This window comes from Pongo abelii, chromosome 21 (assembly GCF_028885655.2).
Source record: "Pongo abelii isolate AG06213 chromosome 21, NHGRI_mPonAbe1-v2.0_pri, whole genome shotgun sequence".
NCBI classification, from domain to species: domain Eukaryota; kingdom Metazoa; phylum Chordata; class Mammalia; order Primates; family Hominidae; genus Pongo; species Pongo abelii.
In genome coordinates, this window is record NC_072006.2 from 62523202 (window position 1) to 62766994 (window position 243793).

Here is a 243793-nt window from a genome sequence, read left to right on the forward strand (position 1 = left end):
ATAGAGTCAGACCCTATCTCAGAAAAGAAGAAGAAGAAGAAAGAAGAGTAAAGAGAAGAAGAAGGAGGAGGAGGAGGAAGAAAGAAAGAAGAAGAACATTTACAAAAACCTACACCTAATAGTATACTTAATGAAGAGAAACAGATGCTTTTCCCTTAAGGTTGGCAATAAGACTGAGATGTCCCCTCTCACCACTCTTATTCACCTTTGTGCCAGAAGTCCTAGGTAGAGCAATAAGACAGGAAAAGGGAATAAAAGATATACCGATTGGGAAGGAAGAAATAAAACTGACTTTGTTCATGGATGACATGATTGTCTATGTAGAAAATACAAAAACATGGTTGGATGCAGTGGTTCACACCTGTAATCCCAGCACTTTGGGAGGCTGATGCACGTGGATCACGAGGTCAGGAGATTGAGACCATCCTGGCCAACATGGTGAAACCCCCTCTCTTCTAAAAATACAAAAATTAGCTGGGTGTGGTGGCCTGTGCCTGTAATCCCAGCACACTCAGGAGGCCGAGGCAGGAGAATCGCTTGAACCAGGGAGTCAGAGGTTGCAGTGAGCCGATATAGTGCCACTGCACTTCAGCCTGGGGACAGAGCGAGACTCTGTCTCAAAAAAAAAAAAAAGTTTACCAAAAAATGTATAGAATTAATTAGTGATGATATCAAGTTTGCATGATACAATATAAATTATAAAAGCTGTTTCCCTATATGCCAATAATAAAGAGTTGGACTTTGGTAATTAAAAACACACTACCATCTACAATAGCATCAAAAAATCTTTAAAAAGTTAAACTCATAGAGAGTGGAATGATGGCTACCAGCGTCTGGGTGGTGAGGAGGGAGGGAATGGGGATTTGTTAATCAAAGGGTACAAAGTTTCGGCTAGACAGGAAGAATAAGTTTTGAGATCTACTGCACAGCAGAATGACTATTGTCAATAATAATGTACATCTTATAATAACTTAGGAAGTAGACTTCAAATGTCTTACCTTAAAAGTGATAGGTAAGTGAGGTGATTAATATGTTAATTAGCTTGATTTAATCATTCCACATTGTATCGTATAAATGTATACAATTATAATTTGTCAATTAAAAATAAAATAAATAAAAATGAAAAGATCAGAAGAATTTTTTTAAATAGCACCAAAAAAGTGGAATACTTAGGTATAAGTCAAATAAAATATGTACAGGTCCCATATGTGGAACTAAAAATCAAACACCTAAGTAAAGGGACAGATAGTCCATATTCATGGATTGAAAGACTCAATATTGTTAAGATGTCAATTCTTCTGAATTTTTTCCTACAGATTCATTGTAACACTAATTTAAAAATCAGGAAGCTATTTTCTGAATATCAACAAACTGACTCTAAAGTTTATGTAGAAGCACAGAAGATCCAAAATAGCCAACTAGACACTAAAGAAGAAGAGCAGACTTCAAGACTTAAAGCTACAGTAATCAAGACAACATGATATTGGCAAAAGAATAGGGACATAAGTCATTCGAACAGAATAGAGAGACCAGAAATAGAGTCACACAAATATAGTCAACTGATCTTCAGCAAAGACACAAAGGCAATTCTAAGGAGAAAGTATAGTCTCTTCAACAAATGGTGCTGGAACAATTGGACATCCATATGCAAAAAAAAAAAAAATCTAGACACAAACCTTACATCCTTCACAAAAATTAACTCAAAATGAATCACAGACCTAGCTATAAAATGCACCACTATAAAACTTCTAGAAGATAACATGGAAGAAAATCTAAGTGACATTGGGTTTAGCAATGACTTTTTAGATAAAACACCAAAAGCATAATTCATGAAAGAAAAAATAATAAATTAGATTCTTTGGTCTAATAATAAATTAACCTCATGCCTGTAATCCCAGCACTTTGGGAGGCCGAGGTGGGCAAATCACAAGGTCAGGAGTTCGAGACCAGCCTGACCAACATGGTGTAACCCTGTCTCTACTAAAAATACAAAAATTAGCAGGGCATGGTGGCACGCACCAGCTACTCAGGAGGCTGAGGCAGGAGAATCACTTGAACTCGGGAGGCAGAGGTTGCAGTGAGCCAAGATCGCACCACTGCACTCCAGCCTGGGCGACAGAGTGAGACTCAGTCTCAAAAAAAAAAAAAAAAAGAAATTAAAAACCTCTGCTGAGTGAAAGACATTGTTAAAAGAACCAAAGGCAAGCCACAGACAGGGGGAAGATACTGTAAAACACTTACCTGATAAATGACTTGTATCCAAAACATAGAGTTCTTAAAACAATAAGGAGACAAACCAAATGGGTGAAAGATCTGAAAAGACATCTCACTAACAAAGATATACAGATGGCAAATAAGCATATGAAAAGATGCTCAACATCATATGTCAATAAAGAATTACAAATTAAAACAACGAGATACCGCTATGCACCTATTAGAACGGCTAACATCCAAAACATACTGATAATATTAAATGTTGCTGGGGACATGGGACAACAGGACTCTCACACATTGCTGATGGGCATGTGTAATGGTACAACCATTTTGGAAAATAATTTGGCAGTTTCTCATAAAGGTAAACATAGTCTTGCCATATTATTCAGTAGTCATGCTCCTAGGTATTCACCCATTTGATTTTAAAACATATCCACAAAAAAAAACCTGCACACAAATGTTTACAGCATTCAAATGTTTATATCATTTATATTTATAACTGCCAAAAACGAGAAGTAACCAAGATGTCCCTTGATTGGTGAATGAATAAACAAACTATGAACATTTGTAAAATTGAATATTATTCACTGATTTAAAACATGAACTATTAAGCCATAAAAAGACACAGAGGAACCATTGGTGCATTTAATGAACAAAAAAAAGCAAGTCTTTAAAGGCTACATACTGTGTTATTCCAATTATATGATATTCTGGAAACTGCGAAACTGTAGAGACAATAAAATGATCGGTGGTTGCCCAAGAGTTTGGGACTGGGGAGAGGAATGAAAAAGTAAAGCACAGGGAATTTAGGGGTCAGTAAAATTATGCTGCATGATGCTATAATGAAGGGTAAATGATATACATTTGTCGATACCACAGAACTTTTGAGCACAAAGAGTAAACCTTAATGTGTGGGAATTTTTAAAAATAACTCATTTAGGATGTCAGAAGATTTTTGGAATGAATGTAGGTTGTGACAAGGGAAACTACCTGTATTACAAATGAAATGACCTCACAGAAGGGAGTAGGGAAATAAGGTGCTGACCTGTGTAACACTGGAAGTAAGTGGAATCTGTAAGACTAAATGAACTGTACATAAGCAGTGTATTCTACTTGATAAAGTTGTTTCCCACTGAGGTACAGGTTAGGAATTCTGGTGCTGATATACTTGTATTCTGTAATTGAACAATTAGGTAAATGAATGGTGAATGGTGAGATCTCGGTTTCCCATTGTTGGAGTGAGAAGTTATAGTTAATCAAGAAGAGTAAACTAGAATGATCCATGCGGTAATGGATTAAATGTGGAGGCATCAACATGAACTCATGTTTAGCTTAGTATGGATACAGGTGGTTACACACAGAAATATTTATAGAAAAGTGTATACACACACATATATCTCCTTGCTCCATCAGCTGAGATGACCTAGAAGCAATGACAACTCAGTAACAATAAGCAATAATAAGGGAAGGGTGGAGAGAAAATAAACAAGTAAACACACAAAAAGCAATTAATGATATAATTTTTGCATAGAAGTGTGGTAAGGTAATAAAGTGCTGTGCCAAAAGCAACCAGGGATGAAAGGAGTAGGCTGCTCTGACAAGGTGGTCAAGGAAGTCCTCCCTAGGGAGGTGATATTTGAGCAGAGCTCTGCATAAGATGGAGCCAGATGTGGGAAGATCTGGGCAAGGGGAGGGTAGAACATTCTAGGAAGAGAGAATAAGACATGCAAAGGACCTGAAGCAAGTTCCAGGGCTTTCAATTGAGGATTCAGGGTCAAGTGATTTATTGAAGCTGTGTTGTCAGGAGTTACCAGGAGCAATGGCAGCAAAAGAGAAAAGAGAGAGAGCCATGCTGAGGAGTGATTCCAAGTGAAATCCCAGCACAGTCTGGACCCTCAGGGAGCTCTGGGATATAAATTACAACCTAGAGTTTGTTCTGTCTCTAGGTAAAGGAGTTGGATGTTTGTAGTCATACATCAGTCAGTCATTGGCTATGGGACAGAGTTGAAAACAGAGTTCAAGGCAACTGAAGCAGCTACAACCTATGGATCTAGGCATCAGAAATATGAAAGCTGTGCAGATAGAGGCCCCAGTACATACAGTGATGTCTCCTTAGTTGAGGGATAGGCAATAGGCCATCTGAGATCTACCAGGTAGTAGCTGTTATGTGGTTGAGAGTGGAGATCTATCAGAGGTTGAACAGTACTGGAGATGCAGTTCCAGCCCTCCCCAAAGTAGAGAAGTCTTACTAACATCTCGTTAACACACCTGGCATCCAGCTGAGAGAGCACGTTATTCTTAAGAGTAAGAATCACACCCTAGAATAGGACCTATTTCAGAACCTGCCTAACAAAGCCCAAAATCAAGTTCTGACAAAAATCTGCAGGGGATCTGCAGTGTTTAGAGGTGAAGTTTTACTAAATTAGAGAGGCTTGAGAAACACCTTAGGCTTTGCACAGACTCATACCAGCAAAGCATAAAAAAAACCTATGAAAAGCTCAAGAAGATTGCCTGCCAAAACAAGGATCAACACTCTTCAGAGGAAGACAACAGAATCCAGAGTCTATACACTATTGTTTCCACAATCTCTAAGATTCAACCAAAAACCACTGGAACCACAAAGAAAGATAAAAATGTAACCCATAGGACAAAAAAAAAAAATAATCTGTCAATAGAAACTGAAATAAGATAGTCTAGATTTTGGACTTAGTAGACAAAACTTTAAAGCAACCTTTATAAATATGTTAAAAGAATTAAAATAAAATATGGTCTTAATAACAAACCAAATAGGCAATCTCAAGAGCAAAATGTAAATTGTAAAAAAGAGCCAAATAGAAATTCTAGAACATAAAACTTCAATAACTCAAATTAAAAATTTCTGGGTATTTAACACCACATTCAACATGACAGAAGAGTTAGTAAATGTGAAGACGGATTAATTTAAAAATTATCTAATCTGAAGAAAAGAGAGAAAAGGGATTGAAGAAAAAAATCAGAGTCTCTGATCTGTGGTACAAGATCACACGGTCTAACATATGTCTATCTGGTGCCCCAGAAGGAGAAAAGAATGAGGCTAGAACAGCAAACATATTTGAATAAATAATGGTTAAAACCTTCCAAAGCTGATAGAAAATATAAACTTATAGATCCAAGAGGCTCTGCAAACCCCAAGCAAGATGAACACAAGGAGAAATTTACTTAGTCACACCACAGTTAAACTTTTGAAAATGAAAGACAGAAACATCTTGAAAGCAATCAAAAGAAAACAGAGACTTGGGGTTTAGGGAAAGAAGGCTTGGAATGACACTGACATCTCATTTGGAAACAATGGAGGCTAGAAAAACAATGGAATGACATCTTTAAAGTGCTAAAACAGAACATCTCTCAGATGTGTCTACCCAAAGATCTACCTGGAGAATTTTTTATCCATCAGCTCCCAACTCCCATTGCTGGAGGTTTCCCCTGGGGTGTTCACTCTCCTGCACATTCAGGCTGCACATGTGTGCTTGATGGGCAGGTTCCCACAAGCATTTGCAGCATCCAAGAATCCCTGGGGCGGAGGCATTAGTTAAAGCTACATGGGACACATTGAGGTTAGATGCTAAGATGGTAAGGTGAGTCAAAATGTTCATGGAATCTATGGCAGGCCCAGCTGAAATTATAGGAGAGGCGGGGCTGGGCTTACTATCAGCCCTGCTTTGCAAAGGTGAAAATGAATACAAAGAGTGGTTAAATCATACGCCAAGACCCCACAGCTGATAAATGCTAGAGCTGAGTTTAAACTCAGGTTGTCTGGCATTTAAGCTCTCAGACAAACCCCCACACTGCCTCTTAAGATGCACCGCACACAGTCATTATCACACAGGTATATACGGCATGCTCAGACCTCTGCGCATACACCCAAGGCCACTGTGTTCACACACACAGACGTTTCACTGCATGTGCACTGCCATGCTATTTCTTTTTTTTTTTGAGACAGAGTCTTCCTCTGTCTCCCAGGCTGGAGCGTACTGGTGCAATCCCAGCTCACTGCAACCTCCGCCTCCCAGGTTCAAGAGATTCTCCTGCCTCAGCCTCCTGAGTAGCTGGGATTACAGGCGCCTGCCACAACATCCAGCTAATTTTTGTATTTTTAGTAGAGATGGGGTTTTGCCATGTTGGCCAGGCTGGTCTCGAACTCCTGACCTCAGTTGATCCGCCCACCTTGGCCTCCCAAAGTGCTGGGATTACAGGTGTGCACCACCACACCTGGCCTGCCACGCTGTTTCTACAGACACACATTCGTGTACACACACACACACAAAGCCAGGGACATGTGCATGTCCGTATTCAAGTCATGCATGAATATAGCAAAAGCATTTTCATTAGGGAAACAGTCCAGATTTTTCCTGGCTCTGAAGACAATGTAATTGGGCTTGCCACAGGTGGAAGATGGGAGCTAGTCTGCCCGCAGGCAGAAGGCCTCCCCACTCCCTCTTCCTCCCAGCTTGATGTGGTTAGCTAATCACTGCCAAGGACGTTATTCACTTCCCTCAGGGGCGGCCCCTCACACAGACCTCTCCTTTGTCTCACTCACCCCTGGAAATCTGCCCACCTCCACTCTCAGCCTCACATGTGCTTTCCTGAGATCTCCAGCTCTGTCTGTCACCAGCACAGTGGGGATGAAATTCATTATTCTAAATTCTCGAGTCTCAGCCACGCTCTGGCAGCTGGACGGGTGGGAAGGGAAATGCCTTACTGCTGGCTTCATTGTTTCACGGAACTTGGTCATGGTCTCAGAGGTGCAGCCTCTTTTTTCCTATTGGCTCCACCAAAAAAGGGGCCTCCAGAGGCAGCCCATGTGAGCTGGACAAGTGACTGCTCCCAAAATTCCAAAGCCCTCCTTTTTCCAATTCTTTGTGAGCTATAGCATGAAGATGGGGATTTTGTCATGCATTTATTCAATGAACATATCTGAGCATCTACTGTGTACCAGGCACTGGGGTTCTAGCAGGGTCCATTTATGTTCTTTCACTCCCAGTACCAAGCCCAGTGCTTGGCATATGGTAGGTGCTTAATTTACATTTGTTGGATGGATGGATGGATTGATGACAGATAGATGAATGTATGAATGTGCAGATGGATGGATGGATGGGTAGGTGGGGAGGTGGGTGGATGGATGTGTGGAATAGCTCTACACAGAAGGGTGTAGGCTTATAAAGAAGATATAGTTGCCATCTCAAAGGTGTCCATCCTCTAGGAAGACTTTGCTTATGCCACCCTATACTCTAGTTACACAAGCGGTAGGAGCAAGGGATGGGAGTAGGAAGAGAGAGTTAGGGAGGCAGGTGTTACATCTGGCTGGGGCATTTCAGGCAGAACATTGGGGGAAACCCTTCCCAACCACCTCAAGCCCAGCAGGAGGAGCAGTGCCCATCCCGACACTTCATGAAAATAACCAGCCCAAGCGTCCTTATTAGGGGTGACCACAGGGCCTCAGGGGCCCCTGGGGTGGGACCTGTCATCATCTGGTTAGGCCAAGGTGCCTTCAGAACAGCAGTCCTTCAAGGTGTCCACCAAGGCAGTGGGTCCACTGTGCTTTAGCAGGTCACGGCAGGTGGACACACTTCAGAGTGCCCACTTCATCAGCCCACCCCACTGCAGCATCCTCAGCCCACTGGGCTTCAGCCTCCACATGCCGCCTTTCAGCTCATGCACCCCTCTTCCATGTGGGCCCCTCCTTCCCCACCCGCACACGTCCTCAGCAGGTGCACACCAAATCAGGTGCTGTCAGTGCCTAGACCTGCCTAATCAGATCTAGTTCCAGGCCACCCTGGACACAGAAAGCCAGGCCAGATCCACTGCCTTAAAATCGAGTCTCATTTGTAGTAACTGGAACACTGAGGCAGGTGGGTGCCTCCCAGGGCCCTCCCGTGTCCCCGTAGAATGGCTGGAGGCCGAGTGTCCCCATACATGGATGGCGCAGCCACATTCAGCTGAGGATTGGAACCTGCTCAAAATGTTTGTTTCCTGTTTAATCGGTGGGAATAAAAAGTCATGGATTCCAACCAAAATACATTCCACTCCTTCAGCCCTGGTTTGTCAAAATTGCTTCTCTCCGAAGCTCCAACTTCAGGGCTGTGGGAGCCTGTGGTTGACTGGCAGGCTGATCGCGCACAATATCGGATCAGAATCACCCCATTGGCCTCCACCTGCCAACCTTGGAAAGAAATTCAAGGTAAGGACAAGTGAGTCTAAAAGTGCAGCTCTTCCTCCCAATCCCTCTCAAAACTCAAGTTTTGACTTCCGAGCTGTGAATAAGGATCTTATTGAGCCAAAGTTCCTTAAGGTTTTTTGCTGCACCCACAGGGGATCGTGTGCAGGCTTAGAAGGTTGCCATGGAACTTCAGCAGCCAACCACGAGGAAGGGAGGGGGAGCTGCCACCCACACAGAGGCCCTCACTTCTGGCTGGGGGCCTGCCTGGCCCTCCGCAGCCCTTTCCAGCGCTCTCCTCTCATATGGCCCAGTTCAGGCCTGCACCACCAGCTGCAGACAGCCTGGCCTCCCGGGGTCCCACCCACCACTCACTCACCTCCATCTCAGAACAGCCCGTCTTGGCGCCACCCCACCCTGTACCCTGCTCCCCTGTTGCCTCCATGACCACATCTTTCCTTTCCTACAACACACAGAGCACCGCTAGGGCAGGGACTAAGATCTTTCTCCTCTCCCTTTGGAGGTAACTGACAAATGCGCCTTGAATTTCTAAGCCGATTCCCTGAGGGCTTGTGCCGCATGTATAAATCTGCAGCCAAAATGCCAGTGCCCCCAAACTGTCAGCTTCTTTTTTTTCCCCCTTAAAGCAAACTAATCTTCCTCTGAGCTCCTGTCTTCAGGAAATCAGACTGCCACCCTTGTCAGGGATGTCCTGGGATCGACGGGAGTAAGGAGCCAGGAAAGCTGGCGTCTAAGGTACAGTTCAACCAGCTAGCTGTGGGTCCTCAGGCAAGTAAGTTCACCTCTCTGAGCCTGAGTGTCCTGGTGTATAAAGTAGGCATGATTGTACACGTACGCACACACATGCCCGAGATACTGGGTTACAGTGCTTTGTAGTTTGAGGCAGAGGCTAAGTATGAGCTATTGTGCTAATAATTGCAACAGAAAACTGAAGAGTATTTTCACATTTCTGCTTTGGGTTGTGTCTCCTCTGTATTCCCTTTCCCTCCATACGTTTTCTTCTGAAGCTCAATTCCACAATCAGTTACCAGAAGTGGCAAGGCTGCAGGAGCTGTAATCCCAGCTAAGAAGTGGCTGGCCCATGGCTCTGAGTGATGGCTTCACAAACCTCACCGCATTCCATTCTATAACAGTCTTTGAGCTGCGAGCCAGGGCTCTCACCATCCCCACTTGACAGCTGAGCATACTGAGGTTCAGACGGATGAAAGGACGCGCTCAGGATGCGCCACTGCTAAGCCGCAGTTGAAATCGACACAGGTCCAGAACGCAGGAGGGAGGAGCGGCACAGAAAGAAACAGGAGCTGCCTTCAGGTTCAAAGCACGATATTTTTGCTTTTGTTTTTAGACCTCCTGCAAAATGAACAAAACTCATCCAGAACAATGTCCACAGGCCCCTGATGTCTCCCCAGGCCTCACTGAAGCAGGGAAGGGTGAGCATCTCAGTCCACTTCCCCTGAGAATCCAAATTTCTGTTTCTTTTCTTTTTTCTTTGTCTTTACTTATGCCAAATATGTTCAAAATGGAACTATAAAATTCCATATTTTATCCAAATCAGTAATTTTTAAAATTCCATCTTAGAAGAGCTTCTAAACATTTCCAAAGGCCTTTCAAACTTTCTCCCTGAAAGGCTTTGTACCAGGCAACCAAATCCTTCCGGACTTGTTGAACGCAGAGAGTGAGAGAGCCAGTGAGTGGTGCTGGTGTTGTCTCTTTGCTTCCTCCTTCCTCCTCCCCCCACCGGCCCCCACCAATCTGTCCGGTGGATGCTGAGTGATCATTTTGCGGACAGCTTGGAACTTGGCTTCTCCAGGGGAAGCTGGTATGAGAAAATGAGAATCTCATTCAGATGGGCTTGCAGTTTTTATTCCCCTAGTGAATTATTTTCTTATTTCCATCCCCCTTGATTCCTTTGCAAAAAACTGCAGCCTTCTTTCCTCCCTTCTTTGCCTTAGTTGAATTAACTTAATTAGGGCACTTGCTTTTGACAACGCTGGGAGATTTTTAGATACTGAACTGTCCTCAGGAGACCACAGGAAGGCTGACGCACTGTCTGCAATTATCAAGCTAATCACTCAGAACACACTCGTTTGTTTTATGTATTTATATCTTGGGATATAAACCTTCATTTCCATTTTTCTTTCGTTCTGCTGTGTGTGCCAGGCAGAGTGAGGCACTGTGGGCAAGAGAAGAGCCCTGCCCTTATGGAGAGCAGCTGGCCAGACAGATATTAAACACATGATAACACACAGAAACATGTAATTACAGGGAGTGAAGAATGCAACAAAGAAATAATACTTTGAAATATCGCCTTCTCTTTCTGGAGTTCTTTGGAATACAGCCAGTCAGAGCATAGCACTAAGACCAAGAGTAAGCAATGCCTTTTGAAATATTCTGTTTGAAATCAGAGCCCTTCCCCACTGCAGTCAATTGCGGGCACAAATATTCCTTTTGTTCACAGACCACATCCTGTGTTCCCCAAGGCCCCACCCTGAGCTGATCCCAGGATGACCTAGAAGAGGCATGTTTTACTGAAATCGTTTCTAAAACTTACACTAAAGCTACAATATCTGAATGCACGGTAAGGACACACATTTTCAAGTTTCTCTTTGGGTCACAGGTGTGCTGCTTTCTACATCAATTTGTCAGGAAGACAAATCTTTTAGTGTCGGGAAGAAAAGCAGCAAGATGAAAAAGAAAAAAAAAAAAGATATTTCAAGATCAGATTCTTCATCCTACTTTTCTGACTTGCCAGAAACTAACGACATCTTTCCTAGCAGTGACTGGCAACCACTCCGAAAACTTCACCAAATTATTACTCCTTTATTTTTTTGAAAAAAACAGGCAAGTGTATTTAGTTGTCATTGGTTACAACCAAATTTCTCTAAATATTTCAGTGCATCTCAAAATACTATATTGATAAGTTCAAGTCATAAAAAACTGCATTAGGAGTTTGGAAAATTTAGTAGTAGGATTATGCATGTTTTTCTTCCATTTGAGTTCTCCTCTGAATGCATGTTTATTTAAAGAAAAATTGTGGTATTTGGAAGATTGAAGACTGACTTTTAAACTGTGCTGACTTCAAGAAGACCTGCTTTCGGCCAGGCACAGTGGCTCATGCCTGTAATCCCAGCACCTTGGGAGGCTGAGGAGGGAGGATTGCTTGAGCCCAGGAGTTCAAGACAGGCCTAGGTAACACAGCAAGAAAAATGTTGAAATTAGCTGAGTATGGTGGGTCATGCCTGCAGTCCCAGCTACTTGGAAAGCTGAGACAGGAGAATGGCTTGAGCCAGGGAGGTGGAGGCTGCAGTGAGCTATGATCATGCCCCTGCACTCCAGACTGGGTAACAGAGTGAGACCCCATCTCAAAAAAAAAAAAAAGAAGACCTGCTTTTTTCTCCTTCTATCCAGTGCCATCGAATTAGCTGTTTTTGGAAAGGAGGGCACATCCCAAACTGGGGGTCACAAGGTGATTTGGGAGGTACATGTAGCATCAAAACCACAGATACACACGCTGACAGAACCATTCCTTTTTAGCCCTTTGCTTGGCCCAGGAGAGTCCCCAGTGGGGACTAGTCAGTTTTCAGCCAGTGCTGCCACTACCCTTTTTAATAGAGAGAGTGAGCAGCTACGGCATCAAACTGGAATTTCATAACATCAGCTTTCATTATTTTTATGACCATTGCCTTCCACATAGGTCAAATGGCACTGGTTTTTCACTTACGGTCATGACTTGAAGCTTCCTTTTTAAAATAACTGTATGTTTTCAAAAGTGTGTAAATGTAAAAGAAAGGATTAAGTAAATAATGGCACAGATATGGCAGGTGAGATGCAAATGGCAGGTTTGGGGAAAAGGGCAATCGATAAAAATAAAGGCAGCTTGGCTCTCCCGCTCTCCCAACGCTGCAGCTCAGAGGAAAACTAAAATTAATTCCTTTTGCAGCACGATGGAGAAAAAAAGCATCCAGAAGGAAATTCATCAAACCATTAAAAGTGATCTCCCCCAGGGAAGGGGCTTGCAGGCAGGGGGAACACATTCACATTTCGCTTTAAACACATCTGGATTATGTGAATTTTTGTATTGCATAGAAGTTAACCCTTTGTCTGACATCTTGGTTATAAATGTTTTTCTTGCAATACCTTTTGTTTATTGCCTTTGTGATCTCTTGGGCAGGCAAAACTTCTCAACTTCATAAAATAAAAAATAAAAAAATTCCATCGTTTCTTTATAGCTTCTGGGTTTCCAGTCTCAGTGAGGAAGGTCTCCCTGGCCCCTAGATTGTAACTGCAGTATCAAACATTTCTTGCAATACTATTATGATTATTGTGTTATTTGTAAGTATTTAATTCCTCTAGAGTTGATTTCTGTATCCATGGACCATTGGTTCCATTTTCATGTTCTCCCATTTGTCAAAGGGTTCATCCATCCTCTTGTCTTGAACATCAGCTCTCTCCATATATACCTTCTGAGTTATAAGGGCAGTTACATTTCACTTCCTGCTTCACTAATCTAGTTGCCTGTCACGACACCAATACTGACTTGGTTACAGAACCTTTAGAGCCTGTATTAATACCTGGTTAGGTAAATCCTCCATCACTCTTCTTATTTTTCACATTTCCTAGCTATTCTGAGGGCATCTCTTCTTCCATATGAACTCTAAGATTATATTTTTATTTGAGTATGCATTATTTCAATAATTTAAAAAATAAAATATTTTATTATTAAAAAGGGGGCCAGGTATGGTGGCTTATGCCTGTAACCCCAGCATTTTGGGAGGCCAAGGCAGATGGATCACTTGAGGTCAGGAGTTCGAGACCAGCCTGGCCAACATGACGAAACCCTGTCTCTACTAAAAATACAAAAATTAGCTGGGTGTGGTGGTGAACACCTGTAATTCCAGCTACTCAGGAGGCTGAGGCAAGAGAATCGCTTGAACCTGGGAGGCAGAGGTTGCAGTGAGCCGAGATCACACCACTGCACTCCAGCCTGGGTGACAAGAGCAAAACTCCATGTCAAAAAAAAAAAAAAAAAAAAAAAGTTGGGGGAGGCGGCACCACCAGATGCTGGTGAGGACTGGAGCACCAAGGGCTCTCACTCCTGGTTGGTGGGAATGAAAAATGGTGAAGCCACTTCGGAAGACAGTTTCACAGCTTCTTGCAAAGTTACACATATTCTTTCCATACCACACAGCAATTGTGCCCCTGATATTTACCCAGAGGATTTGTTTAGAGCAGCTTTCATCATAATTGCCAAAACTTAGAATCCACCAAAATGTCCTTGGGTTGGTGAATGGATGAACTGTAGTACATCCAGGCACTGGAGTATTATTCAGTACTAAGAAAGGAACGAGCTATCAAGACAGGAAAAGATGTGGAGGAAACTGACGGCATGTTACTAAGTGAAAGAAGTCAGTCTGAAAAGCACCCACACTGTATGATTCCAACTCTATGACCACACTAAGGAGGCACAAAAAAAAAGAAAATATGCTCAAAAGACAAAAACATAACTAGGAAGGCGAGGGTCCCGCTCTGGTGGGGGATGTTGATAGTGGGGGAGGCCGTGCCTGTGTGGAGGCAGGGGGTTTATGGAAAATCTCTGCCCTTCTACTCAGTTTGGCTGTGAACTTGAAACTGCTCTTAAAAAAATAAGGTCTTTTTTTAAAGGGAGGGAGGGATCTTTTAAATTGTCTCTTTCTTGTATATCAAAGCTAAGCTATGCCAGCATCTGAAACAGAAAGTGGCTGAGGGTACCTCTGTCACTTGGACCTCTTCTGCTCACAGCCTCCCTGAACTGGTGGCCAGGGAAGGCAGTGGGAGGAGAGGACCAAGTCTCAAACTCCAGAAGCCCCAACCTCCCTGAGCTCAGCTCCTCTGCCAAGCCCCCTCCGGTAAGCCAGCAGGGAGGCGGTGGGGGCTCTATAGAGTGAGCATTTCTCAGCCAGTTACCTGGCTAGGAGCCCAGCAATTCTTGCTAGAACCCCACGGATGCGGTGCCAGTTTGAATAAGAGTCAGCTCTGGCTGATTCTTGCAGACAAAGTGAGGTGGAGCTCTCTCTTTGAGGGTTCTACTATGCACAGGACTGCAGGTGGGAAATCGCTGTCAGGAAGGACAGAGGGAGGAAAACGTTGACAGCACAGATAAAAGGGGTCAAGTTCACGGGACTTTGACCATGTCCCAGGCATTGTGCTGTGCCTGCACTCCTGTCATCCCCCTATTCTACAGACAACTATTCAGAGAGATTAAGTCTTTCACCCATGACCACCCAGCTTATGGGCGCACTTGGAGCTCACCTGTCAGCTCCAACCCCTTCTCACTGCTCAGTGCAAGAGTAAGGCAACACACTGCCAGCCCCACCCTGGAGTAAAATACTCAGCTCTGAATCTGCACCTCTCCCATGTAGATATTTACAAACAAAAGAACTCAGTGCTCCTAGCCATGAGTGTTGCAAATACATACACAAAAATGACTGAGCCTGATTCATCATTTGAGAAGCAAAGGGGATAATGCTGCATTAACCATGAGAGTTTACGTCTTCCAGCAGACAAAACAAAAAATGAGAGCCACTCTTTCTAAATGTTTTTGTATCCAACCCAGTTCCTTCCAGTTCTTTGCCATTGTTTAAAAGATGTTGAAGCTTCCAAGTGCACAGCTCAGGAAAGTTTTCATCATGTCTCATCCTGTGTGTTGCAGCGCAAAGTCCTCGTCCAGAGAAGACAACGGTGAGAAACAAATCCAACATCCTGGGCTGCTTTTCCTTTCCCCACTTTTTAAAAGTTTGGTGTCCAAGTCACTTGACAAACCCAGACCCTAACAATGATATTTTGTGCAGAATTCTGGGATCAAAATATAATTTCAAAAATAATATATTTTCTGACATCCCCCAAGAAAAAAAGTACTGGTTTCTTCCCCCTAAAAGGATTTAGATGGAATAACATCTGTGCTGAGAATATTGTGAATATGTTCAACTGACAGGCAGTCTCTAAGGCACTCCACTCATTAATGTGCTGTGCATAAAATTAAAACTTGAAATATATTTTTAAATCCATTTTGAATTATTTAAGCAATTCTCCTGCAAAGAAACTATTGTGCTGAAATAATATATTTGGAGCAAGGAATATGAAAGCTATTAAAATGTCTTAGACCCCCTGCCTTTCATGGGAGAGGAAGAAGGGGGGAACTGCTCTCTCTGATTTGAAACAGGCTCTGCATAAAATATACCCACCCCACCTCACCACCTCCCAAAAAAAATGTACTCTGAAGTAACACTAAGAGTTTGACTTAAATCCACAGGAGCCAAGGAACACGAAGTTGGGTCTTTATATTTCTCCTGCTTCCACTGTGCATAGCTGAGCTGGGGAGCTGCTCAATGAGGGCTGTGAGGGCCCAGGTATGGTGGGCACCTTCCCTGGGTCTGCAGCATTCACGGCTGTGAGCAAGAAAGCCTAAAGGAGGGAGGAAGGGAAGACAAAGACACAAAGATAGGGCCTTGTTTTGCTCCTGCCTTGTCCTGATTTCTGCAAACACTTTCAACACTCAGGACGCCAATCAATTCATGGGTTCTTTGGAGCCCGTTGGCATGAGTGTGTGCTGGAAACAGCAGCCTAACACTTCCCCAACAACCCCCATTCTCTCACTCATTGTCTCATTCATCTGTCTATCAAATATGTGTTGAGTGCCAACCAAGAGCCATTACTGTCCTGGACTCTGAGAGTTCAGTGTTACGAAAACTCAACTGTGAAAACCTGCTAGGAAGGCACACTGTCAGAAGAGGACAGGGTGGCACAAAGAAATGGGGTGGGCATCTGGCCAGGTCTGGGAAGGCTTCCTGGAGGAAGTGACAGCAGAGTTGTATTCTAAGGGAAGAGGAAGAAACGGAGAGTGTACGCCAGGCATAGGGGTGGCAAGTGCAAAGGCGCTGAGGTGGGAATTTGTCTGAAGTGTTTCCTAGATGAGAACGAGGCCAGTGTGGCAGGAGCACAGATTGTGAGGAGGGGCTGAGAGAGTGGAAGGGAGAGTCAAGGTAAATGGGTCAGCCCAGGTAGGGCCTGTGTCCACAATGAGAAGCCTCATCCTTACCCTAAGAGCAAACACGTTGCCCTCAGCAAGCACAGGCAGCTCACGTCTGTCCAGCCCTCTCTGCTGGGTGGAGGGCAGTGCGAGGGGTTGTGCATCCATGCAGGGCTGGGTGGAAGCGGATCAGGTTGGGGAGGGGTATGAACTCGCTACTTCCCACCCCAGTGCCTGTGTCCATGGTTCCCTCTGCCAAGGCCAACATCCTCCTAGTCCCCATCCTTTGTGTCTCAGATACAGCAGCACGTCCCCTTGACCACTCAGCTGTGCCAGGACAGGGCAGATCTTCAAGGAAGATCTGTGTCCCTCCTTCAATGCCCATGTGGAACTGGATGCCACCTTCTACCCCACAGGCCGGGAGCCCCTGGAGTCTCAGGCTAGGGCACATAAACCGCCATTCCCTCATCACCCCCTGTACCCCATGGGGCCCACCACCCACTGGGGCTGACAGAAAGAAAGATTCGTAACAATGGGACCGTGCTAACTTGCTTGCTGCTGTACATGCATGTGTGACACTCACAAATATTTGTGAATGAATGCATGAATAAATGAAAGGATGAATGAATGAATTTCACTGTGAACTGAACCAAACTGGGCAAAGCACAGAGTTGTGTACCTTTAAAGCTTCCAGAACTGATGACAGCAAGGATGTCTGACACTTCTCTGGTTAGGAAGCTGAGGTTCTAGGAGACTGCCAAGTTGCCAGAGCCACCTGTGATCACCTGACCACACCTGCAGCACCACAAGCACCAAGCGTTCCCTCTCTGGGGCTCAATTCTTCATGCACCTGCTATCACCAACCTCCAGTCTCCAGCACCTCCCACAGGGTCTTGTCCTCTATCGTCCCCACTCCCCTGCCACTAAGACCCTGAAACTCACTGTCACCACTAGCAGCCCATTGAGAGAGAGATTCAGTCACAGCCCAGGAGGGTGCCCAGAAATCCACTGTGAGGTTGCAGCAACGTGATCTGGCAGAAGAGCAAGGAGTGGGAGAGATGGGAGATGCCCTCGTGGGCCAGTGAGGCAGCTGGCTAGGGTGGGTGCCTTTACACTTTAGAGGCAGACTCTCTGTGCTCACCAGACCTGGGGTGAACCCTTTATTGCACTGATTTTAAAACACACGTTATTTCACAATTTAACTTCTCTGAGATTGAGATGCAACTCATGATTGATTGATGGATATTGGGTTTAAAGGCCCGAGTGATGACAGACACCTGGATGGCATGGGAGGTTCACTTTCTCCCTCTTTTGTGAGGTTAGCAAGGAGCTAGCTCCACACGACTGAGTTGTCTCCAGGGAAAACAGATTGATACCAGCTGCTGGGCACGAGGCCGCCTGCTCTACAAGGTCACTAATTGTGGATTAGACATCCCTTGGCTTCCATCCCTATGCGTGGGTAGAGCATTACAGGGCAGGATCCTCTGCCTGAGCCCTTTCTGAGGTGCTCCACATCCAGCTGTGCCCAGCCCTGCACACCTCCCATGCAGCAGCAGGAGCTCAGGGATCATGTGTGCCTGGCTACTTCTCCACCAAGTCTGCCTGCAGCAAAGTCAACTTTAAGTGTACTGATATGCAAGCCCCTTTTCCACGCCATGGTATTTTTATGGTACGTAAGGCAATAGTGTTTAATAACCAAAGACATTTTAGATTTCATTATAGGCAGTGATCAGCTGTCCTGGGCCAGTAGCACAGCCATCTTGGGCCTCAGTTTCCTCATCTGCTTTATGGGATAATGTCCACCTTGGATTCATTTTAAAACTCCAGAGTATTGCAGGTGCACGATGCTGGCACATTGTAAGTGCCCAACCAATATTGACGATCCTGGATGAAGAACCCTTGGTTCTTCTTTAACTTGGGCTACAGCGATTAAAATTTGCAATCCTGTATAGAAAAGGCCAATGCCTTTTTCTAGTCTTTCCCAGAATTTTTTTCTGAAATCCCTGTATCCTGGGGAAGCTCTACAGAGAAATAATGTCTGCCATTTTACAAGTAAAATGAATGACATAAGAGAGCCCAGTGCAAATTGAGATGATTTCTGCACCAGGCTGGGCAGGTTCCTGGGAAGAGTCGCAACATTCCAGGCAGATATTTCTGGGAAGATCCCCAAGGCAGGTGAAATCTCAGAGTCCGCCTAATTTCCCCTTGGCAACAGTCATGCATTTCTCCCCTAACATCTGCATCTTTCAGTCTTTCTCTCCTTCCTATTTCCAATATTTGTACCTTCAGGGAAGGCCCATTCGTGAAACATAACCCATGCACTTCACACACATGAGGCTTGGTGAGGACGTGGCCCTTTATGCTCGGGAAGACGCTACCACCCTCCCACAGCACAGCTTGGTCTCTGTCCTAAGACGTTCCATGCACCGAGTCGCTGGCTCCTCCCTGAATCCTGAGGTGGGTACCATTATCATGCCCATGTTATGGGGACGACCGAGGTTGAAAGAGGCTAGGGGGCTGGCCTGAGTGCTCGAAGCCAGGGGCTGGCAGGGCTGGGATATGGAGCCAGGTTCGTGAGGCTGAAGGACCCCACCCTGGAGCCATCAAACCATACTCAGCCCCTCCTCCACGCTGCACCCTCAGCTCCTGGCGGAGGTTGGAGTGTATTGAGCCAGGACAGTCCCAGTCATGGAGTTTGTCTAACCATTCACAAGCTGGTCACATCCCTCCCGGAGCCTGTTATGCTGGGCATTTGGTTTGTGTGTTTTGTTTGAGGTCTCCTCCCTCAAAGAAAATTTCCTGGATTTAGAAACCTGGACCAGAGGCCCCTTCTCACTGTGCCCATGAGATTCTGTCCAGGCACTCAGCAGTCTGTACTGTGGGTGTTAGTATCCATTTGTGTGCCTGTGAATTGGTTTGCTAGGGCTGCCCTAACACGTTAACACAAACTGAATGGCTCAAAATAACAGAGATTTCTTCCCTCACATTCCTGGGGCTGGAAGTACAAAATCCAAGCATCAGCAGGGCCATGCTCCCTCCAGAGGCTCCAGGGGAGGATCCTTCCCACCCTCTTCCAGCTTCTGGGGGTTGCTGGCAATCCTTGGCTTGTGGCAGACTCACTCCAATCCCTGCTTCCATCTGTATGTGGCCTTCTTCCCTGTGTGTTTGTGTCTGTGTGTCTGCACGTGGTCTCCATATAAAGACATGTTATTGGGTTAGGAACCTGATAATCCAGTTTTACCTCATTTTAACTAATTACATCTGCAAAGATCCTATTTCCAAATAAGATCACACTCACAAGTTCCAGGTGGACAGGAGTTGGGGGAGGGGGCACCATTCAACCCAGTCCGGCCCCTTATAAGATAATTGCCTTTTGAGAGCAGAGCTGGTGCTGATTAATCTATGTTGGCTGTCACTAAGTGTTTGATAAATAATTGGATACATGCGTTCATTGGGCTTAGAAGTGCTGATTCTTACTAGCAAATGTCACAAGACTCTGAAACCTGCCCAGCCTGTGAGTGCCTTTAACACCAAGAGGGAATCTTTGCTCCCCTTCTAGGTCTCTCTGTAAGCTGGCAGCAGAAATATCCACCCCCACCCCAGGACTGCTGTGAGTGTTGAACATAACATGCAGGGGTTCTCAAGAGGTTTGGAGGAGAATTTTAGAAATGCTGGGGTAGGGAGCTGTTTGGGGATTATCGCAATGCTAGCACCACTTGGTGTGCAAGGGAAAAGGCTTTCCGACAACATACAAGGCAGTCAGGACCCCAAAGCAAAGTCCCCACCCCAAGGACTTGGGAATAACCCACTGGATGTGCCTGTCAGTGAATATCCTGCTTCACATTATCTAAGCCTGGAACCACCTTCCCTTTCACATATAAGTACAAGGTCTTCTCACACATAAAAATACACAATGTTTCCCATGCCACTTTATTTGGCTTTAGTTTCTCTGAAATAAAACTGCTGGATGCATTCAGTGAAAACCAAGAGTTGTTTCACAAAATCACATCCCAACAGCAATGTCACTGTGGTAGCTGAGTGGCCAATATGCTCTTCTCTGAGTCAACGGCATCTGGGGTGGCACAGTGTCAGGGTGGCACAGTCATGAGATGGCACAGTCTGGGGGTGGCACAGTCAGGAGGATCCCACCCACAGGCCTGGCCACCTGCCCACCCCCCTTGTCTCGTGATGCAGCAAAGCCTGGAGGATTCCATGGCCATCATTCTATTTCCTTAGTTTATATTACTTTCCTCTTATTTCTCCTTGATTTCCTAGCTAGGGCATTATATTATCTCTGAATGTTATCACAGGACAGTGAAGGGGATGATACAAAATATCTGTTCTAAAGCAGGAGTGCCAGCATGGCCAGGGCAGAGAGCCACCCGGACAATGAGTGACAACTGGCAATCCCCGCCTGGCTCGGCAGCTGGGCTCCCGCGGGAGCATCCCGTTTATTTGGGCATCCTGATGAGAGACCAGAGCCAGGAGCAGTGGGACCCAAGGGTCCTTTGAGCCCAGGTCCTTCACTGGAGCCAAACCAGAACCAAGGAGATGGAGCTGCCTTCCCGGAGCACACAGTCACATAGGGACAGGAGTGGGGCTCAGGCGGGGCTGCCCCTCCTCCCTTCGAGCAGAGGCCTCAAGGACAACAGGGGACCCTGTGATCCCCAGAAACTCAAGTTCAGTCTTGAAGAGTGAGGACCATGTAGACGTAAAATGGGTTTTGGGAAGAACCAGCAAAGGGCCAGAGGCTGGCTGAACCTCCCACACTGGGTGGGGAGTGGGCTGGACAATTGAGTTGAATGGCCAGGTTGTCTCAGTGCCCCCAAGGACAGACCTGAGCCCAGGTTCCCACAGGCCCCCAGCACAATGAACTCACCAGCAAAACATTTTCTGCATTCAACCCAAAAGAAAAAAATATATTCCTGTAAAACTTGTTCTGCTTATGGCCAGTGTGATAAAGCCGATTGTCCCAGGAGATAAAAGCAGAATTGTACTGGGTCACCCTTTTCCCCAAACAAGCAGCAGTGAACTCACCACGCCGTGACAGGGTCTTAAATACGAGATAAACGGAAGTGACAGCTGAGGTATAGGCAAACGAGAGCCAGATCATTGCGCATCTATAAGTCAGGGAAACCCACCTCAGGCAGAGCCACGGAGTCATTCTGCTTTAATCCAGTCCAAATGTTGTGGTGTCTGCCCCAATCCTTGGGAGGCTCTACTCGTGGCATCCAGGCCCAGCCCCTGGTCCCACCTCAGAGCCACCTGTGACATGGATTCCACCGCCCGCGAACGTCCCCAGGCCTCCACACCCCAGCAGCACAGGTTTGCCTGCCGCACCTTGGTCGTCTCTTCAGGAACCAACGTGCCTCACTCTGGATCCATGTGGCTGGAGTGGCCGTGGGGCCCCAGCCTGCCCGTCAGCTTCTGTCCTCTGACCATGGTGATCGTGGTGGTACATGACCCACAACAGCGCAGTCGGAGCAAACCCTGAGACGTGCGGAGGAGCAATGGGGAGGACAGCAACCTCCATCCAACCTGGAGGTCCAGATGCCCTCAGTCATCAACAAGACTAATGTCAAGTATGCCTGGACTATATCTGTCTAGGCCCCTTAGATGAATAGTGGACAGGAATGTGTCATTTCCCAAAAAACAGTCTCAACAATTTGAATGATTATAAAGACAGTGAATGGCATTGCTATTTTCTGTGTTTTCCCACTCTCTCTCTCTGAGACTTGAGTGAAACGTATTTCAAATGAAAATTTGTGGGTATTTGTTAAGGGCCTACTGTATGCCTAGCTCCCTGTGTGGTGTAGGTCGGCACACAGAGTGACCTGCCTGAGATGGGCCAGTGCAGGGGAGCACAGAGACAAGAAGATCTGGTTCTGATGGCAATCCTTGAACCCCTGGATGCAGCCTTACCTGAAGCCTCTGGACTCTTCAAACATGAGAGCTAAATAATCCCCTGTCTTCATGCAAAGCTGATTTGAGCTGACTATCTAACCCTTTCAGGTAAGACAGTCCTGGCTGACACATTCTCCTCATTTCTCCCATACCCCCTGTATCTTTCTCTCCAACCCAAATGCTACTTCTGTGGCCTGGGCCTCATCACCACACATCTAGACATCAGCAAACCCCCTCCTAGGCCCCGACCTCCAGTGTTGCTTCCCAGCCCATTCTCCAGGCCAGAGGCACCTACATAGAACAGGTCACAGTGTGCCCCTCCCAGACCAAAGCCATTCAAAGGCACCCAGCTAGGACAAAGGCCCAGCTGATTAGCAGGACAAATGTAGGGTTCTTATATTCATCAGGGGGTCTTTGGGAGACTCCAGCAGCAGGCTTCCTTTCTTCTTGGAGATTCCAAACTTCCTCTGATCCAGGAGGACTTGCAGCTTCCTTGGGTATGTCTAGGTGACCCCAAGAGCTTGGAGCTCAGGACCTCTCTTCTATCATGGACAGTGTCAAGGCATCACAAAAATTTTATAAACCCAAGAATCTCAACTTGCTCACTCTCTCTTTTTTTCTCTCTCCCAATCACAGAGAAAAAAAAAAAAAAAAAAAAAAAAAAAACGCAGGTCAGCGAGGCCGACTGCAGATCACAGCCCCTCAACTCTGTACCTGCTGAAGTCCCCACAGATTCCCATCTCAGCACCCCCGCTAATCCTCTGCAATGATTAGATGATCAGGAACTGGGAGCTGTCGCAGCTGCGATTCTCATTAACTGAGTTTAAAAGACCTGGCACGTATGGAGCTCCTCTGTAATCACAGTGCCAGCAAATCTCTGAAATAATAGATATTTCCAACTTAGCCTTCTGAATTTCATAGAGCCCCCAAGCTTTCATTTAAAATCCATTTTATATGAAGTTATCTGAAAATGAACAATAGGATTCTCAAAGAGATGTCTCCCCAGACACCAGTGTGAAGGCTGCTGAAAGAGATCAATCCACAAATCCATTTGCCTTTTAGATAAAACACACAGGGTCCCAGTGGGTCTCATCTCCACGTCCATGATAGGAAAAGAGTTCTCCTTGCCATGATGATGGAGACCACAGTTCTTAACCACTCATGCCATTTTATGTCCTGGGTGAAGTGTCCATCCTCAGAATGGATAGAATAGCCTTCACTGGACAAAGCAGGGCCCACTATGTGCTGAGCACTCTCCAGGTGGCAGGGTCTGGAAGGAAGAGTGAGACTTTGACCCCAGACCATCCACTCAGGGACAGCCTTGTCCGTTGTTCACTCTGTGTGCCGACCTACACCACACAGGGAGCTAGGCACACAGTAGGCCCTTAACAAATACCCACACGTTTTCATCTGAAATACCTTCCACTCAAATCTCAGAGAGAGAGAGTGGGAAAACACAGAAAATAGCAATGCCATTCACTGTCTTTATAATCATTCAAATTGTTGAGACTTTTTTGGGAAAAGACACATTCCTGTCCACTATCCATCTAAGGGGCCTAGACAGATATATTCCAGGCATACTTGAAATTAGTCTTGTTGATGACTAAGGGCATCTGGACCTTGGTTTCCATCTTTATAGCTGTGTGACCATGAGCAAGTGGCTCAACTTCTCTGATTCTGTATCCGCCTCTGCAAAATAAGAATGATCATAGTCTACATCATTGGGCTGTTATGGGGATGAAATGCAATGATGCTTGGGAAGTACTTATTATTGGAAGTGCTTAATAAATTTCAGCTATTACTTCTGCTACTGTCATCATCAGATTGACAGCTCAACCATGTACACAGTAGTACAAGTTTCCCTAGTGCCACCCAGTTAAGTAAACGAATGAACAGGTGTTGTAATTTTATGGAAAAGAACCTCCTTCCACCCACTTCTACCCAATGATCCAGTTTTCCTTCCAAAGCCTCTGTCTGACCCTCCATGGGCCACAGAGTCCTCCCCATTGCCATCCCAGTTAAGTAAAATGGTCTGGAATCCTAGAGAATTACTGCACTTAAATTCCCAGTCAAGTTCAGTACTTGCGACTGAAACCTACATCTAACCCTTCAGAGGCCAAAGCTCCATTCCCCAACTGTCCACATTTCCAGCCAGGCTCCTTCCCAGGCATGGAAACTTCAGGGCAGATGGAAACGGGCTGCCCATTGCCAAAGCTCAGAATACCCTCTCCGCCTTCACCACTAATGGCGCCTGAAGAGGGCTCCTGGGCATTTCCCACCTTAAATGGCCAGGACCACTGAGTGGGATTCACACTTGGAAATCTAAGTTGGTTCTTTTCCCCTGGCGTCAGCTGACTATCTCTTTACACAGGGGTTGGACTTTTCTCACCTCCCAAGAGCTGGCTTGAGAGATGTCAGGAGGAGAGAGGGGGATGAAATCCACCCTCAGCTTGGTGCGCAGCCTCTCACTGGGGCAGCATTGGATAATTAGGCCAAATAGAGGGCAGGCTTATGAGGGAGCTTCCTGGGTGCAGCAGGAGGGGTGCGGCTTTGTTCTTTTTCAATAAGACCCAGAGAGTGATGCTAATTGTTACTTTAGGTGTGTGGAGTAGAGACTATTTGTGAAGCAGGAGGGGAGTTCGTGGGCTGTGACTAAAGAGGGCATAATGAGTGTGAAAAGAGAAGAACCTCTGGGTCCCTTAAGCTGAAGCTCAGTTAAGCCATCAAATACATTCCCCACAAATTGGCACTTTCAGCTCCAGCCTCCATGCTTTTGTTGTGCAGTCGAGGTAATGATCACCCGTGCTGTGAGAAAGGCATGCAGGCTGGCAGAAACCACTCACAGCACAAAGCATTCTTTGGTTTAAAAAAAAAAAATCATAAAATAAAAAAGAAAGCTGTTTAAGCTTAAAAACTAAAAAAGAAGCGGTTGGCTCCAGTTGTCGACATGTTTTATAAAGCAACAGCAAAATGAAAAAAATAAAAAATAAACTGTCCCAGAGAACTGAGAGAGGGCCAAAAATATTAATACACGGGAACATGGCGAACCTTCTGCAAGCTGTAAATATTTTCCTAGTTTCCCACGTGTAGTCAGCAAGTACGGCAGTTCTTTTTCTCTCTCCACTCTTCCTGTTGGAAATCTATGTGGAATAACAATTTTGCCAGAAAAAAAAAATATTAGGTTGAAGAAATTGTGTCTGCCAGGGGCTCATGAATTGGTTTCATATATCAGAGGGGGGGGGTTTCAACACCCAGAGCAAGGAAAATGGAGGAGGATATACAAAACAAAGAAAAAGACCACCAGAGCTTAAAACTAAAAATAGAGATTGATGTATGTGAATGTCTTAACTTGCCGAGCATGGGGCACGGACCAGTGAAGAAACTCACTGAGGGTGGGGTGGCACCGAAGGTTCAAGATGCCCAGATCAATTTGAATCAAGTGATTTCTTAGTAGAAGTACAGTACACCCCCATGCAAACTTGAGTTTAACTGGGCATCCTGTATTTTTATTTGCTGAATCTGGCCATACCGTTGAGTGGGAGAGGTATTTCAGTGGTTGGAAGAGGGGCTCCCAGTGGTTCTGCTAACGAAGGATAACGCACATCCTGATTGGACAGAGTGAGCTTGTGGGTCCGTTCATAGTTGGTTGAAACAAGGAAGGAGTCTCAGGGGAGACCCAGGAGGTGGGCGTCTCAGGGCATCTAAGTCTGCGTGTCAGCTGCAGTGACATATGGCAGGTTCTATATGACCCCACCAGTGCTGCCATAAGGGGAAACTTTGCCTTTTGCAGACACCACCTCAGAAAAAGCTAGACCTGCACTGCTTCCTCAACCCTCACGTACTGCCGAGATTCATAGCCATGCTTCAGCCTTGAAAGTCATCTCGGAAGATAAAGGCATCTTCCCTAGTTATGAGAGAGAGGAAGACTCCGAAATCTCAGCTCCCCATCTTCCTCAGGAGTTCTGCCCCTAGAAAGGAAGGAAGAAGGGCTGCCCTCCGAAGCCAGGGTTCCTCACTGAGCCAGTTCTCCCTTCTGCAAAATGGTCACAAAGCCCTCTGCAAGGGGTTGCTGTGACCATCTGTATGAGATCATTCTCACATTGCTACAAAGAAATCCCTGAGACTGGGTAATTTATAAAGAAAAGAGGTTTTATTGGCTCACAGTTCTGCAGGCTGTACAAGAAGTATAATGCTGGCATCTGCTCGGCTTCTGGGGAGGCCTCAGGAAGCTGCAATCATGGCAGAAGGCAAAGGCGAAGTAAGCACATCACAGACCAGATCAGGAGCAAGGGCCGGCGGAGGGGCCACACACTTTTAAACAACCAGATCTCGCAGGAACTCACTCATGATCGCAATGACAGTACCCAGGGGATGGTGCTAAACCATTCATGAGAAATTCGCCCCCATGATCCAATTACCTCCTATCAGGCCCCACCTCCAACACTGGGGATTAGAATTCAACATGAGATTTGCAGGGAACACAGATCCAGACCATCTCACCATCAAATCAGAGCATGCAGGGAGGTGCCCTGCGGGGGGGAATGCTAGGGCCCTGAGGGTGACCAGGACAGCCTCAGGCTCAGGGCAGAGCCCAGAGGAGCAGTCCCTGGTAAGTGCAGCTCTGGGTCCTCTCTCACCTCTTGAGAAAGAGGGAACCCAGCCTTCCCTGGGGACAGCCTCCAGCCACCAGCCATCCACAGCCTCTCCTTCAACACTGACATCCTCAAGAAGCAAACCCCACTTCCACCCAAAGCCACATTTCCATCTCCCCATGTCTTCCCCCAAATCGTAGTGTCTTAGATTGAGGGACCTGCCTGCATGCTGACAACAAATGTGATAAACCAGGAGTGAAGCCCTCCATTGTTTGGGAGCCCCGCTGTCAGGCTCCTGCAGAGCTCTCTGCCTTTGCTCCTCTCAGCCTCTGCAGATCCCTACAATTGGGAGGTGTAGTCATGATCCCCTTTTCCAGATGAGGAAATGGGGGCTCAGAGTTGTTAAGCAATGTGCACAAGGTCACTGAGATGGCACACAGCAAACCCGAGACCTGAGCTACGTCGGATCCCAAAACCCGGACATTTATACGGTACTCTACCCATTTCTAGTCCTGGACCCAGGCTGCCCCGTGCAGATATTGCCAAGGAGAATGGAGAAGACTAGCAAACTCTTATTCATCCTTGAAAACCCAACTCACTCATCACCTCCTCTATCCTCTTCTGTCTCATCTGGGGCTGGCTCTGAATCACATATACCTTATGCCATTCGTATATAAGGCTGCGTTATTATTTAGTTGCATTCACATCTGCTTACCTGCTAGATTGAACTCCTGGGGGATGCAGAGTGCCTGCTTCTCCATTTCTGCACCCATTGCATTTCCATGGAACCCTCCAGTTGCACCGGCCCCCTTTGCATTCTTCAAACACCCCATGCTGGTCCTGCCTCGGGAACTATACTCCACACCGCCCACTCTGTGGGAAATTCTTCTAATCTTCCACATCAGATCTGCACCCACATGTCTCCTCCTCAGAGAGACCTGCCCTGAGCGCCTGTTTAACACAGCCCCGCAGCCCCTGGCCTGTCCCTGCCCCCACTGGCCTCATGCCCTGATGTGACTCTCTTCCTAGCACGTCATGCCTCTCTCCCTGGCACCAGGTCACATGTGCATTTGTTTCCTGGCTTCATTATCTGTCTTCCCACTCGATGTGCCAGCTCCAGGGAAGCAGAGACCTTGCAGGTCTGACTCCCTCCTGGCACCAGACACATCAAAAGCTCTCAACACACATCCATAGGATGAAGGAACCCTCGATGTCTGGCACTGTTAATGAATTTAGTCTTAATTAATCATCTTAACAGCAATGTCTCAAAACCTCCCAAGGAGGAAAGCGGAATTTGTTCTTACTACATAATGGATCTTTCTTCCTAGCCATCCACTTATTTCCTCCCAGAATATCTTCCCCTCTGTTGTAAGAATGCTGACCTTGGAGAACAGTCCAGGAAGAAAACCCCAGCTTCCTGCCTAGAGATCTGTCCACCCTCTTGCTAGCCTACTAGCTTGCAGTTGGCTCAGCCGTGGACCTGGGATGTTATACATTCATTAATCAATCAATTCAGCTCCAGTGCCAGCCTCTGCTTGCCCACTCACTAATCCAGCTGAGGGACAGTTGGGACCACCCCAATACTGGGCGTGGGCCAGGCATTTCCCACAGCCAAGAAAAGCACCATGTGCTATGAAGGGAAAACACACCAGCTGAGCCCCCCTCTAAACACTGCACATAAGTACAAATCTGTTAATAAGGGAAGAAGCCATGGAGATGGACCAGGGAGAGTCTCAGATACCTAACTGGTAGATATACACACTGGCATCCTCCCAGACCAGTGCCCTGGTAATTATCTAGGAGGTGACCTGTAGCTCAACTAAGTCATGTTTCCTCCTCTCTCAGTCCCCCGAGGCAGGCTCTGGACACCTGCTCATTTCATGGCTGCTCAGCCAGAAAAATGTCCCCCTACCTCGTGTAGATGATCCCCTTGCTGTTGTCTCAGAGCCATTTTCCAGCTCTGGGTCCACAACAATGGGGGTATAGTGGAAACCTAGGGGGTCAATGAGTCAATCAACAAACACTGGCTGAGCACCCCAGTGATAGTGATTACTGCTTATAGGCAGGGAAAAAGAGTGTGGGGTGGTGGGGTCTGGAGGTAACATTATCCGTGAATTTCATTTAGGGATTGTTACAAAGAGTGGACGCCAACCAAAATGCATATTTTCTCCAAAGACATGCGCAGTAATATTATAGCAGCACTTTTGTGGTGGCCAAAAACTCAATGCAACACCCTTCAGCAAATACTCTTCAGAAGCAGAAATGGACGCTAGGGCCACTCACAGCAACGGGGATGCTCTCTCAATCATGACACTGGGCAAAGTCAGGCAGACACAAAGGAGAACATCTGGATGGTTCCACGCACACAAAGTTCAAATCATGGCGAAGCTAATCTTTGCAGAGGGAAGTCAATGAGAGCTAGGGAGGACAGTAACCCTGGTAGCCACTGGGGGAGGCCGGCAATGCTTTGTTTTCTAATCTCCAGGAGGTGGTTACAGGCGAGACTTCTCTTTAACATACTCAATTAAGCTCTGTACACTTGAGAGTCTGTCCACTTGTAGGTGTACATACTTCCACTGCGGATTTAAATTTTCAAAGAAGTCTAGGGTGTTAGGTCTGGAGGTTTCCCCAAGGTTTTCCGCAGATGAGCAAATGGGCCTAGAGGTGGACGAACGGCCCAGACATGAGCAAAGGATGGCAGCAAGCCCGGACCCAAGCGACGCGGAGAAAGCACAGCGACCCCACCCTCGCCAGGTGCAGAGCCATTTCCGCCTCCGAGTCCTGCGTTGCCTGGCAACCGGTCTCCCAGGAGACGCGAGACGCTGAGCCCAGGGCCAGAGCTTGCGGGACGCACGGAGCCCCCAGGCCTCATGGCGCAGAAACCTCTCAGCACTGCGGCGGCTGAACGCATGAACCTTGTGGCTCAGGATGAGATCTGGTAACGCCTGGGATCGGGTAACGCGGTGGGCTCCTGTTCTCACCTGAAGTGTCTACATCTGGGATCTCAGTTTCTCCACCAAGTCCAGGAGGTGGTCGACCACTAAACTCGAGGGGAGGGGCCGAGGGGCGTGCACTGAGGATGGTCAGGGGCCTTGAGGAAAGGGGTCAATGTTAGGGACATGAGAGCGACAGGAGCGCATTTCTCCTTCTCCTTCTCCCTCTCCTGTTGGGCCCACCACGAAGACGTGAGAGATTGGCTTTCAACAATCAGCAGAGATTTGCTTGTTGAAATCCAACTAACGTGTTCATGTTTTTTGTTTTCTTTTTTTTTTTTCTTCAAACTTCAGCATCCAGCCAGAACGTGTTCATGTTTTTAAGACCGATGATTTTTTTTTTTTTTTTTTTTTGAGATGGAGTCTTGCTCTGTCGTCCAGGCTGGAGTGCAGTGGCACGATCTCGGCTCACTGCAACCTCTGCCTCCTGGGTTCAAGCAATTCTCTGCCTCAGCTTTCCGAGTAGCTGGGATTACAGGCGCCTGCCACCATGCCCAGCTAATTTTTTTGTATTTTTAGTGGAAACGGGGTTTCACCATGTTAGCCAGGCATGTCTTGAACTCCTGACGTCGTGATCCACCCGCCTCAGCCTCCCAAAGTGCTGGGATTGCAGGCGTGAGTCACCGCACCTGGCCAAATTTTTTTTTAAAAAAGAAAGCAAAAATCCTAACATTTGTTAAATTTGAATGAAATACATGAAAATCCCTTGATTTTCCTGGGTTTTTAAGTAATATATTTTAACTTTAAAGATAGATCCATTTTCTAAAAGATGTATGTCTAGCAGACATTTGTCATGGATATTTTAATTGGCATGCTATCTGCTACGTATTATTGCATGTCTTCGAAGGTTTAACTCATATGGGAAGTTACTGGTTTAGATGCAAGTAAGTTGTAACAATAAAACATATTTGTTTACCTTCTAAACTTCAGTTATCCTATCTACCCTCTCTATAATTTTTACCATTTCCTTGTAAAACCTATATTAGTCACTTCATATATGTCTTTAAATTGTTTTCACTTGATAAATTTATTTTATGGAAAACTTTATATCACTCTCATAAATAGAAAACCTTTATCATTTGGCATAAAATGCACAACTATTTTTTACAAAATCTTTATCCAAGCGTCCCAATAGGAGATGCTACCACAGCAGGATCTGTTCCCTCTGTCTGAAATGCCCCTTCCTCTCTTCTTCACCAGACAAACTTCTGCTCATCCTTCAAGACCCAAATCTAAATGACCCCTCCTCTTTGAACAGGGCCCTTAGCAACTAAACACTTAAATTGTAACTGGTCCAAATTGGGTTCAGCCGTTAAGTGTAAACTGCACAACAAATTACAAAGATTTATTTTTAAAAAAAAAGATTACTTAAATGACTGTCAGCCAGGTGCGGTGGTTCACACCTGTAATCCCAGCACTTTGGGAGGCCGAGGTCAGGAGTTTGAGACCAGCCTGGCCAACATGGTAAAACCCCATCTCTACTAAAAATACAAAATTATCCAGGCATGGTGGCACACACCTGTAATCCCAGCTACTCAGGAGGCTGAGGCAGGAGAATTGCTTGAACCCAGGAGGCAGATTGTGCCATTGCACTCCATCCTGGGCAAAAAAAGGCAAAACTCCATCAAAAAAAAAAAAAAAGACTGTCACCTGTTTATTCTTATGTTCTTTTTATTGTAGTTACTAGAACATTTAAAATTGTGTATGCAGCTCATGTTTGTGGCTTATGTTACATCTTGATTGAAACAGACTCTGCCTTAGATGCTCACTGCCCAGGGCAAAGAGTTGACCAGGGTCTCCAAAACTGTGGGGTAGGGATATGCTGATATTGATTCCAAAATAGAAGAAACTAGAAAACTCAAAATGACTGAATGTTTAATTTGATGTTTGCAAAATGTGGCACGTGGGCTTATCTACTGCAATGCCACTCAGCTCATGGGTAGTTAGATATAAACAATATTAGCATGGAGCAAAAGCAAGGCCAGATTAGGGTGGGGCAAGTAAGGTACTTGGGCTGCAATATTTAGGAAATGCTCCATGTCAAGGTTATGCAGACGCTGTCTCTGCACTTGCAGGAAGCAGGGAGTGAGTGCCTCCTCTACTTTTGCACCTCCTCAAATTTTGAGTCATAAGGGCCTCCAAAATAAGAAGACTGGTACTTAGAAGGCTCCTCAGGCAGAATCGGCCCCCAGACTGGCCCTTACCCGGCATTCCCTCCCAGCCATAACAGCCAACCAGCATCTCTCTTTCGTTAGCCACGTGTCTCCCTTGCTGGTGGGAGGTGCTCAGCATCAGAGGTTCTCATGCTGTCTGGCTCCTCACTCCGTCCCTGGTGCAGAACCACTGCCCAGTCAATGTTCGTGGAGAACGGAAATGTCCCCCACAGACCCCTTGAACCTTTTTCCGTGTTGCCCAGCACTCAGGAACTTTCTTTTTCAGGAAATACCGTCTGAAGGCTGAATCAGAAGCACGGCAGAACTGGCCCCAGAACTGGGGGTTTTTAACAACCCCTTTTGAGGAGGTAAATATAAATTGTATGAGCCCCGAGGTTATAGAATCAATAATTTCAAAGAATGAATGATTACAAAGTCTATAATTTGCAAGAATAAAATTAAAGAGCATGTTGTAGGCAAAGATCACTAACTCCTAAACCAGAAGGTTCCTGCCTTTCACAGATTCCTGGGCACTGACCACATGCCAGGTATGTTCTAGGTGCTTCAGCAGAACCAGCTGATCAAATCTGGACAAGAACCCCGGTGCAGAGACAGGTGCTGTTTTATGCCCATTTACAAATTAGGAAATTGAGCTCCAAGACCTGCAAATTCACACAAGTGATAAGGACCACACTCAGGTGAGAAGCAGGTGGGTCTGATACCACAGCCACCTGACCTCAGACTTCCCATCTGTAAAGTGGGATGAGAGTCCTCACCTGCCTAACTGAGCGACTGTGAGGTGCAGATACAAGAAGGCCATGGACACCTCGCCTGGCCTAGAGGCCAAGTGACACATGAGGGATTCTTGGGAAAATGCTGTCAGTATTCCCTAAAGATCACAAGTCCAGAAGTCTACAGGGACCAGAAACAGGAGACAGGGCCAAACATAATTAATCAGAAGGCGGGGGGAACTCAGGCAAAGAGGCCACTGGTCCTGTCCAAAGAGGCAGCCAGCATGAGCCCAGCCAAGTGCAACCATATGGGAAAGCGAACTGCATATTCCCATCACTCAAGAGAGTCGAGAAAGCCAGATGTTTACGTGAAATTTTCTGAGTCTAGAAATGAAATGCTTATGTGGGTTCTGGTGGGGTGGTGGCCACGAATCTGCAACCTCTCAAACTTCAGGACAGAACACAAGAGATGCAGAATTAATTAAAACACCACATCAGTCAAAGTATCCATGATTCACAGCAGTGTAAACCCCATTTGTAATTCATCCCACCCTACTAGCTTTGAAATTATGCTGTTCTTAATGAGGGTGTTTTTAATTCTTAGAGGGTTCCACAATTTGAAATTTTATGCATAGAATGAGTTCTTATTAATATACTATGCATAAGGAGTCTATATTAATATTCTTTATATGTAATTAAATTGGGTTTTCAAAAAGCTTGATATTGCTTGAAAAATTAAAAAGGGGAGTGGAGGCTCTCCTCTAATATTTTAAAGTTTGGTCCTGAAAACCTTTTGGCATTTTTTTGTTAGTTTGTTTGTTGTTGTTTGAGACAGGGTCTGGATCTGTCACCCAGGCTGGAGTGCAGTGGCATGATCTCAGCTCACTGCAGCATCCACCTCCAGGCCAAGCCATCCTGTCACCTTGGCCTCCCAAGTAGCTGGGACCACAGGCACACGCCACCATGCCCAGCTAATTTTTGTATTTTTTGTAGAGATGGGGTCTTGCTAAGTTGCCCAGGCTGGTCTTGAACTCCTGAGCTCAAGCAATCCTCCCACCTCGGCCTCCCAAAGTGTTGGGATTACAGGCATGAGCCACCACACTCAACTCTTTTTGGCATTTTAAAATTTGAGTCCATAACTGGTAACGTTTTCTCAAATTCCCCCACAGGAGGTGTAAATCAGGAGGCTGCAGTGAGCAGCAGGAGGGGATGGAGATGGGTCTCGGCTTTGGGTGCAGCAGGCCTGCACTGAGGTCCCCACCCTACTTTCCTAACAGTGTAACTAAGACAAGACTCGGCCTCCCATTTCCATGCCCTACTTCTGTGTCCATAAAATGTGCCTTCTAAGGGAAGCAATGGGGAGGACACTTCCCCCAGCTTCACCTGAGGCTTCCCATCTCTGGGGATTCTGTTTCAGTTGATCAAGTGTGAAGAAGATCTCTCCACCCCAAAGCCCAAAATCGAGCTTCCTGAGCGTTTCCGCATCCGGCCAGTGACCCCAGTGGAGAAGTACATCAAGGTTCGAAACATTGTTTTTAAATACTCATTTTCCTAAGTAAGAAATAAACCCCAATGGAAACTGATGGCTCCAGATGTGCAAAGCCAGCACTGAAGGTAAGAGCACAGCGGTGCCAGGTGCAGAGTCCAGGTCCACGCCCTTCCCAAACCCAGCCATGGGAAACATGCCAGGCTAAAGTCTACGCGTGCGAGCACCATGACCTCCTGTTCTGCAGAAGCAGAGAGAAGGCAGGAAAATGGGGTCTTCGTGCGTTCTTTCAGCAAACATTTTCCAGAGTGTGGGCAGGAAGGCAGGGCAGACCCAGGCAGGGACTCTGGAATCAGACCACCAGATCCCTGTGCTGATAGGCTGCTCACCTTCTGTGTGGTCTTGGGCAAGTAGCTTGACCTCTCTGTGTCTCCCCTGCCTCTCTCATACAATGGGGGTTACTGAAGCACCTACTTCAGGGAGTGCCGTCAGGGTTCAGCAGGCTGCCCAGCATGTTTAGAGAGTGCCGATGACAGTCAGCTATTACTAAGGCGCAACAGCTTGGTTGGGAAAACAGTAATGAACAAGAAGACAAGACCCTAGCCCACATGTCTGGGTCTAGAGAACCAACATTAACCAAGAAAATCAACAGCATTTGGATACGCTGTGCTAGCACCATGGAGGAAACAGGCCGATGGTGTGTCACAGGATAAGAGAAGGCAGGGTGTTCCGGGAAGGTGCCCTTTGAGCTGAGGACTGAAGGATGACCAGGCACCAGCCCTAGGAAAAGTATTCTAGGCACAGGGAACAGCATGTACGAAAGCCCTGAGGTAGAACACAGGCTGCTATGTTTCAGGAACAGCAAGGCAAGGCGATGTGGAGGGAGCTTGGGTGGAGGATGGGGGCAGGAGGAGAAGGTGTGGGTGGAGAAGGGATGTGAGTGGAGAAGTGGGCAGGCTAGGAGAAGGAGTTGCAATTGGAGTCCAATTTAGAGCAGAAGCCGCTGGAGGGTTGTAAGCAGGGCCGTGGAAAGGCGAGACCTGCCTATTGGAAAGATGGCTCTCGTTGCTAGTGGAGAAAAGATTGTGGGGAGAGGGACAGGAGTGACCGGGCCAAACCCAGAGAAGAGAGGACTTAGACGATGCTCTCACCTGAAGCCTGCACCACGGCGGACACGGCTCAGATCCCTCTAGAAACTGTTGAGCTCCATATGTCTCATGGGTCTGTCATTTTGGACGGGAGTTCTGCCCTCTGCCCAGCTATGGAGAAGGTGGTTCTGCGTGCTGATGGGGAGAGCAGATGCAAACCCAAGATGAAGGCCGCAGGGCAGGGGGAGTTCAGCTGCAGCCCTTTGCCTGGCATGCTGGTGGTCTGATGGGGTAGCTGGCACTCAGTGAGAGTTTGGGGGGTATGCATCTGTGAGCCCCAGCGAATGAATGAATGAATGAGCTCCATTGAGTTATGTTGACAGTTTTTCCCCCAAATATAAAGCAATATAGAGTCACTGCTAAAAAATATTTAGAAATACAGCAAAATATAAGATCATTAAAACCCCCATATAGACTCTTACCCATGATTAACATTTTGGGGGTGCTCCTTCCAGAGGTTTTCCTACACATCCCTTGACCTGTAAGAGTAACCACCCCACCAGCTCAAGCTATTATTATCTCTTAGCCACTCACCGTACTGACTGCTTTACATGGGGTGTCTCATCTTATTTCCACTGCAGCCCCAGATATTATTATCCTCAGACACATTTTGCAGATGGGAAAGCTGAAGCTAAGAAAAAGCTGAATTCCTTTCTCTGGCCACACAGCAAGTGTGTCTGATTCCAGAGCCCTGCTTTTAAATGTTACCCTCAAATATTCCTCAAATGTATGTTCATGTATATGTATATACACACTTGCACACACACACACATACTTTTTAGGTATATGTTTACAAATCAAACTACACAGGCTGCTTCGTAATCTCATTTTTCCACCTAACAACATACCTGGACATCTTTCCATGCAGTTTTAAAAAGCACTCTAAATTGCTATTATATTAATGGCTGTATTTTTCCCCACTGTGTGGATCTGTCATAATTTATTTAACCGTCCCCCTATCCCTGGCCATTGAGGTTGTATCCGGCATGAGATTTGGGAGAATAACCCTGCAAGGAACACCCTTGTAGACACAGCAATTTGCTCTGGGTCCGTAATTTTCTTGGTATTAGTGCCTACAAAGGTGATAGTTCAGATGAAATGCACACATTTAGGGAGCTCGCTCTCCTGTGGCCTAGAACACTGGGCTGGCCGGAGAACAGAGGAAGAGAGACTGGGATGTAGGGCGGACATTTTTCCAGAGCTGGGCTTTAATTCTGCCAACTCCCTGCCTCCACCTGCCTCCATCCCAAGAATATGGTGGCATGGGATCTGCTTAGTGTCTGTAATGTCCCTCAGCCACATGCTGCCCCCACAGATCCCTTGCCTGCCCATGAGACTGGACTTTCCCTCTGCCACCAGGGCCCCTGGGCCTGCTCTGCACAACCACAGTTATTCTCTTTCCAAAGAAAACGCCCCCACCTAGATACCAGAGAGGTGCCCCTCCTGGAGGACAGGAAACAGGGAGGAACCATCCAGGCACCAGAAAAACCAAAACATGGTTTTCTCCTGTGAGAGACTCCCGTCTAGGAGCAAGGGCCAGCTCTTAAAGCCACACTCACCAGACAGAGCCTGTGGGGTGGCAGGGGTAAGGACAAGAACCTTGATTCAGGCGAGAAAGGTCCCCAGCCTCTGCTTCCCTCCAAACTTCGTTTCTTGCCCAAGAAATGGTAATGGTGGCCGGGCGCAGTGGCTCACACCTGTAATCCCAGCACTTTGGGAGGCCGAAACGAGCGGATCACAAGGTCAGGAGATCGAGACCATCCTGGCTAACACGGTGAAACCCCATCTCTACTAAAACTACAAAAAATTAGCCAGGCATGGTGGCAGGTGCCTGTAGTCCCAGCTACTCGGGAGGCTGAGGCAGGAGAACGACGTGAACCCAGGAGGCGGAGCTTGCAGTGAGCCGAGATCGAGCCACTGCACTCCAGCCTGGGTGACAGAGTGAGACTCCGTCTCAAAAAAAAAAAAAAAAATGGTAACTGGTTTCCTTCTTCCACCACCTTTCTTCCACCTTCCCATCCTCTCATTGGTGACCAAAGCATTTAAAAATATATTTATTTTTAATAGGTAACCTTGATACCTAAAAGGGCATCTGATGAGATGCCTCCCTCCCTGTGGACCCCTGGAGCCACTGTCACCCATTTGTCATGCACTCTTGCATAGACAAGGACGTCCATGGGCCTCTGGCCTCATTTTCTTATTACACAGCTTGTACCATACTTTGAATAGTTTTGTGCACCTCTTTTCTAAGTTTATCTCGTCCTTCTAAACCATTGATGGCACACCACGGTGTGGATGGGCCATAGTGAATGAGCCTCCGTGGGTGGATATGCAGCTTACGTCCAATTGTTTGCTATTACAAACAGCTCCGCAAGGCATCCCTTGCACCACCATGGGTGTGTACATGTGTAGCTATCAGGATATTTTAGAATGAATGCCTCAGAGTAGATTATTGGGTCAAAGGGTGTTTGCATCTGCACTTTCTTTTTTTTTTTTTTTTTGCATCTGCACTTTCAAAAGATAATTGCCAGGCCGGGTGTGGTGGCTCACGCCTATAATCCCAACACCGAGGCAGGTGGATCAACTGAGGTCAGGAGTTCGAGACCAGCCTGGCCAACATGGTGAAACCCCATCTCTACCAAAATATAAAAATTAGCTGGGCATGATGGCACTTACCTGTAATCCCAGCCACTCAGGAGCTGAGGCAAGAGAATCACTTGAACCCAGGAGGCAGAGGTGTCAGTGAATTGAGATCGCACCATTGCACTCTAGTCTGGATGACAGAGCAAGACTCCATCTCAAAAAAGAAAAAAAAAAAAAAAGATAATTGCCATATCGCCCTTGCTCCTATAATGCCCTTGTTAATGGTGGTGTTTTCATCTTTTTGCCCCTCTGCTGGGTGAAACATGATGTCTCACAGTGGATTTCAACTGCATTTCTTTTAAAAGTTAGATAAAGACTTGGAAGTTAGTCTGTGTGCTCCCAAAGGCCTGGCTAGACAAACAGCTTTGAGAGCTGCTTCTCTTCTGAACAATTCTGCTTGTAGCTGGTTCAAGGAAGCTTTGGCCCCTCTGTCATTTGTTGATGACCCTCCCTACATGTAGCCTTGCAGGAGACTAATTTTAGGAGTTCATCAAGAACATATGTTAAGGGGTTTCGTCCACCAGCAGCGGCCAGCCCACTCGGGACCATCCCCTCCTGCCACCGCCTCACCGGCAGGTTCCATTAGTAAAAGTGAACTCATAACCCCAAGCATATTAAACCTCTTTATCTCAGTTCTTCTGCTAGAACAAATGTCCCGCACTGTTGCCTTTGTTCAAATCCCCTTATGCAGAACAGATTATTTCAAAAGAGGGGGAAAACCTGCCTAAACATTTACCCTCATTTTCCAAAAATGTCAAATCTGTCCAAGGAATTGATAAATGAAGTTGTGTTTTTTCATTCCAGATAGGAGCCCATTTTCCTTTTGGTTTTTAAAATTAAATTCAATTGCTTTTCATCCCTGTGACCTCCGCGGTTTGGAGTGTGTGTGTGTATATACAGATGCATTTCGTAGAGGCTTCTCATCAAAACAGGGTGGTCTGCACCTGCCACAATGCCATCTGACAACAGTGCCGTGTATTTCATAAAAGCCAGTGAAAACTGTAGCACTTGATATTTCTGCATTTTTTTTTCTTTTTGCTTTCTTACCAAATAAAAATTATTTTGCTGGAAGTCATGAATTAAATATGTTAGGCATTACACGATAAAGAAACATGTTTGATGTTCCTCACTTCCCGGAAAGATGAGAGCCTCTGAGTCCAGCAGATTGGAATGTGCTTGTTTTCAGGACACATCAGGGAGGCTGGCTTTCTTTTCTGTCTTTTCCACCCCTGGCTCACATGCCGATGCTGGGTGGCTCGTGTCTCTGTGGCCGAAGGTCACTAAATCCCCTGCATTTCCATTCCAGGTCCTTCCGTCCCCCCCAGTCCCACAGACCACCCAGGGCTTCATCGGCTGGAGATCTGCAGTGCCAGGCCTGAACAAGTGCCTAGAGCTCGACGATGAGATCAGAAGCTGCAAAGGTGCTTTTGCGCGAGAGCTGTGCTGGCCCAAGCAGGGCGTGCACTGAATCCAGATGGAGCTCTGCCCAGGGGTGCTGCATGTCGGTCACCAGGCACCCAGGGCCATGCCAGGGAAAGGAAGAGCTCCCCTGAATCCCGAGGACACAGTCCCCTGCGTACTTGCTCATGGGATGTTGCAAAGAACACAAAGTGTGCCTTAGACATTCTCAACTCATCAGCGTCTCCCTTACAGAATGTTCACATCCACACCCATTCTTGGCTAATGTAATGAATAAGGCTTCTCTCATTTGTTTTTGATACCTTGGGAATTTCTGCGCAGGGCTTTAAAAAAAAAAATAAGTGATTCAATTTTAAAAATATTTGTCTAGGTCCTGCAATGTAGCTTTTCATTGCACCTACCACCATCCTTATTTATAACGAACTTGTTGATCAGGTGTTTCTCTATCCAGATATCCCTGGGCCTGTTTTTCAGGAAGAGTAATACACTTAGAGAATCCCTTGGCTCTCCTTGCTCAAGATATTTGCAATAAGTTAACAGCTTTAAAGGCAGAACTGAGCCCAAGATTTGCCACTGGGCATAGATTCACAGGAGAAAAATGGGTTTCCCAAACCCTCTAAGAAAACCACTGCTGCTGACCTGTCCCAGCCACCCCCAATCCAGCACAGAAAGCTCCAGGCTGCCCAATTAGGTCATTTTCCTTCCCCGAGTACATCAACCCCACAGTTACCATTTTCTTTCTAAACACTGTCTAGCTGTCTCTCTTCTCCTACTCCTACAAATGGGGGCTGGGGGCATGGAGTGTCCAGCTGGCCAGAAGGAAAAGCCAGCATGAACTGGACCCCAAAAAGTAGGAGAGCAGAGTTTACAGCAGCGTGTGAGAGCTGGTTTGTGTTTCATTTCCAAGGAGTAGGGGGTTGGCGCGCTCTTCAGACCCGGCGTAGACAAGGCAGGAGGGGCTGTGTTCAGTTACCCACCCTCCATCGAAGCACAGGCCTTCCTCCCCTTTGTTGGTCAGGCCTCACTGTTCCTGGGATGGATTCCTCCATTTATTTGGCTGACTGGGGCCTGAGGGGACTTCCATTGGGTGGGACCCATTGACAAGGCCCATCCACCCAAACATGTCCTGTTCACCTTCCTGTCCAGCCATGGGTGGGTGTGCTGGAGCCAACCCAGGAATCCCTCCGCTAAGGCCTCTGAGAACGTAAGTCCTCTAAGCCCTGAACACTGGCTGCCACCCCTCTGGCATGTTCCTAAACAGACTCCATGATTTGAGGGTCACTAAATACCAGGGGACAGAATTCCTATCAAATCTGGGCCCTCCCCTGCAAGCTCTGGGCTCAGAGCCCCCAAATCTCAGAAGCCCCAGCAGAAGACCTTCTCTTATTCAGGGACTCTGTTCTCTGTAAAAACTATCAGCCTTTCTCTTTCCAAGGGTCTGGCTGCAGACACCAACTACTCAGTGCTGAGAACAGAGCCACATAGCAGAAGCCTTCTCCCAGCCACCTAGATGGTTCTGTCTCCCCACACCCCTCCTGCAACCCCAGAGTGCGAAACTCCTAGATTGGCATGGGCTTCCCAGCCCAGAAGAGCTGATACCCAAGAGAACAGCCCTTCAAGGAGCCTTGTCGTTACCTCTGAGTATGGTGCCCACACACATCGCTGGGCACAGGAGCCAGGGTCATCAAGAAACTTCATGGCTATTTAGGTTCTGAGAAAAGGGGGAGCAAGGTATTTGGTTGAATTGTGTCCCCCAGAAAGATATGAAGTCCTAGCTTCCAGTACCCGTGGAGGTGAACTTTCCTGGAAATAAGGTCATTGCAGATGTGATTAGTTAGATGAAGATGAGGTCTTATAGAAGAAGGGTGGACTCTTAATCCAGTGTGATCAGTGTCCTCATGAGAAGAGGAGAGAGTGACATGCAGCGGGGACAGAGTCATGTGGAGACACAGACATGCAGGAGAGGGCACCATGCCACACCAGAGGCAGAAATGGGAGGGATGCGTCTACCAGCCACAGAATGCCAACATTTGCAGGCAAACCACAAGAAACTAGGAAGAGGCGAGGAAGGATTCTACCCCATAGATTTCAGAGGGAGCATGGCCCTGCCGATGCCTTGACTTCAGACTTCTGGACTCTGGAACGGTGACAGAACACATTTCTGTTGCTTTATGCCACCCCATTTGGGGTACTGGGTATAGCAGCCCCAGGAAATGAATGTAGCCTTGAACACATGTTACCTCCTCCTCTCCTCCCCTACTCAGAAAACATCCTCCTCTGACCATGTGTCTGTCACTGGTCTTGACCTGGGCTGAGTCTATAACAGACAGATCACATGGCCCCTCGAACTCCAAAGATGTTTCTAATCACCCAGAGGTTTAGCCTGATGTAGACTAAACAATTGAATGCTTGGCCAAGCCTGTCACTATTAAATCCTAATGTTTTGGCATCCAAGTCATTGCTGCAGGCAAAGCATCTGCCCTTGGAGGAACATTTGTCCCTTCTTGTGATCAGACACCTCCACCACAGTCAAGCAGTGGCCGGAAAGCAGGATTGCTTTGTACTGACCTCTGTCTCAGCTGCATTTCCATCCCATTGCCAGAGCAGAGACAGCACCCACCTTGGTGGGGGATGAACCTCCAATGTCATGTTGTTGTTAGTTCTAATTCTTGATCACAAAACAAATCTAGGATTCATCATCCATGTCATCTGCATGCCCACAACAGGTGGAAGCAAAAATCTAGCCCAAAATGTGGGTTCCCTTGACCTGTCCTGACCCCTAGCCTGGACAGGAAATCAACACGTCCATTTTTACTCTTCTGAAACTCAGAGGTGAATTAACTTTCGCTCTGGTTTTCACTAACCGGTGTATGTTGACCAACAGCCCTGACTTTTAGGGAGACTAGTCAGCAGATCTTTCTGGTAGAAATGATCTGAGTGGAGCTGAGAAAGCCATGCCACTGTGTGGACAACTGACCCTGCAGAAAGCCAGAAATCCCAGTGAGGAAGGCCTCTGAGGCTGGCCCACGCCTCCTGGCCACAGCATACCAGTTGAGGAAATGGGTGTGGGTGTACCCATGTTGGATCCATTTAACTCCAGTTCCTTGTGAGGACAAAATTCAAGACACTCAGATCCAAAGTCTGAAGACACGCATGTTCTCTGGACAATCAGCAGGTGAATACCTTTCAATATCTCAGAAATTATTTGATGCTTTTTTGCTACCTTTCAATTTAAATGAAGCTCACTCCAAGTTTATGTACGTGTGTTTAATGCCCTTTAAAACTATTCCTACTTAAAACATTACAGTGAAGTTTTTTTTTAGCCTTTTGCTCTTGACAATACATAGATGGTTAGATATTTTAAACTAACTGACATCTAGGCAGTCTTAGCTGGTGGGTTTTTTTTTCTTCTGTCCCCAGTAATGTATTCACCAACTAACCACGTATGTGCTTGCATTTAAAGAAATAAAAACAAGGCAACATTTCTGCAGGTATCAAACTCCAATGCCATGGTCCTCCCTACCGACACCCTCCCCCTGGACTCACAGAATGACCTTTTGGCATTAAGCAATTTGGGCTGCACTCATGAGTTTGTAACAGAGCACAAATGTCCAGTCAACGGCCCCAGCTGAGAATCGAAGTGGACAACATTCAAGGATTCAATTACCCTGGATGGCTTCAAACTTGACATTTAATCTATGGAAATCAACCTCTTTGTGGGTGTCCAAATGGGCCCATAAATGTCACCACACACTGTAAAATACCACAACATTTCCAAGGTCGAGATGAGGCTGGTGAACCTGCATCGACGATGCCGAAATACATCACAGCAATGAACCACCAGACGGGCCTCGGTCAAAACGAACCATCTCTGAAATGATGCAAAACATAGTTAGGTTGGAGACTCGGAATGGATTCTATCACAAGCACATTTCAGCCCAAGACAAATTAGAAACTCTTAAATTTGAGTTAGAAGAAAATGACATGATCAACTAAAAAATAAAATTACTGGAAAACATAACTCTCCCCTTACACATCGACCCACACCTGAGTATCATTGCCATGATGGACTCTGGGTTTTCAGCACCCAAAGCCTGGGACCAGATTGTCGGGGAATTTACAATTTTGTGTATTTTAGAAACTGCATATGCTATATATTATATATAACCCCTCTGGCAAGGTCTGAGGCAGCCCCTTGAAATGAAATCCATTAATATTTTACAGCAAAACTGAGGAATATCCACACTCAATGAAATAAAGATTCAAAGGAGCCACATAGGAGTTTGGTTCAGGTTCTGCCAACAGATGAATCTTGGTGTCAAACTAATAAGAATATTTATAGATTTTAGAGCTTTTTAGAATTTGAAACTGATAAGAGATTTTGAACATAAAATGTTGCCATCAACAGAAAATATTGTAAGGTTGGTTCTTTCGGATCTGCCTTTAGTTATGAACTTGGATCAGGACTCTCTTGGTTGTAAGAGGAAGAAACTCAACTCCTAGTCTAAGTACAAGAGGAATGTTTTGACTCATGTAACTGGAAAACTCAAAAATAGGTCTGGTTTCAGGCACAGCTTGATCAGGGATTCAAGCAATATCACCAAGACCCAGGGTTTTTCTGCTCCAATTTCCTTCAGTTTGGTCTATCTGACTGCCTTCAGCTGCGAGTAACATGGCTCAGCATTGTTGAAATGATAAGGCTGTTTGTTAGATCACAGACAGGGGGTCCCCAGGTAGGCAGAGCACCAGGGCTAGTCTAGTAACTTAAATTCAGCAAGGATTTGCATGCTTTTAACCACCTGTCTCAGCCATGCCACTCCCAGTGCCAGCCTCGTCAAAGGCTGGCTTTCTTCCTGGCTGTAGGATGGGTACCATCAGCGGCCCAGGCTACATGCTTTCTTGTTCACCTCTGGCAATAGAAAGAGGGAAAGGTTTCCCACTCATCCCTGCAACTCCTCTGGAGGGTCTCATTGGCCAGAAATGTATCGTATCCTCATTCCTGAGTAAATCATGGCTTTATCTCCCTTGGGCCAAATAAGCCGACCCCTTCCCACACTGCATCGTGACTCTGCAGTAGGAGGCAGTGCAACATCCACCGGAACTTCACATGCCTCGTGGTCACAAAGGTGCAGCAGCTCCCCACTTCTCTTGCTTTTAGCATCAAGTAGAACAGGAAGAATGCCCAGAGGCTGTTTCCCAGGATTCCCAACAAAAGTCTCATTGATTCCAATTGTGTAACATGTCCCTTCCCGAACCCATCAGTGTGGCCCAAGAAATGAAGTGCACTGATTGGCTTTGTCCTTGGCTCCACCCCTGAGATGGAGGAGGCCACAGCACACAGGGCACGTAAGTCAAACCGGAGGAAGACGTCTCCCTGGATGGAAATCTGAAGGTGGTTCCCAAAAGTAGGGGGAATGGAAGCCGCATGGTAAAGACAGTTAACAAAACAAGCCCTCTATAGAACCTGAAAATGAAGTTTTCACGACCTCATGTGTGGTTGTAATTATCAGATCGCTTCAATTCACTTTGGCTAATGTGGCAGGCAGCCTCTGAGACGGCCCCAGGATCCTCACCTCCTATATTCACACCCTTGGGTAGTCCTTGCCCCTTGAGGGTGGGTGGGATGTAGTGATTCCTTTCTATGAATAGAATATGTCAAAAGTGATAGGTTGTCACTTCCCAGATTAGGTTACAAAAGACTGACTTTCATCTTGCCAGCTTGCTCCTCTCTCTTTCTGTCTCTTTCTCTCTCTCTCCACCACTCTCTCTCTCTCTCACCATCTCACTCTCTCTGATGAAGCCCCCTGCAATAGCATGAGATGTTCAATGGAGATGTTCCCAGGACAAGGGACTGAGAAGACCATGATCCACCAATATATGACGACCCGATTTTTAGTCATAGGTATCAGTAAAAATTATTTAACTTTCAAAAAATTACAGAAGCTGGATCAGCCTTCTAGGTGACATTTGTCATTTTTAGTTTGGGGACAGAGCCAGAAAAATAATCCACAATCCCTAGTCCCAAGTTATCACCTAAAAACTATTTGTAGAGGCCCACCGAGGGCTGGAAATGCCTTCTCTTGAATCAGCAGAAAAGGAGAGGCAGCAGAACGGGTGGGAGGAGGAGACTCAGGAGTTGGGCTGGTCTGCGTTCAAATCCCGACACTCCCCACTCCAGGGGTGTGGCCTTGGGCAGGTGGTTGGACTTCTCAGACTTCTGCCTTCCCCAGCTGTGACATGGGGTCCCATGGGGGTGACGGAAGGATGCATGGGGAAAGGGATTGGCAGAGGGCAGATGTGCAGACACAATGTTAGTTCCATCTCTTGCAGCAAAGCAAGAGATTCTTCAGAAATGGTGAAGATCAGATGAGATGCTGGTGATACAGCCAAGAAGAAAGCCAGCCTTTGACGAGGCTGGCACTGGGAGTGGCGTGGCTGAGAGAGGTGGTTAAAAGCATGCAAATCCTTGCTGAATTTAAGTTACTAGACTAGCCCTGGTGCTCTGCCTACCTGGGGACCCCCTGTCTGCGATCTAACAAACAGCCTTATCATTTCAACAATGCTGAGCCATGTTACTCGCAGCTGAAAGCAGTCAGATAGACCAAACTGAAGGAAATTGGAGCAGAAAAACCCTGGGTCTTGGTGATATTGCTTGAAACATCTGGCGTGGCCAAGAGGCTCAACAAAGACTGGCTGGTGCTACTTTTATTGCTGCTGCTCTTGTTGTTGTTGTTAATGAACGTGATTCTACCGCCAATAGAGTTAGGCCATCAGCAGGCTTTTCAATTAAGTGAACTACATTTATTTCAGCACCTATCCATGTTTAAATCTGGCCATCGCCAGGGCTCAAGAGAAAGCTGGGTGCTCCTTCAAAATAACACAAAATAAATTAAACTTCTCTCATACCCACTGAAAAAAATATTATTTAATATCTTTCTGGGGCCATTCACTTAAACTTTAAAAATGGGTCCTAAAACAATTCTGGATTTTATGCTTGCTGAGCCTAATTGCATGACTATGAGGTGACCTGACAGGGCTTTAGTTTTAGACTAAACTAAATGATGATCGTGTGGTTAATAAGCTGTGTTCTTCATGGGTGGGTAATGATTCTGATTAGATGAAATTCAAATGAGGGCTCTTGGGTAAGCCACAGACCTGGAATCCCAGGCACCCAGAGAGAGCTGCTTGCTCCCCCTGAGAAATTAAACACAAGTGTAAGCAACTGTTGTCTGAGTGTTTGTGCATGGCTATGATTGATTGATTTACTGTTCAGAAAGCTCCCTTTTAATTAAGAAGTAAATCTTGCTTCTTGATGTGTCACTGTAACTGTCCTTTGAGAATACACAGGCAGTGTTGACCCAGGAGTGAAGGAGGAGCCACTTGTGCCGTGGGAAGCATGGTGCTATGGGGAAGGGCCGGCCCCACCAGAGGCCTGGACGTAGGGTGCCCAGCAGGAGGGATGCATGGCCAGGGCTGAACCTGGGCTGGTGCTGGACAGCCACTGAGGAGGAGGGTACAAAAACAATGGCTCCCATTTATTGGGTTCTACCAAATGTCAGTGTATTAAAGAGTCTGACCGTACTTTTTGATGTCTGCCTGCTGACTCGTTTTAAATCTGTCCGTCTGCCCCATATTTGGGGAAGCTGGTAAGAAAACCCAGGTGCTCTTCCTTTTGGCATGAGGAGGCCATTCCAGCCATCCTCCAGGCCCACCCCAGCCCCCGTAAAAACCCCAACCAGCCTCCTTTCCTTGCACTCTCCAGCGTTTTTAAATCTGCTGGGAGGTCTGGTCTGCTCTCCCCAGGAAGCCTCATGATGCAAGTAATCGACTTTTCCTACCTCTCGGTGTGCGTCCTGTCCCTCTCTGCATTGGACAAGGTTTTGCAGGGAGGGTGGTCCATCCTGCCTCTGCAGACCAGCAAGCTGCTCCCAGCAGCCAGATACTGTGCTAAACTCATTCCACCTTCACAGCAACCCTGCATCCTCCATTCTGTATAAGCTCCCATTTGAGGGGGAGAAACAGAAGCTATATGAGGTGAAGTGACTTGCCCAGTGTCACACAGCAGTGAAGGCAGATCTCAAATCCTACTCTGCATGACTCCAGAGCCACTACATAACCATGTGAGCATCGCACAAGTTCACAGGGAACCACCCACAGACGTGGCATAGGCTGCTCCCTCTGCCCAGAGCTCACCTTTGTCCTCCAGGGATCTCTCACACACCTGTACCTCTTGCCAGGTGTGGGAGGTAGAGTTCTAAAAGTGTCCCCAATGCACACCCAGGATTCCACATCATTGTCCCCGGAAACTGTGACTATATGTCATTGCCATGGTTATGTTAGGGTCTCTGGCATCTTTGACCTTAAGACAGGGAGATGAGCCTGGATTATCCAAGTGCAATCACCCAGTGTCACCCTATGAGCACTTAAGAGTGGAGCGTTTTCTCCAGCTTGTGGCAGAAAGGGAAGTCAGAGACATTGAAGCATGAGAGGGGCGTGACCTGTCATTGATACTTTGAGGCTGGAGCAGAGCTCATGAGGCAGCACAGCCTCAGGAAGCTGGAAACACCCCTGGCCAACAACCACCAAGGAAACAGGGCCTCAATCCTGCAGCCACCAGAGCTGTGTTCTGCCAAACACCTGAATGGGAGAGAAGTGGGCTCTCCCCCAGAGACTCCAGCTAAGAAGTCAAGCCAGCTGACACCTTGATTGTGGCCTAGTAAGACCCTAAGCAGAGAACAGCAAGGTCCATCTGGATTTCTGACCCACGGAGCTGTGAGATGATCAATGGGTGCTGTGTTAAGCCCCTGAATTTGTGGTAATTTATTACAGCAGCAATAAAAAACTAAAAGCAAATGCACCACGGGTGCCAAGGATGCGAGTCCCTGACTGTTCTTCACCTGGGGCCCTTTTTCGGGGCTGTGTTTGCAGCCAGCATCCTTTAGGGACAAGGCAATGTCTCCCTCCAGACAAAGAGCAGGCCTTCTTCCTGCTTGCTATGAAATGGTTGGTTCCCAAGCTCTGCATTCCTCAGCTGTAACACAAACCCACCCTGTCGTCCATTGGACTTGAGGGCAAGGGAACACACATGCTGAAGCGCAGGCTACTTATTGTGCTGTGAGCCATGATGTCCTTTGTCTCTGATCCAGGAGTCTCGTGTCTTCTGTCTGTATCCATGAATCAGTAGCACTCTAACTTACGAGCTTATATGTAAAGTAAAATGAAATCCCAGGCCCCACAACAGTTCCTTCTCCTTTTCACCACCACCTTCCCACTCATCTCCAGCTGGCAGCTGGTAGCCCTTCCTGAGAGCGGCTTTTTCAGCCCTGCCACACCTTCCACGCCATTAGAGCAACAAATACCACTCCTTCGTAACAGTTTGCCACCCAAAACTTCTGCATTTTTGTGTGATATTTTTACAAATATCTGACTCCCCTAGTAACTTGGTATTCCAGGTATCACGTCTGACTTTTCTCACCGTTACATACACAGTGTCTGAGAAAATGCCCAGCCCATAATAGGTGCTCAACATTTATTAAAAGAAGGAAGAAACTGCTGGTGATGGAGTCAGGTCATTGAGCCCTTGAGACAGTCACAGTCCCATAGAATCTCCACAATATCGCATTCTAATAAAATTACAGGCCGGGCGCAATGGCTCATGCCTGTAACCCCAACACTTTGAGAGGCTGAGGCAGGAGGATGGTTTGAGCTCAGGAATTTGAGACCAGCCTAGGAAACAGAGCAAGACCCTGTCTGGTAAATAAATAAATAAATAAATAAATAAGATAGGTAGGTAGGTAAGTAGACGGAGGGATGGATAGATAGATTAGATAGATAGATTAGATAGATAGATAGATAGATAGATAGATAGATAGATAGATAGATAGATAGACAGGTAAAATTACAATCACCTCCAATGCTCAAATATAATGCTTTCCTAAAAACATGTACAAAGGTTAAGTGTTTAAAATCCTAGCAATCCCCATATATGTCACTAGGGAACTTCTCTTCTCATAAAGAGAAAACATTTTTACGAAGTTCCTCATTCCCCTTGCCTTACATGTAATAGTGAGTGCCATGTCTCAGCTCAACACCTGTTCTTTAGAGGTGCCGAATCTGAAGACTAAACAGGAAGCCACTGGATTTGCCTCCCTTGAGCATCCACATGGGCCACGGATGCGCCACGTTGTACAATGACATTCATCGTGGTTACGACAACAGTGGTGTGAGACACCTTTACTTATCTCGGGTTTTAGCAATTTCTTGTTTTCCCTACTCATTTTTATAAAATAATTATTCAAAAATACAAAGCACATGCCAATACTTGCACCAACGAAAGCCAAAGAACTACTAAGACGGTGCCACGCCCATCCCGATCTCGGGGGTGCAGAGACCAGGTGGCAGCTGCACTCCCAGGCAGCAGTTCCAATTCATCTGCTGGCTGCTACGGCAGGGGTTATCCTCCAACACACAGCAAGTGCAAGAAAAAAGTATATGCTGTTCTCCTTTCTTTAAAATATGCCTCTCTTGCACTGTTTTTTTCCAACGTTCAGTAGAGACATGGGTGTGGAGAAAGAGTCAAGATTTCTGTCTACTACAAGGAAAGCTGACTCCTGAACAAAATAATAAATGGTAACAGACATGTAAATTCAGGATCAAGGATCCTGCAGGGCGTGGCAGAGACAATGGCAACTGTAGAACCCATGTCCTGATAAGAGGGCAGCTGCCCCTCAGCTCCCTGGGTCACTGCCTGGGGAAGCAGGGGCCAGCACAGCCAGATCTTTCCAGCTTCCAAAGGAAGCCAAACAATTTAGACTTTATAAATGTAAAATCTCCTGATTTTAAAATGTTTTTTAAATGTCTAATATTTTTAATTATTAGTAAGCCGGGCGCCATGGCTCATGCCTGTAATCCTAACACTTTGGGAGGCTGAGGCGGGAGGATCAGTTGAATGCAGGAGATTGAGACCAGCCTGGGCAACACAGTGAAACCCCATCTCCACAAAAAATACCAAAAAAATAGCAGGGTGTGGTGGTGCATACCTGTAATCCCAGCTGCTTGGGAGGCTGAAGTGGGAGGATCGCCTGAACCCAGGGAGGTCGAGACTACAGTGAACTATGATTGTGCCATTGCATGTGCCTGGGCAACAGAGCAAGGCCTTGTCTCAATAAATAAACAGTATTTAATAAATAAATAAATACTATGAAAGTTAAACCCAATAAGCCAGCAGCCCCCAATGGATAATTTCTGAAATAAACTCATATTTCCAACTGCTTTTGTGACTTCTCCACTTGGATCTCTAAAAGGCATCTTAGACTTGACATGTCAAAAATGAAACTCTCGATTCCAGCAGGCATCTCCCCGCCCCGTCCCCGCACCCACTGACTCCAGCACACCTCTGCTCCTCGTCACATTCACAGGCAAGTCAGTGACCACAGCATTCAATTCACAGCCCAGCCCATGCACAAGTCTCGGCTCCCTCTGCCCCACCCACCTCCCCAACCATCCTTCAGCATAACTCTCTGCTTCACCCGCCGCCAGCACCATCATCTCCCTGAAAGAACAAGCATTGTGACACTGTGATGCACACCTCTGGTAGAGACAGGTGTGGTGGCAGACAGTGTGGGCCATGGTGGATATTGTTGTTGTTTGCAGTGCACACCAGCCTGGAAATGCTTCGGCCTGGAGGTGATGTGTGTTGTTTCTACTCACATTTCATAGCCCAGAGCAAGTCACCTGACCTTGCCTAACTTCAAGGGGACAGGAAATCTTCATCAGCACTTGTAATATCTACCACAGGGACTAGTAACTTCTACCATTGCTAAATTTTGGGGTTTGCTAGTAAAGAACACTTAAAAATATATATCCACCACTACCATCTATTAGATCAACAGCGGACAAACAATGGCCCAACGGCCACAGTCGGCCCAAAACCTCTTTGTAAATTAGGGTTTACCAGCACACAGCCTGTCACTTGTTGTATATTGTCTGTGGCTACTACTGCGCTACAACAGCAGTGCTGAGTAGTTGCAACAGACACTTCGGGTCCTGTAAAACTGAAAATATTTACTTTGGGCCTTTACAGAAGAAGCTTGAGCACCCCTAGACTCACTCATTCACTGTCACAATTATCTCATAAAAGAACATTTGGGCCGCGCAAGGTGGGCTCACGCCTGTAATCCCAACACTTTGGGGGGCCAAGAGGGGAGGATCGTTTGAGCTCTCCTGAACATGACGAAATCCCGTCTCTACTAAAAATACAAAAATTAGCTGGGTGTGCTGGTGTGCACCTGTAAGTTCAGCTACTCGGGAAGCTGAGGCTGGAGAACTGCTTTAACCCAGGGGGCAGAAACTTCAGTGTGCCTGGATCACGACACTGTACTCCAGCCTGAGCAACAGAGCAAGACTCTGTCTCAAAAAAAAAGAAAAAAAAAAGGAAAAGAAAAAAAAAGAACATTTTTAACTGAGAAGGTAGAGAAATGGTATCCTAGAATAGAGGCTCACCCTTAAATCAGATCTTGATGGAAAAGTTGTGATGTCTTTATTTTCTTCATATATCTGCAAAAAGAGGAAACTTCAGCAGAGGCTGCTGTGGGGCACAGACAAATGTTTGGGGACCCCTGGACTGTGAAATCCTTTAGGGATTAAAACTCAGAGGCTGGGAAGGAAGCAGCAGACAAGTGAATTGGGCCACGTGGGGCCGTGGGGCCAGGACTGTGGGCAGAACTCAAGACCACCTGAGAGGCGGGGCCAGGAAGCTGCAGCCAATGGCTGCCGTGGGGCAGGGCTCCAGTACAGCCTGACCTTTTGATTGGCCAAAAGAAGATGGAAACACATTCTCATCTTGTCATATAATTCCCAATTTAAGAAACAAAAAAACACTCTGAAGGACAAATTTCATGACTGTTGTTTCCCCCAGAGGTGAAGTTGGGGAACAGAAGTGACCCTATAGAAGAGGAGACTCATCGAGTTTACCAATGTTTCATTTATTTTTCTAAACAAAAATGACATGAAGCAAAAATGACTGGAAGCCTCTAAAAGGAATGAAGTCGTGATACACGCTACAATGTGGATAAGCTCGGAAAAGAGGCCAGAAAACACAAAAGGTCACCTATTGCATGGTCCAGTTGATATAAATCCAGAAGGAATCAACCCTTAGGAACAGAAAGCAGATTCACCGTTGTCAGGGGCTGGGAAGCGAACAGGAGCTAGACAGAGAGATAGAGGCGGTGGCTGTTCAACATTGCGAACGTGCTAAAGGGCCCTGAATCGTGCACTTTAAAATAGTTAATTTTATGTCATGTTAATTTCACCTCAAAAAACATGACTGTTGTCAACTCTGGGTGATGTGCGTGAAATTATTCTTTTACATATTTTTCCCAATTTCTGATACACATATTGGAATATATTTTACCCACTGCACGGGTAAAATTCAACACAGTGCAGGGCCAGGACAGGCTCTTGAGGCACCGGTTTGCCGCGGTAGATCTCCATCATCCATGGTGCCCATCGGGTCACCTGGTCGTCACTCCGCTGGCGGTCCCCACCCGGGAGACCTGCTTATCTTTCCCAGCCTCGGGAAAACTGCTCTGGTGGGATCAGAGATAAAAATAAATCTGCAGAATGTTGGGCCAGACACGAAAGAGAACAGGCTGTATGATTCCATTTATATAAAGTGCAGAAACAGACAAATCTGATCAATGCTACAGAAGCCAGGATGGTGGGGTCGTTGTGCGGTGGTGGTTGGGAGGGGCATGAAGGGGGTTGTGCTGGTCACGTCCTGTTTCTGAATCTGGATGCCGGCGGCACAGATGTGTTCAGTTTGTGAACGCTCCTGGGGCTGCACAATCGCGCATGCACTTTCCTGTATTACTTCAGCTTTAGAGAAGTTTTTAAAGAAATAATAAATGCATAAATCCATCAGATACATTGAATTTCCTGCCAAGCCTTTGAAATGGAGGCCCAGGCCTTGGCTTCAGGCTGCAAGACACCCGAGAGTTGAGTTTGTGGGATGTTGTACAGACGTGGGTCTCAAAGGTTTATTATAACTTTTTTTATGCAAACAGAAATTACCCCAGCACATCTGGAGACCAAGCTCCTAAAGCGGGTATGAGTGCATCTTGTCACTGTACCTTCACAGCACGAGGAGAGGAGAGTTCGAAACCACAAACTCCTTCCTTTCTTTCAGGAGAAAGAAAATGGAGAATGGGAACGTCATCAGCCCAGATCAAAGCTGTCCTCAGGCTTAGAATCAGGGAAAAAGAAACGTAATTGCAGAGGGCACACGCTCCTCTAATTTTTTGGAAAGAATCTGAACGCACTGGTGTGTTATTGAGTCCCTGGGGAAGCTGCTGCTCCTCCCCATTCCCTCACTCCCTCCACAAGTTCACAGACACCTCGGAGGGAGCCCAGGAAAGGCTGTGAAAGGACCCCGCCCAGAGTTGCCTTCCAGAGCCCCTGCTCCCCTCCCAGGACCCAGCCAGGCCAGCATACTGAGCCCTCTGAAGGGATCCCACAGCAGCAGCCCAGAAGGCCACATTTTCATGGAGTTTGTCCACATCCACAGCAAACAGCAGGCAGGCCGGGGATTATATAAGCTAATTACCCCATTCCTTCCCCTCAGTGCAGAAAAGGTCAGGTCCCCACAGCGGGCATGCTCAGAGCACAAGTACAGCCCCCACCACCATCCCCCGCCCCAGGGTGTGGGAGGAGAGAGGAGAGAAGGAAAAGAGGGAGGGAGGAAGGGACAGAGAAAGAAAGAGAGGAGAAGAGAAAGAAAAACAGACAAGTAGAGGCAAAAACAAGGGAGAGAGAGAGACAGAAAGACAGGCAGGCAGAAAAAGAAAAGAAAGGGAGGAAGACATTGAAAGAACAGGAAGAAAGAGCGAGAGAGAAAGGGGGAACAGGAGGGGATGGGAGGGAAGAAGATTTTCCTTTTTCCTTCCTTTTCTTTCTCTGAACTTCAGCACAGGGAGAATCTGCATTCCCAGGACAGGAGCACCTCCCCCAGCAGCCCTAGTGTGTACCGGGCAACTGGGCAGAACCGGATTACATGGGTTCAAGTCCCCAGTGGCCACCCATAGCCACTGCATCCCACTATCTCAGGTGAATGGTTTCCTCTTGAGAGATCAGGGCCTCATCTGTGTCTTCCCTGTAGTGTGGAGAGGACATGGATGGACTCTGCGTTTATGCCCCAGCAGGCACACACCGTAGGAGCTGTGCCTTGTCCCTATTCCTCCAACAGCAGCCATCACTGGGCCCCATCTACCCCGGAGAGGCCCAGATGATGCTCATACTCAAGGTTAGCATCTGTCCCAGTGAGAAGCGTCCTGGTGTGGTCACTTGTTCTGTTCCTGGGTGATGGGATGGACAAGGGGGATGGTGGTGATAGTCCCCATGTTAGTCACCAGCTGGGAGCTGGCTTGGGTTCAGGTCTCACTTCCATCACTGACTTAGGCTGGGCTGGGGCACCAGGTCTTGGCTTGGCTTGTGCCCTGAGTAGAGCTGGTCCTGACAGCGGAGACCCAGTGCCCGAGTGCCCCCTGGGAAGCCAGTGTCCCCATAAAGGCAGTTGAGTCTGATGTGCGGAGCCCCTGAAAGAGGTGATCGTACTTCTATCCCTGGTCCCCCACTCTCCAGCCATGAGTGTTGGGCAGCCCCTGATGGGGCCCTGACCTATAAAATGGGGGTCTCATAGCTGACTTCAAAAGACCCTGGGGAGACCCACTCAGATGACTCATAGGGTGGGTTCTCGCAGTGGATGCCAGCTGTCCCCACCATTACCCTTGGAGACCACAGGCCCAATCTGAGGAGCCTCCTATGAGAGGGGGTCATGAGTCTGGGGCTTACTGGGGCTCTCGAGATACTCATTCCCCACTTTCTTCAAACCCCCTAGAAGCACCTCCAGCCCCCATGCCACTGGGCTGATGAGAAATTCAGTTCCAGCCAAATGGAGGCTGCTGTTACGCCCGCACCTTCTCAAAGCCCCAGAGGCCTAGCACGGAGCCAAACTCCTGGGGAAGCCCCGAACCCTCAGTTCACAATGGTCAGTCATTACTTACAAGAACAGCAAGGGCAACTATTTATTGAGCACTTTCTGTATGCCAGGTATTGTTCTAAGTGCTTTATGTGTTTAAATAATCCTGACTGCAGATTGTAGACGGGCACCATTCGTATTGCAGATGAGGCTCGCCTACGGCCACCAGCAAAGTGATTGAGCCTACTTCAAACCCTGAGGTGTGGCTCTGGTCCCTAGGCCCTTGATATACATAGACCCTAAGGGTCTCTTGAGGGCAGAAGCCAAGAGGTGGAGGCAGAGGGGCTTTGGAGAAGCAGGGGCTCAGGCATCCAGGGTCTAGCCTGGCAGGAATTCCTGGCAGCCCTACCAATGCAGACTCTGCCATCTTCCCAGGAAGCTGTGAGGCTGGGCTGTGGTCCCCCCAGCCCTAGGACACCCTCCCAGCTTGGTGGCTGTTTTTCTCACTATCTCAGCCATGCCCCCAACAAGGCATCCTCCTTTTGAAAATAAAAACCAGGAGTGGGCAACTTCAGTCCCCCACTCCATACCACAAAACCCTGATGAAGGAGTTCCACTGCTTTCTGGGAGGAGGAGAAAGGAAACACACACACACACACACACAAGAGCAAGCCACAAATTAACATCACAGCACATGGGGTAGGCACACCTGCATTTCTGCAGACACGTTTGGGCTCAAGAGCCTGCCAAGCCCCAACCAGCCTGTGTCCTGCTGGGATGTATATCCCACTTCCAGCAACAGTAGGGCCCTGACATTTAATCCTGAGGAGGTGACCCCTCTGGCATCTCTGAACTGAGACTTGACAAACAGCAATCACTTCTGAATCCATTCCCCCAAAAGGTCACCAGCCAGACGCCAACAAAAAACCCAGCCATCGCTGTCACCTGCCGTCAGTCCTCCCCCACCCCCACCTCCTCCCCCATCTGTCTAGCTTGTGGAATCCTGTTCTGGCAGGAAGGCACTAGCCAAGACCCCCACCTGCCAGGGGTTGTCACCCTCCTGACTCCCAGAATTCCCTCCTTCACCCTCACCGAGTGGGGGACTCTCATGCCTCTGTCCTCACCCCGGGGAGGACCACCAGGGTAGTGGGCCCGAACCCTCCCCTGCTGCCTGGGGTCAGACACAACGGGCTTGCCTTGAAGCAGAGGGGCCAAGGGTCCTTCCCTACACCTGGAGAAACCAAAGCCCCATGACCAAGTGTTGGCCCCATACCCTGGGAAAGAAAACCTCTGTGAAAGTACAGCAATCCCAGCTCCCTCCCTAGTGCTGGGCCCTAATCCACCCCAGATACTTCCTCAGTTTGCAGCAAAAATCACTAAGCAGCTCTCACAGGTCTCATCTCCTTCACCAAGGCAGTCCGCTGAGCCTCTGCCATCACTACCATGTGGCGCCACGCACAGGGTACAGGCTGGGAGGTGTCGCTTCTCCACGCATCAGCTTGAATCAGCCTTTCAGTCATCGGCAGCATCTTCATCCCAGAAACCACCCTTGACCAAGCATCCTGCCAGGAGCTCCCTTTAGCTACATTTTCCCAACTAACATGTCCAAGTGTGCTTTTATCTGAAAGTCTTACTTTTTTATGGTTTTCTTTTCAAATTATGAAAAGTAATGCACATTTACCTATTGTAGAAAATGAGTGAGATATAAAACACACAAAGAGGCAACTAGGATTCCCCTGCCAGACTTGACCGGGACTGGGAAAGGGACCTCCCCTCTGTGGGAGTGACTCTCGAAAGCCTTGGGATGTGCTCCTGGCTTCCCCAGACATGCCCACATTCCATAATGTCTAGTTCCCATCTTAAGCCACTGTCCTGGGAAGAATCCAGGCCCCCATCACTTATTCACTCCCTCATTCTAGCAGTCCCGTGACCACCTCACCAGCTCCCTCATCACAATATGGGGCTGTTGCAAGGATTCGATGAAGTTCACCCCACAAAGCCCTTTCCACGATGTCTGCATACAGTAAGTGCTCAAGAAACAGCACCAATGAATGTTAACACCACCACCATCACAGTGGTATCCAGGGTCTCTGCTTAACAGAGGCATGGCCTGAAGTGAGAATTTGAGGGCAGGTAGTTTATAGGGGAGGTGGTCCCAGGAAGTCCAAGAAGTAGGCAGGTGAGAATGAGGAGGCTAATCAAGGTGCTATCAAGGCCAGCTGCCACATGGGCCCCAGAGGAGAGGTGCTGGATACCCTCAGGGTTATCTCACCTGTGGGGCAAGGGAGCTGGGGTATTTATCCTCCATTCCCACCATCATTGGCTGGGGACTGCGCTTGGGGGAACTTAGCTTCCTGGCATGTGGGTCCGGACTGGAATGGTGACCAGTGCAGGTGCTGTTCAGTGCTGGATCTGTGCTTGGAGGTGGGGACACAGAAAATTCATGTTCTAGGCTCTCCAGGGACTCCTCCTGGAGACTGGAAGGTGGACCTAGGAGTGGAGACTCATATTGCTGCAGCCATTCACAAAATGCTGCCTCTTCTCTCCGTATTTCTCCCTCACTCTTCATTGCCACAAACAGGACAGGGGCCCCAGGGGCAGGGTCATGCACTCCAGCCTGGCTCCTGGTCACGCTCCCACCTCGGCAACCCCCCGGAGTTCAGTGGAGACCCTGCATCCTGGGTCCACACCAGCCTTGTTCACAAGACAAGGTGACAGAGGCCATGCGTTCAGATGTGGAGCAGGGAGACTTGAGCATGACTCAACCTTTTACCGGATGGTCCCGGGACCTCGGGAGGAGATCTACCCTGCTGAGCCTCTGCGTCTACATCTGCAAAGTGAGACTTACAGGCGTGACCGCCTCTTTAGGCTGCGTGAAGAGTCTGGAGATATAGGGAACATTCAACACACGCTGAGTGCCTGGTTCTGCTCATGGTTTCCCAATTCGGATCCAAGAAAAGCACGCTGCTGCCCCGCAAGACCAGAACACAGAGCCCCTCCCTCCCCAGGAGCCGGACCTGAGCAGCAGGGGGTTAAAGAGCAGTACCCGGGCTGTCCACCGGTCAGGGTCGTTTGCAGGAAGGCAAAGCCGCGGAAGAGGGAAGGAAATGCCCCGGGTCCCAGGCGGGGCCTCGAGCGTGCCCACGCCGCCCCCTGCTGGCCACGCCTGGAGTTGCAGGAACCGGGCGCCGGGCGGGATCTCAGCTGCGGGCTCCGCGCTGCTCCCGCGCCGCGTGGGAGAAGCGCCCTCCCGGCCACGCACTGGGGTCTCACAGGGGCCAGGCTGAAGAGCAATGCACGCCTTAAAGGCGGGAGGCTGGCCTGGTGCAGGCTGAGGAACACTGATGAACGACCTCCTGCAAAGGATTGTCCCCAGAGGACAGGGCTCAGGGAAGCAGGACGGCGCAGCGTCTACAACCCCGCGCGCCGGTGGCCCCCGGAACTGCCCACACTCCTGGCTCCCGGGTCAGCCGGTCACTGCCAGATGCCCCACCTCCACCGCCACAGCCAGGAGCGGGGATGACATGCGGTGGGAAATTCAAGGGGGAGCCCAAAAAATCGTTCTTCAAGATAAATCGTATTTTGAAAATTCAAAATTTTCAAATTACAATATACAAGCATATCCAAGAACAAAATATCAAAATTGTAAATGAAGTCAGGATCAGTAGTACTGATTTGTCCTTTTGCCTAGGGCTGCAATACAGCTGGGCTCAGCGCTGTTATTTATCTGTCGTTATTTAAAGCTTTGATATTAACCCCGGCGAGGTGGCCCACACTTGTAGTCCCAGCATTTTGGGAGGCTGAGCGGGGAGGATCACTTGAGGCCAGGAGTTGGGGACCAGCCTGGGCAACACGGTGAGACCCCATCTCTACAAAAAATACAAAAATCAGCCAGGTGTGGTGGCCCACGGTTGTGATCCCAGCTACTCAGAAGGCTGAGGCAGGAGGATCACCTGAGTCCGGAGAGGTCAAGGCTGCAGTGAGTCGTGATCACGCCGCCACTGCCCTCCAGTCTGAGCAACACAGTATCTCAAAAAAAAAAAAAAAAAGAAAAGAAAAAGAAAAAAGAAAAAAAAAGCTTTAATATTTTGTGTATCATGAATTCTTTGCATTGATTTTGATTTTTTCAAAGTCACACTAAAATATCCTCTATCTTGATTACAGAGTTTTGGGAGTTGTGCTTTTTTAGCATTTCCTTAAATTTTGCACCCAAGGCGATGGATCACCTGCCTCACCCTAGCCGCGGCCCCTCCCTCCTGCTTCTTTCTGTGGTCCCTCCCCAAGGGCTCTGGATCTCTTAACTCCTCAGGCCTCCCCACCAGGCAAGGTTCGCCACCCCTCCTTCCAGCAGCCTCTAGAAGGTGGAACAGGCAAGGAAACGGATTCTACCCTAGAGCCTCCCGAGGATAACACAGCTGGCCGGCACCTGGATTTTAGCCCAGGAGACTGTGACGGATGCTGACCTCCAGAGCTGTGGGGTAGCACAGTTGTGTTGCCTTACACTCCAAAATTTGTAACAGTTTGTGACAGCAGCCACAGTGCCCTCCAGCATGCTTTTTTTTTTTTCTGAAATGGAGTCTCGCTCTGTTGCCCAGGCTGGAGTGCAGTGGCGTGATCTCAGCTTACTACAACCTCCGCCTACAGGGTTCAAGTGATTCTCCCACCTCAGCCTCCCAAATAGCTGGGATTACGGGCACCCACTACCACGCCCGGCTAATTTTTGTATTTTTAGTAGAGAAGGGTTTCACCATGTTGGCCAGGCTGGTCTCGAACTCCTGAGCTCAGGTGATCCACCAGCCTCGGCCTCCCAATGTGCTGGGATTACAGGCATGAGCCACTGTGTCCGGCACCAGCATGCTTTAAGGAGTCCTGGGACCCCTGGAGATGACACAGGAGAGAGAGCGGGGCAGGGGAGCAGGCTGGCCTCACTCACACACCACCGACCCTGGATCAGTCTCCTGGGGCTGCCATAACAAATGATCAGAGACGAGGGGGCCTAAAACAGCACAGGTTGACTCTCACAGTGTGGAGGCAGAAGTCGGAAGTCAAGGTGCCATCAGGGCCATGCTCCTTCCAAAGCCTCCAGGGTAGGATCCTCTCTGCCTCTTCCAGTTTCTGGTGGCTCCAGGCTTTCCTGCAGTGGCTTGTGGCTACATCGTTCCCAAACCTGCCTCTGCAGTCACATCAAACTCTCCTCTTCTGACTCCAATCTCCCTCTGCCTCCCTGTTCTGACACTTGAGATGGCATGACTGCTTACCCTACCTTAGCTGGACATCATCTTCAAGGAACTACAGAAAAGAACAGGACCCCTGGGTCTTACCAGCTGAGACTGCTGGAGCTCAGAGGCAGTGCTCTCTCAAAGAGGCTGGGAAGCTTCATGACTACCCCCAGCTCCTCTCACCTGTCCTTCCTCTGCCAGTGGAAAACAAAAGGAACTGACTGAGCTGGCCAAAGGACTTTGGGCCATAGGGGATCTTTGGAAGGGTGTAGGGTCTTGCTCTCTCTTGGCACTCCCTTCTCCTGGTGAGATCTTTTCCTCTTTAGCTGGAATGAGGAATGCAGCGTTCCACTGCCCATCTAAACGGCTTCCTAGGGTCAAAACACAGAAAATAAAAAGGGAAGATTATCCGCCCTCATCCAGATGATGCTGGATAAATTCCCCATCCCAAGAGCCTTGATTTAATCATTCATGAAAATACCTTTTTTCCCCAAATAAGGTCACATTTACAGGTTCCAGGGATTGGGACCTGATGTCTTTGGGGCTTCCTAGGGGCCCTGTGACATGCCAGCTGCTCTCTGGGACAGGCAAGGGACAGCCATTTATCCACATGGTTAAGAGCTCAGCTGCCAGACAGACCTGAGTGCCCCTGCCAGCTCTACCCTCACTTACTGGGACCCTTGAGACAAGCGACATCGACTCTTTGAGCCTTAATTTCCTCCCTTCTACAGTGGAGAGCTGGTCTTGTCTCATGAAGAGTCTGGCACCAGGAGACACGTATCAATGCTAGTGCTGATGACACGATCTCTAGCTAGGGAATCCTGACTGGTGTTGGTTGAGAGCATAGGTTCAGACTGCCCTGCCTACTCTTTGTGCTGTCCATAGTGAGCTCTGTGGCCTTGAACAAATGGCCTTACATCTCTGAGCCTCAGTTGCCTGGTCTGTGAAATGGGGGAATGGCCGTGCCCATCTGACATGTTCATTGGAAGGATTAGATGAGATGGTGCATGTAGAAAGCTTGGCTCCTTGGAGTGGCTGTCTCCACCTGCCCACTGCCTGCAGGAGGAAGCCAGGGGATGTGGCGGGAGTGCTGGTACCCAGGCCTCCTGTCCTTCTCGGAGGGCTTGGCAGCCCCAGCTCCCTGCAACCTCAGGTGCCGCTGCATCATTCAAACATGAGGTGTGTCACATTTTTACATGGTCAGCTGTCATTTCATGTCATTTCTGGTGACAGGAGCTAACCTCCCAGGACACCCCACTCATGCTCAGTGGTTTATGATCCCCACAGATGGAATTACAGCTTTTTATGGATAAATGGCCACATACAATCCCATATTTTATTTTTATTTATCATTATTGCTAATTATATGGGCAAACCCTTGTGACTTAGGGGAACACATAAATTATCTCTAAATCATTCATGCAGAGTTGATTTACAAAGAAAAGAGAGTCAACAGGCCCATCTGGGCTGGAGGGTGATGTTATGTATATATATATATATATATATATATATATGTTTTACATATAAATATATATTTACATAGACGTACCTCATACATATCCATACATGTCAGATATGTATCATATTTATTTTTTTCCTACCACCTTCAGTCTCCCAGGATTTGGGGGTCATATTTTCAAAGGAAGACTGTGAAGGACAATTTGAAGGCAATTTGAATGGTTAACCTGGTGAAGCCACAGTCCTCTTATTCACCTGAACACTCATCTAGGTATTGCTGTGACAGTGTTTGGTAGATGTGATTAAAGTCCATGATGTCAAGTAAAGGAGACTATCCGGGATGTCCCAGGTGGACCTGATCCAATCCATCAGTGGAAAGGACCTAGAACTGGGCTGAGGCTCCCTGCAGAAGAAGAAATTCCTCCTATGACAGCGGCCTGAGAGGTGCTTGAGAGACCCAACCTGTCTTCACCGTTTCTCCATGGATTCCAGACTTGCCTGGCCAGGCCCCACAATCACCTAAACCAACTCCTCCCAATAAATCCCTCAACATCTTCCTCCTACTTGTTTGTTCTCTGGTTGAATACTGACTGATACAAGGACCACAGAGAATTACTCCTCATGAAACCTGGCCAAGATGCTAATGCTCTAAGAGCTGGCACAAAACACCTTAAAAGGAATTGTTGGAGTCCTCGGGACTCATACACCCTGGGAGTCCAGGGCAGCCACAGAGACACTCCAGAGGCCGGCAGCATACTGAAATGCCCTCAGGAGCCTTTAGTCCACCCTCTCTGGGGGAAACAAGGCTCAGAAAGGGTGCGTTACCACCTTGAGACCACCCAGGGACACCCAGGCTGCCTGTAGCAGCTCCCATTCCCCAGTGACTGCTCCAAAGCAGGCAGCCTGTTTCTTGCTCTCAAAGCACCCTCCCTAAGCTGGTGATTATACTGTTAGTGGCTTGAAACAATAGCCTCATGCTTTGTGTGTCAGAAACCTGGGCAGGGCTCAGCTGGGATGGCTCATCTCTGCTCCACACGGTGTCAGCTGGGGTGACTCAGCTAGGGCTAAAGGATCCGAGATGGCTTCACTCTCATGCCTGGTGTCATGGCTAGTGGAGCTGGGAAACTGGGGGCTGGCTGGGCACCCCTCTCTCTCTCTCCCTGCCCCACAATGACCTCCCAACTATTCCTCTTTCCATCAGAGTTGTCAGATCTCTTTACATGCCACCTCTAAGAACCCAAAAGAGTAAAGGCAGAAGCTACCAGGCCTCTCACTGCTTAGCCCAAGACTGGAGTAGTGTCAGACAAATCCCAGGCCAGGCCAGATTTAAGGGGAGAGGAAATAGACTCCTCTTCCAATGGGAAGAGTGGCATGTACACACAGGGACAGGAGGAATTGTTGGTAGCTGTGGGAGGCTACATAATGCCCCCCAAAATGTCTAGGTCCAAATCCCTGTTCCCTGTGAATATGTCACCTTATGTAGCAAAACGGACTTCACAGATGTGCTTACGAACCTTGAGATGGAGAGATGATCTGGGATATCCAGCTGGGCCCTAAATGTTCAAGGGTCTTAACAAGAGGGAGGCAGAGAGAGATCTCACTACAGAAGAAAGAAGGCAATGTGACAATAGAAGCAGAGAGAGGCTGGAGGACGCTGCACTGCTGGCCTGGAAGATGGAAGAAGGGGCCACGAGCCAAGGAGTGCAGGCAGCCTTTGGAAGCTAGAAAAGACAAAGAATCGATTCTCCCCCAGAGCCTCCAGAAGGGATGCAGCCCTGCGGCCACCTTCATTTCATTCAGTGAAACCATTTAGGCCTTCTGGCCTCTAGAACGGGGAGAAAATAAAATGTGTGCTGCTTTAAGCCACTGAACTGTGGCCATTTGTTACAGCAGCTGCAGGAGGTGAATGCAGCTGCTGTCTCTGCAGATAATCACCATGGGGACTTTCGACCTCCTTGACCACAATGCCCTCAATGCCTGGCACAGGGTGCTCAATACTTATGTGGGTTGGGGAGAGCCAGCTTCACACCCCCCAGGGCTCTCTCTCCTCCCCATCAGGCTCAAACACAGAAGGCCAGCTGCCTGGAGCTCTCTGCCACACAAACCCTCCCCCTCAGAAAAGACACACCCACCTATCCATCTCTTGGACCAGGCCTCCTCCACCTCTTCTTCCCCACCTCCTCCTCCCCACCTCCCTGGACCCAGGCCTCTCCATTCACCCCTGGGGCAAGCAAACACCCAGGCCTCCTCACCTCCAAGTCTTGCCTCTCCCTGGAGAGGGACAAGACCTCTCAATTCCCATCTGATTCCGCCTCATTCTAAGGAACCCATGTTTCTCCAACCAACAAAAAGCAGAAGTTTTGGAGTAGCACAGGCCTTGGATGGAATCCTGCCTCTGAGATGTGCTTGTTGTGTGAGTATGAGTGAGAGGCTGGATTTCTCGAGCCTCAGTTTGCCATCCCGAACGTGACCACCCCCCTTGTACTTCCCATGTGTCTGCATGTGCATCCACGTATGTGTGCATACCTATGTGTGCGTGTGTGCCTGTGTGTGTTTGCACCTGTGTGTATATGTGTGTGTGTATTTGGGCCGGGGAGTATTAAACTAGATGAGGTGTGGTGAGCAGCTGGTACACGGCTGTGCAGTGGGCATCTCAGGTGTGGTACATCAATAGCAGCTCCTCTGACCTCCGTCTCTAAAGCCAGCTCTTCCCACACTCTTCCCAAGCTCAGCACATAGAAGTTTGCTAAGGCTGGGAAACTAGAAGTTATCTCACACCCCACACCCTTCTGGCAAGCAAATCCTCATCAGTTCTGTCTCAAATCTCTCCAGAATCCACAAGCTTCTCACCTGCTCAGAGCCCCAAGTGGAGGGTCCAGGCCACCCCACCAGGCGAGCTGCCCAGACCAGCAGAAGTGCAGGCCAGAGGCAGGGTGTCTAGAGGGGCCGTGGAGGAGGGAGAAGGTCAGTGTCAAGGGGCAGCCTCAGGGGCAACAGCTCCCCTCACCACCCATCTCCCAAGAAAGCCCTAAAAACGAGGGCTCCTCATCCAGGCAGGGTGGGATCCAAGAGGTGGTGAAGGGAGAACTAAGAGGATGGCTGAGGGCCGGACACGGTGGCTCATGCCTGTAATCCCAGCACTTTGGGAGGCCAAGATGAAAGGATCATTTGAGGCCAGGAGTTCAAGACCAGCCTGGGCAACAGAGCAAGACTCCATCTCGACAAAAATAAAAATAAAAGAGGGTGGCTAGACAGCAGATGGCAACCAGTTCAGAAAGTTATAGAACTTCTTCATGAAGCCAAAGATCTATTCAGTCACTGATGTGTTGGATAGCGTGGAGATCTCTGGGTAACCGGTGAAAAGTTGAAGTTGAATGAATCAGAAGAACACTTAAAAAAAAAAAAAAAACTAACCAAGCAAGTAATGCTGTAGTTATTAACCCCAGGGAAAATAAAGCTGGGTAAAAAAGCAAGAATTTCATAGTTTATGACATGGTCCAGGACATTTACAAAGTAATAATATTGGAAACATGGAATATTGATCTAGACAACTTTATGTCATATGGCTCAGAAAGGAGGGTGGACCTGTGTGGGGAGCGTGTGTGTAAGGAAAGAGAGGGAAGCCCTTGTTTCCGAGGAAGGAAGTCCACGGGCAATGCCCGCAGCTGCTCTGTCCAGACGGAGCAGGCCGAGCATGTGGTTTAGGTGCAAAGAAAAAAATGGCTGAGATAATCAAGTCAAAGTGTGGGATCTCCCTGGTCAGGCAGGTGCAATGGATACCACCTTTTTTTTCGCCCTAACAACCTTTATGGAAATATTTGGCTCTAAGCATAGTAATTGCTTTGATTAAAATATAAATTTGAAAATAAGAGTCCCATTTGGTTCTAAATGGTATTTCATTTAAACTGTGCCAGCCCATGGTAAGCACAGAATAAATGAATGAATATTCCGTCCAAATCCCTCCTCCCACGCAAAGGCCAACCTGGGCTCTGGGAGAGTGGAAGGGGGCACGGCCACGCTTGGGCCAGCCCCTCTCGTCCACGCTTTCTCATCCTTCCCACGCTGGAGCCAGGTGTCATTTGTGAAGGGAAGGCCAGAGCAGCCCACCCTCATGTTTGTGGTGGTGCTCAGCCCCACAGCTTTTCAGTCACTCCGGCTAGTGGCATCTTGCCACACCCCCCTGACACACATGCTTCTGTGCCACACTGCAAGGATTCCTGGTAGGGTGAAATCCCCGATCCCATTGACCTTTCATGACCCAGCTCTGGGGGCATGCCAGATGAGTGAGCTCCATTCCCCGTTCTCAGGACCATGAGCATCGAGGGGTGGTGATATTGGTCACACCAGGACATTTCTCCCCAGCACTTCTCGCCTCCACAAGGCAAGAGAGCTGAATAAATGTCCAACTGGGGAAAGAGAAGTCAGCCTCCCATTTTTTTCAGACATCCCTAACCTTCCTGGGCTTCTCCTGAGTTGGTGTTTTTTCTGTAGGAGGAGGAGAACCTACTGAAATTGAATCCCCCAGGGGAAAAAAATGGTATTGAAACCCTTTACATTACAAAGTTTCTCATAAAATCAGATGTCCTCAAAAATATTTTAACAACATGGCTGGGCGCGGTGGTTCATGCCTGTAATCCCAACCCTTTGGGAGACCGAGGCCGGCAGATCACCTGAGGTCAGGAGCTCGAGACCAGCCTGGCCAACATGGTGAAACCCCATCTCTACTGAAAACACAATAATCAGCCAAGCATGGTGGCTCACACCTGTAGTCCCAGCTACTCAGGAGGCTAAGGCAGAATTGCTTGAACCCAGGAGGCAGAAGTTGTAGTGAGCTGAGATTGCACCACTGCACTCCAGCCTAAGTGATAAAGCGAGATTCTGTCCCAAAAAGTAAAATAAAATATGTTAACAACAAAGTTGTGTTTGAGGATGGCATATTATCTTAAAAAGGAAAAGGGTGTTACAATAAATGCTACTTTGGGAGGCTTGCCTTGATGTCATCAACAAGAAAGGAGGAAGAAGCCCATTGATTTTGTCATTATCTGGAGAGTATCTTCGCATAGCAATTATTGCTTCTCATTGTAAACAGGTGTGTTAGGCAGAAGGCTAAGGTGAGCCCATGATTCCTGCCTCTGATGTCAGTACCTTTGTATGGCCCTTTCCCTGGAATGTGAATGGAATCTATGACTTGCTTCTAACTGATGGACCAAGGCCGAGGTGAGGGCTATCATGCCTGTGATTATGTTAAATTATATGGCAAAGGTGAAGGAATTTTGCAGATATCATTAAGGTTCCTAATCGGTTGACTTAAAGTTACTCGAAAGGGAGATTATCCCTTGTGGGCCTGACCCACTCTGGTGAGTTCTCTAAAAGAGAGGTTCTCTAAAAAAGGTGAGAAGTCAGAGCCTCTCTCCTGCTGGCCTCGTAGAAGAAGCAAGCTGCCCTGTAGTGAATTCTATAGCCACAGAGAAATGGATTCTGTCAACAGCTTGAGGGAGCTTGGGAGCAAAGTCTTCCCTCCAGATGAGAACACAGCTCTACTGACACTTGGTGAGACCCTAGAGGAAAACCCAGATAAGCTGTGCCCAGACTTCTTACCTAAGAACTGGGAGAGAACAAACAACTATTGTGTTAAGCCACTAATTTTGTGCTAATTTGTTACACTGCAATAGAAAACTAATGTAATGAGTCTATTAAAATCTCTTTAAAATGCAATAAAGCAAGTGATTACACTGCGAGATCACTGGCTTACACCTACAGGACAAATGGGGAGAGCCATCCTAATACGGTGCAAACGTGCCTTACGATGAAATGGGGAATGACAGCCTTATGGAGGGAATTTGGAAAGTTCTGTGTGTCCCACAACTTGGGTGGTAGTGAAGACACTGAGCTGTAGAAAGCATCACTCAGACATCGAGGGGCTGGTGATGACCAAGAGGCTGGAGGAGGCCCAGCTGAAGAGTTGACATGAAACTTACTCATGAGATGCGCCAGAGGGAACTGGCCATGTTTTTGATTCACACCTCGTGTTGTGTAGTATGTGATTTTTTTTTTTTTTTGAGACAGAATCTCGCTCTGTTGCCAGGCTGGAGTGCAGTGGCACGATCTCGGCTCACTGCAACCTCCTCCTCCCAGGTTCAAGCCATTCTCCTGCCTCAGCCTCCTGAGTAGCTGGGACTACAGGCCTGCGCCACCACACCCAGCTAATTTTTGTATTTTTAGTAGAGATGGGGTTTCACCATGTTGGCCAAGATGGTCTCGATCTCTTGACCTCATAATCCGCCCACCTAGGCCTCCCAAAGTGCTGGATTACAGGCGTGAGCCACCGTGCTCAGCCTAGCATGTGATTTTTAAATTGTGAACCCCGAAAATCTGAGACAGGTCTCAGTTAATTTAGAAGTTTATTTTGCCAAGGTTGAGGATGCCCACCCATGACACAGCCTCAGGAGGTCCTGATGACATGTTCCCAAGGTGGTTGGAGCACAGCTTGGTTCTATACATTTTAGGGAGATGGGAGACTTCAATAAATATGTGTGAGATGTACATTGGTTCAGTCCGGGAAAGTGGGACAACACCAGATGAAGGCAGGACAACTCGAAGGGGGGAGGAAGCTTCCAGGTCATAGGTAGATAAGAGACACACAGCTGCGTTGTTTTGAGTTTCTGATGAGCCTCTCCAAAGAAGGCGATGAGATATGCATTTTTCTCAGTGAGCAGAGGTGACTTGTTTGGATAGAATGGGAGCAGCTCCCAGCTTGACTTTCCCCTTTAGCTTAGTGATTTGGGGGCCCCAAGATTTATTTTCCTTTCACAAAACATATGTATATAACTAGTTAAATAAACATTGTAAAGCCATTTGGCATCTACATCTCTCTTTGTTTTTAGATCTTTTTAGAAAATCAGGGAGAGGCTGTTTCAGTTCCCCCCATACATTCAAATGCTATTTGCTGTAAATGGATTCAGGGGCATCTGTTTCCCAGATAGGGGGTAGATCACTGAGCTTGCAAGTAGGGGAGACAGGACACAGAGCAATCACCTCCAACTCAGAGACATCCTTTCAAGACTACATTAGGCAAACATGGAGAGAAGAAAGTTTCCAGGCCCGGAGAACCAGCAGATGACAGGGAAATTGAGGTAGCCCTAGGGCGTTGTGGAGCCCTGGGAGTTAGCCAAGACCCCTCCACTGGAATCACAGGTGTCCACTGGCAGCAAGTCCCCGTCCCCCTAGACTCCTAGCAAACTTCCCACCTTAGGTGCTAAAACTCACACCTCTTCACTAACACCTACTTGAAACTCCTCACCTCCCAGAGATAATAACTTGGCTTTCAGGACAATTTCAGTTGTGTTAATGGAAAAAAAAAATCCTTGGACTAAGGCTTTTAATGACCAGCCATACCTTTCTCATTCCCCAGCCCACTGGGAAAAGGATCTTGTCCATTTACTCTCCTGAAAACGATATCTGGGGTAATGTGTTCCAGGAACCTAACTCTCAGGTCTTAATGGCAGAGAAAGCCCATCTGGGGGCCACACTTTGAGTTAATGACATATACTCATTTAATGCATGGACAGCTAAAAGCTAAAATGCAGTGGCTACAAAATTACTGTCAAATTCTACCTTTTTGTTTTATTTTGTTTTAAGTTCCATATACTACCAAAAGTTCTCAAAGTTAGATAAAAGCTACACATTAAGTTTGGTTTCCAAACTAGGTCAATCTAGGAAAAGAAAAAGATGATGTTGCCTTTTTAATTATAAAATAATGTAATGAGAAGAAATACACATGCTTTCTGCTCAATACGTTCCTTCAGAAAACCACCTTTCCAACTCCAGTCAGCCCCACTCCTGCAATCATGTGTCAGTCATAGTACTCCACCCCCAACACATGCACGAGCCAAGAGCCAAGCTGGTCAGTCAGAATCCTCCATCCTGGCTGGGCGCGGTGGCTCACGTCTGTAATCCCAGCACTATGGGAGGCCGAGGCGGGTGGATCACGAGGTCAGGAGATCGAGACCATCCTGGCTAACACGGTGAAACCCCGTCTCTACTAAAAATACAAAAAATTAGCCGGGCGAGGTGGCGGGTGCCTGTAGTCCCAGCTACGCGGGAGGCTGAGGCAGGAGAATGGCGTGAACCCCGGGGGGCGGAGCTTGCAGTGAGCCGAGATCGCACCGCTGCACTCCAGCCTGGGCGAAAGCGAGACTCCGTCTCCAAAAAAAAAAAAAAAGGAATCCTCCATCCTATAGAGCCACAGGGATTGGTTCCAAGATGTGCATGTGACCCAGACTGGCTAATCAGGGACTTCGCTGAGATCTGATGCCAGGAGAGAGAGTTTCTCCTTCTCTCTGGGGTCTTAAGCTATGAAGACCACATAAGCTAGAGCTCCTGCCTCCATTGTTCCCTGACACATGGAAGGACCTGTCTGCAGGAAAAGAGGAAGACACAGATAAATGCAGAGACAGCGGAGATGAGAAAGAGAGAGAACAACCTGATTCTATCATCTGACTCCCTGGAGCCCCTAAACCCAGGGGACCCATGAACTTTTCAGTGTCTTGAGCCAGCAATGCCCTCTTTGCACTTAAGCCAGTTTGAGCTGATTTTCTGTCAGTTACACCCAGAAATGTCCTGAGTGATACAGAGAATTTCTGTCAGTCATTCACTCACTCAGACAAGAAAGACACGGTCCCTGATCCACAGCCAGCAGAACCGAGCAGAGGTCACAGCCACTAGATAAATAATTGCACAGAGTGTCAGTCAGAGACAGGAGTGATGGGTGCCACAAAGGAGAAACCGGGGTCTTCAGGGGAGTGTGCAAAGAGGATCCCAACCCCAACTGCAGAACTCAGGGGACCTTCACCCAGAAAGTGACCATGAGATCCAACAACAGCTCCTTCATTCCTCAGTTTTGCTTTGTAGGATTTTCTTTTTTGAGTTCAAAAGTCTTCACTGATACCACTCTGTGGGTGAAAGAGGATATGCACACACGCACGCGGACACATGCACACATAAACACGCACACACGCCCGGAAGCACATGCCGGCACACACAGACATGCATGCACCCAGACTCACACGCATGCATGCATTAACACACGGAGATATGCACAGAGACACATGCAGAAACACACCCTGGCACACAACCACGATTCAGCCATATCTGGATGCATTGGACAAATCGGATTCAAATTCTGGCTCCCCTGAGCTCCCATGAGCCTCAGGGTCTCTCACTGTAAAGTGTGGAGATGGCGGTCCCCCTCACAGGTGTGTGAGCACTCAGTGAAGATGGATGTGAGTGAAGGTTTTAGCTCCAAGCTGGTCATGGCGCTAGAAGTCACCCTCATCATTAATAATGAGGAAAAGGTCATGTCTGAATCCAAGAGAGCAGGTCACGTGGGAAATGGCACCCTTCCTAAGCAATCCATAAGAGTCAGCAGTCGGCCCTGCTGGAGACCCTGACACCATCACTAGGAAGTTGGGGTCTTGCTCACCCCTCATCTGCAGCCCAGGGATGGGGCCGCTGCAGCAGTGCCCAGGGACACCAGCAGAGGGCAGTGGTGGCCAACAGACCCATTTATGAGCACTTGTGTGACCCCCCCCCCCCAGAAATGCCTGGGGTGGAGAGGACATGGGGGCTTTTCTGGGACCCCAGGAAAGTAAATGACCAGGACAAGACTGGGTGACATCTGGACTATCAATGTGGCCCTATTTGTACCCACAGGTTGGTGCAAAAAGTGCAAAGTGCAGGTCCCATCAGTGACATTCATACTTCTTCCTTGCAGAGGGGGAATAAAACTAGACCTAGAAAGGAATGATGTTGGGAGTGGGGGTTCAAAGAAACCCCATGAGTGTGCCCCATGCAGGAACAGCATTCCATGCCCAAGGGGGCAGAAGGCGCTCAGCACCCGAAGGAGAGCCACACATGCCGCCAGCCACATGGAAAGACCTTGGCCCCGCTCCTTCTCACCCCTGTCCAGCCCTGACCCTGCCAGATCAGGAGCACAGGCAGAGAAGGTAGCAGAGCAAGGAGGGTGGAAGACAGGCCATCATCCCAATGGCAGGACCCTGGCGTCCAGTTGGCCTGGTCTGGGGACCCTCTCTCAGAAGCTGTGAGCTGGACGTGAGCTTTACGTTTTGAGTTCCAGTCACATAGATGTCTTCACAACTGAGTGTGACTGGAGACCTCGGAGTCTGCCGAAGATGTCCCCAGAGGAAGGGGGTATGGCAAGGAAAAGCAAGGCATGTCCTAGCCCAGTCACTGTCTGCGGACACACCCTGCTCCTGTGAGACGTGGGACGGGGTTCCCAGCCAGGCTCTGAATTTCAGAGACTGGGCCTCACACAATCAGGCCACCGGCCTCTGCTCGGTTACAGTCAGACACAAAGCCAGGAATTAGATTCCTTTGCTGGCCTGGGGGCCCTCGAGCACCCTCAGTCTGTGAGCACCCTGTCCTCTGAGCAGAGCAGAAGCAGAGGTGCAGCCCCACCTCGGGGACAAGTCCGGAGGGGGAAGAACTTAGTCCCAGCACAGTGTGCAGAGCCAGCCCCTCTCCACGCTCCAGGCATGCTACACACATACCTGGAGCCCCTCCCTTCCCGTCTCTACCTGGCCAGATTCTTCCCATCCAGTAATGGCCCCTTCCTCCAAGGAACCCTCCTGGACTCCTTTGTGTACTGCTGAACTGCTTCCTAAGTTAGGCTTGGAAATGTCCAATTCTCAATTGCTTTTGCTTAAAATCCTGGAGTTCTCTGGACTCCATTGCAGGCCCTTTTCTCTCCTTGCTGTGCTCTCTTTCTTGGGTCATTGTATCAGTCAGCTACTGCCATCTCATGCTGCATAACAAACTGCAGGGTCTCGGTGGCAGACAACTGCAAGCACATCTGTAGTTCGTGCACTTATGGGTCACTGAGGGTCAGCTGCTCACAGTGAGGTCTGGCTAGGGCAGTCAGCTCCGTGTGCCTCTCAACCTCCTCCTTGGACTAGCAGAACAGCTGGGGCGGGTTCTTCTCATGGCAATGGCAAAACCACAAGAGGAGGAGTGGAAATGTGGGCGGCTCCTTAAGGCCTAGGCTTGGAACAGGAGATTATCTTTCCTGCCTGTTCTAGAGGCCAAAGCATGTCACATGCCAAAACCCAAGTCACATGACTCCTTAAGGCCTAGGTTTGGAACAGGCACATTATCTTTTCTGCCTTGGTCTAGGGGCCAAAGCAAGTCACATGGCAAAACCTAAAGTCAAGAAGCTGGAAAATATACACCACTCCATCCATCGGAGAAAATGGCAGAGTCACCAAAGGGTGTGGACACAGGGAGAAGACGAATTGCTGGAGCCAGTCATCTCCTCCAGACCCATGATGGTGACTCCCCAGCTGTGCCTCTAGCCCAGGCCTCTCTCCAGAGCCTCATGTTCATCTGGCTGATTCCCTACAGGACATAGCAGTGCAACACTGTGTTCATCCCAATAACAAAAAATTTGGAAATGACCAAATAATTAGTAAGCAGCTGGTTAAATATAGTTTGTGTGTACAATAAAATTGTTGAAAACAATTTTTTTAAAGAATATTCATGTAAAAAGATGTGCACCATAAAAATTGTAGCATAGAATGTATAGTATAATGTCATTTAGATAGACAGACAGATAGATAGATAGATAGATAGATAGATAGATAGATAGATAGACAGACAGACAGACAGATAGACAGAAAACAGCCTGGAAAGGCATAGACTGTATCAGTTAGGAAGCTCTTGGCTAGAAATAACAAAGAATCCACTAATGTGACTTTAAAAATTAAGAGTTTGTCTTCTCACATCAGAAAAAGGTGAGTGGCAGCTGCTGACCCTGGCTTAGCAGCTCCATGGATATAGCTGCAGTCTCTGCAATTTTCTTGGTCTTAATGATGACAAAATGGCTGCCTCGTCTCTAGTCATCACATCTGAATTCAAGGCCAGGAGGAAGAAACAAAAGGCATCTCTAGCCATGCCGTCCTTTTATTAAGTAAGCAAAAGCTTTCTCAGCAACCCTGGCACACTTCTCGTTGGCCAGAACTTGTAACATGGCCACCATCAGCTGCAAGACAGGCTGGGGAAATAGGGTTATTTCCACCTGTACAGTGAAATCAGGCAATGGAGGAGGAAGGTGGGAGCTGGTTGGAGGCCAGCCGATCTGCCAAGTCTGCCCCAAACCCAGACTGTTTTGTGTTGATTATCTTCAGTGGGACAAATGAAGTGAAATCTCCACTTTTTATGTTGTCCATGTCTGTACCACTTGAAGTTCATTAAGAATTAATATTATTACTTTTACAGTCCTCTTCCCAGCCAAGCTCCTGAGATAAAAAAATAATAATGAGTCTTGGGCCAGGCACGGTGGCTCACACCTGTAATCCAAGCACTTTGGGAGGCCGAGGTAGGAGGATCACTTAAGGTCAGGAGTTGAGACCAGCCTGGCCAACATGGTGAAACCCCGCCTCTATTAAAAATACAAAAGTCAGCCAGATGTGGTGGCAGAGGCCTGTAATCCCAGCTACTCAGGAGGCTGAGACAGGAGAATCGCTTGAACCTGGGGTGGAGCTTGCAGTGAGCCGAGATCAAGCCACTCCACTCCAGCCTGAGTGACAGAGTGAGACTCTGTCTCTAAATTAATTAATTAATTAATTTAAAAAAAAGAGTCTCCACTTCCTGCCTCAGCTTCTCTGTGCCCACCCACCCACGTTTCTCCATCCCCTCTGCCTCCACCTCCTCTCAACTCCTCTGAATCCCCCTGGAGAGACCTGCTGTGGCCGCCCGGTAGCCTAACCCAACCCACCTTCCAATCTTCCTCATCCTACGTCACCCATCCTGGTTATCACCTCCGTCTTGAAATCCTTGCTATTCTCTCCCTCTGGGATTTGGCATGCCATGCTATTGTGTAAGCCACACAAAGGAAGGGATGTTGTCTATTTTGTTTACTGCTGCTGTGTCTGCCCAGAATAGCACCTGGCACGTAGTAGGTGCTCAAGGACGTTTGATGAGTGGGCGAATGAACAAGTGGACAGCAGAAATCCTGCACCCCCTCTGCTTAGGCTGCCACTTCTCCGTCTTGGGCATCATGGCGGCCACCATGGAAATGTCCCCGAAGACCTTTCACTGCCTGCAGGGGTGGAACTGGCCTTGGGTGGCCCCAGCTGCCTCCCTTTGAAAACATCCTGGCCTTCACACCTAAGGCACGCTCTGTCTATAGCGGACATGTCCAGGACGCTAAGATGGATCCCTTCTTCAAGATACTGCCTTGCAGTGCATTCGAAAACACGTCCGTCCCCTTCCTTCGCTCTCTCCTTACAAGGTTCTCCCAGCATCCCTGCCTCCTCCCCATTTCCCCATCTCTTGCATGGATGTCTACTTCTCCGAGGATCCAGACACCCAGCATCTTTCCCCCGCCTGGCTCTCCAACGCATCCCCTTGTGTTCTCTCCTTGACCCTCCTCTTCTCATGCCACCAGCTTTCCCTGTGGCTCCTCATCCACACCCGCGCCTGATGCGCACGCGTGCACGCACGCGCACACACACACACACACACACACACACCTTTTTTCCCAAACCTAGATTTCTATCCCTAACCCTTTGTGCTGCCTCCGGAGTGTTCCACTGGCCTGAAGTTAGCACAGCCACGCTGAGCTGATCACCTTCACCTCTAGCCCCACCGGCCCATCCATCTTACCACCGCCCCATCACCCGGGCCACCTCTTCTGGCCCTCTGCCTCTCCCACTCCGCCCCATCACCGGGGCCACCTCTCCTGGCCCTCCGCCTCTCCCTCTCTTCTTTTCTCCTTGCTAGGTCAGCAGATCTTTGAGGACGGAGCCAGGCTCTTACTTCTGTGGCGCTGATGCTGTCCCACCAGCACACAGTCGCAGGCATTCACGATTCATGAGGCTGCTTTTCAGCAAAGGAGAATCCCCCTTTCTCTTGAACTCTACAGCCTTTCATCTGTTCAATATCTGTAGGTGCCTTTTTAAAAAAAAAAGTTCACATACCATGAAGATCACCCATTTAAAGTGAAAAATTCGATGGGTGTAAAATTCAATGTAAAAATTCACTGGGTTTGGCCAGGTGCGGTGGCTCACGTCTATAATCCCAGCACTTTGGGAGGCCAAGGCTGGTGGATCACTTGAGCTCAGGAGTTCAAGACCAGCCTGGGCAACATGGCGAAACTCCGTCTCTACCAAAAATACAAAAATCAGCCCAGGCATTGTGGCACGTGCCTGTAGTCCCAGCTACTCAGGAGGCTGAGGTGAGACTTGAGCCCAGAAGGCAGTGAGCCGAGATGGCACCACTGTATTCCAGCCTGGGTGATGAAGCCAGATCCCGTCTCAAAAAAAAAGGAAAAAAGAAAAAAAAAAAGAAAAGAAAAGAAAAAGAAAATGAGTTTTAGTATTTTTACAGAATTATGCAACCATCACCATTATCTCATTTTAGACTATTTTCATCATCCCAAGAAGATACTCCCCATTCTCCCTAGCCCTAAGCAACCACAAACAGAAATTTTCTGTCTGCACAGATGGATTTGCCTTTGCTGGACACTTTGTGTAAATGGAGTCGTGCAAGATGCGTTCCTTCGTGATGGCTTCTTCTAGCTCTGATGCTGTGCTTGAGGGGTCTGCCTGTTAGATCCCACCCGTGAAAGGGAAAACAGGGCAAGAGCTGGCCCTGCTCTCACCCAGCCAGGGACCAACTCAAACACCACACAAGTTGTTGCAGAGTCCACCAGAGACGTCTGGGGGCTCTGAGGAATGGGTCAGGGCAAATGACGGGAGTGGGCTGGGAAAGCAACAGGGCTGCAGGATTGGGGGGTGTTGGGGACAGCAGGGAGAGTCAGGAAGAGCACTGGGTTGGGGAACAGCCTGAGTAAAAGATCTAATATGGGAAGGAAATGACGGGAAGCCACATGCCAGAGACTCAGAGGAAAGGAGCGTGGCCTGGAACGAGATCCACAAAGAAGCCAGCGGGACATGGGGAGCCTTGACCTGTCAAAACCATCAGGGGTTTCGACGTTATCTGAACAGCAATGGGAGCCATGGGAAGTCTGAAACAGAGGGGTGACGTGATCATAAATGTTTTTGGAAAGATCACCCTGGTGATGGGGTGGAGAAGGGAAGGTGGCTGGGAGCTGTGTGTCCATCTTGGGCTGTAGGGATGAGAGAGAGAGAGGAAGGAGTGGGTGGCACCATTCTGAGATGGGGTGGGACAGAGCCACAGCAGCCCAGGAGCAGGCCAGGGGGTGGACACCCTCTGGTCAGTACTCTGCACAATTTGGAGCCAGAGCAGCTGGTGACTTTCAGGCCCCAACCTCATTACTTAAGGCAGCTCAGCAATGAGCTTGCACAGGCCCCTCATCAGCCCCATCAACATTGCCTGGATCACTTAGAATGCATCTGGCTGCTCCCACGAGCGTCTGCCACCTTTTTGCTATTTTATGTCATCAGCAAACTGGCACCATTGTGAAATTATGCTCCGCTCCTGGTCAATGCATCAAACTTAAATGTTTTCTATAACCAGTGCGCCCTGTGCCTGCCTTAATTCCCAACTGATTTATCTACCCGATTTATTACCAGGGCTCAATTCAATCAATACTGGCTGGGATTCCACCCGCAGAGGCATCTGATTTATGCACGAGACACTCCTGGGGTGATCTGAGAGTCCTCTCCTCCACCACAGAGCCCCAGGCCCCAGAAGTTGATGTGTCTGCCTTGCTCCAGGGAGAACTTGCATCAGCATCAAAATGACCCAGCCACAGGCCCTCCTGGAGGCCTCAGGCTCCCCCCTCCCTGCCCCAAGGGGCCTGCAGCCCTTGCTCTGGAGTGCCCTGGGCCGGCCCTGACCTCAGGGCTCCCTGGGAAAGGAAAGTTCCAGAAACCATGAATGCTCAGGGTTAATCTGGGCTTTAGGCTCTGGGGAGAGGGAAGGCATGCACGCCCTGTCTGAACTATGTCTTATTACACTAAGGGCAGGGTCTAAATCAGATCCTTATCTTTCATTACGGACACATAAAAACAGGATGTTGGGTTTCTTATCCCCAAGGATTTAGCAAACTTCTACTAAGAAAAACCATATATATATGTACATAGCACAAAAGATTCCAGACAAGATTTTTTTTCCTTCCCAAAGGAGGATCATGGGGTCTGAAATCAAATATAAGAGGTCAAAGTCTTCCCTCTTGAACTTGTTCTGGCAAAAGTTCAATAGAATGACATCCTCTGGTTCTAATTCTAAACCTCCCTAGGGGCCACAGCAGAGGGCCCGCTCCATCTACAGCCATTCTCAAAATAAATCACCAGCGGCTCATGGCAACAGGAGTTATTAAAATATGAAATTATGTGGTGTCTCCATGTTCTTGACTTCCCCTTCTCTTTGTAGTCAGGAGGAAAAGCCTAAAACCTGATGTACTGGCCAATGCCTCAGGGGCCAGGCAAGTTCTGTAAAAGGGTACAAGGCTGAGCAGAAGAGGCCAGAAAGGAGGAGAGGGGCCTGGGGCAAACTCAGGAAGGGGGCAGCTGCTCCTCCACCCCCGGCAATCATTGCAGGGAAGGGGAACTCCAGATACCAGGGTTCTTGGCCTTGCCAAAGACATGTGACCCCAGAACGGGTACCTAGATCCAGTGCCATCAGGCCATGTACCAAGTGTGCTGGGACCACCGATAGCTGATCCACAATGACAATCCCACCCTTCCCAAGACTCATCAAAGCTCAGTTTACCGCCAGCCCAGAGGCACGAGGCTCTGAGTCAATATTTGCATTTGCATCAAAGTCATACTTCCCCATCTTCTTTTTCCCTTCTGACCCCTCTCCTCGTGTGGGAGTCAAGCCATGGTACTACTGCTCTGGGAAGGAGGGGGGGCTCCAGGAAGCAGAGGAAAACCAAAGTTGGTTCTTGGCTTTTAGGCTTCAAAAGTCTCGTTCTTAGAGAAGAGGTGAGAACTCAGGAAGCACAGAGCTGGGGAAGAACTGATGGGGGGGGGGGGGCGGTGGAGCTTCCTAGAAAACTTGCCCTCCCACTAGGAGGTGTTTTTTTTTTTTTTTGAAACAGAGTCTCACTCCGTTGCCCAGGCTGGAGTGCAAAGGCAAAATCTCGGCTCACTGCAGCCTCCGCCTCCTGGGTCCAAGCCATTCTCCTGCCTCAGCCTCCTGAGTAGCTGGTATTACAGGCGCCTGCCACCATGCCTCACTAATTTTTGTTTTAGTAGAGATGGAGTTTCACCATGTTGGCCAGGCTGGTCTCAAACTCCTGACCTCAATTGATCCACCCGACTCAGCCTCCCAAAGTTCTGGGAGGTGCATTCTAACAGGCTCCTGGGTAAATCAGGGTTTCTGGTCTGGGGACTCACTTTGAGAACTGAGGTGCTAGAAGCTGCGAAAGAAGGACCCTGAAGGAGGATCCGGAATGCATCAGCAGAATCCCAGCAGATCGGCCAGCTGGGATGAGTGCAGGCCAGAGAGTAAACACCAGCCCAGCGGGGACTTCTGGTTCATTCTCTACCTTGAGATTAAAGTTAACTAAAAAAACACAAAATTACCATTTTAAAATGTGAGTCCCGTATTCTCAAGTGGGATTGCGGTGATGATTGCACAAGTCTGTAAGTTTATGTACATTTAAAATATGTCACATCCCATTGGCCAAATTTGGAATTACCTAAGCATCAAAAATAATAATAACAATGACTGTAATGGTGGAAACACACTGAATGCATAAGTACCCAAGCACCTGTAATGATCAAGAACTAAGTGGCTGGGCGCGGTGGCTCACGCCTGTAATCCCAGCACTTTGGGAGGCCGAGGCGGGTGGATCACGAGGTCAGGAGATCGAGACCATCCTGGCTAACACGGTGAAACCCCGTCTCTACTGAAAATACAAAAATTTAGCCAGGCGTGGTGGCAGGCGCCTGTAGTCCCAGCTACTCGGGAGGCTGAGGCAGGAGAATGGCGTGAACCCGGGAGGCGGAGCTTGCAGTGAGCCGAGATCGCGCCACTGCACTCCAGGCTGGGCAACAGTGTGAGACTCCATCTCAAAAAAAAAAAAAAAAAAAGAACTAAGTATTTTCCTGCCCCTTCAGTTGGAACTGCCTTTCAGGGAAACCAAATAGCTCCAGAGGGTGAAGTAAAGCTCTTTTTGACAAAGAGGGCCAGCTAACGAAATGCAGAAGAAGGGACAGAATTATAAAATCACCACTTTGCAACATCCATGAACTAATTGGCTCAGTCAGGAGCATCAATTTGATCAAGGGTAGATGGAGACAGACCACAATAAGACACCAACTCCCTCACTCACTGGGGTGCTCACTGGGGTGCTCTAACCGAAGACAGACAACGACACAGACTGATGAGCACGTGGAGGAATCCGAACCTTGTGCACTGCGGGTGGGAATGAAAAAGGTGCGGCTGCTTTGGAAAACAGTCCATCAGTTCCTCAAAGCCTGCACAGAGCTTTCATGTGACCTAGTAGTTCCACTCCGACGTGTTACCCAAGGGAATTGAAAACTCATGTTCCCACAAAAACTTGTACATACATGTTCACAGCAGCATTGTTTATGTAGCCAAAAAGTGGGGACAGGGAGACAAATGACCATCAACTGATGAACAGATGGAGTGGTCCAGTCATACGAGGGGTTATTAATAAGACATGAAGTGATGATCTCTGCTACGGCCTGGACAACTTGGAAACCATGATGCTGAACGAAAGAAGCCAGAGACAAAGAGTGAGTGACTCCCTCTATAATCCCATTTATATGAAATGTCCAGAATAGGTCGTTCCATGGTGACAGGAAGTGAATCGGTGGCTGCCAGGAGGTAGAGGGAGGCAGAGGCGGGGAGTCCTTTGGGAATGATGCAAGCCTGTTGGAAATACAGAGAGAAGTGATGGTTGTACAACATCCTGGAAACTATTGAATTGAATTGCATACTTTTAATGGGTAAATTGTATAGTATGTGAATTACATTTCAATAGAGTTTTTGTTTTGTTTTGTTTGAGATGCAGTTATGCTCTTTTCGCCCAGGATAGAGTGCAGTGGTATGATCTCAGCTCACTGCAACCTCCACCTACCAGGTTCAAGCGATTCTCCTGCTTCAGCCTCCCAAGTAGCTGGGATTATAGGCACACACCACCATGCCCAGCTGATTTTTTTTGTATTTTTGGTAGAGACGGGGTTTTACCATGTTGGCCAGGCTGGTCTCGAACTACCTCAGGTGATCCACCTGCCTCAGCCTCCCAAAGTGCTGGGATTACAGGCATGAGCCAGCACACCTGTCCTCAATAAAGCTGTTTTTTTTTAAAGGTAGCCAGGAGGATGAATATTGGATGACTGCACTTATAGGAGGTCCCTAGAGTAGTCAGATTTATAGAAACAGACAAAATGGTGGCTACAGGCACCAGGAGGAGGGGCTGGGGAGCTGGTGTTTAATGGTTGTAGAGTTTCAGTTTGAGAAGATGAAGTTTTGTGGATGGATGACAATGATGGTTGCACAACAGTGTGAATATACCTTTTTTTTTTTTTTTTCTGAGACAGAGTCTTGCTCTGTCGCCCAGGCTGGAGTGTAGTGGCATGATCTTGGCTCACTGCAACCTCTGCCTCCTGGGTTCAAGAGATTCTCCTGCCTCAGCCTCCCGAGTAGCTGGGATTACGGGCATGTGCCACCACACCCGGCTAATTTTTTTTATTTTTAGTAGAGACAGGGTTTCACCAAGTTGGCCAGGTTGGTCTTGAACTCCTTACCTCAGGTGACTCGCCTGCCTTGGCTTCCCAAAGTGCTGGGATGACAGGCGTGAGCCACCACACCCAGCCAGGTGAATGTACTTAATTCCATGGAACTGTACTGTTAAAATAGTAAATGTTATGTTATATGTTTACCATCATAGCAAAAAAGGTAGGTGAGAAACAGGATACTCACAGGGTGAGAAAGAATCATCCAAAATTACTTGCTACACCCAAAGAAGGGTCTTCCCATGGAGGGGCAGCTCTCAGAGCCTCAGGGTTGGCAGGCTGGCAGCGGAACCCCTGTTGTCTGTGCCCTTTGGGGAAACCCTGTAACGTGCATGTCATCACCCACAGAGTGGTCTGGTGAAGGATGGTCCACCTGAATCAGACTCCACCTGGAGATTCCACTTCCTAGGAAATCGGGGGAGAGGGGGACAAGTGGAAGGGCCCCACGCAAATCAGATGCACTCAGGACACAGGGTCTGCGACGGGACACCCGGTTGGCCTTCTCAACAGGCCATGTCATGAGGTGAATCACTGTTCTGGGTTGAAAGAGGCTCAAGAGCCAATATAACCAAATGCAACAGCTAAATGAGAGGAAGCTGGTTTGAAACAGCTGGCTTCCCAGGCATTTGAAGAGACCTGGGGAGAGTTGACTCCAGACCAGTTAGCGGATGCTGTGGAAGGCTGAAAATGGCTCCTCAAAGAAGCCTGCGTCCTAACCCCCGGAACCTGCGAACACGCCACCTTGTGCTGCATAGGGGATTTTGCAGGAGTGATGAAGGACCTGGAGCTGGGGAGATGATCCTTGCCCAATCTAATCAAGGGAAATTCATGGAGGTGAGAAGAGGTGGTACCAGAAACAAAGTCAGATTGGTATGAGGCTGCTGACTTTGACAGTGGAAGAAGGGGCTGGACTGGAGCCCAGAAACGGGGCTGCTTCTAGACACCGCCAGCAAAAGCCAGGAAATAGGTTCCCCCTAGAGCCTCCCAGGAACCAGCTCTGCAGGGTTTAGTCCAGGGAGATCCATTTTGAGCTTCTGACCCTCAGAACTATCAGATGACACATTCATGCTGTATTAAGCCACTAAATCTCTGGTGATTTGGGACAGCAGCCATAAGACACCAATACGGGTGCTCTATGGGGGTCCCTATTAACTCGATAGAGTGTGTTTAGTGGGAGAAGGCCCTGATCTGAGAAGACGCAGGTGATATGGTTTTGCTGTGTCCCCACCCAAATCTCACCTTGAATTGTAGCTCCCATAATTCCCACGTGTTGTGGGAGGGACCCCATGGGAGGTAATTGAATCGTGGGGGTGGATCTTTCCCATGCTGCTCTCGTGATAGTGAATAAGTCTCACGAGACCTGATGGTTTTATAAAGGGGAGTTCCCACGTACACGCGCCCTTACCTGCCACCATGTAAAATGTGACTTTGCTCCTAATTAGCCTTCAGCCATGACTGTGAGGCCTCCCCAGCCATGCGGAACTTTCAGTCCATTCAACCTCTGCCCGACACCTGGATATCGGACTTCTAACCTCCGCAACTGTTTTTAAGTTATTGAGTTTGCAGTAATTTGTGACAGCAGCCACAAGAAGCTCATATGGTGACTTACGCAGAGCCCTTGAACTCCACCATAGGTCTTCCCCATCCCCAGGGTCTCCTCCTGGGTAAATGAACCACCATTCTCTCGGTCACTCCATCCACAGAGTGGGGTGCCTGCTGGGATCCCCACTTTGCTCCAACCCCATACCCGTTTTTCTGGGGTCTGCCCCCTCGGCTCCATCTCCCCTGACAGTCCCTCTGGCCTGGCCGCCAGCTGCTCTCACCTGGACAGCAGCATTAGCCCCTGACTGGCCTAATGACCCCACTCTTGCCTCCTGCCAACCATTCCCTTAAAAATATGGAGAAAATCACACTGTTCCCCTCCTAAGCCCGCCAGTCACTCTCCACTGCTCCTGGAGCAAAATACAAGCTCGTTTCTAGGGCCTCTGTGGGATTAAGACGTCGGTTCCAATTCTTCAGCCTCTGCCCCTTGCCGTGGCCTCATCGGAGGGAGGCATTGCTCCCTGCCCCTCGACTTTGAGCTTGGCCACTTGACTTGCTTGGCTTCCCACCTACAGCCAGGAGCGACGGCATAACAGGTCTGCGCCCACACCTGAAGACGCCTCCCACGTCCCCGCTCCCCACATCCCCACGTCTGCGCCCACACCCGAAGACACCTCCCACGTCCCCGCTCCCCACATCCCCACGTCTGCGCCCACACCTGAAGACACCTCCCACGTCCCCTCTCCCTACGTCCCCTCTCCCCACGTCTGCACCCACACCTGAAGACGCCCTCCACATCCCCGCTCCCCACATCCCCACATCTGCGCCCACACCTGAAGACGCCTCCCACGTTGACGCCTCCTAGGTCTCCACTTCCCACGTCTGTGCCCACACCTCAAGATGCCTCCTACGTCTCCGCTTCCCACGTCCCTGCTTGTGGAGCCTGTGCCCTGGCCGACCTGCTGGTGCCAGGGCCATGAGAGACGCCTGCTGCAGAGCTGCCCAGCTGCACCCAGCCTGGACCCCTCAGGCCGTGGCAGACCTGCTGGCCTGTGAGTGGAAACGCTCAGTTTTGTTTACACAGCAGGACTGTGGCGCTAGCTGGCCACACAGCCCCTGAGGCACTGCTTGACCAGCCTCTGCCCACTGTTCTAACCTCGTCTTTTACCCCATGGCCCTCTTTGGTAACCATCCTCTCATGTCAACAGCTTCTGGAAGGTTCTAAACCTGCCAGATTTTCCCTGTTCCTCAAGTCTCGGTGTCGTCTTACCTCCTCTGGGCAGCCACTCCAGCACTGCGCCCACCTAAATCCCCCTCAGCCACCCTCGGCCACTTCACTCTGTGGATTCCTTCTGGGCACAGCCCAGCCGCGCTGTCTTCTCTCAAGCTGTCCTATCACTCAAGCAGCTTTGTGAGGGCAGGAGCCGTCTCTGCAGATATCAAGCGGAACATCACCTGTTTTCTGGCATTTCAGCTGAAGCCCACAGCTGAGAACTATCCGTGACTCCAAAGAGAAGCACTTTACTGAGACAACCCCACTTGCCAAGAGAGACCAGAGGCCACTCTGAGACCCACGCCCCTCCCCTCCCCCATCAGGCCATTCTGAGATCCACACCCCTCCCCTCCCCCAGCCAGCCACTACTTTCTAGAAGGTTAGAAACTCAGTGCAGGGAGTGAGGGTTTCTTGGGAGAAGGCTGGCATCCTGCACGAATCTCTGCACATTTCCTTACCTTCCCCACCACCACCACCAAAAGCCGAGCAAAGACCATCAGAGACCCCCCCCACAGGGACTGGGGTTATCCCAGGAAAGCCCACCATCTCACCCTCGCCCGGGGGATTTGCTGAGTGGGTTCCAGAGCAGGTTCTAGGGAGCAGGCCATGCTTTAGGAATTCCGCAGGACAAGGACAAGGACCGTTTTGTCATGGACCAAATGGACACATGGAAGCCAGGCTAGGTGGCAGTCGCCAGTGTGGGCATCCCGAATAGGGGTCTCCAAATACCCGCCAAGTGCCTGAGATCCCCCTGACATAAGGCATTGGATGGTCAGGGGGCACCCACATTCAGCACCCGCTCAGCTAACGCCCTTCAGCCGCTCACCTTCTTCCTGCATCCTGGGCCCACCTTGAGGAGCTGGGCAAGTAGAGAGGGAAGGGGAAAGCCAGCAGAGATGTCCCAGTCCCTCTGCATCCGCAGCCTGGCCCTGAGCTAAGGGAAAAGGGTCACTTTGGAAGAGCAAATACAGCTTTTATTTGGAGCAGGCTGGATGTTTTAAGATCTGCAAAAGATGACTGTTGATTGGCAGCTGTAAACAGCCCTACCCAGATTGCCTTGTGCTCCCAAAGGCAGGTGGAGGGGAAGTCAGCACAGGTGTGCAGGGCAGTGGTGGGAACAATGAGACCATTTTCTAATGGCCCCAGGAGAGCTTCCCAGCGCCCAGAGGAGCCGACCAGCCCGCAAGTGCTCAAACAGTTCATTTGCTGAATGAATGCGTGGGAGTGAGATAGGCTCTACGCCACCTTCTAGGGCACTAATTTGTCTCTTCCTGTGAAGTCCAGCTCCACACCGCAGGGCAGGGATCCATTTCTCCTCAAAGCTAGGAGTTTTGGTTCTGCAAGCCTCTGTCTCTACCTGTGGGGTGGGAAAAATAATACCTCACTGGGTCATTACAAGATTGAAATGCGATACTTTATAGCGCTGGCAAAACCAGACTGATGAATTTTTTCTTTATTTAAAAATAATTCTTAAACCATGTGTGAGATGAGCCAGGTATAAAATACACTGCAGGCCGGGGATGGTGGCTCACGCCTGTAATCCCAGCACATTGAGAGGTTGAAGCGGGTGGATCACCTGAGGTCAGGAGTTTGAGACCAGCCTGGCCAACATGGTGAAACCTTGTCTCTACTAAAAGTACAAAAATTAGCCGGGCGTGGTGGCAGGCGCCTGTAATCCCAGCTACTAGGGAGACTGAGGCAGGAGAATTGCTTGAACCCGGGAGGTGGAGGTGGCAGTGAGCCGAGATTGCGCCACTGCACTCCAGCCTGGGCGACGGAGCAAGACTCTATTTCAAAAAAATAAAAATAAAAATCTATACAGTATGGTGAAAGTTAGAACTAAATCATGAACTTCTTTGATGATATAATTTGGTAAAAAATAGTAATTCTGACATGTGCTCACTCATTTTAAATCTCAGCCCTTCCCTACATGCCACGGATTATACCCTTATAACCTTTCAGTTCACAAGAGACCACATGTATGACAGTGGTCCTATAAGATTATAATGGAGCTAAAGATTCCTGTTGCCATAGCCATCATACAGTTGTAGTGCAATTACTTTTTTAAACAAATGTAATGTAACCTAAGTGTGCAGTGTTGATAAAGTCTACAGTAGTGTACGGTGATATCTTCAGTCTTCACATTCACTCACCACCCTCTCACTGACACCCAAAACAATGCCCAGTCCTGCAAACTCCATTCATGTATGTGCCCTACACAGGCGCACCATTCTGTATCTTTCATATTTTAGTTTTACTGTACCTTTTCTATGTTTAGATATACAAAGACTTACCATTGTGTTACAACTACCTACATCAGCAGTCCCCAACATTTTTGGCACCGGGGACCCATTTCGTGGAAGTCAATTTTTCCATGGACCAGAGGGGAGTGATGGTTTTGGGATGATTCAAGCACATTACATTTATTGTGCACTTTATTTCTATTATTATTACGTTGTTATATATAATGAAATAATTACACAGCTCACCATCATGTAGAATCAGTGGGAGCCCTGAGCTTGTTTTCCTGCAACTACACAGTCCCATCTGGGGGTGCTGGGAGACAGTGACAGATCGTCGGACATTAGATTCTCATCAGGAGTGCACAACCTAGATCCTCACATGAGCAGTTCACAACAGGGTTCGTGCTCCTATGAGAATCTAATGCTGCCTCTGATCTGACAGGAGGCAGAGCTCACAATGGGGAGCGCCTGTAAATACAGATGAAGCTTCCCTTGCTAGCCTGCAGCTCACCTGCTGCTGTGTGGCCTGGTTCCTAACAGGCCACAGAGCAATACCCCTCTGTGGCCAGGGGTTGGAAACCCTGGCCTACAGCATTCAATACAACAGCATGCTGTACAGGTTAAGTAACCTGCTGTAGAAGCAATTGGCTTTACCCCATATCCTAGGTGTGTGTGGGCTCTGCCATCTAGTTTGTGTAAGTACTCCCTATGATGTTTGCACAGTGGCAAAATCACCCAAGGACACATTTCTCGGAATGCACCCCTTTTAAGTGACACATGACTGGTACCTTGCTTGGGGAGAATGATGTTGAGGATCTCGGGCTTGGAAATACCTAGGTTAGCCTAATTCCTTCTTGCTTTTCTTGTTGCAGCCCCTCCTGGGTGAATATTAATTAACATGTTCACTAGGATTGAAAGGAAGGTCCTAGACTTTTCTTCCCTTTAGGAGGACAAGTTTAAAAAATGGAATTTATCTGTAAAGCTGGCTAGCTCTTATCCCTGACCCTAAAAACATAATCTGTAAGCCCCCCGCCCCCGCCCCCACCGGGGAAGACTCTTTGGACTGGAGGACCGTGTTTCTCTCTAAATGCTTACACTATGAATGGCATGTGAAAATAATATCCACGTGGTTACATATTTTTCAAAACAGTGTCTGCTATCCAAAGATCAACAGAGCACAAAAGTACCAAGAGTGGAAAATCTTTGGTGTATAACGGCCTAACGGGAAAGGAGAAAATTGGGGAATGCAACAGGATCTGCAATTCGGGTAGGGGCGGCTGGACGCGAATGGACGACCCGCCTGGATCCGCGCGAGGCGCCACTCGGGGAGTTGATCTGCGGTCTCGCAGTGACACCTACAGGCCGCCGTGGCCGCGCACCTGCAGCAACTGCGTTCGACAGCGCCACCTGGCGGGAGCCGACCCCGGCAGGCCCGGGGAGGATTTTCTTCGTGAATCCAAGACAAGAGGGGATGAAAGTGCTCAGGACCTCTAGGGTGTGTCCTGTGGGCCGCTGGGGCTGGGGTGCAGCCCAGGAGGAAGTGTCCGTGGGGTGTGCGTACCTGCCTGTCCATCCTGCCCTCTGCACTGCCTGGCCGTGCTCAGCCCAATGTGCCTGTCCCAGCTGGACTCTGGCCTGGCAGGGCCGTCGATGCTTTGAGAATGAGTGCTGGCATTTTCTGCCTTTTACAAGTAGGGAAAGAGGAGAATTGGAGGAGTAACCAAGGTCGTAGCCTCCAGGAAGGCCTCCCGGGCAAGCTGACTCCAGAACCAAAATACTCCCCCACCTGCCTCCCAAAGGTGGTGGAACCTCTACTTTTGCCGCTCAGAACAGTCACATTCAGCTTCATCCCGACAGGCACTCGAAACTACGGCAGAGGGGCAGGCATCCTCACTCTGCCACCTAGGTGCTGTGTGTTGCTGGGCAAGTTGCTAACCTTCTCTGAGCCTCCATTTCCTCCGTGACAAATGGGCATGAAAGAGAACGTTCTCAGTGCTGCTCAGCACCACCTTCCCAGGGAGTTTGTCAGAAATGCAGTCTCAGGCCCTGTCCCAAACACTGAGTCTCGCATCCTGGGAGGTGGGGCCCAGCAATCTGTGTTTTAACAAAGCCCGCTTGCAATTGTGATACCGATTGAGAATGTCTGCCTTCCAGGGTCACTGAAAAGACCAAATGAGATCACGCGTGCAGGGTGCCTGGAAAATACTCAACACATGATTGTTGTAATTCTCCAACTCTAGACAGCCTGGCGTGGGGGCGGGGGGGGAGCATTTTCTCTTTTCCTTCCTTTTTTATATTGGTTATGTTTTTAATACAGGGTCTCACTCCGTCACCCAGGCTGGAGGGCAGTGCTGTGATCACCGCTCACTACAGCCTCGACCTCCCCGGCTCAAGCCATCCTCTTGCTTCAGCTTCCTGAGTAGTTGGAACTACAGGTGCATGCCACCAGCTAATTTTTTATATTTTTTGTAGAGATGGGGTCTCACTATGTTGCACAGGCTGGTCTCGAACTCCTGGGCTCAAGCCATCTTCCCATCTCAGCTTCCCAAAGTGTTGGGATTACGGGCGTGAGCCTCCACAGCCTGATTTTTTTAAATTACAAAAGTAAGACATGCTGTTAAACACAGAATTACTATGTGACCCAGCAATTCCCCTCCTAATGTACACCCAAAACTTGAATGCAGGAATTCAAACAAATCCTTATACACCAATGTTCATAGCAGAACTATTCATGATAGCCAAAAGATGGAAGCAACCCAAATATCTATCAGCTAATAAATGGATAAACAAAACATGGTATATTCATACAATGGAATGCCATTCAGCCATAAAAAAAGAATGAAGTACTAAGACATACCACAACATGGGTAAGCCTCAAAAATGTTATGCTAAAAACCAGGTCCGAAAGGCTACATGTACCTGGGCACAGTGGCTCACGCCTGTAGTCCCAGGACTTTGGAAGGCCGAAGTGGGTGGATCACCTGAGGTCAGGAGTTCAAGACCAGCCTGGCCAAGATGATGAAACCTGGTCTCTAGTAAAAATACAAAAATTAGCCAGACGCGGTGGCACGTGCCTGTAGTCCCAGCTGCTCAGGAGGCTGAGGCTAGAGAATCGCTTGAACTCGAGAGGCAGAGGTTGCAGTGAGCTGAGATCATGCCTCTGGATGACAGAGTGAGACTGGATGACAGAGCCTGGATGACAGAGCCTGGATGACAGAGTGAGACTCTGTTTTTAAAAAAAAAGGGGGGGGGGGCTACATATTGTATGATCTGATTTATATGAAATATTCAGAATATTCAAATGTATAGACAGAAAGTCGATTAGTGGTCATCTAGGGCTGGAGGGAGGTGTCTGGGGTGAATGCAAATTGGTATGGGGTTTCTTTTTGAAATGATGAAAATGTTTGGGAAATAGTGTGATGGTTGCACAACATTGTGAATGTACTAAATGTCACTAAGGATAATGTTGTGTGTCTTTTGCCATGATAAAAAATAAAAGAAGGGCCAGGCATGATGGCTCATTCCTATAATCCCAGCACTTTGGGAGGCTGAGGCAGGCAGATCACTTAAGCCCAGGAATTCGGCAACATGGTGAAACCCTGTCTCTATTAAATATATATATATACACACACAAAATTAGCCAGACACAGTGGGGCGCTCCTGTAGTCCCAGCTACTCAAGAGGCTGAGATGGGAGGATCACTTGAGCCCAGGGGGTCGAGGCTGCAATGAGCCGTGATTGCACCACTGAGCTCCAGCCTAGATGATGGAGTGAGACCCTGTCTCAAAAAAGGAGACTTGCCGGTTGTAACAATTTAGGGCTGTGTAAAACAGTTCTCTTGCCCTGAAGCAAGCAATGCTAACAGTTTGGAGGTATACCTTTGACATCATTCTTTGTGCTCAAATAAACATATATAGACAATGGATTTGCGTCTTTTTAAAACCGTGCTCATCCACATTTCTTGGGCAACTTGCTGTTTTCACTTAGTGACACATCCCAGATACCCCTCAAGACTGTCCCCTGGCCTATACATACAGATCAAGTCATGTTTTCGTAGCTGCAAAATGTGCCACCATCCCTCCCACGTGTGGGCATGTAGAGTGTTTCCAGGTACCTGCTACCATAAACAGCAGTCACGAACATTTGTGACCAGGTCTCATTTTGTACAGGGGTTTCCTCTCTGTAGGATGGATTTACAGAGGTGTGGCGCTGTGCTGTTGCAGGGATTCTGAATACGTATTGTCAGATAGCAATCAATTCTGCAAGAAGATGGGAATCAGCAAGCTCCCCTGTGCAGCGCTGACATGTTTCTCAGGCGCACACACGTGCACACACACACACACACACACCCCGCAGCCCCAGATATTATGAGTATTTATCATTTTTCCAATTGTAAATTGGTAATGAAAGCCAGTCAAATGGGCTTCGGTTTGATTACTTTGACAATTGCTATGGTTGAGTTCCTTGTTTTGTGAGCAGGTTTTGGTACGTTGGGGAAGGGGTGGTCCACAGACCCTTTCAGGGTATAATGAGAACTATGAAGGTTCTCCCCAGAAAATGTGTACAGACAGGCACATTTTGCAGACAATTCCAGGGATTCAGGCAGAAAAGCCCATCTGTGAGGCCCCTTTTTCAAAGTGGCGCAGACTGCGGCGTTTCTGACATTTCTGATGAACACAAACACGAGTGTTTGTCTAAATGTTAATGGGTTTCTGTGCCCTCTGCTGGAAGCATCTGCAGTCAGTGCGGCACTGCGGAGGCAGAGCTCAGTGACTGGAATTTTCCTCTTGCCTTAGAGCTGTTTTCCTCTCCTGCAGAACTGGCCCTGGAGTTTCAAGTTCAGAACGCACTTTTTGCAAGTTGCTGAAAAAGCCCTCTACCTCACACCCAAATCAGCAAATTTAAGGGAAATTATTTATCTCCCATTTTGGGGATTATTAGTTCTGGACAGAGACTGTTAACTGTATAAGGTTTGCTGAAAATGTATGAGGCTATCTGGAGACAGGTGGAGGGGGGTGTATTGAATCCCAGTGAGTAAACATTTTAAGCAAATTAAGTGGTTGTAGCAATAATAATAATAATAATAATGGTTACCATTTTTCAAGTGTCTGCTCCGTGCCAGACATTTAATCCCTCCAATGACAGGGGCCAGGTTTTAAACTGATGTTCTGAGAGGTGCCATTGCTTGGCCCGATGCCACACAGCTTGTGGTGGAGGAAAATTCTAAACCGGATCTGCCAGACTGCAAGCCCAGGCCCCTCCCACTGCACCTCGGGGTCACGCTGACAGCGCCTTGGGTCTTGAGGGCACAATCCACATTGGCAGTCTCCTTTCACCAATGCAAACCAGGTTGGGATGCTGGTGACGAGGCCCACATGATGGATAAAGACTCTGAGGCTCTTGGGAAGTGACCATTTGGTCCAAGGTCACACAACTGGTAAGGAGGAGAGAAAGGGATAGAACCCTGGCCTGCAGTTCACTGAAAACAAGACAGTGCCGTTAAATTCCAGCAAAATACTGCTACCAACAAAACACTGCGCTCTGTTGATGTGTTTTTAGGAGGGAGATCAGCGAGGGTCAGGGAGGTGTTGAATCTATACTAGCACAAAAAGGAAACTTTCTCCTTGTGGATACTGAAAGGATCAAGAGCAATGTCAAAAGGGATTGCCTTTCCCACCCAGTGTTTCAGTGTCACTTCATACCGTGTCAGGGACCACCTGAAGTCCCCCTGAGGCGCCACCAGTGAGATGCCCTCCCTGCTCTCTGGGAACCCCTAAGTTAGTGAATACGCTTCAGGCAAGGGAGTGCCCCAGGTCTGAGATGGAGTGAGGAGACGGTGGCAAGAGCCCAGCATGCAGCTGAAGGCCCCGCGGAGTCATCTTCGGAGAGAGAAAGCAAAGTGCCGAGGACTAGGGCAGAGCCCCAGAGGCCCAGGATGTACAGAAGCTCAGAGGGGCAGCCCCAACACCCACCTCCCAGCTGCAGAAGCTGCTGGAGACTCCAGCAATAGACTGGAGCGCAGAAGAAAAGCTCAGCATTTTTGTTTCACCACCTGGAAGGCCGGATGGCCAGGTAGCTGGGTCTGCTAAGCCAGTCCTGGGAGAGAAGTTCAAGTCACCCTCCAACACCACAGTTGGTGGCATCTTTTTTTACAATTTCTACTGCATTGACTTCCAGAAAGGAGGCAACTTACAGTTCAACACCTGTATGAGGCAGTTACTTTTTTTTTTTTTTTTTTTTTTTTGAGATGGAGTCTTGCTCTGTCGCCCAGGCTGGAGTGCAGTGGTGCTATCTTGGTTCACTGCAAGCTCTGCCTCCTGGGTTCATGCCATTCTCCTGCCTCAGCCTCCTGAGTCACTGGGACTACAGGTGTCCGCCACCACACCCGGCTAATGTTTTGTATTTTTAGTAGAGATGGAGTTTCGCTGTGTTAGCCAGGTTGGTCTTGATCTCCTGACCTCGTGATCCACCCCCCTCAGCCTCCCAAAGTGCTGAGATTACAGGTGTGAGCCACCGCGCCTGGCCGGCAGTTACATTTTTAGAAAGGGAGATAACTCATTCAAGGGAAGATAAAAGGCAAGACGGTGGGGGCGGGCATTGGATATTTGCCCCAGGTGTGCATTAACCTTGGCTCTGAGCCTCCCAGCAGCCAAGGCAAGTGGAAACATGATGGCTGACTCAGCTGCCATCATCATCTGCTCATGGCAAGTGTGTCCATCTCTCCAGTGGGCTCCGGCCTGACAGGCTGGCATAAGGCTCATGGGTGAGCAATGTCCCTGACAGTAACGAGGGGAGGAAGAAGACTCCGCCTTTATGTGGCCTCCAAGAAATCCAAGGATACACAATGGCATTTCCATGGGGCCACTAAGCTCAAAGGGTCAGATCATCAATTTTTTTGGTGATCAAAACTTGGGAACCCAGGAAAGGCACCAAATGGGGGTCTCCTATCTCCCCTCTCACCAGTGTCAATAATTTCACCCATGACTTCAGCAAGATTTTCCAGTCGAGCTCTGAGACAATAATAGTTGGCATATACTGAGTGCTTCCCACCTCCCAGGCCTTCCCAGAAAGCTCAGAGACCAGGATTACCCTCCTTCCTCCTCTACAGAGGACTCTTGGCTCAGAGCAGTGGGGAATTCACCCAAGGCCACATGGCAGAGCCAGTAAGATGCAAGCCAAGATCTGTGCTGACCCCAAAGCCTGTATCCCCACCTCCGCACAGGCAGCTCTTCCCCTCGGGTGACTGCAAGCCCAGCCCTACCTGGGGATGCCAGACGAGGCAAAGGAACTGGATGTCATGGCCTGGAAGACCAGAGGAAGCTCGTGTCTGCCCTATGCAGAGCAGAGATGTGCCTGACCACCATGCCGGACCACCTCCAGGGTCCAACAAAAATGCTTGAGATTGACCCCTAACACACACTCAAAAAAACTTTGTTGGCTCCCAAAATGTGGGGAAAAAACCTTCAAAATAAATGTTTAATGAAATATCTACAAAATGTAACATATCACCCAACGGCAACTCAATCCTTCTATGGCTCTGGATATATTTTATTTCGTAAGTGATACAGACTTGTTGAATATAAATAGGATGTCAGGATTGTCTAAAATGAAGCGCTCCCCAGGACCTATGAGTGTTCAGATGACCCTACCACAGACTGAGCAAAATGTCACCATGAAGAGTTTGGGACCTGCCCAATGTCTGGCCAAGTGCTTAATTGAATTGGGGGTAGATGAAGATAGAGTGCTTGCCCCCAGAATTTTACATATAGGAGTCAAGCTCTTGGCTCTCCAAACAATGAAGGCAGCTGGGCAGAGCTCCTGGCAAATGCACGACTTTGAGTAATGCCACTTGTTAAGTTAAAAGAGTGCCCGCATCACCCCCCTAACACCTCATTAGCTAAATGGATTGCCCCATTGGGTTGGGGTTGCTTAATATCTTTCTATTGACTTTGCAGAACGTCTGCCAAGAACAAGATCTCAGTTTTGACATAGTTGATGCTGAGCTATTTTTTTCCTCGACTATTATTTGTCTAACAGAGTGCTGAGCTGGGTACAGCCACGTACACTGAGTGTAAAACCACATCATCAACACAGATCTTACTTGCTATGACAGCAGGAAATGCAGCCAGTTAATTTAAAAGCTGACTCCAGTTCTTGGGATGGAAGTGGGAAAGGGTGGCCAGGATACAGTGCCATTTCCCATCCCCAGGAAAACTGCAATGGTCATAAGACCATTGCCACACATTTTGATTCCAAAAGTTGCTTAGAAGGCAGAGCTTTAGAGAAACATAAATGGTCTGTGGGAGGTGGGAGAGTGGACCCCACATGCCACCCAGCAAGACCCGTGGCTACTCCCTCACTGTGGCATCAGAGTCTTGGATTGTTCCAGAAAGACTTTGGTTGTTTCTATCACATTTCTCCATGAAATGAATTAGAGTTTGACAGTGAGAGGCAGTCACATGGGTGTGCCCCACATCTTCTCACTCCTTTTGTAGCAGACCACATTCTTCAAAAATTCAAGCCAAATTTTAAAAATCAAGAGAGATCTGGCCAGATGTGGTGGCTCACACCTGCAAATCCAGCACTTTGGGAGGCCGAGGGGGGCAGATCATGAGGTCAGGAGTTCGAGACCAACCTGGCCAACATGGTGAAACCCCATCTCTACTAAAAATACAAAAATTAGCCAGGCATGGTGGCAGGTGCCTGTAATCTTAGCTACTCAAGAGGCTGAGGCAGGAGAATCGCTTGAATGCAGGAGGCAGAGGTTGCAGTGAGCCGAGATGGCGCCACTGCACTCCAGCCTGGGCAATAGAGCAAGACTCTGTCTCAAAAAAAAAAAAAAAAAAATCAAAGGAGATCCTTTCAAGAAGCCAGATTTCCAGGTCTGGAGAGCTCTAGAAAGATCTAGTGGCCTCTGCCTTTCATTTCTGCAGGAGTCGAGTCTCGGTGCCCTCTTCAGACAGCTGGCCCCATCCTTGTCTTTCCTTCTTATTTCCCACACCCAGCTCACTCGTGCACTTGGCAGGCTGGGACCCTGTAGGAACACCAGGCACATCCTGCAATGTCGTATAAGGTTTTGCAATGCAAAGCCCTGAGAGTTGAGCATAGACACTCCAAGGTGGTTTGCTCAAAGGAAAGAAGGAAGGGCTATCCCAGTGCTGGCAGGAAAAGGAGAACGCTGGCAAGAGGAGACTGCATGGACCACTGGAGATGGGACAAAAGAGAAGATGTGGCCAGCCTGATTCTCATCTTCTTTTACACTGTTTCCTTCCCATCTAGCACCAACGTGTTACCTTTCAACAAGAGTAATAAGGCATCCCTTCTGGAGAGTGTGTGTGGAGAGCCAAGCTCACCCAGCTTCCCTTCTGCCCCCGACTCAAGAAGCAGACCCCTCAAAGATGGCTCAGGAAACCTGGAACATTAGCTGTGGGAGCATTTAGTTCCATGGCTTTACAGACTGAAATTCACAGCCCACACTACACACGACCTCCTGACATTTGCTGGCACTTGTTTTGTACAATAACAATAGTGCTATTATCATTATTGTTATTACTCCTATTATGCCAGTGCATTAGACGGTCCCCAGAAGGGAGAGAAGGTAATTGGCTCCCATCACCCTAAGCAGCGCTATTGGGTACAATGTACAAATAGCTTAAAATTAAAGGCTGGCATCAGAGGCTGTTCAGTCTGTAATGGATTACTAAATGAGCACAGACTTACCTACTGCCATCAACACCCTCCAGAAATCATTTGCAAACAGGACAGATAATTTCGTATCTGATTCAGGTTAATTGCCCTGTTTTCCTGCCTCCCTGCTCACCAAAGGCCCCATGGGATTGAACTCTGCAAAGTTGCCCAAACCAGCCTCAGCAGGCAAACGTTCCCACTGGGAGCTAATGAGGGGTCATCGTCATCTTCTCAGACCTAAACCCAGACTTGACCCTCTGCAAAGCATTCTTCATGACCAAGTCATTCAGATCCCTTATCCCCGACTTTGCTATCCGGTGGAGGAGGAACATCTGCCGCTCGCTCAGTGTGTGGTTCAGGCGGTGCGCAATGGAGATGGGGGTCTCCCCCTTGGCATCTCTGTCGTGGATGGAGGCCCCGTGCTGGAGCAGGAGGCTTATACAGTCTGACCGGCCCATAGCTGCAGCCACATGCAGCGGTGTCCTGCCCAGGGGGGATCTGCTGAGGCAGCTGGCTCCTGTAAAATAAGAACATTGGCCAGAAGGAAGACATGCAGAGGGGGAACACAGGAGGGGTCCAGGGCTGTGAAGGGAGTGCTCCTCAGGGAGGTCCTGCTGCCTGGCCCAGCTCCAGTACTGCCCTGCCTCCAGTCCATTCCCCTGGCAGTAGCCAGGGATCTTTCCAGAATGCCCATATCAAACTCCTGCTCAGATCCATCACTGCCATCCCACCGCCTATGGGGTGATGTTCTAGGCCTTTCCCGCTCACTCTCACCCTACCTTCCCATTACTGTTCCAGCATTCCCTCCTGCCATACTCTCCTCCCCCACCCCACCACCGAGGCACCAATTATACCTACCTTCCACCTTCATCCCTAAAACACACCCTGCTCTGCATCCTGCCCCAGGCCCATTCACAACATTCTCACCCATTTTATTCTGGGCTAAATCTGACCTTTCTTTAGGTTTCATTTCTTTCCTTGGGAAAATCTTCCTTAGTTCTCCCACCCTATGAAACCTCCTGTATAAGCTCAATAGACACTCTACATCTTCACAACACCGTGTACACCATTGACTATGGAATTATTTGTAATAATCTACTGACTTCCCCTCATAAACTCCAGGAGGGCAGAAAACACACACATCTGGCTTGTTGCTGTTCTAATCCCGAGCACGTAGCTCAGTGCCTGCAGAAGACAGGCACTAGGGAAATGACGCAATGGGCAGCCTGACTCATGGACAGATTTCACTTCGATTAAATTCCCCACCGCCTCCTGCAGATGGATGGGCTAATGACAGGTGTCCAATATGGAGTTGTTGAATTGAATCAAATTCTGGATAACAAATATGACACAGAAAACAAGGCAATTCAATTAAATTCAGCTGACATTTCGGTAGCCAGTTTTTATGAGCTCCGGCTGGTTGGTGAGGTAAAGTTTTAAATAGGCTCTTAGAACACCAGTGTCGACCATGACACCTCCCCCCAGCAGCTGTCTGCAGAGGACAGAAAACTTTGCAAAGCTGGCTGTAATTTTTTAACTGGTGCCTTCAAATACATCACAGTTCCATCAGAGTGAAAATGACTTTTTATGAGCTTAAAGGACTGCTGGGCTGTGCAAAGCCCATATTTCATTTTACAACAAGCAAAGAGCAGACAGGCAGTGAAGGAAGGAAGGAGAATATTGTTGAGGTAACCTTTACCCATCACAGAGGTTTATACACCCGATGCACGGCCCAATCATCTGGCCCAGGAAGTCCAAGATGTTTTCCACCTTGCTCGGTGTAAGTGGGAAAAATAGCAATGACTAAGTTGAGAGAGGCTGGAGCCAAGGCTGTGAGTAGGAAAGAAAGGGGTCTAATTTGGAGGCAAGTTGATACAGGAGACCCTTGAGAAAGGCCCCTCCTGAGCCCAAACCATTGACCAAACACCACGTAACATGTTCTCCCTTTTTCCAAGGAAGCTGGGGGTCTGGGCTGTGACAGCTGTTCTCCATTGTTCTTGAGGGTCTAGGCTGTTACAACTGTTCTCCATTGTTCTTGAGGGTCTGGGCTGTTAACAGCTGTTCTCCATTGTTCTCCACTCCACACTGAGTGGTCTGCATCTCCATCAGTGGGCATCTTTTCCCAAAAATATCCCACATCCAGGGAGGATAGAGTGTACACCTATGGAATATTATGTAAAGCTCTTTAATTTGGAGACAATGTTGGCTAAGGCTTCTGTTTCTATCTATCAAGAGAGCCAGAGAGAGACAGAGAGAGGAAGGAGGCCCTTAAGTGGAGGTGGGGGTGAAAAGAGAGTTCAGCATGAATGTCTTGTGAGAAAATAATAACAAGGCTTGGAGAAGGGAGAATGGTGAGCCTGCCATCGACCACAGAGCTGTGCTGGCTGGAGGGTGGACTATTTTGGGTTTTTTTTCTAGTGTGTGTGCGTGTGTGCGTGTGTGTGTGTGTGTGTGTGTGTGTTGTAGTCTCCTGTCTCAGCCTCCTGAGTAGCTGGGACTACAGGTACGTGCCACTACACCCAGCTAATTTTTGTATTTTTAGTAGAGACGGGGTTTCACCAGGCTGGTTGGCCAGGCTGGTTGTGAACTCCTGACCTCATGTGATCTGCCCGCCTCAGCCTTCCAAAGTGCTGAGATTACAGGCGTGAGCCACCGTGCCTGGCCAGAGGCTAGACCGTTTTGGACCGTTGCAGCATCCTAATTTCATGCGAGGCTGGAAATCACGCAGACAGCATGGGACTATTCCCAGCAATGTGTCTGGTGAGAAATGAACCAGGAATCCTTTGTAGCTGCCCCCCGTATCTTGGGTCCTGAAATTTCTGCCTCACTGAAGCAGAAAGAATCTTCTCGAGACCTGGTGAAGAGAAGGAGGGCAGCCTCTGACTGGCGTGCCCTAAGACACTTGCCTAGACAGGGAGTGAGTGGCCCCATGGGGACCGTGATTGGTGGCTGACAAGACACAGGTCCAGGAAACCACTGCTAGAAGGACCGGGAACACAAGACACTCTGTCCTTTCTACTTGCAAAAAATCCCAACTCATGAATATAGCAAGCTTTCTACCAGAATTACCGTGTTCTAGAAGGTACTGCACAGCATCAAAGTGGCCTCTGTGTGAGGCCACATACAAAGCCACAAATGCCCTCTGAGACGTCCACTGCTTCCACTTCTCACCCTCAAAATGTTCTGAATTTGCAGTTCGGTAGAAGGAATCTTCAGTAAGCCCAAGACAAGATAGCTGGGCAAAATAAGAGGAGTTTGAGTTATTCTCAAAAGCGTGGCTACATTTTGCTGGACGGCTGATGGGGCATGCTCAGGGGAAGGCTTGCTTGAATGTCAAATTAAGGCTCATGATGGGAAAAGAGAGGTGCAAACCCTCACTGAAAAGCTGAGAAACACCCAGGACAGGATGGGGAGGCCATGATTTAACGCTTTATATATGTTCAGGAAATACGAATTCGCCATCATTCAGGCTCGGAACGCAGGAAGGTCTTCCTGTCGATGTTTTGAAGAGAGAAAATAGCTTTGCCAGGTGTCCACAGGAAGGTGGTTGAAGCCACTGAGGAAGACACCAGCCAATATAAATGGCCTCCCAGAGGGTGACAGGCATCTCTTGGAGACCGGCTCTGGCCTTCCCATCTATTTGTGTGCCCATTGCCTCCATTAGGTTTCAGAGCAAGCTGAACACGCACAGGTGAACAGCCTGGTCATGTAACCACCTCGTGGTGAATTAAGTCTTTGAGCCTGGGAGGAAGGCTATGGGTTCCCCCAGGGAGGATACTCTGTCCTGATGTGGGAGTCAGGACTGGGGCAGTGGGAGGAGCAGAATCGAGACGAGGATGACGGCAATTCTGACAACCTCAGACAGCAGGGAGGTGACCCCTGCAGCCAGAGCAAGAGCCAGAAAACCAAGCATGGACCACACTGCTGGTGACAAAGGGGAGGGAGACAGAAGGCGCAGAGGAGAGTGCAGAGGAGGAGGAGCAGGAGGGACTGGGAGGAGATGCGTCAGGGCTGGGACAGGGCCCCATCCTGCCTACCCTCCCCGCCATGGCTGCCTCCTGCCGCACCTGCCCCGAGCCCACCCACTCTTCCAAGAGCGCCAGTCCCAGCGCCTGCTACACCCAGTCTTCCCTGACCCCTTTCTCAGGAAAGAAACTCCGTCTCCTCTTCTCCAGGAGCGCATAGCTTTCCATCCGAATTTCTTTTCTAGCAAGAATATAGCATTGCCCCTTGTGTCACAGTGATTCATCTTCCCTGTTGGGTACACATCTGGTTTCTATCCTCCTGCCCCCCACTGCCCACCTCTAGAGCCCAGCTGAGAGGCCAGCAGGAGCCCTGGAGGACAGAGCGCCCACCGCTCACCCCGGGAACAAGGGGCCTCTCCCCCCAGAACCAGGCAGCACGTGGCAGAGGCCTGTACCACAGCCCCGAGCTCTGAGTTGTACGTTTCTCAGTTATCTGGAGTTCTCCTCTCAGTATTAAATTAGATTTCCAACCTTATCACTTATAAACATGAATAGAAATGTGCTGCCTCGACTCCTTTGCAGGGCGGGGCGGGGCGGTAAGTGGGTTATAAATCACAAATCGATAAACCCAGCAAAATGGTAAACCCAAGGAGTGAAGGCAAACCCTCAGTGCGGTATTTCATAATTATGACACAGCTCATCATTCTCTCTTCCCTGCTCTGAAACTGTTACTCACATATCTGTATTAAAGACTAATTTTCCCCCCACAATTTACGGTTGCTTCGTAACGTATAATATCCATTTAAAGAAGCTTGAAAACACCTTGCTGGGATCCCCTTCCACAGCCGCCAAAACAAGTTCTGTCCATCCGTCATGATGCCAGATACATAATGAAATAATCCCTCCAGGAACAACATCATGGAACTTCAGGGTAGTGTCATCCATCAAAACTCCTGCAGGGAATAATTTTTTTCTTTTAAAAAATTGGGTATTAAAGATAAACTACTACATTGGTTAAGAGATTATCTGACCTTGAGTGACACAAAGATAATTTTAGAAATATCGAATACGAATCTCATTTGATGGTGCCGCATGGGTCTATCTGTTGTCGGTAATGCTTTTCAGAAGATAAATTTGGTTCAGCTCAGATGGAAGCCGAACAAAATCACAATGCCAACGATTTATAAAATTCTGTAATTGTAACTTGTCCTATTGTGAAAAGGCACATGAGTCAGTAAAGTCATTTTATGAGGCAAACTCCACAAATAGAATGACTTAAACCTGAAGTAACCAGTCATTAGACACACAGCACAATGTGGTTATACAAGTCATACAGGGTAAACCAAAATACTCCTGGATAATGTCATTGCCTGGCTAAAGAGGTGACAATGACAAAAAATTGTTGGATCTTTCAAATTGAAGCCTGGGAGGGATTTTTCCACCTTGGCACTGCTGACAGTTTAGACTCCTTGTGGCAGGGGCCCCTCCTCGTTGTCCTGTGTTCACAGCTTCCCGGCCTCTACCCACTAGATGCTAGCAGCATGTTCGCCAAATCAAGACAATCAAAAATGCCTCCAGGCCCAGCACAGTGGCTCACACCTGTCATTTCAGCACTTTGGGAGGCTGAGGCGGGCAGACTGTTTGAGCCCAGGAGTTCGAGATCAGCCTGGGCAACATGGCAAAAACCCATCTCTACAAAAAATACAAAAATTATCTGGGCCTGATGGCTCGCACCTGTGGTCCCAGCTACTCGGGAGGCTGAGGTGGGAGGATCACCTGAGCCTAGGAGGCAGAGGTTGCAGTGAGCCAAGATTGCACCACTGCATTCCAGCCTGGGCAATAGAGTGAAACCCTGTCTCCAAAAAAAAAAAAAAGTGTCCAGACATTACCAAATGAGCTCTGGGGGACAAAATCTCCCTAGCTGAGAGCCAATGTGATGTAAGGAGCTAATGCTGACATCCACCCCAGTTTGGACTTGGAGTACCAGAGCTCCTTAGGCCTCATGCTTTCTTTATGAGCAATGCTACCAACATCGAGTCTCAGCTCCGCCCAGGTGACACAGTCTATATTCCAGCTGGGTGGGATTCATGAGTTTTCTGGTTTCATGATTGATGGCTTTGTGCTTCTGTACTAGGTACTTAGTGATTACTTGGTGCCCAGACCGAATATCTATATTCTTTCATCCTTAGGACAGCCCTCCAAGGTAGGTTTGTTATCTCCATCTGCTGATGAGCAGACGGAGGCTCACGTAGCCTGTGAACAGCCACCCCGGTGCTGGCACCAGACCTGCCTCCCTCCAGGGCCACTGGCTTCTCACTCTTGGCTCTATGAGCACCAATTTGCTACCAGAAACTCAGGATGGTAGATGTCAAGAGGGAATAGTGATCAGCAAATCTGTTAATTAGTGTCCTATTTGTGGTTCAGACACAGAGGATAACCGGTAATTAGTCTAAGTAAGACAACTTGACTCCCTACAACTTTGAAAATATTGAGTAAAGCTGTGTTTTGCTGAGACGGGCAAGAGTACAACTCCCACATGCTGAACAGCCCCTGTAGAAATCGGAGTACATCCTCTTTTTATAGACAGGCAGCCACTGCCTTGGACTTAGACAAATACTAATTATCACCAGCTAAATAAATTATCAAAGTTGACAACAGACGTGTAAGGGCAACCCTGGCCCGTGGATTTGCTCACTCCTTTTAGATTTGTGAATCTCAAGGTTTTCACACATGATTTCATTTGATCTCCCCCGGCCCCAAATTTTGAGGTGGGTAGGAAAGGCCTCAGAGAGTTATTTATAGGCAGTAGCCCAAATTTCTTCTAATAATGAGTAGCACTTTCTGTCTTTCTTGTTTGCCACCCACAGCAAGGACTACAACAGCAGAGAGAGGTCGAGCTTCTAACAGTTGCTAAGTGCCTGTTGAGTGATAGCACTGTGACATCAGTGTTAAGTCACCCCCTCTCGCGCTCCCTCTTAGCTCTCTTGGATTAATAGCCCCGCATAGCTCATCAGTGAAAATAAATGAACAGAAGGGGTGCCAGGCATTTGTAGTTGAGGATACATAATTTTCAAATTACTTGTTTGGGAACTCTTACTAAGTCCTTCAACAACTCTCCTCACTTTTAATATGTTAAATACAGACTAGGCTCAAAACACATTTCTTCCCAAATAAAGCCTCAAAAATGCCCAAGAGTAACTTCCAAACACTCCTATAGGAAAATAAATATGTCAGGAAAAATGCTTAACCTATTTTAAAGAGAGCAAAGGAAGGTATTTTGGCCTTCACTGTGCATTTTGAGTTTCCTGCGTCATTTCTGTCCATAGGGAGAAACGGCTCTGAGAATTCTAGAGCTGGTTTCTCTGTGTTACGGATTAGGAAACTGAGCCCAGAAGGGCAGTGTCTGGCAGCACCAAGCCCGTGGAGGCAGGCTGCTTTCAGATCTGTCTCCATCGTTCCCCAGCCCCTGCAGTACAGCTGCAGCCCTCTGCAATATCAGCTGTTCACATTCTCTGTGCAGCAGCTCAGAGATTTTTTCTATATCTTCATTTTCTTGAAGTGTGTTGCGTTGATTTCAACCAGGTGGGGAGATCATGGCGCCCAGGGACTTTGATCCTGTTCTCATATCCTAAATATTGTAGGGAATCGGGACAGGGAAAGCCACGCCTTCAGGTCAGGGAAGGAGACTGATGGAAGGAGAGATGGGCTCTAGGGTGCCTGGCCTCCACTGGGTATCTGCCACATGGGACTTGTCTGGAGTGGGGCCCTTGGGGTCCTAATTCAGTCACAGGGAACTTTCGGTTCTGGGTTCTGATTCCGGCTGGGCTAGCTTTGAGCTCCCGATGTGAACAAGGACACAGCTTGGAATTTGGGGTTCTGATATGTACTGGGTTAGTTGCCAGTATTTGGGGTTAAAACGTAGATGGCAGCATTTGCTTTGAGACTCGGGTTCCTGTGAGGGCAGCTTACTCTGGATTTGGGGTTCTGATTAAAGTAAGATTTGCTGTTTGGGGGTCCTGATGTGAAAAGGTCTGTTCTGGGATTTGGAGTCCTCGTATGGGCAGGACTTGTTTTGGGATGTGGGGATCTGATGTAGCCCCGAGTAGTGTGGCATTTGGAGGGTAGGAATCGAGCACATCCGTCCTGAGATTTGGGGGTCTTCATGGTGATAAAATCTGTTCCAAAATTTGGGCCCCTGCTATATGCAGGGTTTGGTCTGGAATTTGGGGTTCTGGTATAAATAAGGTTGGCTGAAGGATTTGGGTTACATATACAAGAAAAGTTTGCTTTGAGTTTTGGGGTACTCATGGAGGCAAGGTTTGGTTTGAACCTTGACTTCCTGACATGGACACGGCCAGCTTCAACCTTGGAGTGCTGATGTAGACACGGTTTTATATCTGGGGGTTCAGATATGGGTGGGTTTGACTTGAGCTTTGGGGTCCTGCTGTGGACTGAGTTTGTTTCATTGTTTGGAGCCCTTATGAAGACACTTTGAGGGGATTTGGGTTCTGGTATGGTCATGGTGAGCTCGGTGACTGCCTTTCAGATGTGAGCAGAGTTAGCTTTGAATTTTGGGGTCCATATGTGGGCAGGGTTCATTTTGGGCTCTGTCATCCTTATATAGACAGAAGTGGCTAATGGATTGGGGTTCAGATGTGCAAATGGTTAGTTGGAGACCGCGGGTCCAGAATTGGGCAACTGAGGGGCATGACGTGGGTAGAGTCTGCTCTGGGATTTAGGGTTCTGTTATGGCCAGGCATAGCTTCAGGGTTTGAGGCTCAAACATGGGCAGAATTTGCATAGAGATATATGGGGTCTTGAGGCAGGCAGCGTTTGTTTCAGATTTTGGCATCCTTGTGTGGACATGGTTGTGGAGGATTCAGGGTTCTAATAGTCACATAATTAGTCTGGCAATTTGGGATTTCAGATTTAGCCAGGTTTGTTCTTGGTTTTGGGGTCCTAAACTGGACAGAGTTTGTTTCAGCTTTGACCTCTTTGCGTGGACACAGTTGTTGAAGGATCTGGCGTTCTGAGGTAGTCATGGTTAGCCTGGAGATTTGGGATTCAGTTGGGCATGTTTGCTCTGGATTTTGGGGTCCTGAGGTGGACAAGGTTTGTTCAAGCCCTGGCATCCTGGGGGGGATGTGATAGCTGGAGGATTTGGGGTTCTGAAGTAGTCATGGTTAGCCTAGAGATTTGGGTTTTGGTGTTGGGCAATTTTGTTCTGGATTTGTGGGTCCTGAGGTCAGCAGGGTTTGTTTCAGGTTTGGCATGCTTGCCTGGACATGGTTGGCTAGAGGATTTGGGGCTCTAATGTTCTCAAGACCAGCATGGAGAAGGACTTGGGGTTTGCTTTGAGTTTGGGGTACTGACATGGGCAGGCTTGCCCTGGGCTTGGGGGGTTCTGCTGAGGACAGGCTTTGTTTCAGACAAGTCTTACATGAACAGAGTTGGCTTTGGGACCTGGGTTCCTTATGAAGACATGGGGAGCCTGAGGGTCTGGCTTCTGGGGGGTCCTGGCTTGGACAGGATTTGCTCAGGGTTGGCAGATGCAGCCCGATCCAGGCAGGACCTGCTTGTGGATTAGGGTCCTGCTGTCGACAAGGTTTGCCTTGATTGGGAGTCCAATTTGAACGCCGTGTGTTTGAGATTGGGAAGTCCCTCTGTGGCCAGGACCCTAAGTGGCCCTTCCATCTGGGTTTCAGGGTGGCTGGGTTTCAGGGGTTTGCTTTGACATCTGGGGTTTCTCACGTAAGCAGGCTTCCCTTTGGGAATCCACTTCAGAAGTGGACAGGGTGCCCTTGCACGTGGCCAGGGAAGGAGTCAGGGCAGGAGCCACCTTCGTCGAGGTACTGGAGCCGCTGGAGGTTGAAGGGGATGCCGACCATCAGGTCCAGCTCCTCTTTGAGCTCCCGCACGGTCATGTCGCCGCGGCAGTTTGCCACTCGGAACATCTCCCCCGTCTCCTGCAGCCGCACCCGCAGGACAAAGACGTCAGGGGCCAAGTCGGGCAACGCACTCGCGGCCTTCGGGTCACCGACGAGCCGCTGGCTCCGGCCGCGGGCACAGGCCGGGGGCTGCGCGGGGAGGGCCCGCGAGCCCGCCGAGCCCGCCCTGGGCCCGCCGCGCCCCTGCGCCCCGGCCCCCGCACCGCTCCTGCGTCCCGCATTGGGGTGCAGGCGAGAGGCGCCCCCCGTTGGCCCCGCCGCCCGCGCTCCGCCCGCCCCCGCCGCCGCCCGCCGCATAGCCCAGCCGCGGCCGCGCGTCATCCGCGGCTCGAGTGCGGTGGCCACGCGTCATCGCCGCCCCCGCCCTGACGCCCCACGGCGGGCCCATGCGCCCCCCGCCCCACTGTGACGCCCAGGCCCCGCCGGGACCGCCCCCTTCAGACGCAAGGCGAGGCCCCCCCCTGCCTGCCGCCCGAGCTCCCAGGGGGACCGACGGGCGGGGGCCCCCCAAGGTCCCGCAGTCCTTTCCCGCTCCGCGATGAACAAAGACGCAGTTTCACGTGGCCGCGGGAAACGGTTCTTAAATAATGGAACAGGACATAGGTGCTTCCCAGAGCAACCGGGAGATTTATTGATAAATACAGAGACATCGCCGTGCGGCCACGCTCCGACAACCGGCACTGGGGCCCCGTCCCTAGCTCAGGCCACGTCCCCACCTCCTGGAAGCCTCCAAGTTGCTGTTAATGTCAGTTCTTTTCACCAGGCAAACGGAAGGGGCATTCTTGCTGCTGTTAGGAAACGGTTACCACTTCTCCGTGTCTGTTTAAAATGGGATCTTTGCATAAATTGGGATAAATCACCTGCAGGAATTACACGTGAACAAGGCTGTAAATCACCATTGCATGCATGGCCTGCAGAGTTGTAAAGTGCAGACGTTCGTTATAAAAACACTTCTAGTATGAATGAATAAAAGAATAAAAATAAAAATAAAAATAAACCAACATTTCATAAACATGACTCCCTGCAGCAGATCTGGTCCCGACTTGGGGGTGGATCCCAGAAGTGGGAGACAGCCTTCCACGGAAATTTGCAAAACTGCACCAAAATCTATCAATTTTGAAAATGCTCTTGAATTCTTGGCGGGAGAAAGATGCTGATAAACACACTTAAGTGGGGAAATGCCCCCTTGAGAAAGGCTGGGCTGGCTCTATGAAGACACCTTTAGAGTGAGCTCTGCCTGGGAGAAACCCATCTGTGCTTTTCCATTCATTCACCGGAGATGAGGCTGAGTGTTCGAGTAAACAGGAAGCTTACCTGTGGTGGTCAAATTACAAACACTCAACATGGCACCCATGAATAATTAGAAAATACAAGCGCCGAAGTGATGGGGGCGGGAGCTAGGAGGGCAAGGGGAAACAGAACAATCTTGGAAAAATCTCGGTCGTTGCAAAAAAAGAATAAAATGTACGCTTAAAAATTATTTTTACAGAGAAATTACAGCCATAAAAAATATCTTTGCATTGGAAAGGCACTCATATTATAGAAAAATGTTAACATATAAACGGAAATTGTAAAGGTTAGATTATTTACCAGTCTCTACAATCTCTCCAAGCATGTTGTGATTCAGCATGCAAATTATACACATCACAACACAAACTGAAGCTCATTTTTTTTCCTTAACGGAAAATTAAGCTCTGAATAGAATACAAGATTCCAGTTGAATAATTCTACTTGCTGCTAGATCAACAGATTTTAACAAAACAATCTCAATTTGCAGGCAATAAAAAAAATTAAAAATTGCTAGTTACCAAAGCAAAACAATATCTCCATTTACTTTAGGCAAGAATTAAACACACGACGGATTGACTGATTTTTTTTTTTTAATATGTAGCTTCCGATTTATTAACTCACTTTTTGCCGATGCTGCCTAAATGCTACCCTGGGGTATGACTTACCCTGGGGTATGACTCACATACGTACCTTATTATTATTTTGGCATGGTGTATATATTCCTATCTTTCTTTTAAAAGAATCAGTTAAATGGAATTTGGAGGTGGGAGTAACATCCTGTATACTAGAAAATTCAATACATAGCTTCAAAAATTTCATTAAAAAATAAAGACAAGACAAACAAGGAAAAGACCAAAGGGCAGACTATAAATAGCTTACAAGCCCTTAGCAGAGCTGGCTCTTGAACCCCAAATGGGCTGTTTCCTCCTTCCTTCCCTTATCCTACCTTTGAGAACATAAAAATAGAAACACGAAAAATGACATGTGCATACATGTATGTAAAATTTGTTCAAATGGTTAGAAAATCTTAAATTACTGATTTTAAAAACCTGGTTAAATTCTAGAGCATCTTTCTCTTAGTCTAAATTTGAAACGCATGAAATCTAAGTGATGTGTATTTAAGTCAATTTGAAGAGTATATAATTTGACCCCCAAAGTCAGAGGTGTGTAGAACTTGTGGGCAGGTTCTGATCAGAACTGAGTTTTCCTTTTTTTTTTTTTGGTTAAGATTCTAAAGCATTAGATATAAAGTCAATATCCACGCATCTCAGTTATCAATTTCCCTCCCAAGTTTTTAAACATATAGCATATCCATATAAAAATGGAAAAACCTCAGTTATCCATTTCCCTCTCAAGTTCTTAAACATATGACAGCATATCCATATAAAAATGAAAAATCTTTCAGCTTTATGCCTCTATCAAAGGCCAACACATATCTTCATGGAAACAGTTCCTGTCAGGCGGGGAGGAGTGAGTGCCTGAGGAAAAGTTCCAAGTAGTTTACAACAAAGGCACAATATTAGAAAGACTGCCATCAATCATTCTTTAGATTTCCTTATCACATTTTTCAAAAATAAACAAATTGAACCATATTTGTAGCAACTCAAAGTGGAGCATAGATTTAAATGATGTATTTGTTCAGCTCACTGATAGGGGGCAAATACTACATAATATATTTTCTGCCTGTCAAGAGTTATTTACATATGTACAGTATTTCAGTTAAAAATAAAATATAACACCATAAACTATATTTTATAGGAAATCATAAGGGAAGGAAATATGCAGGTCTATTAAAGACTTAAGAGCTTCTAATAAACTACTTTACTTGGAGAGGGTTGGGGGGACTTCAGATCATACAGTCTGCCATGGAGAAAAGAACTTGCTGGCAGGCAGCCTGATAGTTCAGAGGCTCCAGTGCCCAGTTAGCCACCTGGTCTGCAATCTTTCCACAGACTTACTGATCAGGCTTGATCAGGATGGCCCAGCCATCCAGAAAAAGCCCCCATCAGGTTCAGTCCCTTCGGGGTACAGATGGAAAAGGCGTCAGTCACTGAGTGCACAGTATGAAAGGTTCCAAAATCTCCCCCAGCTGGTATAATACAATCAGTTTCCCTTCAAGTTATGGTAAGCCATATGTGCCAAGCATGAAATAATCAGACTGCAACTCATCACGGAGTAGTTAATTCTGTTTTTCTAGTACAGCAGTGTCTATGATATTCCGCCGCTTTGGTTCTAGGGCTGCAAAAAACGAAACATCTTGGTCCCGGTCTGACTGCAATGCTAAGATGGTCTCTTCAATGACTTCAAGATGAGGGTTACCGGCATTTCTAAAATACGCTAAAGAGAGAAACCATGAGTCTGAATCAGGTAAGCTATGAACAGTGTTCAAAACACACTGGGTTTTGTTTTTTGTTAGCCACATGTCAGGACAATAAATCAAAGAGTATTTCTAAAATGTTAAAGATGGACTCCCAACAGTTATGCATATTTTAAAAATTATAGTAACTATCTTTTTTCCTGCAATACAAAAGAAATGACAATGTGCAGAGCAGGAGCAGGTTGTAGGTAGGGTGGGGCAGGGGGTGAAGTGGCAAGAAATGTACATGTAGGGCAGAGTTCAAGATATTTTCTTATATGTGTGGTGTAGAAATAAACTATCCAAGAAACACAAAGCTTTTATTAAGTCCTGTCCAGGTGTAAATAACCCACTAGTTGGGTTACAAACGTTTTCTAACTGACCACAAAATAATACCATTAAAACGTAACAGCAGTTAAGGCTTACATTTGCTACCTTTCATAATCTTTCATGTCATAACTCAAAATTTATCAATTTCCCTCATTTCTGGAAAGCTATGTAATATTTTGCATTTTAGCGTATGTTTATTAAGTATGAAGACCAAATTACATTCATTTCCTTAGTCATTTTATAAATAACATAAAATGATGCATAAAAGTTAATATATTCATTTACATAATAAATCTTAAGCGTGCTGTCACACAACCTGCCTCAGTTTCCTAGAGGAAATCTAGTTGTTGCCTTTAACAACTGGTGGAGTTTACCCGAAATGTGTAAGTTGCGAAAAGTGCTCCACCTACCCTTTTCCAACAGCATCTGCCTTAGGGCCTTGGCTAGCAGAACCCTCACGTTGGGCACAGGATCTGACGCGAGGCTCAGGAGGCTGGGAAGCAGGTGCTCCACGAACTGGTCCACGGGGACACACTCCTTGCTCACCACTGCCTGCTCCAAGAAAGTCACAGCCAAAGAAATGATGTTTTCCAGCAGTCTTCTAGAAACATACACTTCTTTAATCCCAAAGAAGTCATTTCAGAATCTGTAGGTTTGAGGCGTGTGTGTGAATTTTTAAATCTCAAGCACTGCATTTGGTTAGAAACACAGTTAACATTTTATTATAATTCACTACCAAGCAGTGAGTTCCAAGTAGGTTAAGATCTGGTGAGCTTAGGAGTCAGAAGTCTAGATTCAAAACCTAACTTGGTCTTAGTAGCTATGTGACTTCTGGTTAAGCGGCTTGGCCTTTCTGAGCCTCAGTTTCCTCATCTGTATGATGACAGGTCTGTTATGCAAAACATCTAGGACAATACCACCACACTGCATACAGCTGACCAGTAAGGAAGGGTCAAGAACCTCACCTCAGTCGTTCACAGCGGCCGTGGCTGTCAAGTGACAGTCAAATCCCAAACCATAACCCAATGCCCAGACCTCTGTAAACAATCAGTAAACGCCAGTCCTGTAGTCATACCCAGCATGTGCACATAACTTCTCCACTTACAAGACTTTACATGTATTCTCTCCCTTAATTCTCAGGACTAGCCCTGGAATTCAAAATCAGCCTGGTTTTACAGGTAAAAAAACCTCATTTCCAATGTGGTGGTGACACCCAGAGGTCTCATAACCACCAGGGGCAGCATGGGGGACCGCGAGCCCAAGTGTGGGTTCTAACTCCTGTGGCAGCAGGGTGGGGACTGTGAACCGAAGTGTGGGTTCTAACTCCTGTGGCTTTTCTACGCCAGGGTAATTTGTGTCGTGGAGCATGGGCGCTGTGGCCGTGGCTGCCGGTGTTCCCTAGGTGCCAGGCGCCATGCTGGGTAGCTCAGCTCTATCAGCCCACAGAAGCCCATGACAGCACTAGAAGGCAGGCACATATTCCTGGGCTCCTTTAAGCAGTGTACACGGCACCCAATGTGTAGTCTTTTACCCCTCACCCCCTCCCACCCTTCCCCCCAGTCCCAAGAGTCCTTTTGTTTATTTCAGACTTTCTAAATCTCAGATAAAGAATTTAAAAATAAAAGCAAAAAATATTTCCTTTAAGCTTTCTCCGCAAATTGATTTGGAACATTGACTCTGCCTTCACAAAAGTCTGTGCCGTCTGTGAGTTTGTGAGTCTGTGAGTTTGTTGTTCACTCCGCCATCCACTGCCCTTCTCAGAGTGGGCTGCCAAAGCACTCCTGTAATGTCCCACTGGTCCAACAGGGGGCGCCGGTGAGTCCTCTGGTGCCCTTGGTCATCAGGGAGAGAAAGGGTACTTTGTGGTCTGGGGTTAGATACGGTCCCAACCACGGCTTCACTGTATTATCAACAAAGCTGGGTGGCGGGTTCACAGAGGTTCATTACAGCAATCCCTCTACCTTTGTATATGCTTGAAAACGTGCACAATGAAAGTTAAAATGTTTAAAACAATACTTTAGCAGAAAAAAAAAAATCATGGGCTTACACTTCCTGTGTGATCTTGAACAAGTGACCTAACCTCTCTGGGCTTCAAATGTTTCACCTAAAAGAGCTGGTCTAAAGGTAAATGGGTATGCCATGCTCAGTACACATTACCTCTTGTTTTTTTTTCTTCCCTGAGATGGAGTCTCACTCTGTTGCCCAGGCTGAAGTGCAGTGGTGCAATCTCAGCTCACTGCAACCTCCGCCTCCCGAGTTCAAGTGATTCTCCTGCCTCAGCCTCCCAAGTAGCTGGGATTAAAGGTGCCCGCCACGACACATTACCTTTTATTAGAAAATTAAATGTGTGATGTGATGCCTGGCACACAAGAGGTATTCAAGAAATGGCAGCCATTATCACTGCCATTGCTCCTAGGCAAACATAAATCACACCCTCATTTCCAAGAGGCTGAGTAGAGAGGGCGATCTGAGGAGCTGGACAGGATGATACGAACTCTACACATTTACTCTAAAGAGGTTAAAGTCTCAGCCCTAACCCACTGCCCAGTTCTTCATCTTGCCTTCCTTCCAAAGCCACTGGCTAAGGTGAGGTGTAGTGGTGGACACAGACCTGGATAGGGCAGGAGTGGACTGTGGGCCTGGCCCTTACCTTACTGGATGGAAGTGTGGGAGAGCAGAGGCTTGTTCACTCTGTCTTTAGCATCTAGAATCTGTCTGGACCATGGTAGGTACTCAATCAATAGCTATGTGGTGAATGAGTATGCCAGTGGGGTAACCCTGGGCAAGTCCCTTCACCACACTGGGTTGGTCCCAATGTCCTGTGAGATAACAGGGCTAGGTGAACTAATTCCTCAGTTCCTGGCTAGTGCTCCAGGCTGAGATTCTCTGTCTGGTGAACTTGATTTCATCACATGGCAGATGTTACCCAGGGTAGATCCCTCCCCGGGTCTTGCTAACCTGACAAATGAAAGCGAAAGCTTGCCTTCCAACCCACTTAGAACAGTGCCGGAACCTTATGATGAGCTCACTGATGAAATTTAATCCCAATGCACTTTCACTGTTGGAATAGAACTTCTGCAGAATTGCCACGACCTGTGAAAAATATCAGAAGAGCACATTTAAAATGCTGCCATCTATTTGAATTATGAATACTACTCTACAAGGAAACTAGACATTTTTATGCACCCTTCCACCTTTAAAATGAATGTATAAGCACAGGAGGAAGTAATTTTTGTCGCGGTCATCATTAGAACACAGAGAAAAAAGATGTTTAAATATATGGCAATAAACACACACACACATAAAACCCTTCATAAAAATGAAATTTAAAAGGAGACTGACATTAGAAAAATACATTCTTAATCTTAAGGTTCCAAATTTTAGAGCATGTCCCCTTGCTTAATAACTAAATCATTACCTTTCAGAACATGTCATTTTTATAAAATTTTAATACCATCAGAGTATCTTAAAATCAATATTGTCAAATGTGATTTTTTTCATCTGTATTCAGCTGGTATAAAGCCCACATAAAAAAAAAGATCAGCTTTTCTATAGCAGAGTCTTTGCTCACTAAATATTTTTCTACAAAACCAAGCTGTAAATCAACCTGTATTTTAAAAACACTAACCTATTGCTTAAAGGGTTTCATATATAAAAGGATTACTCCACAATTGCCATCACTGAAACATATAACTTAACAAAAAAAGCTATCCTACAAACTGATAAAACTATAATATAGTTCCTAATTTCAAATTTTAAAAGCTAGTTTCATAGGTTAGCTGACAAATTAAGCCCAGAAAAATTAAAAGAGTTAAAATAGAAGATACATCAACATTCCTATTTGTAAAAATCACAGAGCAAATGCCCTGATTCCTTACTAGTTTGAAGGAGATCCACCGAACTTCAGAAACTTGATCTGCACACAACTTTAAGGCAATGTGCATTAGGTAATCATAAACATCATTGGGACTATAGAGTTCCAGAATCAGTATCAGCTGTCTGAAATTAAAGGGAAAACAACAACAACAACAACAAAAAAAAAAACATTATTTTTGGGCAAAAAAAAAAAAAAACTTATTGATTTCTTTTTACTGTCATTTCATCTTACAGACAAAAATAGCCAGGCTGGGAAATGAACAGCAAAAGACCCAGCAAGATTTCGGTCTTCAGTAAAATGCCAACAGCAGAAAGCTGAGCAAAATGACCATGCAAAAAAATGTGAACAAAATTTTAATTCTTCATCTCACACACATACAAATCAAACAAAAAGTAAATAAACTGTAAAATAGAGGCTGAGAAATTTATGAATACAGATTTAATATTTCAATTTTAGGTTATCAGTTGAAAAGCACATAAAACTTTAAAAATCAGATAACATAAAAATAGCCAGAATGTTGAAGTTCACAAAGGTCAACAGATCAAGCGAACACTCTGAGATTGCACGACCGCCCCGGCGTTTCTCCGACTGCAAACCGAACCGGATGCTCCTGCTCGCGGCTCTTGGCAGCACGAGGTGGTTTCACTGCAGCGAGGTCCGCTTGGAGAGAACTGGGAGCGCGTGCTCCTTACTCCGAAAGGCGAAAGCATGCAGGAGACGGCTGGCTGCAAAAACCCACTACCAAAGCTTTCACTACTTTCTAAATGGGGACGGGGAGAAGGGCATGAAAATAAATGACATTGCTTTCACCCAGGCAACGAAAGGAAATGAAAAAGAGATGGGAAGGAAGTTAGAACCAGAAGCCCGGAGTGCTAGTGAATACTTTCATATCAAAAAGCACCGTTTTCAAAAACATGATACCAATATCATGGGCACCGGAGCACAGAATTCATATCAGTCGCTGTGGCTTCAATAAGCCGGCAGATGGGAGATAGGGCGCGTAGGGGGCTAGATAACGTGGTCGGGCACTGGGGCCGCGCAACCACCCGGGGAAGCCCCGCCGGGCACCGAGCGCGCCTACTTCCCGTGCGCCGCCGCTAGAGGTCGCACTGCTTTCATGGAAAACGTGGGCCTGTTTTTCTCGACTCAGAACAGGATGCTGGGAACATGGTAAAATGACTGAAACCTCAATCTCTCAAATTAAGCAGAATGATTAAAGACCATAGCAAAGAGAAAGGCTTTCGGTTTGCCCCTGGCATCAGCCAAATCATATCCTGAATAGCTGCAAAAGCCTGATGAATTTATTCAGGGAAGACAATTATTTGAGAGATTTCTAGTTGTGGATGAGAAAAATGAAAACTAAAAACACCGAAATGAAAACAAGGTAAAAACTAAAACCCAAACAACAACTGCCACAAACAAATTCCCTCCACACCGTGAAAGGCACATTATATACCTTAGGAAGGGGAGTTATTTAAACTGATGCTTCCACCCTTTCATCATCACTAAAGCCTGGAACATTCCTTTTGCCAGCTGAGGACAGAATTAAATAACTCCTTCAGGCACAAAATGATGTGCAGATAGGAGCCACCTTGGGGGACCTTTTTGTTTCATAATCATCTCATCTGGGTTAGACCCCTTCCTGTCTCCCACAGTAGCTAAAGGGCATTAGGCATGCTGTACCCTACGGAGAGGACCACACTCAGAATGTTCAGGAAAGCTCTGGCAAAAACTGCTCCGATTAATAGGAAAATACTGAAGAGTGGGTGATTCATCTTTTATTTGGTTCAAATAAATTGCCTTCTAGAACAGCAGAACACTCTAATTCGAAAGTGACTCAAGCCCTGTCTTCATCTGAAAATGAATGTCTCCCCGGAGACTGTGGTATTTGTAACTCAGGGTTTTTGGAATTCTGTTTATACCTTAATAAAAACATAATCTCTTTATCTAAAAGAACACTATTGCTGCTGCTTTAGAAATCAATTATATGGTAAGAAAATTAAGATTTATTCCATCTAGTTTGCTTTCTCATACCCCAAATATGTTTTTACTTACTCTGCTAGTTCATATCGAAACCTCCAATTCCTGCTGTTATCAGTCACTACAAATTCTTGAAGCTGATAAAGATAGTCTCTCCTCTTGTCTTCATGAAGCAACTATTTTTTAAAAATGTATATATAAACAAACATGTATAATCCTTCAAAATGACCCCAAATGCCCCCTTTTATTCCACTTCTGATTATACATTTGTCACTGGCAAGAACTTTTGCATTTCCCCTATACCTCGTAATCTATCACCCAGCGTGGCTGTGAACGAACATTGCTGTACACTGACATCAAATGCATCCCTGAACACCTCCAACCTTTTCCCCTGGCTAGGACATGTGCTTATTACGTATTTCTGAATGCCCCTGAGGTCTTCCTGCTTTAGTAATTTCCTATCTAAAAACAAAAAAACAAACAAAAGCCCAGTCTGTGTGTGTTTGGAAGACAGCGTGCCAGTGCCGCTTCCCAGGGAGTGAGGCTGCTGCTCGGCACCAGGAGAGGAGAGACTCAGCTGGAGCAGCGCCCACCAGAGTCCGTGAAGGGCAGCTCTTGGTCATGTGGATGACAGTAATTAGTTTCTCTAGGTCATTTTTAAACTCTTATTTTTATATTCATCATTCGTTTGGGGGGGTGGGGGGAAGCAGCAGCGACTTGCAGAAAAAGTGCTTCATGCAGAACAGAGGTTGGACTTCAGCCCAGGCTCTTCCCCTGGGTGACTTCTGGGCAAGTCAGGTCACTACCTGGGGGCCTTGGTTTCTTCTTTTGCAAAGAGTGTGCTAGGCTTTGTGTCTACCATCTTCCACAGAATTAAAACTCTAATGGACAGGAAAATTAGGAGAAAAAAGTTTAAAATATTTACCCATCACTGAAAGAACATCCACTTTAAGATTATGGATGGTACATTTCAGCTAAAGAAAGCTAAACAACTGCATTGTTTTTTTCACTGACACCATAGACATCCAGGGCTTCACAAATTTGATTCGGAGAGAGGAGGCTTGTTTTTTGCTTTTAACCCTTCTTCCTACCTTTAGAAAATCATACAGGTGTTTAAGAACTCCTATTCGCACTTCATCCAGATCCTTTAAAAATCCATTGAAGATAGGCACCAGGTCAGCTGCTGTTAACTGATCCCCAAGAATCACAGCCAGCTCGTGAATGGAGAAGGCTAGGGTTCGCCGTACCTTCCACTAGGGGTGCATAGCAGACACACGAATCACGACAAGCAAGTGCAATTCAACCTCTTCCGTATCTTACGTGGCATTTTTGGAGCAAAATGAATACTGCCAGGTGTTGGCCACTTAAAGCTTTATTTCATCAGAGACCAGTAAACATGCCAATTTGCATCCACATAAAATTCAGGCCAATAAGCCTTGCTGCAGCTTCCCTTTTCTCCCTAATGAATGACCCACCCTCTTTCTGCACGTGCCTCTGAAAAGGCTTTTACCTGTACATCAGAAGCCAGTGTTTCGTACGTATCTTTCAGGCAGTGCCAATTTTGCCTGCCCAGGGTCAGTGCCACCCCTGGGAGGCTGTAGGCACAGTGTTTGGCTATGTCAGTATCGACAGTCTGGGCTCGAGCTGGGTCAGTCATGGACACATACTGATCTAGCAGCGGCTGAGGTATTACATCCTGGGAAATGAGAGAAAGGAAGCCATCGTGAGTGCAGGAAAATACTCAGGAAAAGCAAGGAGTTTGGAGTTTAGAGGTGAAAACAATAAAGCAGAAATGTGAGAGGAACAGGAGGCCTTCCTAAAGCCAAAGGGCTTCGGATTGCCAACTCTGTTTTCTCCAGAGAGTGGGTTTTCAATTTTGCTTGAAGTGAAAGCAACACCCAGAACTCATCTTTTTAAGATTGGCACAATATTTGATATCATAGAGGACAGTCTAGACAGCAATGTCTCCTTAGGCTGGTACATCCAGCTCTTGAGAATGGAGACTGGCTTCTCTTTTCTTACAACTGCCCCAAGAACCTAGCACCTGAGACCTTATACTCTGATAATCACGTCTATGTTTGACTGTGTTTGATTGAGATAGAACTCAATCAAATCAGTGTTAGATGTCCTATTTTTTTCTCATATTAGTTTGCTTTATTAAAAACACTATTACAGATTGTTCAGAAGCTTAAACACTACCTTACAATTAATTTTTTACAATTATATTAGCAACACGAAATATGAATTAAAATATGTAATCAATATTGATGGAAGAAAAAATATTTGGTTCCAATTCTTAAAGTTAACTTTAAGAAAATATACAGTTTTGAGTTGCCTTCCCCGCCCCCCAAGAAACGAACCTGTAATTTAGATTTATTCTCTTCAAGTGGGGTGGGATCCTGCCTCTGGTCAGTCTCCAGATGGTCACTGGTTCCATTTCTGGATTCACCTGGATCCTACAGAGTTGATTGGACATGTTACCAATTTGCTCCAAAGGAAGCAGCTGTCCTGTCACTTCCCCTTCAAAGAGTCCTTTTTCAATGCCAGAAATTACTTCTGTAAGCCAAGGCAAAAGCTTTCCTTGAAGTCAGTGGTATCTTTCCAGATGTTAAAAATTACATTTGCACAGTTACATATGATACTGTATAAACCAGTTCTTTTAAGTGCTAAGGAAAACTGATTTCATACATTTTAATTTCAAGACTGCTGGAGGTCCTTACAGAAATACAAAGGCTAAAGTGAAAGCAGTGAGGAGCAACCCTGTGAGTTTGCATCCACTATTCCTTATGCCCTAGGGACTCCCCGGTATGGCTAACCAACACCTTTAAGTAATATTCACATGTTTAAGGCACAGACTACTCCAGAAGGGTGAGGTTTGCAAGAAACGGTAGAGCCAGCACCTCCAGCATTTCTTGGTAATCAGGGATTGCAGCAATGGTGGGTCCCTGAAAGAGGATGGGGGCTGGGGAACCCAATGAATTTGAGAGAAAAGATGTGGCTGATACAGGAGTATTTACTCAGAAAATTGTCCTAGATTTTCACATGTACAAACACTCCTAATGTTTGCTGATAAACCTTTACATTAGGTAAACAATTAAAATGAACAAGAACATTCAATGGTGACATTTTGGTCTCTGATCATTGATTAACATTAACTGAGATGGACCTGACCTTCTCCTTCAACCATAACATGGATTTCCAACTTGCACTTGAAATGTCATACTGTCTACCAGCTTAATGGATTCTGACAAATCAGCTCAATATATGATCCCGGAAAGTCGATTAACACACCGATAGATGCTTCGTTTGCTCTGAGGCGCGCCACCAGAACCTTCAATTCCCAAGGTTTTCACGGATATGTACTGTTTATTTTAACAGAGGACATGATAAAACAGAAATATTTTGGTATAAAAACCTAAGACCTCAATTTCTCCAAGTTAATAAATTCACATATAGTAACAAGATGTGTCATTAGAATCACTATTATCCCTTTAGAAATTAATTTTATTCCAAAGTCTTCAGTGCAAGCGTATGTGCAGCACTTAATCCAGGAGCCAAATCAAGGCTTAAGCAAATCACCACAAGTCATGGCACCTCCAGAAGGTATTGTGAGTTCCCCAAACCCCAGTGGGACACCATGCTGGCTGGCTACCTGTGCACCCACCACTCAGCATCCAGCAGCCTCCTTTCTAGCAGGATCCCGACTCCGTTCAGGGGGCTCCCATGTTTCTGCCCAGTTCACCATGCTCAACCCATGAATGCACGCTGTGACTGTGGCCAGAAAGAGGGAGGCAGAAGGAGAGGGCAGGGAGGTGGCTTCCCGCCTGGGGTGTCCTTGTTCTTCAAAAGAGACAAGTGGGAAGACACAGGCCCCGCCTTCCACTGGGCATTTCATGCTGACAAGAGCTACCACAGAGGGGAAGGGTGGACAGATCAGAGCCAAAGGTAAGGAGTCTAGCAGCCCAGAAGCTGCCCAACCACAGCACTTCTTCCTCTTGTCTTGTGCAAGAGAACATTTTCCACATGGTTCTTGGAGTTTTTTATTTCCTTTCCCTTCTTTTGTGACAGGGAGCATCCTAATTAATCCCACTAGGACCTCGGAGTCAAGCCGCAAATTCAAGGGCTCTGCCCTCCCACACCATAAAACAAAGGCCCCATTACACAAACCCTTTTAAAGCCGCAACTCAAAAGCCCCAGCCTGGAGGAATCGTTCTTTTTTTTTTTTTCACCTCTATGATAAAGAAGTCCAAATACTATCACATCCCCACCAAGGTAAATGTGGTCACACCCTTCTACTTAACACTTGCAACTTTTGCACTCTAGGTAACAAGGTTGACAGTAATGAGCTTTCTTGCTAATTTTTTTTAGCAACAAACCAGCAGAAGAGGAGGATATCACCCCATTTCTTATTCATCACAGATAACCAACTCCTACACATTTTATGTTTGAGTTTTAAAATGTTTTCTTTTGCGTTATTAGAGCAGGCCTAAGGGGTAAAGGAGGTGTTAAGTTAATCACTGAAATCAAATTATAAACTGTATGAATAGAGAAACAATTGGTATTTAGGCCCTGGAGACCATGAGATTGAAGAGATTATCCATCATGGCACATGATAACGACACAGTGCTGTCCCAATGACTGTATGACCACAGACTCCTCCCTCATTTTAATCCTCCATTCTGCCCCCCTGCCTGTGGAAGACCCCAACTTAAAGTGGTCCAAGTGGAAGCTCAGTAGAAACTAGGACAGCTCAAGAACCTCCAGCTACAAGGGGTTGACCCACGCTTCTGGAGAAACCTGAAGAAATAAATCATGGGCCGTGGTCTCACAAGCCGTGGTCTCACAAGGGGGTCTCACAAGGGGCTGGCTCCACCCACAGGAGGAAGGGGGTCACTGGTGCTTTTTCAAAAGAAAGAGAAACAGCATGCCAGGACCAGCACTGGAGCATCCATGTACGCCAGAGCACCTACCAAATGGGGGGCTGGTGTGACAGCTGCTCGCAGGGGCCTCGTCCACTTGAAATTCCAGGAACTGCCTGAATTCACCCTCCACTATTATTAAAAGATGTCGATGTCTGTTAGCAGTGACACAGAGCATTTACACGGTTAATCCCCCCCAAGAAGAAGTTCTTGTCATCTCTGGAGAAAAGGGAAGGTACTTTCTGGTGCCCACCCGTCTTCGTGGGAGCACATCGGCACTATCAATCACCTGATTGATTGGTTGTCTAGTTATCCAAAACATGACCTTAAGAATAAAATGAAATTTGCCATTTATCATCTCTGCTGGGATATATTAATAAGAGAAAATGCTGCTTTGTGATTTCTGTCACATCCTCGGTGGCTGAGGGATAGGGCAGATACTTACTGGGCTTTGTAATATCCTGGCCACAAAGAGCTCATTCTGAGATGATGAGGCCGCCAGAGTGATCTGATTGTCAGAGGCAGAGCTGGGATGTGAAATGGACACTTCATTTAGGCCTGCTGTTGGCTTGCTCTCAGGTTCATTCACGCAGTCGAGCTGTGCAGCTCTCAGTGCAGCGGATAATACCTGAACTTGAGCTGTAGGAAGAGAAGTTTCAAGAAATTTAACAACTTTATTTGGTTTGTGGGGGTTTACTTCAGAGAAGTCTTCAAAACAACATAGTCTGCACTAAGCTACACGGTGTGGGTGTACTACACTGACACGTATCTGTTCTGAAGTGACAATGCTCTGGAGTCTCAAGACAAGCTCTCAGCAAGGTGGTGATATTTCCAGCCACTAACAATAACGACTTCAACTAAATGCCAGCCACGCACAGAACATCAAACCTGAACTTGAAAAGTCTCAATTCAGAAAAACCCAAGTGACTCCACCATGTTTCACGGAAAGACAGCATGGTATCACTGAACAAGGATGACTGGGAGGTCCAACAACTCAGTGAAGGGTATCCTGCTCCCCCATTTGTAAAGCAGGATGGCTACTTGCTCACATACACATACATACATGTGCACACACACACCCATGCATGAATACATCCATTTACACACAGATGAGTAATGCTCTCACTCACCAAGCCCCAAAGGCTGCCCATTCTTTCTGTCCAGAGTATGACAGTTTGAGATTATCTAAACAGTAAAGGTAACACACTTCACATACCTTTCTGTAAAAATAAACAAATGTTTTAGTGTCCCCAACCTCCCAAGACACACACACACACACACACACACATATTACTTCCTGCATCCTGCTTCTATTAGTTAAATTTGGTGGACTCCAACATTCATCAAAACACTGAGAGCTTGTAGCTGGCTCTGCGCTGTGCCCAGGACAAGTCCCACTGCTCCAGTGCTACACACCAGGCCCTTCCCAATGGCCTGAGTGACATCTCCTGCCTGCCATGGCCAGTTCACAAATAAAATGCATCACTTATTTCTAGATCTTCTGGGATCATAGATCTCTTTGAGCTCTGAAGAAAGCTATGGGCCTTGTCTTACAAAGAAATTAAGTATGCACAAACATGCAAGATTTTACAAATGATGATTTCAGGGAACTGAAAGAACCCTCTGAAACTCATCCCCTGACTTCTCTGAATGGTGGGTTCTCAGCCAATCTCTAAAGCCCAGGCCAAATGTCACCTGCTATGTAAGGTCTCTCCCAGACATTTCCTCTACACATCGCATCCCCTCCGTTCCCAGCCCTCGCCATGTCCCACAGGGTGGCTGCCTGCACAATCCCCTTAACCGTATCACAAGGGCCTCAGGGGCCACAGTCATCACTGCCCAGCCCCCAGTCCAGGTCTTACACCGGGGATTAAGGCAGCTCAGTAATGTGTTTTCCAAAAACAGACCTTTGTCTCTAGCTATTAGAAGTGATATGTTACGTGTACCTATTCCTTCAGCAAACATTGATTTAATTTCCTTCATAAATTTAAGGATAAAGAATAATCACAGGGCTAACTGAATTTTCACAGTTCCCTTCCCGAAAGCTTCACAAATCTCTGCCCAGCAACAGCAGCAAGTGATGTTTTTTTCCAATTTCTCCAGTGCAAGGAAGAATACAAATATAGCACTGTGCAGAGAAGGAAGATCACGATAATGGGATATGGATTGCAAGGTCCAGATCCCTGATCAGATGCTCAGTGGGAGCACGAGTCATAAAATGAAAAATACCCCAAAGAAGTAGTTGTGCTTTTCCTTCCTGTACAAAGACAAGAACCTTAAAGTTTAGCTAAGGGCTGCGTTAATAGGCTCCAAAAGGAGGCCATCCTTGGCTGTTCATAACTAGAAAGGGCATTCTATGTGGGAGATGATGTAAGAGTGTGTCTAAGGAGCTAATAAAATTTCCCCTGCTACAGATATGCCCACAAACTATCCACTTTCCTATTAGAACTGACTTCAGACTCTGTGCACATCCATCTGCAAAATTAGAAAGCAAAATCATTGCACAGGTACCTGCACAGAGGTATTTCTGACTTTTCGAACTGTACTGAGACTGAACAAGTCTCTCCTCTCAATGTGTATACAGTGTAAACGAATACAGGTCCACACGCACATGCGTCAGTACACATACCTGGGGAAGAAGGAAGTGGCGAAATGCAACACACGACACAGAAATATCCCATCTTCTCTTTAATGACAATAAACGACATTTACCTTGAACATCTGGATCATTCATCAGATGCTCCTGCAAACTATCAAGGACTTTCTGAATCTCACTCCGGGCCACACAGCTGTTATGCACAACCCCAGGTCTGTTGCAGTCGTCCTCCTGAGGCCCAGTCTCGCTCAGAAGCAGCTCTAAGTCCTTGCTTATGTCAGGGAGAGGAGTTCGCCAATAAAGAAAATGATTGAACACATCCTCAGTGTTCCCTGGGCAGGCCCAGGAATCTGATCCAGGGTAGCTGCTGATGGGGAGGTCGTTAATGTCAGAAAGCTTTGAGAAGGCGCTGGTCTCTGGGGAAAGCCTGGTCAACTCAGCTCCAGCTGACACACAGCTTTCCACAGGGTTTTCCGTTGGGCCGTCAGAGGAGCTACTGATGTGCGGGAAATTACTGGTTTTCGCTGAGGTCCCTTCCACGGGTAGCTCTGGCTCCCTCTGCACAGGCTTTGCTGAACTAGTTAAACTGAGGGAAGCAAACTTTTAATACTGTATAATAGACTGAAAGTCACAGGGAAAAACATGAGAACCACATCCTCACCCAGTCCTCTACTTCCTAGCTGACCACTGGCCCCTCTTTGTGTCTCCTGGTGACAGCTGACTACAATCTCACGAGAGGATAAGAGGTTTGTCAACCCCCACTGCCCCGCCGGGAGTATGATGGGCACTGAAAACACCACTTGAAAGTTCAGCCGTTCTCTCCACTATACTCCAGGGCTGAGCCGGCCTGGACTTCTGCTGGAGCACCTTCGGTACATTTCATCCATTTCCTGCTCATGAGTACCTCCACCAGGGGGCAGGCATTAGAAAACAAAAGGCGCTGAAACTGGTAAGAGGTGGCTGGCTATTTGTTAACCACCTTGAGGTCTTGAGGAAGACACTGCCCATGGGCCTGCCATACAGCAGGAGCTCAATGAACTGTGATGGAAGAGGGATGGAGGGAGGATGGGCCAACCTCGTAAGGATTTGTATTCTGTGAGAATTACCCACTCTCACACGCCTGCATGCTAGCAACAATGGAGAGACGTTTATGAACGACTTCAAATAGGATGGTTGGTGTATACACATCAGCCTCAGAGGAAAGACATGACAAACCCAAGATCCAGCGCCATACTAGCAAACACTGGAGGGTCTACCACTGTTGGTCAGGAGTGTCGCCTTTATGTACATGTAACCCAATCTCCAAAAAAGTACATTTGGGAGACTTCACATTTTTCCCTAAGTAAATTACCCAGAGAACTTCATTCATCAAAAAGTAAGAGAAAATTTTCTTTATAGGTTATTTAATCACTAATCTCAATGAATATTTTATCTAAATTTAGGAGACATAGTAGCTTCATTATTTATAACCCAGTAGTCATGTTTCAAAATCATTATTGCAATTACTTTTTGCTTCTTTACGTAATTAAAGCTCTAATATTCCATCTTGCCCAGAAGGTCACTACTAAAACTCGAGACAAGATAATTGCTGAAATTTTAGGTGGGTGCTTAAGGTACATCGAGGGTCCTGGTGGTGACCCCAGCCAAAGCATACCTGGCAGGGGAAGTATTACCACCACTGCTGGGAGCAGGTGAGCCAGAGGCAAAACCAGAGTCCAAATCCTGGGTGAGTGGCCAGATGCTCAGGGCGCCATCCTCTCGAAGATAAAGGCCAGCCCTGGAGGGGTTTGCAAAGGTGGAAATGAAGGGGCCGAGGGACTGGAAGGCAGCCTGGCGCACCTGGAACCAGAGAGAACAGTGCAGTGAATGAACGCACCATCGGCCAGCAGCAGTGGCCAGGACTGAGCTCAGGCTGAAACAGATGGTCGGACCCCACACAAGCTACTCTCCACCACATTACATCTATGGAGATTTATTGCTTTCTAAATCATTCCCTAAATTCCAAATACTATTATTCAACAGAAAGTAAGGAAAAATTTAGCCCTATTATACTGTTTCCATTCTTCCAGAATATTAATTTTATATGAATAATACATTTTATATCAAGTATTTGAACAGGCCTTATTAATCATTACAGACATATTTATGATAGCAACAGAAAAGGTAACAGTTCAGTTACATAGTTTTTTCTTTCTCAATTACGATTTTCATGATATTCATTCACTATAAATGGTACAGTGTACCTCACCTTCTTAATTCACCCCAAGCTTTTGAGATTTTAGTTTCCCTGAGACCTCACAAGGTCTAAATGTGATTATGGTAATCAGTAACTGAAGGGACAAAATACAAAGTTACGAGCCCCGAAGTGAATCCCAGCCTGGAAGCCAGACGTAGCTGTTCAGTTGGTCAACAGAGGCCAGTGTCTGGACAGGGCTGCTGGCACTCACCCATCGGCAGGGGTCGCTGACAAGTCTGATGAAGAGCGGGGAGAGCTGGGTTCTGCGGACCCCAGGGGAGGAGCTGTGCGACACAGCCGTGAAGCATTCCGCACAGGCTTTCCGCATGCCCCAAACAGCATCAGAGCAGAGCTCAAAGAACTTTGGGATCTGCCAAAACAAACAAAAGAGTGCTACTCCAATTGGAGACTCTGAGGAAGAGCAGAACCTGTTGTATTTATTTATTTATTTATTTATTTATTTATTTTTGTGAGACAGAGTCTCACTCTGTCGCCCAGGCTGAAGTGCAGTGGCGCGATCTCGGCTCACTGCAACCTCCGCCTCCCAGGTTCAAGCGATTCTTGTGCCTCAGCCTCCCGAGTAGCTGGGATTACAGGCGTGTGCCACCATATCTGGCTAATTTTTTTGTACGTTTAGTAGAGATGGGGTCTCTCCACATTGGCCTCCTAGCCTCAAGTGACCAGCCCACCTCAGCCTCCCAAAGTGCTGGAACCTATTTTAATGAAGCAGTGAAGGCATATGCAGAAATTAATGACAAGGAAAAGGAAAATACATACTGGTCTAAAAGGAATCATTTGAAACAAACAGATATTATGAGAAGTGGAAGAAATAAACATTTCTTTTACCTCCTAATCTTAGTAAATGACTTGGTTACCTTTAATAGATAATAGAGAAAATCCCAAAAAGGGCAGAATGACTGATATTTGTTATGTAAATTGTAGAGAAGATTGTGAAAGACTCTGAAACAGTAGATGTCCCAACTAACTCACCCACCCAGGTATCACTGTCTTTGCCTAGCTATTTTACAACTCTGAAGTGATAGAAGGTAGGTTGCTAAAACCTGATAGTAATGCAAATAATTCCTGCCAACAGAAATGCAAATTGTGTCCAGTGAAATGCAATCAATTATCACCCTGGATACTGACCAGTTTTGAATTCATTTGTAAGTTCACTTCGATATTCCTTGCTCTGACTATAAATGAGTACTTTGAGTTCTCCATTAAACTGGCTGTAATATCTTACTGGTTTTCCTCACTAATAAATGAGTTAAATAAAATCTTTGAAATATGTTCATTTCATATCTCTATAAAGGTCATGATTACATCCCCTTTTAAAGTGTATCCTTTAAAAGGGCTTTGTTTTTAATATCCTAATGTAAAATAGCCTAAAATGCTTCGCAAATGGGAATATGATATAATCATGCCAATATCTACCTACAAATGATTAGCATGTTACTCACTGCCATTCTTCATTCAGATATATTAAGTAGAAGATAACATTCACTGTAGATGGGCGTGGTGGCTCACGCCTGTAATCCCAACACTTTGGGAGGCCAAGGCGGGTAGATCACGAGGTCAGGAGTTTGAGACCAGCCTGGCCAACATGGTGAAACCCTGTCTCTACTAAAAATACAAAAATTAGCCGGGCACAGTGGTGCATGCCTGTAATCCCAGCTACTCAGGAGACTAAGGCAGGATCCAGCCTTAGCTTGAACCCAGGAGGCAGAGGTTGCAGTGAGCCGAGATCACACCACTGCACTCTAGCCTGGGCGACAGAGCAAGACTCTGTCTCACAAAAAAAAAAAAAAAGAAAGAAAGAAAAAAAAAATTCACTATATATTCAAAGCAACAGCCCATTAAAAATTATTCTTGGGTTAGAACTGTGTTGACGTGGCTTATACTTTAAACAAAATAAAATGAGCTTCTGAACTTAAATTTAAAAATCAATTTAAAGATTAGACTTTTTGAGGTAAGAATCTCACCCATACAAGGAGTATATTCTGTCAAATAAAAGTGACAAATGCTTATGGAGCAAGGTTCTCTAGGGGCCGGGGACTGACAGGGTAGACACTGGGGAAACAAGGATGAACACAATGCGGTCCCTGCCCTCAAGAAGCTCCTCAGCTCCTCTGAACAAATGCTACCAGGATGCTGAGAAGGGAGAAGCTGATTCTCTCTGGCACTGCAGGTAGGTCAGCCTAGACAAGGAAAGAACTTCACAGAGGCAATTCAAGCTGGGTTGGAAGTGTGAGGAGGGTCCCACCAGGCAGGAAAGATGCTCTTAGTGAGCACAGGCCCAGAGGTATGAAAGAGCAAGAAGTCTCAAGGATGCTGAAGTCACCTGGCTGCTTAGGGAAGTGGATCTCTACTCTGCTATGCATCAGAATCATGTGGGACTTTATCAAAAATGCAGATGCCTGAGCCCTCGCCAGGCTTCAGATATATGGCCAGAAGTGAAACCCACCAAGACCAGGGTAGTGTTCAGAACTGAGAAAGGGGACTGGAGGTGAGGCAGAAAAGGCATCTAAGAAGGGACCTGGAAGGCCCAGAAGGCTCTAGATTTTAACCTGTAAACCAAGAAGAAAATCCCAATGATTCTTGAGGCCCAGGAGTGAGGTGGTAGAGTGGTGTTCTAGAAAGAGCAGCAGAGAGAGAAGACAGAGAGCAACTTGGACAGTGAGAAGAAAACAGGGAAAAGCGACTTTTAAGGAGGAGACAGCCAAGCCCACAGGAAAAAAGATGGGGGTTGCTTCCAGCCCATTCCACAGACCAGCTACCTAATGCTTAGGAAAATGTTAGCTTCAGAAGTTATGAAATTTGAAATTAACAAATGCAAAATTGAGCTGCCATTCACAAATACAAAACTTAAGTGATTTTGAAAGTGCATTAAGAAGCAAATCAACAATTACAATTGGCCAAAACGTCACATACCAAAAATTTCTCAGTAGCTTCTTGTCCAACAGCATGACAAATATCACCAAAATTTGCAGCACAAACCTTAAAAAGGCAAAAGGCATATCCATTATCCTTATCTTTCTTTTTGTCTTAACAAATTGTAAAAACTAACAAGCAGGAACTTTGAGAGCAATTACCCCTCTAGTCAGGCAGCTAACAAGCCTTTCCCAAGCCCATGGCCCATACAGCACAATGCCAGGTGCCTCCATTGCATCAGAAACAGAAGATTTACCATAAGGTGCCAAATTCTAAGATTTTCTGGCTCCTAATTGATCTTAGCAATAAGGCAAAAGAGGCCCCTTAACATTCCCTGCGTGGTAAAGGAGACCTGCTGTCCTGCCTGTGTATCATGAACAGAGACCAGAGGGGTGATGGCCAGTAACACAGCAAGGTGCAAGATGAGGCTGTTTAGGGAGGGATGGTAACAGACTTCAGAAGGAAGAATTTGACAACCAAGTGACAAGTGAGTGAAAGGGAATTTGGGGTTGGAAGGTATAGCAAATATAAGAAGGTTCTGGATCAAATCACCACAGATAATCAAAGACCTTGCAAGCCTGGGCATCTAACCATAAACCAGCAAGGTCCCCTAACTCTCACCCTGTGCCTGAAAGCGACAGGTCTAGTCACACAGACTCTTATCTCCAGGTCTCTACGCATTTCTTAGCTTCAGTAAAAACTGGCAATGCTGTTCAGATATTTCCTTACATAGTTCACACTGGACACATCTTTCCCCCAGACTATGTCTACTGAGGAAGTCCAGAAACTTTAGAGAAATCAATTTTGAAATTTTAACTTTAAGAGTTTTGGAATTCTTACATTCCTACCTTCCGAACTTGAAAGAGCTTCCCGTCACCACACAGTTCACAGAATCGGGGGAGTAGCAGGCGTTCAACTGTACTCTTACTCAGCATTGAAGCCATTTTGCAGATTATCTATAAATTAAAAAAAAAAAAATCGAATCATTTAAAATGCCGAAGCATGTAAGTCACATGTAGCACTAAAGATATATTCCAAAAGCCAATATTCAAAATATTCCCAACATACCTAAGAAGGAAAAATAAAAAACACCTTCTTCTGAGTTTTGTCAAGTTATAAGATCAACAGAAGGCCCAACATTTCTCCAGTTTGACTCAGATAACTGTTTGTCTGAAGCTCTAAGAGTTACCATCTGCCAGGTCCCCACCTTGTGCCCAATACACAAACAAAAAAAATGTATGTGCATTGGCTCATTTTACCTTCCCAAGAATCCTATGACATGGGCATTATTTATCCTCATGTTTCCAGATGCGGAAATGCTGCAAGAGGTTAAATAGCATGACTAAACACAAACAGTGGGGAGGTGAGACATCCAGTGACAGCAGGACATGGTAAGCACTGGAAAATGATCACATTCTGGAGAAACTAAAGAGTAGACCCTTACAAGAAAAAAAAAAAAAAAAAAGATTAAATTTTGCATTTATGCTACTTTTTGCCTGAGGGTACTTCCTGTTCTACATGGCTACGCAGGGTAGCTAGACCTCAAGCAAAAGCAACAGGTAGAAGTCCTAGCCAGAGCAATCAGACAAGAGAAAGAAAACAGGGCATCCCAACCAGAAAAAAAGAACTATCTGTGTTTGCTGATGAGATGATCTCATACCTAGAAAACCCTAAAGACCCCCTCCAAAAGACTCCTAGATTTGATAAATGAATTCAGTAAAGTCTTGGGCTATAAAACCAATGTATACAAATTAGTAGCACTGCTTTATATGAACAATGAGCAAGATGAGAATCAAATCAAGAACTCAATAGCTACAAAAAATAAAAATAAAATACTTAACCAAGGAGGTAAAAGATCTCTACAAACAGAACTACAAAACCCTGCCCAAAGAAATCACAGATGACACAAACAAATGTAAATACATCCCATGTTCATGGATTAGAAGAATCAATATCATAAAAATGACCACATTGCCCAAAGTAATCTACAGATTTAATGCAATCCTTATCAAAATATCAATTCATTATTCACAGAATTAGGAAAAAAAAATCCTAAAATTCATATAGAACTAAAAAAGTCAGAATAGCCACAGTAGCACTAAGCTAAAAGGACAAATCTGGAGGCATCACATTACCCAACTTCAAATTATAGTACAAGGCTATAGTAACCAAAACAGCATGGTAATAGTATAAAAGCAAACCACTGCAACAGAATAGAGAACCCAGAAATAAAGCCAAATACTTACAACCAACTGATCTTTGACAACGCATACAGAACATACACTGGGGAAAGGATATTCTATTCAATAAATGGTGCTGGGAAAACTGGCTAGCTACATGGAGAAGAATGAAACTGGATCCTTCTCTCTCCCTTTATACAAAAATCTACTCAAGATTTTAAATCTAAGACCTGAAACCATAAAAATTATAGAAGAAAATCTAGGAAAAACTCTTTCTGGACACTGGTGTAGGCAAAGAATTTATGACTAAGATCCCAAAAGCAAATTTAACAAAAACAAATATAAATAAATGGGATCTAATTAAACTAAAAAGCTTCTGCACAGCAAAAGAAATAATCATCAAAGAGACAACCCACAGAATGGGAGAAAATATTTGCAAACTATGCATCCAACAAAGAGCTGATATCCAGAATCTACAAGGAACTCAAACAAATCAGAAGAAAAAAACAAATAATCCCACTAAAAAGTGGGCCAATGATATGAATAGGATATTTCTCAAAAGAAGATATACAAATGGCCAACAAGCATATAAAAAAAATTCAACATCACTAATTATCAGACAAATGCAAGCTAAAACCACAATGATATACCATGTTACCCTAGCCAGAATGGCCATTATTAAAAAGTCAAAAAACACAGATGTTGGCATGAATGTGGTGAAAAGGGAATGCTTATATACTGCTGGTGGGGATGTAAATTGTACAACTTCTATGGAAAACATTACGGAGAATTCTCAAAGAACTAAAAGTAAGTCTACCATTCGATCCAGCAATCCCACTACTGGGTATCTACCCAAAGGGAAGGAAATCATTATATCAAAAAGACACCTGTATGCATATATTTATTGTAACACAATTCACAATTGCAAAGATACGGAATCAATCTAAGTGCCCATCAACTGAAGAGAAGACAAAGAAAATGTGGTAGTCTGGGTAGTGAGACCTGTCTCTACAAAAACTAAACAAAATTAGCTGGGTGTAGTGGTACACGCCTGTAGTCCCAGCTACCTGGGAGACTGAGGTGGGAGGATCACTTGAGCCGAGGAGGTTGAGGCTGCAGTAACCCAAGGTTGCACCACTGCACTCCAGCCTGCGCAACAGAGCAAGATGCTATCTCAAAAAATGGAAATATATATATATATATATACACACACACATATATTTTTTTTAATGTGGTATATATATATATATACACCATGGAATACTACTCAGCCATAAAAAAGAACAAAATAATGTCTTTTGCAGTAACTTGGATGGAACTGCAGGACATTATTCTAAGTGAAGTAACTCAGGAATGGAAAACCAAATGCCCCATGTTCTCACTTATAAGTGGAAGCTAAGCTATGGGTATGCAAAGGCAAATACAGTCATATAATGGAAACTGGAGACTCAGAAGGGAAAAGGGTCAGAATGGGGTGATGGATGAAAAACCACCTATTGGTGTTCAGTGTACACTACTCAAGTGATGTGTACCCTAATATCCTAGACTTCACCACTATACAATTCATCCATGTTGCCAAAAACCACTTGTATCCCTAAAGCTAGTGAAATAAATACATATATACATACATAAACTTTTTAAAGCTACAGTTTTACTGTGAAGGAAGGAGGGAGCCAAAGAAAGGAAAGCTCCAAAACCTGTGGTTAAATCCTACCCTAATCTTTGGCTGATCTCTGAACTGGTCATGCACACGGGAGATGATGAGGTTCACAGAGAAACAGTAACTTAGGGATGAAAGAAGTGAGCTGTTTCAGCTGCTGCCTACTACAGGAAAAACAGAATCTGAACTGCTTTCTAGAACAAAGTCAATACTCTCTAGAGGTAAATAACAAAATCCAGAGTTTCCACAATGTTTCAACAAAATACAATAGAAAATGAAAAATCTATAGACATGAGAAGAAATAAGAAAATGTGACCCACAGTCAAGAAAAATATCAGTCAGCAGAAAAAACACCCACAGAAAATCCAGATATTAGAATTAGAAGACTTTAAAAGGAATTTAAAGCAGCTATTACAAATATGCTCAAGTACAAAGAGGAAAATAGGGCCACAATGAATGAACAGATTAGGAACTTATCAAAGAAATGGAAACTATAAAAAAGAACCAAGACTTCTGGTAATAGCAAAGTCTAAGTTAGACTAACCCTCCTATAGCTAAAAATTACAGAATCTTGACAAAACATTAAAAAAACACCATCTGAAAGCAGTGGAAAGCAACCAAAAGGCAGAAACTGGAGGAGGGGCTACTCTTAAAAGATACACTGCAACAGGAGAGATTTGCAAGGTCCAAAATCTGTGCATAAAATGTGCTTAAATCTTTGGCTAACTGCTAAACTACATATATGTGGGGCGGAGGGGGGAGGATCCCGGAGGACCCAGAAAAAAAGCAGCAGCGTCAGAAATTAAACAAACTCAGCAGAGATTTCAGCTTCTGCTCACAAGGCAGATAATTTGGAGCTGGAGATTAATCAAGGTAACTGCCTCCTAGGACAAAAATCATTTGAGAAAAATATAACAGAATCCAGGGACTCTGCAATGTATCATTTATAATGTCCAGTGTCCAATCAAAAATCACTACTCATGCATTAATAAGAAAAAAGTGATCCATAATATAAGTAGTCAATGAAAACCAACATCAAGATGATCCAAATGTTGCAAGGGCCAGACAAGAACTTTAAAGGAGCTGTTATAAATATACTCAAGAATTACAAGGAAAAAATGCATAAAGAATAGACAGGGACTTTCTATATGATAGAGATATAGAAACTGTAAAGGTCTATAAAAGATCAAAATGGAAATTCTAGAGCAAAAAAGTACAATAACTGAAATTAAAAATTTGCTGGCTAGGCCTAAAAGCAGATTGGAGAGATGTAAAAAAAAAAGAATCAATGAACTTTTTAAATTAATAAAAATTATCAAATCTAAACATCAGAGAGAAAAAATGATTAAAGAAAAGTGAACAATGCCTCAAAGACCTGTGGGACAATATCAAGGGTCCCAACTTTGTGTTAATCTAAGTCACAAATTGAAAGGAGAAAAAGAATACAGAAAAAGGTATTTAAAACAACAATAGCCCAAACTTCCCAAATTATTTGAAAGGCTTAACACACAAATCCAAGAGTTCGATGGAGACAAAACAGTATACTAACTATGCTAAATCCAAAGATAAAGAGAAAAATCTCATGAGCAGCCAGAGAAAAAGGGATATTTTATATATACGAGTACAATATAAATGACAGATGACTTCTCATGAGAAACAAAGGAGGCCAGAAGACAACAGAATGGCATCTTTAAAATGCTAAAAGAAAAGAAACAAAAAAACTTTTCAACTCACAATTCTACATCCAGCAAAACTATCATTCAAAAATAAATGCAAAATAAAGACATTTTCAGATAAACAAAAATTAGTAAATTTCATCATCAGCCAACCTGAACTACAAAAGGTACTAAAGGAAGTTCTTCTGGCATTAAGGGAAAGGATACCAGATGATAACTCATATCTAGGAAAGGAAAGAATGACAATCACCACAAATGGTAAAAACGGGCATATAAAAGGCTGTATTTTTTTCTTTTTTACTAATCTCTTCAAAAGATGTAACTGTTTAAATCAAAAATTAAAATACTGTACCATATGGTTTAAATATATGTCCCCACCAAATCTCAAGTTGAATTGTTAATCCCCAACATTAGAGGTGGGGCCTGGTGGGAGGTATACGGGTCATGGGGGTGGATCCCTTATTGCTTGGTATTGTCCTCACAATACTGAGTTCTTGCATATCTGGTTGTTGTAAACTGTGGCACCTCCCTCCCCACTACTTCCTCTCTTGCTCCTGTTTTCATCATGTGACATGCCTGCTCCCACTTTGCCTTCCGCCATGAGTAAAAGCTTCCTGAGACCTCCTCAGAAGCAGATGCTGGCACTATGCTTCCTGTATAGTCTGCAGAACCATGATTCAATTAAACCTCTTTTCTTATAAATTACCCAGTCTCAGGTATTTCTGCATAGCAATGCAAGAATGGCCTAACACAGTGTATTCGCAGGCTCATAATGTAATATACATGAAAGCAACAGCACAAAGGATGAAAGCAAGTGAATGGAACCACGCTGTTGCAAAAGGTGATATATTTTTTGAAAATCCTCAATAGAGGAATTCAAATGCAATGCTAAAAAACATTCATTAGCCCAAAAGAAAACAGAAAAGAATTAACAAAAAAACAGATTAGACAAATGAAAACAGAGAAATGGCAGAAATAAAACCAAACATATCAATAATTACATTAAATATAAATGAACTAAACACACTAATTAAAGAGCAGAAACTATCAGACTGGATATAAAAGCAGGACCCAACTAGATGCTAACAAAAGCACAAACACTTTAAATGTAAAGACATGTAAGTTGAGAGTAAAAAAATATAAACAAATATACTATAATAAGCAATAAGTATAAAAATGCTAGAGTGGTTATATTACTATCATAATTGATTATAAAATACAGATTACTGTCAAAGACATTTCTTAATGATGAAAGGGTTAATATATCACATGGACATTAACACTAAATGTGTAGCTTTAAATGCTTAAAATGGAAAAGAATGCAGGCTTAAAAATATTGTTTCCTCTTTAAAAAGCTAAAAAAAAGGACAAGCAAACAACTCAAGAAAGGAGAAGGGTGGAAATAATAAACAGTAGGAATCAATGAAAAAGAAATAAGTGAAAAAAACCAACAAAGCCAAAAATTGGCTTGAACACATAAATAAATTTGATAAGCCCCTAGCAAGACTGATCAAGAGAGAAAAAAACACAAATTACCAAGATCATAATTGAAAGGGGATAACACCACAGATCTTACAGACATTAAAAAGATAATAGAACAATATCATGAACAAGTCTAACCCAAAAAATCTGACAACTTACATGAAATTAATAAATTCCCTGAAATGTACAACTTACCCAGTGACACAGATGAAGAAATCTGAACAGCACTGTATCTGAATTAAATCTGTTATGAAAAACCATCTCACAAAGAAAACTCTAGGACCAGAGGTCTTACTGGAGAATTCTAACAAATGTTTTAGGAAAAAAATAACTCCAATCTTAAACAAAACCTTTCAGAAAATAGAAAAGGAGGGAATACTTCCCAACTCATTTTTCTAAGCCAGAATAATTCTGATTCTAAAACCCGGCAAAGACATAATAGGAAAAGAAAATTGAATATAGATATGAAAATCCTCAACAAAATGATGGCAAATTATGGAGAAGGGAGCATAGTAGAATGTCAACCAGAATTGTCAATAGACAGCAACGCTAGTGGGTGAAGGTCTGATGGAGAAGAGCATACTTAAATACAAGGTAATTCTCATTACTTCCAGAGGGAAAAAAGGGCACACTGGAGAAACCTGGCAGATACCACATCTATCTATTAGGTCATCAAAGTTAACATCACCAACATTAGGACAAGCTGAAGTCTTGTGCCTCCTGCCATGACACACTGGGAATACATCACTCCTGTGATACTCCTGCCAGAAAGACAGAGTCTGAATCCAATCACAAGGAAACATCAGGCAAAAGCCAAACAGGGAGACACTCTGCAAAAAAATGTGGCCAGTACTCTTCCAATATTTAAGTGTTACAAAATTCAAAGACAGACTCGGGAACTGTTCCAGATTAATGGAAACCAAAGAGATAGGAAGCTCATTGCAGCAAGTGACCCTGGACTGGGTCTTAGGCAAATGATGATGTTTGCATATGAATGGTGGCTATGACATTAGCACTGTATTGGTGTTAAATTTCCTGTTTTGATCATTGTACTATGGTTATATAAGAGAATTTCCTTCCTTTTAGGATATATACATTGAAGTATTTAGATGAATGCTGCTGTTTGTCCTTAATAAATAAAAAATTAAATTAAAAAATAAAGTATTTAGATGTAAAGAGGGACAATGCCTCCAACTGAGTCTCAAATGTCTCAGAAAATAATAAATACAGTAAATATGTATCTGTCTGTATGTGTGGAGAGAGAAGGAGAAATGGAGGAGAAGAGAAAAAAAGATGATAAAACAAATGAAGCTAAATATAAATTACTAAAGAAGCCAGAGAGAGGTATAGGGGAATTCATACTACTATTCTTGCAACTTTCTTGCAAGTTTGAAATTGAAACAAGATGAAAAGTTGCCAAAAACAAAATTGTGAAAGAATTCTTCCATTCCCCCAACAAAGTAAAAAGAAAAGGAGGAAAGAACAAAAGAAGGAAGGAAGAAGGTAAGGCAGGGGAGTGAAGGACCGAAGTAGGGAGAGAAGAAAGGAAGGGATGGAGAAAGGCAGGGATTGGGAGGAAGAAGGACTTCCTGTCTCTAAAGTCTGTTATTCTCACTATATACACAGCACTACCTATTTACAGTAGAAAAAGGTTCTGGGTTAGTAATCTCCCCATCATTCTATTTGGAATTTGCATACAGGAAGAGGGGGAAAAAAACCAATGGGGATGGAGCGAAAGGGGAAACTAGCCCATAACACAAATAAGGAAAAGGTTTGTGTCCTCAGAACAGAGAGGACACATATTTCTGATGTGATGCTTACCAGAGTTGTACAAAGCGACAGCCACAATAAATGAGGATGTGAGGCTTCCATATGCAGGGTGATGGGCAACTAAAGCACTCCCAGTATCTCCATCCACCCCTCTCCATCTGCCACACCCGCATGATCTTATTACTATACAGTATAAAACAAATCCAGAGTCATTAAAAGTCAGCACACCAGTGACAAGAAATTATATTCCCGTGGCCCTAGGAACCACTTGTATGGAATGACGATCTTCACTTAAGTTGCTTGGAGCCAACTGTTCTTTACAGCACATAACCACAAGATTCTTCTTAAATAAGTGCACAAATAAAAATTAGCTTAAAAATAGGAATGATGACAAAAAATGAGGAAGCCTTAACGTGAAAAAGTGTTGAGAGAGAAAAATAGGCTTCTGACAATGAGTTATAATCTCAGAATGCTAATGGCGTCCTGCAAGCAAGAGGAATTATAATTGGTCTCCGGTGGCCTGTTTATCCTGTCTAGATATAATTACAAGATACAGCCCTTGCAGTTTTTACCGATTCATTCATCCAACAACTAACATTTATTTAGTACTGACTCTGGGCCTGGCACCATGCTGGGTGCTGATGGTGCAAAGATACCGCAGCCCAGTGTTTAAGAAGCTCACCATCTTGAGGGAGAAATAAACAAAACAGAATTTCACAACTCAACTGCTAAGTGACAGAAGACAGACAAAACCAACCCTTCTGACTGCATCAAGGACAGAGTCACTAACATTGCGTAGGGTTTCTAGAAGGACTTCACAAAGGAAAATGCACATACATTTCCCTTCCCAGGATTCCATGTACCCATGTCCCAACATGGAAGCTGTCCTGCATAACTCAATCTAAAACACCCAGGACACATGCAGTTGGTTATTTCTGATTTTCCCAATCATATATGCATAGAGTTGTTAGCAACAGAATCAACTAATTGTAAGTTCTAATGAGAGTGAAAAGTCGAATGAACAGATGTATTTTATCCATGAAGACATGCAGTCTCCTTGGGAGTTGAGGCACTTCCTCCAAAATGGCACTGCTCTGAGTAGGCATGTGTTTATGTACAGTACAGATGTAGCAATATTCACACCATCTAGATGCAAAGAGAGCCCCCAAACACATAGGGCATCTGACCAGCCCAGTTTGCTTCTTTCCTCATCACCCGTTTAGCTAACAGCTCCCTGAATCACCTCCTAATAGATACACACTGGCACCTGCAATGTTTGGGGTATCACCCACAGACTAGCTAAATCAGAACCCTGCCTTCCTAGGGGAACTCTACAAAGCACACATGTGGCCTTCTCTTCCTTGGATAATGACACTCACACTGTCATTTACTCCACCCACATTGTCATTTCCTAGCTAAAAAGAAGAGATTCTGTCTGTGTTCCACAGCTCTCTGGTACTCAAGGGGCAAGTCCCCCCAAGGTCCCTTGGCCTCCAGGGTCTGGGGAAATAGCTGGAGCAAAGCACACATGGGCCAGACCAGACACCCCACATTCCACTCCCATCAGATCTCCATGGGAGGAAAAGCAGAGGTCCTGCAGGAACAATTGGGAGAAACAGACAAGCACAAGTCTGAGCCTTGGTGGGTGGGAGGTTCAAGATCACTTCTGTTCTCACAGCCACAGTTCAAATCCTATCCATTCAAGTAACGAGACCAGCATCTCACTTGGAATGAAAAATACAATTTATGTGAACTAATTTGTTCTGCAAGTGATTTGTGCAGATAGCTTTTTGAAGGCTTATAATATTTTCCAAATATTTCTACCAAAAAAAATGAAGAAGAAGAAGAATATTGCTGACAAGAATGGAGTATTTGGAAAGAAAACAAAACAAAAATCATGCAAAAATGCCTTCAGCATTATTTTTCATGGTATTATCAGTCTTTAGGGATAAGATATTTGGTTGTCAGTCGTAACCTTGGAAACTTGCCTAACCAACTTCCAAATGAAAAAGAAGATCTAGCTGGCAAAGTTCACTGCTCAATTGCCAAATACCCCAACTAAATGATATTATCCAGGTTCATTTTGCAAAACAAATTTAATTTATTATAGAGAAACTTGAAATGTATAAAAGAACCCTGGAGAATTTGAATTTTAATAATCAATTATTCTTCAGCCTGATTCATCTTATAAACATATGGAATACGCAAAAATTAAATTAGTTTAAAAAGCCAGACCTTTAACGCACAGTTGAAGAAAACTTTTACATAAATGAAGAGTAATTGCCAAATGTTCTGATGCTGTAATACAATTTTTTAGCTCCATGGCGTATAATGCTTCTGCACTTTAAAAAAGAAAATAATTCCTTTCTCTAACGTCATTGTTTCCCAAACAGGAAAACAACTATCTTCTGTATATTTTATTATACTCATAATTAATGCTTATGAATTTTTACATTCTTTATGGACAAATTTTTCCTAAAATGCTGGAATAATCCTGGAGCTATTTGCTTCTATAAGGCAAACAGAAAGGTCATGCCATACAGCATCATTTGCATGGATCAGTGGAGGAGCAGCAGCTAAGAGAAAACAAGATGGCCCATTGTGACCTCCCCTTGAGCCACAAAGGAAAAGGCGCAAGGACAAATGGAGGCATCTTGATCTGAAGGCAGGAAAAGCCAGCACTGGATCATCACTGCTGGTTTGTGAACAAGGGCTTCAGAAGCAGGTAGAAAATCCCACCTGTATAATCATTTAACAATGGGCACAGAATCTTGCAAACCCAAGGATACCAGACTATTAACTAGAAGACACTGAGCATTTATACTATTCCTTTCACTGCACATCTTTGACTGATAGAAGCACAAATACTTTAACACAGCATCTCCCAAATGCCTGTAAATGTTTGGCCACATCTGCATTCTTCACAGTGACTCTTCTTATTTGCTTACACACCTATCTTAGTCTTCTCCTAATCTATAGACACACAAGTCTGCTAAATTTTCTTAATTGTCTAAGTACCACCTAAAATTATCTCACATACCATACTAGGGTTCTTTCTTTGAGAAGGAAGGCCCATGGTCCAAGTAGGTTCAAGGATTTACCTATAAATCTCAGCATCTTGTCCAACAGAAATCTAAGCCAGCTACTGCTGCTAAGCCCAAATCACTCTGATTTCTCAAGCCTTTTCTTCTTAAAACAATTGGTGTTTGGTTTTTTGTCTTTGTGATAGTTTGCTGAGAATGATGGTTTCCAGCTTCATCCATGTCCCTACAAAGGACATGAACTATTCCATGGGAAGGGGAACATTACACACCGGGGCCTGTTGTGGGGTGGGGGGAGGTGGGAGGGATAGCATTAGGAGATATACCTAATGTAAATGACGAGTTAATGGGTGCAGCACACCAACATGGCACATGTATACATATGTAACAAACCTACATGTTGTGCACATGTACCCTAGAACTTAAAGTATAAAAAAAAACAAAAAAACAATTGGTGCTATAAGGATGCTTACTTCCAAAACATGCTCATGGCTGAACTGTGAGCTTTCTCCAACCTAGGTCGAGTAACTGGTTACCTTGTTCATGAGAACAGTGCTGACCAAAATCAAACGTGTAATACTTCAAGTCAGGTATAAGTCAACTTATGGGACAGTGCCCACAGGTGCTGGGCAGTCATTCCCTGGACAGACTTACGCTCACAGCTTCTGCTTTATATTCGTCATCACTGTCTGGGGCAGAGAGCTGCAGGAGAATGGGACACACTTTGTTTTCAATATCATGCTGGAAAATTAGGTCTTGTTCCAGAAGAATCAAGAGCACTTCCTGACTTGATTTTCTCACCTAGAAGGGAAAAAAAGGCAGAAGGTGAAGCATAAGTGAGCAGAAGTGCCCTCAGGATCAAGACCAACCCCACTGAGCAGGGGTGGCTGAGCCAGCCCCTACCTACCCCCACCCCCACACCCTAAACACCCTGAAGACCACTGGGTCTTCCTGCCTTCTGTTGCCCCTCCTGCCTGAGGCCTTTGAATAGGCTACTCCCTCTACCTGACTGGCTACCACTCCTCCGCTCCAGCCCAAAGCCCCTCTGCTCCTGGACCCTGTTCAAACAGGTCCCCAAACAATACTCAACTAGTGCCCTGGACTTTTTCCTCCACAGCTCTTGTTCCACATTTCTGCATTTATATACACACAAACATATAGAGGGTTTTTTTCTGTATGATTTCATAATTGCCACCTGTCTCTCCTGCTGCAGAGAGTGAATTCAGAAGGCAGGTACCATATCTGATTTATCCTTTGTCTTCCAGTGCACCCTCAGGACCTGGCAGCCTGTGGCACAAAATTTTGCGTTCTGTAAGGATCTGCTGAATCAATGGATGACTTCGTGCCTTTTCTCCTTTGTAGGCAAAGAGACTAGAAAACACTACAGCATCCTCCTGCGACTTTGTAAACCCTGGCATGCCACCTGAGATGGGAATTATGTCTGGTACAACAGAACGCACAGGGAAGGGGCCCAAGAAAGAGACACTGACAAAGGGGGATGCTCCCACAGAAAACAAAGGCTCCCCCAGTCCACAGAAGAAGAAGGTGGAGGAGCACTTGTTCCTTGCAGTCTGCATGGAATGAGCAAGCACTAGAACTCAGAGGGGTCCAAAGAAGCTGAAGAGACATTTTTGGGGAAATGAAAGCACATAAAACTCCAACTTATAGACAAAATAATGAAATATGCAATTCACCGCAGTGATGAAGAGGCAGGAAAATAATAACAGGAGCCAGAAGTGTGTAGATGAGTCACAGATGATCAGTCGACAGCAGGTTATAAAAGGTTATAAAAGAGGGTGAGCCTGTGAGACACAAGCCACAGGGGCAATATGATATTAACACTTCTGACCAGGCGACAGATGAAAACAGTATTTCAGAAAGATCATCCTGGCAGTAGTGTTCCGAGTCAACTGGAGACAATGAGAAGACCAAGAGCAACGAGGTCAGCAAGGTAGCTACTGCAAACATCCAGGCAAAGGGAAGAGACCGGGGCTGGCTGCCAGGAGTGAGGAAAGCTGATGCCCCAGCAGCACCACCCGGGCACAGCGACAGGACCCGGGGTGTCACTAGAAGAAGCAAAGGCCCATGCTACCTCTAAAGTGTCATCACACTCGGATTGCGTGTCCAGCACGTGTCAGGAGTTGAGAGCATGAGGGGACTACAGACAAGGACAGACAAGCCCACGTGCCGCTTTGCTGCACGATGCTATCCTAGCTGACATACTGAGATGCATGGAGGACAGCAAGGATGGGAGGGTGCGCCAGGCAAGGAGGGGGAAGGCCCTGAGCAGCCACTCAGTATCAGATGCCAAAAGACACCTAGGAGTCTGCAAAGGGTAGTGGGCTGAATGGTGGCCCCCAAAAAGATCTGGCCACATCACACTCTGAATGTGTGTATGTGACCTTCTTTGGCTCTCTGCTGATGTGATTACGGAGCTTGAGATCACCCAGTTACCTGCACGGGCCCTAAATACAATCACGAGTGTCCTTACAAGAGAAAGACGAGAAGAAAACAGACAGGAGAGGAGACAGGCCGTGTGAAGTTAGCAGCAGAGATTCAAGTGATGTGGCCACAAGCCCAAGAAGCTGGCAACCGCCAGAGACTGGAAGCAGAAAGAAAGATTCTCCCCTAGAGCACCCAGAGGGAACCCACCCTGACAACCCCCTGACGCTGCACTTCCCACCTGTGGAACTGAGAGGGAAGAAACATCTATTGCTTTAAGCTGCGCAGTCTGTGGTACGTTGTTACAGCAGCTCCAGGTAATGAATCCGCTGAGCAAGGGTAGCAGGGGAGAAGGCCTTCCAGGGCCAGAGAACAAACAGCACGTTTTAAGGTGCAAGGTGATGAACTCTGGGGCCAAATACTCTGAAGAAGTAGGACAAGTTCCAGATGGCAGAATGGGAGGATGAAGGGCAAGCTGAGGTCAGGCCAGGAAAAGCATGCCAGATCCCACTAGGACCTCTGGTGACCACTTCAGGTGCAATGGGAGCCCCCAAGAGTTTAACAGCAGAGGAGCAACACAATCACACCTGGCCTCAGTGAGGGTGACAGTCTGGAAACCTAAAGTGGTTCTGACAAGAGAGAGCAGGTGAGGGGCTCCTGGGCCACTACAGGCTTTCATGAGGCATGATGTCGGGGCAGGGGACAGAAAGAAGAGGGCAGGTGTGACAGACACTGCTACAGAGAGCTGAGAATGACTACCCAGGATAATCACAGAAGTCAGAGCAAGATGGAGGATAGAGAGACTAGGGCGGGACACTAGAGTCTCTAAACTCTATGGGATTCGCTGGACATCTAGACAGAGCCATCCAGTGGGCTGTGGCAATGGAGGGCAGTGAGACTCCAGAGACCTGGGTGAGAGACAGCAGTCTAGTGTTCAGTTGTGTGTAGAGTCTCCCTAGGGCCACAGCAGCAGACGAGACCACGAAGGGAACCCTGATATCATAAGAAAAGGAAGACCAAAGACAATACCCTAGAGAAAAAACAGCAACTCTTAGGGGCAGGAGAGGATTGGACTAATGATGGAGACTGCAGAAGACACAGACAAGAAATGCGGGCAGAGGCAGGGAGGAGGCCTGGAGCTCGAGAGCTAACACGGCAGTGGGTACAGGCTCCGGCTGTGGGGTCTGAATGCTGAGCCCCCATCTGGATCCTCCAAGTGACTAGCTGAGTCATCTTGGCCAAGTGACTCGGCCTCTCTCAGCCTCAGTTTCCCATCCATAAAACTGGGTAATCATAGTATCTATCTCATAAGCTTGTTGTGGGGATGAAAGGAGTGACAGGCTTCCGATGGTGTCTGGGATGTGGCATGCGCTAAATGAATACTGGCTGGTACTGTGAGTACAACCATGATTATTGGAAGCCAAAGGAGAGAAATATTTAGAGGATCCCAGCAAGGGGTGTGTCCAGTTACCTTTGCATCCCACTGTCTGGGGTGAAGCAACACTAAATGCCTAGTGGGATCCAGTAAAGGTCTGTGCAAACACTCAAAACTGGTCAACAGTGACAAATGGTGCAAATGGGTCAAACAAAGAAAAAAAGAAGAGAAGTCAGTGGGTAGATAAAGAAATTGGGAGAAATATAAATACTATATAGCAGCTAAAATGAAATATAAATACTATAAAGCAGCTAAAATGAATGACCAGCAGCTATCCTGATCAATGTGGAGGGGTCTAAGACACAAAGGAGGCACGCAATCGGCAGAATGGAATACACGTCCAATGATGCCGTCTATGCAAGCTTTCAAGCTCCCAAACAAGACACTCTCTTATTCAGGGGCCACCTACACAAGTGGTGTGAATGTGAAAACCTGGTGAGAAGGTCTCATGCCAGGCTCAGGAAGGGGAGGGAGGGAGATTGGGATGGAGGAGGGGTACAGAGAAGTTGCCACCTTATCTGTAACCTCTAAATAAAAAATAAAAGGATATGCAGAAAATTGCAAATGTTAACATTTGTTGAATATGAATGTTAGGTATATGGGTGTTTATTACACAATTCTGTCTTGTGTGATTAAAAATCTCATAACATTTTAAACATTCAACTATTAAAAAAAAAAAAAAAAGCACTGGATTTTACAATGAGCAGATTCACTGAGTTCGTGGCAAGATACCTCTCTACCAGCTTCCAGAAAGCATCAGCTGCCGCACGAGGAGCTGGTGCCAGAAGAAGAGCCCAGAGGTAGAGGCAGTGGAGGTTTCTCTTTGAAAAAGCTTGACAATAGGAGAAGGAGTGGGCCACAAGTTCTAAGTCAAGGCCAGGGAACGGAGAGAGCAGGGAGACTGAGGACTGATTATAATCAAACGAGAAACCAATGAGAGAGCTGGAAAAATAAGCAAGCTCTGAGACAACCGGATGGGACCACAGAGAGAAACTAAGACGTGAGACTTAAAAGGGGGGTGGGAATGCCTTCCTGTGAGACAGAGGGGAGGAGCTCAGGACCACTGAAGAAATCTGCCTACATTATCAAACAGCGTGTGCAGCTGATTCAGTTCTACAAATCTTTACTGAAACTACCAGGTGCCAGACCCTGTGCTAGGTCACGGAAGCCGACAAAATACAATCCTCAGCTCTCACTCAAGAAGGTGAGAGACACTTTGGCTTACAACATCTGGAAGAGCCTCCACAGCCCCGTAGCATACAACAGGCAGCCTCACGAAACCAGATATCCAGCCTCCTGCCTTCTCCAGCTGCTACTCAGCACCCACAACCACACCTCTCTGCTTAACTAGCAATTCACCCATACTTCACAGCAGGGGTGAACAAGAGGAAAGGAGATAAGGCCAAGCTAGCCTGGAGCACAGCCCTGGAGCACAGTGACAACTCAAAAAAGGGGTGCTGTGAGCGGCGGCAGTAGTCTTTGCAATAGCACTGATATTACCCCCAACGTTGTGAATTTCATGCCTCACATGTTCAGTGACCATGAAAAGCACCTGCTGATGAACAGAGAAGGGCCAGCTGGCCTGAGCTGCAGATGCTAGCTGGAACCTAGCACACCCATCCCATCCCCACATGCACAAGAATCTTCGCCTTTGCCGAATTAAGAATCCTAATCGGGGACCTTTGGTGTTTTCAGGGGCCCCCACTGTGGATGTCGGAAAGAGTCAGCATCTGTTAAAGGAAGACAGAGACTGACAGAAGAGAGGAGGGGGCATTTGGGAAGGGCAAGAAGGTCAGAATCATAAGGACAGAGGGGATAGGCAGATGCCAGCAGAGTCAAGGGCAGAAAGGGACAGGTGCCCAGGAAGGAGTCTGGGCTGTGCCTCAGGGAACAAAAGGTCAGCGAGAAGAACTTCAGCACTTTACTGTGTTTACTAAGGGTGGGAATGAAGAGGAGCGGGTGCCCTCAAGGGGTTAGGTACTTTTGATGGAAACAAAGGAGACAGGGCTTGGCTCTAGCTGGATGGAGGAGGTGAGGAGAGAAGATTTCGTCAGTTCCTGGGTGGCGGCTCTGGGGATTGTGTGAAGTAGGTAGTGGTTCCCTGCATGGAGACAGGGGATGAAGATTGAAGGCCTCTATTTGTTCTGTGATGTAAAAGGCAAGGTCACCTGCTTGGCGTGAGGCAGGGAGAGGGGAGGAGGCCTGATGAAATGGTGAAGGTCTAAGAGAACTGCCAAGGACAATGGGAAATGCAGCTGATGAGGGACAAGAGAAAGGACTGCCAAGCAACGCTGCAAGCCCAGCCACGACTGGAACCCATCAATTTGCAATGGCACCAATCAGTGCACGACAGGACTCCCTCCACCAAGCTCGGCAACCAGCAGTGGAAGACACTGAAGGGCTGGTGAGGACAGGCAAAGCCAGTGTGGCAGAAGCACCATCAAAAGGACAAGTAAATAGAGGGTGATGGCAGGGACAGGCCTGAAAGGGTGGGACAAGAGAGGGAGCTGCTGAGGAACAACAGGAAGTAAATGCAGGCAGGAAATAGGGGCTGCAGAGCCAGAGGCCTGCGGGGGCAGGAAGGCCCACGGCAGGGGAGCAAAAAAAGGAGGGCAAGCCGTGTTTGTAGTGAAAGTGGGAGTGCAAAGGTGCGGCAGATCTGGACACACTGGGAAGCTGGGTGCAGACACAGCTCGGGCTGACCATGGGAGTGCCTGCTCTCGGCCACGAATACGACTCTTCATCAAACACAGACTGAGTGTCAGGCACCATGCTAGATTCTGGAGTCAAAACCACGCTTCCTGACCCGGCTCTTCTGGAAGAGAAGATACGGCAATGCTACTGGACAAAGGTCAAGAAATGTCAAAACCCCTGACTCAGTGTAATCTCATTTTCAAGAATGAATCCAAAGGAAAAAGAAAAGTCAATGAAAGAACAAAACCACATCCTTTCCGATGCTCACTGCATCTACAGCGCACACACACACACACACACACACACACAAAACCTGAACAAAATCCAAGTATTCAACAAAATTAAAAATATGACGATTATGAGGAAAGTGTTCTACCGCGTCTGTGACAGGGCTTTCTGAGGGCAGAAAATCTGTCCTGCTCAGCTCCCCACCCCCAGGCATGATGCACTGTGCTTGGCCCATAATGGGCACTAAGAAACTGTCCGAATAAATGAATGAGTGGGGAAATTGTATCACATTATGATTAGACCTATGTGGAAAAGAATGTTAGCACCTAGAGAGGAAAATGCAAAAATAATCAAAACACCAAATGTTAGCACAGTAGAAACAGGAGGACTTTTTCCTTATTTGAAAACTCCACTTGAAGCTGTCACACTGCTTACTAGTTCAAAATGAGGATTGGCTCTTTTTAAAATGCTTGGATCAAGGGAGAAATACAAGCCAAAACTTTAGAATCTCTTGAAAATAATGATAATGAAAACATGGTGTATCATTAAAAATCAAATAAATTTACTCTCTGTGGAAAACCATCCCCAAATACACTAGCACAAATAGAAATGATGTAAGTCTATTCACTGCAGCAATTTTAAAGTGGCAAAAGACTGGAAATAGCCCAAATGTCCATCAATAAGCTCTGCTCTGTTCCCCCACTGGGGTACTACACTGCAAAGGAAGGAGTGAGGATGCCACAGATGCTGGGGCCTGCGCTCGGGGTGCTCACAGAGCATACGGCATGGGGCAGTAGGAAGAGGGAGCTCCCCGCACCCAAGAAAGGGGCACGGGTGTGCAGAATGCAAGGACGTCATCTCAGTTGTTTACATGTATGTGCATGCGCGTGTGCGTGTGTGTATGTGTGTGTGTTTTCAGAATCAAAATCAACCAAAAAGTAAAAGAAATAGTTACCTACAGGAGAGGGAGAGAAGAGGTGGGGGCCAGGGATAGAAGTCAGACTTCTCTGAACATGCTTTGTTTTACAGTTTTGACTTTGGAATCAAGTAAACATTTTAAATAATTATAAATCAAAATGTACAAGCTAAAACAATTCCTAAAAATAAAAAACAAATGAGAATAACTATATATCAAGTTGGTGGCTTAACCACAAAGAGAAGGATTAATGCAAGTGACTTTAAAACACAATAACATGAATATGACTGGGTACCTCTAGCAGGACGTGGCCTAAAAACACAAGGAATTACAAAGAAATCTCAAGCTATGTTCAGTAACCCCATCATATTGTTAGTACTACTGGGATTTTTATTTTGGATACACAGACATACACATGTATGCTAATGTCATCAAGAAGTAGGATTTATATCATGCAAGTGAAAAAAGATGCAAATAAAATCAAAGAAGTAAAAGCCCTATAATGCTAAATTTGAGTTGGAAATATCAAGATAAACTCCAAGAATTTTTATCTTTAAAAAAATTGTTGTGTCACTAGAAGCAACAAATGCCCCCCCCCCAATACCCACATTCCATTTTCTTATTATTTGCCTCATAAAGGAACCTGGGCTCTTGGAGAAATGGTTGATCCCAGGTCGAGGTGCACTATCAGTCTACTGGGTCATGTTAAGAAAGATTCTGGAGCCAATTTGAAGGGCTGCAGCTGGTCAAAGCTGGGATAACTTGATCATCCTAAAGAATAAGTACTGGATAGCATTAGGAGAAATACCTAATGCAAATGACGAGTTGATGGGTGCAGCAAACCAACATGGCACATGTATACCTATGTAACAAACCTGCACGTTGTGCAGATGTACCCTGGAACTTAAAGTATAATTTAAAAAAAAAAAAAAAGAATAAGTACTATAACATTTTGAAACATATCTACTATGTTAAAATGCAGGAGTTCCTAACAATACTCAAAAAAATTTTTAAAACCTAAGTGGTAACCTTTGTAGATTATTAAAACGCCAACGATGATTCTGGAAACTGGTAAATAAAGGGATAAAATAAAGCATTTATTCTATCTTTCCTATTCAAACAGGTTTTCAGGGCTATCAAATAGTTGATAGAGGAAGTCTTTACAGAAGAACTCTAGCTATTAAACTAAAAAGAAATGTTGGAATTAGTGTGTCAGAATTTACAACCTCTAATGAGATACTGGATCAGGGCAACCATCACCAATGGTTGCTCATACGATGATGGAGAACTTTACAGAAGTTTGGCCACCTTTATAGAAAAGGTGGCCAAATTCAGCATTAGGAAAAGATAACCATCCAGAGCTTTTCTGCCCCCCTGATTTGATATAGCAGGAAAACACAAACCATCTACAAAGTATTCTCACTAAAATAAAAAATCTGAGTCTGGCTGAGCTTCCAACTTAGCTACTAGTTTATAAGAAATGCCTGGAGTAGAGCAACATCTTAACACTACAGAGATGCAATAAACCATATCCCAAATGTGGGAAATTCTATAAAACTAATGACCTGGCTTCCTCAACAAATAAATAGCAAGGGAAAAAAGTGGGGAGGAGCAACATTATAAATTTTAAAAGATCTCAATGTGTGGACATTGTTTGTATTCTGGTTTGAACGGCCTCTGCACAAAAACACACACTTATGAGAAAACTGGGAAATTTGACCAATGACTAGATGTTAGATGACGTTAGATAACTACTGATAATTTTTATATTTGCATTAATGACATTATCATTTTTTTTTTAAAAAGTCGATTTCTTAGAGAACAATACTAAAAAGTATTTACAGCTGAAATGAGATGGTTTCTGCGAATTCTTTTGTCTGGATTGGATTTTATCTCGGTAAGATAAATGAAAAAATTAATAAAATTTTTTTTGTTTTTATTTTTTTTTGAGACACAGTCTCACTGTGTCACCCAGGCTGGAGTGCAGTGGCACGATCTCGGCTCACTGCAATCTCCGCCTCCCGGGTTCAAGCAATTCTGCTGCCTCAGCCTCCCAACTAGCTGGGACTACAAGCACGCACACTATGCCCAGCTAATTTTTGTACTTTCAGTAGAAACTGGGTTTCACCAAGTTGGCCAGGCTGGTCTTAAACTCTTGACCTCAGGTGATTCACCTGCTTCAGACTCCCAAAGTGCTGGGATTACAGGTGTGAGCCACCACGCCCGGCCAGGTCAAATGTTAACAACGGTTGATGCCAGGTGTAGGGCACATGGGCATTCATTTTCATATTCTCTCTACTGTTATGTGTGTTTGAAAATTTCCATAGTAAAATGCTAAAGAAAAAAAAGAAATATTTCACGATAAGAATGAGTGCTATCTATCTTCCTACATGACTAAAGGAACTGGACACAAATATACCTTTTGTTCTAGAATCACTTAACTCTAAGAAGTTTTTTGAAGTATGAATATCAGCTAAAACAAGACTAAAGAGAATTTGCTAAAGAGATCTTAAGGTTATAATTTTTCAAACCTGATTGTTTGGATCTGTGAGGTACCTCACTACAATAGGTATGAGATATTCAGAGAGCACCACTGGAAAATTTGATCTGTTTTCTTGTAAAAAAATGGCAATAGGAGGAATCTGTTCCATCAGCTCAGTCCGCACTGTGGGCTCTGCAGCAATAAAAAATTTAAAAAAAATTATATTAAGAATAAGCCAAGCATCTTAGATAGTATATACTGATAGTTTCTAGCTTTTCTTACTAAAATACTTCATCAAAGAAATTAGACAAACGCAGTTTAAAAATCATTTCCCGTTTAGAGTATTTATGCTACAGACAGGCTTAAAAAGCTAATGAGCTATACAGCAATATAAAAACATAAAAAGAAGAGAGAATGACAACTCTATTATAACAAGCCATATATAAATTTGAGAAGGGAGCAAGAAGTCTGCATGCTGGGCCAGCATCCAAAAGCCATTACAACTAATGGCTTATCTGCCAGACCTATGGGTTGTGCTTATTTAAATTCTAGCCAGAATGTATACATTATAAATAATTCTTTCATAAATGCACTCCGCCACAATCCACGCATCCCAATTATTTCTAAGGCAAAGCATTAAACAAAAGAGCAGCTCTAGCTCCAATATACCACATTAAATTTAACACAAATGTATAATTGCTACAGCACTGTAAATGGTGACTCATTTACAAAGAGAATCCATTTAAAGACTCAAAACATCCACTTGGGCCTTTTTAAAAGCATTGCGTTATATTCATATGAATATTTTAAACTAATGTGGGAGCTATACGAAAGGCTTATTTTTCTATTTTCAGTTAAAATGATTAAATTCTAAAGGCTGAGAGTCCTGAAACTTTCTAAAGCTTCTCATCATTCATTCTGAATGCAGGAAGGAGGGGGCTGTGGCACAGCTGTCAGTACCGGACAGCCCCGCCACTCATTCATCTAACTCATCTTTACTGGGGTGGTGGGGAAGACAACATCATTGTGTCTGCCGTACAGCAATGTGCTTTTCTTCCACGATACCAATCATGGAGAGGTAGAATGAGAAAGAAAAATCAAGATTCGCCTTGAGGGAAACTAATGACTGAGATTTTCGAACCCAAGAGGCTTCTTTTGATTTGGCATTTCTTAGCAACCAGTAGTCTGGCAAAAGTCAAGAAATACCAAAGGCCTAACTGCCAAGGCAAACAGCATTCATAGCCATTAATCATTTTAATTTTCTAAATATAAGAAAATTTCAGTCAAAATTCAAATAAGACATACATTCTTCAAAACAAAATCCATTCATGGTTAGAAATTGCTTAAAGGTTATTGATTAATAAACAGGTTTTTTTTTAAATAGCTATTATTGGTTATACATAATTTCTTAGAAATTCATAAGTAAAAAATAAAATTATAGAATCCTTATACAAACCTGCATCTTCTGACAATCTGACTACAATCTCCATTACCGTGAGGAAGTCTTCTTCATTGTTACTGAAGTCCCGGAAGATATCAAGCAGCCCTCTGGCAATAATCTGCCTATGGAGACAAAAACAATGCATGTGGTTATTGGGGCCACACTGACTGAAGGACCACAAGGTTCTAGGCATTGCGCTAAGAGCAGGTAAGTGCACCTGGGCACAAGACAAAATGAGCAACCTGTGTCCAGAAGGAGGACGGAGGCTACCCAGGAATGCCCAGCGACGGCCATTCCAGTGTGGGCCACAGTCCTACAGGAAAGGAGGACTGCATCTTCTAGTCTAGTAGTCATCAGAGTTTGAAAATGTCCACTTGAGAATAAGGCAAAACCTTTTTCTCGTTTTTTGACTGGTTCCTCAGGCCTACATAGGCTTAGAAGAAAAGCTCAAGACAGTTGAAGGGAACTAAGGGACCAATAAATGCAGAAGAGAAAGGCCCAAAGAGGCATCTGATGGCCTCTTAATGACTGAATGAGTAAGTGCCAACTAGAAATTCTGCAGAAATTCTCTCGGAAAGCCTTGAGAGAATTTCTAAAATTCAGATATTTCTCCACATTTATTATTTTTACTTTCCTATCTCCCTGTGCTGATTAACCATAAAACCTGTAAAATGAGAAGGACCTACAGATGTTTATTTTGAGGGGAGCAAGGGAAGGAGGAGCTCGGGATACTGCATCCCACTATAGGCAGAACTGGTCAAGAGAACCAAGATAGAGTCTGAAGTGGCAACTACCAAAAGGAAAAAGAAATCATTGCAGTCCACTGGCCTCAGCAATGTACAGGAGAACAGTTAAGTCAGCCCGAGACTGAGGAACAGGCCGAGACTCAACTCAGAAAAGTCTCACCACAAGATGGCAAGCAACAGAGGAATGACATGCACTACGGCATTCTATACAGAAGAAGCTCTGGCCATGGGGGGAGACAATGTGATTGTCATTGCAGGACCAAGTGACGTTGTCCCATCATAAGCATGATCTGAGCTAGAGCTACAAAAGGCCTACTGAGGAGAAACATCAAGATCTCTGCAACAGCTAATTCCATCAGTATGCTGATCAATGGAGCAGGCGGGGGGCAGGGGTACCCTAAGGTGTGGGGCCTTCCCAAAGAGTGGACCCACAAGCCCAGGAGGCCACTGTGAACTGTGGACCATCCAAAGACAGGAAATTTAAAAAGAATAAAGACTCTTTCAGACATTCAAAAAATCTATCACCAGCAGATCTGAAATATAAGAAATGATAAAGAAAATCCGATGGAAATCTGAATCTGCAGAAAGGAATAAAGAACACCAGAAGTGATAACTACATGCATACATATACAAACTTTTATGTTATTATTTAAATCTCTTTCAGAAATAATTGACTATTTAAGTTAAAAATAACACTTTATTATTACTGTGGATTTATAACACGTATATAATAAAATGCATGACAAAAATCACATAAAGACCAGGAGAGGGGAAACGAAGGCATACTATGATAAGGTCCTTACACTACACATGAAGTGGTAAAATACCACTGGAAGGTAGGCCATAAGTTAAATATACACACTATAAATGCTAAGGCAATCACTAAAATAAAAAAACAATGAATTATAACTAATAAACTATTTAAAAAGCAAACTAAAATCACAAAGAAGTTCAATTAACTCAAGAGAAAGCAGATAAAGAACAAAAAGGGAACAAAACAGATGTGACAAATAGAAAACAAACAGCAAGATGATATACTTAAACCTAACTGCATCAATAATTACATTAAATGTAAATGGTCTAAACATTGCAGTTAGAAAAGATTAACAGAATGGATTAAAAAAAAAAAAAGACCCAACTACATATTACTTATAAGAAACATATGTTAAATATACAGATGCAAATAAATAATAAAAGATGAATATATTATGCTAACGATAGTCCAAAGAAAGCTGGAGTAGCTATATTAATATCAGACAAAACAGATTTTGGAGCAAAGAATATCACCAAGGGAAAAGAGGTCATTTCATAATGATAAAGGGGTAAACTCATGAAGAAGACATAATTATCTCAAATGTTTATATGCCTAATAACAGAGTTTCAAAATACATGCAGCAAAAACCAATACAACTGCAAGGAGAAATAGACAAAAGTCAATGTCGAAGTCCAGAAACAAACCCACACATATATCAAGTGATTTTTTTTTTTTACAAAGGTGAACAGGGAAAGTCTTCAAAAAGTGGTGCTAGAATAAATAGCCATATAGGGGGGAAAAAAGAACATTGACTCTTATTTCATACCATAAACCAAAATTAATTCAAAATGGACCCATAGATCTAATGTAAGAACTAAAACATAAAATTTCTTGAAGAGAAAAAAAAATCTTTGTGACCTTAGGTTAGACAAAAGATTTCTGAGGAGCCAAAGTATACAAACATAAAAGAAAAAAACTGATAAATTTGACTTCAAAATTTAAAATTTTGCTCCCTAAACCACACCACTGAGAAAATAAAAATCATGAGCCACAGACTGGAGAAAATATCTGACCAAAACTGGTATCCAGAATATATAAATAATCCTTGTGCTCTTATAAGTCAATAATAAGCAGACAAACAGCCCAATTAAAAGAGTAAGTGTTCATAAATGAGCCCAGCACATTATTAATACTAGTAACTGAAAGATGTAAACAACCTAAATATCTGTCAGCTGAGGAGTGAATAATCAAAATACTATGTATCCATTCAATGGAGCATTATTAAAGGAATGAGGTACTGATGCATACTACTACAACATGATGTAGCTTTTTTTTGTTTTTTTTTTTAAAAAAAAACACAGGGTCTCACTCTGTCACCCAGGCTAGAATGCAGTGGCACGATCATAGCTCGATGCAGCCTTGAACTCCTAGGCTCAAGTGAAACATGGATGAATACTGAAAACAGCATGCTAAATGAATGAAGTCAGTCACAAAAGACGACATACTGTATGATTACATTTCTATAAAATGCCTGGAATAGGCAAATCAATAAAGACACAAAGTAGAAGAGTGGTTGCCTAGGGCTGGGAGATTGGAGAGGAATGGGTAGTGGTTGCTAATGGGAACCAGGTTTCTTATTGAGGTGATAAAAATGTTTTAAAATTCATTGTGGCAATGTTGCACAACTCTGTGAATATACTACAAACCATCAACTTGTACACTTTAAAGTGGTGAAACGTATGACATGTAAACTAAATCTCAATAAAGTTGTTTTATTCTTTTAAAAAGCAAAAGATTTTAACAACTTCACAAAAGAAAATGTACAAACAGCCAAGAAATACAAGAAAAAATTCTCAACATCACAAGCCTTCAGAAAACTACAAATCAGCCAGGCACAGTGGCTAACACCTGTGATCCCAGCACTTTGGGAGGCCAAGGCAGGCAGATTGCTTGAACCCATGAGTTCGAGACCAGCCTAGGCAACATGGTGAAACCCCGTTTCTACAAAAAATACAAAACTTAGCCAGGCATAGTGGCACACACCTGTACTCCCAGCTACTCAGGAGCATGAGGTGGGAGGATCACTTGAACCCAGAAGGCAGAGGTTGCAGGGAGCTGAGATCGCACCACTGCACTCCAGCCTGGGTGACAGAGCGAGACCCTATCACAAAAAAAAAAAAAACCTGTCAAGATCATGAAAGACAAGGATAGAACAAGAAACCATCACAGATGGAGGAGCCTCAGGAGACATGGCAACTGTAAATGTAATGTAGTACCCTGATGGGATCCTGGAGCAGAAAAAGAACATTAATGGAAAAATGCAGAATCCAAGTCAAATCTGTAATTTAGTTAACAGTATACCAATGCCAATGTTATTTTCTTAGTTTTGATCAATGTAACATGCTTATTTAAGCCGTAAACATTAGAGCAGTTTCCTGACCTCAGCATTACTGATATTTCGGAGCAGGTAAGTGTTTGTTGGTGGGGGGGAGGGGCTGTCTGGTGCACTACAGGATGTTTAGTAGCATCCCTGGCTTCTACCCACCAGTAGCACCCTCTGTGCCCCAAGATGTGACAACCAAAAATATATCTAGACATTGTATAAGATCCTTTGGGGGCAAAATTACCCATAATTGAAAGGCACTGCATTAGAAGTTGGGCAAAAGGTATAAGGGAACTCTCAGTACTATCTCTGCAACACTCCTATAAACCTAAAATTATTTCAAAATAAAAATCTTAAAGACAAAACAAAACACAAGGCCAAAAATGCAAAAGCCACAATGAGGTAACACTACAACTACTAGAAGAACTAAAATTATAATGACAATACCAAGTGCTGGCAAAGATATGAAACAGGAATCCACAGACATTGGTAGAAATGCAAAATTGTACAGGTAATTTGGAAAACAGTGTGGCAATTCCTCTAAAAGCTAAACATACATTTACCAGTCAACCCAGCAATTTCACTCGTAGGCATTTACCCATACGAAATGAAAACATATGTCCACACAAAGTTGAATGCAAATGTTCATATAAGCATTATTTATAACAGCCACGAAATGGAAAACTCCCAGTGTTCCCTGAACTGGTGAATGTGATACAAAACACAGAGTATCTGTACATACTCAGCAATAAAAAGGAATGAGCTATTGATAACAACAGGGATGAATTTCTAATGCATTTTGCTAAGGAAGAGAAGCCAGACATGTAAGAGTACATCCCATATGACTGAATTTATATGAAATTCTAGAAAAGGCAAAATCTTTTGAAAACATCAGAAACAGGGTCAGTGGTTGCCTGGCCCTATGGCGGTCAGGGAGGGAGGGAGTGCCAGACAGCCAAGGGGCAAATAAGGGCACTTGTCAGGTGACTGAAACTTTTGAACTCCATTGTGACAATGGTTGGATTACTGTATACATTTACCAAATTCATCCAAGTGAACAATTAAAGTGGGTGAAGTTTATTGCATATAAACTATGCCTCAATAAACGCTCTTTAAACAAAGACATTGATGAGGGATAAAATGAGGGCCATCAGCAGTGGCCTGGGGTGATCTGGAGGCCTCCCATGCAAGCAGAGGAACTGGAGCTCCTGAAGGCTTTCTCTGATCAAGTAAAAAGGGGCCCCTGACTGCTTCCGTCCACTCCTCTGAGCAACCCACCATCCAGGAACAATGCATGTCACTTCTGGCCATGCATGCATCAGAAGAATTCACTGAAGTTGAAAACCCACCCTGACTTGCAGGAAAAAAAGAATAGAAATATGGAATTCAAAGGGGCAGTCCTTCGGCCCAGTATACTACAGGAAGAAATCCATCAACTCAAGCCTGTATCCAGGGAGATTTATACCACCCTTGGGATGAAAGATCAAAATCTGGCAGCCAAGAGGTTTTGGAAAGTCAGAATAGACCCTGCAGAGAAAGTCACTAATTACATTTCACTAGACCACATTCATTCAGCTTCCCTTGGGAAATCAAGCAACTAAGATCCCCAATCTGCTTCTAGGGCCATAGAACAGAGAGGCAAATCTACATCCAGCCTCAAGTGGTCACAAGATACCTGCCCTCTTAAAGAAAGCGAGGAAAGGGATAAGAGAGGACCCCTGAGGCAGAGACAACTCCACAACAGAACAGGAGAGAGGTAAAGATTCAAACAAATTGCTGCTTTGGAACCACCATTTTGGAAAACCTGGCTGCTTTGCAATGACCTGGAGAGCCCACAGTGGATGAGCAGAGTCCCGAAGCCTCGGCCTCAATACTTCTCACTTGTTTGTTAGCTTTGTTAATAAGATGAAAGAAGAAAGCAGCCCTCTGGAGAGATAAACCCTGCCTGACTCAGAAGAGTGCAGGGAGACTCAGCGACATGATGTGTAGCAAGCACAAAGCTGGGGAGTGGCACACTGTAAGTCTTCTACGGTGCCAGCCACTAGATTACAAGACATGCAGCTGCCAACAACAAATGAATAGAGAGAAGCTTAAATAAATTATGATCTATCTATACGCTGGCATACCATGCAACTATTTGTATGGTCTTAGTACCTCTAGATATGTACTAAGTTAGAAAGATATCCATGATACATTAAATGAAAAAAGGTGAAAAATTTTGCATATGGTATGAGCCCATTTCTTTCTTTTTTTTTTTTTTTTTTTTGAGACAGAGTCTCCCTCTGTCCCCAGGCTGGAGTGCAGTGGCATGATCTCAGCTCACTGCAACCTCTGCCTCCCGGGTTCAAGCGAGTCTCCTGCCTCAGCCTCCTGAGTAGCTGGGACTACAGGCGCACGCCACCATGCTCAGCTAATTTTTGTACTTTTAGTAGAGATGGGGTTTCACCATGTTGGCCAGGATAGTCTTAATCTCTGAACCTCGTGATCTGCCTGCCTCGGCCTCCCAAAGTGCTGGGAATACAGGCGTGAGCCATCACGCCCAGCCAAGCCCATTTCTTAATACAAGTTACATTTAGGTCTACATGTGCAATACATGTACACATAAACACATTCATATATACATACACTTATTTAGGAAACAATCTAGAAGGGTACTCACCAAACTTCACAGCTCTTCCCAAGGTTGTAGTGGGGGAGGGAGGGAAACTCTATTTAAATTCCTGAAGTTGTTAAATATTTCAATGGGCATGTATTATGTTTCTGAATTTTTTTTAAATATAAAGAGGATGGATGGGGAGGCCAAGGCAGGCGGATCACTTGAGGTCAGGAGTTCAAGACCAGCCTGGTCAATATGGCAAAAACCCATCTCTACTAAAAATACAAAAATCAGCTGGGCATGGTGATGTGTGCCTGTAATCCCAGCTACTCGGGAGGCTGAGACATGAGAATCACTTGAACCTGGGAGGCAGAGGTTGCAGTGAGCTGAGATTGCAACACTGCACTCCAGCCTGGGTGATGGAGCGAGACTCCATTTCAAAAAAAAAAAAAAGAGGATGGCTTAATTTTACATGGCAATATAACCAATGTTCCCTGGAAATCCAGCCATGGAAGTAGCCCTCCGTGTCTTTGTTCCTTCTTTCCCTCACTCAATCACTCAGTTATAGTCATGTGTTAAGCCCAACCAACTCTAGACTCAACGCAAGAAGCTTGGGATACCAGGATAAGCAAGGTCCAGGCCCTGCTCTTAGGAGCTTTACAGTCTAGGCCTGGAAGTAAACAAGAAAATTATGATGACCAGTAGGGACAGGACCCACAGAGAGCGCCCACAGGATATGACAGAATCACAGAAGAACACAGAGGGGCTAGCCAGAGAGATGAGGAGTGTGAGGATGAGAAGTTAGGCAGAGACCCTGGATGTCGGAAAGATGAGACGAGGACTTTAAGATAAGTGTGAACAGCATGGAAAGGTCTAGAGGAAACCCAGGGCGCACTGGGCAGCTATGGAATGCGGGAACTTTCTGTATTTCCCACTCGACTTTTCTGTAAATCTAAAATCCTGCCAAAAATAAAGTCTATTAGTTAAAGAAAGAATGGAAATGAAACGTTTTTTTCAGACAAACAAAAGCTGAGAAAATTCACTGACAACAGTCTCGTACAAAACAAAAATTGTTAATGGAAGTTCTTGAGGCAAAAGGATACCTGATGGAAATGAGCATTTTACAAAAAGAAACAAAAAACATCAAAAATGGTAAGAAAAAAAAAGATGGCAAATATTTAAAAATCTTCCTCTTATTTGTAATTGCTTTAAGATAGTTGCTATATAAAGCAAACATAGTAAAAAGGTATTCTGAAATGTATGAATTGTGTAGAAGTAAAGTGTAGGAAAGTAACAGCATGAAAAGATGGAGGGGAAGAGGTGGAAGAACACTGTTTTGAGGCTCTTATGCAACATCTCCAACTCTACAGCATGCAAAGTGGTATCATTTTGAACATATGTCGTGATGAATAAAAGAAGTATACTGTAATCCCTAGAAAAATCCATAAAAATGTTTAAGAAGAGGTACTGTATAACGAGTAAGTCAACAGTGGAAAAAAACTGACATATTTAAGGCAGGAAAAACACAAAACAAGAATAGTCAGACAAATAAAAAATAAATACCAAGATGGTAGATTTAAACAAACCACATCAATAGTAACATCAAATGGAAATGATTTAAACATTCAAATTAAGAGGCAGAGATTGTACAACTAGATAAAAAAGCAAGACCTAATTATATGCCTTCTATAATAAACACACTTTAAAGACAGATAAGTAAAAAATAAAAGTATGGACAAAAATATACCACACAAACATTAATCAAAAGAAAGCTAGAGTGTATATATTAATATCAGACATGGTAAGCTTTGGAAAAGGAGAATATCGCTAGGGAAAAAAAGGGACGTTATACAGTGTTAATAAATCAGGCCGGGTGCGGTGGCTCACGCCTGTAATCCCAGCACTTTGGGAGGCCAAGGTGGGTGGATCACCTGAGGTCAGGAGTTCGAGACCCGCCTGGCCAACATGGTAAAACACTGTCTCTACTAAAAATATATAAATTAGCCGGGCATGGTGGTGGGTACCTGTAATCCCAGCTACTCGAAAGGCTGAGGCATGAGAATTGCTTGAACCCAGGAGGCAGAGGTTGCAGCCTGGGGAACAGAACAAGATACAGTCTCAAAAAAAAAAAAAAGAAAAAGAAATCAATTTATTTAACAAACCACAATACTAAATGTGTATGCACCCGACATCAAAACTTCAAACTACGTGAAATATGTAAAACTAAAATTAAAAGGAAACTTAGATAAATCCACAATTGTGGATGCAGGTAACAACATTTCTCTTAGTAATTTACAGAACAAGTAAACAGAAAATAGATAAGCATGTATTACCCTTAATCTAATTTATAAGATATTCGTAAGATACTCTACCCAAAAAACATTGCAGTGCATTGCAACACACATTCTTTTCAAGCAGACATGTAATAGTTTACTAAAATAGAACACATTCGGAGCCATAAAATAAATCTCAACAAATTTAAAAGAGAAAAAATACAAAGTATGTTCTCTGACCATAAACGAATTAAACTAGGAATCAATAACAGAAAGAGATCTGCAAAATCCTCAAATACGTGGAAATAACACACTTCTGAATAAGTAAATGATCAAAGGAGAAATCATTATTAACGTTAAAAATACTTGTGCTGAGAAATAACAAAAACATTATATATCAAAACTTGAGGTAACATAGTACTTGAGAGGAAATTGTACAATATAAAATGCAGATGTTACAAAAGAAAAACCAAAAAAACAAAAAACTGAGCTAAATACCCTTAAAGTAAGAAAAAGAACAGCAATTAAATCCCAAAAGTAAAAAAAAAAAAAAAAAAAAAACAAAAACCCCCAAGGAAAAAATAATACAGATTAGAGCAGATATTATTGAACTATTATAGGAAACAAACATACAACAGAAACAAAGCCAAAACTTGAGTCTTTGAAATAACTAATGAAATTCATAACCTTCTGGTAAGAATTATCTAGGGGGATAAAAAAAGAGAGAGAGGGCACAAACAACAAATAACAGGATGGAAATGGGAACACAACAGATCTCGCGGACAATAAAAAAAAAATTGTCATTTTCCAACCCAGAATGAAATAACAGATTTAAGCAATGATTATTTGTGAACCCTGAAATCATCAGAAGAAAGACTGGTGAGGAATTTTATAATGAAAGAATAAAACACCTGAGCCCACTGCTCAATATGAAATCTCTAAAAGTGTGACAACTAGACATTGTTTCCTGGTGTCTTGTAATAAGAACTTCACAAAACAACATATGAAGTATTGCTTTTAAAAAAATTGAAGCAGAATATAATAAATTCTCCAAATGTAATTTTCAGTTTACAGAAAAGACAGGGAAAATGATACCATGAGAATAATGACCACCAAATACAGAATGTGGAAAATTCTCTAAGCTAATGACCGCTTCAACAAATAAATGATACGGAGAAAGATGAAACAGAGAACCATTCGAGATTAAAAAGAGTTTAAGATCGAAAGGAAAAAAACCTGTAAACAAAAAGAGACTTAAGAGACACATCTACCTAATGAAATCTACAGACCTTATTTGGATCATGACTCAAACAAATCAACCATAAAAAGGTATTTTTTTAGTCAGGAAAACTCGACATAGAGTGATAAACTAGAAAGCATTGTTGTTAATTTTCTTAAATGTGATAATGATATTACAGTTAGATTTGTTCTAAGTCCTTAACTAGATAAAATACGATGTCTCAAATTTCCTTTAAAATACACAACCAAAAAAAAGCACAAAACCTCTGCAGAGAAAATGATCAGACTGTATCGAGAAACTAAAGAAAACCTAAATAAATGAAAAGATAAACCATGTTTATAGATTGGAAGTCTACACATTATAAAAAGGGCAATACTCTCCAAATTGACCTATAGATTCAATGCAAACCCAATCAAAATCCTAATAGATGTTTTGTTTTGTTTCATTTTGTTAGAATCTGGTGAGCTGGATTTTAAATTTACATGAGAATACAAAGTACCAAGAATAACAAGTCATGCCAAAGAAGAAAAACAAGATGGGAAGACTTGTTCTATCAAATATCAAGACTCATTATAAATCTATAGTAACCAAAACAGCGTAGTATCGGCTGAGGGGACCACTGGAAGAGGGGAGAGTCCAAAGGCTGTAAACAGAGGCTGGACTGTAACAGAGGTGGCACTCCAGAGCAGCGGGAAAAGAACATACTTTTGATAAATGGCATTGTGACAATTAGGAAAATGAAGCTGGAGCCATTTTTCTTATGGTAAAAATTAAGTTCAGGCAGATTACAGAACTATAGTATATCTATTTCACAGAAAAAAAATAAAGGCTTTAAAGCAATATAAAGAAATAGAGAAAAAAGCTTCCGAATGCACTATTAAGGAAAATGTCAATAAACTTAACTACATTAAAGTGAATACTTGTGTGCCTGGCACGGTGCTCACACCGTTGAGGCCAGGACTTTGAAATCAGCCTAGGCAACATAGTGAGACCCTGTCGCTATGCAAAATAAAGTAGCTGGGCATGCTCCTGTAGTGGCAGCTACTCAGGAGGATGAAGCAGGAGGATCTCTTGAGCCCAGGAGTTTGAGACTCCAGCTATGATTGCACCACTGCACTCTAGCTGGGTAACAGAACTTGTTACCTTGTTACCCAAAGTCTCAAAAAAAAACAAAAAATAAAAAACGAATAGCTTCTTGTCACCAAAAGAACACCATAAAGAGAGTTTAAACACAAGCCACCAGTTGAGAGAAGATGTTTATCATACATAATTAATAAAGGTTTGAAATCTAGAATATACACAGAACTCCCACAAATTGATAATAAAAAGACAAACAATCCATCTTCTCCCTACCAATTCAACCAAAGATTTGAACAGGCACTTCACAAAAAAGAAATACAGATGTTCAACAAACATATGAAAAAGTGTTTAAACTCACAGTAAAGAAAATAAAAATTCAAATCACAAAGTGATATCGTTATATACACTACCAAACTACCAGACTGGCAAAAATACAAAAATCTGACAATACCAATTGGCAGATAAAATGTAGGGCAAAAGTAAGGCCGAGCATAGTGGCTCACACCTGTAATCCCAGCACTTTGGGAAGCCGAGGCGGGTGGATCACCTGAAGTCAGGAGTTTGAGACCAGCCTGGCCAATATGGTGAAACCCTGTTTCTAGTAAAAATACAAAACTTAGCCAGGCATGGTAGTGTACACCTGTAGTCCCAGCTACTTGAGAGGCTGAGGCAGGAGAATTGCTTGAACCCAGGAGGCAGAGGTTGCAGTGAGCCAAGATCGCCAGCCTAAGCAATCGAGCGAGACTCCATCTCAAAAAAAAAAAAAAAGTAGGGCAAAGGTAGGAGTATAAACTGATACAACCACTTTGGGAAACTGGCATTATCTACTAAAGCAGAAGATAAGCATACACCATCACATAGTATTTCTTTCCTGGGTACATGTCCTACAGAAACGCCTACTTGTGTGTCCCCAGATACATCTACAAGACTGTTCACAGCAAAACTCTTCTTTAACAATAGTAGATGGATAAATGTCAGTATATTCAAGAACACTATCACAAAAAGAACAAATTCAAACTATTAATATATGCGAAATCCATAAAAGTAATGTATCCTGTATGATTTCACATATATAAAATCTAGAAACAATAAAATTAAATTACATTATTTGGCGATAGCTAGATGCCAAAACTAGAAAGACAAAAAAGAAAAAAGACACCATTCAGGGTATCATCATTCCCTAGCATAAAAGGAGAATAACAATGGACTCATCCTGCAACATTAAATGGATCCATCCATAACATCCTTGTGAGCTTTCTATGATTTAATAGATGAAAGGGCTTAGCCTATATTTGGCATAGAATGTAATTTTTATTTTATCTTTTTCTTTTTTTTTTTATAGAATGTAATTTTTTTTTTTTTGAGACGGAGTCTCACTCTGTCACCCAGGCTGGAGTGCAGTGGCGCTATCTCGGCTCACTGCAAGCTCCGCCTCCTGGGTTCACGCCATTCTCCTGCCTCAGCCTCCTGAGTAGCTGGGACTATGGGCGCCTGCCACCATACCCGGCTAATTTCTTGTATTTTAATAGAGACAGGGTTTCACCGTGTTAGCCAGGATGGTCTCGATCTCCTGACCTCGTGATCCGCCCCCCTCAGCCTCCCAAAGTGCTGGGATTACAGGCGTGAGCCACCGCACCCGGCAAGAATGTAATTTTTAAAAGTAAGAGCCGATGAAGGTAAGGAAAGAGGCTATGTGAGCACCATCAAGTCTTGGCAAGTGGTGTAGTTAGGGACTACATGGGGAAGAAGTAGGGAAGCTCAGAGGATAGTTTAGAACAAGACAAGTCAGGGTTGCAAGTGGGGTGAATATGCACCTGTAACAGGAGAGGAGACACAGATGACAGAAGGCAAACCTGAGGGGGGCGAGGGATCAGGGACGGAGGGCCCATCAAAGGGCAAAACAGGAGGAGAGAGACTTCCTGCTGAGAAAGGAGGGGAGAATGCTTTCAGATTCACAGAAGTTTGGGTAGCTCGTAAATGGAAAGGGAAGCCTTAATTTTTGCTTTCTTCAGGATATTAAGAATCAACATCATCTACTGAGCCAAGGTGGGCCTGGAGTCGAACCCTGCCAACACCGTACACAGTGACAACGGAGCATGGCATGACACATTGCCACCGAAGTCCCTGATGCACAGTGCAGTCAAAATACAAAGCGGGCAGACGATGCTTCCAACTGATGCTTCTTGGTGCTTCTCAATTGAGGAATGCATGACTTTTCTGAGTACTGCATATGTGAAAGAAACCCAGTTAGCAATCCTAATCATTGAAACACACTGAAATTCATCACCATTTCCTTCCTGGCTTACCAGGTGGTCAGCAAAACAATAACAAAAATAATGAAAAAGCCTAATAAGATAGTACCATTCAGACAGAAGCCCAGCATCCTGGTGACAATCTGTATCCAACCTACCTCATCATCCATGAAGTCTCCTCAAAGCTGTCACAGAGAAGTGGCCCCAGTGTCAGCTTAAAGCACACAACAGACAGTTGTCAACATACACAGGCCTGGTCAGGCTTACCGGTTGAAGGTGTTCTCGCTGAAAGCATACTTCTCCAGGCGAGTGAGTGGAGGCAGTTTATCCCGGCCTGGAACGTCCAAGAAGGCCGTTACTCTCATGTTGTTGCAATCTGTCCCATAGTCTTCAAATCCATCTAAAGAGGAAGAGTGGAGGGGGGAACCCACACTCAAAAGTGTGCATCAACTGTGACAAGTCACACTTGGGCAAAGACATGGCCTCGTGGCATGCGTTCTACCTTCACAGCTGAAGTCTCTAAGAATCGCAACGTTGAGAATTCACTCAAAATGAAATGGTCAGTTGAAGAACCCCAAAAGAAAAGTAATAGGTACCAGAGTAACAAAGAAGAGCCGGACGTCTTTCTTTTAGTGCAGTCTGTCTAATGCAGGAGTGAAAGGAACCAATCCTCTACTGGAGAACTCAGCAAGTGAGCAGATGTTCACCTCTAAGAAAGCCCTGCTGTTTAAGAAGCCCTGCTCACCACGCAGGGCTGTGCAAACAGGTTAAAGCAGTTGAAGGAAAAACAAATCAGTTTGGCCTTACTTGTTAGCAAGACTCTGACAGAAAGTCCACCCCACATCCGGTCTGTTCTAAACGTACTCATGTAACCTCATAGACGCCATGACATACATTCCCATCCATCCATATCTGTGGCCCCACCAACACCCAACCACACCTCTCCACACTGGTATCTAACAAGTTCCTCCAACTCATTCTGGCCAAAAACGAGCTAATTATCATCCTTCCTCTTCCTCTTTTTTTTTTTTTTTTTTTTTTCCTGAGACGGAGTCTCACTTTGCTGTGCAGGCTGGAGTGCAGTGTCCCAATCTCAGCTCACTGCAACCTCCACCTTCTGGGTTGAAGTGATTCTCCTGCCTGAGTCTCCTCGAGTAGCTGGGATTACAGGCATGTGCCATCATACCCAGCTACCTTTTTGTATTTTTAGTAGAGACAGGATTTTATCATGTTGGCCAGGCTGGTCTTGAACTCCAGACCTCAGGTGATCCACCTGCCTCGGCCTCCCAAAGTGCTGGGATTACAGGCATGAGCCACCATGCCCAGCCCCTCTTCCTGTTTAAACCTGCTCTTTTCCCTCCTGTGCAGTGGGTAGCTGAATTCATGGGCTCTAGAGCCAAACACACCTGGAATGGGATGAATCCCACAACTACTACTCACTGCTGTGTGGCCAGAGTTTGTCACGTCGCCTGTCCACACTTCCATGTTCTCATCTTGAGGGTGGGATGAGACCCCTCCCTTGTGCCATCAGGATGCTGGAGTAAGTGGGACCATGCATGGGAAGACCTGCAGGATCTGGCCGACCTTGACATTGTTCACCTCCCTTTACTTACTCCCATGTTTCACATCCCCCACAGTGTTCAGAAGATGCTGTTCCCTATCTACCCTCTCTCATTTAGACTTAAGGTCTCAGCTAGGGTGCAGCCTCTTTAGAATGGCTTGCCTTGTCACTCTCCTCACACCTCAAGTACCCCTGGTGATGGCAACCTGTGCCAGCCTCCTGCAACATGAAGTTCACTGTGTATCTGCAAGAAGTCCTTACACAATAAACGCTCTTGAAGGCAGAACTATGTCCAGTTACTGTTGGATTCTCCAAGCCTAGCACATAGGCTTGGTAAAATGCATAGTCTTAAAGTGAATGTACTCATTATGTGTTTAATGAGCACCTACTATGTACCCCTGGAACATTATTAAACACATAATGAGTACATTTAAAGACTATGCATTTTACCAAGTATGGTCTCCAACAAAACACCAACCACTGAATTAACTTAATCTTTCCATCCACTCTATAAAACACACTAACTAATCCCAGGGCAATGAACACTCATAGCAAAGAGGCTACTCTCTAGGAATAACAGTGGTAAGGGGAGTTGTTGGGATGATGATAATAATAAAAATAATGGCTACATTTTTTGAGCTCTTATAATAGGCCAGGGACAGGGAAGTAGCTTTCACATATGATTCAATTCCCACACCAACTCAACCAAGTAAGATTCCTATCCTTGTTTTACCGATGAGCAAACCAATACCTAAAGAAGTTAGGCAACTTTCCCTCGGTCACTCACCCAGTTTGCCCTAACTAGAAGGAGGCTCACGCGCAGCTATTCCCAACAGGAGTTACCTGCTTACTAACAGTCAGGTCCTGTGCTGTTATTTCTGAACGTAAATTCTTCAGAAAGATTCAATAAAAATGAGTTATTAAAATATAGCTGTCAAATTAGGAGTAGATAAAACAAGTGGAAAATACTGTAAACACACTGTAAAAAATGACAAGGGCTTACATTTGCATTGTATGACATGTAAGTCTTCTCACTCCACATAAGACACTGAACCTGGAAATGTAGACGAGGCCTTACGGGTGTGGTCTATGGATGAAGGGAAAGGGTCCATGTGCCAAGCAAGGCAAGGCCTTGGCTCAGATCACACGGTCAGCCTATGACTATCTATTCTTTGATTAAAATTAGAAGTTTTAGAAATGTAGCCATCTTGGCCAGGTACGGTGGCTCACGCCTGCAATCCCAGCACTTTGGGAGGCTGAGGTGGGTGGATCACTTAAGGCCAGGAGTTCAAGACCAGCCTGGCCAACATGGTGAAACCCTGTCTCTACTAAAATACAAAAATTACCCAGGGGTGGTGGTGCATGCCTGCAATCCCAGCTACTCAGGAGGCTGAGGCAGAGAACAGCTTGAACCTGGGAGGTGGAGGTTGCAGTGAGGTGAGATCGCACCACTGTACTCCAGCCTGGGCGACAGAGCAAGACTTCACTTCAAAAAGAAAAAAGAAATATAATCATCTTTTTTAAAGAATCCCTGATATGACCAACTTTTTCTATTAAGCAGTCACCTTCTCCTCCCATTCCTGCTAGAAAAGAGGCTATCACTGAAAGAACAAGGCAGGCAGGGAACTACCTGCAGTTGAGAGCTAATTATCAAGAGGACTCCTGCTATTTCAAAGACAGCCTGGCAGAGTTTGTGCCCAGTAAAGAGAAACACACCTGGCAGAGCCCTACCTTCTCCCATTCCCCCACCTAGCCTTTCCATTGCTAACCCAGGAAAATAAAGATAAAGAAGCAGGCTGCTGAGGACTTCCCTGAGGCTAATTTTGGCAAAATAACAGCCTCAATAGTTAGTTCCAGAAAGATTAATCAGCACCTGCTCTAGAGGTGGAAATGCATCCCTCCTACCCCTCGCCCTGAAAACTAGACAGTTGGTGATGGCACTGATGTGAAAAAGTAGAGGAGTCCTACCAGGCAGGTAGAAAACCCAAAGTCAATGCAGGCAGTAATGGAAAAGAGTTCAATATAGAGATGACAAGTTTGTGCCTAGGTACTTACTTTTCTTTGAACGTGAACCACATTTTTCCTCAACTAATTCTTTTAGACTAATAATATGAGCTTACTAAAAATTTACACTGTATAACAGCTACTCAGAGAATTTTAATAATTATACAGTTACAGAAAAAATATGTATGACATAATCAAATATGCCATTTCTCTGCACAATAGCTGCCTTGATGAATAGGTCCACACTGGGTCACAGCCAAGCCCAATGACCAGAGTCACTGCATACGAGCTATTCTCAATGCACTTCAGAGTCCAGAAGGAATAGGCAGCCTCGATCCCACAGATAATTATATAGCATCTGCAGGCCCAGGCTGGAATGGACTTGAAAACATTAAGTTTAAAGCGGTAGTTCCCAAGCTTTGGGGTAACAGACAGTTTTGGAACCTGAAGATATCTACAGTCATATACATTCAATACTTTTCATACAGGATCAGGGATTTCAAAAGATCTTCTGAGGACCACTGTGTACTTTATGGGTTAAGAACATGGTGTTTTAAACTAACAGAAAATACCCAGACACTCTTCAAAAAACTGTGTTTAGTCAGACAACTCACGAACTTAGCAATTAGCTCCACCAAAGAATAGACGTTACTGGAGAATATTAATGATCCTACCACATTAACTATATAAAACTACACTATCAACAAGGAAATAAAAGCTATGTATAAGCCATAAAATAATGAATAATAATTTACTCTTCTTGGTTACCTCTATAAACCAGAAACTGTGCTAAGAGCTTTCTGTGTAGTAGCAGTAGTTTGTTAAATCTTGATTAAAAAACCATACTAATCCCATTAAAAAAATAAAAAACAGACCAGGTAAAGTGGCTCACACCTGTAATCCCAGCACTCTGGGAGGCTGAGGTGGGAGGATCACTTGGATCCAGAGGTTGGGGATCAGCCTGGGGAAGAAACTGAGACTTTGCCTCTAAGAAAAATATAAAAACTTAGTGGTTGTGATGGTATGTGCCCGTGGTCCCAACTACTCAGGAGGCTGAGGAGGGAGGATCATTTGAGCCCAGGGGTCGAGGCTGCAGTGAACTATGATTACAGCACGGCATTCCAGCCTGGATGACAGAGTGAGACCCTGTCTCAAAAAAAATTAGAAAACAAAAAAGCAGCTCAGAGAAGTTAAGAAAATTGCTACTCATAGAGTGGCAGAGTCAGAATTATTACTATCATTAAATCATTAGCCGATTCTATTACTAATATTGCTTATGTTTGTGTCTCCAGAGTTCAGGGCAACCACAGACACTACAGAGCGTGGGCAAAGAGGAGGAATCCCAGAAAGGAAAGAGTCAAACAGGGGAAGCCTCTGTATTAAACTCTGCCCAAACCCTGGCTTGAGCCCTAAACCAAGCATTTGTGTGACAAATTCCAGTCAGTACAGCTAAGACTAAAAGAATTGAACCAAGATTTGGAATATTATCCACTCTAGGGGTGATGAGTTAACAGTCTGACCCCAGTCAATTTAAGTGCCTAGTAAAATAAAACAAAAGAAACAAAAAGAATCAATACTCTTTGGAGGCATATAGCAGAATCCAGAGGTTCTACAACATGTAACATTCACAATATCCAGGTTATACTCCAAAATTACTCAACATATGAAGAAAACAAGAAAACCTGAACTAGTTGAAAGAAAAAAAAAATCAAAACAGAGTGACTCTGAGAGGACTCAAATGCTGGAATGACAGACAAGGACTTTAAAGCAACTATCACAATAATGCTTATGGATGGATGGAAAATATGCCATGAATGAGAAGGAGTCTCAGCAAAGAAACATTAATATAAAAAGGCACCAGATAAAAATTTGAGAACTAAAACAATTATCTGAAATTTAAAAATTCACTGAGAGAGTGGACTTAATAGAAGAACAAAGATGACAAAATAATGACCAAAAATTCCGCAAATTTGGTGAAAGACGTACATTTCCAGAATCAAGGATCTTAGTGAATGCCAAGAGGATAAATACCTAGAAAATTGCATCTAGGTATATTAGAGTCAAACTGCTAGTAACCAAACATGATCATCTGGACAGCAGCAGAGAAAACAAGTATCACACACATGGAGTCATGGCCTGAATGACCACTGACTCTTGACCAGAAACAGTAGAGGCAGAAGACAGTGAAACCACATCTTTTTTTTTTTTTTTTTTTTGAGACGGAGTCTCGCTCTTTTGCCCAGGCTGGAGTGCAGTGGCACGATCTCGGCTCACTGCAAGCTCTGCCTCCCGGGTTCACACCATTCTCCTGCCTCAGCCTCCCGAGTAGCTGGGACTACAGGCACCCGCCACCACGCCCGGCTAATTTTTTTGTATTTTTAGTAGAGACGAAACCACATCTTTAAAGGACTGAGAGACAAAACTAGCAATCTAGAACTTGACATCCAGTGAAAATATCCTCCAGGAATCTGACATTGTCCGATTAAAAAAAAATGCTAAAAATTTGTTTCTAACACACCCTTTTTACACAGCCAGCCAACATGGACTACAAGAAATATTAAAAGATGTTCTGTAGGCTGAAGTGGAATGATACCATTTGGAAACTTGTATCTTCAAAAGGAATCAAGAGCATTAGAAACAGTAAATATTTAAAAACTAATATTCTTCTTAACTTAAAAATGCACATGATAGTTTAAAGCAAAAATTAAAACCTTGTGCTGTGGAATTTATAACATATATAGAGGTTCTATATATTTTAAACTATAACATAAAGCAGGAGCAGTAAATGGAACTATGCAGCTGTCAGGCTTCAACATTTTACATAAAGTGGTACAATATTAACTCTAAGTAGACTGTTTCTTTCTTTCTGTTTTTTGTTTATTTTTGTAGAGACAGGGTCTTGCTATGTTGCCCAGGCTACATTTGAACTCCTGAGATCCTCCTGCTTCAGCCTCCCAAGTAGCTAGGACTACAGGCACACACCACCAGACCTGGTTTCTCTTTTTTCTTTTTTTTGAGACAGAGTTTTGCTCTTGTTGCTCAGGCTGGAGTGCAATGGTGTGATCTCGGCTCACTGCAACCTCTGCCTCACGGGTTCAAGAGACTGTCCTGCCTCAGTCTCCCGAGTAACTGAGATTACAGGTATGCACCACCATGCCCGGCTAATTTTGCATTTTTAGTAGAGACGGGGTTTCTCCATGTTGGTCAGGTTGGTCTCGAACTCCCAGCCTCAGGTGATCCACCCACCTCAGCCTCCCAAAGTGCTGGGATTACAGGCGTGAGCCACCGCGCCCAGCCCAGACCTGGCTTCTAAGTAGACTGTTTCTATCTCTAGAGCTAGACCTGGAGGTCCTTTAAACACTGGGACCATGTCATATAATGCCTGGCACATAGCACAGACGCTTAATAAACACTGGTTTCTATAGAAATCACTCTCCCAAGACTTTGATTACCAGTATTCAATTCATGAAAGCCTACCAGCCCCTGAGAAAGCTGAGAAAATCCAGCTTTCACAAAACCAAACCTGAGATGCAGCACCTAGCCTAAAACCACCTGTAGGTGTACCCATAATGTGAGTAGAAGGCAGCCAAAGACATTAACTAATTTGCTTCTGCTTACAAAATGAGGTATCTCAGTCTCAAATAAAAAAAAGGTCAAAAACGTAACTGTTGAAGTAAAATTAATGAATTCGCACAGTCAATATAATGTACACGAATTAATCAAAAGTATTCAATCATCTTATTAATGAATTTAGTAGAACACATTTTGGTAATTCATGTTAAGTATACAAGGAAGGGCAGAGAGAGGAAAGATGTTTAAAATTCATCAGAAATAATAAGTCTAAATAACAGGGATTTCTGTTTTAAGCAACGGAATTACAATTTTAGTCCTATAAAGAACAAAGAACCAGGCTGTCTAGCTGCTACCACCCTGGGAGAGTTCTGCATTAATAGGCCATTGGTGGCCAATCACAGCCAACGAGATCCCGCCTCCATTCTCTCACTGGTTGTTTCTATACTATCAGGCACAGCTTTGAGCCCAGCCAGCCATGCTGCAAGTGCACAGCCTGGTCACCTGGCCACAGAGTGCAGACAGCTTGAGACAGCATATCTTCAAGTGTGACACACTGAATGTCATTAAATCACACAGTGGGAAAGTTATTCTCTTTTTCATTTTCCAATTAAATCAAGGAAATTCCTTTTGTTCAGGCATGTCTTGAACACTTCCCTAAGACTGGTAATCTTCCTTTTAATACAAAGCAGGTCTCTGCTCAGAATCTTTTGCAGGCACTGTGTCTATATATATAGAATTTAATTTTATTTCTGTTTTATATTTAGGTTAAGTTTCATTTAGAGCAACTGATGAAAGTTTTCTAAAATGTGTTTAAATAAAAGAAGTTATTTGATAGGAAGAAAAATCCAGGTGGTATTATTAAAAATAGAAAAAAGTGGCACACAAATGACTGATGTCTAAAAAATACTGGATTAGCAAAATCCAAGGAAAATATTCCTACTAATACCATCATATTCATATGTAAAGAATAGTATTTTTCATTCCAAGTACTGACAATCGCTTCTTTCCCCACATATGCAAACATTTTCCCTGGTGTGGATCAACAGTCTAGACTTCCTCAAAATTAGGAAATCCTACTTGAGTCCAAATTAATAAGATTATCCGTAAGATTATTACTATTTACCTGGGAATGGTGTATTTTTTTTTTTAACTAATCCTTCAATGCACCAGGGCTTCCTAAAATATACATGGAAGCAAGATTTGGCTCTCCTTTCCTCAAAGTGAATGAGAATAGCCAGCATTCGCTTCAGCGTCAACTGTGAAGGCATTGTAACCAGGTAACATGATGAATAACCTTTTCCCATGACCTTTTTAGGTTTTTTTTCTTTATTAAATCTTAAAAGACAAACTAAATCAATCAACAACTGATGAACTATATAAAGATAACAGAGCAGGATTCCTCAACCTCAGCACTATTGACATTCTGGGCCAGATTATACTTTGTTTTACGGGCTGTGTACTGTGGCAAGTTTAGCAACATGCCTGGCCTCTACCCACTACGTGCCAGAGCACTCCCTTCCCAGGTTGTGATGATCAAAACCATCTCCAGCCATTGTCTGATGTCCCCTGGGGGTGGGGGAAAGCAAGGCAAAATCACCCCAATTAAGAAGCACTGTGAAAGAGAAAGACAGGCCAGGCAGTGTTACCTGCGGGTTGTCCGGTCAGTGGAAAAGATCTGGCCCACCCTTACTTCTTCGCCTCATCTCCCACTTATCTCCTTCTCTGCCACAGGCCCTGTGGCTATTTCCCAGATGCTCAGTCCCTCGGCAGAGGGCCTTTTCACTGGCTGATCCCTCTACAAACAATTCCTTCTCCTCTTAAAAATCTTTGCTCATTCATCATCCTCTCAATGAGGTCTTCCCTCACCACCTTATTTTAAAATTCCAAGTCCCCCATCTATAGCCCCCTTATCCCAATCTACTTTCCTGTTTTTCCAGAGAACCCCCTGCCTTGGAACAAACAGAACATTTACTTTCTGGGTTTACTGCTTGTCAGCTGTGTCCACTGCTCCCACTCCTACCCTTAGGGTAAGAATCTTTGATTGACTCATTGATATGTCTAGGCCACCGCAACCATTCAGTAAAAGTTGCTGAATGAAAGAATGCATGCATGGTAAAGATCCACCAAGCTAGTTTGCTGTGTCCCTTAACAATGGGATTAGCACATAAAATGATCCTCTCTCTCAAAAAGAATGTTCTAGAGGCCAGTGTGGTGGCTCATGCCTACAATCTCAGCACTTTAGAAGGCCAAGGTAGAAGGATGCTTGAGACCCGCCTGGACGACGTAAGAAGACCCCATCTCAACAAAAAGTAGAAAAAATTAGCAGGGCATGTTGGTGTGCACTTGTAATCTCAGCTAGTGGGGAGGCTAAGATTGGAGGATCACCTGAGCCTGGAAGGTCAAGGCTGCAGTGAGCTATGACTGTGCCACTGCACTCCAGCCTTGGAGACAGGGTAAGACCCTGTCTCAAAAAAATAATAATTTTCTAGAATTTACATTTCTAAGGACAGGTGCGGTAGCTCACACCTGTAATCCCAGCACTTTGGTAGGCCGAGGCAGGTGGATTACTTGAGGTCAGGAGTTCGAGACCAGCCTGGCCAACATGGTGAAACCTCGTCTCTACTAAAAATACAAATTAGCCAGGCATGGTGGTACACGCTTGTAATGCCAGCTACTCAGGAGGCTGAGGCAGGAGAATTGCATGAACCAAGATCATGCCACTGCATTCCAGCCTGGGCAACAGAACAAGATTCTCTCAAAAAAAAAAAAAAAAAAAAGAATTAACATTTCTAGCCATTGCTAAGTTGGCATGTTGTCTGGAAAATGCTGATAGAAACAAGGGGCTACGGTCTACAAGGCAATATTACAAACAATGACTCTGGGACCCAGCAAGTCCAGACCACACATAAACATCAGGAATCTTAAGCACTCAAGTTACAAATGAAATATGAAGTAGCACAGAAATAATTCCTAGTTCAAATTTTTTTCACTGTATTTGTTTTACATTTGAAAAACAAAAAAGCTACTAACTCCATTTATGAAAGCTTCGCATGATGCAGAAAAACAAAGCTTTCTGAACAAAACAGTTTCTAATAATAACTTCAAGTTGTCTTGGCCCAGAGTAAAATATGAAATAAACCAGTATTGATCATGTTTTGACTTCATTTGTCATCTACACTATAATAAGCTTTTAAGCAGCAGCTGCTTTCTATGTTTCTGCCACTTTCTAAATTTCTAGGTTTTCTGACAAGTTGACACGGGATACTACTGACTCTCTAACAAAAATGATTAATATTTAAAGCTAGCAATGCACAGTAGGAAAACGGCTTGGAGAAGGGCCATGGTGATTCGCAGGGGTCAGTGGCCTCTCCTACCGTCCCATATGCTCAGCCCCCATCCCCTGGCTCTGCACATACGAGCCACCTTGAACTGTGTGCCCAACACCCCTGCAGCTCTGTTACACTGCAGTCGGCAACTGTGGCTGCTCCTGGCCCTCCAGGGAGATACACAGTTTAAAAATCCACTTTAATAGCTAAGACATAGACAGCTCACCTCTACCATCCAAACCACTTCAAAAGCTAGGACATAGACAGCTTACCTCTACCATCCACTTCAATAGCTAAGACACAGACAGCTCACCTCTACAGATAGCCTCAGCTATCAGGGAGGCTGAAGTGGGAGGATCGCTTGAGCCTGGGAGGTCGAGGCTGCAGTGAGCTGATTGTGCCACTGCTCACCAGCCTGGGAGACAAAGTGAGAGACCCTGTCTCAAAAATAATAATAATTATTATTGTCTAGATAATAATTGTCTAGAATTTACATTTCTAGCCACTGCTAAGTTGGCCAGGGTGTTTCTAAGCTCGCACAGCCTAAAACAAGATCAGTTCCTCTTCAGGAAGGTCCTGACCGCTTTGCAAAGAATAACAGGGTTTATTATCCCTTGCCCCTGATGTTAGGTGACTACATTTAAAAAAAAAAAAAAAAAAAAGGAACTCTTCTCTGACTAAAAGGCCCACCAGAGAAAAATATTTCTGGAAACTACAACATTGAAAAAAAAGGTTTTACCCTCCTCTATGTTAACCAGTTACTCAAGGGTTATCAAACCCTGTCAGTATCTCTATCACTTAACATACGTTGGGGCATAAAGGAGATCAGATGAGGATGCTGTAGTGAAACACACCATGGACTCCTGAGTCCTCACCTGTGTGTCAGTGCTTTTCACCAAACACCAATCTGTCCTAAAGCAGGCCACATATGAATTAATATGTTAAGCATAACATCAGGTGAATGTGCATTGCAGGTTCAACTATAGCAGATATAATCTAATAAATAGAAAAGAAACTTTACAGGTCATTTTACAGCAAAAAAAAAAAAAGGATTGGAAGATCAATACAGAAACAGAAAGCATGCTGACAGCAGACTGATCTTGAACACCCCCTCCTCCCTCACGGTTCACAGCAGGCAACAACAGCAAAACCTACTTCAACAGAGTAGTGGTCCCTGGACACCATAAGCCCCCACGGGAAAAAAGATCATCACGTACATCGCCACCCACAATGCCATGGTGGCAAGCACCACGGGACATAAGCACAGACAAACAGGAGGGACACAGCTCCACTTGGAAGGCAGTGAAGAGATGGGAGAGAGCTTCCCTAGAACACAGGTGGGCCTTGAAGGTTGAACAGAAATCCGCCACGTGGGAAGAGAGTGAGAATCTGGGAAAGGGAAAAAGAACATTCCAGATGAAGGGGCAAGCACAGCAAAGTACACTGTCTGCCACCTTCAAGTGGTTCAGGGACACTGAGCCATTTCACACAAAGCCACCAAGCCCTGAGTAGCCACACCATAATCAGCTTTAAGTGGAAAAGGGGGAAAAAAATAAACACAATAAAACATACCCAGTGAGATCCCTTTATTGGCCCAGACATAAGCAGAACTGGAGCTGGAGGCAGAATGTTATGGCATGTCTACCCCAGCAAGCATTTTCACTCAGAGTTTGCTCTCCAGTCATTCCCAATATTTATGATTCTCCATTCAACATGTCACCCTATCATTATAACTCTACATGATATATGCCACCCTGAGCCAGACCAATTATCCATACAATCCAATATTCTGTTTCTGACATACCACCAGGGGACACTGAACAGGGAACATGATAGACGTGGTCCACTATGTCCACGTTTGACTCAAAATATTAAAAGATTGGTTGATGGTGGCCAAGGAGTTTAAGCCTTATTTGCAAAATCTGCACTTAGAATGTAGAATGTATTCATGGAAAACTTACATAAATAAAAATTAATTTTTTAGAGGGTCACATTAGCCACTCTTCAATTAACTAAATCTTTGCAAGGCCTTAGGTGATTTGGGGGGAACTAGAATACACCACTCCCGTAATGTATTATTTAAAGTAGTTTTGCTCTTCTCACTAACAGGTTTGTAAGTACTAATGCAGATTCCTGAATTGGGACTATTTCTAATAGCGAGACTAGACAAGCTTGATCCATCTAACAAATAAAGAACACTCTTGATTCTTCACCAGCTTTTGGTGGGAAGTGACCCCCGCACACCTCAGGTCCTTGTTAACTTAACTAAATTCAAACGGCAAGTTGTGCAAGCAAACTTTCTCTATATAAACATCATTCTCTAACAAGACCCACACTGATTTATTAGCTCTCATATGAGCAGATCTATCCAATGCATAATGTTTTATATTGCAAATCTTTCAGGGCTACTGATAGGTTATTACTAGCACTATGCAATGGGCTGGCTGGAAAGACCAGCCTAATTCATGAGCAGCCATCCTTTCTATGCCATGCAGACACGGAAATTCCTCTTTGATTTGTGGCTTTAATCATGGCTTCCAAAACCCATCATTATTTATGACTCTTTTATTTACTTTTATTTTGAGATGGAGTTTCGCTCTTGTTGCCCAGGCTGGAATGCAATGGCGTGATCTCGGCTCATTGCAACCTCTGCCTCCCAGGTTCAAGTGACTCTCCTGCCTCAGTCTCCTGAATAGCTGGGATTACAGGTGTGCGCCAGCATGCCTGGCTAATTTTTTTTTTTTTTTTTTTTTTTTGTAATTTTAGTAGAGACAGAGTTTAACCATGTTGGCCAGGCTGGTCACGAACTCCTGACCTCAGGTGATCCACCTGCCTTGGCCTCCCAAAGTGCTGGAATTACAGGCGTGAGCCACCATGCCCCACCGACTCCAACTTTTAAGTTGACAGTCAATGGGAAACAGGTTACCTGATAGGAAAGAACTCTGCAGCTCAAAGCAGTTCATATGCTCCATTTTAATGGTACCAATCTCCATTCTCCTGCCAACTTGTCCACTTGAGGGAGGGAGTTGGAGAAGATGAGGGTGGTAAAGTCTACATGGCGTGAATGAATGAATGAATGAATGAATGAATGGAACAATATTACAAATGCAATGAGTTCTCTAGTCAGACTTGAGGTAGATGCAAAAGAAAAAAATGGTTACAGAAGACAGTCAAAATCTTTGGGATGAGTATTGGGGTATAGGGTCCTCTATTTTCGTACTGTTCAAAATAGTTAAAACAATCAAGCAATGCACTCAGACCAAGCAAGATAACTTTACCAGCATCTCCAAAACCACCTCTTGCTCCATTCCACTTACCACCTCCTGCAATGGGTAACAACTCTCCTGCCTTCTAACAGCCTAGATTCGCTTTGCATGGTTTCATAGTTTGTACAAATAGAACCATGTAGTGTGTACCCTTTTGTGTCTGGCTTTTCAGATGTTTGTGAAATTATCCATATTACTGATTAGAGCTACAGATCATTCATTCTTACAGCTGCATTGTTTTCCATTGTGTGAACATACCAGAATTTATAATCCTTTGTAGTCATGATAAATATTTGAGTAGACTGCAGTTTCCGACTCTTAAGAATCATGCAACTGGCCAGGCATGGTGGCTCACGCCTGAAATCCCAGCACTTTGGGAGGCCGAGGCAGGCAGATCATGAGGTCAAGAGATCGAGACCATCCTGGCCAACACGGTGAAACCCCGACTGTACTAAAAGTACAAAAATTAGCTGGACCTGGTGGCACGCGCCTGTAGTCCCAGCTACTCGGGAGGCTGAGGCAGGAGAATCGCTTAAACCCAGGAGGCGGAGGTTGCAGTGAGCCAAGATCACGCCACTGCACTCCAGCCTGGTGACAGAGCGAGACTCCATCTCAAAAAAAAAAGAGAATCATGCGACTATGAACATGTTTTTTGAGAATATATGTCTATGTTTTGTTGGGCATATAACCAGGAGAATTGGTGGGTTATTCAAATTCTGTTTTTAAGGTTTTCAGAGTACATATAAATCATGCAAATCTGTGCTGGAATCTTCCATCCCTGACGAAAAGCCCCTTGAAGCCCTCCAGCTGCTTCTTGAAAGGCTGTGCTTTCTCCTGCTGGGCTGTGAGCCCCAAACGCAGTGACCACTCCTCAAAGTGCCCAGTGCCTAGCTACAGCCTGCTGTATTCCTCACCTTGGCTACCAAGCACGGGACACTTTGACCACTGAGCTCCTGGATTCCAGACCACACTGCCTCAGCTTCCAAAACCTTCCCAATTAACTCCAATCTGGCTTCCACTTCTTGGCTGTGCTGAACTACTCACTGAGGTGAGTGAAGACGCCCTAACTGCCAAACTCCATGGCCTGTCTTCAATCCTCATCTTACCTGACGCTTCCGGGGCAAGTGACATCAATAAATGATTATCCAATCAAAACCCTGGCTCCAAGGGTCTCCTGGTTTCTTGCCTCCATGGCTAATTTCTAGAAGCCTCTGCTGCCCAGGAAGTACCCCTTCGCCTTCTTCTCCAACATTCCCTCTCATCCTGCTCCCTCTCATCCTGCTCCAGCTACCACTCACCACTAATGACTTTCACGTCTCCTCCCCAGTCCTAACTGTGCTCCAGAACCCTACAAGGGGGCTTTCTGGTGTCCTCCACAACGCCACCAGGATCTGTGTCATTGCTTCTCATGTGCTGTCCAGTGCCATTCACTATGTTAGACCACAGGGACCCAAAGAAGGATAAGACCCATTCTAATGGTCAATGCTATTAGTAAATTAGCAAATGCTGCCACAGGAAAATACAGGGCTCAGGAAACACAAAGAAGGAGCACCTAGCCCAGTCTGGGTGGAAGGGAATGGAGGTGTCAGAAGAGTTCTCCATGAGACCTTGTCTCTGAGTTGACCCTTCCCTCACCACCGGAACTATCTGTCAACCCTATTCCCCACTCCCAGGCTCATCTCCTTGATTGAGACCCCACTCCCCTCGCCTGAACCGCGGGAACACACTGGGGATCCCACCTCAGCTTTTCCTCCACCAGTCTTTCCTTTCTTCAAAGCACAGAGCAGCTCTAGTCACTCCCTGGTTCAGATTCTCCAGTGGCTCCCATGACTCCATGGATAAATGGCTAACACTTTACCTTACAATGGACTTAAGGGCGATGTATGGCCTGGCCCCCACCTCCTCCTCTCACCTCCTGTTTCTGTTATTCACTGCTCCAGACACACAGGCCTTCCTGCTAGTCCTTGACAAGGAAGAGCTGTATGCAGGAGGCTTTCTCTGGCTCTTCATGCAAGTATCTCCAGCTTGTTACTCAAATCTCAACTCAGAAGCACCTCTCAGGGCTCCGGAGATGCCTTCTCTGGCCACTTGATGTTAGCAGCATCTGTATGCATGCAACCACACTGTGCTGGCACCTTCAGTCACACTCACCTGCTGTACGTCCTTCTGCTTACCTTTTTAGTGTCTTGTTTCTGCTGCTGGACTGAAAGCTTCATATAAGCAAAAACTGGGTTCGTTTTATTCACTTCTGTGTCCACAATGCCTAACATAGTGCCTGAGACTTAATAGGCCCTTAATAAATATCAGTTGAATGAATGAGTGAATGAATGAATGAATGAATATAACAGTGAATTACGAGTCCTCCAAAGGATAGCAGTTAAGATAAACTCTGCAGCCTGACTTCCTGGTTTAAATTCCACCCCTGTCACTTACTAGCTGTGTTACTTTGGGCAAGTTACTTAGCCTTTCTGTGCCCGCTGTGAGCCTTGCAATAATAAAATGGGATTAAAAACACCTGGCCCGTGGGCTTTTGTTACAACAATAACGTGTCACAGCAGAGCTTGACATGCTCTTAGTCCTAAGTGGCAGTGTTTGTACCACTGCTTGGGTTGCACTCCTAAGACAGAAACCCAACCACAATGCTTAGGGACGCCCTACTGCCTCCCAGGTTAAGCCTAAACCCTGGGCTGGTAAAGCAGACTCTTCACTGACAGCCCCCAGTGCTATCTCCCAGCCTCTCCCACTCCCTCCCTCACACACAGCTCTTGTTCCCAAGTCTCCACCCCTTTCTCACTGGCTCCCAAGCAGACCAGGCTCATGCAACACTCTGCCTTTGTACATACCGCCCAAATGCCCATCGCCTTCCTCCGCCTGCCCCAACTCAAACGCCACCTCCCCTCAGAAGCCTTCCCCTCCTACCCCTGCCCTGTCTTCTTTTTTTTTTTTTTTTTGAGACAGAGTCTCGCTCCGTTGCCCAGGCTGGAGTGAAGTGGCACGATCTTGGCTCACTGCAGCCTCCATCTCCCAGTTTCAAGCAATCTTCCCACCTCAGCCTCCCTAGTAGCTGGGATTACAAGTGCGCGCCACCACACTTGGCTAATTTTTGTATTTTTAGTGGAGATGGGGTTTCACCATGCTGGCCAGGCTAGTCTCAAACTCTAGACCCCAGGTGATCTGCTCACCTTGGCCTCCCAAGGTGCTGGGATTACAGACGTGAGCCACTGCACCCAGCCCTGCCCTGTCTTCTTACTGGCCCAGATCTGTGTTCCCTCTTCTGCCTGGGCCCTTGAGACACTGCAGGCACTTCCCTGCCAGGTTGTGGGTGTGTCAGGAGCTGAGCCCCAGGATTCCCCACAACTCTATCCCCAACGCTTTTGGGAAGGCTGATACCTTGGAAGATGTGGAGAAACACGTTATGTGCGTGAATGACTTTCCAAGCATGGAAACTAATACCTGCCCTCACCTCTTACTTTTTTCCAATCAGGGTTAAATTATTTGGTATTTTCAAGGTCAAAACTATTTTCCCTTTTGTTAGCTAGGTTTTGTTGCAAAATTTGTTTACAAGAGCTTATTTTGTGATGAAGAAAGCCACTTAAAACTCTTCTTTTTAAACAGAGACAATTTGTGGGAATTGCTGATGTTCATCTGTTTGCCTCACAGGAAATAGAAAATACAGAGCAACTAAAGTAGAATGCATTACAACGACGGGAAAGGAAGCAAGGTGGATCCGCTTCCACCACTCTGACTCTTGTTCCTTGCCATTCTCATACACAAATGGGAAAAATGAGACATGAAGTTTGAGCAACTTGTCAAGGGTTATTCAACAGAGGTTTTTCAACAAAGCTCAGCTCTTCTAACCAAACCTAGTGGGAAAGATAATGATCCAGCTGGCTCAGCTAATCCACAGACCTAGGGGCTCTAATGGAATAAAATCAACTCTGAGCTAGAGAAGGAGTCAGCAAACCACCTTCCCTAGGCCGAATTCAGCCCACCACTTGTATTTGTAAATAAAGTTTTATTAGGCCACACCCATGACTACTCATTTATGTGCTATTTATGGCTGCTTTCAGGCTACAATAGCAGAGCAGAGACCTAGCCAGCAAGCCCTAAAATATCTGATCCTTTCCAGAAAAAAATTGCCAATCTCTGATTTAGAGAATAGTTTGATCTCTGGGTTTTGTTCTATTTTCCAAGTATTAGATATTGCTGTTCAAATTATTTCAGTTGACAGGGAGATTTTTATTTTAAAAAACTGAAAATCTTTGGTTCAAGTATATATCATAGTTCAGAGAAAAAGTTCAATGGTTTGGTTTAGGATTGATTCAAGTGTATATCATAGTTCGGAGAGAAAGTTCAATGGTTTGGTTTAGGACTCAGATTAATATCGTTCCTCTGCTTTGGGGGCTTGGTTGTTGTCCTTGAGGAGATTTTTACAAACATAGAACAAAGTGGGCAGATGACATGGAATGCTTTTTGCTCTGGAAAATGTCTTTTATTCAAGGTTGAATATATATTGCTCCTTCTAGCATTAAGATTCCAACATTCTCTCTACATTCCATTGGCTTAGCTAATCCTGTTTTCACCAAAGGTCCAGATATCATTTGTTAGAACATGGCTTTTCCCATAAATAGAAGTATATCGTCTTCCAAGCTCTTTCATAGATACCTCTTGCAAGCTAAATATTTGAAAAGAAATACACTGCCCCCCAAGCACTAACATATTTTATGAGTCAGTCTTTTGAAGCTAAATGTATCTTACAAGAACTCTGCAGTGACTTCAGAATTGGAATCCAGCCTTCCAACTCTTCCTATAGATGTTTGATCATATGTGACACTTTCATCTCACTCCTTTAAACCTTTTACTATGGAAATTTTCAAACATATACAAAAATAGAGAGACTAGTCCCCAGCAACCAACTTCAACAAGTATCAACATTCTGCCATTTATCTTTCCATCTATCCCTCTCCTGACCTTTTATTTACTGTTTGTTGCAGTATTTGATAGCGGACTTCACACATCAAATGATTTCACCCACGAATGCTTGTTTCTGTTAGATGAGGCCCTTTTCCTTTGAACAAAACCATGACACTATTATCACATCCAACAAAATAATTATTATCTAATACCCAGTCCAACTCAATTTTCCCTGTCTCAATAATGTATTTTTATAGTTGATTTGTTCAACTAAAGATCCAAATATGACCATATATTGTCTTATGTTGATAGGTCTCTTAGGTCTCTTTATATTTGCAATAGGCTCCCCTCATTTTTTATTCACCGGGTCTCTTTCCATTTGCAATAGGCGCCCCTCATTTTTTACTCACCCATCCCTGACACACATTTAAATTCTAATTGGCCAAGCAAACCTTATCAACAATAACACCTCTTCAGCCTCCATATGCTATAAGCAAAACTAGACATTCATAGGCCTGTAGATGCTCAGGCATAGACATACAGCTCCATCTTCCATGTGCAATTCAACACGAAAACCAATATGCCAGGCCATCCCACATACTTTCTGCTTTCAAGAGAAGAAATTTAGATTGCTTCAGCAAGCCAATTCTCTGAAATTAAATCTCTTCTGTGCTGCAATGGCCTGAAGACTCTGAATGATTTAAAAAACAAGACATCCATTCATTATGGCTCCCTTTTGAAATTAGCCAAACATAATCAAGAATCACAAAGTAAATCAGACAAAAGCCTCGTAATCCATTATCGTTAACACTAACAACATTAATTGAGCACCCAGATCATGCGAGACATTGGATTATAGAAAGGATGGCCTGTGTCCCTACCCCAAGGGACCTACAGTCTAAACAGAGAGGCATCGCATCATTTAGACACAAATGCCCAAGGAGGACAACAGTCACAGTACCACCCAAACTGACATCCATCTCCTATCCCCTAGGTTAAGAATATTTATGAGGTTGATCCACGTGGTAGAATAAAAAGAAAAGAGCAGACTGGGCACGGTGGCTCACGCCTCTAATCCCAGCACTTTGGGAGGCTGAGGCGGGCGGATCACGAGGTCAGGAGATCAAGACCATCCTGGCTAACACGGTGAAACCCCGTCTCTACTAAAAATACAAAAAATTAGCCGGGTGTGGTGGCGGGTGCTTGTAGTCCCAGCTACTCGGGAGGCTGAGGCAGGAGTATGGCGTGAACGCAGAAGGCGGAGCTTGCAGTGAGCTGAGATCGCGCCACTGCACTCCAGCCTGGGCGACAGAGCGAGACTCCATCTCAAAAAAAAAAAAAAGAAAAAAGAAAAGAGCAGAAGGAACCACATTTGACTGTGAATTCCACCATTCATGAGCTGTGCCACAATGGATAAGTTACTCAACCTGATTCTCAGTTTTCTCATCTGTTAAGAGGAATAATCCCACCTACCTCACAGAGTAGCAGCTGTTAACACTGAATCATAAGCTCTTACATAAAAATCCAGCAAAGATGATGATGATGATAAAAGTCACTGAATACTTTATAAAGCACTAATTTAGAATGTTTTCTGGCTATCCATCTAACCCTCACACCAGTCCTATGAGGCAGCTCCCATTCTCATGCCATTTTGCAAAGAATTGAACAGAATGGGTGAGTGGTCCACCCAACGTAACACAGCTACAAGTGTGAGAGAGCCAGGATGTAGAGGATAAAACTTCAGGGTTCTTTCTGCCAATAATTGTATGATAATACCTCCCAATACTACCATGGGGAGGTGTAGGGGTAGAAGCAGGGCGACACGAATGAGCATGCCCTCCCGTACAGATGAATTACGTTATAAACTCCTAAGGTACAGCATTCCACAGCTCCTACCCTTGCCCAAACAGGAAGCCCCCAAGAGGCTGCCTGAGTTGTCCTACCCAAGGTGTGGTTATGTTCAGAGCCATAACGGTGGTTTCCTTCCTCATTGGGGCAAGTCTTCAGCTGTCTGCTAAAGAGTACTTAAGTCTTTTTAATCACAAGTCTCAAACACCTAACATTTGTTCAAATATTTGCCCAAAGTAAGATCATAATTTTTTCCTATATAATTCCTTCCTTCCTTTTTTGTACATACATAGGCGAAAAAGGACTGAAGGAGGGTAGCCGGCAGAAAAGAGGTGCAACTACCCTGTGGCCACTATACTGTGAGAAGGCTGACCTAGCCTCACGGAGAACTGAAGTCCTGGCCAATAGTCCTGGCAGATCTCCTAGCCAACAGCCAGGACCTATGCCACCCACATAAGTGACATCATTTCGGACTTCACCAACTGAAACCACATTAAGCAGAAGCACCACCCAGTCTACTCACAGATTTGTGGGAAATCAAATGCTGTTGGTTTAAGCCACTGAGTTTTGGGGTGGTTAGATAACTGAAGCAGCTAGAAAATAGCTTTCCAGTCAGACCAAATACCAAATCCATGAATGACAAGCACCATCATGGCAGCTAAACATTGTTTATCAATGGAAATGATACAACTCCTTCAATCTGAGCATGCCCATCGGCTGAAACATTCAGCTGGGTAAACCTGGATCTATACTGTACCAGGCTCAACAGTGTTAAATAACTACTAATAATGATCACATTAATAACAGTAACAGCAGCCAATATTTACCAAGTGTTTATTACATACTAGGCATTGTGCTAAATCCTTTATTCATTTAATCCCTTATAAAAGCCTTTTAAGGTGGGGCACTATAATGCCCATTTTACTGATGAGGTCGCTGAGGCATAGAGTGGTACAGTGACTTGCCTGGGATCACACTGCCAGTAAACAGTGATACGGGATTTCACTCTTGGCCATCTGATTCCACAGACACCGGGTTCTTAACTATCAGTTTGCTTTGCCCCTTCAAAAGTGTTATGCTACTTTAACAAAACTGCCCCTTGTTGGTTTTTTTTGTTTCGTTTTGTTTTTTTGAGACGGAGTCACTCTGTCACCCAGGCTGGAGTGCAGCGGCGTTCACTGCAACCTCTGCCTCCCGGGTTCAAGCAATTCTCCTGCCTCAGGCCTCCCGAGCAGCTGAGATTAGAGACGCGCGCCACCACGCCCGGCTAATTTTTGTATTTTTAGTAGAGACAGGGTTTCACCATGTTGGCCAGGCTGGACTCAAGTGATCTGCCGGTCTCTGCCTCCCAAAGTGCTGGAATTACAGGCCTGAGCCACCGCACCCAGCCGAAACTGCGCCTTCTGAGTTAATGTGTGTAAAGAGTTTAACACTGGGCCGGGCGCGGTAGCTCACGCCAGTAATCCCAACACTTTGGGAGGCCGAGGTCAGGAGATTGAGACCATCCTGGCTAACATAGTGAAACCCCTTCTCTACTAAAAATACAAAAAATTAGCCGGGAGTGGTGGCGGGCGCCTGTAGTCCCAGCTACTTGGGAGTCTGAGGCAGGAGAATGGCATGAACCCAGGAGGTGGAGCTTGCAGTGAGCCGCGATCGTGCCACTGCACTCCAGCCTGGGCTACAAAGCAAGACTACGTCTCAAAAAAAAAAAAAAGAGTTTAACGCTGTCTGGTCCATGGTAAGTTTTCAGTAAACACCAACTCTTACTATTAGGAAACCTGCAGATGTGGAAGGAAAGATGAGAGGAAGTACTGTATATGACTGGCGTATAGTACGCCCCCAATTAATGTTAGCTATTTGGATGATTTATATAGGGCTTCTTCACCAGCAAGCACTCCGGTGCTCGGTAATTTTCTGTTTACAAGTAGGCTCTCCCCACACCCTGTGAGCTCCCTGCGTGTAGAGCTGTTTTCAACACATCCTTGCAGGTTCGGAGCCCAACACGTGGCCCCCAGAGCAAGTAGCTGCTCAGTAAAAGTTTCTTGACGGGAGAGAAAACGCTTCCTTCACCAGAAATGCGAACTTGGATTTCTAATATGACACCTCCCCCAGCTACCAGCCCTTAACATGATTCCAAAGAAGAGGGCAAGAAGGGACAAGGGTCCCACTCAAGAAATGCGGGGGCCAATGGGCTCCATGGGATAAGAGATGGAGCCGGGCTTGTGGCCAGGACACTTGAGAAGTCCGCGCAACTCAGTGGCCGGCCACACCGAGAGGGAGACCTCCCAAACCCCCCAGCAGTCCTAAAAGTCCCTAGAAAAAGGGCGAGGCCCTGAGAGGGAAGTCACCCACCTCCCAGCTGGCGGGCCCCCCGCCCGCCCTGGGTCGACTAGGACTTGGGACTACCCCTTCCGCCCATCCCACGGCAGCTGCAGGGGCAGGAAGAAAAGAAGTGACAGGAAGTCAAAAGTTTCCCCAACAACAAAAATCCTTCCCCCGAGGGAAGGGAAGGGCTCCCACCCTCAGCCCGCCCCGCCCAGGGAGGAGGGACCGCCACCAGTGGATCTAGGCAGTTGGGGGTCCCACTGTTCTGGTCCCGACAAGGAGGGCCTAGCTTGAGGTTCCCCCGCCCCGCGCTTCGTGCACTCTGAATTCTTTGAGAGGGTCCCAGGGAGGGACAGGGGTGCCCCAACTCTTACTTACAGTCGTCTAAGTCATCCTGCAAGTCCACAAAGTACAGGGGGATCTCTGAAAACCAAGAAACACACAAGGAGTTACCAGGGGGCTGCGGCGAGAGGGGACGGGGTCGGGCAGGGGCCCCTCGGCCTCGCGGGGTGGTCACGGGGCAAGAGAGAGAGAGGCACCTCTGGTATCCCCCGAGCCCAGCCCCACTCACCCGCCATCTTGGGATGGGCATGGAGGCGGGACCGGCAGGGGCGGGGGCCTGTAGACAGGGGCGGGGCCGTCGGCTTCGGGCCCCGCCCCCGGGCCGCGCTGGCCAGCCGGCCCCGCCCTCTCAGCGAAGGTGGCTGCCGAGGTGGGCGGGGAGGTCAGGTGACCCGGCCGGCGTCCCAAGATGGCGGCGGCGGCGGCGCCCGGAAGGCCGCGGCGGCGTCCCGGCTGCTAAGGCGGGTCCCACGCGGCTGGCAGCGGACACGCCGGACCTAGGGCCGGAGGACGGACGGCAACCGCCTCTGCGCGGACCGGGGCTGGGCCGTGCGGCGGCAGCGGCGCCAGGGGATGCTCTTGCTGGGCCTGGCCTCTCCCTTCTCAACTTAGGGCGGCGGCGGGCCCGCGCCCCTAGCTCCCGGGCCATGGCGCTGAGGGAGCTCAAAGTGTGTCTGCTCGGGGTGAGTGGCGGCGGGTCCGGCCGGGAGGGCCACGGGAGGCTGGGCTGGCGGGGACCCCGGATCCCTCATGTCCCCTCCTCCCTTCCCCCTTCCCACGTCCAAGACGCTGTCTGCCAGCCCCGTGGACCCTCCCTCCAGGTCGGGAGCCGTCCCGCCCACCTCTTGCACCCTCGAAAAGGTCATGGAGGCCGAAGGGACCCTTCCCCTTCTCCTCCCTGGAGCCCGTGGACTCTTCCCGCCCCACAAAGAGCAAACAGCCCCCCCTTGCCTCTCTATTGCATCTGGGTTAAGAGAGGCTCTTAAATAGTTTTCTCCCAACTTACCAAGGTATTAGTTGGGAGTTGGCCAAGTCTTCCAAAGTAAAACCAATAACAGGTCGTTAGGTTTTACAAGCAGCATTAGCCTACTTTGTCTCTTGGGTGTTTTTGAACTTGTGGGATACCCCTGCCACTTCTCCAAAGAGTTACTTTGCCAAGTACTCTTCCTGTGGAGAAAAGGGGTGTTCAAATCAGGAAGCCCCAAAGACTAGTTTGAAGCTTCAGCTTCCTGTCTTGTCAGGAAAGACAAGGTGTTGGCCATTTCAAAGCCTTCTTTCTGAAATTGATGCTGTCATTCCAGAGTTTCTGCTTTAAAGATCGGCAGGAACTCCAATAACTAATCTTTATTCCCCCCAAATAGGGTGGGGCTGGGATTCATCAGGGATTACTCAGAGGTAACTCAGGAGTTCAAAGTTTGCTAACATATGTTAAAGAGCAAGTGGACTTGTTACTTTTTACACGAAGCAGAAACTTTGGGTCTTTCAAAAGGTCCTAATCTGTTTTAACTGCAAAAACCTCTCCCTTTTAGTACACTTGGAATTTCCTAATTACTCTACTGAATTTTTATGACAACCACTTTTGTGTTCCTCAGTTTATAAAATTTACACGTCTAGGGTGATTTTTCTAAAATCCTGAACTTATGCCACAAAGTAGTTTTTGGTGTCTGCCAAAAGGTAAATTTTTTCTCAGTCCCTCATCTCGTTCTCTTTCAGGATACAGGTGTAGGTAAATCGAGTATTGTGTGGCGGTTTGTGGAAGACAGTTTTGATCCAAACATCAACCCAACAATAGGGTAAGAGATTTTTATTTGATACACATCTAAAGGTGCATTGAAAATCCTTCCAAATACATAGTGTGTTACAGGTGTAGGCCCTGCGCTTTATAGTCATTGAATTCTGAGTCGCTGGTTCGCATCATCTCTGGAAGGCTGGACTCTTCGAAGAGTCCAGTGAGGATCTGTGTATTTTAGGAAAATTATCTTCGGACTTGTTGGGGGAGAGAACTTCAAAATGCAAATATGAATTGGAGTTCTACTAATTATTAGAATAGACACAGAAGCTTCAGTCTATAAATGTCAACAACAATTACACCTTGAAATAAGGCAGATGAAAATAGATCCTGGTGCTATTCTTTCAGGCATATCAAGTAAAAGACATTTAAATGGTTTTTGTCCTTCCTGAAAGTAGTAGGTTGAGATCTGAACCCTTACACATTCCTGTACTGGTAGTAATAATAAATTAATAAATTCATATTGAAATGGAAGGTTTTTTCAGTTCTCTGGTTCTATGGATAAGTAAAGTTGATTGTTCATATGTTTTTGACTCTATAAGAAAACTTCTCATTTTGCAATACTAATCCTTTGACTACATAAGAAGTTGTGTTTTATAGGCTTTAATATTATGTTAACCTTATAAAACTAAATAGGTGCTGTGCTCTAGTTTTATCATCAAACCCTCAAATGGTTTCCAGGATTTAAAGAAAAAAATCTATGTTATCCATCATTAGGATAAAATTGGCCTTTTTGCTCTATGCAGATCATTCTTTGACTAATAGAGAAATATTTTACAGCCTAGGAGAGAAACTGCCATAAGATTGTCCCCTGAGAAATTATGAGCTCCTGCTGTCAGAGGTTATTTATTTATTTTTTTGAGACAGAGTTTCGCTCTTTTTGCCCAGGCTGCGGCGCAATGGTGCAATCTTGGCTCACTGCAACCTCTGCCTCCCGGGTTCAAGCGATTCTCCTGCCTCAGCCTCCTTAGTAGCTGGAATTATGGGCGCCCACCACCATGCCCAGCTAATTTTGTGTTTTTAGTAGAGACAAGGTCTCACCATGTTTGCCATGCTGGTGTTGAACTCCTGACCTCAGGTGATCCTCCCACCTCAACCTCCCAAAGTGCTGGGGTTACAGGCATGAGCTACCGCGCCTCACCTATGTGTTCAATATTTTTTATCTGCTTTTTTTTTTTTCACCCAGGCTGGAGTGCACTGGCACAATCATGGCTCACTGCAGCCTCAATCTCCTGGGCTCAAGTCATCCTTCCGCCTCAGGTAGCTGAGATCACAGATGCACACTACCACACCTGGCTAATTTTTTGTATTTTTAGTAGAGATGGAGTTGCACCATGTTACCCAGGCTAGTTTTTTTTTTTTCTTTTTTTTTTTTTTGAGACAGAGTCTCGCTCCGTTGCCCAGGCTGGAGTGCAGTGGCGCGATCTCGGCTCACTGCAAGCTCCGCCTCCTGGGTTCACGCCATTCTCCTGCCTCAGCGCCCCCCCCCAGTAGCTGGGACTACAGGCACCTGCCATCACGCCCAGCTAATTTTTTTGTATTTTTAGTAGAGAAGGGGTTTCACCGTGTTAGCCAGGGTGGTCTCGATCTCCTGACCTCATGATCCGCCCGCCTCAGCTTCCCAAAGTGCTGGGATTACAGGCGTGAACCACCGTGCCCGGCTACCCAGGCTGGTCTTGAACTCCTGGGCCCAAGTGATCCACCCACTTCAGTCTCCCAAAGTGCTGGAATTATAAGTATGAGCCACTGCACCCAGCCTATCTACTTTTTTTGTTTGTTTGTTTGAGACAGAGTCTCGCTCTGTCGCCCAAGCTGGAGTGCGGTGGCAGATCTCGGCTCACTGCAAGCTCTGCCTCCTGGTTTCACGCCATCCTCCTGCCTCAGCCTCCCTAGTAGCTGGGACTACAGGCACCCACCACCATGCCCGGCTAATTTTTTTTTGTATTTTTAGTAGAGACAGGGTTTCATGTATTAGCCAGGATGGTCTCTATCTCCTGACCTCGTGATCCGCCCGCCTTGGCCTCCCAAAGTGCTAGGATTACAGGCGTGAGCCACCACGCCCGGCCGCCTATCTGCTTTTTTAAACCCTATGGGTCTCCTACACATTTGAAGGCATGGGGATGAAATTCGCCAATAAGTTTCTGCAATTAAAATGCTTTTCCGTGTCCTTTAAGAAGGAGCTGGGTATGACACATGTAAAACATGACCCCATCCTTCTCAGGGCCTGCCTGTCCCTACCTGCATGGGAAAGTGAAGTGTTGGGAAGTGACAGCAAGTACTGCTGGTGATTCAGTGAGTGACACACTTCACACTGAGTCAGAGCTGAAAACCCAAAACCCACAAGACACCCAGACACCACCTTGGCTAGAAGTGCTCTCTCAAATAAGAAGAGAGAAAAGTGAAGGGTGTAGCTTCATGCATCTTGGTGAGGCCCGCCCCGTCCTGAGTGTCCACTGTTCCCTTTTTGCCAGTAGCTCCCAATCTGCCAGATGCCTTTGGCTCCTGAGCTGCCTCTAGTCCACTCTCTGCACCAGGAGATTTGGCTCACATTTTCACAGGGAAAATAGCATACAAGACTTTCTCCTCATTTTCTTTTTTCTGCCTTTTTTTGTTTCTTTTTCCTCAGTTTTAGAAGGTGGCTTCCTCCTTTGTGACCAACCCCAAACATGCCCCTGAGCTCTGGAGCCCCACCTCTTCATGAGTTACCCTGTTTCTTCCTCAGCCCTATCATCTTCTCATAGCCTGCACACAGGTTCCGAATCCACCCCACTCCACCACAAGAGCACCCATTCCCCAACCTACTGCTCAGTTGGTGGAACTCCTGAAAGAGAAGTTACCACTTCCGCAACTGCTGCTCACTCCTCAGCCCTCTGTCATCTCAGCTCCACCCTGCCATGCCACTAAAACCACCTCTCCCTGGTACCAGTTTCCATCTAATAGCCAAAGTCAAATGGCCTTTTCTTGGTAGTTTTCTTTATTCATAGAGTGCCTGGTATCTGCCAGGTGCTAGACTGGGTGCTGGTGCCTAGACCAGGGGTGGGCAAACTGTGGCGTTTTTGCCCGCCTCCTGTTTTTGTAAATAAAGAGTTACTGAAACAGTCACACCCAATTATTTACTTATTGTCTTGCTGCTTTTGGGCTACAATGACCAACTTGAATAGTTGCAACTAAGACTTGATGGGCCACAAACCCAAAAATATTTGCTGTCTGGTACTTTTCAGAGCAAGTTTGCTGACCCCTGATTTAGACAAAATGGACTTCTGTCCTCGTAGACCTTACCTGCAAGAAGCTACATTATGACTAGTGTACAGGAAATTATTTATTCTTTTTCTTTTTTTTTTTTCTTTTTTTTTTTTTTGAGACTGAGTCTCTCTCTATCACCCAGGCTGGATTATAATGACATGATCTCGGCTCACTGCAACCTCTGCCTCCCATGTTCAAGCGATTCTCCTGCCTCAGCCTCCCATGTAGTTGGGATTATAGGTGCACATTTGGGAATCTGCCCGCCACAATGCCAAGCTAATTTTTGTATTTTGAGTAGAGACAGGGTTTCACCATGTTGGCCAGGCTGGTCTCAAACACCTGACCTCAGGTAATCTGCCTGCTTTGGCCTCCCAAAATGCTGGGATTGCAGGCATGAGCCACTGTGCCCAGCCAGAAATGATTTATTCAACCCTTTTCTGTGCTATGAAGGAGAAATGTGCAGTACTATGAAAACGTGTGACAGGGACCTGACCTGGGCCTGTGGGGATAACTAACTCCTACAGTGATCAGTAAAGGTGTGAAGCACCTAGCAGCACTGACATTTAAATATTGAAAGATGAATGGATTAAGTTTAAGAATAAAAGTTGGCTGTGCGCGGTGGCTCACGCCTGTAGTCCCAGCACTGGATCACCTGAGGTCAGGAGTTCGAGACCAGCCTGGGCAACATGGTGAAACCGCGTCTCTACTAAAAATACAAAAATTAGCCAGACGTGATGGCACACGCCTGTAATCCCAGCTACTTGGGAGGCTGAGACAGGAGAATTGCTTGAACCCGGGAGGCGGAGTTTGCAGTGAGCCGAGATCGCACCACTGCACTCCAGCCTGGGTGACAGAGCAAGACTCCATCTCAAAAAAAAAAGAAAAGAAAAAAAAGTTTTTGAAGAATGAAAGTGAAGTAGTTGGTGGTGGTGAGGGACGGTGGGTAGAAAAGAACTGGAATGGGCATGAGGGACAGCAGGGACCTTGAGGCGGGAGGGCAAGGGAGGTTGGAAGAGGGGTCAGGAGGCTGAGGAGGCTGGGGTGGCTGGAGGACCCACAGCAAGAACCAGGAGAGACGGCAGGGAGGTTGGTGAGCCAGCAGGGACCAGTCCACAGGGCCCTGGAGTCCGGGGGAGGAGCCGACATCACTTACTGCAGGACACATCCCCGCTTCTCAGATTGAAGCTCCTCTGTCTTCTCTAGTTCCCTTCCTGCTTCATAACCGTGCTTCCTCACTGCAGTCTCCTGGCCTCTCATACTGATTTGATAAATGCTGGTCTTCCCCAAGCTGTGTCCTGACTTCCCATGTTTCTCACCTCCCTCCGACACCTCACCTTCACCTGTATAATGTGACCTCCAACCCATGATGTGCACCTATAGTCTCCTACAGAACTCGATCTTTGTTCCTCCTCCAGTCCTGCATACCTCACATGGTATCTGTGTTCTTCCCTAGGGGCTCGCCTCTGTCGTATCATGGGGAAGAGCATGGGCCTTGAAGAACCATGCTCCCTAGACTTAGGGCCCTGACTGTGTGCTAGCAGGGAGAATAGCTGCGCAAGTGACAGGGCCACTCTTTTGGAGGTGGGGGGGGGGGGGGTCATAGTCCTGCTTACCTTATAGGGGGTTTTAGGAGAATTCCGTGACTCCATACACAGAGTGGGCATAGGAAGTGTGCAGTAAATGGTGGTGGTGTGTAGTGGTACTGTCATCATATCCCTCTTCACCCCACCCCCAGCCCAATCCCCAAACCCCATTCATATCCATTTAAGAAAGGGCCCTCTGGGACCCCTTCCTCAAGGAGAGCTTGAGTCCTCCTTCCCATCCTCACATCTGAGCCCTCATCCTATCTTGCCGGGGCTATTGAGCTGATTTCAGAACCAGTTGTTCTGTGGCCTGGCTCTGCCACTTGGAGTCAGTTCTCCTCATTGTTGCTGTGTGAGCTTCATTAAAGACAAGTTTGATCCCCTCAGTCAAAACCATGGCAGAGGAACCCTTTCCTAGCCTGGGCCCAGCCTCATCTCTCCTGTGCTTCCTCCATGTTTTTGTTGCTCACTTCCTCGCCAGCACACACCAAGCAGCACCCGTTCCACACCTGGGTTTTTGGCACATGCTGTTCTCTCTCAGGGCCCTTTCTTTTCCTTGTCTCCTTGGCAAATTCCTGATTGTCTGTGCAAACTCAGGTACATGTTAGTGGCTCTAAAAGTTGCAGACTCCAGGGTCAGCGAAGGCCAGGCAAAGAATCTAAATGGGAGATGGACCAGGTAGGAACACTGAAGGGAGCCTCTCAGGCATGAACTGCCCAGACTTCCTGCCCTCCCTGCACCAGGTCCCCTCGTTCATCTTCTTACCTCCAGGGACACTTTGCTTCGGTCTTCTTCAGTCTTGTCATCCCTTTGTATGTCCAGATCCCAGGGTTCTGAGGTAGACTCTTGCCCATTTGCATTTTGTCTCCTCTTGCTTGATGTCATGTAACTCCAGTTGCAACCACAGCAGGGATTTTCAAAGCTGAGGCTTTTTTTCAGACATATGCATGTCTCTGGTCCCTCTTCCAGGATTCCAGGAACCCCCTTCCTCCACACTACACATACGCTGTAAGAAGAGGAGGCCCCCATTAAAATCACCACCGTGGTGAGCCATTGTGTAGTGAGCCTATTGTGTTCGTCAAGTGTGCTAGAGTAGAAGAGTGGCTCCCTGCACGTGGGTGAGTCCTACTGCAGCAGCACCAAATTCCCTCTTAAGCTCTAGACCTGCAGATTCTGTTCACCATAGAGCCTGTGCCCACAGGTGGCCCATAGACACCTAGGGACTGTCCATGTATGTCACTGAGCTCGTGAACTCTCTCTCAGAGGCTTGGATCTCTGCTCCTCTTTCCATGGACCTTGGGGTAGAGGAAAGGACCAACTGTCCTCAGGTACTCAAGCCAGCAACCTCGGCATCCTTCTCAAATCCCTCCTAACTTACCATCTCCTCCCCCCAGCCAGTGGTAAGTCACTCGCTCCTGTCCAAGCCACCTCCCAAATATCCCTCCTTCTCTATTGTTGTTATATGACCTCTAGGGCTTCATCTTCCTTCGTGGAGGTAAGACATGGACTCTAGACTCTGATTAGATCACAGCTCTGCCACTTGCTAGCTAGTTAACCCTGGGCAGTTTATTTTATGTATTTATTTTTTGAGATAGAGTTTTGCTCTTGTCGCCCAGGCTGGAGTGCAGTGGCGCAATCTCGGCTCACTGCAACCTCGGCCTCCCAGGTTCAAGCGATTCTCCTGTTTCAACCTCCCGAGTAGCTGGGATTACAGGCACCCACCACCACGCCCAGCTAATTTGTGTGTTTTTAGTTGAGATGGGGTTTCACCATGTTAGCCAGGCTGGTCTCAAACTCCTTACCTTAGGTGATCCACCCACCTTGGCCTCCCAAAGTGCTGGGATTGCAGGCATGAGCCACCGTGCCCGGCCAACCCTGGGCAGTTTAATCTCTGATCTGTTTCTTCATAAGCAAGTAAGGATAATGATAGGACCAGCTCCATATTGTTAGGAGAATTCCAGGAGAGGTGTATTTAAAATGCTTAGGAAAGCACCATGGATACTAGAACTCAATAAATGATAGTTATTATTCTTTTTTTTTTTTTTTTTTTTTTTGAGACAGAGTCTCACTCTGTCACCCAGGCTGGAGTGCAGTGGCGCGATCTGGGCTCACTGCAAGCTCCGCCTCCCGGATTCACGCCATTCTCCTGCCTCAGCCTCCCGAGTAGCTGGGACTACAGGCGCCCGCCACCACACCCAGCTAATTTTTTGTATTTTTAGTAGAGACGGGGTTTCACCGTGGTCTCGATCTCCTGACCTCATGATCCGCCCGCCTTGGCCTCCCAAAGTGCCGGGATTACAGGCGTGAGCCACCACGCCCGGCCTATTATTCTTTTCTAATTTTTTATTTCTATTTTTTAGAGACAGGGTCTTGTTCTGTCACCCAGGCTGAGGGACACTTTGAGCTCAGTGCAGCATCAAACTCCTAAGCTCAAGCAATCTTCCTGGCTCAGCCTCCTGAGTCGCTAGGACAGCAATAGCACGAGCAACACACATCACCATGCCTTGCTAATTCTTTTTATTTCTTGTAGAGATGGGGTCTCACTGCGTTGCCCAGGCTGGTCTCGAACTCTTCACCTCAAGCGATCCTCCTGCCTTGGCCTCCCAAAGTGCTAGGATTAGGCATGAGCCACAGCATTTTGCCTATTCTTTTGTAAATGTTTAAATCTTTTTAAAATTTTAAAATTATTTGTATCAAAGCAAAGTGTATATGGTTTTTAAAACCTGAAATAGTGTTACAAGGCTAAGTGTTGTATAACAGTACCCTACTCTGAGCCATTCCCTGGAGGCTTACTGTTGCCTTCGCATTTAGCTATTCTTTCTGATTTTTTCTCCAAATTTTTTCGTAACATGCATGTACAGGTTCAGTATCCCAAATACAAAATGCTCCAAAATCTAAAACTTTTTGAGCAACAATATGACACTCACAGGAAATGCCCATTGGAGTATTTTGGATTTTTGGATTTGAAATGCTGAACTGATATAATGCAAATATTCCAAATTTTGAAAAATTCCCAAATCAGAAACACTTCTTTTTTTTTTTTTTTTTCCAAAATCGGAAACACTTCTGGTCAGCACTTAAGATAAGGAATACTCAGCATGTACTGGTAGTTGTTGATCCCTCTCTCCTCCCCGCCTCCTGTTTAAGGCAGTATCTACTGGTTCTTTTTCTTTGGAAGATGGGAATTTTGCCATCCTCCTCCTTCCACCTCCTTGTGCACATTTGCCCTCCCTCCATCTTTCCATTAAAGTTCTCTCATTGGGAGTCAATGTGCCGTAGTGTTTAGAGCCAGGCTGTCTGCCTTCACCTCCCAGCTCTAGCACTTAGTTGCCCTGTGGCATTGGACAAGTTATTTAACTTTTTTGTGCCTACATTTGCACATTTGGGAATCCTCCTTGGCATCTAATTTGTAGGGTTGTTGTGAAATTGAATTCAAAATTGCTTAGAATGGTGTATGTCATATGGAAAGCATTTGTTATTTCTTAGCAAATGACAAAATTAAATTTTAAAAGGTTATTTTTTAATCTCCCACTATGGTTTTGAACCTTATATAAGTGGAATTAGTATGCACACACACATACATGTAGTTTGTTTCTAGGATGATTAGACTGACATATGGAAAAAAAAATGATTCTTGACCCTTAACTCACAAAGTAAACGAGTAGAAACAGATCACAGACCAAAATTTAATAAGGCTGTAAAAGTTCTAGAACAACATTGGACATATAGGACATACAAAAAAACAAAGCATAAAAAGAAGCTGGAGTTGGTCAAAATTAAACATTTTTGTTGAATTCAGCATTTGTTGAATTAAATCACCTTGGCACCTATGAATTTATATATGTGTATGGGTGTATTTCTGGATTCCCTTTTCTGTCCCATTGGTCTATTCGTCTGTCCTCAAGCCAGTACAATATTGTGTTCATTGCTGTAGATGTATAGAAAGTCTTGGAATCAGATAGTATATGTCATCTAATTCTATTCTTGTTTTTCATGTCTGGCTCCTCTGGGTCTTTTGCATTTCTATATAAATTTTAGAATCACAGTGCCCAGTTCCTCAAAAGAGCCAGGTGAGATCTTGATTGGGAACACATTGAATCTCTTGACCAATTTGGGAAGAATTGTCATCTTAACACTATTCCATTTTTGATCCAGGAACATGATATATTCACCGTTAATGTAGGTCTTTTACCATTCATTCAGTCTTTTACCATTCAATTTGATGGCTGTCTCTGGGTCTTTTATAAATGCCCATTATCAGGTTGAAGATGTTCCCTTCTATTCCTGAAATAATGAGATTTTTTGTCATGAATTGTGTTGAATTTTATTAGATGGTATTTTACATATTTTGAGCTGTTCATATTCTTTTTCTTTCTCTTAAAATGGTGCATTACAACCATTGAGAGTTTAATACTGAAATATTAAACCAAGCTGGCACTCCTAAGATAAATTTCTCTTGGTCATTATGCATTATTATTTTTTATATATTGCTGGATTTGGTTTACTAAAATTTTGTTAAGGATTTTTATCTCCATGTAGTTTTCTGTAATAGTCTTTCTCTAGTTCTGGTGTCAGGACCTCATCAAATGAGTTGAGGAATGTCTTCTCTTCTACTTTTTTGGAAGAGTTTGTGTAGAATTGGCATTATGTCTTCCTTAAAGTTTTGGTAGAATTCACAGATGAAACCATCTGAGCAGGGAGTTTTCTTTGTCTGAAAATATGTAACTACAGATTGAGTTCCTTCAGTAAATACTGTAAAGGCTTATTCAGGCAACTATTTCTTCTTGAGTAAGTTTTGGTAGTTTGTGTCCTTCAAGGAATTTGTTCATTGTGTCTCTATTTTTTTAATTTATTGGCATGAAATTGTTTATAATATCCACTTCTTATCCTTTTAATGTTTTGGGATCTGTAGCAATACCCCCTCCTTCCATTTTTGATAGTGCTGATTTGAGCCTTCTCACTTCTTTTCCTGAACTGTCCAGCTATAAGTTTATCAATTTTATTCGTCTTCTCCAAGAACCGGTTTTTGTTATCTGAGCATTTAGAACTGTAAATTTCCCTTCAAGTGCTGGTTTAGGTGAATTTCACAGATTTTGATATGTTGTGTTTTCATTTTCATTTAGTTGCACCTATCATTTCTCTTGTGACTTCTTTGAGCATTGGTGTCTTAGAAATATATTTTCTAATTTCCAGTTCTTTGGGTATTTTCCAGAAATTTTTCAAGTATCGATTTCTAGTTTAAAGCTATTGCGGGTACAGGCGCGGTGGTTCACACCTATAATCCTAGCACTTTGGGAGGCCAAAGCGAGTGGATCACTTGAGGTCAGGAGTTCAAGACCAGCCTGGCCAACATGGAGAAACCCCGTCTCTGCTAAAAAATACAAAAATTGGCCGGGCACAGTGGCTCACGCCTGTAATCCCAGCACTTTGGGAGGCCGAGGCGGGTAGATCATGGGGTCAACAGATCGAGACCATCCTGGCCAACATGGTGAAACCCCGTGTCTACTAAAAATACAAAAATTAGCTGGGCATGGTGGCGCGTGCCTGTAATCCCAGCTATTCAGGAGGCTGAGGCAAGAGAATCGCTTGAACCCTGGAGGCGGAGGTTGCAGTGAGCCTGAGACTGTGCCACTGCACTCCAGCCTGGTGACAGAGCAAGACTCCATCTCAAAAAAAAAAAAAAATACAAAAATTAGCTGGGCATGGTGGCAGGCACCTGTAATTCCAGCTACTCGGGAGGCTGAGGCAGGAGAATTGCTTGAACCCAGGAGGTGGAGGTTGCAGTGAGCCGAAATGGCACCACTGCACTCCTGCCTGAATGACAGAGTGAGAACTCCGTGTCAAAAAAAAAAAAAAAGATCTATTGTGGTCAGAGAACATACTCAGTATTATTTCAAACCTTTTACATTTGACATTTGTTTCCTAGCCTAAGATGTGGTCTGTCTTTGTGAATGTTCCATGTGCACTAGTAAAGAATGTGCATTCTGCTACTGATGTGTGGAGTATTCTGTAAATGTTAATTAGCTCATTTAATAGCACTGCTCCTATCTCTAGTGTTTTTACTAAATTTTTTCTCTTATTTTGCAGTAAAAGAGTATTTGAAGCAGCCCTAATTAAAGATTTGTCTGTTTCTGTTTTTAATCAGGTTTTGCTTCATGTTTCGAAGCTTTTGTTATTGAGTGTATATGCAAGTAGCATTGTTTTTATATTTTTTATATAACATACATGTCATATATGTATTATATATGTGTGTATTATATATCATATATATGAATTATATATCTCTGAAATGTATCTGTGTTATATATACATAAACAAGAGACAAGGTCTTGCTCCGTCTGCCAGGCTAGAGTGCAGTGGTGCAATCACAGCTCACTGCAGCCTCAACTTCCCAGACTCAAGTGATCCTCCTACCTCAGCCTCCTGAATAATAGGACCATAGGTGTACTCACCACATCTGGCTAATTTTTTTCATTTTTTGTAGAGCTGGTCTCAAACCCCTGGGCTCAAGCCATCCTCCTGCCGTGGCTTCCCAAAGGGCTGGGATGACAGGCATGAGCCACCTCACTGGGCGTCATTGTTAGATTTTCTTGATGACCCTTTTACCATCATGAAATGTCTCTCTTTTGTCCGTGGTGAGAGTGCCGTTCTGAATTCTACTTGGTCTCATATTAATTTAAGCTGTTCGGCATGCTATTTGAATATCTCTTCCCATGCATTTACATTTAACCTATTTATAGCTGTAGTTTTCAAGTGGCTTTCTTTTAGATAGAATTATAGGCTCTGCTTTTATATCTAATCTGACAGTCTCTGCCTTTTAATTATTTAGCTCTCCACTGTCTAGTACAGTTGCTACTAGCCACATGTTAAAATTAAAAATTCAAATCTTCAGTCATATTAGCTACATTTCAATCCTCATAACAGATTTCTGTTGTATAGCACTGATTTAGATCATTTTTATTTACTATGACTGTCAATATTATTTAGTTTAAAACTACCATCTTACTTTATTTGTCTCTTGGCCCCATGTTAATGATTCCATTTTATTTCCACTATTATCTTGTTTACCTCTTTGTTTTTATTATTTTAATGATTTGCTAGAATTTATAATGTCCTTCTTTGATATATCAGTCTGTGTTCAAATAATAACAGTTTCACATATAAGAACGTCGCAAGAGTGTCCTTCCGTTTCCCTTCTCCCAGGCTTTGTGCTGCTGTTGTCATGTTTTACTTCTACATGTTATGAAACCACAACACACTTATTTTTTTTGCATTAAATAGTGACCTTTCAAAGAGACCATTAGTCTTTTCTTTCTATCCTTGTGCCATTATCACAATTTCTAATTTTTGTATCATACTAAGTCTTACTGTCCAGTGGTGTGAATTTTCTGTGTTGTTCTTCAGCAATGTCTTGGCTGTTCTTGACCTGTTTCAATATAAACATTAAAATCATCATGTCCTTTTTTATACACACCAACACGCTAATCTCTACTGTGTTTTTGATTGGCATTGTGTTGAATTTATAAATTGATCTGGAGAGAAATGATATCTTTATAATACTGAATCTTCTAATATATGAACATAGATTACCCTTTCATATATATTAGGATTCTTGAGTTTCTCTCAGTGTTTTTTCTACTTCTCTGTGTTATGGACTTGGACATCTTTCCAAGGGTTTTGATATGTTTAGTGCAGTTTTATGCTGTTAATATGGTAAATGGCATTGTTTTGAAATTTTTATTTTCTTTTTATTTGTTGATTATATACAGAAATACAACTTTTAAAAATTGAGGTTATATCCAGTAACCTTGCTGAATTTATTCATTAATTTATAGAGCTTATCTCTATACATTATTTTATGTGTTTTCTGTATACTTTTATATCACCTGGGAATTAGTTTTTTTAATCTTTATTCTAATTCTTAAACATTTTACTTATTCTATGAGATCAGGTAGGATCTCTAGTTCAATGTTCAATAGAAATGGTAATACTAGGTATTATCCTAATCTTAGGGGGTAGCTTCTACCATCATACCATTATGTTTGCTGTAGGTTTTTTGTACATATTCCTATCACATTGCAAATGTGCCCTTTTTTTTTCTTTTTGTCTTTTTTTTTTTTTTTGAGAGACACGGTGTCACTATGTTGTTCGGGATAGATTTGAACACCTGGGCTCAAGTGATCCTCCTGCCTCAGCCTCCAGAGTAGCTGGGAGGACTGTAGATTGACACCACCATGCAGCAGAAGCACCTTATTTTGTTTGCTGGGATCTTTGATTTTTTTTTAACATAGATAATGTCGACTTTATCAAAATATTTTTCTACATATATTTGGCTAATCACATAATTATACTCTTTTATGTTAATGTGGTAAATTATATCATTAAATTTTCATAGAACAAATACACTTAGGTCAGGACATGTTATTTTTATTAAATACATATCACTGGCTTTAATTGGGTATTATTTTTTAGAATTTTTATATATGTTTATAAATGGACACTATCATATAAATACTTTTTTATAATGTGCATGTCAGATTTGGCATCAATGCTATGCTTGCCTGATAAAACTGGTTGAGAAACTTCTGTGGAAGAGACTATATACAATTGCTCTTATTCCTTCCTTAAGTGATGAGTAAAATTCGTCAGTGTTGCCATCTGGGCTTCAAGTTCTTCTTGTATGATAGGCTGATTAAAGAGTCAGTTTCTTTCACAGTTGTAAGGTTGTTGATACTCAGATTTTCTATTTCTCTTGTATTGATTTTAATACATTGGGGTTTTTTTTAAGAATTTTGACTCTTTCATATACGTTTTCCAATTTATTGACATAAAGATTTTAAGATTCTGTACTGAGACCCCGTTTTCATTTCCGATATTAGTTTTGCCTTTGATCAACTCTATGATATGTGTCTTCCCTGTTTCACTAATTTCTACTCCCATCTTTATTATTTTTGTCCTTATTCAATATGCTGTTCCTTTTCTAACTTCTTGAGATAGGCAGTTGTCACTGATTTTCAGTCCTCCTCGGTTGTATTCCTTGTATCTTAAAACTTTAGGCCAGGCACAGTGGCTCACGCCTGTAGTCCCAGCACTTTGGGAGGCCGAGACGGGCAGATCATGAGGTCAAGAGATCGAGACCATCCTGGCCAACATTGTGAAACCCCGTGTCTACTAAAAATACAAAAATTAGCTGGGCATGGGGGCACATGCCTGTAGCCCCAGCTACTCAGGAGGCTGAGGCAGGAAAATCCCTTGAACCCGGGAGTCGGAGGTTGCGGTGAGCCGAGATCGCACCACTGCACTCCAGCCTGGTGACAGAGCAAGACTCCATCTCAAAAAAAAAAAAAAAACCTGTAGGCCAGGCCCAGTTGGCTCACGCCTGTAATCCCAGCACTTTGGGAGGCCAAGGCGGGCAGATCACGAGGTCAGGAGATCAAGACCATCCTGGCCAACATGGTGAAAACCCGTCTCTACTAAAAATACAAAAATTAGCTGGGTGTGGTGGCGCGCGCGCCTGTAGTCCCAGCTACTCAGGAGGCTGAGGCAGGAGAATCGCTTAAACCTGGGAGTCGGAGGTTGCAGTGAGCCGAGATTACACCACTGCACTCCAGCCTGGTGACAGAGCGAGACTCCATCTCAAAAAAAAAAAAAATTTAGGCCAGACGCAGTGGCTCACACCTGTAATCCCAGCACTTTGGGAGGCCCAGGTGGGCGGATCACAAGGTCAGGAGATCAAGGCCATCCTGGTTAACATGGTGAAACCCCGTCTCTACTAAAAATGCAAAAATTAGCTGGGTGTGGTGGTACATGCCTGTAATCCCAGCTACTGGGGAGGCTGAGGCAGGAGAATCACTTGAATCCAGGAGGCGGAGGTTGCAGTGAGCCGAGATTGTGCCACTGCACTGCAGCCTGGGTGAGAGAGTGAGACGCCATCTCAAAAAAAAAAAACAAAAAACTTGACTGTGGCTTTTGCTGGATCCAACAAGTTTTTTTTATAGATCATTTCATCATCATTCAGTTCAGAATATTTTCCAGTTTCTATTTTGATGGTTATCTTTGATCTAAATGCCTTTTCTATGTATGTCTCTGAGTTTCCAAACAGGGATATCTTCTAGTTAACTTTTTGTTAATGATTATTGACATAATTGTTTTGAGGTGAGAGAACATATTTTTGTATGATATAAATCCTTGGAAGTCTGGTACTGTTTGCTATGTGGATCAGCGCATAGTCCATCCTGGTGAATGTTCCATGTTTATTTGAAAAGGTTGTATTCTCTACAACTGTTAGTGCTGTGTTCTCTGAATGGAATTAGGTCGAGTTTACTAATCATGTTCGTTTTTTCTGTTGTCTTTGCTGGGTTTTTGGCCTGTCTGCCTTTATAAGTTACTAAGAGGATTGAGTTAAAATCTTCACTATGGTTGTAAGTTTATTTCTCCTTTTCATTCTATCACTTTTGCTTTATTTTGCACCTACATTCCATACATACAGATTTAGAATTTAATATCTTACTGATAAAGCAAACCTTGTAACATTGTGAAATATATTCTTTAGTTCTAGGAATGTGTTTTGCCTTGTCAGCGTTTGCGTGGTGGATCTTTTTCCCGTTTTTTTGTTTTTTTGTTTTTTTTAACTTTCTGTATGTTTATATTTAAGGTAGGTCTCTTGTAAGCAGCTTATGATTTGATTTTGATAACGTAGATTCCGTATAAGTACCACCCACCTTAATCAAAATGCAGAAATTTGCATCGGCTCAGAAAGTTCCCTCTGTGAATCATACTCTCCATAAGCAACCACCATTGCTTATGGGGAGTAGATTTTAATCAATATAGATAAATTTCCCTATTCTTGAATTTTACATAAATGCAATAACACAGTATATAATCTTTGGTGTCTTGATTTCTTTTTCATGAAATAATGTTTTGCAGATTTAACCTTGTTGCATGTCCCAGAGTTTTTTTTGTTTTGTTTTGTTTTTTATTAAACTGAGGAGTGATATTCTCTTATATGGATAGACCATAATTTGTCTATTCCTCCCCCTAGTTGGGGACATCCAAGTTCCAGTTTTTGACTATTATGAATATACATGCTATGAACATTCTTTTACAGGTTTTTTTGTGGACATAGGTTTTCATTTCCTTTGGGAACTAGAGTAGAATTGATAGTTGGTAGGGTAGATGCTTCTATAACTTAATATGAAGTTACCAAACTTGTTCAAATGAAGTTACCAAACAGCTGTTCAAAATGACTGTGCCATTTACCCTCCCACTAGCAAGTCCCCACCCATATTTGGTACTGTCTTTTCGGTTATTCTACTGGGTATAAAATGGTATCTTATTGTGATTTTAATTTGCATTTCTCAGATAACTAATTTTAAGTATACTTACAAGTGCTTATTTGTCCTTCATATGTCTTTTATGAAGTCACCATTCAAGTCTTTTGCTCATTTTTAATTGTTTTTTTGTCTTATCTCTTACTGAATTTAAATTTTTAATATATTCTTTATATACTCTTGTTAAATATATTTATTGTGAATATTTTCTTCCATTTTATGGTTTGTCTTTTCATTTTCTTAGTGATGTCTTCTGATGAAGTTTTAATGTTAATGAAGCCTATGTTATTTTGTCTTTGATTTATGCCTTTTTTGTTCTCCCAAAGTAATTTCTGTCTGCCCTAAGTCCTCAAAGATATTCTCCTGCATTTTCTTCTAGAATCTTTGTAATTTTAACTTTATATGTAGTTCTTTAACCCATCTCAAATTAATTTTTCTGTATTGTGGGAGGCAGAGGTAAGGTTCATTATTTTCCCATGTGTTTATCCAGTTATCTTAGCATTATTTGTTAAAAAAAAAAAAAAAAAAAAAAACTTTTCCTATTGAATAGCCTGGCACTTTACACAAAAATTATAATATTGAGGCCAGGCATGGTGGCTCACATTTGTAATCTCAGCACTTTGGGAGGCCAAGATGGGAGGATTGCTTGAGTCCAGGAGTTCAAGAGCAATCTGGGCAACATAACAAAACCCTGTCTCAAAAATTGAAAAAAAAAATATATATATATATATTTAATATTGAGACTTTGATCCATGAACATAGTATATCTCTCTTCATTTACTTAGAACTTTTTTAATTTCACTCCGCATTGTTGTGTAGTTTTTAATGTAGAAGTCTTAAGAGTGTATTTGTTAAATTTTTTTCTAAATATTTCATGTTTTCTTAGCTAGTATAAATGGAATTGTATTTTTTCATTTTTATTTATAATTGTTACCCATGTTTAGAAATACCACTGATTTTTCTTTATTAAACTTGTATACTTTAATCCTATTAAATTCATTATTAGTTCTAGTAACTCGTCTTGTAGACTTCTTAGTATTATTTACATATACAATCATGTTGTATGAAAATAAAGGCTGACTTCTTCCTTTCCTTCTAGTTTTTTCCATGCCTTGTTGCACAGGCCAGGACCTCTGTTACCATACTGAATAAGTGGTGAGAGCCAACATCCTTACCTTTTCCCAGTGTTAGGGGGAAAACATTCAGTATTGTACTAGTAAGTTTGATGTTAGTTATAGGTTGCCCATTTTTAGGATGAGGAAGTTTTCTTGTGTTTCTGGTTTACTGAGTGTTTTTATCAAGAATGGGTCTTGTGGCTGGGCACAGTGGCTTATACCTGTAATCCTAACACTCTGGAAGGCCAATGTGGGAGGAACGCTTGAGACCAGTGTGGGCAGTATAGTGAGACCCTGTCTCCAAAAATAACAAAAAAATCGAATGGGTCTTGAATTTTGTCTTGATATTTTTTGCATCTATTTAGATTATTTTGTTTTTCTCTTATGTTAATATGGTGGGTTACAGTATTAAATATTGCTAAGTAACAAATCATCCCAGTATTTACCTGCCTGAAACAACAAACATCTGTTATCTCACATTTTCTGTGTATCAGGAATCCAAGTGGCCTGGCTCATATGGTTCTGGCCGACTCTGATGGTGTTGCAATCAAGATGTCAGGCAGGGCTGCAGTTATCTGAAGGATCCTCTTCCAGCAAGGCTCACTCACATGGCTGTTGGCTGGAGGCCTCAGTTCCACAGTTCTTTGCCCTTTGAGCCTCTCCATAGGGCTGCTTGAGTGTCCTCACAACAAAGTAGCTAACTTCCCACAGAGCAAATGATTCAAGAGAAAGAGCAAGGAAGAATCTGCAGTGCCTTTTGTGACCTACTTTTGGGAGTCATCTACCATGGCTTCTGTTCAGAAGGGAGTTACTAAACCAATCCAAAACTCAAGGGAGTAGGAAATAAGCTCCATGCTTGAAAGTAAGAGTATCCAAAAAAAAAGAGTGAATTACATTAATTGAATTTCAAAAGTTTAACTTATTTTATAGCATTATCTGTATCTAATCATGAGTAAACATCAGACACTTACATTGATAAACGTTTGACAAAACAACTGGCTGACAATCTCCAAAAGCCTCAAGGTCTAAAAAGTCAAAGAGAGACTGAGAAACTGATCCAGATAGAAGGAAACTATAAAGAGTCATAACAATTAAACGCAACATGTGCTTTTGAACTGGATGTTTTGCCAAAGGGATATTATCAGGACAATTAGCAGAACTCAAATGGGTTCTGAGGAATAGATGGTAGTAATATGTCAATGTTAAGTTCACAGTTTTGATTATCTTACTCTTCTTACATAAGAAAATAATCTTGATTGTAATTAATCTACACTAACATTCAAAGGCAATAGGCAACTCACTATCAAATGGATAAATCCTATACCTGCAACTTTTCTCAACTATTTGCAAAAAAATATTATATATATTTTTTGAGACAAGGTCTCACTTTGTTGCCCAGGCTGGAGTGCAGTGGTGTGATCACAGCTCACTGCAGTCACAACCTTCCAGGCTCAAGCGATCCTCCCACCTCAGCCTCCCAAGTAGCTAAGACTACAGGTGCGCACCAACACACATGGCTAAATTTTTTTTTATTTTTTGTAGAGACAGGGTTTGGCTATGTTGCCCAGGCTGGTCTTGAACTCCTGAACTCAAGCAATCCTCCTGCCTTGGCCTCTCAGATTGAATTACAGGTGTGAACCAGTGTCCAGCTACATTCTTTATGTTGTACTTGCAACTTTTCTGAAGTTGGAGATTATTTCAAATTTTTAAAATGATGGCTATTTTACTGTATTTCCCGCCCCCCACAATGTCATTAAAAGACAACTGGCTATTTGAGGTTTCAAAAAAGATGGTAACATTGTGTTGTGGATGCCTTCTTCACAGGATCTAGGATTTCCTGAACCAGCCCCAGCTCGCTTTTCCTCCCTACATAGGTAGTCTTTACTTTAGTCAGGCTTTGATACACCACTCTGGGCACCATGGCTCCCTTCCACCTTCCATACTCAAGAATACCTACCTGCTTGGCCTACCTACTAGCAACTTTTGGACTAAATAATTGTTCCAAAAAAAGACCAGGAAGAAAGGAGGAAGAGCAAAAGTAGTTTTATTTTACACACATATTAGCATTACCGTTGCTCTTCATTCCTTCCTGTAGAATTGAGTTTTCATCTGATGACATTTACCGACAGTCTAAAGAATTTCTTTGAGTATTTCATGTATTCAGGGCTGGTGACAAGATTGCCTCTGTATTTGTTTATCTAGGGTAATGTCTGCGTTGCATATTCCTTTTTCTTTTTTTTTTTTTTTTTTGAGACAGAGCCTTGCTCTGTCACCCAGGCTGGAGTGCAATGGCGCTATCTCGGCTCGCTGCAAGCTCCCCCTCCTGGGTTCACGCCATTCTCCTGCCTCAGCCTCCTGAGTAGCTGGGATTACAGGCGCCTGCCACCATGCCCAGCTAATTTTTTGTGTTTTCAGTAGAGGCGGGGTTTCACCATGTTAGCCAGGATGGTCTCAATCTCCTGACCTCGTGATCCGCCGCCTCAGCCTCCCAAAGTGCTGGGATTACAGGCGTGAGCCACCGCGCCTGGCTGCATACTTACTTTTGAGGTATGTTTTTGCTAGTTGTAGATTTCGGATTTTTTTTCTTTCAGCACTTTACTGTGTCATTCTGTTTTATCCTGGCCTTCATTGTTTTTGTTGAGTGGCCTGTCATCCTCCTTCACATTGTTACCCTGTATGTAATGCCTTTTCATTCTCTGGCTGCTCTTAAGACCTATTCTTTATCTTTTGTTTTCACTAATTTACTTTAATATGCTAAATGTGTAATATACTCTGGGTTCACTGAGTTTCTTCGATCTGAAATTTGATTATTTTTACAAAATTTGGGACATTTGCAGCCAAATTGTTTTAAGTATCTGTTCTGCACCATTCTCTTGGTCCTTTTATGGGATTCCAGTTGTATGTATGTTAAACTGCTAGATATTATACCACAGGCCATGGAGGCTCTGAGTTTGTGTTCTTTTCCCTACCCCCATCTTTTTCTCTCCATTCTTAACGATCACATAATTTCTCTTGATCTGTCTTTATCTTAGTTGATTTCCTCTACTGTGTCTCCAAAGCTGTTGGCCCTCTTTAGTCATGGGTTTCACATCCAGGGGTTCCACCAACCACAGATTGAAAGTATCTGGGGGGGAAGAGTCTGTATATGTACTAAACATGTACTAAACATATACAGACTTTATTTTTCTTGTCATTATTCCCTAAATGATAAAGCAACTATTTACGTAGCATTTGCAGTGTATTAGGTATTGTAAGTAATCTAGAGATGACTTAAAGTATATGAGAGGATACATGTAGGTTATATGCAAATGCTATATCATTTTATATAACAGTTGTGAGTATTTGCAAATTTTTATTCGTGGGGGGTCCTGAAACCAGTCCCCTGCAGATACTGAAGGATGACTGTTCTGTTCAGTATATCTAATATTTTTCCCCCAGTATTTAGATACTGTCCTTAATTCTAGAATTTTCATTTGGTTCTTTTATATATTTTACATGCATAGTTCCCCCATCTGCTCACTCAATATGACTTTCTTTAAGTCTAGATTATATTTATAGTAGCTGTTTTTAACATCTGTATGCTCATTCCAGCATCTGGATCATCTCAGGATCTGTTACATCTACTGTTTTTTTTTCTCTTGACCTTGGGTCACATTTTCTTTGATTATCTAGTAGTTTTTTATTTTGTACTGGACACTGCAGAAGATACGCTGCAAAGATTTTAGATTTTCGTATCTTCCACTGAAGAGTGCTGTTTTGTTTTAACGGAACATTAAATTATGGGCTAATCATCTTGAACTTGTGGAAGCTTCATCTTAACACTTTGTTCAGACAGTTGTGTTGGGATGTTGCCTTATGACAAATCCTTATTCTTGGGACACTATCTTTGCTTCTGAGATATGGCCTACCTCATTATCATTCAAGGTGTCCAGTGAGCCTCTGGATTGGCAGGATTTAAACTCCCAACTTTTCTCCCCTGCAGTTGGAAACAGCTAAAATCTCTGCTCAGCTCTTTTTTTGGCCTTCCAGCTGTTGCTGTCCATTAGACTCCTTGGCATCTCCCCAGTTGCATGCGCAATTATAGGAGTCAGCTGTGGCTCTGAGAGGAGTCTGTGTATGGATTTGCAGCTCCTTCTTTTCTAGAACATCCCCTCTCTCTTTCCAGCCACACTGGCAGCCCTGAACCTCATCCTCTGTCACTTCCAGCCAGCGCTGGTGGTTTGTCCTCACCTTGATTTTTTATCACTTTCTTCCTCTCTTACTACATTTCAGCCACATGGCCCTTCTTTTCAAACATTTGATAGTCTCTCCCAACTCAAGGTCTCTGTATTTACTGTTTCCTCTTTTTGAAATGTTCTCCCCCCTCTAAATATTGGAATGGTTGGATCTTCTTCCCTTTTAGGGTTCCTCCAAGTTTTTGCTATCATCCTATCTCAAATTACCACTCCAGTCACTATCACCACACAGTGTTTTTTTTTATCTTCGTAGTAAGTATCAAAATCTATAATCATCTATTTGTTTATTTATTGTCAGTTCCTGCCACTTGAATATAAGCTGTATGAGAAGAGGAACCTTATCTGAAATGACCACAGACAGCTGTATCCTCAGCCAACAATAGACGCTCAGTAAAAAATTATTATTGAAGATTTTCATAATTGTATACATTTATTGTCTCTATTTAACCAATCTCTTATTGACCGTTCTCTTATCAGCTTTTACCTCCATTATTCCATTGAAACACCATTGTTGTAGAGTTTGACTAAATATAAACCACAAATGTAATTCGCTTTTTATTGTATTTGCCCTCTAGAAGTATTTGGCGTTATCTTGACTTTTTTTTTTAATCCTTTTGTTTCCTGGGATACGGTTCTGGTTCTTTCTACCTCTTGGGGCTTCCTCCTTCTTGTGTTTCTTGGCTTCAATATCCACCCCTAAAATGTCACAACAGAATTTCTTGCATAGTCTGTGTCTCTTCCTAGGTAATTTCATTCACTCACCACTTTGATAGCCACCTTTCTCCAGTGACTCCAGGTGACTGGTATTTAAACAGAGACACCTGGGTCTCCACATATCTACCACTGAACTCTTTCTCCTCGGTCATCCCCAAATACCTTGTTCTGCCTTGCCATAAGGGAGCATTTAACAAGTCCTTCGTACAACCACTATAAACAACAACTTAGCAAAAATTATCAAATGTAAGTAGTAATGATAATGATGGGCATATTATATCCTTTAAATGTAATAACTCAGTCCTTTAAACAATCCAGTATGCTTTCCAACTCATAAAAAGTCACAAGAGACCATTCTCACCCAAACAGCGAAAACAAGCAAGATAAGTTTTTAAAAGCCCATTAGGCAGCTGAGCACACAAAGAAACCTAAATAAACTAAACTTCAATAAGTGATAGACCATTCAGAAGAGAGCCATAGCTGCTCTCAACTTCTATTGAAGCAGAGGGACAGGGAAACTTTGCCATAGATGGGAACAGTTGGGCTCTTAACTGTGGAGACTTGAAGTGGGGCAGGTGAGCTCAGAGCAAACTCTCCACAGGAATTTCTACTTTTGCTGGGCGTAGGGTAACAGCACCCGAATCCATGGGTGGAGCTGCAAAGCAAAGGAATCTCTTAAAAATCTTGATCCAATTCGCTGAGCCTCTCCTCGGCTGTGTCCAGTCATCTTATAAAATGTCCATATAAAGTCAGATAAGTAGAACGTATCCAAACTGAAACTCGAAGAGAAGAGAAAGATATTTTTTTTAAAGACATCCAAAATCTGTAAGGTGCTGTCAGTTTCACAATTGGCTTCCCTGAAAGAAAGGAGAAGGACAAAGGAAAAAAATAATTCAAGAGATAAAAGGTAAGAGCTTTCCACAATTGATGGAAGTGATCAATGTATAAATCTGATAATTTCTGCAAACTCTCGTCAGGATAAATACAAAACAAACCACAACTCCACAACCTAGGTATATCATAAACTGCTGACAACCAGAAATAAAGAGAAGATCTTAAAAGCAATCAGAAGAGGGATAAAAAACATGTTATATACAGGAGGACAGTGATAATAATTGTCTCTGATTTTTCAGCACAAACAGTGGAGGTCAGAGTATAATGATACAGCATCTTTAACATAGTTTAAAATATATATATATATAGGTGGGGTGTGGTGGCTCACACCTGTGATCCCAGTACTTCTGGAGGCCAAGGCAAGTGGATCACCTGAGGTCAGGAGTCCAAGACCCAGCCTGGCCAATATGGTAAAACCCTGTCTCTACTAAAAATACAAAAGTTAGCAGGGTATGGTGGCGGGTACGTGTAATGCCAGCTACTTGGGAGGCTGAGGCAGGAGAATCACTTGAACCCAGGAGGCGGAGGCTGCAGTGAGCAAGATCATGCCATTGCACTCCAGCCTGGGCGACAGAGTAAGACTCCATCATTCATAAATAAATAAATAAATAAATAAATAAATAAATAAATAAATAAATCCTGCCAGCTAATTCTGTATCCAGCATTAATTAATTAATTAATTAAACCTGCCAACTAATCTGTATCCAGCAAAAACTTTCTTCAAAAATAAAGGTGAATGAAGATATTTGCAGACAAAAGCTGAATTTGTCTACAGTAGGCCCATATCAAGAAATATTAACAGGAGCCTATTTCATCCGGCTAAAAACACTATTGGCTTTAAATATATAAGTAACATATTGTTTGTTTGTAACATATGAAGAAGTTAAGTATCAGGCAACAGGAGCACAATGGATGGGAGGGGAATATATGAATATGTGGAATTCAGCTGGCAGAGTCTTACATTGTTCATGAAATAGTATAATATCATTTGGAAGTAGATTGAAATTTAAAGATGCATACTGTAATCTCTAGAGAAACTATTGAAAAAATAGAGACACATAGAGAGGTATAGCTAAAAATCCAATACAAGAAATAAAATCGAGGGCCCGGTGCCGTGGCTCACACCTGTAATCCCAGTGCTTTGGGAGGCCAAGTTAAGGGATGATTGTTTGAGGCCAGGTGTTCAAGACGAGCTTGGGTGGCATAGCGAGACCCTGTCTCTACAAGAAAATGAAAAAATTAGCTGGATTTTATGAGCCACACCTCTAGTCCTAGCTACTTGGGAGACTGAGGTGGGAGGATTGCTTGAGCCCAGGAGTTCAAGGCTACTGTGAGCCATTATTGTGCCATTACACTTCTTTAAAAAAATTTTTTTTTGGCCAGGTGCAGTGGCTCACACCTGTAATCCCAGCACTTTGGGAGGCCGAGGCAGGTGGATCACCTGAGGTCAGGAGTTTGAGACCACCTTGGCTAACATGGTGAAACCACGTCTCTACTAAAAATACAAAAAAGCATTAGTTGGGTGTGGTGGCGGGTGCCTGTAATCCCAACTACTTGGGAGGCTGAGGCATGAGAATCGCTTGAACCTGGGAGGTGGAGATTGCAGTGAGCAGAGGTGGCACCACTGTACTGCAGCCTGGGCGACAAGAGCAAAAGTCCATCTCAAAAAAAAAAAAAATTCTTTTTTTTAAGAAGCTGAATACTGCCCTCCATATTTGATCTATCCAAAGAAGACAGAAAAAGAAGAGCAGAGAAACAAATACCAAAATGGGGAACATTAAACCTGCCATATAAATAATTATATTGACTGTAAGTTTTCTTATTTTGAGCTTTTTTTTTTCTTTTTTTTTAAATTACAGACTTCATGTTTTGCCTGGGATTGGGACAATAGTTAACTGGAAATGGGCATGAGGAAACCTTCTGGTCATTGGAGATGTCATGCATCTTATTCTGAGCAGTAGTTACACAAGAATATTTTTTATGGACTCTGTGATATAAAATATATCACAATGTCTGTGAATATAATGTCTGACAATTTTACTGTGTTTACCAACTTTGTACTTTTTTTTTTTTTTTTTTGGCCTTATTGTATTGGCTAGACCCTGTAGTCCAGTGTTGAATCAAAGTGTATGAGTAGACATCCATGCCCTGTTCTTAGGGAATAGCTAAAATTAAAAGAGTAACCAAATGTTGGCAAGAATATGGAATAACTAGAACTCCATAAAAATATAAATGGTTTAACTACTTTGGAGGACTCTTTTTATGTTTACAAAAACACTTGTACAAAAATGTTTATAGCAGGCTTGTTCATTATAGCCAAAAACTTGAAACAACTTAAATCTCTCAACATAAGAATGGGCAAAGTGCGATATAGTCACGCAATTGAATACCATCCAGCAATAAAAAACACTGTAGATGAATTTCAAAACCATTGTTAAGTGAAAGAAGCTAGACACAATAGAGTACATATTTTATGATTGCATTTATTTGAAATCCAAGGACAGTTAAGCCTCATCTCTGAAGTGGAAGTCAGAAACGGCTTGTGTGGGATGGGGACACTCTTAGTATGCTGTTATGCCGTCACCTCATTCCCTTTGCCTCAGCAGTTCTGCTTCTAGGTCTTTGTCATACAGATAAACTCATATTATTTCTAAACCAATTAAAAATTCTCCAAGGTTAACACTTGCAGCATTGTTGATGAGTGGGGGTCTGATTATATCCATCATGGTGCAGGTACTCAATATAATAAAGGAAAAAAGCCATCTTCAGAAAACTTGATATGCTTAGGTTGGATGATCTCCTAGGTATAGGATAGAGAAAAAAAATCAAAGGTATGTAGTATGTATTGCCATCTGTGTTTAAAAATAAAAGAGAATACGGGGAAACTGTATGTGCATGTGCTTTATCTAAACCTAACGTATTTCTGAAAGGAGGTCTAAGAAACTGCTACGATCAACCTTCCAGGGAGAGGAATTCAATGGCTGGAAAAGGAAGGTGGGAGATGTTTGGGTCTATCCTTGTTTTGTATGTTTTGAAAATTGAAACATATGAGTGTATTACCTATTTTAAAAATTAAAGAATACAGTTACAGTTTGGAAATAACTGAAATAGTTCATCACACACAGAGTTGTCTGAACTGACAGAAGCCTGCTATGTAGACTTGCTGAGAACTCTCCCTTTCCCTCACCCCAGTTGATACCTTGTGAATTTTGTATGTTAGTCTTAAGTTGTCCTTTTTGTCCCTTCCTGCCCATCCTGTCTTTGTCCAGGATCATTTCCATGGGCCACTTAGCTTGCTTCCCGTCCTTGCTGTTTGTTTTCTTTGTTTGTTTCTTTCTTTCTTTGTTTTTGAGACAGTCTCTCGCTCGGTCGCCCAGGCTGGAGTGCAGTGGCGCGATCTCAGCTCACTGCAACCTCAGCCTCCTGGGTTCAAGCGATTCTCCTGCCTCAGCCTTCTGAGTAGCTGGAATTATAGGCGCCCAACACCACGCCCAGCTAATTTTTTTGTATTTTTAGTAGAGATGGGGTTTCACCATGTTGGCCAGGCTGGTCTCGAACTCCTGACCTCAAGTGATCCACTCGCCTTGGCCTTCGAAAATGCTGGGATTACAGGCATGAGCCACGGCGCCCAGCCGCTGGTTTTTTTTTCAGTCATCCAGCCCAAAATGTCAGCCTTGCTGTTCTTTTTGACCCACTTCCCTTTGTCTTGTCTGTGCCCTCACAGGGCTTACTATTCCTCAATTTTTGCCTACATCATCTGTCTCTACTTCTGTCCTGGAGGATCCTTAAAAGTAGAGACTTTAAGGATACTGCCTGGAATCTGGGGGGATAAAAAGTATTTTATTGTCTCTTGGGAAAAATAAAACTAGTTCATGAAACTGGTAGGTTTTAAATTTTACCAATATTGTTGCTTAGGCAAGGCTCAGTTTTAAAAAAGAGTGATTTTTTGAAATATTCAGTAGTAATTCAAACGAAGCAACATAATGCAAATGGTACATAGAAATGTACCATTTTTTTGAATATTTTTAGAATATCTCTGAAATATTCACTAGTAATACAAATGGAGCAGCATAAATGGGGTGGCGGAGCTCTGGCCTCCAGGAGATTCTGGCTTACAAGGAACAGGGCCTCACACCAAGGAGGCACTTGTTACAACCTTCACCTGCACCTGCCTGGAGCCTTCTATGTGGTCACCTAACTGCACTCTGCCCACCCCACCCTCCAAGTCTAACCCTGCAGAGCAGCCAGGCTGCTGCTTGACATTCATGATTCTCTACTTTGATTCCTGCCGTTGCTCTTCATGGAATGGGACCCCCCGGGGGTCCTCGCCCATCTTCTCCCTCAACTTTCTGGCTCAGCCCCATACTTCACCTCTTCTCTGAAGGCTTCCCTGATGCATTTGTTTCCTCTTGCTGCTTTAACACATCACAGCAAACTGAGCAGCTTTAAAAAACACACACTTAACTCTTTTATAGTTCTGGAGGTGAGAAGTCCAAAGTCAGTTCACAGGATTAAAGTCAAAGTATTGACAGAGCTGGTCCTTCTGGAAGTTCTGAGGGGAGAATTCATTTCCGTACCTTTTTCAGCTTCTAGCAACTGCCTTGGCTTGTGGCCCCTTCTTTCATCTTCAAGGCCCATCATTCTCTTCTCCATTTCCATTTTCAGATCACCTTCTCTTCTGGCTCTCACTCCTCTTGGTCCCACCTGAGTAATACAGGGTCCTCTCCCCATCACAAGATCCTTAATTTAATCACATTGGGCAGGTCTCATTTGCCATGTAAGGGAATCTGTTCACAGGTTCTGAGGTTAGGGTGCAGATCCTAGGATGCCATCACCATTCTTCTGCTCACACTCTGTCCATTCTTCACTTACCTCATAGGATAATTACCTGGTAATTATCTATTCACCTGACCAGTACCCCCAGTGTAAGCCACTTGAGGGCTGTGATGGGCTCTTTCTCATCTTGCCTGCCTGGTGTTCCTGCCATGTGGTAGAAGTCCAGGTGTTTGAAGGAGTGAATAGATTGCCCAGTACAAATAGCACTGTAGTTCAGAGCACAGACTTGAGGTTCGACTGCCTGGCTGTGGATCCTAACTGCACCTCTCACCAGCCCTGTCTATTCTGTGTCCCGTCTGCAAAATGGTGATGAAGAATAAAACCCAGCCTGGAGCCCACAGTAGAGGGATTCAGTTGGGTCACATGTGAAATCATTAGAAGAGTGTCTAACAATAAAGTCAAGACAGTTTTGTCATTGTTGTTGATTTTGTTTTTGATGTGAAATGGTATATGTTATGTAAATTATTATTGACAAGTTTAGGAAAGGATAGGCTTTTTGCTATTTAGTTGTTTGTTTGTTTGTTTGTTTTTATTATTTTTTTTTTTTGAGACGGATCTCGCTCTGTCGCCCAGACTGGAGTGCGATGGCGCAATCTTGGCTCACTGCATCCTCCACCTCCTGGGTTCAAGTGACTCTCCTGCCTCAGCCTCCTGAGTAGCTGGGATTACAGGGACCCACCACCACACCCGGCTAATTTTTGTATTTTTAGTAGAGATGAGGTTTCACCATGTTGGTCAAACTGGTCTTGAACTCCTGACCTCAAGTATTAGCCCGCCTCAGCCTCTCAAAGTGCTGGGATTACAGGCGTGAGCCACCATGCCCAGCCTGTTTAAAGAAATCTTTTCCTTGATTTTAAATATTTTTCAAAAAGTTTTTAGACTGTATGATGAACATGTAGAAGGTGATAAAGGATTTGCTTAGGATGACCGTGAACCTGTGGAACGGTCCGTTGTGCACCCCTCTGCTTTAAGTGGGTATCGACTGCTTGGGGGAGATTACTATGCAGAGTTAATCCTTAGATCTCATTAGCCTAAGAGATGGTGGAGATTCAAGAAAAGGTTAAAGGTGTGTGTGACTATGGAATGCACATAATACTTCACTGAATTTATGGATACACTTGAGACTTCCGACTTTTTGAAGCCACTCTAACAAAAGCCAAATGTGCCCTTAAATTCAGCTAACCCTCACTGAGGACCCATCAAGTTCTTTGCACCATTCTAACAGAGATAACTTTGTGAATGTCCCTTGATACCTCTGTTAGAGGAACTTCTAGATGTCATGTGCCTTTCGTCTTTTTATGTCTCAATCTTGGTATTCAGTGGTGTTTCCATCAGTATACGCATAATCCAGAGATCCAAGGGTTGTTTGCATGAGATTTCTAGTTTTGAGAAGTGAGAATCCTTTGTTAATTGTAAAATGTGCTGGATTGTTCAACCTCGGGAGGCACTATATGCCATTATGGGGGTGACAGCATCACATATGCCGTGCAAAGAAAAGGGTTTGCAGTAAAGAGAGGTGCTGGAATGTGATGTCAGAGCACACCTATGTTCCAGGAGAGCTAAACAAGTCTACTGCAGTTAAAGAAAAGAAATGTTTAAAATACCTCGCAACAAGTATTTTCATTGAGAGCACGTACTCTGACCAAAGATCGTGACTACTTGGTGTGCATAAAGAAAGTCATATTTTTAGAATGCCATGAAAAATGAAGAAGTATATGAAAAGCATTCTAGCTTTAGGAAATAATGCTAGTAGGGATTTTAGATTAAAGACATAATAAGATCTGCCTAGGCAGAGTGAAGAGAGACGGTTTAGTAGTGAAAAATAAGGTTATCAGACAAGTAAATGGCAGGCTGGAAAATAAAAAGGTATCATTTGAATGGCAGGGAGCCATTGCCAGTTTTTCAAAAAGCAAAATATTGAAGTTATCATACCCTCTGCATCATTTAACTTGATCATTAAAGGAGTGATCCTAGTGATCCTAGAGTTCTAGTGACAATGGGAGGGAAAAATTGTAGTAGTCCCACTCGAAGATTAGGGTCCAATTTATGAATTTATTTCAGGGATTGAGGTTCAAGTGTAGATTAAATATAAAAGGAAGAACCAGACAGCTCTACTTCAAAATTGAATGCAAGTAACAAAGGACAAAGAATAGTTGCAGACTCATTTCTGTTCTGTGGAAGGCAGACATAACGTTCTGTGATTGAGATCTTGGAATTTGGGGTGATTTGTGGGGGTAGAGTGGAAATAAAGCCCTATTTTCACCACGTTGGGCAGGAAAGGTGATGAAGTATCTAAATTGTGTAGTTAAACTAAAATCAAGCAGATTTGGAAAAGTGCTGTTCTCAACAGATAAAGACCTGACCATAGGAAGGAATCCATTGTTGAGTCCTGCAGGAGGCCTTCTGCCCGGGGCTAGCCCAGAGCTCGGGAAGAGCCACAGGCAACCACCCCTTCCCATGTCTCACCCTGAATCCAGGTGTTACCACTACGTAAAAGAATCCAATCCTAATGCTGAGGAGAAAGTGGTTCTTACAGATGTGATAGGCCAAGATTTTAACCTCTCAGAAATCAACAGAGATGCATCGTGGGGTTGAGGGGAGAAAGGTTGGCCACTTGAGCTGTGACGTGGGGTTAGGAAAAAACTCCTGATTCAAACATGAATGAGCAGGAAAGAGACACCCCCTCCTTCCAAAAAGCAATATGACTTCTTTCTTAGCAGAATTCCAGAGCTTTGAGTGAGAGAGGGACACAGTGACTCTTTGCTGTAACTCCTGGATTTTGCTGGTTGCCTGTGGGCTAGAAGGAGTTGGAGCTGGTGGCTTGGCAGAAGGCAGGAAGGACACTGCTTGGGCGTACTCAGCCCTGCGCTAGTTGAACCACTTCCCGCATACCCTAAAGGCCACACACCTTGCTAAGGTTGCAGAGCCCAGGTCTGCTCTAATCTCAACGTTTTACCTGCATTTTAATAGTACTTCTCACTTCATGCTTCAGGAAGTGCTTGGCCAAGACACCCTAGATCTGTTGGCATAATAGACAGCCACCTAGCTTGTAGGCTACGTGATAAATGTTTTGTTGGAGTTCTAGGATAGCAAGGAGATGGAGAGATGAGGAGATATCCCTATTACAGAGGAAGAGTTACAGCGAGGCCCCTACACTCAAAGAACTTAAAATTCTCATTGAACAGGCAAACTTTAAAAAGAAACATAAATGAACTACTCAGATGTTATGAAAGGTGCTCTAAAGACAAAGCGCAGTGGTGAGTTGGGTGGGAGGCTGCCTGGTGGGGTAGATGGCACAGGTGTCTATGGTCATTAACATTTAAGTTGAGACCCAAACGATGGGGAGCATCTGGCCAGGGGAGAGCCAGTGGGAAAGCATCCAAGGAAGAGGAGCAGTCAGTGGGCAGTGGGAAGGTGGAGACAGGGACAATTGAAAAGATTTGAAACTTGAGAAGACCAGTTTGATGACTGCAGTGGCCAAGGCAGGATGTGCTGGGGTCATGAACCAGGGCAGCATTGACACATGATCCAAAGAAAAGACATCTCTGACTCAGCGAAAGTCAGAAAAACGGAAGTCACAGCAAGTATGAGTGGAAATTTGTCTGTTCTCTAGTTGGAAGTGTTGACTGGGGAGCTGGTAGAGAGTTTTGGGGCTTATAACCTGTTTTCTCTGAGAAGGCTGAAACAAGCTATTGTCCTGAAGAGACAGGTAGCTGGAAGTGGTAGAGAACTGGAAAGGAGGAGCGAGAATGTGGGATAATTGCTGTGGAATGGAAGAAGGCCTAAGAGGCATGCCCAGCAAAGTGTAGAATCTTCATGCCTGTCCACATAGTTTTATAATTTTTCCTCAAGCGAGGCCACCACCCAACTATTGGGTAGAGGAAGCAGGTGGAGAGGCTGTTGGGGCTTTTCTGGGTGGTTGAGACAAGACAGGCAAGGAGGCTAGAGAACTGGTGGTGTGGGCAAGTGATGCTGGTGATCAATGGACTGGAAGCCAACAGCAGAGACTTAGACCCAAGAAGGGAGCTTGAGATACAAGAAAACTTCAGGGTAGACGGGAAGGAGGAGTGGTGAAAGTGATGAGAGGGGAGAGTAGAAGGTGGTCCAGGGTCAGACAGGGAGTTAGATTTAATCCTTCAGGGCACTTTCATTACATCATAGCTGCCATTTTGTCTTTTATCTGACTCAATAATAAGTCAGTAATAAGTAATGTTTTCATTAAAGGTAAATGCTTGGCAGATAGGTTAAACTTCATTGAGTCCCGATCCTGTCATAATTATTGTGTATACCTTTCTCAGCTTTTTGTCTACTTGAAATATATTTCTTCTTTCATCCTTTGAGCAGCCAAAATGGAAGTGTTGGATGTGTTGGCTCTGTTGGTGGGCTCCTGTTGGATGCCTGTTGTCACTCATAAATGTAACACCACAACCATAATTGATGGAGAGTTGAGTTGCAAGCTTTTAGGACTAATTGCAAAGTCTAAACTAAAACATTTCCTGGAGCTGCCTTTAAATAATAATAATAATACCTTGTATAGATATAGTGCTTTATAATTTACAGAGCACTTCCATATACATCATCTCATTTAATCTTCACAATAAACAATGCTTTTTGAATGCTTAGATCTTTCCTAAGTGAGAAACCATGTTGTACATCCTGATTTAATCATAGCGAGTCACCAAAAGTTCTTGATACAATAACCATTTATGAGTACCTTCTGTGTACAAAGCACTTTACTAAGGATACCAAGGGGTAAATTTTCAGTAAATAAATATCCAATAAGTAGTACCTATCAGTAAATATGATCTTGCCTCCTAATTTACCTTCCCTTCCTAGTCACAGTCACTATTTTGGAGGCTACTTGCCATGCCATAAATTTATATAAATATTGCCAGGAATTCGTTGTATCAGAGTTGAAGTTTTAAAACTAAGGATTCTGATACTTGTCTAAGCTCATGATTCATCAGAAAGTCATCCTGTCTATTCAACTTGCACTTTTCTTGAAGATTATTACTTGAATCTCAAGAAAAATATTTCAAGACCTCAGCATATCTGAAAATGCCAGCCATTGAGTTCAATGTCCTGATTGGAGTGGTTTGGGTACAACTTGGCCAAAAAACAAGAGTACAATTTGGCAAAAAAAAAAAAAGTATAACTTCGTACTTGCTTCCAGAAGGCTTATTATTCATTAGAAAAGAAGACACACCCATCTCTGGGCCCTACTGGCCAGACTGGGATGCTTTGAGGAGACTGGGAGACAAAGGACTTCCTGGGAGGCTGCCCTCTGGGTGAGGGGGGAATGGAAGGTAGTATTGGAGCTGGGCCCAGTCCCAGGGCAAGAATCCTGAACCTGTGTCCTGGAGTCCCCCAAGTGTCCAGATGTGTCTTCTGGGCCACCATGGCTCTTCAGAGGATACACAAACTTTGAGGTCTCACTCAAGATCCTCCAAATGTAGAACCCCCAAAATAATAGGAACCCTGCCATCAGAGTGCCCGGGGCAGAGTAGCTCCCTGAAAGTGAGTGGTGTGACCTGCAAACCATGATTCCTTCTCCCATCTGGGGCTGGATGAGGCCCCAAGGTGTGATGTTGAACTTCAGCTGAGAAACCCGTTTTGTCGATGAAATGCAGGTGGTCGTCAGGGGCGCTGATGATGAATCGGGTCCCCTTGGTTCAGCCGTTACTTCTCCAGCCATCTTCCTGCTCCTTGTTCGACACCTTAATGTTATTAATTCGCATGTTAACATTAGCTCTCACTCACCTATTTACATGGGCACGTGGTTTGGGAATTGGGGGAGGACAAAGCCAGATCCTAAAAAAAATTTTTTTTTTAACTAGCGTATACATTCCTGGACATAGTTTTTTAGGAATATTTTCCCATGATAACATCTTTTTAAATAACAGGTTCTGTGTTTTACAAGGGAGGCTAATGTCTGTATTGCCAAACTATCTCTTGATTCTTTTGATACAGAGCTTAGAACTCTTCTTTCTTGGTGTTGGGCAGATGTGCCTAATGCTTTATTTTGACGGAGGATATGCACTCAGCATTTGAGCATCCCATAAATACTCCAGAGAGGAACACAATTAGGATACAATGTGGTGCTGGGAGATTGAGCGTTGGTTGAGTCTAAGTGATGTTTCCGACTGGGGCTGGAAACGTGCTTTACGTAATTGTATTCTGATCATTTAGGTCTCTCTTTATAGGGCATCTTTTATGACCAAGACTGTCCAGTACCAAAATGAGCTACATAAATTCCTAATCTGGGATACAGCTGGACAAGAACGAGTAAGTCACTCTTTAATTTACTCTGTTTTTCTGAGGCCCAAATGAAAGTTCCAACTAAACTGTCAGCATCCCTGTCATCTCACGTTACTCACTTCTCTTCTGTGCACCGGAGACACATTTATTTCCATTTGCGTAGGCCAGCCTTTGCCTTTGCCTTTTCAATTAGAGCCACAGAGTCCACCGATGGAGAAAGTGATAATGGGCACTGAGGGCATTTTTATACCTTGCAGTGTCTTAAAGTAAATGCTGACCAACAGGCCTGATAAAATCCCACTCAGAGCACTGTGTATAATTTAGGGCTCTCTCCTCTAGTAAAGATATATAAAGCAATTAGTGGTAGAAAGGGTGAGTTAAGCACAACTCATTTATTGCTGCCTTTTAAAAGCTAAAGAGGAAGAGGGAACTTTACAGCATATGAAGTGTGAGATTTAAGTGAAAAGGATAAGCTAACACAGTGCCTTGCAATAGATACTTAATAAATGCCTGATGACAAAATTGGCCACGATGGTTATCTACTTAAGGAAGAGCCTGAACCAGAAGCGGGGCCTGGACATGGCAGCATGGGGTCTAATGGAATTTGGGGAAGCCCACCGAAATCAGAAAGGGCCGGGAAGGCAGGGATGGGGACAGACACATCTGCCTCCTCCCCTTTCCTCTGGGTACTAAGTCCAATTTCCCTTCCAAGGTGTCTCTGGCAGCCACCCCATTATTCAGCTGCCGTTTAATTTTGTTTTCAAACAGTACAATCCAAACAGCACATCTGATAGATGCACGGTGCTATCTTAAGCTCTTAAAAGTGTACCAGAAGTAATCAGGAAAAATAGTCTGTCATCACAGCCTTATCTAAGACACCATAGATAGTGTGTGTAGTATGAAATCTGACAAGAATCATCACAGACAAATGGAGGAAAACAAAACAAGCCATTACTGTTGTCCTAGACATAGACTCCATGCATTTGTACAGATTTAATGTCTTAAGTTTGCTCTGTTTGGTTTCTTCTGTTTTTAACACTGGATGTTGTGCCTCTGTCCCATTACTCATCTAAGATATTCTGCTTACCGTCTTCCACTCCCCATTCCTTCTCCTTTGCTCATGTTGTACATCTAGAATGGAGCATTTAGGACAGCTGGACCTTTGCTAACCATCCCTCTTCTGTCCTTCAGAAGTGTGTCGCTTACCAGAATCCTGAATATATCTGTAGACACAGCCCTGGGTTCTGTCCTGTTAGCCATGAATCCGTGTGGCCCTTCCTACTAGTAATATATGTACCCTCCACTAAATCCCAAGTTTCAGTTACCCCTCACATATATTTGATGATACAGCAAAGCCCTCATCATAAAGAACCATGCTGTAATATAGATTCCATTATGCTTTGAATCAGAGCCTGTCCTGGTGTACGCAGTGACGTATAACATCTCTTTTTTTCTGGAACACAAAAAAAAATAACACAAAGGTGTTTGCCTCTCTCCCTTTCTGCCACCATGGTAGCAGAAGTCTGTGAAATTTTGTACTTAGCTGGTTTTCCTGCCTCTTGCTTGTCCACTTCTAATTGGTTCTGCAACAGGAGTAGTTGCTCTGAGATGCAAACCTGCCTACAGCCTGCCTGATGCCCCATCACACAGCCCAGAGCTGCACAGGAGATACTCATGGGGCCAGGCCACAGGCCAGAGGCGCTGACCAGGATGGCCTGCATGGAGAAGACAGGAGAGGGGCGCCACCTGATGAGCACTCACTCCAGCCGGTTGTTGCTGGGCGTGAGCACAGTGCTAAGGAAAGCCACACACCTGACGGCTACCCACAAATTGTTTGAAATGCTGGGAGGATCACATAAGACACGTCTTGTAAGCCTGTCTGGGTCAGGGACTGCTCGTTTATCCTGGGCAGTGCATTGAAGGTCCAGAATGTGCCATCCACAGCCAGGCTCTATTTTCACCTCCTCCCACCAGTCTGTCCTCTAGTACAAACTGCGTGCTGTTCTCCAGCATGCCATAGTTTCACACCCTCATGCCCTTCCACAACTCTATTCAGCCTTCGGAACCAACCTCCGATGTCACCTAAAGGGGACTTTCCTGCCATCTCTGCTCTCGGACAAATAACCACATCGCCACACTGCTGTGTTGCTCTAGACCCATATCTGGAGGCCTCCCGGGTTCCTCCCTCGCCCTCGGTGCTGGACACCTTCTCCATCCAGGTGTCCTGACAGCTTCATTCTCTACATGTGTCGCAAATCGATTCACTTCTCCATCTCCGCTCCCAGCATCCTGCTCTCAGCCACCTTTGGCCATTCACTGAGTACTCCTTTAGCCTTTTCATGGGTCCCCTGCTTTCCCTCTGTCCATGACATGTCCTCATAGGACCCAGAGGAATCTTCTGGAAACAAAAATCAGCCCGTGTTATTGGCCTGCTTAATATCCTTCAGTGACTTCCCGCTGCACCTCTCATAACAGCCACACTGAACAGAGACCTTCCAAGCCCCACGTGACTTGCCCAGGCCTCCCCCTGGGCTCCTCTCTTCTCAGGGCTTCCAGCATTCCTTGGCCTCATGCCTCTGGATACACTGTTCCTTCTCACCAAAACTCTCTGTTCCCTCCACTGGAGCCCAGCTGGCTCCTTTCCCGTCTTTTAGTCTCAGGTTAAATGTGATAACACTCAGAGTTTTCTCTAAACCCCCTGCATCTAAGCAGGGCCCCAACTTTGTTCGTCATTACTGCCCTTACTCGTTTTCCTCAGAACATTCATTAAAAATTGTCCTTAGATATCTGTCTACCTACCTTCATTGACAATCTCCCATCAGACTGTAACTCCAAGAGCTGGGACCACAGTGTCTTGTTCACTGCTGTACTCCCAGGGCCTAGCATGGTACCTGACCTAGAGCTGATGTTCAGATATTGGTTGGTTGGATGAATCAGCAAATAAACTCTTTGCAGTATTCCTTTGTATCCTGAAGTCTTTGATTGCTCTCATCCATGGGATTGTCACCTGTTTCCTTACCTGTCTGCCTTTCATTAGACTGTAAGCTCCTTGAGGGCAAGGACTGCCTTCATATCTCTGTTCTCAGCCCCTTGGCACATGGTATTGATGTCCATAGGTTTATGTCTACTGATTGACAGCCCTACTTAGTCACAGATAAGGACAGCTCCTCTGCCTACTTTTACCATGTGAGTAGTTCATGACTCAAATTATAAATTTCTGGTGTTGTATGTTTATTACTCTTTGTAGTTATGAGATTTATTATGGAACCAAAATTGTCATAAAATGAAAACCCTTTTGATGAATTGACCATTCAGACATCCTCCCCAACCTCCCCATTTGACATCTTGTACTGCGCATAGTTTTGACAGATGGGTTGTCTTTCTGATGGTCCAGCTACATTTGATTGCAAAGTGATTTCATTAAGTCAGTGAAAGTGATTTTGGAGAATTTCTCAAATGTCCTGTGAAGCCCTTGACAGTAGGGATCTTGTTAACTTAAGAGGAAAAATACTGCTCAGGATGATGATATAAGTGCTTCAGAAGATAATGGTTTGTGTATCAAAGGGTTAAGAGGAGCCTAGGGAAAATTGATGAAGCCCTCAAATATTTTTGTAAAAATTTGTCATTTTTATGATAAGACTATGAAAGTCAAACATGAAATGAAGGATATCGTATTGTGCTAGCATGTAGTTTTATCAGAAGATTCATAGCCAAGTTATCAATCAAGTTCGACTCAGTGTTCATCCAGAAAATTAGCTCCTGGCTGCAATAATAAACCTAAGGTTTTTCAAATACCAAATAAAATTAAACTTGATTTTACAATTTTAAGTTTATCTTCTCAAGATAGAGTCTTTGTGAGACCATTTTTTCCCTATTATTTGCTATCTTGAATGAATGCATTTAAAGTCACCCTTTTTCCACCAATTATCTCCTTCAGTAACGAGGACTCCTGCAGTCGCATTGAGACAGACACAACACATACATTAAAAAGCCTCATAAATACACCATACATGTGGTAAGAACATGTCAAATACTTGCCATCTGTGTGTGATTGTATAAAAGAAAGCTTCTTGGTCAGGCATAGTGGCTCACGCCTGTAATCCCAGCACTTTGGGAGGCCAAGGCAGGCGGATCACCTGAGGTCAGGCGTTCTAGATCAGCCTGGCCAACATGGTGAAACCCCATCTCTACTAAAAATAAAAAAATCAGCCAGGCATGGCGGCGCACACCTGTGGTCCCAGCTACTCGGAAGGCTGAAGCAGGAGAATCACTTGATCCCGGGAGGTGGAGGTTGCAGTGAGCCGAGATCGCACCACTGCACTCCAGCCTGGTCCATGGAGTGAGACTCCATCTCAAAAAAAAAAGCTTCTTAACCAGAGTCTAATAGACATTGCATCCAGTCTTTAAAGATTTACATTCCTGCATCTTAATGTGGTTTCTCCCAATGACTGTTTTTACAGAGATCAGAACACTAGGAAGGCTCAGACTTATTTATTGTCACAGTAGTCATGTAAGGAATTGTTCTCCTGTTTAAAATCAAGAACAACTGTAGTGGCTTAGTATCATCTAGAATTGCGGCAGACAGTCCCAGAAACCAGTCTGCAGTGCATCATCCACACTGGCCAGTGCACAGTTACCATCCACATGAAGAGACAAGAAGACCTGACTCCGTGAGTAGAAGCAAACCCGAAAGTGATCCCATTATTAGAATTTGCAGACAGAATTTACACGTATATTTTTGGGCCAAATCCAACCTGCCACCAGTTTTTGTAAATAAAGCTTTCATAGAACATAGCCATGCTTGTTTGTTTATTATCTATGGCAGGGATGTCCAGTCTTTTGGCTTCCCCGGGCCACATTGGAAGAAGAATTGTCTGAGGCCGTGTATAAAATACACTAACGATAGCCGATCAGCTTAAAAAAAAAATCGCAAAAACAGCTCAATGTTTTAAGAAAGTTTATGGATTTGTGTTGGGCCACATTCAAAGCTGTCCTGGGCCACATAACAGGCTGCCGGTTAGACAAGCTTGGTCTGTGGCTACCTTCATTCTACAATAGTAGAGTTGAGTGGTTGCAGCAGAGATTATGTGACCCCTAAAGCCAAAATATTCACTACCTGGTCTTCACCAGAAAAAGTCTGCCATCACCTAATCTAGAGCCAGGTTTGGAGCAGAGATGTGCTGACATCTTTTGAGTCTCTTACATGCCTCCACCTTGTTTCTTTGCATCAAAAGGACATGAAAGTTTCCATGTCAGTAATAGCAGAGTGGCTTGCCCTCCCACAGCTAAAAATTATATATAAACTCTGGACAAAGCATTAAAAAAACAACTGTTTGAAGGCACTGCAGAGCAACCAAATGCAGTCAGGGACTGCAAAGGGGAGCTTTCTTGTGTAAGATCCACATTTTTACAGCTTTTCCCCAGTGGGCACTTCCCAGTTCGAGTGGCACAGGGTAGCTAGTACTTAAGCAGAAAGCTTGTGTTGAGTGCAGAGTTTAGGACTGCTAGAGCAGCCAGAAAAAGAGGAGGCAAATTGCAGAAAAGAGGGATTCAACAAGGAGGGACCCCCTAAAATCTGTTTATAAATTCCCTGAAGTTTTTTTGACCCCGAAATTGTGAATTCACAAGAGAGACGTTATAAAATGCAACAGAAACCAGTAGCTGGATGGAAAGGGTGACAAGACAGCAGAGATTTTAGCTGCTCCTCATTACAGCAGGGCTAGACTTCAGAGTTTGAATCCAATCCTGCTGTGTTACAGGGGATCACTAAACACCTTGGGCATTCCGATGAAACTTCAGAAGGGCCATGCCTTCGGAGTAGAAACCGTGTCCTAGGACTAAGGGCAAATCCAAAAACCCACATAGACCAACCCTTACAACGTGTAAAACCAATCTTAGGATGAGTCACCAGTAACTTAATACTCTGCAGAGAAGATAAAAACCAAGCGTCTACAGTGCATCATCCACACTGTCCAGTGGACAGTCAGCGCTACTACACACATGAAGAAACAGGAAGGTGTGACCCAGTGAGTAGAAGCAAACCCTAAAGTGACCCTTTTCTTGGAATTTGCAGACACAGAATTTAAAGCACATATTTTACATATGTTCAGAGATTTAAAGAAAAGTAGGCCAGGCACAGTGGCTCACGCCTGTAATCCCAGCACTTTGGAAGGCCGAGACAGGCATATTGCTTGAGTCAAGGAGTTCCAAACCAGCCTGGACAACATGGCGAAAGCCCATCTCTTAAGGGAAAAAAAAAAGGAGTGTTAATGACTTAACTGCAAATGGGGAATCTCACACAGAATGGAAACTAATAAAGAATTACATGAAAATGCTAAAGCTGAAAGCTGCAATATCTAAGATGAAAAACTCACTGGAGGATGATAGAACAAATTAATCAGAAGAATAGAAAAACAGTAGAAAAATATGGACAGAGTCTCAGTATCATAGGGACAAATTCAGACAGTCTAACATATATGTAATTGGAGAGCCAGGAGGAGCAAAGAGAGAGATGGGAACAGAAAAAAAGATTTCAAGAAATAATGGCTGAAAATTTCCCAAATTTGGTGAAACATAACTCACAAATCCAAGAAGTTCAACAAATCTCTAAGTACAAAGAACACCATATCTAGGTAAGTTGTAGTCAAACTGCTGAAAACCAAAGGTAAAGAGAAAATCTCGAATGCAGCCAGAAGTAAAAGACACGTAAACAGGAGAACAACAATATGAATGATGGCTAACTTTACACATAAACACTGGAGACCAGAAGCCAGAGGAACAGGATCTCTAAAGTGTGGAAAGCAAAAACCTATCAATTTGCCAAAATTAGTTTTCAAATATAAAGTCAAAGTAAGAACATTTTTAGAAAAACAAAAACAGAAATCAACAGCAGCCATCCCAGAAAGTTTTTCACACTAAAGGAAAATGACACCACATGGTAATTCAGATCCATAGGAAGAAATAATAACCACTAGAAATGGCAAATAGAAATGTCTGTTTTTTCTTCTTCAATTATTCAAAAGTTAACTAATTGAAAAATTGTAACACTGGATTGTATAGTTTATAGCATATGTAGATTTAGATTATTTGACAGTGGTAGTACAAAGAATGGTAGGATAACAGAAATTAGACTTTTGCAAGTCTCTGATATTTTACATGAAGTGGTGCATTTTAAACCGAGTAGACTGTAGAAAAACGTGCAGTAGTCCAGACACAGTGGCTCACACCTGTAATCCCAGCACTTTGAAAGGCCAAGACAGGTAGATTTGAGGCCAGGAGTTCAAGATCAGCCTGTCCAACATGGCAAAACCCCATATCTACTAAAAATACAAAAGTTAGCCGGGCATGGTGGCACTTACCTGTAATCCCAGCTACTTGGGAGACTGAGGCACAAGAATTGCTTGAACCCGGCAGGCAGAGGTTGCAGTGAGCCAAGATCACACCACTGCACTCCAGCCTGGGTGACAGAGCGAGACTCTGTCTCAAAAAAAAAAAAGAAAAATGTGCAGTATATATTATAGTTACAAAAGCAACAACTTAAAAAATAATACAAGTAAGTGCAGTTCAAAAGTCAGTAGAGAAGTTAATATACTAAAATTGAACACTAAGAAAAATTCAAGCAATGGAAAAGAGGAAAAGAACGGAGGAGCAGGAATTTTAAAAGAAATTGAACAGATACAGGCCGGGCGTGGTGGCTCACGCCTATAATGCCAGCACTTTGGGAGGCCGAGGCGGGTGGATCACCTGAAGTCGGGATTTCAAGACCAGCCTGACCAACATGGAGAAACCCCATCTCTACTAAAAATACAAAATTATCCGGGTGTGGTAGCGCATACCCGTAATCCCAGCTGCTAGGGAGGCTGAGGCAGGAGAATCGCTTGAATCCTGGAGGCGGAGGCTGTGGTGAGCTGAGATCACGCCATTGCACTCCAGCCTAGACAACAAGAGCGAAACTCCGTCTCAATGGTAGACCTAAATCCAAATATATTAGTAAATACATTAAATATAAAGGAGCTGAACTGCTGAACCTTCCACTTAAAAGGCAAAGGTTGTCAAAAATCAGGACCCAACTATGTGCTGGTTATAAGAGGACTACTATAAATATAAAAACAAATAAAGAATGCAAAAGGATGTAGTATTCAAATAATAAACAAAAGATACCCTTGTGGTTATATAATATCAGTAAAATAGACATGAAAACAAGGTGGAAGAAGGACATTGTGAGAAGAATATTGAGGAACTTTCTGTGTTGATAGAACTGCTTGACATCGTAGTGGATGATATTCACACAGATATATACAGTTGTCAGTTTATCAGATTGTGCTGTTAAGATCTTTGCTTTTCTCTGTATGAGTTTTACCTGACGAATTTGAAGGAAGAAAGAAAACACAACCCTGTAAAGAACGTTGCCAATATAAGTACATCAGAAATGAAAGCTGATACCATAACCTTTATTCCATCTGAGCACTTCTGCCTCATTTTCTCTTACGCTGTTGAAGTCAACCCAACACTTTATCTCTTTTTTACTCAATAATATAGTTTTCTTTTCTGTGGTGCTTTCTTGCTTATAACCTTTATTTTTGTTTTCTTTTTTCTAAAACTTAATGTCTCCTTTACTGGAAGTTAGTAGGCTTTTACCTCAGAGGCAGGGGTTTCTCTCACAAAGACTCGTAACAGTTTCTGTGTATGGACAACGAGGTCTGACCACTCACGCAGTTCTTATTCATTTGTTCACCAATTCTTGATAACCTATAGCGTGTCAGATACTAGGCCCTGAGATAAAATGGCGTGCCTAGCAGACATGCTGACATCCATCATGGAGCTTACAGTCACAACTTCACTTCCTTTTGTAAAACTCAAATTGATATGAAATTTTAAAAGCCAAAAGGTTAAACTCATTGGATAAGCAGTTCCAGAATCCATAGTTCTGTATGTGGTTTATGTATGTGCACCAAATGCTCCCCTGTGATAGTCCCTGCCTGTATTCAGGGGTAAACCACCATTAACAACAGGATGTAAATACAGTGTCATCAGATCATAAGTGGGGGTCAGGCTTCAGAGTTAGGGTGTAAGACGAAAATTAAGTATAGGCAAAATTCTTGTCATTAAACATTGACATCATATTCAGTGGGTGAGATGCTCACATAGGACGTGTGCCCAATAACTGAGGTTGACTGGGGAAAGAGCTTCACAGTCTCCATCTCACACTCATTGAGAGAAATAGCTCACTGAATCACCCTTGCTGTTCAAATGGTTATTCCTCTCCCTTCTTTTTCCTCCCTGTTGTGTGTCACCGGTTGTGGGGGCCAGGGTGATGAGTGGGAAGAAGCTGTGTATACAGGGTTAAATTCATGTAAATGAAATGAGATCTGTACCCAGCATTTGAGAATTGGCACATGCATGGAGATATCAAAAAGCAAGTTGCAAACTCATCCAAGTAGTGAATGTAAATGTGTACTCATTTCTGAAGGACAATCAGTGTTCAGATTGCAGGGTTTTCTTTATGACACCCAAATGCAGCTACTTCTCTGGAGAACTATTTATAGCATTATTTTTATCTCCGTGATAGTTAGGGAAGCCAAAGTTTAAAGGACTATTGAACAAATGAATTTGGGAATTATAACATTGAGTTCAATTAAAAAGCCTTTTTAGCTGAAACAATTGTTTAAAGCGCCATATTTAATTCCTATAAAACTATTCTAAACTATCTTCTGAGAGACATTTCAGTGTTACATTAAAAGTTTTTGCCTTTGGTAATTACTGGTTCATTTGCTTTAAAGCAGCGTGTCATTTTCTTTGGCTTAAGAGAAAGATTACTTTTTGTGTAGGGATAATGGGCTTATAAGTCTAGTCTAAAACATATTTAACCAATTTTCCCAATTTTGTTTATTTTTCCCCCTCCTCTGCAGTTTCGTGCCTTAGCACCAATGTACTATCGAGGGTCGGCTGCAGCTATAATCGTTTATGATATCACAAAAGAAGTAAGACTATATAGTTTTCTTTTAGATTGTCTTGAAAACTCTCTTTTGGTTGCTTAGATCTCCAGTTGCTCTCCTTTTTTTGTGTTACAGGAGACATTTTCAACATTAAAGAATTGGGTGAAAGAACTTCGACAGCATGGCCCACCTAATATTGTAGTTGCCATTGCAGGAAATAAATGTGATCTTATCGATGTAAGGTAAGTTATTAGAACGAGAGATTACAATACCTATTATGTGTTCCTTTTCTTAATAAGCAATATCCAGTATAAGAATCTTGCTTTTATTTTATCTCTGACATTGAAAAATTCCTTTTGGTTATGTGGTTGGAGTCCTAAAGTTTCAAACTAAAATTAAGATTTCAGGCATTTGGAGCTAATTATATTATGTATATAGACAGGTGTGCAATTTACGGAAATACTGGTTGCATTGCACCCAACATTATCTGAGATCAGAGCAGCCCCCAGGCTCCCATGACTTAGAATACTTGAATGCAGAAAGCACATTTATTGGCAGTTTCTCTGGGCCACTTCCATCATTCCCAAAGCAAGGGCTTTTTGAAAATTTTGGCTGGGGAAGAAAACCCTGCCATCCCTAATCATTCCATTAGCTACATTACTAGTGGTACCGAGTTTTGTTTCATTTTGTTTGTTTACCCATGGTTGTGGAGTAATCGGGAAGACTGTGTCTCAGGGCCCATCCAACAGCCATTTAGGCCATCCTTTGTCATCATAAATCTGGTTAACTACTGGGTAGGTGGGGGTACAACTAAGATCTTCATGGGTAGAATTTCTGATATGTAGTTGTTGCCTTCCAGAGAAGTCATGGAGAGAGATGCAAAGGACTACGCCGACTCTATACATGCAATTTTTGTAGAGACCAGCGCAAAAAACGCGATAAACATAAATGAACTCTTTATAGAAATTAGTGAGTATCTCTGTGCCTTATCCATTTCCTCTGTAAAAGCAACTTAACACAGAATGATCTTCCTGGTTAGAATTCCTGTCTTACTTAGAGCAGTCTAGTCTCTGATATTGTGATCAGTGAAATGAGATTGGAGAAGGTAAGAGTAATGGCCAGTTTTCATATCATGTTATAGTTGCTGAAGAGCTGCTGCCCTTCTGGAAAGAATGTTGCTACTGAATAAATAATGCACAGGGTATTGAGGTCATGAAAGCTGTCCCATTTCTTTCTCTATTTAAATATGTTTCTGTTAGTCATCCAAGGTCATTGAAAATGAACAAAATGAATAAAGGGAAATGAAATGCAGGTATACTTGCACGGTAAGAAAACCCTCAAAAATAATACTAGGCAAGTGAAAGGTAAGACCTGTTTTCCCTTCTCTTTCCCTTCCCTTTCCAGAAGTGTTAATATGATGATACTAGACGGGAGAGGGGCTGCTGCATGCCTTTGGGATCCTCTGCAGATTGTATCTATGTTTATTCATTTCATTCAAATTCATCAGAATATTGATTGGGAGCTGTTCCAGGCTCAGGGGAAATAGCCGTGAAGAAGATAGACGCAGCCCCTGCTCTCCTGGAGCGCACATTCTACAGAGGGAAACAGACAGTGAACACCAAATAAATAGGATCATTTCAGATCATAATAACTGATACAAAGAAAATAATTTAGGATGAAATGAAGGAGTGTCTGCAAGCAATCAGGGAAGGTCTCCCTAAGGAGGTGCTATCAGAGCTCAGGTCCAAGGAAGCAGGCCCTGTAGAGGTGTGGGGAGTCACATAAATATGTCAGACTTCCAGGTGGAGAAAAGCAGAAAGCCATCAGAGCAGGGTGGATGTAGCGTTAAGATCCACCATGTGGTTGAGAGCCAAGGGGACTGAAGCAGGGAGGGTCCTTTGCCGTTGTGTCAAGGAGGGGCATGAACTCCAGAGCCCACCAAGGCCAGGCAAGGATGACCCATGAGCAGAGCAGGCCTAGATGAAGCCCTGGGAACCCCAGCTCAGGCCAGGCCCAGCTCCATCAGCTGGGGCCACACTGGAATGTGGGCCCCTGGTTGCTAAGGTTGTTTTCACATTTTTTTTTACATGTCCCATTGTTTAGATTTGGCCAATCATTTAAGTATTTTCAAAGTACTTTGCAGGCCTAAGGAGCCCATCTGCTGCCAGATATGGCCAGTGAACTACTGATTGCACCCTCTAGGCCAGCCCATTCATTTCAGTGTTAAAACGTCATGATGTGCCTGGGCATGGTGGTTGTCACCTATAATCCCAGCTACTCCAGAGGCTGAGGCAGGAGGATCACTTGAGGTCAGGAGTTTAAGACCACCCTGGGCAACATAGTATAACCCTATGTCTAAAAAAAAATAAAAATAAAAATACTAGGGCATTGTGGCACGCACCTGAAGTCCCAGCCACTCGGGAAGCTGAAGTGGGAGGATGGCTTGAGCCCAGGAATTTGAGGCTGCAGTAAGCCATTGATTGCACCACTGCAATTCAACTTAGGTGACAGAGCAAAACCCTATCTCTTAAAAAAACAAAAAATCATGTTTATTGTTGTCCTGGATGTAAATAGCAGGTACCCAGATGGATTTTTGAAAAGCAACATAAAGCCAGTTGGGAATTTTTCACAGCTCAAGCTAAAATATCTAAGTGTGTGGTGTCATGAGTATGTTAAAATTACCGCTATCTTTTTATGTTCTTTACTTTAGTGGTATTAAAAACAGGAAAGTAGGCCAGACATGGTGGCTCACACCTATAATCCCAGCACTTTGGGAAGTCAGTGTGGGTGGATCACCTGAGGTCAGGAGTTCGAGACCAGCCTGGCCAACATGGTGAAACCCCCATCTCTATTAAAAATACAAAATTAGCTGGGCATGGTGGTGCATGCCTGTAATCCCAGCTACTTGGGAGGCTGCGGCAGGAGACTCGCTTGAACCCGGGAGGTGGAGATTGCAGTGAGCCAAGATCACGCCATTGCACTCCAGCCGGGGCAACAAGAGCAAGACTCCGTCTCAAAAAAAAGAAAAAGGAAGGTAGTAAACTATACCAACAATGAAAAGGCTTATATAAAAACTAGTATGTACATATTCATTTTAACTGTGAAAAACAAAACCTGTATGTTCACAAAGATTAGAAAAATTGAGAGAGATGTACATAGACTTTCTTGTTCACTGGCTTAGTAAAACTGCGTGAGCACAGTGCCTGACACACTGACTTTGTATTGAAGTATAATAGACATACAGAAATGTGCACATATCAGAAGTATAAGGCTCAGTGAATTTTCACAAGCTGAATATACTCCAGTGCTTGGCACTCTGGTTGGGACATGGCCGTTCCTACACCCAAGGGTAACCATCCTGATACTAATTCTTCAGATTGGTTTATCTGGTTTTGTTTTACATATATTTTGTACTTTATATTTTTAAAAACACTCTGTTTCCTCTTGTGTTTCCTCTTGTGTGCCTGGCTTCTTTCATTCTGCATTACATTTTTAGACCATCCATGTCATTTCATCTAGCTGTAAATGATCCATTCTCATGGCTGGTTTGTGCGTGTCAGTGTCAGAGTCCGAGTTGTGGGGGTAAAGGGGCAGTGAAGAATACCCACAATATAATTATCCATTCTGCTGTTGATAGACATTTGGGTAGCTGTTTCCTATTTAGAGTTATTACAAACAGTACTGCTCTAAACATTCTGATCGTATTCTTTGGTGAACATCTGTACACATTTTTGGTAGGTATATTTATACCCACAAGAAAAATTACTGGTCATTGAGTATGCATGCATTCAGTACAGCTTTACCACCAACCAGTTTTCAAAGTGGTAGTTGTACTAGTTGACAACCATACCAGTAGTGTATGAGAAATCCGGTCACTTTCTGTCTCTGGTGGGTAGGCAGTGATCTCCATTTTCATGACAGTTAATGAAGTTGAGCACATTTCCGAATATTTATTTACATTTGTCATATCTACATATCCTCCTTTGTGAAGGGCCTGTTAAGTCTTTTGCCTGTTTTCCTATTGGGTTACCTGCCTTCTTCTTAATGTTTTATAGTTCTTTATTTTGGAGATGAGTCACTTATTGACTGTGTATATTGGAAGTATCTTCTACTGTATGGCTTGCCTTTGATTTTTTTAGTCAACTCCTTCAATGGATTGAAGTTTTTAATCTTCATATAATCTGATTGATCCTTGTTTTCCTTTATGTTTAGCTGCTTTAGGTTTTTGGTTGCTGTTTTAGAAATCATTACCTGTTCCCAGCTCATGAAAATATTCTCCTCTTCTTTCTTTTAAAAATATTATTTGTTCAACAATGTTTTGATGTCATATTTCACAGATGTCTCTAAGATACCAGCTATATTTCAATATCCATTTATTGAGAATAATGACAAGTAGCTTGGGTAAAGCTTTTAAACAGATTTTTAGTATATTCACAGCAGTGTCTAGTCATTTGAAAAGTAGTTACAAGACACTGGGAGATACTTTCTCAATGTGGAAACCACGCTGTGTACTCCCCACACAGATCTGCAGACAACTCAAAGTGGTGGAGGCTCAAGGCTTGACAGAACCTGAGAGTCAGCGGAGAGGCCATCTTAGCCTTATTCATGTCAAAAGGTGTACATGTCCATTTATTCCATGTTTACAAAGTACTTCTGTGTCAGGTATTGTGCTGATAAGATACTGGAAACATAAAGATGGACAAATAGGATCTCTTCCCTAGAAGAGCTTAGGGTCTAATGTGAGGGAGATAGTCATGTAAACAGATATGAGATATGTGTAGTAACCTGTTTCTGGTGTCCTGATTGATTGTAGTGTCTGGGATGTTACAGAGTAAGGAAGTGGGAGGGTGTCAGGAAAGCCTTTGTAGAAGAAGCAACCCTTGAGTTATCAGCCAGGTAGGTAGATGGGTGATTTAAGGATTCTCTTGAAATTGTCATTATGCTTCACGGAGCAGTGAAGTGAAACCTGTTCATTCTCATGCATTGTTGGTAGGAGAATATAGTGGCACAGCCTCTTCAGAGAGTAATTTGGCAGCATCTGTCAAAATTTAAATTGCACATTCTTCCTGCATTTGTGCTAGATAGACACTGGAATACAATGTATGTGTCAGACAAATACCCAGGAGTCTAATACCGTGACCTAGCTCTTCCACTCCTGGCATTAATCCTACACATACACTCATAAGTTCAGAAAGATGCTTCTTGCATCTTTGTTAATAACATCAAAATATTGGAAACAAACTAAATACCCATCAATAGAGAAATGGTTAAATGGATGGTGGTACATCTACAAAAGAGCTGTTAAAAAGAAGGCAGCAGGCCAGGCACAGTGGCTCACATCAGTAATCCCAGCACTTTGGGAGGCTAAGGCAGGCAGATTGCTTGAGGTCAGGAGTTCGAGACCAGCCTGGCCAACATGGCGAAACCCAGTCTCTACTAAAAATATAAAAATTAGCCGGGCATGGTGGTACACGCCTCTAATCCCAGCTACTCGGGAGGCTGAGGTGGGAGAATCACTTGAACCTAGGAAGCTTAGGTTGCAGTGAGCCGAGATCATGCCACTACACTCCAGCCTAGGTGACAGAGCCAATAGCTTGTCTCAAAAAAAAACAAAAGTAGGCGGCTCTTTCTCCATGTACTGTGATGCCACAATCCCCAGGATGTGTTGAGTGAAGGTATCAAGGTGGAGAATGGTGCATATAGTTTGCTTTATTTCTTACCCCATTTGGCCTTGGAAAGGGGAGGTGGGTAGGGATATAGGTGTGCCTGAGTGTTTGTGCGTGTGTGTCTCTGGAAGGCTGCACGAGAAGTGGGCCACAGTGGTGGCCTTGTTATGAGACAGAGGGACAACCATGTTCTGGTTGAACTTTTTAAAAACAAATCCTGTATATTGCCTACTCAAAACAAAATGTTTTTGATGTGTGGCTTTTTTTAATTAAAAAACGTTTACTAAGTGCTGTGTGATATCCTTGTTTGGATCCTGGGGCAGAAGCAGGACATGCAGAAAAACTGATGCTATCTGAAAAAAGTCTGGAGTTAATAGTGATGTGGCAATGTTGAACTTTTCATTTTGACAAATGTCCCATGGTAATATGTCAGCACTGGGGGAAACTGGGTGGGAGGTACACAGGAGCTCTATCATCTTTGCAACTTTTCTATAAATCTAAAATTATTCGAGTATAAAAAGTTTATTAAACTTTTTTTTTTTACTTCAGTGAAACCTGTCAAATCGCATCTGCAAAATTATTGTGTCTGAGAAAGTTACAGCTCACTCCCTTCCCTTTTCTCATCTTGGTTTAGGTCGAAGAATTCCATCCACTGACGCCAACCCGCCATCTGGCGGTAAGGGTTTCAAACTCCGAAGACAGCCTTCAGAGCCAAAGCGGAGCTGCTGCTGACCGAACCTCAGCCTTTCAGACTTGATGATGAAGTAGGTGGTCCTGAAAGTTAACAGGAGGGCTGGGGTCCCTGCCATCAGTTTTCACCTAGCCGGTCTTGAGTCTACTCCGTGCAAAAAGGATTCACAGAAATTGACCAGTTCTGTTCTCCAAAGACTGAAGCAATGATATTTCAGTCTGTGAACTTCTATTATGTAAAGAATCTCTAGTGTACAAAGGGACTACATCGTTGGCTTTTGACCTTGCTGAAAAGGAACATATAATTGTATGGATGGTAGGATTAAGTTGTTGAGTAGTTTTGTAATCAAGATTTTATGTAACATTTGTAAAGGGAAAATTAGCACTTTCGTGGTTCTTAAGGGAAAAGAAAAAGACCTTGTGGAGGTTATAATTTCCTTGGTTTCTGTTCCCACTGTTAGAGGGAGTCGTATCATTTAACATATAGTAGGATAGTTTAAGTGGAGGGAGAACAATTATTATCTGAAGCTAAAATGGGTTATTTATAGGACTGATGGAAATGATTTCATCTCTGTCATCTCTAAAGCACTTTTCATTGAACATGTTAGCCTAGGATACGTACAGTAAATTAACAATCATAGCAGCAGATGCCTAGCTCACCCTGGGTTTGCTTCTGACCTTGTCATGTGTGTGCCACCAAACACGTTATTGGCACCTTTTTAAATAAGCTCTCATGATCAAGATGGTGATGGTAGAGAAGCTGCCCAGAATAGACTGAATTTCATATGTTCTAAACTGACTAGCAATGGTTTAAAAAGGAAGAAGAGCGGAAGTGAAGAAGGTGGTGTAAATGCTGTCAATTTTTTTTAAACCCAAGTATTTTGGTGGGGAAAAGCAAGTATCTGTTGCTTAGCATATGTAAAGTTGTAGTCTATATTTATGAGGCCATTGCTTAAAGATTATAAATTATGTAAATACATTAATAAATTCTAAGTTTCATTTGACATTCCATTGAATCTCGCACCCAGTCTTGCGTATGCCTGCCCAGTTTTCAGCCTCTTAACGGGAGACTCAAGCACATTGGTATTGTATAAAGGTATAGAGCACTTAGCTTACAATCTTTCAAGGTTTCTCTGCCTTCCCTTCTTACCCACCCGCCTCCCACCAGATCCCATCCGGAAATCATAATAAAGACATATGCCACTTGGACAAACCTGACTAGCCCTTACTAGCCTGAGGGTAAAAGATTAAGCTCCAACCTCAAGTCATTTACCTGGTCTTGGTAGTAAGTTTCTTTTAGCTTGTACAGCATCCTCAGACCAACTGAGGAGCTTTCCTTGTTAACAATTTAGCTTATCTTTCTGTTTCCTTTATTTTTCCCCTGCCTCTGTTAGTGGTTAACACTCTTTTCCCTCAGGGAGCCTAATGAGGTTTTTAATATAATCTAAAAATAAAGCATTGAAGTGAAGTTGGTGAAAATTTGTTCCTGGTCTAATTTGGCACCCTTCCAACCTGAGTATTGTAGGGGAAGGAAATTTACAAGATTTAATAGGAAATGAAACAGCTTGAATTTCAAACTAAATTGTATTTTCAGAGCTATCCTGAAACTGAACAGCTGAAACTTTAAAAAATAATTGGTATTATTTTGTGCCCCCCACTTAATATGGATAGATTTTAATGGGAAAATTACAATTCAGATTAAGTAAAAAACAATTCCCTTTTCCCTGTTGTATATCTTAAGCATTTGGAATTGTTTTTTTGTCTTCTGAAATCATATAAAAAGAATGTCGTTAGTAAAAATTCTAACTTCGTTTTGTTTAAAAGACATGTGGATGCCCCATCCCCCTAGGATTTTGCTTCCTCCCCAGTGCTAAATTAGCAAGCTCCTAGAGAAGCCACGTGATTCCCAGGGCCAGGCGCTTTACACCTAAAGTAGTTTGACTTTCTTCTGTATACATCCAGATGGATCCCAGGCATCCGGGCACCGCCCTGGTATGTCCCTAGAATTCCCACTGCTGGGCCTCTATCTCCATGACAACAAAATAAAAACAGAGGTTGCTTGACTCATTACCAAAGAGGCAAAGCATGTGCGACCCTTTCTGTCTTATTTTACCAAAAGATGGTGCAAATCTATTACCTTCACATTTTTTCCACCAAACCCACCGGTAGCTGTTGGTGATTGCATGGTGTCTCGGTGCATGGGGAAAGGCAAGGTCTTCTGGGCTCATCTTAACTGGTGAGGCATCTGGATGTCTCTGATCTTACTGTGATGTTTTACTGTACCGAGCCCAATGTGGGTCCATCTCATCAGCCCTTTGCTGATTTCATGATTTCTCACCCTCCCTCCCATATGTAGGTTGTGATTCTGTTTAATTATAGCCACATGTTTTATTAACAGAATGAGTGATATGAAGCTTGTACTTATGCATTTCTCGGGCCTCTTCCCTCGTTTTCATCAGTCTGTCTAAGAACTTGACTCGGCACTGTTTCTCATGTAATATCCTTCTAATGCTTAGCAACAACAACAAAAAATTGCTC

The 243793-nt window shown here is 44.7% G+C and overlaps 4 protein-coding genes across 10 annotated transcripts; 2 read left to right on the forward strand and 2 right to left on the reverse strand.

The window, feature by feature from the left end:
• Positions 1-29723: 29723 nt before the first annotated feature.
• On the forward strand, positions 29724-39861 carry CIMIP1 (ciliary microtubule inner protein 1). Its single transcript, XM_002830465.5, has 4 exons — positions 29724-29867; positions 32362-32443; positions 34224-34325; positions 39390-39861. The coding sequence occupies exons 1-4, from the start codon at positions 29800-29802 to the stop codon at positions 39549-39551; spliced, it is 414 nt and encodes a 137-aa protein (XP_002830511.1). The 5' UTR covers positions 29724-29799; the 3' UTR covers positions 39552-39861.
• Positions 39862-94446: 54585 nt separating this feature from the next.
• ANKRD60 (ankyrin repeat domain 60) lies at positions 94447-106843 on the reverse strand. The gene is made up of 4 exons (XM_024239178.2): positions 106414-106843; positions 101397-101527; positions 99679-99844; positions 94447-97126 (listed from the first exon to the last, which is right to left on the reverse strand). The coding sequence occupies exons 1-4, from the start codon at positions 106841-106843 to the stop codon at positions 96816-96818; spliced, it is 1038 nt and encodes a 345-aa protein (XP_024094946.2). The 3' UTR covers positions 94447-96815.
• A 1541-nt stretch (positions 106844-108384) lies between these two features.
• Positions 108385-190128, reverse strand: PPP4R1L (protein phosphatase 4, regulatory subunit 1-like). 7 transcript variants are annotated; one of them, XM_054541894.2, is made up of 20 exons: positions 189974-190128; positions 189004-189048; positions 166076-166208; positions 152500-152606; positions 151093-151235; positions 141501-141647; positions 129886-129993; positions 129038-129103; positions 126318-126476; positions 125525-125709; positions 123987-124456; positions 121720-121913; positions 118716-118811; positions 117866-118051; positions 117447-117608; positions 116431-116531; positions 114377-114497; positions 113457-113591; positions 110909-111050; positions 108385-110149 (listed from the first exon to the last, which is right to left on the reverse strand). In XM_054541894.2, the coding sequence occupies exons 3-20, from the start codon at positions 166171-166173 to the stop codon at positions 109992-109994; spliced, it is 2778 nt and encodes a 925-aa protein (XP_054397869.1). In that variant the 5' UTR covers positions 166174-166208; positions 189004-189048; positions 189974-190128; the 3' UTR covers positions 108385-109991. The 7 variants fall into 7 exon arrangements, with proteins under 7 accessions (XP_054397869.1, XP_054397868.1, XP_054397870.1 ...); XM_054541893.2 differs by lacking the exon at positions 189974-190128 and adding an exon at positions 189197-189365; XM_054541895.2 differs by lacking the exons at positions 141501-141647; positions 189974-190128 and adding an exon at positions 189197-189317.
• RAB22A (RAB22A, member RAS oncogene family) lies at positions 189350-242259 on the forward strand. The gene is made up of 7 exons (XM_002830466.6): positions 189350-189650; positions 190681-190760; positions 224910-224991; positions 234873-234944; positions 235035-235141; positions 235759-235868; positions 241200-242259. Exons 1-7 carry the CDS (start codon positions 189615-189617, stop codon positions 241295-241297), a joined length of 585 nt encoding a protein of 194 aa, XP_002830512.1. The 5' UTR covers positions 189350-189614; the 3' UTR covers positions 241298-242259.
• Positions 242260-243793: the final 1534 nt, after the last annotated feature.

Bases quoted from the DNA above. Each gene is read 5' to 3' on its own strand.
- PPP4R1L (XM_063720567.1), bottom strand. From the start codon at position 189,217: ATGCCCATCCCAAGATGGCGGGTGAGTGGGGCTGGGCTCGGGGGATAC. The intron at 166,209-189,003 runs GTAAGTAAGAGT...CTTCCTCTTTAG, and splicing joins GCAGGATGACTTAGACGACT to ATGGATTTGAAGACTATGGG. The intron at 116,532-117,446 runs GTAGGAAGAAGG...TTTAAAAAATAG, and splicing joins ACCTGTATGATTTTCTAAAG to TTGCTTCATGAAGACAAGAG.
- ANKRD60 (XM_024239178.2), bottom strand. From the start codon at position 106,843: ATGACGCGCGGCCGCGGCTGGGCTATGCGGCGGGCGGCGGCGGGGGCG. The intron at 99,845-101,396 runs GTGTTTTCAAGC...TATTTTGCCCAG, and splicing joins TGGAAGGGGATCCCAGCAAG to CTATCTTGTCTTGGGCTTAC. The intron at 97,127-99,678 runs GTAATTCTGGTA...CTTATTTTACAG, and splicing joins GCAGTACCTTCTAGAACACG to GAGCCAGCTGCCTCAGCAGA.
- RAB22A (XM_002830466.6), top strand. From the start codon at position 189,615: ATGGCGCTGAGGGAGCTCAAAGTGTGTCTGCTCGGG. The intron at 190,761-224,909 runs GTAAGAGATTTT...CTCTCTTTATAG, and splicing joins AACATCAACCCAACAATAGG to GGCATCTTTTATGACCAAGA. The intron at 235,869-241,199 runs GTGAGTATCTCT...ATCTTGGTTTAG, and splicing joins TGAACTCTTTATAGAAATTA to GTCGAAGAATTCCATCCACT.
- CIMIP1 (XM_002830465.5), top strand. From the start codon at position 29,800: ATGGCGCAGAAACCTCTCAGCACTGCGGCGGCTGAACGCATGAACCTT. The intron at 29,868-32,361 runs GTAACGCCTGGG...TTTCTTTTTCAG, and splicing joins GTGGCTCAGGATGAGATCTG to GAAATACCGTCTGAAGGCTG. The intron at 32,444-34,223 runs GTAAATATAAAT...ATTCTGTTTCAG, and splicing joins TAACAACCCCTTTTGAGGAG to TTGATCAAGTGTGAAGAAGA.